The following is a 256,398-nucleotide window of genomic DNA, read 5'->3' on the forward strand; positions in this document are numbered from 1 at the left end:
ATCTCGAATGTTAAAATTCGGCCTTCTTAACATTAGATCGCTTACCAATAAAGAACCTATTGTCAATGAAATAATTACAGACCAAAACTTAGATGTACTCTGTTTAACAGAAACCTGGCTTAAAGCAGACGACTACATTAGTTTAAATGAATCCACCCCACAAGACTATTATTATAAACACGAACCTCGATTAAAGGGGAGAGGGGGTGGTGTAGCTACAATATACAACACAATTTTTAAAGTAAACCAAAAATCTGAGCTAAAATTTAAATCATTTGAACTAATGTTGTTAAATATGGAAATAACTGATCGTAACCACAAACAGCTTTCTTTTGCCTTAGCGACAATCTATAGACCACCGGGCCACCATGCAGATTTCCTTAAAGAAATAGCAGATTTCCTATCTGAGCTTGTAGTCACTGTAGATAAAGCTCTTATTGTTGGTGATTTTAATGTCCATGTGGATAACCCAAAAGACGCATTAGGACGTGCGTTTATGGATGTTCTAAATTCTCTCAATATTAGACAAAACATGACAGGGCCAACGCATACTCGTAAGCACACATTAGACTTAATTCTGTCAATCGGACTCAATATTAATGACGTCGAAATATCACCTCAGAGTGATGCAGTTTCTGACCATTACCTTGTGTCATACACTGTACTTCTAGATAGGATCACTCAATCCACAACATGCTACCGACTAGCCAGAACAATAATTTCCACCACTAAAGATAGCTTTATTAGCACTCTTCCAGACCTGTCCCAAATGAAACATGTAGCAGATAACTGTGACGATCTAGATATTGTAATAGAAAACCTAAACAATGTCTGTTCTAACACATTGGATGCCGTTGCTCCCATTCGAAAAAAGAGATTCAAAGAAAAAACGCCAGCTCCATGGTATGACCATCACGCCGCAGCCCTTAAAAAGGCAGCTAGAAAAATGGAAAGAAATTATAGAAGCACAAAGTTAGAAGTATGGCGTGCAGCATGGAAACAGAGTGTTAAACACTACAGACAGGCTATTAAAACCGCCAGATCTACATATCTTAGCAAGCTTATAAATGAGAATCATAATAACCCTCGTTTCCTCTTTAGCACAGTTGCGAAACTGACTAGAAACAAAGAACAAACAGAAACCAATAGTAAACTTCAACACAATAGTAACGACTTCATGAACTTCTTTTCTAACAAAATTTCGGCTGTTCGGGAAAACATCGTAGCTACCCAGGCAGCCACCACTCTACCCATTAGTTCAATTAACACTAGACTACCATACGAACATCTTGATTTATTTAAACCTACTACAATAGATGAGCTCTCTAAACTAGTCACATCATCCAAATCATCGTCATGTATATTAGACCCCGTTCCCACAAAACTACTTAAAGAGGTATTCCCTGTAGTGTCAACCCCGGTTCTAAATATCTTTAACTCATCGCTAGAAATAGGATACGTTCCAACAGCTTTCAAACTAGCAGTTATTAAACCACTGATTAAAAAACCACAGCTTGACCAAGGAGAACTTAATAACTTTAGACCAATCTCAAATCTCCCTTTTCTTTTGAAAATATTAGAAAAGGTAGTGGCAAGCCAGTTACGCACATTCTTGACAAATAATAGTACATATGAAAAGTTCCAATCAGGATTCAGGCCCCACCATAGCACAGAGACAGCATTGCTTAGAGTTACAAATGACCTCCTATTAACATCCGATCGTGGTGAAATCTCAATTCTTATATTACTAGACCTTAGTGCAGCCTTTGACACAATAGATCACACAATCTTACTCAATAGACTAGAAAACTATGTTGGTATCAGTGGTCAGGCACTAGCCTGGTTTAGGTCATATCTAACCAATCGCTATCACTTTGTTTATGTAAATGAGGAAGAGTCATATCACTCCCTGGTTAAATACGGTGTACCGCAGGGATCAGTTTTAGGTCCTATCCTGTTCTCGTTATACATGTTACCCCTAGGAGACATTATCAGGAAACATAACATAAGTTTTCACTGCTATGCGGATGATACCCAGCTTTACATCTCCTCGCATCCCAGCGAAACACACATGTTTTCTAAGCTAAAAGACTGCATTAGCGATTTTAGTGACTGGATGGCACATAACTTTCTTAAGCTCAACTCCAATAAGACAGAGATACTTATTATTGAACGAAATCGCTACAAACATAATATGTCAGATTACAAATTGCACATAGATGGCTGTACTGTGGTGCCATCTTCCACGGTTAGGAACTTAGGTGTGATGTTCGACAGCAACTTATCCTTTGATAGTCACATCGCCAACGTCTGCCGCACAGCATTCTTCCATCTTAGAAATATCTCAAAAATACGCCATATGCTGTCTTCATCTGACGCAGAGAAGCTTATTCATGCTTTTATGACCTCTAGAATAGACTATTGTAACTCGCTACTCGGGGGATGCCATTCAAATCAGGTCAACAAGCTTCAGCTAGTTCAAAAAGCTTCTGCAAGGGTACTTACTCGATCTAAGAAGTATGACCACATAAGCCCAATTCTGGCATCTTTACACTGGCTACCAGTTAAATATCGCATCCAATTTAAAATATCACTAATCACCTACAAAGCTTTAAATGGCTTAGCACCCTCATATCTTAAAGAATTACTATCAGAATACATTCCATCACGCACACTACGGTCGCAAAATGCTGGTCTATTGATTATCCCTAGACTATCAAAAGTGTCTAAAAGTGGAAGATCCTTTTCCTACTTAGCCCCTAAGCTCTGGAATGATTTACCAACTGATGTCCGAGAATCAGACACAGTCGATCATTTTAAATCTAGACTTAAAACTTTTCTCTTCAACAAAGCATTCGCATAATTTGTCTAGAAAAAGTTCTTAAATCGCAATAGTTATTTTCACGGAACAATGCACTCACGGTCATAACACAGACCAACCAAATAAATAAATAAAAACCTCTTCTGCATGAACACTTAAAATGAATTGCATTAAATAGTTTGCCATCGTTTGCCACTGAACCTGCATTAACGACGACAGTGGGGCTTCCGGCCTTAGTCAAACGGTTTGGCACGTATGGTTGGGTTGCGATTTTGGTGCGTTCGTGTGTCTTGTGAATAGTATGCCATACCGACCCGTTTGCCACTGAACCTGCATTAACGACGACAGTGGGGCCTCCAGCCTTAGTCAAACGGGTTGGCACGTATGGTCGGGTTGCGATTTTGGCGCTATAGTAAGTCTTGTGAATAGATACAGACCCGTTTGCCACTGAACCTGCATTAACGACGACAGTGGGGCCTCCAGCCTTAGTCAAACGGGTTGGTATGTATGGTCGGGTTGCGTTTTTCGCGCTTTTGTGTGTCTTCTGAATAGTATGCCATACAGACCCGTTTGCCACTGAATCTGCATTAACGACGACAGTGGGGCCTCCAGCCTTAGTCAAACGGGTTGGCACGTATGTTCGCGTTGCGATTTTGGCGCTATCGTAAGTCTTATGAATAGTATGCCATACAGACCCGTTTGCCACTGAACCTGCATTAACGACGACAGTGGGGCCTCCAGCCTTAGTCAAATGGGTTGGTATGTATGGTCGGGTTGCGTTTTTCGCGCTTTCATGTGTCTTGTGAATAGTATGCCATACATACCCGTTTGCCACTGAACCTGCATTAACGACGACAGTGGGGCTTCCGGCCTTAGTCAAACGGGTTAGCACGTATGGTCGGGGTGCGATGTTTTGGCGTTTTCGCCTGGTCCTGTAAATTGCATACAATATAGACCCGTTTGCCACTGAACCTGCATTAACGACGACAGTGGGGCTTTAGGCCTTAGTCAAACGGGTCGTCTGGTTTCATTTTCTCTTAAAGATCCTATATATACCCTCGCATTGGGCCCCCAATTTGCTAAATCCTAAAACTGTAGATAATATAATTATGCCGCAATAGTTAGTCTGTCTGGAACGAAGCTGAGTTAAACCACATCACTGTGTGACACTTCAATACATATGAACGGCCGCTACGCTAATACGATTTTGTTTTTCTCTCCCTGTCTCGTCCTCGACCCGAGGACAACGATACAAACAGACCCAGTCCCGGTAGATGTGAAAGTTGGCACACCTCTGATCTACTGGCCGTCCTTCAACGTGATGCCCAGCTGATGCCTGACCAACGATCACCGGCAGAACCCGCTTAATCTCTGCTAAATCTCCTTATCCGTTCTCCCAAGGGTTTTTCCCTCCTAGGACTTATTTTCCCTCTGATAAAAGCACAGGGTTTTTTTCTCCTAGGGGTTTTTCACCCCGGGGAGGCAGCCTTTTTGGGCTTTACTTAGCTTCCTCTTCTAGACGTTGCTTTAGTAATACGTGCACTTATAATATTGAGTCATAGCCGCAGCAAATTTATTTTGTATTTTGTTGTGCTATCTGTCGTTTTTCTGTGCTTTCTTTATGTAAAGCTGCTTTGAAACAATTGACTTTTGTGAAAAGCGCTATATAAATAAAATTGAATTGAATTGAATTTTACATATTACGTCAAAGTTATAAAAAATATGAAACTGCGATTGAGGTGCAATGAGGATTCATGATATAATTACCCCACCCCACCAGGTGGCAGTAATGAAACAATAAAGGTAGTTGCCAACCGCCATAAAACTGAAAGAAGAAGAAGCGAAGAGGCATGTGAATGTGGCGCGAATCTTCCACCCATCATCACAGAGAGAAGCCCAACCAACCGCCAGATTACAGGAAGCTCTGGACTGCTCATAGCAGGGATTTTTAAAGCTGTCCTGGAGGACCACTAGTACTGCACATTTTGCATGTTCCCCTTTTGTGACACACCTCATTCAGTTACCTTACCCACCCAGTTCAAGTCTTGCAGTCTCTACTAATGAGCTGACAATTTAAACCAGGTGTGTCTAATGAGGGAGACATGCAAATTGTGCAGTACTAGTAGTCCTCCAGGACACCTTTGAAAACCTCTGGTTCATTGCATTGGACTGACCTATGTTTACTGTGCTCTGAAATCTGTGTTGGTATATGTTTATTGCACTCTGTGTTGGTTACTGGACCGACCTGTTTATTGCAGACTGTGAAACTGTTGGTTACTTGACTGTTTGCACTATTTAAAATGTGCTGTTTTATTAAAGTTATTATAACCCTTTAAAGCTTTGTTTCATTTTATAAAATGTTATTTGGTATGTTAAAGTGGTCTTGTTTTCAACATTGAAAAGATGGACGAATATGGACCAAAATTAGACGTTGAAGGTCGACCTGATTTGAACGTTGAAAAGATGGACGAATATGACGTCTTTTCAATTTTCATTTTCAACCTTCAATGGACCAAAATTAGACGTTGAAGATCGACCTGATTTGAACGTTGAAAAGATGGACGAATATGACGTCTTTTCAATTTTCATTTTCAACTTTCAATGGTGTTATACTGTTACTTAACTTTACAAAACAATAAAGAATACGATGGCACAAGGATTCATGGATGCTCACTCTTTAATCCACATAACATTAACACATGTGTCTCTCACTGGTCTCTCTTCTAGATCCCTTAATCTCTCTATTACCCTCTAGTGTTCAGTTCTTGTAATAACAGTCTATTAGACACAACATCCCCCCAATACATAAGATATTTTTCTCCCCACTTAATCTATCAGTAATTAAACAAAAATGTTTTATACCAACATTAACAATGAACCCAAGTATGTACCATTATTTGAACAGTATTTTTTCTTTTCAGAATATTGCTTGAGCGCAAAACAAGCCTATATTAATTATACCAGAACTGAACGTAGGCTATAGGCTATGCAATGTATAACTGTACATTTACGTCTCAAAATCTTTGAGCCATGAGGGCGGTTTGCGAATTCTTGACGCATGCTCCTCCGCCCGCGGAAAGTTATCAGCATTATTAAAGGAGGTTTCCTCCGCAAGATCAGGTGCAGGATCAGGTATCTGAACAGCTCGTGCCAATTGTGAAGAATGTCATTTCCTTCCATCCTCTAGTAAGTAGGTATTCGGACCCACTTGTTTTTCAATTTCAACAGGATCAGAAAATTTGCAATGTCCTTTCGGCACATGAAAGGGCTTGCGCACTCGCACCCTGTCCCCCTGTTTTAGGATAGCCAGTTGTGCGCCACGTTTTGCATCAGTGTAGCGCTTCATCTGAGATTGCTTAAGAACAACCCGCTTGCGAACAGCCGCTGGTCGGAAAGTGCTGGCAGGGGAATGAAGGGAAACATTCAGTTTTGTTCTCATCTTTCGCCTGTGGAGCAATTCAAAGGGCGAAACTCCCGTGGTGGCATGTAGAGTAGAGCGGTACACTTGAAGAAAATCTGTAACAGTACGCTTCCACGGCTTAGACTGTACAATAGCCGACTGTACACAGTCCTTAAGAACTCTGTTAAAACGTTCTATGGCACCATTCGCCGCTGGATGATACACAGGTGTGCGAACTGCCGCAATGCCTCTTTCATGCAGAAAGGTTGTGAACGCATCCGACGTTAATTGTGGCCCATTGTCCGTAACCAACTCTACAGGGTAACCATGGCGACTAAAAACGCCATTGAGAAAGTCAATCACAACCCCTGTCGTCACAGACAATGTAAAGGCAACTTCTGGCCATTTAGAGTAGTAATCAGTTAAGGTGATTGCGTACTTACAGTCCCAAACAGCAGTATCAAACGGGCCAACAATGTCCATGCCCAGTTTACTCCACGGTGCATCTGGAAAAGGGACAGGTTGGAGAGGGGCGGTAACCGTGCGAGCAGATTTATCCAGCCTTTGACACAACTCGCACAAGGAGACTTGAGTCTGGATCATCTTATCCATTCCAGGGAACCAGTACAGTTCGCGTAAGCGCTGCTTTGTCCGCACGATTCCCTGGTGACTTTCGTGCGCGAGAGCTATTACTGTATGTCGCAATGTCAGTGGAACTACGAGACGGGTGTCTCAGAATACCACATTGTCCTTGACACTCAGTTCATTCCTCACATTATAGTATGTTTGAAGGTCGGTATGCACAGCTTTTATAGAAACAGGCCAACCTTTTTCGATTTGAGTGCACACAGCGGTCAGTTCAGGACACGAGGCTGCAGCTGATTTGAACTCGGATGATGAAATCGCAGTCAGGGCAGTAGACAGTAAAGCGACAAGCTCTGGCTCATCTTCAGAGGTAGAAGCAGAAGTGAGAGGAAGAGGTAACCGCGACAGGCAGTCAGCAACATGGTTTGATGAGCCAGCCCGATACACAACGTCATAAGAAAAGCACAGAAGACGAGCTGACAACCGCGCAATGCGCATCCCGGCACGTCCAGCTCCCCGCGTAGACGGCAGTGTTGTCAGCGCCTGATGATCAGTGCGCAGCGTAAAACGTCTGCCCCAGAGGTATGTGCGCCACTTCTCGACGGCCCAAACACACGCTAAAGCCTCTTTCTCGACAGTTGAATAACGCCTTTCGGCCGAGGATAAGGTTCGTGATGCAAAAGCCACTGTGCGTTCACTATGATCCGGGTGCACCTGCGATAATATCGCTCCCAGACCATAATCCGATGCATCAGTGGACACAATGACTGGCAGTTCTGGGTTAAATAGAGCAAGTGCTGAACTGTCCAATAAACATTTCTTAACCTCCAGGAAACTCTGTTGGGCACCATCAGTCCATTCAAATTCAGAATCCTGGCGCAGGCATGCACGCAACGGCTCAACGAGAGTGGCATAATTAGGTATAAACTTATTATACCAGGACAACATACCCAGAAATGAGCGCAAACTGGTGACATCAGTAGGGGCTGGGGCCTCCATAATTGCTTGCAGATGTTCTCCATCAGGCTGGATACCATCCCCATTCACCATGTGTCCGAGAAAGCGCAAACAGGACTGGCGTAAATTACACTTTTTCTCATTCATTCGTAGACCAGCCTCCCTTAGACGTTTGAGCACACCATCCAAAGCAACATCATGTTCTTGCTGTGTATGTCCGAAACAGATGACGTCATCTAAATAATTCTGTACATTGGGAACACCCTTGAGTATTATTGACATCATTTTCTGGAATGCGGCCGGAGCCGATGCGAGGCCATACGGAACACGGCAAAAACGAAACAGGCCGTCATGCGTTATAAACGCTGTGAGATCACGGCTATCTGGATGAAGCGGGACCTGATGGTAAGCATTTTCCAGGTCAATGGTGGAAAAAACAGTTGCACCTGACAAGGCAGCTAAAGTCTCATCCATGTGTGGCAGAGGGTAAGCATCCACTATAATAGCCTTATTAGGCTCCCGCAAATCAACACACATTCTAATTCCTCCCGTTTTTTTCTGTACTACCACAATCGGTGATATCCACGGTGAAGCATCAATTTTCTCTATTACACCTGCGCTGAGAAGGCGGTTCAGTTCATCAGACACAGCAGCACGTACTGAGAAAGGAAGACGTCGGAGTTTTTGTCGCACCGGTACAGCGGAGGGTAAAACTTTCACTTTATGCATGAACCCTTGCACACAACCTGTCACAGGTGCAGAAGAGGAAAGCTGCATCACCGGTGACGTAAGAAGTGAAGCAGGTAAGTCGGAGGCTCGTGCAGAAGTAATTGTATTCCCTTCTATGCAGAGGTGTAGAGCAGATATCAAGTCCATCCCCATTAGAGCAGTTCCTGATTCCACAATAAAGAAGGTGGCAGAGCATTCAACATTGTCTTTAATTACAGTAGCTGGCATACAGCCCAAAACATGAATAGGCGAGCGCGAATATGTAACCAGTCGCGCGGTCGATGGCTGCAAATGTGTACCTTTGAAGTTTTTTCATACACAGATAGAGGCAGAACTGATACTGACGCGCCCGTATCCACGATCAGTTCCACATTTGCAAAGGACTTAGGCGTCTGAATGCCCACAGTACACTGGATTTTATTCTGCATGCTGGATCCTTGAATTAACAGTAACGTGTACTCGGGCGACTCAACTTCTCTAACCGTGTGTGTAGGAGCCGAGCGGCACACGCGTGCAAAGTGTCCCTCTTTTTTACAATTTTTACATATTGCTCTTGTAGCCGGGCACTCCCTTGCATTAGCCAAGTGTTCACTAGAACCACAACGAAAACATGAGCGTGCATGTGCAACAGTTGTATGGGGTTTTGAAAAAGTATTTGCGCTGAACGTGGTTCTTTGCTGTTTGCGCTGAATGGCATTTTGTTGAACCTGGACAGCTTGCACAGGAAAACTCCGTTCTCCGATAGCCTTTGCTTGTTCTGATGCAGATTCAACTTGGGTCGCAGTTGCAATAGCCTCTGCCAATGTAAGGTCAGATTTTAGGAGCAGTCTCTCACGGATTCGGGGATCAGACACATGCTCAATGAGTTGATCTCGAATCATGTCATTTGTATTAGGAAAATCACAAGTTGCAGCTAACTGTCTCAGTGCAGCAATATAATTCACTATGGACTCGTGAGCACCTTGCACTCGTTTCCGGAAATTATGACGTTCTACCACGACATTTATGGCAGGGGTGAAATGTGTGCTCAGTGCAGTGATAGCAGGGTCCAGTGTGTCTCCAGTGTCTGGTAAAGTATAAAAAATCCTTTGCCCCTCGGTTCCTAGGCAATGAAGCAGCAAGGCTCGTTTCCTTTCTTCTGGCCAAGCATCACCTGTAGCTCCCACAACGAGGAGATAGTTGCGGAACATTCTGGTCCACGTTGTGAATGGAACGCTGGGCTCACCCGGGCAAGGCAGAAATAAATCTGGAAATGGAGCGTTGAGTGCAGCCATCGTCTCGCAATATAGATGCAGACCACCTCGTCGCCAATTTGTTATACTGTTACTTAACTTTACAAAACAATAAAGAATACGATGGCACAAGGATTCATGGATGCTCACTCTTTAATCCACATAACATTAACACATGTGTCTCTCACTGGTCTCTCTTCTAGATCCCTTAATCTCTCTATTACCCTCTAGTGTTCAGTTCTTGTAATAACAGTCTATTAGACACAACAAATGGACCAAAATTAGACGTTGAAGATCGACCTGATTTGAACGTTGAAAAGATGGACGAATATGACGTCTTTTCAATTTTCATTTTCAACCTTCACTGGACCAAAATTTGACGTTGAAGGTTTACGTCTACTCAACGTCCAATAGACGACTTTTTGCTAGCTGGGTTGCCTCTATTTTCTAATAAGTGATTTTACGGGGTTTGTTTAATAAAATCCACAGACCCAGTTTTGCACGAATTCTTCCAGTTTTGCATTCGAAATATGAAAGTAATACCACAAGAATATTATATAACAGAATCCTGTGGTAATTACCGCAGAACTACTGCAGGGGTGTATTCCAGAAAGCAGGGTTAACTTACCATCAGATAAACCCTGAACTCCGGGTTGATCAACCCCAAACTTGCTTAGTCTGGGTATGTCGGTTCCAAAAAACAGTTTAAGAGGTAGTTCAATCAACCCGGTGAAAGTAACCCAGAGTTAACGCGCCCTCACGGTAACAACATAAAGGCATTGTCAATGGATCACAGATTTCACGAGTCACCATGGAAACGTCAGAGAACTTAGAAGTTTTTAAATGAGAAATAACATTATAAACCAATACTTTCTGGCAAAATCAACGTTTTATAACGTTATATAAGTGGGTGATTACAAAACAGGTAAAATTAATTAATTAATACGGACCTATTTTACCCCATTTAAGTCCAATATTATATGTGTCTCAACGAAAATACACATTATTTAAATATTATTTAAATATATTAATTATATTGAATTAGATTTTTCTCTTTTCAAAAATGAACAATGGTTTTACTACAGTTAAAAAAAAACATGGTTACAGTAAAACCATGGTAACCACAAAATAACCATGGTTTTGACAACCAATGAAACCATGGTTAATTTTCATAAGGATTTTTTTAGATATGATTGTGTTGTGTATGATTATATTCACTATATTGTACTTATTTCACATTTACTGATAGCTGATAGATTAATGCACCCTCTTTTAATATTTTCAATAATTTTGTGTAATGCTTTTCAGTACACTACACTAAAAATTAACATTCATTTGCATTGGACGATTAGGATCTGCTGTGACAGAAGTGAAGAATAGAAATGTTACATTAGTGCTCATAGTAACATGTCCTGTATTATCTAATATAACCAAATATCTCAATTTCCCTTTGGCTCAAAAATGATAGCTCAGGAAAGCACAAAAGGCCAATTTTAAAGAAAAAAAGGTGATTTAGAAAAAGACCAACTATAGATCAAATGTAGAGAGAGGGCTAAGGATCTGAAGTGCATGTTTAAGAAATAAATATTATACTATGAAAAATATATTTATAATTTCATTTCATTGTGTACATGATTCTAACTGATAATAGAAAATATCTGACCACTATGCCATGTCTGTGATTCAATGGTGTTTCACCTGATGAAGTCTGTGCTTCACCTGTGCCACTCTGTGGGTCAGTGTTAAATCGTGCCTGTGCTTCATGGGTGTCATTCTGTGGGTCATGCACATGCCTATCAGAGACTGCAGGCAGGGGTAACTTCTGTCCCTCAGTAATTATTATTATGATAGGCATCATGTGTTTCTATTTGTTATACCCATTTACTGTAACATTGGCACATTGTCACTTAAGTAACATAGGTTAAGATTTCTGGCTCAATAATGACAATGTATTTGCACACACATTTATTAGAACTTTAGATTAATCTCAAATTATCTAGAAAGTGAAAGATGAGGTTATTTATGAATTGACAAAATTGATATGGAAATGTACTTTATTCTTAACATTTATTAACTGATGAAATTGTGTTTCATACATCCACTGATATTTGGAGATATATTAATAATGAACTTAATTAAATGTGTAGTATTTAGTCCGAACACAAATATGAATCAATTTTTATTAATAATGGACATAATTAAATGTATAGTAATTACTAATCACAAATATCAATCCATGTTATTAAAAAAATGTTTCTTTAAAGAAATATCATACATTTTTGAAGACAGCAATAAATATTCGCGATTGTAAATGTAATAAAATAAATGCTTTAACATTGTAATATTATGCAAAATATATGCTTCCACGCCTGCTGCAAGCTCATCATAAGTGCACGCATGCGCAGACATCCTCCGGAGCCTCGTTTTATTAACTAAAATGAACTTACCCTGCAACATAACCTGCTCCGGAGCAGGTTATCTTCAGAGAGTCAGTTGCTATGGTTACTTACATAACCCAAAAGTTACCTTCGTTTTTGGAACCGAAAGCAGAGGTTATCCGCTTGCTTACTCCTAAACTTACCCGGGTAAGTCACATAACCTGCTTTCTGGAATACACCCCAGGAATATTACATTACAAGAAAATCCTGTGGTAAATAAATACTATAGAAATATGAAAGTAACACCATAAGAATATTACAGACGTTACAACCAAATCCTGTGGTAAAGTGTCCCAAAAAAACAACACAATACCTGTGGTAAATACTACAGAAATATGAAAGTAATAACACAAGAATATTATATAACAGAATTCTGTGGTAATTACCGCAGAAATATGAAAGTAATACCACACAATCCCACAAGAATACTGCAGGAATATTACATTACAACAAAATCCTGTGTAAAATACTATAAAAATATGAAAGTAATACCATAAGAATATTACAGGAATATTACAGACGTTACAACAAAAACCTGTGGTAAAGTGTCCCAAAAAACAACACAATACATGTGGTTAATACTACAGAAATATGAAAATAATAACACAAGAATATTACAGGAATACTGCAAGGATATTATGAATCATGTTGTAATTTACGCAGAAATATGAAAGTAATACCACACAATCCCACAAGAATATTACATACTTTACAACAAAATTCTGTGGTAAGTAGTACATAAATATGAAAGTAATACCACAAGATTACTGCAGGAATATTACAGATGTTACAACAAAATCCTGTGGTAAAGTGTCCCAAAAAACAACACAATACCTGTGGTAATTACTACAGAAATATGAAAGTAAAAACACAAAAATATTACATTCAAATAAACACCTGGTTGTATGGTCATTGGTCATGATGTTCTTTAAAAGTATTATTTCTAGGTTTACCAGCTTAACATTTTTTGCATTTTGGTCTGTATTTGTATTAGTAGTGAACAGATGTAATTTACGTTTTTAACTAAAGAAAACCTGCCAATAGGTATTGTCCAACGTTTATAAAACGTACTTGTTGTTATTTAGGGTGTGGTTTTTAAAACGTTTTTAAAATGTTGTACCACAACATTACCTAATTACAATGAAAATACAACATTGTTTGTATTGTTAATCTGATCGCAATCTCTTTGTCGTACAATATACTATCTTTACAACTTTAAAAGCTTGATGTTTTGTCTTTATTCTTCAACAATTATTTCCCACCCCTTCTTTTCATTTAGTCATTACTTTATACAATAGTTTGTGATGATTTTTGGCCATAATTGAGACGCATACTCGTTTTGCTAAATCCACTGTAAACCAGTGAGCGCCTTCTCTCTCCAGTACAGCAGGAGGCGCTGCAACTCTTTAGTCCGCAGATAAACTCACTAAAGAAAGAAAGAAAGAGCGCCCGTGTGATGTGTTTGTGTATCCTTAGGGGCCAGTAACACCAAAAGCGTTTATGGCAGTTGCAGGCGCCTTTTTTGAATGATATTTATGGGCAGGGCGCGTTTAACGCGCACGCATTTTTGAAGGAGCGCTGAGAGCGGAGAAGCGCCCGACATCATTCGCGTCTTTCCATTGTCCACATTTCCATGTTAACACATTGAAGAAGCGCTGTACAAAGAATAAAAGTACACGCATTGATAAAAAATAGGTATTAATTCATCTAAGTTGAGGTAAGAACAGAGTAAAATATTGAAAACGGTGGGGTTTTCTTTTAAGCCAGTGGTCACCAATCCTGCCTGTGTCTTTGCAGAGCTAGGGTTTGTCCACACGAAGCCGGTGCATTCTCTACCCAATCATTTTTTTTCCTTGTTCTAAAAAAATAATCCGTAAACACGAAACCACTGAAACCGACTGAAAGTGGTGTAGTATATATGCCGGACCAGTATGGGGCGCTGTAATTCTGCCACAGATATACACTATACACCAGGGCCGGTCACCTTTGGCCGTTCTTTTTCAATCGGAAGGCTGCAGCCTTCGGAGGTCGCATATGCAAACTGCATATGTCATCAAGTTTAAGTTAACTGAGCATTACATTCACAAATCATAAGCATATTAGAATAATTTACGATTAACTAAGAATAATAGTCAACTTTATAATTGTTAAAATTCTGAAATAAGACTTAATGCCGTATGCAGCCTGGAAATGCGACCTCCGGAGGCTGCAGCCGGATTGAGAAATGACTGATTTAAATTCAGCGTGGTTACTTTTACCTTTCTACTGTACATGACATGACAGCCGAAAACACAGAAAGTGAGTCAGAAAGGGGCTGCCAACCATCTGTGGGTGCTTTATTATCTGATCCAATTCGAGCTTTGGATGCGTTAAAGAAAATTAACTTCACCGCATGTGACGCAGCGACCGGAAGTGATGTATTTCAGTGTATTCCAATCAAAACTGTGTGCAAAGTAAAAATTATTAATCTTTTTGTTTCACTTTATCAGTAACACTTGAATACTTTAAAAATGATTGATTACTGGTAAGTAAATTATTAATTATTTCATTACGACTGCCACTAGGGGGCGAACTCCCGACAGTTATATCTGTATGTAATGTACAACGGAAAAGCTGTTTAGCCTATATATCTATAAAATATAAAAAAAGAAAACATGTAGTAAAATTGTAGGCATTAGGAGTGTGGCTATATGTTGTGAATACTTGACATATAACAATTAATGAAAGTTAAACAGTTATAAACAAAATATGTTTAAGAGTGTTAATCTTTTACACTTACTATTAACATTTGACTCTTACATGTTGCAATTGTTTCTAAATATTAATAAAGAAAATATGAGTTTTCAGTAATTAAAAGGCAACACACTGGATACAAGAAGTGTGCATTTGTTTTGAAAATGCATGCTTTTTAATATGTTTTTTTATATACTATAACAAAAGTAACAAAAACAACAACACACACACACACACACACACACACACACACACACACCACACACACATATATATATAAAAGTTTGGCTGGCCCTCATCATATTTACAATTTTAAAATCTTGCCCCCGAAGAAGAGTAGTTGAAGACCCCTGGTCTAGTGGCTTGGTAACCGTTGTATCAGGATGCGTGCTGTCAGGAACATGCATACTCATTAACAACACGGTCTCAGTTCAGTGTAATGTTGAAGTAACTGGGAGCTGTAATGAAAGGTCTGTATGGTAAATAGATTATGAAGTGGAATATTGTCTTATTTTGAGTCAGAGTGACTGTTAAGCACACAAATCGACCCTGTCAACACAACCATAGCTCATGCTGTTTGGAGACGCCATTTTAAAAATGATTCAGTCCAATTTGGAGTAATGGTTCGACATGTTCGCTTTAAAGAAATCGTTCTCTTGAACTTATTCTTTTAAGCAGGCATCATTAATGGTCACGAAAGGTGTTTTGTCTTTCAGCGTCACTGGGTTTAAACTCTGCTCGAGACTGGGCAATAAATACAAATGCGTTTCGAAGCTTCAAATCAGTTACAGTAAATTAATTGTTTTGACAAAAAGATTCACCATTTCGACAAACTCGAAACACCTGAATATGGCGCCACCTGCTGGTGAAAACGTTGTAAAAGCGACGAGATTTTAGTCCAAACCTTTTCACGTCATACAAAATCATTGCAAATATTTTCTAAAAATATGTTTAAGAAACTGTGTATTTAACTTAAACGAAAAACGCAAATAACTTTACTTGGTGGCTTATTTAGGGCAAAAATATCATTAAAACGAACTCCCCTTTAATTATGCACATGTTGGTCATTAAATCGGTCTATAAAGCTGTCATGTGAAGCCGGAATCGCGCACCGGGCTACCGCCACTTGAGTTTGCGCGAACACAAGTATCTCGGAACCGGGCGGGCAACCCGTCCGGGAAGCAAAGCAAGCTGCGCATGCGCCTTATTCGATGACATTGATCATACGTTGCATGATCACCTTCGCACAACATCGTTTTCAGATACGATCGCAGTCAGGATCGGACCGCAGCAAGCGAGCCTATGCCCAAAGACATTCGGACCTGTGCAGGTAGCGGAGGCAGCCTCACGCTTGTGGGGATAGGGTGGAAGAAGGGAAGTGAGGAAGAAAATAAGGCGTCCGGGCCTGTGACGGTAGCGGAGGCAGACTTGCGATACAGTCGGGCCACGGACAGAGGAGAGAATAGATAGAGAAGCCTGTGCTGGCTGAGTCTGTGCCACTGATGGAGGCATGCTCACTAGTGATGGGTCGTTCGCGAACGCCGGCTCTAAAGCCGCCTTTCCACTGCACACGACATACGGAAACGACAGTCGGAGTTCTCCCCCTAGTGGCAGTCTATAAAGTTTCGGTTTAATCGTATATGGGAGAGAAGCTCATTCCAGTGCAAGAGGCTTCATTCTAATATGTTTACCATGGTGGAATAAATAAATGAACGCAAATGAATGAAACAATAAACAGCTATGCATATATGACAAAGATTGACAATATTTTTTGGAGAGAACATATAAAGACAAGATTAAAATAATAACGTACACAAATTAAATTAATATTGTATTACTTATCAATAATCAAAAGTGTTTTTTTAAGAATTCAAATGTTACTAATAAAGGTAAACCAAAAGGATTAATCATTTTCACCTCACACACAGTTTGTGATTGGAATACAATGAAAAACATAACTTCCGGTCAGCATATCGCATGCGGTTTAGTCGCACAATTTCAAATTTTTTAACGGATCCAACGCTCAAAACGGATCCGATATTTACGCATCCGCAGATGGTCGGGACCTCACGCAACCCCTTTGCGAATCTCCATAGGAAATGAATAGGTGTGTTCGAGATCAACCGGCGCTGCGCAGACCGATCGGCGAGGTTTGCCGCTTGCAGTCGAGGGAGGAACTGAAGACGGAGCCGTCAAGCCGGACACCTGCTGCTTGCCGTAGTGACGTGTGCGCCGTGTTTCCTTGTTTTTAATTGCAAATGAAGTGAATTAGATGCTGAATTTGATAAAACAAACCTTTTAATAAAAAGTTGCAACCAGAAACATTTTATATCGAATATTTTAATTGCTGCTTATACTGTATACCCGAAAATAACGGGAAACAAGACTATATTATTAAAATACCAATAGAGTTTGTTATTGTCATTTTTATTTTATTACACAACACAATATAACATATTTTAGCATATTAAAGTGTTAATATATGTATATATATATTAATGTTTATTACTCCCGCCTGCTGCATTGACTGCTGAGGCAAATCCTCAGAGTTGCGAAATATTCATCGTTTGTTTTGCTAAACGAAATATTACTGTTTAAGTAAGTTCATTAAACTGAGCATAGTTCATTTCTTATGTCCGAATTCTCCTTGTCAGATAAATTATAAAAATCGATTTTTCTACTCAAATTTATCTAGAAATACTTCAGTATTTTAATAATAAATTCAAATGATAATTTACATATTTGTTGAAGTGGGATTGTGGTCATTTAAAAAATTACGTATATATATCAGTCACACCAGTTTGTCCTTCTTTTAAATTAAGTTTACATATAATATGTGCAGAGTATAAATATTTCATGCATTAAAATTATGTTTAATAACTTCCAAAAAGTCTTACCTCAGAGAAATTGCACTTCATGCAGCAACAACCGTTAAAGGAGCATTTCACCCGTGGAAACATTAATCTTTATTAAAAGTGGATTATATTTGTAGTCGAAATGTAACATTTGGTGCCTATTTGACTGAGAAAAGGGGTGTTTGTAGTCTCACTCCCTCAACAAAGATACTGGACTTCCTTCTTTCAATGATGCAAAATGATGATTTTTACATCATTGAAAGAAGGAAGTGCAACACTGAAATCCATATTTCTCCTGTCTCGGGGAAACAGAGGGAATGATGCACAACCATTCAAAAACATGAATGGGTTTCTAACTATACACAGCTTAATGCAAATGTGTGAAGTGTCCCTTTAAAGCCCGGTAAGTGTCGTCACTAGATGTTGCAGCTAGTGCACATGTCTTGAAACAGCAGCAGTTCTTTTTCCAAAATAAAAGTAAGTCAAATTCTGGAAAAGGGCTGAAAAATTGTAGTTGTAATAAAGTAAAATTTACAAGCTTTACAGCTTATTAATTTTTTTTTATAAAATCTCAATTTAGTATTTGACCATTAATTAATAAATTCTGTGTTTGTTGAAATATAACATACATAGAAAATATTTCATTATAAACTTAATAGCCCAGATACTTACATTTAATAGGCTAATGGCACTTTACACCTCTACAAACCTATTCTTAAAATTAAAATATGCTTCTCCCCTTCCCTTATTTTATTAGGGTAACATTTCTGAGCTTAACTTTTCATCACACTACTTAAAATCAGTTTACATCCCTGCTGAAAAAACCAGCATCAAACCAGGATGGACCAGCATGGTAATTATGCTGGTCTATGATGGTTTAGCTGGTGGTCCCAGCATACCAGCACCAAAACACAACATATGCTGGTATACTAATGCTAGTTTAGCTGGTGCTAATGCTGGTTTGGTGCTGGTTTAGCTGGTGTTCACTAGCAAACTGGTATGCTGTTTTTTTCAGCAGGGACAGGCTACCATTAATCAGGAAAACTAAAAACAATTATCAAAACATTAAATAGAAACAATTATATGCATATCAATTGTTAAATTAATATATTTTTATTAAAACCAATGTGAAATGTGAAAGCCAAAATGTGGAAAATATGCCATTTGTCAGCCAAAATCGGACCAAATCCGCATATCCACAGCCTAGCCGAATCTGGCAACTTTTACTGGGCCAGTGCTGGCTTAATGCTGGTAAGCCGCAGCCAGAACACAGCCGCGTGCGCCGACACTCAACCGGATCTGGCCCGAGTGCACTGGCTACCTGGGTTCCGTCGCTGCCAGGCCTTCCGGCCATGCTAAGAACTGTCGAAGGACGTGGGAGAGTTAGCTGCATGTTTATATAGGCTTCCACTCATGCCGATCAGGTGGACACCTGATTGGTGACAGCTGGTCGTAATTACGATTTAGTTTGGGAGATTATTTAAATGTGCTCCTCTCGAACTTTGTTAATAAAACATCATTTGGAATAAGATGTTTAAAGAACGCCATGAACATACCAAAATACAACAACCAGTTTATTGGTTTAAATGTATCTCAGCTTTATTAGTGTTTTGTATTATAATGGTAGGCAGGATTGGATTGGTAATCGGGCATACAGGGCATTTTCTTGGTTGGCCGACATACATTCAGTAACACATTATAAACACCTGGTTGTATGGTCATCATGATGTTCTTTAAAAGACTTATTTCAAGGTTTAACAGCTAAACAAAACGTCTCACAAATGTTGCATTTTGTTCTGGTTTTGTTTTCGTAGTGTACAGAGTTGATTTATGTTTTTTACTACCTGAACAAAAAATGTGCTAATTAGGTATTTTCCAACATTCATAAAATATCTTTTTTGTTGTTATTTAGGGTGTGGTTTTTAAAATGTTATGCTGCAATATTACCTAATTACGATGAAAATACAACGTTGTGAAACGTTTGTGATTGTATTTCTAATCTGATCATAATCTCTTTGTCCTACGCTGTCCTATCTTTATGACTTTAAAAGGTTGATGTTCTGTCTTTATTCTTCAGTTATTATTTTCCCACCCCTTCTTTTTATTTGGTCATTACTTTATACAATAGTTTGTGATGATTTCTGGCCATAATTGAGACGCATACTCGTTTTGCTAAATCCATTGTAAAGCAGTGAGCGTCTTCTCTCTCCAGTACAGCAGGAGGCGCTGCAGCTCTTTAGTCCGCAGATAAACTCACTAAAGAAAGAAAGAAAGAAAGAAAGAAAGAAAGAAAGAGCGCGCGTGCGCGTGTGATGTGTTTGTGTATCCTCAGTGTTTTTCTCTTTTGCATGTTTCATTGAGTGTAAACAGAGTCTTGTCTCTGTGTATTAGACATTGATGGTGAGATGTGCTGTGCTGTAAATCAGTAGGAACTGATCCGTCCATGCTGGATATATTGATGATTTCATCACAGAAATCTCTCAGCTGAAGAAAGAGGAGATTTAGCAATGGATCGAGAGGTTTGTACAGCTTAAACATCATATACCTGAATCAGACAACATCAAATCATTTCTAATCTTACTGTCTGAGTGTGTTGTGTTGTCAGGATGTGGATTGTTGTGAATCTTCAGTGTATGTGACTGATGATGGGAGTCTGGATTCAGTGTGGATGAGCAGAGATCAGAGCCGCACACCACAGCCACTGCTGGACTCTAAACTCTCTGAAGAGAAATCCAGACACACACAGGACTCCGATCTCAGTCTGACTTTACTCTGTTATACTGAGTCAAAGCCCACAGACACTCAGGACACTACAGTGTGTGACAGTAAACCGAGCTTACAGGAGGATCAAACCTCCACAGAGTCTCTGGATTCTGTCTGTAACGCTGGAGAACAGCAGCAGATCCTGCAGACCAAACTGAAGATGTGTTCAGTTAAACTCATCGACTGCACGAACCTCATGATGAAGATTAAATCTGAACCCACAGAAATCAAAACTGAACCCACAGAAATCAAAACTGAACCCACAGAAATCAAAACTGAACCCACAGAAATCAAAACTGAACCCACAGAAATCAAAACTGATCACACAGAAGAGGAAGATCGTACTGAGGAAGATGATGATTTTATTCCATCAGGTATGTATCCTTAATTTTTGGTTGTGTTTTTAACTGTCATGTGTGCACCTGTTTTGGGTTTTCAGTCACAAATTCACTAATTAAAAGACCAAAAAGTGTAAGTACTAAAATGTTAAAGGAGTTTAGGATATCTTTAATACTTTTTAAGGAATAGGCATGTAGGCTTAAAGCTTTAGTTCACCCCAAAATCACTTACTCCTGTGTCGTCCTTAACCCCCAAGTGCTCTGATTGTTTTCAGAACACATTTTTAGATATTTTGGATTAAATTCGGGAGGCTTCTGTCTGTCTCTTTGAATTTGTTTGTTTCACAATCCTCTTCTCATAATGAAGGACATCGCCAAAAAGGTCCATCAGTCATTCAATAATAATATTGTGAAGTGACGAGAACACTTTTGTAGAGAAACCAAAACAAACGATTTTTTATAATTTGTTCTTCTCCCTGGTTGTTCATGAGCAGACTACTATACGTCAGTGGCCATCTTTTTTTGTTTTTATCCACTTCTTTATTGAAGCCATTATGCAAATATTGTCAACCCTAATTGTCAAACAAACCTGAAGCACTTTAATTAGCTGCTTCATGTGTGTTTGATTAGGGTTGGAGCTAAACTCTGCAGGGACACTGGCCCTCCAGGTGCAGGATTGGTGACCCCTGCTTTAAGCATTTTCCCATTATCGGATATCGGTTTTGTAATGTCGGCTTGACCGATAAATGCCACCATCTTGTGGCCGTTTTGAGATTTGTGCACTGGACGCCATTTCACCACTGAGGAGAGGAGACAACAACAACAGCGTGCGCAGCAAATATGACGGCAGAGTGACGCAACTTCATTAAAAGGACTTTGAGTATCTATGCAGTTTGACTAAGAAATTAAGACAAACACGCAGAGTCACGTAAATTGATTCATCAAATCCTGTCTCAGTAACAATGTAGCTTTTCATGAATTAAACAGCCATGAATGAATGCTTGTGGGAAATAAAAATTAATAATACTAAATAAATTTTTTTTAATGCTTATTAGTAGCCTTTTAAACTCACGTTCATCTTGCTGTTCACTTACCGGGTTGAAGGCTGACCACAGCCACCACATTCAGCTAACTTTTAAGAAGATGTACCCCAAGTTATATTAACATTAACCAGATAAACATTATTTTGCTAAAAAACATCTAAATAAATGTCTGTGGACATTAATTAATTATTTATTACCAGAGGCGGACATAACTTGAGTATTTTAAGTAAATTTTCCAAGCATCTGTGCTTTATCAGAGTGTTTGTCTTGGGAAAAAATTTACTTTACTAAAAAATTTTCACTACATTCTAAAGCATAGAATCATACTACTGTGTATTCCTTTTATATTGCATATTAAAAATTATTTAATACCTAATTACATAAAATTTGTGTACTTTTACTGTTCTTGAGTAAAAGTACTTTTTAATTACGTAAAATTAAAAAAAACAAGATATTTAATGTACTTAAATATTAAATATAAACCAAAAACTTGAAATTATGAAATGTAGTGGAGTACAAATTATGATAATATGCTTTGGAATGTATGTTTTCCAAAGAAAAACACTGATAAAATATGAATACTTAAGTATTTTTACTTTCTACATAAAAGTAAATTTTTAAGTAGTTTCCGCCTCTGTTTATTACCTCCGTGAGCTATAACAAGTTTGATAAAGTTGATGTATGATTAAATGCATAGATAAACAGCATTTTGTCAACAGCCATTTCATAAACTATAACAACAAAATGTGAATTATTCTGACATGAAATACCAGTTTGGAAATTCAATGATACGCTCTTTGGTTGGTTACTTTCCTAACAATGTATCATTTCTGTGATATCATTCATTAAATTAATATTATTCTTCACTCTTTAACTCCTCTATTTATTACTAGACCCCGACCGATATGCATTTTTTTTGGGCCAATGCAGATATAAGGGAGTAAAAAAGACCGATAACAATAGATCGGCCGGTATTCATTATGTGTATTATAGTACAGTACACACATACTACAGTATATTATACTACAGTACTGTACATAGAATACACTATTGTTAGAATCTAATTCTATGCAGGTCTAGAGGTATGAGATTTTTGTTGAATCTGTAGTAAAGAGACGAGGTCTGAGGTGAGCAGCAGAGAGTTCTGATATATATCAGGGGCTATGAAAGACACTGACACCAAATGCCGTTCAAACATAGACCAAAGTTTATAAGACAGGCTTCAGATTATATGGTGTACAGAAAGGAAGCCCTAGTCACCTGATAAACATTTGATAATGTCTAGAAGAATCATGTGAGCAGCTATTGAGCAAACATGTCTGGAGAACAATCACATGATTGGTCCCTTCGCAAGAACGTCTGGATATGGATACATAAATAATAATGCTTAGACAGTTGTATTGTGTAAACGAGGAAGGAGAGATTAGAACAGGGAAGTCTGGTCGTACTTCATGAGTGGACTGATCAGCCCATGTCTAGCATAGTCAAGGGAAATGTCACAACTCAATCTCAACTTAGTAAATGCAAAATAAATGAACCGTATCATTGCTTCATTATCATCCTAGTATAACATTAAAGAAATATACAAGGTTCTATGAAAATATATCAAATATATAAATGTGGGGTGTGGGGGAACAACATTTAAATTCTGACAACTATATACATTATATATACTATATAAATTAATTTGTTTGCAATGATCACTAACAAATGTGGTGATCAAACACTTAAAATGGCGTGACAAAGACGTGTAATACAGGCAGGTGTGTTTAACAATAAACTTTATTATCTAAAATGAGTCTGATATCAGTGCACAAAACCGTAAACTTGACTTATTATGAATAACTTAAAAACACAAACAGAACAACATACAACTTGAATCATTGGCAGGTTGGACGAGAATAACGTTATATAGACCTTTTGCGTGTTTGCAAACAGAGATGACGTTTTTTGTGGGCGGAGCCCAACTGGTGGCAGAAAGTGAATGCTTCTCAATAGCTGTGTGAAGTGTTTTAGCATTAAACTGTGATTTTTAAGGATCCGGTGTTCTGTAGAAGTCTGTTTCCCCTATATTTCTCTAAAGTGTAATGTTTCTTATAACGTTTTTACCAAGTTACGTTTATTTTTTAAATAAATTAAAAGTTTTAATGGCTTGGCCACTGATATGCTTGCATGTATGTAATGTGTATATATATTGTTCTTTATTGGTAAATCAATTATTTTTACAGTATGAATCGCTGAAGTACTTATAAGAGCAATACTATCATGTATTCTGTATAATATCATTTATTAAACATTTAATCATTTCCTGTTTTCAATTTCTTCCTTATATTTTTATCCTACGTGTTTGATCTAAAACTATTATGTTTACATACAAATTAATTTGTATAGGCCTGTTTATATATTATTAACACTTTACATCGTGTGTGTGTGCTATGTTTATATATTTATTAGTAAACATCATAATTTAGAACAAACAGGAAGAAGGCATAGGCTAAGATATATGGTAAAAAGAAGTAATAGAAAATGAAAAAAAATACGAAAACTTTAATAAATGGTAATATTATTGATATTATGAACTAATTAAAATCTTTAATCTTTCTAAATAAATTGTAAACGTAACGTGATGAAAACGCTATAAGAAACACATAGAGGGATCAGACTTCGACAGAACACCGGATATCTTCTCTAATTATTTTCTATTCAAATAATTAAAAGATTTTCAGATGATTTCATCACTCCAGTCTGTCCGGTTGAGGGCTTTTATTGCAACCATAAACACCTACGTTTTTCTTCAAATGGTGTCTTCGACGACGATATACTATAAAAATGAAGGTCATCTATTTTGACATTCCTATTCTGACACTCAACAGCACAACAAAACATTTTCTAGTGAGTTATATTGTTCGTTTCACTCGTGTCTCATTCATTTCCACTGTTTTTCTGCCACCACATGCGCGCGTGACGTAACTGTGACGTCGACTCGCAAAAGGTCTATAGGACTTGTATTGAAAAGGATTGTGAAGTTTATAGCTTTACAGTAAGTTATGTACTTCACAAATTAATAAGCAAGTTACCTTTAAGAAGACAATAGTCCCTTTCACACATACAGTCTTTACTGGTAATTTACTGGTAAATTGCAGTTAACATGTCATGTGTGAACAGAACCTTTCCGGTAAATCAGTGCTCCCAATTTACCAGTAAGACAGGAGCCCTTTTCACACAGATATTCCGTAAGATACACGGCACAGGCATCCTGGAATTTTACGGGACCGCTTGATATTTTATTCATTCACACTGCCAAGTTTACACGGCATCTGATGGTCCCGGAAAGACACGTGACATGTTGAAAGTCCCGCCCTCTCTTCTACGCAGCGTCTGAAGTTTGCATATTATTTATTATTTCTCTCTCCAGAAACAACTCGCGTGCATTTTTGTTTATGATAAGACTACAAAGGAGCGCGTGAATGCACAGTTCTATTCTGGTGAATGATCTCAGCTTCAGAGTGGATATTTGACAAGCTCCCTGATTTCTGCTTTGATACAGTTTTCAGACATTTCTCATCGTGATTGTTTATATGCATTTAAAACCCGCATTTTGAGGAGCTGAACAATATATCTCGTTGGGATGACATGCGGGTAGTTTCGTTTATTATAGCTCAAATGAGCACGTGACGCGATATTCTTTTATGCTGCTGAATGATCTCCGTTTCAACGCAGTAAGTAACGAGCTAACTTACCTGATATCTGCTTCAGTCCAGTTTGCTGACATTTCTCGTAGTGAATGTTGTAAATCCCTGATTTTAAAGAGTTGAACCAACTTCATGTTGCCATGACACGCGCGTCCTCACTATGGCACGTGCGTCATTGTTTATGCGTCTCATATATCATTTCCTGATAACTGCTTCAATCTAGTTTGCAACATTTCTCGTGGTGAATGTTTATATACATGTTAGTTTGCAACATTTCTCGTGGTGAATGTTTATATGCACGTTATCTCTCGTTGTAAGGAGCTGAACCATAACTTGTGTTGTGATGATGACGCGCGCGTCCTCACTTCGACACGCCCTTTATGGCATTCTTGTTCACACAGAGGGTTACCCGCGTATCTTACTAGGTCCTCTTTCCGGCAACGATCCCAGAAGATTAACGGAACGAGTTTTTGTTCACACAGACGCTTGTCTGGCAATTTTACGGGTATTTTCTGGGACCAGAGGTCTGTGTGAATGAGGTTAGGTTGTAAGATTAACGGTAATTTGCCGGTAAGCGCTGTGTGTGAACGAAAAATATAGGATTACCGGCATTTAGATGACGTCAGACCACGCTGACAGATCGGGCGGGCCAATCAGAAAGTTTTTTATACAGGTGACGCGGTTTCCCCCAGACTGTTTACAGACGTTTCCACACACATGTTGCTTAAAAGTCGAGCACACCTGAAGTTAACATCCACATTTCTTCACCAAAGTTGTTTAAAACCGCTTACCATCTAATTGCCAAATTGCCGACGTCCTTAGCACACCATCTGTGAAGCCTAATGTGCAAACGCGCAGGTTCCGTTTGACGCCGCCTAACGCAATGTTGTTTGGTCACGAGCAACTTCGCGACCGCTTGCCACAGATGTGAAAACAACAAAATACGGACCGTGGATATTAAGTCATAATCCGCCGTTTACAAATACGACACGGACGGTGCTCGCCGGCCGCGCGCCACAGGTAACTTCCGCTTTCTCTCCGAGTTTACCGGTATTTTGATACTGATGTGTGAATGATGTCTTACTGGTAAAAAGACGGAACGTCACTGCATGTGTGAACAGCACATTTTTGTATTTACTGGTAAATTCATTCTGGTAAATTCATGGTAATTTACCAGAATTACTGTGTGAAAGAGGCTAATGTCTTCGACAATGCTACAACATATTGATGTAGGCTAAAGTTTAATGTAGTGCACAACGTTTTTATAACATGAACCCACAGCGTTCAGCCAGACTTTAGACTTCTCTCCGCCTCTTTTATTTAGCAAGGGTGTAAAGTTGCGCATACTTATTTAATCAATTGCTCTGAAATTAGCATGTTCGTAACAACACAAGCAGCTTTCTTTCCAACAACTCGCAAGTGGACAAAAGAGGTGGATTAAAAACACGAAGTGTAAACGGGAATGTGTCTCTCTCGTCCACTTTTAATCCAATCGACCAAAGGTGCCTTAATAACCAGGTTTAAAAATGTTGTGAAAGCACCGAGTGACTGCCGCTGCCTTAACTGAGAGGCCACTGACTGAAGCAAATGGCAAGGGGGGTTGGCTGGTGTCACTACACAGTGACCTGGCCCTTATGAAAATTAACCATGGTTTTTTTTGTGGTAAAAGTGTAGTAACTAGTGGTTTTTTGGTGTATTGATTACTATCAGCAAAACCATGGTTTTACTACAGTAACTATGGTTTTTGGTTTTAACTGTAGTAAAACCATGGTTAATTTTCATTAGGGGGGTCACCAGTAGGGCTGCACGATTAATTGAAAAAGAATCACGATCTCGATTCATACATGTATGCGATCTTCATTTTAAATGACGGCGATTCACTTGCATATACAGTATTTCCCTGTATTCAGATTCTGCGTTTACGTGTTCACGTATTTAGATTACAATCCAAGAATATCAGTCAAACTTGCTAACACACACTCATACAGGGTAAAACCAAACCCTATTCATTAACCAATCAGACCCGATCGTTTCTTTCCTCGCTCTCATCTCATTTGCGGCGTTCCGCTGTCACTCGCGTGACGTATAACAAGGCGGCAGACCTAAACACAGTCGTTTACTTGGTGGATTTGGAGCGGCAATTTTCACCAAAAAGAGAGGATTAACGAGCGTCATTGTGGAAAATCCTGGTGGCGACGGAGATGCAACAACAATGGTTCCGAAAGAAGGCAAGGAAATTATTTACCTCAGGACCTACCTAAATCGGAAGGCAGGAACCTCCGGAGGTCGCATATGCAGACTGCATACGTCATCAAGCCTGGTTCATTTGAGTTAACGGAGCATTACATTCGCAAGTCAAAAACATACTTCAACAATTTATTATTAACTAAAAATATTAGTCATCTTTATAACGTTAATTGTTAATATTATGATGTGCAGTTTAGAAATGCGACCTCCATAGAGGCTGCAGCCTTCAGATTGAGAAACGGCCTCTGTGTCACCGCCACAAGTTCTCCATTAGAAAGGGTTTTTAGCATGAGGGGAACATTGTTACATGTCTGCGTTTCTCTCTGATGCCTCAAAATGTTGATCGTTTAGTCTTTTAAAGGTTTAACGTTAGTGTTTTAAAAGTTTTAAGGTTGGCCAGTTTGATAGGACAAAAAGCACAGGTGCAATTTAACAGCTAACGTTAACAAATTTTAAATTACTCTAAATTTTAAGGGGTCTAAAATAAGCGAGACTTTTAAGACACGTTATTATAACTGAAAGTCCTGTAGCATGTTTTTTTTAGTTAAGTGCATAATAAATGTTTTTGTAAAAAAAAAGAGAATCGGGATCTCAATTCCCATGGAAAAAAATCGTGATTCACATTTTAGCTTGAATCGTGCAGCCCTAGCTCACCAGTACCAAAACAGTGGAGGGCGCTCTGATGGACAAACAAGTACTTACATCATTCAAAAACATACATTTTTTTCTGTGAAAAACATTCATATCGGCTGCATATCTGTGTCGTATACGCCAATACAGATATATCTGCAACATGCTCATATCGGCGATAAAATCGGAAAACCGATAAATCGGTCGGGCTCTGTTTATTACATTGTATGCAAAGAGGGAGTGATTGTTGTTATTATTATAAGGATTTGTTCAGTTGAATAGTGTTGTTGTAATTGTGTCAAAACAGTAGTATAACAGTAAATAAAAATTGGTTCAGCATATCGGTTATTGGGCACATAAGCATCCAAATAGTTGGTATCGGTAAAAAAAAACATTAACGGTCGATCTCTACTGAAGACAATCTGAGCACTTGGGAGTTTAGAGCGACACAGGGAAAAGTGATAATTTTGAGGTGAACTGCCCCTTTAAAAATACATCTTTATATCTCATTCTAGAAGTGTCATCATATAATTCAATTCAATTTTATTTATATAGCAACAAGGATTGTGAAAGTCGTTGTCTGTACAAATAAAAAAATATTGCTCCGTTTGACGACTTCCAAAATGTGGATTACTCACAAATAATCATACATAACATTAATGGGCAGTTTCCCAGACAGGGATTAGACTAGTCCTAGACTAAAATAAATGTAGGAGCTGTTCAAACTGAAAACAACTTGCACTTATGTATTTTAAGATATGTCAGTGCAAGTTGTTTTTAGTTTGAACAATCTTTGTTTGGCTTTAAAATGCACACCAGTAATGTTTTTAGTAAGGCATGTTTGTTAAAACTAGTTATATTTTTTAATTAAACTAAGGCCTAGTCCTGATTTAAGCTAATCCCTGTCTGGGAAAACAGCCCTATATGTTTTTTCATTGATCACTAGTTATTGTTATTATTTTAATAAAATATACACTGTAATATCAGATAAGTTCTACTAACTCCCAAAAAATTTTGGCAACTGATAGCCGATGTTTTCTTAAGTAAGCAAACTTAAAAGTTTAGAGTACAGACAATTTCAATTCAAATAAAAAAAATTATTTATCTAAACTTAGTTTAAGTCTGATACAAATTAAATTATATACTTTATTGATCTTAAATTGTAGAAGTAATGTTACTTAAATATTTTGTGGCAACTAATTGCCTTGTTTTTTATAAGTTTCCTGTACTCAAATACTTAAATTTTACAACTTAACAGTAACACTGTAAAACCCGACAAGCTCAGAGTACTCAAAATATTAGAGTAAACCAACTATCATTTAATTTTTGTTCCGAATCACAGAAACAAATCATGTGACTCGTGTAAATGTGTGTTGAGATTGAGCTCAGTGCTGACTTTCACATAGTTATTGTTTATATAATAAAGCAACACATTGTTGATTTACAGCCAAGCACAGGCACCACACTTCTGAACAATGGTAAGCCCAAAAATAAAAAATTGCAAACTCTTCTAAATCTCCAACATAAATAAATGTTTAACACTACTGAGTCTTTTTCTTTACTAAAAACCACATAAAATATCACTTAATTAAAAATGCTGTCGTATTGTGTGCTAATGCAAAGCATGCTGGGAACTGGAATCTCCACAACTAATCGTGTTAATTTAACTTTAAAATGAAGTAAATTCACACATTTTGAGTACCAGGTACTTTCCATTACAAGTTGGTTTTACTGTTTGGGTTTACGGTTTTAAAAATTACACTTTTTTGCTGCATATTAGAGCCAGACTGATAAAGGATTTAGAAGGCCGATACCGATACAAATGTTTGTTGGTTTTAAAATCTGATAATCCGATATATCGGCCAATAATTTTTTTTTCAGAAACGCACAACAAAACTAACAGATTTTCCTAACAGATTGCTGCTACAGCCACAACTATTACTTCTACCAGTATTATTATTACAGTGCATTGAAAATGCGCTGTACTGTTCTTACTGGGCTTTTTATTATTATGTTGGCTTGAAAAAGCCAACATACTGTTCTTAATCTTATTAGTGGTGCTTGCATTTATGCAAGGCATCACTATTATTATTGCTCAGGGATATTATTATGTTGGCTTGAAAAAGCCAACATATTGTTATTGCTCTTAAACTTATTATTATTATGTTGGCTTTGAAAAAGCCAACATATTGTTATTGCTTTTAAACTTATATCTTATTATGTTTGCTTGAAAAAGCCAACATATTGTTATTGCTATTAAACTTATTCACCTTATTTTCCACGACAACAAGGGCGGTGCCATTGGGCTCATTTTGTCAACGTACTTCCGGCTGCATATGATGAGCAGCTGAGGCAGTGGCTGAAGGCGACGCGTTAAATTTAAAAAGCTCACTCAAGCGCCTTTATGTTTGTTTCTTACCAATTTTAACGGACGGGAAGCCGACCGAGGAACACCCTAATCCCAAGTAATGGTTTGACTACGATGTTCCGGTAACTTGAAGCCATGCCGGGTGTTGAAAAGGTGGTCAGTTTCAGGTAAGCTATTTTAGCTAAGTGTGCTCTTTCGCCTAACGTTAGATTTGTGATGTCCGTTCTACGAATACACTTAAGATCAGTAACGTTAGTTTATAAAATGCAATTATTTTGAATGATTTTGATTGCCCACCTATATTTTTATATTTAAGGTAAGATTATAGAATATAGAATATATTAGTACATTACATTCTTACAGTAGCTCACGTGATTCATACAAGTAACCGAGATTTCAGATGCTAGCTTGAAGGTCAGTTCATTCTTCATTCAGATATTGATGATAATGACCTATTAAACGACATATTATTTAACACTGAAGTTAGAGATTGTGTGTATAACGTTACTGTCTCTTTTTAATGCATCTCTCTCTCACACACTGTTCTGTTTAAGTATGGATGTCATTTTTATATTAATTCTCATGATGCAAGTTTCTTTTAAATACTAACATAAAAATGTTTTTGGTTATTATTTTCACAGATGCATTGATGTTTAGTGATGCAATGGACAACTGTGAGGATGATATACAATCAATGTGTTCCTAAACTGTGATGCGGAAACACAATGGGAGGATCCATCCGTCTCTGACCACAACTACACTTTAAAATCTCAACTCAACCTGAAGCAACCTACATCTGATATGGCAGTGGTTCTTAACATTATTCCTCGAGGCCCACTGCCCTGCACAGTTTGTATGTCTCCCTTATTTAACACACCTGATTCAAATCATCAGCTCATTAGAAGAGATCTCAATGAACTGAACTGAGTCTGTAAGATAAAAGAGACATACAAAATGTGCAAAGCAGTGGGCCTCGAGGAATAACGTTAAGAACCACTGTGATATGGGAAAACAACCTTGCGGTTTCCCGGACAGGGCTTATGCTGGTCCCAGGCTAAAATGCTTATTTGAGCTACGATTATTTAAAAACGCCTTGTACTGACATACCTCAACATATATGAGTGCCATTGTTTTGTCACAAGATGTGGTTTGTTAGTAAAAACTAAAATGTCCTGATATAATTAAGGTCCTAGTCCTGTAAACCCTGTCCGAGAAACTGCTTCAATGCTTCTGTTTCATGTGTTGAACTGGCACAAATGTACATATCTCTGCTGAGAAACAACCATCTTTTTCAGCTTTACACAGGGTTGATATTGCATGCATTACACAGTCGCTAAGCACATCACCAGTACATACACCAACAGCTTCCAGATAAACACTTGGGATCAGCTCCTGATGACTCTGATAAAGCTGTGTCTTAATTCATTGCAGGGTGGTCTTGCTGAAAAGTTTCTTAGTCCATAGTTATTTTTATAAACCTTTACAATGTGACCTGATTTTACCTGTTGTAAAGTTATATTAAACCTTTACAATGTGATCAGATATTGTGCATTTATATTAAATCTTTACAATGTGATCAGATATTACCTGTCATGCAGTTATATTAAACATTTACTATGTGATCAGATATTGTGCATTTATATTAAATCTTTACTATGTGATCAGTTGTTACCTGTCATGCAGTTATATTAAACATTTACTATGTGATTAGATGTTACCTGTCATGCAGTTATATAAACCTTTACAATGTGATCAGATATTGTGCATTTATATTAAATCTTTACTATGTGATCAGTTGTTACCTGTCATGCAGTTATATTAAACATTTACAATGTGATCAGATATTGTGCAGTTCTATTAAATCTTTACAATGTGATCAGATGTTACCTGTCATGCAGTTATATAAACCTTTACAATGTGATCAGATATTATCTGTAAGGAATTTCTTAAAACATATGTGAGCTTTGTAGATTCCACTTAAAAGGATTTAAGTCTCCTGATTTGAAGGAATAAGTGTTGGCAAGTTTGCAAATTAATTCTATCATGGTACATTACCACATAAAACTAAATAGTTATTGGACTGGCTAAGGTGCACATTTGCTTTAAAAAAGACGAAATCACTGTGTAAATATTGGTAGGCATAAGTACTTTAATAATTTTCATTGCTGCTCCTTCTGACAGGACGAGGTAATTAAATATGTCCAATAGGTTACTTTCCGCGGCTGCTTCATATAGTCTAACCACGAGAGGATTGATGGGACATTATAAGACTATCCGAGCGTTGTATGAAGTTTTCTCCGTGCTCCTAATTTAAAACATTTACAGCAGGTGCGATATTTGTCATTTTGCTAAAGTTATAGTGAACTACAAACAATCTTCTAACCACCAAACTAGCTACCGAATGCACTGTGCCATATTAGCAGCGGAAGTCGGTTGACAAAATGCGGAAGAGCGAAGAATTGAAAAGGGGCGTGGCGGAATAAGGTGAATATCTTATTATTATTCTTTTTCTCCCCCCAAAATTTCTGACACTAACTCGTCCTAGGGCTTTCAAGCTACATGCACCAAATTTTCCAGACTGGTCTGACTTAGTGTGCTATATCTTTTCTAACTGATGGGACCTTCCGAATTCCTAAACGGGGGGCTTGAACACCCCAAAATTTCCATTGACTTAACATTGAGACAAACTTTGACGGGCCATAGCTGCGAGTGAGAAACTTGTAGAAACTTGTGGCTTATCACATTTAAGGAGGCTGACAGGCTCTGTAAAAACATACATCACAATGGGGTGTAAGCTGTACCCCTGGGGTGTAAGAGGTCTCCAAATTTTCCCATTGACTTATAATGGGGCAGGAAACATGCCCATATAAGAGAATAAAAGCGTCCCAGATGGAATATCTTCACTTTAGAGTGTCGTAGAGACATGGGGGTGGGCTCATTATACTCAGGCATCCAATCAGTCTCCTAGGATTGCCCCAGAGCTATTAAGCCACGCCCCTAGCAACAATTTTGGGTACCCTAACAACATCTCCCATAGACTACCATTATAAAAAGCTCAGATGGATATCTTTGCAGCAGAGTGTCATAAAGACATAAGGGTGGGCTCATTTTACTCAGGCATCCAATCAGTCTCTTAGGATTCTTATTTAAGTATTAAACCACGCCCCTAGCAACCAAATATGAGCACCCTAGAAACATATTAAACAAAGCCTTATATCTGGATCCGAATGTCATAGAGACATGGGGGTTGGGTCTTTGGGTCATGTTAGCTTCATGTTAGCTTCATGCTAAGTCATACTAGCTTAATGCTAGCTTTATGCTAATTTCATAATAAATCTTGTTAACTTCATGTTAAATCATGCTAGCTTCATGTTAATTCATGTTAACATGTTAGCTTCATGCTAATTTATGTTAGCATCATGCTAGCTAAATTCTAATTCATGTTAGCATCATGCTACCTTTATGCTAATTTATGTTAGAATCATGCTAGCTTCATGCTAATTCATGTTAGCATCATGCTACCTTCATGCTAATTCATGTTAGCATCATGCTACCTTCATGCTAATTCATATTAGCATCATGCTAGCTTCATGTTAATTCAAATTAGCATCATGCTAGCTTCATGCTAATTCGTGTTAACATCATGCTAGCTTCATGCTACTTCGTATTAGCATCATGCTAGCTTCATGCTACTTCATGTTAGCATCATGCTAGCTTCATGCTACTTCGTATTAGCATCATGCTAGCTTCATACTAATTCATGTTAACATCATGCTACCTTTGTGCTAATTCATGTTAGCATCATGTTAGCTTCATGATAATTTGTATTAGCATCATGCTACCTTCATGTTAATTCATGTTAGCATCATGCTAACTTCATGCTAATTTATGTTCGCATCATGCTAGCTTCATGCTAATTCATGTTAGCATCATGTTAGCTTATGCTAATTCATGTTAGCTTCATGCTAATTCATGTTAATTCATGTTAGCGTCATGCTAGCTTCATGCTAATTCATGTTAGCATAATGCTAGCTTCATGCTAATTCATGTTAGCTTCATGCTAATTCATGTTACCATCATGCTAACTTCATGCTAATTCATGTTAACATCATGTTAACTTCATGCTAGCTTCATGCTAATTCATGTTAGCATCATGCTAACTTCATGCTAACTCATGTTAGCATCATGGTAGCTACATGTTAATTCATGTTAGCATCATGCTAACTTCATGGTAACTCATGTTAGCATCATGGTAGCTTCATGCTAATTCATGTTAGCATCATGGTAGCTTCACGCTAATTAGCTTCATGCTAATTCATGTAAGCATCATGCTAGCTTCATGTTAAATCATGTTAGCTTCATGCTAAATCATGCTTACTTCATGTTAGTTTCATGTTAAATCATGTTTACTTCATGTTAGCTTCACGTTACATCATGTTAGCTTCATGTTAAATTATCATGTTAGCTTCATGTTATATTATGCTAACTTCATGTTAAATCATGCTAGCTTATGTTTGATTCATGCTCAATCATGCTAGCTGTTTTAAACTTTCAGGCCAGGCTTTCTCAAGCCAACTTAAAGTTTGTCTTCAAACTTTACTATCTAGTTATTATTCTTTTTATGTTCCAAAATTTCTGACACTAACTCGTCCTAGAGCTTTCAAGCTACATGCACCAAATTTTCCACAGACCTTCAGACTGGTCTGACTTAGCGTGCTATATCTTTTCTAACTGATGGGACCTTCCGAATTCCTAAACGGGGGGCTCAAACACCCCAAAATTTCCATTGACTTAACATTGAGACAAACTTTGACGGGTCATAGCTGCAAGTGAGAAACTTGTAGAAACTTGTGGCTTACCACATTTAAGGAGGCTGACAGGCTGTGTAAGAACATACATAACAATGGGGTGTAAGCTGTACCCCTGGGGTGTAAGAGTCCCCCAAAATTTCCCACTGACTTATAATGGGGCAGGAAACATGCCCATAAAAGTGTCCCAGATGGAATATCTTCACTTTAGAGTGTCGTAGAGACATGGGGGTGGGCTCATTATACTCAGGCATCCAATCAGTCTCTTAGGATCACCCCAAAGCTATTAAGCCACGCCCCTAGCATCAATTTTGGGTACCCTAGCAACATCTCCCATAGACTACCATTATAAAAGCCCAGATGGATATCTTTGCACCAGAGTGTCAGAGACATAGGGGTGGGCTCATTTTACTCAGGAATCCAATCAGTCTCTTAGAATTCTTATTGAGGTATTAAGCCAGGCCCCAGCAACCAAATATGATTACCCTAGCAACATAATAAACAAAGCCTTATATCTCTGGATCTGAACATCATAGAGACATGGGGGTTGGGTCTTTGGGTCATGTTAGCTTCATGCTAGCTTCATGCTAAGTCATACTAGCTTCGTGTGTGTTTCATGCTAGCTTTATGCTAATTTCATAATAAATCTTTCTAACTTCATGTTAAATCATGCTAGCTTCATGCTAATCATGCTAGCATCATGCTAGCTTCATGCTAATCATGCTAGCTTCATGTTAATCATGCTAGCTTCATGCTAATCATGCTAACATCATGCTAGCTTCATGCTAATCATGTTAGCATCATGCTAATCATGCTAGCATCATGCTAATCATGCTAGCATCACGTTAGCTTCATGCTAATCATGCTAGCTTCATGCTAATCATGCTAGCATCATGTTAGCTTCATGCATATCATGCTAACTTCATGCTAATCATGCCAGCTTCATGTTAATCATGCTAGCATCATCTTAGCTTCATGTTAATCATGCTAACATCATGCTAACTTCATGCTAATCATGCCAGCTTCATGATAAATCATGCTAGCTTCAAGTTAATCATGCTAACATCATGTTAGCTTCATGCAAATCATGCTAACATCATGCAAGCGTCATGTTAATCATGCTAGCTTCATGCTAATCATGCTAGCATCATGTTAGCTTCATGCTAATCATGCTAGCTTCATGATAAATCATGCTAGCTTCATGCTAATCATGTTAGCATCATGTTAGCGTCATGCTAATCATGCTAACATAATGTTAGCTTCATGCTAATCATGCTAGCATCATGCTATCTTCATGTTAACATCATGCTAGCTTCATGCTAAATCTTACTAGCTTCATGCTAAATCATGCTAGCTTTGTTAAATCATGCTAGTGTCATGCTAGCTTCATGTTAAATCATGTTAACTTCATGATAAATCATGTTAGTTTCATGATAAATTATGTTAGCTTCATGTTAAATCATGCCAACATCATGCTAGCTTCGTGCTAAATCATGCTAGCTTCATGTTAAATCATGTTAGCATCATGTTAGCTTCATGCTAAATCATGTTCGCTTCATGCTAAATCATGTTCGCTTCATGCTAAATCATGCTAACGTCATGGTAAATCATGCTAGCTTTAGACTAAATCATGCTAGCTTCATGCTAAGTCATGCTAGCTTTATGTTAAATCATGTTAACTCATACTAGCTTCATATTTAACACCGCCTCACATTATTCTAAAAGTTGTAAGTATGGGATAAAGGAAAAAAAAAATCATGTATAATTATTACAAAAACCTTTTCATATATTCCCAAAGGAGGAGACCAGAGCAGCCAAAATTGGTCAGATTTTTGCTGTTTATCATAAGTGAGCTTTTCAAAAGGTAATAGTGTGGCAATTTGTGATATCCACATTTTAAGGGATGGAGCCTCAGAAGCGGACCAAAGTAACAAAATGCATTTCTTTGCTAAATATACCAAGATGATAAATAACTGTGTTGTTTTTTTATTAAACAGAGTATTCACCTTAAGATTAAGTAGATATACTGCTGGGGACATATCAAAGTTCACTCCAAAGAGATCTTTCAATACAAGATGCACTTTTTTCCAATAAGGCAATATTTTGTCACAGTACCAAAAACAATGAATGACAGTGCCCTTATGTTTGTTACACTTAAAGCACAGGCCTGAGGTATTGGCAAACATCTTTTTTTATAGGCATTGGTGTAAAATATACCCTATTAAAAAATTTAAAGTTGAGCTCATGTACCCCAAGAGAAGTGCATTTAGGGTATACATTATTGCATACGACATCCCAGTCATTTTCCTCAATAGGCTGGCCTGTGTCTTTTTCCCATACTGCCTTAAGTGCTGGAAGGCTTGAGATACAGTTATTAACTAGAATGTCATATATCCTTGATATCGATCCCTTTAACTCAATTGGGTTTTGTAAAAGGTCCTCAATAGCAGTTATTTGCATGTTCAGCTCCCCTTTATCTACAGTTGTTTTCAAAAAATGACGTAACTGGAGATCTGACTTTGGAACTTTGTATTGATCCACAATTTGCTGGACAGATTTTAAAATACCCTCTGTAAATAAGCAAGATAGTTGGGATATTCCCAGCCTTAGCCATGTTGAGAGGCCAATATTTTGCAATGTTAGAGGAAAATCAGGGTTAAAACAAATTGGAGAGGATAGGGAAAGGAAGGCAGGGATTTTTAAGTATGTCTTAACATCTCTCCAGACTCGGAGAGTGTTTGCTGTGGTAAAATGTTCAGAATTTTTTTTAATCTTAGTATACTTTTTGATAAAAGGTAAAGATTTAATTGGAAATGGGGTGCAAATTGATGCTTCCATATTATACCAAATGGAGTTTGTTCTCTCTGTATTCCATGTGATCATATTTTTTATCTGGGCTGCCCAATAGTACAATTGCAGATTTGGCAGAGCTAACCCACCCCTATGTTTCGGCTTAAGCAATTTTGAGAGTTTTATACGGGGCATTTTATTATTCCAGATAAACTTTGAGAGGTGTTTGTTAAGATCCTTAAAAAAAGAACTTGGTAAATAACTAGGTATAGATTGAAATAAGTATAACAATTTGGGAAGAACATTCATTTTTATTACATTTATTCTGCCCAGAAATGAAATTGGAAGTAGACACCATGTTTTCAAGTTGGTCTTGATTATTTCTGTAAGTGGGGTGTAATTGTTATTTATAAGATCACTAAGTGAGGCTGTCATAAAGATTCCTAGATATCTAAAGCCTTCCTCTGATATTTGAAAAGGAGATATTAATTTTAGATGTTCTAGTGAAGGTGTCAGGGATGGTGGAGGATGAACCCAAGTGCAGACAGCTCTCAACTCAAAAGACTTTTATTAATAAACTAAAACTCCCTCGAGGGGGTAAACAAGACAAGAATTAAATAAAAGACATGGCAAAAACACGACAAAACCTCTAACAGTGTCACATAAATACATACAATGATACCACAAAGACAAGAGACACAAAGGCATTTAAATAGGGAAACTAATTAGGGGACAATAACAAACAGGTGAAGGGAATAAACTAATCATGAATAATTAACAAGGAAACGAGGGGGCAGGGTCAAGACTTAAGACAGGAGAGCATGCGGTACACAAAACATAACAGACCACATGACTCTCCACACAAACACGTATACGGGGGTGTCAGGATCCCGGCACCAGAAACAAGACAAAATACACTTAATAACATTCGGGATCCTGACAGAAGGGAGATTTAAGGGTAATGCAATGGATTTGGAGAGATTTATTTTATAGCCAGAAAGACTACTGTACAAAGAAATGCAGTCCAGAAGTGTTGGAAAGGACTGTTCTGGTTTAAGCATAAATATTAGAACATCGTCAGCATATAGTGAAACTCTATGATTAGTTTCACCCAATGTAATGCCGTGAAAATTTTTACTCTGTCTAATAAGCTCTGCAAGGGGCTCGATTACCAAAGCGAAAAGCAGGGGCGAGAGAGGGCATCCCTGTCTTGTACCCCTCCCTATACTGAACAGAGTTGAAGTGGTACCATTCACGACCATTGTGGCCTTCAAGTTAGAGTAACGCAACTGGATCCATTTAATAAAGTTATGGCCCATGTTAAATTTCCCTAGAGTGGCCAACAATAAGTCCCACTCAACTCTGTCAAAAGCTTTTTCGGCGTCGAGGGAGAGAGCAAGTGCAGGGTGCCCTTTAGTTTGAACAAAATTAATAATATTTAAGAGTCGGCGTATGTTGTCAGTGCCATAACGTGTTTTCACGAATCCAGTCTGATCTGGTTTGATTAACTTGGGTAGTATGTTTTCCAGTCTGTTTGCTAAAAGCTTTTCCAATATCTTATTGTCTGTGTTGAGTAAGCTTATTGGTCTATATGATGCACAGTCTTGAGGGTTTTTATCTTTCTTAAGAATTACACATATATTCGCCATTTTCCATGAATCAGGTATATTATCCTGTTCTAAAATAGCTTGTAAAGCAGGCAACAAAATATTAGAAAGCTCGGGCCAAAATAATTTATAAAATTCTGGGGGAAAACCGGCGGGTCCAGGTGACTTGTTAGACGGCATTGATTGGATTGTTGCTTGCACCTCTTCTGGGGTTATGGATGAGTTGAGGTAATCTTGGTCTTCCTCAGAGATGAGCGGGAGAGAAATATTATTAAAAAAGGTTTGAAAGTCAGGCTGTGTCGCACTATTTTGTGAACAATAAAGTGATTCATAGTAGGATCGAAAAGTATCAGTAATAGATGTAGGATCATGTATGGTGGAACCATCGGACATCTTAAGGGACTTCACTGTCCTCTCCGATTGTTGTCTTTTTATTTGATATGCTATCAATCTACCGGATTTATTCGAATGCTCATAATAGTTTTGTTTAGAGAGAAATAATAGTTTTTTTATGTGATTGGTATAATCAAGGTTAAGTTTAGCCCTAGCATGGGATAGAGCAGTCCAATTGGTTAGAGTGGGATTTGTGCTATGTAAAAGCTCGAGTCTCTTAACCTACCTTTCCAAATCTTGTCGTAACGACATCAGGGCTTTTCTACGTGCGGCAGAATGAGATATAATATGTCCCCTAATTGTTGCCTTAGCGGCATCTCACAATATAGCAGGTGAGACCGGTGAGTCTTTATGATCCTGCCAATAGTTTCGTATTGAGTCTCTTATCATATTACAGAATTCCAGATCTGATAATGTGGATGAGTTCAGTTTCCAAAACGTACTTCTTGTAGACGGTGTCCCTATTTTAATGTCTATGTGAACCGGAGCATGATCTGAAATGACGATGGAGCCGATTTGGTTGGAAGATACAAGATTGAAAGAGTTGTATGGAACAAATATATAATCAATTCTTGAATTTTAACCATAGGGTTAGAGTAAAATGTGTAATTTCTAGTATGTGGGTTCATTTCTCTCCAAGTGTCTATTAGACCAGTCTCCCTGCAGAGCCCATTAAGAGCTAAGGAAGATCTAGGATTAACAACAGTGGCTGAAGAAGATTTATCCAAATTCTCATCCATCACACAGTTGAAATCCCCAGCACAAATTCCCAGACCCTTGCAATGTTCATTAAATAGTAAAATAATTTTTGATATTAATTTGGGGGAGTCTTCATTGGGTGCATAGACATTTAATATGGTAATATGTTGACCGAATATCGAGCCTGTGACCAAAATAAATCTACCTTCCGGATCTTTAATTTGGTTTTCAAAAATAAATGGCAAGTGTTTGCTTATAAGAATAGCCGTACCTCTTTTCCTAGGATTGGAGGAACATGTGGAATAATATACTTGACCCACCCAGTCTCTGAGCAGTTTAATGTGTTCACTATCCGATAAACGGGTTTCTTGAAGCATAGCAATTGTAATTTTACTTTTTTTTAAGAAAGTTAGTACTTTTTTCCTTTTGACAACATTCCCTAAACCATTCACATTCCATGTCATAAATCTAGTAGAGCTCTGCATAGTGATAATATATGGCTAAATGAAAAACTGTATCAATTTTAAAGGAGACATATCATGCTAAATCCACTTTCTTGGCTCTTAAATGCATTTTGTTGTATATTTGTAGTGTTTATAAGTACATAAAAGTTGAAATTAGTCTCTTCAGGTGCTTTGTTGATATCTTTATATTCTGTTTTGGTCATATTTTCCAACCGGTTCTGATTTTTCTATTATCTATTACGTTTTTTGAACAATTACGTCACAGTATTTGCAGCGGAACTGCTAAATAAGGACATCGACTTCCAGCCCAACACTACGAGCAATCCGCCATTTTATATTTCTCGCTGCGATATTGTAGTCCAAGCTCAAGAATGCAGAAGTTACGAGAGCGTAAGAAATGTACTCACATCTGTGGGTAAAGTCATTTTTGTGTGCCCGAGGCACTTTAAGGATAACTACTTCACCAATCTCCGCCAGTATAAAGAAGGATTTGCCGATAGACTTCGTCTGATTGAGGGGTCAATTACTTCTTTCTTTGGAGACGACGAGCAGAGCACTTCGGTAAGCAGTTTATAACTTAAAGTAAAAAAGTAAAATACACGGTGGTCATGGTTTAGCAGTGCTGTTTCTCACTCCGAAGGCTGCAGCCTGCGGAGATCGCTTTTGGGCATCAAGCCTGGTTTAAGTTAACTGAGCATCACATTTGCAAGTCATGAGCATATTACAACAACTTACGATTAACTAAGAATAATAGTAAACTTTATAATTGTTAATATTCTGAAATAAGACCGTCTTGATGACGTATGCAGCCTAGATATGCGACCTCCGGAGGCTGCAGCCTCACACCATTGCGATACCTCCATATGAAGACGTTGTTCTGCAGGTTCGTCGTCTTCATTTTCCTCTCAGTCCGTTTCCGACTCTGGCGCGAACATATAAGGCTGGATGGACAAGTCTTCCGTTGTTGACATTTTGTGAATAACGAGTAAATAAAAAGTTTCTGTGCAGCTAGATAATCGTATCTCTGCTATAAAACTACAAAAATGGCCGAACTGGGTGGAGTTTAACCGAGTGTCACCTCTGCAACCTGGAGAGGGGGCAGGGTATGACGTGCATTTAAAAAGACAGTACCAAAACGAGTTGCTCTCAGATGCACATCAGAAAAGGGGTAGAAAGGGGGCCTGTGGGGCTATAATAATGAGGAATTCAGACCCAAGCATTGCAGTTTCGCTTTACATAGACCACAAATAGATGATTTATATGTAAAAAGGACAGATTTAAAAGCATGATATGTCTGCTTTAAACATAACGTTAGAAAAATGAAAATTTCTAATGGGCAATTTTTTGAACTTATAGAACAAGTAAATAAAAGCAACAAAGAAACCCTCCCTCCCACCTAATCCCGGCTCTATCCCCAACTTACAAAGCCAACTAAGTACCCCTAAACCTAGGTCTCTGTATCCCAAGGAACACAGACATAACATAGTTATATCTGCCACCAACAAAAGGATCAGAATTATACCCATGCAGGGCGAGCGATAAACCTGTCCGCTCCAGTGAAATAAATATCGTTACCCCATAGGGCTCATGTAAAAGAGAGTCACGCGAACCAAATAGTGTCCATTATATTACGTAATAGTATTTTTGGTGGTTCAGAGCAATAAAAATAAAAATAATAATAATAATAATAATAACATATGAGAACCAAGGGAACATTAAAGTCATCACCTCTCCGAGTGTATAAGAATGAAGCAAGAAGATTAGGAATCTCTGCATCTCTTAACTTATAAAGTGTCTATGAACTCCTGCACCTCGACCGAAGTGCTGAACGTGCGAAGCTCCGAATTGTGGAGACAGCGCAGCCTGGCCGGATATGCAAAGCCACGGAACATCTTGCCATTGACTAAAGTCTTCCTCACAGTGTCGAACTCCTTGCGTCTCCTCATCACCTCGACTGAGAGATCCTGAAAGAAGCGTATTTGCTTGCCCTCGTGAGTAATTTGCCGTTTCTTTTGCGCTGCCTGTAGAATGTGATCTCTATTCACGTAGCGTAGAAATCTCACTAATACGCTTCTCGTGGGTTGTTGCCTTCTGGGGCAGGTGCTAGGGAACAATGTGCTCTCTCGATTTCGAGCCAGGGTTCAAAGGAGAGGTCGAGCCATTTCGGTATAATTTCTTTAAGGAACTGATGGAGCGAAGTAGAGCCCTCGGCTTTTTCGGGTAGACCAACGATGCGCAGATTCTTACGCCATCCACGGTTTTCTAAATCATCTACTTTGGCTTGCAGCTGATTCACCGTTTTTGTCAAAGCCGAAAGTTCACCTTCGCGGGCCCGTAGAGCATCCTCTGAGGAAGATATCCTGTTTTCGGCTTCCGTTAGGCGGGATTCGTTCGAGGACACTCTTTATGTTAAGTCAGATAAAGTTTCATGAACTGCTGAAATCGAAGATGATATAACATTAAGACGGTTTTCGATAGTGTCTAAGCGACCATCGATGTTCCCCAGTCGAGTGTTAAGCGCACGTATTTCGGGCAAAACTGTGTCGGTTTCTTCTGACGAAGACGGAGCTGTTTCTGCTGACGCGGGTTGTTTCTTCTTTTTCTGCGATCTCGACGTTGCAAAGAGTGGAAATTCCCTTGTATCTTGAACCTCAGACATGACGTCGTGTGCAGGATTATTTTTATATAGAAATGTTTTAAATTAAGTCGGAGAAGGTAACAATTAAAACAATCAGGAGCGGAGCTACAATTTAGGCGGCCATCATCTCCGGTGTCCACGCCACGCCTCCATGATAACTTTTTTAAATCATGCTAGCTTCACAATAAAACGTGTCAACAGCCAGGTAAACTACTAGACTAAATTTCTTTTACATTTCTGTCAATCAACTTTTTTGCATTTTCATGCACTGGTAATTCCTTGGGAATTGCATTTCTAGTTATTATTATTATTGACAGTAATAATTACAAAAAATAATGATGACATTATTACTATCATCATCATTTATATTATCATTAAACAAGATAAAGGTCACTCCTAAATGTTTGTGTGCGTGTGTAATAATTAGTCCCTATATTGCCTTTTAAATTCGTTCCATCAAGCTTCATTAAACCATTTCCAAACATCAGTTGCTGCCTGCCTTCTAAAACCTACTATTTAGCGATCTAAATCCATTATGTGACTCGTTAATGCTGCGGCTGAATGACAGTCTGCAACGCACACTTGGCGTCAGTGGATTTCACACACGTGTAAAAGAAAAGTTTATGCACAAGCTACTTTTGATACGTTTTCTCTATGTCTAAATGTTCACTCCCAGCAAGTCTAACTTTCATTTTACAATGCAGGGACTGTAACAAGAGATATGCTAGTTATAAATACAGTAATCATTACCTTATTTAGGCAGAATAAGTTTGTTGTGGTTTCCAAGCTTGTTAACGTTAGCGGTCTTCCACTGATACTGCCATAAGCTAGTCTATGATGAGCCATAATTTAGCAAAGGATAACGTCACACTGCAAATTGTAAAACATACATTTTCAATATAACTGGCTAAGGAGAGATGATACGACTCATTGCTTTAACTGCCACGCTATTAAAGAAATACTTCAGTCACATTGTCAAGTTAAAGCAACACTATGTGATAGAACAACTTTTAACTGGACAAATTGTACTGTTGCTGCAACCTGAGCAGCCTTCTAGCTGCTACAAACACACTCTGAAAGTGGCGGTGTGGCGGGTAGGAAACACAGCCCTGCCCCTCCCCCTGCCTGCAGAAGAGTGTCTGATACCAGGCACTGTTGCGCTTTTCAACCACATGGGGCAGCTGTAAGTCATTTTTAAATGGAAACTACATAGTGTTGCTTTAAAAGGACAGTCAGTCAACTACACTGTAACAACGTAACATTACTAGATAATTCCGCTTCACTCTCGACTTATTTAACAGCAAACTGGACATGATAGTCACAAATTTTGTCATGCTTATTTGAGTTAAGAGAACTGAATGGGATGTTCTTTTAATTGTTATTCAAGCAATGTATGTCTCGTGGCCAACTCACCATCAACGCAACCGCTGTTCTCTCTGTCGACTCTGGCTGGATCAGCAGGTCACAGGTTGTGTGACGTGTTATACACGAGTGTTGCCTATAGGGTGGTAGTAAAGTGCCCTCTGGTGGACAAACTATACAACAGCAACAATCATGACATGGTTGAAGGCAATTGGAAAATGCCTTATATCGGCCTGCCGATATATCGGTCGGGCTCTACTGCATATGTTTACAAATTTTGGTTTATTTGATGTGCAATGACCCAGCTGTATTAACAGGACTGATACCTGTCTCCTGTCTATATGTGTGAATCTAGAAAAAAACAGGATCTCACTTCTTCATTCACAATTTAATTGTTTCATGTTTCTTTCAGATGTGAAGACTGATTCATGTTTGGATATAGAAATAACGTCCTCAACATCAAAAGAGCGACTGACAGCACAAACTCTTTCCTGCATCACCTGTGGAAAGACATTCAGCTCACAGAGACATTTAGAGAGACATGAGAGAAAACACACAGAACAGAAACTCTTCACCAGATCTGAGATCAGCTTTACTACCTTACAAGAGAAGAAACTTCATTCAGAAGACCACAGAGAGAAGAAGAAGAAGAAGAAGCAGTTTCACTGTGAACAGTGTGGGAGGATTTGTGTCTCTTCCTTTAAACTAAATGTTCACATGAGGACACACAGTGGTGAAAAGCCTTTCAACTGCACTGAATGTGGAAATTACTTCCAAACCAAACACAATCTTAAAGTTCATCAGAGACTTCATACTGGAGAAAAACCTTTCAAATGCTCTCAGTGTGACAAGACTTTTTCTCAGTCAAGTCACTTCAAATCCCATCAGAGACTTCATACAGGAGAGAAACCTTATTACTGTAGTCTCTGTGGGAAGAGTTTTAGATTAAAGGATACCTTACTAGTGCACCAGAGAATTCATACAGGTGAAAAACCTTACAAATGCTCTCAGTGTGACAAGACGTTTACTTCTTCATATTCCTTAAAAGTCCATCAGAGAGTTCATACTGGAGAGAAACCTTATCACTGTAGTGTCTGTGGGAAGAGTTTCTCTGATTCATCTCAATTCAAAGTTCATCAAAGAGTTCATACTGGAGAGAAACCTTATCACTGTAGTCTCTGTGGGAAGAGTTTCTCTAAGTTATCTCAATTCAGAGTTCATCAAAGAGTTCATACTGAGAAACTTTATCACTGTGAGCAGTGTGGGAAGATTTGTGTCTCTTCCTCTAAACTAAATTTTCACATGATGACACACAGTGGTGAAAAGCCTTTCAACTGCACTGAATGTGGAAAATACTTCAGAACCAAACACAATCTTAAAGTTCATCAGAGAATTCATACAGGTGAAAAACCTTACAAATGCTCTCAGTGTGGCAAGACTTTTTCTCACTCAAGTCACTTCAAAGTCCATCAGAGACTTCATACGGGAGAGAAACCTTATCACTGTAGTCTCTGTGGGAAGAGTTTCTCTAATTTATCTCAATTCAGAGTTCATCAAAAAGTTCATACTGGAGAGAAACTTTATCACTGTGAGCAGTGTGGAAGGATTTGTGTCTCTTCCTCTAAACTAAATTTTCACATGATGATACACAGTGGTGAAAAGCCTTTCAACTGCACTGAATGTGGAAATTTCTTCAGAACCAAACACAATCTTAAAGTTCATCAGAGAATTCATACAGGTGAAAAACCTTACAAATGCTCTCAGTGTGACAAGACTTTTTCTCAGTCAAGTCACTTCAAAGCCCATCAGAGAGTTCATACGGGAGAGAAACCTTATCACTGTAGTTTCTGTGGGAAGAGTTTTAGATTGAAGGATACCTTACTAAGGCACCAGAGTCTTCATACGGGAGAGAAACCTCATCACTGTAGTCTCTGTGGGAAGAGTTTTAGATTAAAGTCTACCTTACTAAGGCACCAGAGAATTCATACAGGTGAAAAACCTTTCAAATGCTCTCAGTGTGACAAGACGTTTACTTATTTGTCTAACTTAAAAGTTCATCAGAGAGTTCATACTGGAGAGAAACTTTAACTCTTTACCCGCCAGCGTTAAAAAAAAGTTTCTAGTGCCAGCATTTTTCATGATTTTCACAATTTTAAAGCAACACTATGTAGTTTCCATGTAAAATTGACTTACAGTTCCCCCATGTGTTTGAAAAGCGCAACAGTGTCTGATACAGACACTCTTCTGCAGGCAGGGGGAGGGGCGGGGCTGTGTTTCCTACCCTCCACCGCCACTTTCAGAGTGTGCTTGTAGCAGCTAGGAAGCTGCTCAGGTTGCAGCAACAGTACAAATTGTCCAGTTAAAAGTTGTTCTATCACTGAAAAATTTTTAGAGACATTATTTAAAGGTAAAAAAAACTACATAGTGTTGCTTTAATGTCTTCCAGAAAACGTACAATATATCAAATGAAAAATAGACCGTCTGCTTTCAAACAAAAAAAGACGTTTCATCCTACCGTCATTAGTTATCTTGTAATCACCTCTAAAATATGGGTAGGTTTCTTGAAAAACACAAAATTTTGAGCAAAAAGCTAAGATAATTGCATTTTTATAAAGGACTTTTGATAGAGATCCAATAATTCCAATTCAGAGCGATCCATAAAAACATACACAGACATACAACTGTTTGTCCTAGGGCAATACTTCTGAGTTGTATAAGTTGCAGAAGATCACCACCTGGTGGATAATAGCGGTATTGTGGAAAGCCGGAATTTCTCATCATTGGCAGGGAAGCGTTTTTTCACTACAGCAATGGCGAACAGACCATGGAAAACCGGTGTCATGAGCAATTCAGTCCCCCCGAGCAATTCGGTCTCCCCTAGGACCCCGCGTGATTCCATTGGCTGGAAAAACTCCTCATGGGTAGTTTTCTTAGCGCCTTATTACAATTCCTACAAAATCGCGTTATGATTTATGTAGTTAGAACGTTGTTAAAATTACAATTGATGTCTTTTAAATGATGTTTCATATAGTAGTATATAAATGAGGCTATAGGTGGGAGATCTACACATTGCTTGTGTCATATTATTTAGATATTATATTCTGTACCATTTCCACTTTTTACTGTCTACTTATACAATTACTTACTCATTAATCCCTTATACAAAACATTACTACATAGTTGAATCACACATTTAAATTATAATTTATAAGCCATGATAACTACACTTTTACTATTAAAAAAAAAATATTCCGTATGGTATGTACATTTTTAATTAGTAAAAATAAAAGTATGTTTTTTGTAAAGCAGATGATGACACAAAAGTACTGACATGTCTGCAACTTGAATATTAGTTTATTATATTATTTTTTTGGTTAACTTTTATTTTAAAAACATTTTATGTTTCTATTTTGTACAACGTAATTATCTTGCTAGACCGCTTACCTTACGCAGACGAGGGCTGCGTCCGAAAACTCTAAATTGCTGCCTTCTGAGGCAGCTTTCCAAGGCAGGAAGGCATCAAGGCATGTCTGAATTCAATGTTAGGTTTACTTCCCGTCTCTTGAGATACCTATGCGTGGGCGTACAATAAGAATGTGATTGTTCGAGCCTGGTTGAGTTCGAAGAAATAAAATGGCGGCCAAGGTAGCGACTGGAGCACAAATTTAGTGTAAATAAAGGTAGATTTTCAAGCGAGAAATTAATATTGTAGTTTTCAAATATGTGATTAGATATCACAAAGGCGCTCTCTGTTTATAATTCCAATCCGCTGCCTTTGAAGTGTGTCCGAAAGTCTTTCTCTGAGCTGCCTTCATGCCTCCGAAGTCATTTCCTCATGAGGCAGCGAGGCAACGCCTTGAGTTTTCGGACGCAGCCGAGATATCGCAATCACACATTTTTGAGCAGGCATTAGTGCTAGTTACCAATGGGGGTCCTAGGGGAGACCGAATTGCCCGGGGGGACCGAATTGCTCATGACACCGGAACGTGAATAATAGACTAAAGAGAAGAGCATCTAAATCGCTAACAGAGGGGTGTGTGTTGTGCTGCTTTTGGGCTTTCAGGGCCACTTTTAGGCTGTAACTAAACTTATATGAATGCAGGTGAAGGCGGCAATGTGATAAACAAACTGGTTGGGTTTAGGGAAAGGGTGGGTGTTGTGTTTTTTGTGGTGTTCTGTCATTTGTAAAGTTTGTTATTTCATATGTACATGTTTAATCAAACATTTATTATAAATTAGAGCAATAAATGCCGCAAGTAACATTTATGTAGAAACATTAGCAGCCCAATAATGCAGTGTCTCTTTAAGAGAGGAGTGTGCATGTGACCGGTGTTTAATACATTAAAAAGGAAGCGCGAGATGCATTTAGTTTGTATTGACGTTCAACCCGGTGTGCACCCACTTGGTAAGCTCTTCATTTCAAATGTTTTCATGTCTGCCTTTATGTTATATGCTTCATGTTATCTTCTGTCACCATGCTATGTTGTTGTACTGTGTTTACATTCATTGCACGTAAAGATAGCGTTAACTGATAAAGATAACGCTATAAAGTTATAAGTTAACTAGGTAGCGACTTGTATACAACATTTAGACTTATAAAATTTATGTGCCATACCTTTCATTCGTGTTTCCTTTCTTTGGCTTTATAAATGTTTAATTTTGTATGAATCGAGGACCGGCATTTAACGTAACGCAGTACTTCCTGGTTTGCCGCAGGGCATTCTGGGAGCTGTAGTTTCCTGCTTCTAAAAAGACTATCGTTGCGTCCCAAACCGCCTACTTCCATCCTATATAGTAGGCAAAGAGTACGAGAAGAAGTGCTTTTCGCCCACTATATAGTATGGAAGTATGTGGTTTGGGACTCAGCCTATAAGCTTTTTACATAGACTTTGATAGGGCTTGAACATGGTGTATAATGTTTAAAGGAACAGTATGTAAGAAATGTATATTAATTAATCATAAAATGGGCCTGATATGTCACTAGACATTAAGAAATCATTTTCATTTCGAATACTTATATCACTGACAACAGTGGTCCGGCCAGGATATTGTCCTTTAAAAAGTGGAGTTGCAGCCCTCAACTTTATGTTGTCATTTTGTGTATAGGCCACCAGTTGTGAGATTGCAGTACCAGTTTTAGCCACAAGTTTTGTGATTGCAGTACCAGTTTTAACCACAATCCTACATACTGTTCCTTTATATATGAAGCTTATACATGAAATTTATGATGATGATGTTATTAGTATTATTATTATGTATTTGTATGCTACTAATATTATTATTAGTATATTTGTATTTGATTCGTATTTATATAGTTATATACTAATAATGTTATTGTATATTTGTATTTATTTACAAATGTAGAAAATAAAATGCATCTAATTGACGTATAAGGCCAAGAACCTTAAAACGTAACCACAGGTCGTATAAGCTTTGGCCGCTAGAGGGCACTAGGTCCCTATCTGTCGTATTATAGTGCATGCATAAACGAATTAGGTTATAATTTTTGGAGGACAATCTGCAGCAAACATACTGTAACTATATACAGTAGGGTTGTTTTTCATTTTTTATTGACACATTTATCATTTTTATATAATCTCTTTTATAAACTCTTTTGTTATGTGTCAAACTCGTTTATTTTATGTTGTGTGCTATGTGATTTTAAGAATTGGTTTCAAAGTCTTAATGTCATGGGACCATAATGTTGTTAATTGTCCATTAACTTGGCTTGGATAGGAACACACTGAGAAAGAAAGTGTTCAGATTATTCAGTAAATGCTTTGTTCATTTTTACAATGATTATGTCTCCTGCCTTCTGCTATAGGCCTATATGCAAGCATGTCACACTTTCATTGCACAGACACCATATATTGTATAACAGATTTCTTTCTACTTTAATATTAGTATTTTAATGACAATCAGAGTTGAATGTAATGTTGTAAAAAAGCAAGAAAGTCATTGTACAGCTATACAGATGAAAAAAGGCTTTAAACTTCAACTGCACTTTTCATTTTCACATTCAAGAAAGAATAATTTAAAATAATTTCTTCATATTCTTTTATTTTAGAGGAAAAAGGAAACCGTAGAATTCATAATCTTAAAATTAAGTAATATGATAAAAAAAATTAACCAGGACGACAGAAAAGAAACTGTTTTGCTACAGTATTTGTATATGTATTTGTAGTAAACAAACAGGTAATCGATCAGTTGTTTGTTTATTTTTCATAAGGGAGAATAAGTAAACCTGACTAAATGTAGGTCCAATAAATAAAGCTCCTGACTATAAAACGCAAGTTTTACAATTAAAGGCAGGGTATATGCTTTTGAAAAACTTTAGCTGACTAGCACGGAAATCATGATCCCACTCTCCATTGAAATCACCATCCAAAGTCACACTTCCATCTATGGAACTAGAATTCTGCCAAAACGTTTTGAATTTGAAATGCATAAAATTGAATTACAGACAACTGTAATTTAATAAAACCAGGCCTTGAATCGGTTCACGGAACGGAAACCAGAAACTTTTGATGTTTTGCAAGGAACGGAAATGAAACAAGAAACTTTTAATAAATGTTCCGGAACAGAAATGTTAACTTAAAATGATGGTAACCGGTTAATAACGTTATTTTTTGTTCTTTGACAAGATTTCTGTGCAATACTCAATGAAGTTCACTTCCAGTCGTCGTTGACTCATCTGAGAAATGAGAAGCTTGCCACCAGCAAGTAGCCTACTCAAGCCCAAGTCTCTAATGCTCAATCATAAGAGGGAAATATTGTAGGCTACCAAGTATCTTAAGATGTTTATTTTTTACTAATTAGTGGTGTAACGGATCACAGTTGATCCGTAGATCACGACCCACGGTTCGGCTCGCATGCAATTCGCGGATTATTGCACAAATTAAAGGGTGAAAGTTGATCATTTGCACGTGCTTCAAAAGCTTGCAAATGTTAACACTTAAGTGATTTTAAACAATTTAACTGCTAAAAAACGCTAAAGTGAGCAATTATCTGTACGCACATGCGGTTGAATGTGTCCGGTCCAACTCCGCCCTTAAAAGATCAGAACTCTTGGGGGCGGTTTCCCGGACAGGGATTAGACTAGTCCTAGACTAAAACATTTTTAAGAGCTGTCCAAACTGAAAACAACTTGAACTGACATATCTTAAAATACATCAGTGCCATTTGTTTTGCCTCAAAATGCACACAGGTAATGTTTTAAGTAAGGCATGTTTGTTAAAATTAGTTATATTTCCTAATTAAACTAAGGCCTATTCCTGGATTAAGCTATTCCTGGTCTGGGAAACCGCCACTTAATGTATAAACTTGAGAGAGAGTTGCGCTACTGTGTCTCATACTGTAGTCTATTAAAATACATCTGTCGAATAAAGCACTGAAAAACAACGTAATTTTCACTTTATGTGGAGCGACTGTTTATGCTGCATCTTCTTCCCGAAGCGCCGTTTGGAATTCGTCCTCCGTCTATGTGTGTGCGCTTGTTTAAGTGAACTCAACAAATGTAGGCATTTCAGAATTACAGTTATGCCACTTGCATAATGTAGCCTTTTTCATTTTTGATGACAAGACTTAAGGAAAATATTGTAGACTAATAATTTAAGTTTAATGTCCTAATGATCAGCGTACTTATTTTTATGTCCCACAGCTGACATGGAACGTTATTAACCGGTTTGGGAATTTTTTTTTTGTTCTAACCGGTGAATAAGGAACGTGAATTTTAGGGTTCAACAGAAAACCGGAAATGTTAAAATACTGTTTCTGTTCAGAACGAAATCAATTGGGAAAAAATTATGGTTCAATGCCCTGAATAAAACTGAATATTGCCGTATTTGTAAAGATATTTACAATTCAGTTTTTCAAGATAAATAAAAAATTTAGACGACCAAATTCAGTATTCTAAAATGCAAAACGCAGAAAGTCAGATAATTCAGAAATAGGTCAGAGGTTACACTTCCGGTTTCCACAGGGAAAAGTAGAGGATCTCGGGCTGTTTCTCAATTCCAAGAACATAAAGAACAGACTTGCATTCTCATGGAGATCGGTCTTGCCAGGCGACCTTGGAAGAACGAACTCACAAGGTCACAAGAACACTGGAGGCACCTGTGATAATTGAGATGTTTGTGATCTTCCTGTTGGTCTTTGAAAAGAAAGTCTGTCTAGCTTTGCCTAGTTCCACACTGAAAGCCTTCGTGCTTTCAGTGTGGAACTAGGCAAAGCTAGACAGACTTTCTTTTCAAATATTATAAACAACAACATAAATAACACAGGCACTCTTTTTGCTACTATAAAGAGACTAACAATCCCCCCAAGTTACATTCCAATTGAAATGCTCTCAGGCAGCAAATGTAGTGAGTTTGCTAACTTCTTCTCTGAGAAAATCAATAATATCAGAAAGGTGATCAGGACATCCTTGAGCTGCGCCGGGGTCAGACAAGTTAGACAATGTAAGTATAGGTGGCCATAAATCTGAGTGGATATCCATGACATGTGGAGTCCCGCAAGGCTCATCTGAGCGCCACTCCTGTTCAACCTGTATATGCTTCCACTAAGCCAAATAATGAGAGAGAACCAAATTGCCTATCACAGTTATGCAGACGACACTCAGATCTACTTAGCTCTATCCCCTAACGACTACAGCCCCATTGACTCCCTGTGCAAATGCATTGATGAAGTTAACAGTTGGATTTGCCAAAACTTTTTTCAGTTAAACAAAGAGAAAACTGAAGTCATTGCGTTTGGAAACAAAGATGAAGTTCTCAAGGTGAATGCATACCTTGACGCTAGGGGTCAAACAACTAAAAATCTAGTCAGGAATCTTGGTGTGATTCTGGAATCTGACCTTAGTTTCAGTAGTCATGTCAAAGCAATAACTAAATCAGCATATTATCATCTCAAAAATATTGCAAGGATTAGATGCTTTGTTTCAAGACAAGACTTTCATCACCAGCAGGGTGGATTATTGTAATGGCCTCCTCACTGGCCTTCCCAAAAAGACAATTAGACAGCTCCAGCTCATTCAGAAAGCTGTTGCTAGGATTCTGAGCAGAACCAGAAAATATGAACATATCACACCAGTCCTCAGGTCTCTACACTGGCTACCAGTTACATTAAGGATTGATTTGAAAGTATTATTAATGGTATATAAATCATTCAGTGGACTAGGACCTCAATACATTGCTGATATGCTCATTGAATATAAACCCAACAGATCACTCAGATCGTTAGGATCACATCAGCTAGAAATACCAAGGGTTCACTCAAAGATGACTCCTAAGACACCATGCAGAATACTCAATGAAGTAAAGAAGAACCCACGAGTAACAGCATCATTGGAACGGGCACACAGCTCTGTTCCTAAGTCTACCATACGCAAGTCTTTGGACAGGCACGGTGTCTATGACAGTACACCACGGAGGAAGCCGCTGCTCTCCCGAAAAACATTGCTGTGAGCCTGAAGTTTGCAAAAGAGCACCTTGGCAAACCCCAGTGCTACTGGGAAAATATTTTTTGGATTGATGAAACAAAAGTTGATTTTTTTGGGAAAAAGTTGTGGCGCAAAATGGGCACAGCTTACCAACATCAAAACATCATCCCAACAGTGAAGTATGGTGGAGGGAACATCATGATTTGGGCTTGCTTTGCTGCCTCATGGCCTGGACCACTTTCCATCATCGAGGGTAAAATGAATTATTAAGTCAAAAAAAATCCTACAGGATAATGTCAGGGTGGCTGTCCACCAGTTGGAGCTCAGTAGAAGTTAGTTGATGCAACAGGACAATGACCTTAAGCATTGTAGTAAATCCACTACAGACTGGCTTAAGAAAAACAAAATGCGCCATTTGGACCAAGAGCATCTGGCTGCAGCACTTGTCTGTGCAAGTGACGTCACTACTTGCACTCATAGACTCCCGCGCTTCCTGTGCAAGTGTCGTCACTTGCACTCGACAGGCTTTTGCCATTTTATGCGGACGAGTGGAATACGCACATGTCGGAAAAATTACAACCTCAATCTTACCGTAAATGTAATACTTTTTTATGTTTTAACAGTTTATGATGGTATCTTATATTTAGAGTTAAATCTCAAGTATACAAAATTATCTTTGTTTCCGTAAGTTGTGCATGCCTTTCGTTTAAGGATTTGGGCTAGCCGAACTAACTTAGCCAACCGTCACACTTTCACTCTTTATGAATCGATACAATGAACTAACTAATTATGTGGCATATAGGTTGAAACCACTAAAAAGTGTATAGACCATTTCAAATGATGTAAACAACACTGGTCCAGAAACACTTCCTGTTACAGTTTGTGACAGTATTTTTTTTTATTTCACATATATACCTTTAAGATGTTTGTTTAACTTCAGTTAATTCAGGTTTATATGTTCCGTTGGTTTATTTTATCCCAATGTTTATCTAGTGTTAAAAAACTGAAACAGGAAGTGCTTCTGGACCAGTGTTGTTTACATCTTTTGAAATGGTCTATAGTCCCTGATGCTTTTTGATAGTGTTGAAAGCTATAACTTAATCGGAATGAAACAAGGTTAATTAAGTTAGTTAACAACTAATAAGGAACTGTCCTTCTTCAGCATGTTAACCCTTGTCAATTTTAACATTTACTTAAACATTATTAAACTCTAAACGTACTGTTTGTGTGTGTGTGTAATTTTTATTTTTTATTACTTTAAACGTTTCAGGTTCTACTTGCAAATGCTATAATAGTCTTTAAAAAATAAATACTTTTGGATCATGTTGTTGTTGTTTTTTTAATTTGAAGGTACATTTTTGTAGCTGTTCAGACTCTTTAATACCCTTGATAATCATTATTCTAGCTGTTATACAGTAAGTTAACTGTAACAACTGGCATAGCATATTGAAAGGCTAAACATATCGACATTATAGAGAGATTGTCGTGCAATGAACACAACCTACCACACGGAAAAAATTGGAAACACATTTTGTTTATTTTTATAGAATAAGGATAATTAAAATCCTGTAATTCAGACAACCTGCAAAATAATACCGTGTTCCAGCAGTAGGGTTTAGGATATTTCCCACCTCAAACCCGTAAAAAACGTCTAAATTTAGCTAAAACAAAGAGAGTATTTAGTAACATCAACACGTTTGCAGTATTAAATACCGTTAAATGACCGGCGTAATTTCCGGGTTGAGGTGGGTAATATCCTTATTACGGGTTATCTGGAACGCTGCATTATTTTGCAGGTTTGTGTTTTAATAATTTAGAATCAATAGTATCCCTCTGTACTAACGTTTCCGGTTTATTTAAGTCGATTGCAATTGACGTTACATGCAGCGAAGAGTGCAGGTGATGTCACTTGCACATGAAGCGCAGAAGTCTGAGAGTGCAAGTCTGAGAGTGCAAGTGCTGCAGCCAGACCCTTCTCATTTGGACTGGCCTAGTCAAAGCCCAGACATCAACAAGCTGTTAAATCCAAGGGTTCACTTACATTTTCCTCCAGCACTATGAATGTTTACTGGGGGTTCTCAAAAAAGACACAAGACACTAGAATTATTTGTGTGTTGTCACCTTATGCGCATTGTGTTTGTCTATTGTTGTGACCTAGATGAGGATCAGATCACATTTTATGGCAAATCACAGTAGAAAGCCAGTTTATTTCTAGAGGTTCAAATACTTTTTCTTGCCACTGTATATCCCATGATAATAATCGAAATACATAAGTAAAATTAACCATGTAACATAAACTTACATTTAGATGCACGCACACAATTAAACTATAACTATCTCCAACATAGGATTGACGCAGAACTCTTGTGCATCCCTGCTTACTGATTACTATCTCCCTTGTGCAGAATATGCCCAAAACTCCCTGCCACAATCCACCACTGGGCTCACCCCTTTCCAATGCTATCTAGATTACCAACCTCCTCTTTTCCCCTGGTCAGGTGAGCCCTTGGCGGTTCCAGCTGTGGACTATTGGTTCCATCAGAGTGAGGGGGTTTGGGACTTTAGCTTACGTGAGTCTCCAGCAGGCTGTGCGTAGACATCAAGATCAAGCCAACCGACATCGCTCTGACCCCCCTGAGTACCAACGCGGCCAAAAGGTTTGGGTCTCCACCCAGGATATTCGCCTAGTCACGTACACCTGTTTCTCATGTTTTCACACCTTTATATATCTGTCTGCTCCCTTCACTCCTTATTTTGTCTCATCACTTATGGACTCCAAGACTCACCCATACTACTCACCTTGGACTTACCTTCTCCTCCTTGTTTACCCTCCGGGAATCCTCCGATCACCTCCTGCAATAGAGACATTGCACTTAGCTGTAAAATAACACTCCGGAAACTTTACATATCCTATTTACTCACCTATTATTTCTCACTTTCCTTCAGTCTACTTCCTGGCTCTGAGTGTGACAGTAGGACTGTAAGTCAGACTTGGTGACTGCAGTGCCTGGACTCTATGCTCTGATTTGAAGATCGCTTTCTGCAATAAAGACTACAGCTCGAGGAAATCGAAGTCTTCTGGTCTTCGCTAAAAAGGCTTCCAAAACGTTTTCATAATGTTGGAATAAGAAGTTTAAAGAATGTCCTGAACATACCAAAATACAACACATTTGTTTAAATGTATCTCAGCTTTATTAAAAGTGTTTTGTTTTATAATGGTAGGCAGGGCTGGATTGGTAATCGGGCATACAGGGAATTTTCTTGGTGGGCTGACATACAAAGTAACACGTCATAAACCTTGGTTGTATGGTCATGATGTTCTTTAAAAGTCTTTTTTCAAGGTTTAACAGCTAAAGAAAACATATCACAAATGTTGCATTTTGGTCTGGTTTTGTTTTCGCAGTGAACATATTTTTATGATTTATGTTTTTTTTACTACCTAAAGAACATTTACTAATTAGGTATTTTATAACATTTATAAAACGTCCTTTTTTTTGTTATTTAGGGTGTGTTTTTTAAACGTTTTTAAAATGTTGCACTGCAACATTACCTAATTACAATGAAAAAACATCGTTGTGAAAAGTTTGTAAAAAAAATTATTTTTAATCTGACCATATCTCTTTGTCCCCTGCTAAAAAAAACAATAAAACCATTACAGAAAATTTATTGGGAAGTTTATTGGTTTTAATGGTATATGGCCCAAAACACACTACAGTGTATTGGTTTTTGTTGGTTTCTAATGGTATGTTCTATTGGTTCTATGTATTGGTTCTAATGGAATATGGCCCAAAACAAACTACAGTGTAGTGGTTTTAATGGTAAAAGCTAATTTTTCCTATTGGTATTTTAAAGGTAGGGTAACAGATTTGATCCTGAAACATTTTTAGTTATGCTGGTTAAAAGTCTCCTCACATTCTGATAGCATTCACTGTGTTAAGTTGTTTAAATGTATTTGTAAAAATTTATGTCATCTGTGAAAGGCGTAGGACCAAAAAATGTTCAACAAATCATAGATTTCGGTCCGAACGGACATTTCCTTTTATGTCCCTCATACGTAAGCGTAATTTGAATTCCCACCGCGCAGCGAGTCCACGCAGATACCATACGTCATCGGCGCGTTCACGTGCGCTCTGTCTGTAAACAGCGAGAACAGCAAACTTTTCTGCTGAATTGACAACCTACACAGGAGCAACAAAACTAAATGCATCTTTTATAACAACAACAGCAAAAACTGCCTGGATCAGCAAGAGCAAAAACTCAAATTAGCATCGGTAACTTTACTGCTTTACCGCGAGATGCAAACAGCTACAGGAGGCAAAGGGTCTGAAAGGGTCGTTGCACTGTTTATTTTGGTAAGGTAGGTACGCGATATGTTTGTATTGAGATGGATTCAGATATTCTACTTTGATGAAACGTTGTGTTGCTTATGAAATTTGTGTTCGTTTTCCGGATTAGCATAACGATATAGTTACTACGTCTACACAATCGAACGTGTGCTTAAACTAATTCTGATGTAAACCAGTTGTTTATGTTGGTTATTTTGGAAATGTTATTCACTTTGTACTGCAAAGTTTTTTCACTGGTGAATGAGACATGAGACGTGACCGTCTGATCTGTGCGTGTTCATGTGTTTGGAAAGAGGCGTGACTTTGGATGGCGATTTGACTTGAGGGTGGGATCGGGATTTCATTGCTAGGCGGCTACCGTTAGCATTTTTCAAAATGTGTTACCCTACCTTTAATGGAAACCATTAGAATTTTCTGTAATGGTTTTATGTTTTTTTTTTTCAGCAGGGTCCTACTACGATGTTCTATAGACCCTTTTACAGCTCACGTGATCAAATAGCCTGCGCGCGCATTTGGGCAACGGAAGAAGTGTTATTCCCCATTGGTTCTAACGTGGTAGCAACTCAGAACGTTTATTAAAACGGTTTCCCAGCATCAAATTGTCTGGTTGTTGCGTTTGGTTGCTCAAATATAATATACTAATATACGTATATATGTATCTGGCAACTTTATTTGGCCATCTGCTAACGTCTTCTATCCACTCCACTATAGTACACGGATCTGGTAGCTGTGTTGAAAATGTTGATAAAGTCAACTTTTTTAAAATAACTTACTGTTTGTGTTGCTTCACTGCTGATTCTTACGATACTTCCGTTGCCTAAATGCGCGCGCATACGCTGCCACGTCATCATTGTGTACAAACAGTAAAAGGGTCTATGTTTATAACTTTAATAGCTTGATGTTCTGTCTTTATTCTTTAGCAATTTTTTTTATTTTAATTATTACCACCCCTTCTTTTCATTTCGTAATCACTTTATGCAATAGTTTGTGATGATTTCTGGCCATAATTGAGACGCATACTTGTTTTGCTAAATTTTGTCTTCTCTCTCCAGTACAGCAGGAGGCGCTGCAGCTCTTTAGTCCGCAGATAAACTCACTAAAGGAAGAAAGAAAGAGCGCGCGTGTGATGTGTTTGTGTATCCTCAGTGTTTTTCTCTTGCGTGTTTCATTGAGTGTAAACAGAGTCTTGTCTCTGTGTATTTTAGTGTTGAGACATTGAGTAGGAACTGATCTGTTCATGCTGGATATATTGATGATTTCATCACAGAAATCTCTCAGCTGAAGAAAGAGGTGGCGTTACTGGAGACAAAGCAGGGGTTAAGAGGAGATTTAGCAATGAAACGAGAGGTTTGTACAGCTTAAACATCATTTACCTGAATCAGACAACATCAAATCATTTTTAATCTTACTGTTTATGTGTGTTGTGTTGTCAGGATGTGGATTGTTGTGAATCTTCAGTGTATGTGACTGATGATGGGAGTCTGGATTCAGTGTGGATGAGCAGAGATCAGAGCCGCACACCACAGCCACTGCTGGACTCTAAACTCTCTGAAGAGAAATCCAGACACACACAGGACTCCGATCTCAGTCTGACTTTACTCTGTTATACTGAGTCAAAGCCCACAGACACTCAGGACACTACAGTGTGTGACAGTAAACAGAGCTTACAGGAGGATCAAACCTCCACAGAGTCTCTGAATTCTGTCTGTAAGGCTGGAGAACAGCAGCAGATCCTGCAGACCAAACTGAAGATGTGTTCAGTTAAACTCATCGACTGCAGGAACCTCATGATGAAGATCAAAACTGAACCCACAGAAATCAAAACTGAACCCACAGAAATCAAAACTGAACCCACAGAAATCAAAACTGAACCCACAGAAATCAAAACTGAACCCACAGAAGAGGAAGATCGTACTGAGGAAGATGATGATTTTATCCCATCAGGTATGTCTCCTTTATTATTGTTGTGTTTTTAACTGTCATGTGAGCACCTGTTTTGGGTTTTCAGTCACAAATTAACTAATTAAAAGACCAAAAAAAGTAAGTACTTATAAAATGTGAAAGGAGTTTAGGATATCTTTAATACTTACTTAAGGAATAGGCATGTAGGCTTAAAGGGTTAGTTCACCCCAAAATCACTTACTCCTGTGTTGTCCTAAACTCCAAGTGCTCCGATTGTTTTCAGAACACATTTTTTTATATTTTTGATAAAATTCGTGAGGCTTCTGTCTGTCCCATTGAATTTGTTTGTTTCACAATCCAACTTCATTAAAAGGACTTTAAGTAATAGTAATACTTACTTGGCTTAAATAAATCAATTTATGTAACATAACAGACAATAATGCACAGATAAGATGTGTTATTAAAGGCTCTCTAAGCGAATCTGCGAGACGTTAGTTATTGTTGACGTTTGAAACTGTTTTCAAACAGACGGAGCGTAGCTAACTCCTCCCCCTCCCCCTCCCTTCCGTGCTTTCATGAACGCGCCCAACCCCCACCCCCAAATCCTTTTTGTCGTTTATTGGCTGGAAAACTTTGTTTTGTTTTGTGATGCTAGGTTTGGCCAGTATGTTGATATTGCCGTTTGTGAAGCCTGGGCTGTCTACAGAGATCGCGTTTTTTTTTTACAGTTTGATCAGCGGACAGGCAGCAAGCAGATAGTGAGGAGATGTTTCCGGTATGTAACAAAAAATGTTTTATGGTCTAAAACGCTTCAATTCGCTTAGAGCTGCACCTTTAATGGCTGAAAAGCAATCTATGCAGCTTGGCTAAGAAATTGAGAAACTCACAGAGTCACGTAAATTGATTCATCAAATACTGTCTCAGTAACAACATAGCTTTTCATGAACTTAACAGCCATGAATGAATGCTTGTGTGAAATAAAAATGCTAAATAAATTTTTTTGTATGCTTATTAGTAACCTTTTAAACTCGCATTCATCTTGCTGTTCACTTACCGGGTTGAAGGCTGAAGCACAGCCACCACATTCAGTTAACTTTTAAGATGATGTACCCCAAGTTATATTAACATTAACCAGATAAACATTATTTTGCTAAAAACATCTAAATAAATGTCTGTCGACATTAATTATTTATTACCAGAGGCGCACACTACTTGAGTATTTTAAGTACATTTTTCAAGCATCTGTGCTTTATCAGAGTGTTTGTCTTGGGGAAAAAATGTACTTTACTAAAAAATGTTCACTACATTCTAAAGCATATAATCATACTGTGTATTCCTTTTATATTGCATATTAAAATTGATTTAATACCTAATTACATAAAAATTTTGTACTTTTACTTTTCTTGACTAAAAGTACAAAAGTACTTTTTACTTAAGTAAAAGTAAAAAAAAACTAGATGATATAAGATAATAAGATAATAGATAATATGTTTTGGATTGTATGTTTTTTGGGCCGATACAGATATAAGGGAGTAAAAAAGACAGATAACAATATTTCGGCCGGTATTCATTATGTGTATTATAGTACAGTACACACATACTACAGTATTTTATACTACGGTACTGTAGATAGAATACACTATATACATTATATATATTATATAAAATAATTTTTTTGCAACAATCACTCACAAATGTGGTGATCAAACACTTAAAATGGCGTGGCAAAGACGTGTAATACAGGCAGGTGTGTTTATTATCTAAAATGAGTCTGATATCAGTGCACAAAACCATAAACTTGTCTTATTATGAATAACTTAAAAACACAAACAGAACAACATACAACTTAAATCATTGGCAGGTTTGACGAGAATAACGTTATATAGGACTTGTATTGAAAAGGGAAACTTATGAAGTTTATTAGCTTTACAGTAAGTTATGTACTTAACAAATTAATAAGCAACTTACCTTTAAGAAGACAATGCTTGATTGACAACATATGTAGTAATATATGATGTAGGCTCATGTTTAAAGTGCCCATATTATGACTGCTTTTCCACAAGTTAAATAGGTGTATGAGTTCCATAAAGCATGTTTCAAAAGTTGTTTGTTCGAAATAGCTTGTAGGAAAAGATTGTTACCCATCTCTAGGGGCCTCTGTTTCAGTGCAGTTCAGATTGTGCCGTTTTGAGCTAGTCTTACATATTTATGAGCTGCTGCTCCTTTGATCACGCCCCACTACTAACGTCATGTGCCCGTGCACGTGCTCGGTGGTATCGTGAGCAGTACAGACCATACTGTGTTATTATTTTATATATTATTATTATTATTAACGGTTTATGTTGCCAACAGACAAATCATGCAGAAAAGTATCACTAATAAGTACACTACAGGAGAAGAAACTCATGACACACAATGATTCCAGAGTAAATTGTGATGTTACGTTAGCAGTCACAACAATTAACTCGTTTTCCCTGGACAATGCTAACATATTCCCATTATAAAACATTTTCAAACGCATTATTTTCGCAAATTACAGAAATTAAGACCCGGCGGGGGATGTATACTGCTTGTGGACCGCGTGCTAATTGCTATAAGCTAGCGGGAGGTCCGGACCGTAAAGTTATAAGAGGCTCGGGGGTTAGCATCGTCAGAAAAGCCGGAGCTGTAAGGCCCGGTCTCGGTGTGTCAAACTGATCATGACACACAAAGATTCCAGCGTAAATTGTGATGTAGCAGTCTCAACAATACACTCGTTTTCCCTGGACAATACTAACAAATTCCCGTTATAAAACATTTTCAAACACATTATTTTCGCAAATTAAAGAAATTAAGACCCGGCGGGGGATGTATACTGCTTGTGGACCGCGTGCTAATTGCTAGAAGCTAGCGGGAGGTCCGGACCGTAAAGTTATGAGGCTCGGGGGTTAGCCTCGTCAGAAAAGCCGGATCGGTAAGGCTCTTTCTCGGTTTGTTTGGCAAAACACTTTTAGTTTGGCAAAGCATTATTACTTAGTTTATGTAGAATTGTAAAATAAAGCCGTTAAATATTTTTTTAACTTTTCGAAACCACCTTGTAAACTATCTAGCCTGCAAAAATATCTATGTAGCCTAACTTACTGTCTACAAACAATCACTATACATTTAAAAGGTATAATTTACGGGATTAGCATCAATGTATGATCTCTGTTTTGAGATATAGATGCTCTAGCATCATAAATGTAGTATTTTGTGACAGATGACAACATGCAAAATATAACGTGACTTCTTACCTTTTGTGTTGATACAACGATCGCGAATCGAATCCAGTCTGTTTCAGATGTGTGAATGATCCATGAAAGTCCAAAAAAATACATCCAATGACCATTTTTGTCCACAAATGCATATAATCCGTGAAATATAGATACATAGTCTGTTGTTTACATCAGATTTTGCATGCACGTCTTATCGCCTACAATCCGATGACTATTTGCGTCGTAACACACTGTATATAAGATTACTCCGGGTTCCAATAAACACGCGTTAAAACTTTGTTTTTAAAAGTAGGCGGGAGTATAATCCATAATTTCCAAATAGCGCTGTTATTTCCGTGAGACATGATAACAGTACAGAGGATGTCAGTGAAGTGACTACTGACTGAAATTCAAACTGAATGTGACGAAACGGCTAGTTACATCACTTCGGAGCTGAGTTTGAAACAGTGTAATCTGAGACTCAAGGCAGAGGACATTCAGAAACCTGTATTTTTTTCCAAGTTTGTATGCGTGTGGGAGCATCAGAGACACAAAATAACACCCCAAAACCCAGAAGAAGTGAGTTTTTCATAATATGGGCACTTTAATGTTAAATGTAACAAACCCACAGTGTTCAGAGATGACTTTACACTCTAAGAAAGGATGTGTTCATTTTTTACACATCTTTGTGCGTTAAGCTTTTAACACATTTATGTGTAATTTTAACACATTATGTGTCACTTTGTGTTGATTTTGTGTTAAAATATGACACAAGTTGTGTTAAAGTGCCCGTATTATGAAAAACTCACTTTTTCTGGGTTTTGGGGTGTTCATTTGTGTCTCTGATGCTCCCACACGCATACAAACTCGGAAAAAAATCCATCCATGCTGTTTTGAGTGAGATACAGGTTTCTGAATGTCCTCTGCCTTGAGTCTCAGATTGCGGGAGTTCAAACTCAGCTCCGTTGTGACGTAACAAAAAGTTTCGTCACATTCAGTTTGAATTTTCCCGCCCACCACCCCACTCGCAGGTCTCCACCCACCAGGTAGCTAGAGAGCATAGAGCAGTCACTTGAATGAGACCCTCTGTGCTGTTATCATCTCTCACGGAAATAACAGCGCTGTTTGGATATTATGGATTATACTCCCACCTACTTTTAAAAACAAAGTTTTAACGTGTGATTATTGGAACCCGGAGTATCTTATATACAGTGTGTTACGACGCAAACAGTCCTCAGATTGTAGGCGATAAGACCTTCATGCGAAATCTGATGTAAACAACAGACTATGTATCTATATTTCACGGATTATAAGCATTTGTGGGCAAAAATGGTAATTGGATGTATTTTATTGGACTTTCATGGATCATTCACACATCTGAAACAGACTGGATTCGATTCGCGATCGCGTTGTTTCATCACAAAGGTAAGAAGTCACGTTATATTTTGCATGTTGTCATCTTCTGTCACAAAATACTACATTTATGATGGTAGAGCTAAAAACTTTTTGCCAAACTAACCGAGACCGTACGCCCCGGCTTTTCTGACGAGGCGAGCCTCTAATAACTTTACGGTCCGCATAGATATATACACGGTCCGGACCTCCCGCTAGCTTTTAGCAATTAGCACGCGGTCCACGAATAGTATACATCCCCCGCCGGGTCTTAATTTCTGTAATTTGCGAAAATAATACGTTTGAAAATGTTTATAACGGGAATATGTTAGTATGGTCCAGGGAAAACGAGTTAATTGTTGTGACTGCTAACGTAACATCACAATTTACTCTGGAATCATTGTGTGTCATGAGTTTCTTCTCCTGTAGTGTACTTATTAGTGATACTTTTCTGCATGATTTGTCTGTTGGCAACATAAACCGTTAATAATAATAATAATATATAAAATAATAACACAGTATGGTCTGTACTGCTCACGATACCACTGAGCACGTGCACGAGTAGTGGGGCGTGATCAAAGGAGCAGCAGCTCATAAATATGTAAGACTAGCTCAAAACGGCACAATCTGAACTGCCCTGAAACATACTAGAGATGGGTAACAATCTTTTCCTACAAGCTATTTCGAGCAAACAACTTTTGAAACATGCTTTATGGAACTCATACACCTATATAACTTGTGCAAAAGCAGTCATAAGATGGGCACTTTAAACATAACACAAAATGTGTTGTTTCAATAATAACACAGTGATGTGTGAATTCTGGGACAACTCATTTAGTGTGTCGTCCCACAATCAACACTGTGTTGTTTTTAACACATTCGTTCTAATAGTGTAGACTTGTATAAAACGAAAGCATCTGCTCTCTTTTATATAGCGAGGGTGTAAAGTTGCGTGGACTTATTTAATCAATTGGTCTGAAATTAGCATGTTCAGTAACAACACAAGCAGCTTTCTTTTCAACAACTCGCAAGTGGACAAAAGAGGCGAATTAAAAACACAAAGTGTAAACGGGAATGTGTCTCCCTCGTCCACTTCTAATCCAATCGACCAAAGGTGTCTTAATAACCAGGTGGAAAAATGTTGTGAAGACACCGAGTGACTGCCGCTGCCTTAACTGAGAGACCACTGACTGAAGTACAGTCTTGTTCAAAATAATAGCAGCACAATGTGACTTACCAGAATAATCAAGGTTTTTAGTATATTTTTTATTGCTACGTGGCAAACAAGTTACCAGTAGGTTCAGTAGATTCTCAGAAAACAAACAAGACCCAGCATTCATGATTTGCATGCTCTTAAGGCTGTGCAATTGGGCAATTAGTTGAAAGGGGTGTGTTCAAAAAAATAGCAGTGTCTACCTTTGACTGTACAAACTCAAAACTATTTTGTACAAACATTTTTTTTCTGGGATTTAGCAATCCTGTGAATCACTAAACTAATATTTAGTTGTATGACCACAGTTTTTTAAAACTGCTTGACATCTGTGTGGCATGGAGTCAACCAACTTGTGGCACCTCTCAGCTGTTATTCCACTCCATGATTCTTTAACAATTCATTCACATTTCTTGGTTTTGCTTCAGAAACAGCATTTTTGATATCACCCCACAAGTTCTCAATTGGATTAAGGTCTGGAGATTGGGCTGGCCACTCCATAACATTAATTTTGTTGGTTTGGAACCAAGACTTTGCCCGTTTACTAGTGTGTTTTGGGTCATTGTCTTGTTGAAACAACCATTTCAAGGGCATGTCCTCTTCAGCATAGGGCAACATAACCTCTTCAAATATTTTAACATATGCAAACTGATCCATGATCCCTGGTATGCGATAAATAGGCCCAACACCATAGTAGGAGAAACATGCCCATATCATCATGCTTGCACCTCCATGCTTCACTGTGTACTGTGGCTTAAATTCAGAGCTTGGGGGTCGTCTCACAAACTGCCTGTGGCCCTTGGACCCAAAAAGAACAATTTTACTCTCATCAGTCCACAAAATGTTCCTCCATTTCTCTTTAGGCCAGTTGATGTGTTCTTTGGCAAATTGTACCTCTTCTGCACATGCCTTTTTTTTAACAGAGGGACTTTGCGGGGGTTTCTTGAAAATAGATTAGCTTCACACAGACGTCTTCTAACTGTCACAGTACTTACAGGTAACTCCAGACTGTCTTTGATCATCCTGGAGGTGATCATTGGCTGAGCCTTTGCCATTCTGGTTATTCTTCTATCCATTTTGATGGTTGTCTTCCGTTTTCTTCCACGTCTCTCTGGTTTTGCTCTCCATTTTAAGGCATTGGAGATCATTTTAGCTGAACAGCCAATAATTTTTTGCACCTCTTTATAGGTTTTCCCCTCTCCAATCAACTTTTTAATCAAAGTACACTGTTCTTCTGAACAATGTCTTGAACGACCCATTTTCCTCAGCTTTCAAATGCATGTTCAACAAGTGTTGGCTTCAGAGGTGTCAAGTAATGAAGTACAAATACTTCGTTACCTTACTTAAGTAGATATTTTGGGTATCTATACTTTACTTAAGTAATTATTTTTCAGACGACTTTTTACTTCTACTCCTTACATTTTCACGCAATTATCTGTACTTTCTACTCCTTACATTTTAAAAATCGCTCGTTACTTCTATTAATTTCGGCTTGTTTTCTTTTTTTTACATTCCAGTTTGTCATAGTTAAAAAAACCTATCTTGATAAATTGCATCATCCGGTTGGATGAGAAGTATAAACATACACAATTCCGACACCCTATTGGTTTGTACGCAATCCCCGCCCCCCCAGCTGACTGCAGCTGATCAAAAGTTTGTTCGATAGCACTGCAAAGATAAACATAAAAGAACCGCGAGAGCGATTAGAAAGCATGCGGAGCAGTTTGCTCTCGCAATGCTTTGATATCATCCGCCATCCGTTTGTACAGTAACAGAACGCGGCATTCTGTCTTCAAATGGAAAAGTACGAAATAAAACTCGCGCATCACTTTCAGGTCAGTTCACATTCACAAGCCTGTGTAAATGTATAGCTGGCTGCTGACACCAACTCATCTGTGTGATTTAAATAGTGTAACAATACCAATTTATATCATGTAACTTCAGTTGTGCAACTTAAATGACATTCTGCTGCTTTGCGTTTTGAAGCATGGCAAATATATCTATGCCAAAGACATCTGTTGTTTTGTATATGCTAATAACTGTCCTAAAATTTATTTGCATTAACAAAACCTACTTAGCTGAATGCTTGAGTGTTAAATCAATCAAAACACATAACCATACATACCAACTTTTGCTTTTGTTAATATACATCAACTGTTTCCTTAAACCTGACTTTTAATTTACTTACAAGAAATATGTAAGTATACTGACATGTAAGATCAGCTCACATTAGATTAAGCTAAAGTCAATTAGCTAACACAAGTACAGATGCAGAAATATAGGCTATAATATATAATTGCATATTTGTAGTTTGTGTTGCTGTCAAAATAAAATTATAAATGATAACAATAGCATATTTCTATTCTCACACATACTATAGTTGTGTGTGATTTTGTTGTTTTTTAACTAAAGAGGGCACCACTGCTCTGAAGTTTGACTTTTTGCACCATTACAATATTTATAGGCAACTAGTGATCATATCTTCTTCTCTATGGAACACATGTTAATGCTCAGTAGTACACATATATGGTTCTTTAATGCAGTGGTTATCAAACCTTTTTTTTGTGGCCTCCCTTGTGTACAGTGGATTCCTTTGCGGCCCCCAAAAGAAAATGTATGACATAAACATTCTAAAACTTACAATTTGAATTAAACAAAACATATTAAATTATACAATGTATTGCTTTTGTTTAGTAGCCTTATTTTTCTGAGGTTTAATTACACAGAATTTGTAATAAAGTAATGTATTTCATAAAATATTATAAAACTGGGGCCCCTGGCACCATCTCGATGTCCCCAGTTTGAGAACCACTGCTTTAATGTATTTGTTTGCATTGTACTAAAATGCGTTAATTTTTAATGGGCATATACCGTATGTGGTTGAAACAGATAGCCTAGTGCAGGTGTAGGCAACATGGAGTGCCGATGTCCTGCAGTGTTTAGCTCCAGGTCTAATCAAGCAGACCTGAACAAACTAATCAAGGTCTAAAAAGTCACCTGAAACTACAGGTAGCCAAGGTTTTATAAGGGTTGGAGCTAAAATCTTCAGGACATCGGCACTCCAGGATGGACGTTGCCTACCCCTGGCCCTAGTGCATCCCAAATTTTTTAACATTAACTTTTTAATATAACACTATAGTTATTATGGCCTTTAGAAACGTTTTTAGAGGAGATAGTGTAGTGCACAATAGGCCCCTGTGGTGCGGCCTAGGCTTTTTTCCGTATTGACATTTTTTTTCCTTACATTACTTTTACTTTTATACTTTAAGTAGTTTTGAAACCAGTACTTTTTCACTTTTACGTGAGTAAAAAGCTTGAGTTGATACTTCAACTTCTACAAAAGTCTTTTTAAACCCTAGTATCTATACTTCTACTTGAGTAATGAATATGAATACTTTTGACACAACTGGTTGGCTTCATCCTTAAATAGGGGCCACCTGATTCACACCTGTTTCTTCACAAAATTGATGACCTCAGTGATTGAATGCCACACTGCTATTTTTTTGAACACACCCCTTTCAACTAATTCAACTAATTGCCCAATTGCACAGCCTTAAGAGCGTGCATATCATGAATGCTGGGTCTCATTTGTTTTCTGAGAATCTACTGAACCTACTGGTAACTTGTTTGCCACGTAGCAATAAAAAATATACTAAAAACCTTGATTATTCTGGTAAGTCACATTGTACTGCTATTATTTTGAACAAGACTGTAAATGGCAAGGGGGGTTGGCTGGTGTCACTACACAGTGACCTGGCCCTTACGAAAATTAACCATGTTTTTTTGTGGTAAAAGTGTAGTAACCATGTTTTTTTGGTGTATTGATTACTATCAGCAAAACCATGGTTTTCCTACAGTAACCTTGGTGTAACTATGGTTTTTGAAAACCATGGTTGTCAAAACCATTGTTATTTTGTGGATAAATCGGTCGGGCTCTGTTTATTACATTGTATGAAAAGAGGGAGTGATTGTTGTTGTTATTATAAGGGTTTGTTCAGTTGACTAGTGTTGTTGTAATTGTGTCAAAAACAGTAGTATAAGAGTAAATATGGCCAGCAGCCATGTCACCCTGTAGCCCAAGACAGCTTGCCCACTGAAGATAAGCAAGGCTGAGCCTGGTCAGTACTTGGATTGGAGACCACCTGGGAAAGCCAGGTTGCTGCTGGTAGTGGTCTTAGTGAGACCAGCAGGGGGTGCTCACCCTGTGGTCTGTGTGGAACACCCAAGTATAGTGATGGGGATACTATACTGTCAAAAAAGGACAGTCCTTCGGATGAGACGTTAAACCCCTGTGAACTATCCCTTTAAAAAATTCATCTTTATATCTCATCCTAGCAGTGTCATCATTTAATGCAACAAGGATTGTGAAAGTCGTTGTCTGTACAAATAAATAATATTGCTCCGTTTGACGACTCCTACAAAAATGTGGATTACTCACAAATAATCATGCATAGCATTAATGGGCGGTTTCCCAGACACGGATTAGACTAGTCCTAGAATAAAATAAATGTACGAGCTGTTCAAACTGAAAACAACTTGCACTGATGTATTTTAAGATATGTCAGTGCAAGTTGTTTTCAGTTTGAACAACCTTTGTTTGGACTTAATTCACACCAGTAATGTTTTTAGTAAGGCATGTTTGTTAAAACTAGTTATATTTCTTAATTAAACTAATGTCTAGTCCCTGTCTGGGAAAACAGCCCTATATGTTTTTTATTGATCACTAGTTATATTGTTATTATTTTAATAAAATATTAACAAAAATAATTACAATGTTTTATTGCTGTGTACAAATGTTGGTTTATGTGATGTGCAATGACCAAGCTGTAATAACAGGACTGACACCTGTCTTCTGTCTATATGTGTGAATCTAGAAAAAGATACAGAATCTCAATTTAATTGTTTCATGTTTCTTTCAGATGTGAAGAGTGATTCATGTTTGGATATAGAAATAACGTCCTCAACATCAAAAGAGCGACTGACAGCACAAACTCTTTCCTGCATCACCTGTGGAAAGACATTCAGCTCCCAGAGACATTTAGAGCGACATGAGAGAAAACACACAGAACAGAAACTCTTCACCAGATCTGAGATCAGCTTTACTACCTTACAAGAGAAGAAACTTCATTCAGAAGACCACAGAGAGAAGAAGAAGAAGAAGCAGTTTCACTGTGAGCAGTGTGGGAGGATTTGTGTCTCTTCCTCTAAACTAAATGTTCACATGAGGACACACAGTGATGAAAAGCCTTTCAACTGCACTGAATGTGGAAAATACTTCAAAACCAAAGACAATCTTAAAATTCATCAAAGACTTCATACTGGAGAGAAACCTTATCACTGTAGTGTCTGTGGGAAGAGTTTTAGTCTAAAGTCTTCATTACTAAATCACAAGAGAATTCATACAGGTGAAAAATCTTACAAATGCTCTCAGTGTGACAAGATGTTTACTTATTTGTCTAACTTAAAATCCCATCAGAGAGTTCACACTGGAGAGAAACCTTACGTCTGCACTCAATGTGAAAAGCGCTTCTCTAATTCATCTCAATTCAGAGTTCATGAAAGAGTTCATACTGGAAAGAAACCTCATCACTGTAGTCTCTGTGGGAAGAGTTTCTTTAATTTACCTCAATTCAGAGTTCATCAAAGAGTTCATACTGGAGAGAAACCTTATCACTGTAGTGTCTGTGAGAAGAGTTTCTTTAATTTACCTCAATTCAGAGTCCATCAGAGAGTTCATACTGGAGAGAAACCTTATCACTGTAGTGTCTGTGAGAAGAGTTTTAGTCAAGGGTCTTCGTTACTAAGTCACATGAGAATTCATACTGGTGAAAAACCTTTCAAATGCTCTCAGTGTGACAAGACGTTTGCTCACTCATGTCATTTAAAAGTTCATCAAAGTGTTCATACTGGAGAGAAACCTTATTACTGTAGTCTCTGTGGGAAGAGTTTTAGTGTAAAGGATACCTTACTAAAACACCAGAGAGTTCATACAGGTGAAAAACCTTACAAATGCTCTCATTGTGACAAGATGTTTACTACTTCGTCTAACTTAAAATCCCATCAGAGAGTTCATACAGGTGAAAAACCTTACAAATGCTCTCAGTGTGACAAGACGTTTGCTCACTCATGTCATTTAAAAGTTCATCAGAGAGTTCATACTGGAGAGAAACCTTATCACTGTAGTCTCTGTGGGAAGAGTTTTAATCGACATGACATTTTAGTGACACACCTGAGAATTCATACAGGTGATAAACCTTTCAAATGCTCTCAGTGTGACAAGATGTTTGCTCAGTCAGCTTCCTTAAAATCCCATCAGAGAGTTCATACTGGACAGAACCTTTAACTCTTTCCCCGCCAGCGTTTTAAAAAAAGTTTCTATCGCCAGCATTTTTCATGATTTTCACAAAATTTTTATGTCTTCCAGAAAACGTACAATATATCAAATGAAAAAAATAGACCCTCTGCTTTCAAACAAAAGAAGACGTTTCGTCCTACCTTCAATACCTTTCTTGTAATCACCTCTCAAATATGGGTAGGTTTCTTGAAAAACACAAAATTTTGAGCAAAAAGCTGAGATAATTGCAGTTTTGTAAAGGACTTTTGATAGAGATCCATACATGGACATACAGCTGTTTGTCCTAGGGCAATATTTCTGAGTTGTATAAGTTGCAGACTGGTGGATAATAGCGGTATTGCGGAAAGCCAGAATTACTCGTCATTGGCAGGGAAGCATTTTTTTCATTACAGCAATGGCGAACAGACCGTGGAAAACCGGAACGTGAATAATAGACTGAGGAGAAGAGCATCTAAATCCCTATCAGAAGGGTGTGTGGTGTGCTGCTTTTATGTGTCAAACTCATTTATTTTATGTTGTGTGCTATGTGATTTTAAGAATTGGTTTCGAAGTCTTGATGTCATGGGCCATAATGTCATTAATTGTCCATTAACTTGGCTTGGATAGGAACACACCGTGTTCAGATAATTCAGTAAATGCTTTGTTCATTTTTACAATTATTACTTCTCCTGCCTTCTGCTATAGGTCTATATGCAAGCATGTCACACTTTCACTGCACAGACACCATATATTGTATAACAGGTTTCTTTCTACTTTATTATTAGTATTTTAATGTCAATCACAGTTGAATGTAATGTTGTAAAAATAACAAAGTCATTGTACTACTGTATACAGATGAAAATAAAGGCTTTAAACTTCAACCACTTTCATTTGCACATTCAAGAAAGACTAATTTAAAATAATTTCTTCATATTCTTTTATTTTAGGGGGAAAAGGAAACAATAGAATTCATTATCTTAAAACGTAAGAAATATGATAAAAATTAGAAAATAACAACCTACCAGGATGAAAGAAAAGAAACCGTTTTGCTACGGTATTTGTATGTAGCCATGTATTTGTAGGCAATCAATCAGCTTTAATGGATATTTGTTTTTAATAAGGGAGAATTAGTAAACCTGACTATAAATGTAGGTCCTATAAATAAAGCTTCTGACTATAAAATGCAAGCTTTACATTTAAAGGCACGGTATATGCTTTTGGATAAACTTTAGCCTACTAGCACTTTATCTTTACAGAATAAAACTATACAATAACAGCCTCATGCAAAGCATTCTGGGAACCAGAAATTATCATCAACCTTTTTCTGTTTTTTTGCTTCAGATTTTGTTTCCCAGAATATTTTGCTTGGTGCTGTTTTTTTGTTTGTTTTATTCTGTAAAGACAAAGACTTGTAAATGTTTAATGTTCATTTAACTTTGAATAAACTCTCTACACTTTTTTACAGTGTAGAGAGAACGTTCCCAGAAGGTTCCCTGTAGGTTTATTAATATAACGAATACACTTTAATGATAGATGGTAAAGCCCCGCATGAATGCCCGCTGCTCAGTGTGTGTTCACTACTGCTGCTATCCATCGGATTTTTTTGAGACCTCTTTAAAATCCATGCAGGGGCGTCGGACTGGGGGTAAAACCAGTACTGATTACCAGAGCCCCAAGGAGAGAGAGAGCCCTTGAAAAGTCTGGAATATAATTTATTTTACCTGGATATTTTCATTTCCTAATTAAATTTCATAATGAATGTCAGATGAAATGTAAAGTTAGTGTATTGGCTGAATAACTGTTTGACTGATTACATATAAGAAAAAACTATCTAAAGTCTCACGGTCCCACCCCTTGCTAATGTGCCAAATAATTTAGTTTATCTGCACGTGCATTTTGTTAACGTTTTTGAGCATCTGGTGGAGCGCAAATTTCTGCAGTGCGGTTGAATTGTTTTTCTCAAAGATAGCTAAATTAGGCCACAAAAAAGAAAGGAAAGACAGAAAATTCCTTCATTCCACTGCTGCAGCACGCACATCTCTGCTACGCTCCTTCAGAACGCGCTTGCGGACTCACGTCACTCACGGTCGTTACTTTTACCTCAGAGACAAACATTATTTTACAGATTTCTTTACTTTCTTTCGTAATTTAGTAACTTAAATATCAAAGAACAAATATTTATTTTAGTAGGTATGTTGCTAACTCCGCTGTTGCGTCTGACTTTTTGGTTCCGCTCAACGAAACTCAAGATTTCCTCAGGCGGCGCGCGGTGTTGTGGAAAATAATGCTTCTGTTGGTTTGTTGATGGCGAAATTTCTGAGTTTTTATTGTTAACATCACCGGAAGAAGCAGGTACCTTTTCGTTTTCAGTCACCGCCTTTCATGATTAACTACTGCCCGTTCGAGCTCGCTAAAGTCTGTTTGTAAAATCTTCTTTGTTTTTGCTGAAGTTGAGTAAAGACATTCTTGAAATTGTAAAGACGTTTAGTTTAATTGCTAAACTACAAGTGAACGCAATTTTAATAAATTTGAATTTGAATGTTGACCACGGGAGTTTTACCTCCATTAAAATCTGCTCAAAGAATGTGAAGCAGCCGTATGCAATAATGTCTGCATATGAAGAGTTTCGTTGCAAAACGAGATAACCACCGTTTTTTTAATTGTTCAGAAATCTCGTTTTTTGGTTGTGCATTCCAATTAATTTCAATGCAACTGCAGTTGGTTTGTTTTGATTTAAACCTTCATAAGTTAAAAAATACAGCTAGCACCATAAAACAAAATAATAACATGATAACATAATAATAAACATGTTTTGACAAAAATGTTAAAAAATTGATTTATCTCGTTTTGCAAACTCTTCATCTATAGACTGAATAAAGAGTGTTATTTGGTGTAATTAGTAGTTTGTTTTTTATATATATGAATTTTCAGAATTAGAATATGTAGGATATGGCAAACAGTTATCCTGAATGATTCAGGTCAATATCTCAAAAATTTAAAAAGTTTAATAATTTTCATGATTCGGTCACACTTTCTTGAATTTTAATGGAAAACATGGGACAAAATAAAGTGATGATTTTCGATTTTCAAATGGCCAGTATTGTGTTATTCTTGAGCCCATGACTTTGGTCTCATTTAAAAGCTTTTTTCAAGCATTTCTATCTGAACAACTAGTTTTAACATTTAACCACTTTGAAAATTTTAGCAACATATTTTAGTGGTTATCGATCGATTTTAAAGTCTATATGAAGACAGGGTGTTAGAAGCGTTTGATTGATGTAAAAACAAGAGAAAACGTTAGCTAGGCGGCTACTGCTCTGGTAAGATTCGTTAAAGTGAATGTTTTATTTGTCATTTCTTTTTACCTCAAAGACTTATTTAGCAAATCACTTGATCTCTTTTTTCATTTTGTAACGTAAACTTAAATGTGTGAACAAAATAGTTTGTGATGATTTGTTTTGCTAAATCTATTGTATGCAGTGAGCGTCTTTTCTCTCCAGTACAGCAGGAGGCGCTGCAGCTCTTTAGTCCGCAGATAAACTCACTAAAGAAAGAAAGCGCGCGTGTGATTTGTTTGTGGATCCTCGGTGTTTTTCTCTCTTGCGTGTTTCGTTGAGTGCAGACAGAGTCTTGTCTCTGTGTATTTAAGTGTTGATACGTTGATGATGAGATGTGCTTTGCTGTAAATGAGTATGAACTGATCTGTCCATGCTGGATATATTGATGATTTCATCACAGAAATCTCTCAGCTGAAGAAAGAGGTGGCGTTACTGGAGACAAAGCAGGGGTTAAGAGGAGATTTAGCAATGAATCGAGAGGTTTGTACAGCTTAAACATCATTTACCTGAATCAGACAACATCAAATCATTTTTAATCTTACTGTTTATGTGTGTTGTGTTGTGTTGTCAGGATGTGGATTGTTGTGAATCTTCAGTGTATGTGACTGATGATGGGAGTCTGGATTTAGTGTGGATGAGCAGAGATCAGAGCCGCACACCACAGCCACTGCTGGACTCTAAACTCTCTGAAAAGAAATCCAGACACACACAGGACTCCGAGCTCAGTCTGACTTTACTCTGTTATACTGAGTCAAAGCCCACAGACACTCAGGACACTACAGTGTGTGACAGTAAACAGAGCTTACAGGAGGATCAAACCTCCACAGAGTCTGTCTGTAACGCTGAAGAACAGCAGCAGATCCTGCAGACCAAACTGAAGATGTGTTCAGTTAAACTCATCGACTGCACGAACCTCATGATGAAGATTAAAACTGAACCCACAGAAATCAAAACTGAACTCAGAGAAATCAAAACTGAACCCACAGAAATCAAAACTGAACCCACAGAAATCAAAACTGAACCCACAGAAATCAAAACTGAACCCACAGAAATCAAAACTGAACCCACAGAAATCAAAACTGAACCTACAGAAGAGGAAGATCGTACTGAGGAAGATGATGATTTTATTCCATCAGGTATGTCTCCTAATTGTTGTGTTTTTAACTGTCATGTGAGCACCTCTTTTGGGTTTTCAGTTACAAATTCACTAATTAAAGCTGTAGTCTACGATGTTGAAAATCGGTTGAGAAAGCCTGAGACGGTTAGGAAGTTTTAAAAAACTCATCCCGCCCCTCTGTGCTACCTGATCCCTCCCACCGGGAAACGAACTGAACAACGTCACTCATTCAAGCTTTGATCACCGGTAGTAAACATCAGAACAGAGATTTACCGAGCAGTAAACACATAAAGCCTTGAAGGAATGAACAATTACAATTATGATTGCAATTGACGTTATTTACATTCACAACAACGTTTGGCATACGTTTCCCCTCCTGAGCTTCAAGAAATGACTTTGTAAATAGGGATGGGCATTCGATTAAATTTTTTTAGTCGATCGTCGGGAGAATTAACGATCGACTATCGATTAATCATTAATATTTTTATCATAAAAATAATTATTTAACTTTTATAATTCAAAAATGTTGAATACAAAAATACAGCGCGTTTTCCTCCATGAGACCTTTATTACAAGATCAACTTGTGGCAAACAGTTAAACTACATTTAGTTAGACAAATGGAACATATATGCGCTTGAATATGCGGTGCTCTAAAGCAGCGGAACCTGCAGCTGCGAGCCGCATTCTTAAACAGAGACTTCATTTGTTCCAAAAAATCATGACCTCTTCATGATTATTTTTTTAAAATCAAAACAGAAGGTCACAGATAACGGAGTATGGTGTCAAATATAGCACCCTGGTGGTAAAATGTTGAATTGCTGCCACACAGTGAAATTCATTTAATTGCTTCAAGACACACACGCTACGCTAGGCAACGCAAACTGCATTAGATAAAAAAAGTATTCGATTAATCAATAACAAATTAAAGTCATCGACTAAATTCTTAACGATCAATTATCAATCGTCGATTAATCATGCCCATCCCTATTTGTAAATATAATTACTTTGACCGGTGATACACGATGCTAAACGGCTAACATTCCAATGCCGACCGGCAGCATGAACATGTTGTTGCCAGACTGATAAAAAGATTTATGTAACACCACACACAATCTTTGTAAATATAATTACTTTGACGCGTGATACGCGATGCTAAACGGATAACATTCCAATGCCGACCGGCAGCATGAGCATGTTGTTACCTGTTAAGAAGGGCTTTATACAACAATATATTTAGTATACTTTTACAGTCATTTCATTTATTGCATAAAGACGAGCTCTTAGCGCCCCCTTGTGGAATGTATATGACACACGAGGAAGTTCTGGAAAGTGCTAATAAGTTCAGTCGGTGGCAGTAATCGGTAGGCAGTGATGCACGAGAAGTTCGCGTCAATGATGGAGATAGTTATAGTGTAATTGTGTGCGTGCATCTAAATGTAAGTTATATGTTATAGGGTTAATTTCACTTATGTATGTTTATAGTTATTATTATGGGATTTATATGGATATATATATACACATGTGGAATTAGGTCACAGAGTTGACGACGCCCATATCCTAACTTTTGCTGTTTATATATTAATATTATATTTACTAAGATTGCATGGCTATTGATTCATTTAGTAGTTTTTAGAAGTAACTGATTTTCCTATGCATGGTTTATATCTAGTTTAATAACAGTAGATTGCCGAACTGAAAATGCTTAGCCATTGTATGACGTCATTTATATTACCGACGCTATTTGAGCCCATATAGCCTATTATTCTATATTCATTTGAAAAGAGTGGATAATATGACTAAATCATATATTTGACTGTGTTTTCAGTTTAATTGTGCAAATGTTTATATGTATGCTATTGTTTATTGTTACTACCTTAATACTGATTTTCCTTTATACTGTTTGTTTATAGAACCACACACTGATACATTAATGGAAATAAATCCATAAGAAGTAATGGGAATCTTCATTGTGTCCTAATCAGACCTGCCATAGTGATTAATTCATACCGAACCATATTGGTTATTACATTACCAGACTGATAAAAAGATTTATGTAACACCACACACAATCTTTGTAAATATAATTACTTTGACCCGTGATACGCGATGCTAAACGGCTAACATTCCAATGCCGACCGGCAGCATGTTGTCAGACTCATAAAAATATATTTATGTAACCTCACACAATAAAAGTATAAATAGATGCGTACCTGTTCAACAAAAAGTCCGCCGTGTCGGCGTCGGTTTTCAGCCCCAAATCTCCCTGAAGCTTCTTCCAACGGTCAATTGCGGACCCTTTATTGATTCTACTTAGAGTCCGGCGTTTTTCACACTTTTTTTACCTCTGCTCTTTCCTCTACAGACTTCCCTTTTCTTCTAACCTTTACTGTAGGGACAAGAAGCTTGCTGCTGTCGGTTAGTTTTTTTCCATTAGTGAGATGTTGCTGCTTCGCTAGCTAACATACACTGACACAAATTTCATGTTGCAGGCACGAGAGGGGCGGGGTGGTGTGCGATGGGGTGGAGACGTGATCGCGAGGTGGATTTTCAAGTGTACGGGGATTTGATGAGAGCAGTTAACCAATGTAAGCTGTCCGGCCGGACAGTTTACATTGGTCAATTTATCTGCCGCCGTACACCCAATAGACTGAATGGATTTTTTTAGGGGTGTCCTCGACTAAGGATTTACATATTCGAATCAGAATTGTCGAATCTTTCCATAGTCAACCGATAGTCGAATCATCTATGTTTGTGTACATGGGTTGGGAGGGGGTCAGACCAGCTACAAATTGGTAACTTTTATTTTCTTTCACAAGCAGCACACATAAACAACTTTCTGATAAAGTGACCAAAACTGTCTTTCAAGTAATAAACGAAGACAAAACTGATGATGCATTTATATATATTTTTTTAAGGTAAAATGAAAGGCAACATTTGTTTAATTATTATTTCCTCATAACATTTTAAAGTGCCCATCTTATGACTGCTTTTCCACAAGTTATATAGGTGTATGAGTTCCATAAAGCATGTTTCAAAAGTTGTTTGCTCGAAATAGCTTGTAGGAAAAGATTGTTACCCATCTCTAGTATGTTTCAGGGCAGTTCAGATTGTGCCGTTTTGAGCTAGTCTTACATATTTATGAGCTGCTGCTCCTTTGATCACGCCCCACTACTCGTGCACGTGCTCAGTGGTATCGTGAGCAGTACAGACCATACTGTGTTATTATTTTATATATTATTATTATTATTAACGGTTTATGTTGCCAACAGACAAATCATGCAGAAAAGTATCACTAATAAGTACACTACAGGAGAAGAAACTCATGACACACAATGATTCCAGAGTAAATTGTGATGTTACGTTAGCAGTCACAACAATAAACTCGTTTTCCCTGGACAATGCTAACATATTCCCATTATAAAACATTTTCAAACGCATTATTTTAGCAAATTACAGAAATTAAGACCCGGCGGGGGATGTATACTGCTTGTGGACCGCGTGCTAATTGCTAGAAGCTAGCGGGAGGTCTGGACCGTAAAGTTATAAGAGGCTCGGGGGTTAGCCTCGTCAGAAAAGCCGGGGCGGTAAGGCCCGGTCTCGGTGTGTCAAACACATCATGACACACAAAGATTCCAGCGTAAATTGTGATGTAGCAGTCTGAACAATACACTCGTTTTCCCTGGACAATACTAACATATTCCCGTTATAAACATTTTCAAACGCATTATTTTCGCAAATTATAGAAATTAAGACCCGGCGGGGGATGTATACTGCTTGTGGACCGCGTGCTAATTGCTAGAAGCTAGCGGGGGTCCGGACCGTGTATATATCTATGCGGATCGTAAAGTTATTAGAGGCTTGCCTCGTCAGAAAAGCCGGGGCGTACGGTCTCGGTTAGTTTGGCAAAAAGCTTTTAGCTCTAGCATCATAAATATAGTATTTTGTGACAGAAGATGACAACATGCAAAATACAACGTGACTTCTTACCTTTTGTGATGAAACAACACGATCGCGAATCGAATCCAGTCTGTTTCAGATGTGTGAATGATCCATGAAAGTCCAATAAAATACATCCAATTACCATTTTGTCCACAAATGCTTATAATCCGTGAAATATAGATACATAGTCTGTTGTTTACATCAGATTTTGCATGAAGGTCTTATCGCCTACAATCTGAGGACTGTTTGCGTCGTAACACACTGTATATAAGATTACTCCGGGTTCCAATAACCACGCGTTAAAACTTTGTATTTAAAAGTAGGTGGGAGTATAATCCATAATATCCAAATAGTGCTGTTATTTCCGTGAGACATGATAACAGCACAGAGGGTCTCATTCAAGTGACTGCTCTATGCTCTCTAGCTACCTGGTGGGTGGAGACCTGCGAGTGGGATGTTGGGCGGGAAAATTCAAACTGAATGTGACGAAACGGTTTGTTACGTCACAACGGAGCTGAGTTTTAACTGGCGCAATCTGAGACTCAAGGCAGAGGACATTCAGAAACCTGTATCTCACTCAAAACAGCATGGATGGATTTTTGTCTAAGTTTGTATGCGTGTGGGAGCATCAGAGACACAAAATAACACCCCAAAACCCAGAAAAAGTGAGTTTTTCATAATACGGTCACTTTAAAGCCACGATCTACAGAACATCACACAAAAACACATTTTGACAAACTAAACCTAAAAAAATAACAAAGGTGTTCCTGCCTTGGAAACTCCGGCTACAATTAAAGGACAAGTTCGGTATTTTAGACTTAAAGCCCTGTTTTCAGATTGTTTATGGTCAAATAGAATGGTTTTGACTGAAATTGCGACATTTTCGGCTGCCCTGAGAATTTTCGCGTGTTTGTGTTTCAGCTCAGACCTCTACAATGGGTTTATAGGTGCACTGGAACAATCCTTCCTAAAATGCATTAAACTTTCGTTTACAAAGACGTGAAACTCACCGAGTGGTCAGGGGTGTTCACTGATATGCTCACACAAAAATCGCTCCAAAAGACGCATTCCAACAGGTTTTATCGTAGTTTTTACCAACTCCATTGACTGTATTAGACATCCTGTGAGGTACGGTATTACTCCGCGCCGGGAACTTTGTTTCTATTCTTGCAATTGGCAAAGGCGGATTAGCGCCACCACCTGGGCTGGAGTGTCTATTATTCAAGCTCTAAGCGGAAGAATGTACGGGTGTGAGGCGTTTGGGGAAATAGGTCCACAAGTTAACAACGAATGCTAAAACAGCTGTTGGAAAGCATCTTTTGCAGCGATTTTTGTGTGAGCATATCAGTGAACACCCCTGACCACTCGGTGAGTTTCACGTCTTTGTAAACGAAAGTTTAATGCATTTTAGGAAGGATTGTTCCAGTGCACCTATAAACCCATTGTAGAGGTCTGAGCTGAAACACAAACACGCGAAAATTCTCAGGGCAGCCGAAAATGTCGAAATTTCAGTCAAAACCATTCTATTTGACCATAAACAATCTGAAAACAGGGCTTTAAGTCTAAAATACCGAACTTGTCCTTTAAGTGTTTTTATTTAATTTGGAGATAGCGCGTCAAAGCAGTCATGACCAAAGAAACCCGACAAATGAGAAATGACAAATAATTTGTGATTGTGACTGTAAATTATAAAAACTAATCTTTATATACAATTCATTAAACGTTAATTTATAACAAGAAAAACACTGAAATTAATGATTTTATAGACACTGCGCGTTATTATTTAGCACAGAAATACCTGCTTGCTTGCTTTGACTTTGATCATCTCTGTATTAACTTTAGATACAGAAAGACCGGATGATATTATTTATTTCAGGAATCTCTTTGCTATCATTTGAAAGTGAACACCGACCGACTATAATATTAAATCACAAGAAAGACATTCGTGTCAGGCAGAAATAGGTTCGGTGCAGATACTAGTTTCCGTTTCATCACCGGAAAAAAAAACGGCTTACCTGTTTTGTAACTTTTGACAAGATAACCAGTCTGTTTTAAATACATTTTAAAAACTAGGGATGCACCGATACCACTTTTTTGGAATACGAGTACTTGCATTTCAGTACTTGCCGATACCGATACTGAGTACTTAATAAAAAACATGATTTAAATTTACAGGTAACAGCTTCAGTCATATAATTTAACAAAATAACAAGGGACTACTTTTCCAGTTTGTTGTAAACTCTGCCTCTTGACAACACAAGAGGCATTAACCCCTTACACGCCGCTCAAACATAGACATTTCTCAGACCGTGGTATCGATCCCTGGTATCGGGGGACTTTTAACGAGTACAAGTACTTTAGAAAATGTGGTATCGAGGCCGATACCCGATACCAGTATTGGTATCGGTGCATCCCTATTAAAAACTTATACTCGTCGAAAAACATCCGATTTTTAATGTTTAGTTGGATGAACTCCTAAATATGAGACGCAGAGCACCTAGCCCGTTCGGCTAAATTACATGCGCAAGCATGGCCAGCACGCAATAGCGCAACATCCATACAACAAAAAGCTATCCAAAATTTACATACTTAAATTAGATCAGAATTTACGTTTATAATAAATACAATTTTTTAAATAAAATAAGGTCAGAAGTAACAAAGTGCAGAACAAATATGCAAAATGCCTCAAGTGCACGGAAACAAAACACAAGCCAAATAGTTAAATCAGATAACCCAAAGTGATTTATAAATAAAATAAAATATAGAAATTATTAAAAGAACGAATGGCATAATATAATTTGCCAGCTTTGTCTTTTAAATGTAGAAACAAAGAGGCAATGGTTTATTAACATAGAAACCTCTTATGGACGTGTAGCTCGGTCACAGGGGTTGTTGGATTTATTAACGCATTTTAAAAATATTTATTGAAAGCTGTTACTTCACATATTATTTGCAGCATTATCATAATATGCAGTATATTAATATATTGTGAGAAAGCTGTTATATGTGAAATCAGATAATGTGTGCACCCATATACGGCCAAAATTGAATGATCCTCATTTCATAACACATCTGCGACGATTCGACTGTGAGATTGGTAGTCGAATCAGGCTTCTCCTATCGATGCATCGAATCTTCGACTATTCGGGGTCACCCCTAATTTTTTTAATTTTTTTTTTCTCTTCATATTGTTAGGATTTTACTGTAGAACCATAACCAGCATCTAAACGAGTTTATTAATAATGAACAATCTTTGAAATCGTAGACCATAGCTTTAAAAGACCGTTAAAGGAGTTTAGGATATCTTATTAAGGAATAGGCATGTAGGCTTAAGGGTTAGTTCACCCCAAAATCACTTACTCCTGTGTCGTCCTTAACCCCAAAGTGCTCCGATTGTTTTCAGAACACATTTTTAGATATTTTTTATTAAATTCGGGAGGCTTCTGTCTGTCTCATTGAATTTGTTTGTTTCACAATCCTTTCCTCATAAGTGAAGAGAACACTTTTGTAGAGAAACTAAAACAAATTATTTTTTATAATTTGTTCTCCTCTCTGGTTGTTCATGAGCAGGCCATCTTTTTTTGTTTTTATCCACTTTTTTATTGAAGTCACTATGCAAATATTGTCAACCTTAATCGTCAAACAAACCTGAAGCACTTTAATTAGCTGCTTCATGTGTGTTTGATTAGGGTTGGAGCTAAACTCTGCAGGGACACTGGCCCTCCAGGAGCAGGATTGGTGACCCCTGCTTTAAGCATTTTCCCATTATCGGATATCGGTTTTGTAATATCGGCTTGACCGATAAATGCCGCCATCTTGTGGCCGTTTTGAGATTTGTGCGCTGGACGCCATTTCACCACTGAGGAGAGGAGACAACAACAGCATGCGCAGCAAATATGACGGCGAAGTGACGCAACTTCATTATCAGGACTTTGAGTATACTTACTTTGTTTTAATAAATCAATTTATGTAACATAACAGACATTAATGCACAGATGAGATGTGTTATAAATGCCTGAAAAGCAATCTATGCAGCTTGACTAAGAAATTGAGAAACTCACAGAGTCACGTAAATTGATTAATCAAATCCTGTCTCAGTAACAACGTAGCTTTTCATGAATTAAACAGCCATGAATAAATGATTGTGGGAAATAAAAATGCTAAATTAATTTTTTTGAATGCTTATTAGTAGCCTTTTAAACTCACGTTCATCTTGCTGTTCACTTACCGGGTTGAAGGCTGAAGCACAGACACCACATTCACCTAACTTTTAAGAAGATGTACCCCAAGTTATATTAACATGAACCAGATAAACATTATTTTGCTAAAAAACATCTAAATAAATGTCTGTGGACATTAATTAATTATATATTACCAGAGGCGGACACTACTTGAGTATTTTAAGTAAATTTTCCAAGCATCTGTGCTTTATCAGAGTGTTTGTCTTGGGAAAAAATTTACTTTACTAAAAATGTTCACTACATTCTAAAGCATATAATCGTGTATTTCTTTTATATTGCATATTAAAGTTTATTTAATAACTAATTACATAAAATTGTGTCGTTTTAATTTTCTTGAGTAAAAGCACTTTTTACTTAAGTAAAAGTACAAAAAACTAGATGTTTAATGTACTTAAATATTAAATATAAACAAAAAACTAAAAATTATGAAATGTAGTGGAGTAAAAATTATGATAATATGCTTTGGAATGTATGTTTTCGTATACGTGTGTCGTATACGCCGATACAGATGTATCTGCGACATGCTCGTATCGGCGATAAAATCGGAAAACCAATAAATCGGTCGGCCTCTGTTTATTACAAAGTATGTATGCAAAGAGGGAAGTATTGTTGTTATTATTATAAGGGTTTGTTCAGTTCAGTAGTGTTGTTGTAATTGTGTAAAAACAGTAGTATAACAGTAGATAAAAAATTGGTTCAGCATATCGGTTATCGGGCACATGAGCATCCAAATGGTGGGTATCGGTAAAAAAAAAACATTAACGGTCGATCTCTATAACAATATAACTAAACTTAGTTTAAGTCTGACACAAATTAAATTATATACTTTATGGAACTTAAATTGTAGAAGTAATGTTACTTAAATATTTTGTGGCAACTAATTGCCTTGTTTTTTATAAGTTTCCTGTACTCAAATACTTAAATTTTACAACTAAATAGTACACTGTAAAACCCGACAAGTTCAGAGTACTCAAAATATTAAAGTAAACCAACTAACATTTAATTTTTGTTCGCAAATCACAGAAACAAATCATGTGACTCGTGTAAATGTAATACCAGAGAAAGTGTGTTGAGATTGAGCTCAGTGCTGACTTTCACATAGTTATTGTTTATATGATAAAGCAACACATTGTTGACTTACAGCCAAGTACAGGCACCACACTCCTGAACAATGGTAAGCCCAAAAATAAAAAATCTCCAACATAAATAAATGTATAACACTACTGAGTCTCTTATACTAAAAACCACATAAAATATCACTTAATTAAAAAAAATGTTGTCATATTGTGTGCTCATGCAAAGCATGCTGGGAACTCCTCAACTAATCGTGTTAATTTAACTTTAAACTTCACACATTTTGAGTATCAGGTATAAGGGGTGTGCAAAAAAGACTCACATTTGAATTGCGATTCAAGCTTTGCCGATTCAGAATCGATTCATAGAATTCCAAAAATCGATTCATATATTTTTTTTTTTGTAATGCCATGTTACTTTTGTCTTGAAATGAGTTTATCTCAGTATTCCCTTAGATGGCGCTGTGCTATTGTCACAGTGTTTCCCCACACCTTGACTTTACTTGGGCATGCTGCCCAGGTATATTAACAAGTGCCCAAGTATATCTGCCATCAAATTTTGTCTTTTTTGTTTTTCCGTGATGATGCCACTCTTTAATAATGACATTTTGTGTGCGACATGATGAGTTCGGTGTGCGTTCACGTGCTCTCTGTTTTTCAATGAATTGGGATACGATGCGATCAAGCTCGTGTCACATTGTATCCTTCATGTTTCTGAACTTGAACATTGTTTTACCATTAGAGGACTTTACGGAGCACTCACGTTATCCTAATGGGCAACATGGGCTGCAGGCCAGGGCCCCGAAAATAGGGAGCCCCCGAGACAATTCTATTTTGAGTTTTTAAAAACAATATGATTTACGTAATTATGCGTAAGTGCTACCTAGAGCAGAGGTCCCCAACCACTGGGTCCCAATGTTCTGAAAAAATGTGTATAATACGTAATAGCTTAATGGGATATTTTGTCCTTTAAGAGACGACTTCAAATAACATCGATCATTTCCACTCTTGTACAAGGCCGCAGTCTCTTGTTTTCTCTCTCTCTCTCTCTCTCTCTCTCTCTCTCTCTCTCTCTCTCTCTCTCTCTCTCTCTCTCTCTCTCTCTCTCTCTCTCTCTCTCTCTCTCTCTCTCTCTCTCTCTCTCTCTCTCTCTCTCTCTCTCTCTCTCAGTGCATCGGCAATCACATTGCTTTCTTTAGAGTTTGAGTATACAGTACTTATAAAACATAGAGGTATTATTTTTATTATTTATGAATCATTTGCAAATGTACCTCGCAAATCATGTATACGTAAAGACGTTCAACCTTGTAACATCGGAAATGATTGAAAAGTAATTTCAGAATTATCCAGCGATCGTGACACCATGATCAAAATAAAATTTATTTTTAAACTCTTTTACCGCAGTAATAATATTTTAACGGCTACACTTTTAACATAGGTTTGAAAGGAACCTAAACTGTCCTGTGTCAATCATCATTAAAATCATATCGTAAACGGGAGTCTCTGTGCCCCAATTCTTCTGGCAATTCTTCTCCTCCTTCGCTTACACTTGGGGCTCGAACCCGACCTAAGGTCGAGCTGCCTTCAAAAACAGCAAGCCAAGTTCGTTTAACGTTAATTATTATGACTAAATAGGCAGGCAATCTCGTGAACTAGTGAGTGCGTTTACATGCACAGTCTTACGCCGATTATGCTTAATAAACTGATAACACGTGAGGTCATGTAAACGCGTAAAACTGTTTTCTTTAATTGGGGAAAGCTCATAAACGGCGTAAGCAAAAACCGATCGGCACAGGTAGTTTTTTGCTCATTACGCCGATTTCGCGTGGCATGTAAACACCTTAACCGGCTTTCTCACGGTTTTGTCCATGTGTGCATGTCTCCGCGTATGAAAGATAAACGTCATACGCGGAAGTAAGCGCAAGGTAACGCATAAAAGTCTCCGCTCGACTAAAGCAGTTGGCAGAGAAACTGTGAAAATAGAAGCTCATGTTACATTTACAGGTTCTGCACACACAAGAAGAGATACAACAGTACAGCTTTAGACAGATATGCCGTTGACTTTTTGAACGACTATTGTGTACTATAGGTGGTGACGTCACTGCCTGCGAGAAAACTGATAAGTCTTCAAGTCCCATGTAAACGCATTTATCTGCATAGCCGGCTTATTGATTTGCATGTAAACGCATGAAAACAGTTTTCTGTAATAAGCAGATTTTTGATAGTTATCCGCTTATTCTGTGCATGTATATTCAGTGAAAGTAAAACAATCTGCCAAAATATGGTTTTACACACCTATAGAAAATATACAATAAATAAAGCAATTATTAATTTTCCTAATGCATGACTGTTTTATCTTTACTTCTGTTTAAAACATTATACATTTCGCAAAATACATTTTTGCTGCTCCCTGACCAATAACCTATCGCCTAGAAATTTAATCTTAAAAAGCAGCTCCAGTGTGTACACCATTTTGCATCAACTTGATTGATTAATGATTTAATTAAGGAATTCTCTTTGAAAAAGAGCAGGAAGAAGCTCTTTTAGTGGTGAGTTTTATTTAATTAATGTTATTTTCTGATTGGTAAGATTATAACTCGATAATATTGTTTAATTTAATCACATAAATTAATTACATACATTAATGTCAAGTGAGTACGACATTTTGCGTCAACTTGACTTTGATGATTTAATCGAGGAATTCTCTTTAAAGAAGAGCAGAAAGAAGCACTTTTAGTTGCATAATAAATGTTATTTTCTGTGCTGTTCTGATTGTAAAATTATTACTTAATAATATTGTTTAATGGTGTTTAAATAATTTTAGCCTATTTTGCGTCAACTTGATTTTAATGATTTAATTGAGGAATTCTCTTTAAAGAAGAACAGACAGAAGCACTTTTAGTTGTGAGTTGCATTTAATAAATGTTATTTTCTGGGCTGTTTCTGATTATACAAATTACTTGATAATATTGTTTAATTTATTTAAATTATTTCAGCCTACTTTTGGGTCAACTTGATTTTAATGATTTAATTGAGGAATTCTCTTTAAAGAAGAGCAGAAAGAAGCACTTTTAGTTGCTTAATGTTATTTTCTGTGCTGTTCTGATTGTAAAATTATTACTTGATAATATTGTTTAATTTGTTTAAATAATTTTTAGCCTACTTACTTTTTTGTTGTAAGTTTTATTAAATAAATGTTATTTTCTGGGCTACTTCTTAGTGTAAAATTATTTGATAATATTGTTTAATTTATTTAAATAATTTTATCCATTTAATTTTGCACATATGCTGTAAAACACTGGATTTACTAAAAAATATAGACAGTGCATCGTTTTTGCATCCCTTTTTATTAGAACGTTTTACAAAAAAATTTAAACAACGGGGCACTATATTTTTTAGTAAATCCAGCCGTTATTTTTTTCAGTGTATATTGGGGGGGCCCAAACCAGTGTTAGCCAAGGGCCTCGCAAAGGCTTAGCCGGCACTGCCCGCAGCCCGTATGGTTCCGGGTTTATATTTGAAACGGTCAGTCGGGTCCGGGTAAGTCATAGTTAAATTACGTCGGGTTCCAAGTCTGATTAATATTGTGTGTAAAACACGAGTCGATTGGAGAATGGCCGTGAACGCTACCGCGCTAAAGCTCACGTGCAGTTTCAGTGTCCCGACGGGTTGTATGGCAATAACAACTGGCTCTTGTTTTGGAGTCACGACCTCGCACTGGATTTTCTTTCTCCCATCTTTTTTATATTATTATTATTAATAAATCATATATTTTCTAAAATCTAAAACGTTTGCACGGAGATGGTAGCAAGACAAGCTAAGCCCATTGCACTGAACGAGCAAAGCTCAAGCTGACTCGAGATTTACAAAACGCAAAACCGTAATGTAAAGTCCCCTATCACTGGGACAGCAAGTAGACTTTTAAATCTAAAATGAGTAGTTTTAGTTTTTTTAATCGGCAAGAGAGAAATAGAAAGAGCAGAAGCAGGAAAAGTGACTCTCTAATAGAAATAATAACCATTATAACACCAGTCACATTTGTAATCTATAGACCTGCACTGTCTATCATTAATATACTATATTATTGTATTTAATAGAGTGTGATAGAAGATGTCATCTAATTGCTTAATATCAGTTTTTATTTTTGCATAAACATAAGGTAATATCAAACTATATTTAATTTGTTTCTTTTCTTTAAAATTGTATATCTACTTGGGTTTTAGTGTTTGGGTTTACAGTGTAAAAATAATAATTACACTTTTTTGCTGCATATGTTTACACATTTTAGTTTATTTGGTGTACAATGACCCAGCTGTAATAACAGGACTGACACCTGTCTTCTGTCTATATGTGTGAATCTACAGAAAAAAACAGGATCTCACTTCTTAATTCACAATTGAATTGTTTCATGTTTCTTTCAGATGTGAAGAGTGATTCATGTTTGGATACAGAAATAACGTCCTCAACATCAAAAGAGCGACTGACAGCACAAACTCTTTCCTGCATCACCTGTGGAAAGACATTCAGCTCACAGAGACTTTTAGAGAGACATGAGAGAAAACACACAGAACAGAAACTCTTCACCAGATCTGAGATCAGCTTTACAACCTTACAAGAGAAGAAACTTCATTCAGAAGACAACAGAGAGAAGAAGAAGAAGCAGTTTCACTGTGAGCAGTGTGGAAAGATTTGTGTCTCTTCCTCTGATCTTAATGTTCACATGAGGACACACAGTGATGAAAAGCCTTTCTACTGCACTGAATGTGGAAATTACTTCAAAACCAAACACACTCTTAAAGTTCATCAGAGAGTTCACACAGGAGAAAAACCGTACGAGTGTCCTCACTGTGAGAAGAGATTTAGCTGTAAACGTGGACTGAAGACACATGTGCTTTTACACACCAATGAGAGACCATATCAGTGCAGTGAATGTGACAAAACCTTTAGGGATTCAGGTTCATTAAAAAAACACCAGAATATTCACTTTAAAGAGAAACTCTATCAGTGTTCACACTGTGATAAACGGTTCTGTCATAAATATCAGCTGATAATCCATCAGAGAGTTCACACTGGAGAAACTTATCACTGTAGTGTCTGTGAGAAGAGTTTTAATCGACATGAAAGTTTAGTGACACACCTGACAATTCATACAGGTGACAAACCTTACCAATGCTCTCAGTGTGACAAGACGTTTACTTCTTCATCTTACTTAAAAGTCCATGAGAGAGTTCATACTGGAGAGAAACCTTATCACTGCAGTATCTGTGGGAAGAGTTTTAGTCTAAAGTCTACCTTACTAAGTCACAAGAGAATTCATACAGATGAAAAACCTTTCAAATGCTCTCAGTGTGACAAGATGTTTGCTCATTCAGGTAATTTAAAAGCCCATCAGAGAGTTCACACTGGAGAGAAACCTTATCACTGTAGTGTCTGTGGGAAAAGCTTCTCTAGTTCATCCCGATTAAGAGTTCATCAGAGAGTTCATACTGGAGAAAAACAACATCACTGTAGTGTCTGTGGGAAGAGTTTTAGTCGACATGACAGTTTAGTGACACACCTGAGAACTCATACAGGTGAAAAACCTTACCAATGCGTTCAGTGTGACAAGACGTTTTCTTCTTCATATTCCTTAAAAGTCCATCAGAGAGTTCACACTGGAGAGAAACCTTATCACTGTAGTGTCTGTGGGAAGAACTTCTCTGATTCATCTCAATCAAGAGTTCATCAGAGAGTTCATACTGGAGAAAAACCTCATCACTGTAGTGTCTGTTGGAAGAGTTTTAATCGACATGACAGTTTAGTGACACACCTGAGAATTCATTCAGGTGAAAAACCTTTCAAATGCTCTCAGTGTGACAAGACTTTTGCTCATTCAGGTAATTTAAAAGCCCATCAGAGAGTTCATACTGGATAGAAACCTTAACACTGTAATGTGCTTGTCTTTCCTGCTCCGGGTTGATAGCTTTAATATCTGAATGAAGATGCATGTTGATAGGCACGTCATAGGAGCTGCATAGATGGACTGACAACTGGAATTTAAGTACCGTGAGATCAGACGGCTTGTTATAATTTTGAAAACCTCCCGCGGCACAGTGATGTCACCCGCCAGCTGGTCTGTGCAGCGCTGCATGAAGTTAAGAACATGGGGGCCCCCTAGTGGTGCGGGCCCCTACACAGCTCGCGTAGCCTGTGTATAGAGAGGATCGGCTCTGATCATCAATTTAAACTAATCTTGTAATTAAATAAATTGACGTATGTGTATAACTCCGCCTCACATGGGCACTCAGGTAACTTAACAGTCGCATGAAAGTCCATGACATGTGAGGTTTTATTATTATTTTTCTAGTTGTTCACCTCGCTTTCCAAGACATTGACACACAGTTTGTTGTAATTATATCCAAGAAGCACACAAAGAGCACCTTTCCCGTCATCACCTCACCTTAGACCTGCAGCATACTTTCAGCAAAGATGCTTATATTATAGAGATGCCAACCTTTCATTAGAAAACATGCAACAGTCAACTTGGCTAGCATGTAGCGCCCCAGCCAGTCAATGATCAGTGATATATGTTGCGGGCGTTCAGAGTGTAATGACAGCCAGTTACCGTTTACAGTTTCTTGCCAGAATATAAGATTACATTTTAATCTGTTAAAAATGGCTTCTGGTCTCCTTCCCTGTGTATAGCAGCGTTGCTATGCTAATCTTGTAGGCTTCCTTAAAGAGGGTCTTTGCTTTCATTATCCTAACTGTATTTGCATTTTCTGTATCAAACCCTCTCAGATCCACTGTGGATGCCATTTCGTGCGTTGGCAGCCAGCCTCGTTTCTCATGGCGTTAAAAAGCCCAGGTGTGTGTTTGGCATCGAGCATCATTGTGATCATGGCTAGTTTAACTTTTTTTCTCCAGCTGTATTTGTTTTGCACAGGTGCCGCACACACGTGCATGATCCTGCTTATTCTACAATCATTTTACTTCATCGATTTAATTCTTACCGACAATTAATCGAATATCAATTAATTGTTAACATCCCTAGAAATAGTGTGCATGGATTAAAGTTTTCCGTCGCTAGACGGATTTCCGTCAATTGCAAAATTATTAAATTCATTTTTCATAAAGACGACGTGTATTCACCTTTTTTTAAGTTGGATGTGATCAAAGCCTGGAGTGGAGCCAAATCACGTTCCTCTCTCCACTCTAAGCGGTCTGTAATCATACGCACAGGATCCACTCCGGGTTTTCTGACTGTATCACTTTAAGCTGAGGTAAAACTTTTTTCAGCTATGGACAAACTTGTAATGCAGAAAGGCTCCGATGTTTTGGCGGTTGATAAAGGTGTAAAAGACCAATGGAGATTGACTTGGCTTAGCGAAATGATGAAGATTGGCAAGCCTTTCATTTCGTGGGATAAGAAAATCAAACCGCCAGGTAATTTACGTGTCTTTGCGAATAGGGTTCCTGTATTTTGGGGGTAAATGATTTCTCACGTACGTGATTACCCGCGTCCCGTTTTTGACTGCTATGCTCATCAGGCCAGTTGCTGATACAACGGGTTTATTAAACTCGTGGGTAAACTTTATGTGGCGCCACAAGAACCAGGAGGCAGATGACATCCATATCCCGTGAGAGCGATTTCAGGAATCATAAGAGGAGACTGCTTCTGATGTTCTCGCGTCACTTTGATGTCATCCACCTGTCGGTTCTTGCAGTTTCATTTGCGTGTGGTCTCAAAAAACGTAAAATTTGCACACATATTTAAGCGCCGCAGTTTATAAACAAGTGATATATTAAGCCATTCAAACACAAACAACAGTGCTAACGTTAAATGCATCCGCTGTTTGTGTGTCAGAGCTGAACACATAAGCCGCGCATTCGCTTCATTGAGCTTGTGAGTATTTTTGCCACTTTATTGGCCTTAAATACAAATAGCGTCAAAAATCCCGTCTTTGCAAGTATCCTCATATAAACACGACCATTTAGGTCTTAGGAGAAAGTAAACTGCAGAACCATTGCGCATAAAATAGCACATCAGCGCTGCCTCTACTGTAACATAATATTTTGTTGATAAAGGTACAGTGATCCTGTGCGCGAATTGTACACGAGTTTAACTCGAGTTACTCGTTCAGGGTTTATATTTATAACGTTACTGTATAGCTGTGACTGTAAACTGTTGTGTGAACAGAACAGACCCTGGATTATTCGTTTATGTGTACTGAATAATATGATATTAAAAAGTTGTATTTCTTCACATTAGTAAATGCATTATGAACAAATAATTTGAAATATAGAGTATATAAGCATTAATGAATTCTTGTTTATGTCATTACATTAATTGGTGGTTGTTCATGGTGCATTCACTAATGTTAACAGTTTCAACTCTGATTTAAAACATTATTAGTAAATGCTAAAATAAATACATTTACAATTAATAAATAATTAATAAAAGATTCATTAAAGGTGTTGATATTCATGTTATCTTTTTATATAGTCAGTTATTTAGCTGTTTTGCCTTCATCTCTTAAATGCCATGCAAACTACAGCAACCTATATATGCCACAGGAGACTTTAATATGGAATTAATGGCAAAAAAATCTCCCCTTAAAATGCTATTGGTCTCGCCTACATAGAGTGTTAGTTAAAGGAATATGACTTGGCCTGAAAAAAATTTCAGTCAGAAGAATTTTTTTCACTTTAATCCATGAGTGTGGCCATACGTGCCATTTTCGCTGAACGCGTCCTGGACAGAATTTCGGTTGGGTACCCCGGAAGTCGCATTGGTCAACCGTATACGTCATCAAGGTTTACTATTTCAGGTTTTATTTTAAAAAAGCAACCTTTACATTTCAAGGTAAGAATGAAACTAAAGTGATTGTGTGTCTAAAGAGAAATAAATTGTAATTTTTTAATGTATTTACCTGAAATGTGAGAACCTCGATTGACGTATGCGATCGACTTTCGGAGGACACCCCGAAATCCTGTCCAGGACGCGTCCAGCGAAACTTGCACGTATGGCCACCCTACCTAGAACAAACATACAAATGAAATGAAGCCATGTATTTGTAGTAAACAAATGGGCAATCAATGAGCTTTACTGCATGTTTTTTTTTCAAAAGGGAGAATAAGTAAACTTGACTATAAAATTAGGTCCTAATAATAAAGCTCCTGACTATAAAATGTAGGTGGGGCAAATTTTGAGTCATATCGTAGGCTGTACGACTCACCTATGATTAACTGCTAGTGGTGTAAGTTTTACATTTAAATGACTGAACACATGCAGAACACCGAGCAGAGGTCTAGTGCCCTTCTCTAATTCAGCCTGATGGGGCCTAATGCTGATTATTTTGCCACAACCCTTTAAATGCTCTATTAAACAACCTATTGGTCGTTTGATTGTTGCACATCTTATATCTGGCTTGTCAGGGCAAAGATATTTGATGTCCATCTTCTCATTGGTTGACTTGTACTCCATCTCTGCAATTCTCACAACCTAAAGAATCAGTCATCCTAAACGCTGTCACACAGATGGCATTTTGCTTACGAGCTTGGTCTGGATAGAAGTTCTAAACAGAAACTAAAAGACGTATCAACATTGTAAGTTGTTATAGTAACTGGCTGCGTCCGAAACTACCCAATTCTATAATAGGCAAAAAGTAGTATAGTATATTATGTCCGAATCTGAGGCTATTTTGGGGATTTCCGCCTGAATTTGTCCTACCCAATTTCAAAAGCTTCCCATATCCACATGCAGAGGTGTACGTACAAAAGTTTGGTATCATTTTACAGGAAACCCTTTGACATAAAACACTGTTGAAAGTGCTAAGCATGGTTTTATGTGTTGTTAGTCCTCTAATAAACACAAAAATAAATAGGCGCTTTTTGATGTTTTTTTTTTGTCTAAAGTCTCTATTTAAAAGTGTATAACTCTGGCCCTGAGTGGTAACAAAACCTGCAGACAGTTTTGTTTGATTCCAGCAATTGTCAGCTTACAGAGGATAAATTAAATTTTTTCTCTATCATAATCTATGCAAAAGTTATTCTATTCCAACGTAAGGGAGGAATAATATACTCTTTTGTATTCAATTTCTGCCTAAAATATTTGAAGTGTCCCCATGACCACATACAGAGGAATTAATGCAATATATTTTAAGCATTGCTGTTAGCTCACAATATATATTAAATTATAGTTTGCTTGTTTTAATCATTTTTGTAAAGATGTGTAATATAATTGAGTATTGGTCAGCATTTTTCATTATTATTGTGCACAACAGTCTTCTCCAAAGTTTCCCACATTTGGTTATTTTTTAGGGGGAACCAAATAAGAACCTCTTAAGTTATTTTTTAATAGCATAAAAAAGAGAACCTTCCAAGAATGTTCCCTGTAGGATTTTTTTTTTGGGTAACCTAATGGGAACCTTCACAGAACGTTCCTTGCAGGTTATTTTTAGGTTTTATTTTATACGCTAACGGGAACCTTCCCAAAACGTTCCCTGTAGGTTTTATTTTTTTTTTGGCGATGGCGAAAACGAATTTTCTTGACCGACCACCGAGCCTCATAAGCCGGTTGAAACCGGTTAAACGATAGGCCTATTAGTTAAAAATATGCTACGCTATTTGAAATAACAGCCATTTTGAGCTTCGCCTGCAATTTCGCAATTGCCGATCTGCCTCACACACACACACACAGAGCCCCGGCGCTGCCCTTCCACTCATCACTTTTTTTTAAATCCCCTACAGCGCGGAACATGAGTCCTGCAAACGCGGCGCCGAATCCGAGGACAAGTGGCTCCTTAGTTTCGAAATGGTTTAAGTAAAAGGTGATCGCGAAAAAGACCCACCGGCCAAGGCGGGTCTAACTCACTGTGTGCGAGAAAGCCATTGTCTGTTCTAGAAAAAATGCATCAAAGATATTTAATGCTATACCGTATGAGGCATATAGGCCTACGCTGAGTTAATTCATTTATGATGAGGTGCGTTCTAGTTAACAATGCACAAGTGAACCCTTTGGGTTAAGACCTATGTGGGCAAAATAACCCTTTGGGTTAAGACCTACCCAGCAAACACAGAACGTCCCCCTAACGTTAGTTTTTGGTTATATTTTGGTTATTCTTTGGGAACCAAATAATAATATTCTGGGAACGTTCTTTTTAGGTTTTATTTTTTGCAACCATAAAATAACGTTCCCATAACGTTGCAGGGTGGTTATTTTTAAATAACCTAAAAATAACATACAGAACGTTATTTTTTGGGAACCATAAAATAACGTTCCCATAACGTTGCAGGGTGGTTATTTTTAAAATAACCTAAAAATAACTTATACAGAACGTTATTTTTTGGGTATTTTTTTGGAACCATAAATTAACATTCCCATAATGTTGCAGGGTGGTTATTTTTAAATAACCTAAAAATAACTTATACAGAACGTTATTTTTTTGGTTATTTTTTAGTTATTATTTTGGAACCATAAAATAACGTTCCAATAACGTTGCTGGGTGGTTATTTTTAAAATAACCTAAAAATAACTTATACCTAACGTTCTCTAATGGTTATTTTTGGGTTATGTTTTTTTTTAGGAAATTAAGTGAAAGCATAAATAAACCCGTTATTCCTTAAGTGAGCACGTCTGTTATGCGCGTGCTCCTTTTGCACGCGCTTACCTCGCGCTCTTCACGAGCACCCGCTTTCTCTTGTACGCGAATCCGCATAATTTAACCTCTTAAGCGTCGTCCTATCCTTTAGAGTGGGGGGGTGAAAAATTGAAGTGCTTGTTCAAATGAATATAACTCTGGCATTTTTTGGTCTAGAAGCCTAATCTTTATCTTGTTTTAAAGAAGACAATTCAAGGTTTTTGGCTGAAGTGTAAGCAGGTGAAAATATTTAACAGAAAAATTGTTATAGCAGTTTAAATGTATTTTAATAAATACAAATAATATTAATTTTATTCAAAAAATTATAAAAAGGTAAATTTTTCAAAAAAGTAATAATGTAAACATGAAGCCATATGTCTCAAGCAGTTGTCATACAAATTTCAAGTTAAAATCACAAAAAATGAGGTTTGTATCACAGTTTTAGTGGTTTTACCAACAACGGCCAGTAGGTGTCAACGGTTTGCTGCATACTCTTGTCATAAATGAATCAATTGCTGTCACTGCATTATTATTACTGCTAAAACATTTTGAAATATGAAAACTACATTCTAAGAGCTTTCCAATGATATATAGTTTGTCAACATTTTTGTATATTTATACTAGTATATAGTGTTATGAATATAGAAAATTAATATGCATTCCTATGGGGGGGGTGGCATGTAACAAAAAACTGTCACTAAATTATTTCTATCATCAGATGACTTTGACATATGAAAACTACATTCTGAGAGCTTTCCAGTGATATATAGTTTATCAAGATTTTTGGGGTTTAGGGTGGGGGTTTAGTGTTAGAAAAATGTAAAAACATATTGGGCCTACATGTGGGCCCGTGACCTTTTTGAAACTGACTCTCACTACATCATTTTTTTCTCAAAATGGTGAAGATATATGATAACTACACTCTTAGAGCTTTCCAATGATATATAGTTTGTAAAAATTGTTTAGGTTTGGAATAGGGTATTATTGCTATACATATGTAAAAACAAACTGGGTTCACCTGTGGCCCAATAACATTTTCGAAACTGACTCTCACTCTCTCACAATTTCTCCAAAATGGTGATAAAATATGAAAACTACACTCTCAGAGCTTTCCAATGATATATAGTTTGTCAAGAAATTTTAGGTTTAGATAGGGTATTCGTGTTACCAATATATAATAACAACATGGGCCCACCTTTGGACCTGTGGCATTTTAGAAAATAGCTCTCACTATGTCATTTCTTTCCCAAAATTCTGATGATAAATCGAAACTACACCCTTAGAGCTTTCAAATGATATATAGTTTGTCAGGATTGGATAAGAATTCACATGGAAAACACTGAAGTAAACGTAGGCGCCCCACTGGCGAAACAGTGACATTTAGCAGGACAAAATTGTTTTTAGGCGCACTCTCTTCATAAATGAATCAATTACTCTCCCTACATAATTTATTTTATAAAACACTGTTAAAATGTCTATTCTAGAGGCTTAGACCTTTCCAACAATATATAGTTTGTAGTGATAGATGAACATTTACCTGAACAATATTGACATAAAGTTAGGTGTCCCGTATACGGGACGGTGACGCTTAACAGTTAACGGTTTTCTTTCCTCAGAGACATACGTTATATTAGCGTTTCTCTTTCTTTCTTGATTAAGTAACTTAAATATGTGCGAAAAAATGTATATATGAGTGAATTCCGATAGATTTGAGGAGAATATGATGTTAGAAACTTTTTATTGTCGAATAAACGAATAGCCGCCTAAGTGGTAAGATCTTTTTACCTAAAGTGAATGAAATGTTTATTTGGCATTTGGTTTTTACTTCAGAGTCTAACATTATTTTTAGGGATGCACCGGTTAACCGGCCAGAGATCGGAACCGGACGGTTTTTGCGCGATCGGCAACCGGCCGTTTTTGTATTTTTTCGGACGATTTTTGCGGAAGTGCACCCGCGTGCACAGACTACATTTTTATCATTCGCAAACATGTGTTTTGTGTAAAAGGATTTCGAAATCTGTGCGCAGGACATTAAGGTTGCAAGCTGCAATTTCTGTAAAGGACAAGTTAATTGCGGAGATTAACAACAGTACATTCGCAGGGCTCTCAAGTCTCATGCATTCACTGTGAGATACACGCATTTCAGTCAGTTTACACACGTACACCTTGTATTTCTAAGAGACTGATAACTTTTCCTACTATATACAATTAATGGAAGAGGCGCAGGAAAGTTATCTGTCGAGTTTAGCTGTCTCGAGTTTTTCTCGCGCTCCTCTGATGTCAATCACGTGGATGCACGGCGCGTGCACGCACAGAGTGAAAGTTAGAAGAGCAATATCTGATAAATGCGGTAAATAACGCAGGTTTCTTGAATATAGCCAAATACGTGTTAAATCATGCTTTGATTTATTAAAAAACTCTCCAACTGCTTTGCAATCAGAAGCTTTAGCTTACCTGAAACTAACCTGAAATGAATGAAAGGACCAGAGACGTATTTCATTATTATTGCCATGTAGTACTAAACATGTAACCTTCTCTCTCTCTTAAACACAGCTTAAAATACACGCTGATGGCAAGTGCTGCAATCCTACTGTATATAATACAGATTTCATTTTAATTTAGATACATTTGTATTTTTTAATATGTAGAGCAATTTATTTAATTTGGATAAATTTGTCTGTCTTTTATCAGACTTACCAATTGTTATAATTTATATTTGTGCTGGTCAGTTATGAATAATAGGTAACAATGAACTGCTAGCAAAAACTTGAGAATTTGCTGGGGCAGAGGGGTCTCTCCCCTAACAGATGTTATCTCACTCCAAAGTTTTTAATAAAACCTGAGAGCCCTGCATTCACCACAACAAACTTGGTCAGACATTTAATTTACACAATAGGTATCAAAAGTCTGTTAATAATGCAAAACAGGCAAGACCATCAACCCTCACTCAACCATCCATGTTATGGTCTCATTTAACCACTTATGTTTGTATTAAACGTAGCCTACTGCACAGTTACTGCTGTTAATTTTAGATGGTTACAGTTATTGGTTTCAATAGCCAAACCAAGTTTAGCCTGTTAAATACCAAATAAACATATTGTGTATGTATACTTTCATTCTTTCTTTTTTGCTGCTTGATAAGAAAAAAAATCGGATCGGAATCGGCCAATTTGCTTGTTAAGAAAACCGGTATAAAAACCGGCCATGAAAAAAACAAGATCGTGCATCCCTAATTATTTTAGCGATTTATTTTCTTTCTGCATTAGTAACTTTAATATGTGAAAACAAAAATATATTTTAATGTTTTCCATGAAGGAGAATGTGACGTTAGAAGCTTTTGATTGTTGTAAAAACAGAGCTATTCGGCTAACGTTTAACTGAAGTGAATGAAATGTTTATGTATTTGTCAATAGGTTTTACCTCAGTCTAACATTTATTCTAGCGGTTTATTTTCTTTCTTCATTTAGTAACTTATATTTGAGAACTAATATATATTTTAGTGATTCCCGTCTATATGAAGAGATGATTTTTTTTTTGATTTTTTTAATAGAGGCTGCTAACTGCTGTGGTAAGATTTTTTTAATCCAAAGTAAATTAAATGTTTATTCATTTTCAATAAATACCGGTTATAAGTCTTCTTTATTGTGTTGAAGTCACTAGTTATATATTTGATAAAATACAATGCCATCTAAATTCAATGTGTGGTGGGTTGAGGTATTTTTATTTAAAATAACCTGTGTTATAATACATTCATCTAATGTTTCAATAGACATTTTTTCAGTAATAAAATTATTTAATTGTTATAAATGTTGCTATTAATATATTGGTTTATTCCTTTTTATATGGAAATGTGTTTAACTTATTTTGGATAGATATGATAGATAAAAACACAACATTGATTGTACCAATAGACGTGCCGTACTTCACTGCAGCTACTCACTGTGATTTGAACTCTTTCCCCGCCAGCATTTAAAAAAAAAAAGTTGCCAGCCAGTGCCAGCATTTTTTTTATTTTTCACAAAATTGTAAACATACAATACATCAAATGAAATAACAGATCCTTTTAAACAACAAAAAAACGTTCATGTTGTCTTTATTTATACTTTTTTATCACCTCTTATATGGGTAGGATTCGTCCAAAAACACCACATTTTGAATAAAAAAATAAATTATTATAGATCAGATTTAGAAAGATGATCCAAACATAGAGTATTTACTGCTTTTGGATTCATAATAGGGATGTGCATGTATGTCACGTATGGCTCTCTCTCTTGAATTTGATGTTTAAATATGAGATGACATTGAACGTGTGACGACTGTATTTTCGTTTTATCAAAAATGAATCCGAAAATGACGGCATCCATTTTAACCATAGTGCCTCAACTCGAGATGTGCGCGGATCGTCCGGTTGCCGCGCTGCGGGCTTCACAGCGTTGCGCGGATCGCCCGGTTGCCGCGCCGCGGTAATTAAATTACTGATGTCATATGATACACCGGTCTACACAGCTCAACGCGACGTCAAACACGTACCCAGTCTTTACCACAGGCGCTTGTAACCAGACATCCAAATGCGCCATAACCACAGAAAATAAACCTACGAGCGAGCTACCTGTAGGAATTTGTGTGGAATACAGCTGCTTTCCCAAGGTTATTATGGAAGATTTAATGAGGTACATTTAAATAAAACTCAAACATATTTACAACACTGACAGATGTCACTTACTTGAATATATATATATATATATATATATATATATATATATATATATATATATATATATATATATATATATATATATATATATATGTATATATGTATATATATGTATATACAGGGCATGAAAAAATTAACACCCGACCACGCGCCAAATGCGGGTGGATTTGCAATTGGCGGGTAACGAGAATCTACCAGCCAAATTGGCGGGTAGCCAATGCGAATCAGTGATGCGCCGGGTCATTGTATAAACAACCCACTCCCGACCGACATTTTCAACTAACCCGCCCGTAATTGTTCAAAATAGTTTTTAAACTCGACCGACTGACCGCGGCCTGAATATCATTAAAATATTTTTGGATGACTCGTAACCGGCTCATTTCTTATCAACCTGCGCATATCACTGATGCAAATTGAGTGATTCATTGAGAGGATGCGACTGCTGTTTCGCAACGTTCATGCGACTGGAAAGAAGATGAGGCACTTCTCTGACTACGTTTGTATGTGCGACTAAGTATTAAATTGTTGGTGAGATGGGATGAGAATGCAATGCTGACATAGGCTACAGTACAATCGCAGTTGCACAGATGTGTAGTGCTGCTGTGACGGATCAGAACTCTTGAAGTGTAAACTTTAGAGAGAGTTGCGCTACTATGCCTTATACTGTAGTACATTAACATACATTTTGCGAATATAGTAATGAAAAACAACGTATGTGCGGCGTTTATGTGCGCAGTTTGTGCCCCCTCTGTCTCTGTGTGCGTGCGCGGGTTTAAGGGGACTCAATAGGGCACATCGGAGAGAGGCGTTCCTAAAAGCATGTGTACATCAAATCTTTCTGCTCGTGACAGGGTACGCGTACCCCCATTTGAGAACCACTGCTGTAGATCATTAAACTCAGGGCCGGCCCTGGCCAATTTGCTGCCCTAGGCAAGATTTCACCTGGTGCCCTTTAGAATCACAGAATCACAATTGTGTTCCAATCATTTTGCTCATAAACTTATACAGAAACACAAACTGCACAGCTTTGTCTTTTTTCTTTATTTTGAAAATATTTTGGAAACAAACACAAACAAACACGCACGCACGCACGCATACTGTGGCTATACTGCACTGAAGCGGCAGTTTAAAATACAAACCTTATGCACAGATATTGCATAATCTATTGGAAAGCGGACGAGTCATTAGTTGGGTTAGTAAAATAACGAAACTATAGATTTGAAATAGAAGAAAAAAATGTTTTTGGTAAAGAGATATTTTTTTTTAAAGTTTAAAAATGCACAACTCTTTTCAAGTGGAAGAAAGCTATACTTTTCCCCTTACGTGCAACCTATCGGAAAGCGCAGATGAGTTCGTTGGGTTAGTAACGAAATTATAGATTTAAGTACAAAATAGAATTTATATAAAGAGAAATGTTGAAATAAAAAGTGCAGAACTCTTCTTAAGTGAAAGTAATAAAGTTAAATAACGAATAATAATTATATAATAACGAATAATAGTTTCCAATGGCTTGCACGTAAATATCTGTGCATGTGCCACCAGTACTCCGTCCGAGCGCGTCTTCAGCACCGCGGCCAGCACTTATTAATACCAAACAAAGTGAACAAGTTGGTATTTCTGTCCAGAAACATTGAAATTTAAACATGGTCTGTGTAACATTATGTAAATTCTGCATCTCGGTCTGATTGTTGTTTCCGTTTTCTTTGTCTTGACGTTCGCTGAATTCTGGGTTTATATTTTAAACTGCCGCTTCAGTGCAGTATAGAGCTATTTAACAAGCACGATCTTCCGAGATACTATGCTACTAATAATTCATTAATAACTGCTGTTTTCTTGTGCAGAATTAAATATTTATAGTAAAATGTTTATATACATATATAAAAAAAATAATAATAATTTGGGCGCACGGACGCCCCAAGGGGTCGGCGGCGCCCTTAGCATTTGCCTATTCCGCCTATGCCCAGGGCCGGCCCTGATTAAACTGGTTGTGTTCCATGTCAACTGTGCATACTCCCAGCAAAAATGTTTGGTTCCCAAAACGTTCTCCTGACGTTAGAATAAGATTCCCATAACGACGTATTTTTTTTAAGGTTTGTTTTTGGTTAGCCAGGAAAGTTTTCTTTACGGAAATAGAACATTATTTTTTAGGTTAGTTTAACGTTATTATATTATAATATATAATATATATAATAAATATTATAATAACGTTAGGAGAACGTTAGTTTTAGGTTAGTTTAACGTTTTTCTAACGCTTTCCTAATATTATTCTAACCTAAAACTAATGTTCTCCTAACATTATTATAACGTTATCATAACGTTAGAATAACGTTAAACTAACCTAAAAATAACGTTCTATTTCCGTAAAGAAAACTTTCCTGGCTAACCAAAAACAAACCTAAAAAATAACGTTATGGGAACCAAAAAATAACGTTAGGGGAACGTTTTTAGAACCAAAAACTAACCTTTGGAAAACGTTTTGGGAACCAAAAATTGTTAGCTGGGTATGTGGGCAAAATAATTTAATACTTGAAATATATCTTTATTGAAATAATTACTTTTGGTTGAATGTCACTTTAATACACAGAACAAATAATATCACACACTGAAAAAAACTAACTTTTGGTGTAGTAATATTTATTAGATTAACTGTCATAATTTCTACATAGTAATATTAACATTTATTGAGAACTAGATTTTCCTAAGTAAAATGATTATAAATACACAATTAATTCATGTAAAAAATGAACTGTGTGGGAATAGTAAGTCGTATTAAATATTTTCTTGTATTATTTAACGGTTTTATAGTCACTGCATGTAGTCCTAAAATAATTAAGTAAATTTAACTTAAACATTAAACTAAAAAATGTACTTAAATTTATTTGCACATGTTGTAAGGAATACCCACAATCGTTTGCGCCTGAATATTTTTATTTTTTAAGCTTTATCACAGAATAAGAACTAATAAGAACTTTAACTACTTAAATATTTGTTAGTAAAATGTCATAAAGGTTTAAGTCCGGTATTTTTAATCTGACCATAATCTCTTTGTCCTACGATGTCCTATCTTTATAACTTTAAAAGCTTGATGTTATGTCTTTATAATTTAGCAATTATTTTCCCACCAATTCTTTTCATTTAGTCTTTTCTTTAATAGTTTGTGATGATTTCTGGCCATAATTGAGACGAATACTTGTTTTACTAAATCCATGTAAAGCAGTGAGCGTCTTCTGTCTCCAGTACAGCAGGAGGCGCTGCAGCTCTTTAGTCCGCAGATAAACTCACTAAAGAAAGAAAGAAAGAAAGAGCGCGTGTGTGTGAGAGATGTGTTTGTGTATCCTCCGTGTTTTTCTCTCTTGCGTGTTTCATTGAGTGTAAACAGAGTCTTGTCTCTGTGTATTTTATTGTTGAGATGATGAGATGTGCTGTGCTGTAAACCAGTAGGAACTGATCTGTTCATGCTGGATATATTGATGATTTCATCACAGAAAACTCTCAGCTGAAGAAAGAGGTGGCGTTACTGAAGACAAAGCTGAGGCCAAGAGGAGATTTAGCAATGAATCGAAAGGTTTGTACACCTTAAACATCATTTACCTGAATCAGACAACATCAAATAATTTCTAATCTTAGTGTCTGTCTGTGTGTGTTGTCAGGATGCGGATTGTTGTGAATCTTCAGTGTATGTGACTGATGATGGGAGTCTGGATTCAGTGTGGATGAGCAGAGATCAGAGCCGCACACCACAGCCACTGCTGGACTCTAAACTCTCTGAAGAGAAATCCAGACACACACAGGACTCCGATCTCAGTTTGACTTTACTCTGTTATACTGAGTCAAAGCCCACAGACACTCAGGACACTACAGTGTGTGACAGTAAACAGAGCTTACAGGAGGATCAAACCTCCACAGAGTCTGTCTGTAACGCTGAAGAACAGCAGCAGATCCTGCAGACCAAACTGAAGATGTGTTCAGTTAAACTCATCGACTGCACGAACCTCATGATGAAGATTAAAACTGAACCCACAGAAATGAAAACTGAACCCACAGAAATGAAAACTGAACCCACAGAAATGAAAACTGAACCCACAGAAATGAAAACTGAACCCACAGAAATCAAAACTGAACCCACAGAAATCAAAACTGAACCTACAGAAATAAAAACTGAACACACAGCAGAGGAAGATTGCACTGAGGGAGAAGATGATTTTATCCCATCAGGTATGTCTCCTTAATTATTGTTGTATTTTTAACATTTTTAATGTTAGCACCTGTTTTGGGTTTTCAGTCACAAACTCACTAATCAAAAGACCAAAAAATATAAGTAGCCTAGGGGAGAGCGGGCACAACCTAACGCTTTTTGGTTTTGGTTCAATCTTTCAAAAAATATTTTGTTTTTTGTTTTGAGTTTGATTAATTATATTTTTACACAAGCGACACACACATCTCTGCTACAAATAAACATTTAAAGTTTGTTTCTAGTACTTACCATTCTTGGACAATTGCACCAAACGTGACAATCAATTTTTTCAAGATAAGTGGTTGCAATCAATTTATTTAAGCTACATTTAAACAAAAGTTTTATATTTTATTTTACGTTACTAATTTTTTTTGTTTAAATCTAGCTTAAACAAATTGATTGCAACCACTTACCTTAAAAAATTGATTAAATTCAATTAATCATTTTTTTTTCAATGTAAATTGCATTGGTAACAAACACTTGGTGCAATAATAATGTGTTTTAAAAAACACCATCATCAAGCACACACACTACAATATGAAAACACAAACTACCCAACTAAAGGAAACACTGATCATCATGATGGTGCCAAAACACGTTCAATAAAACATCAGAATTTTGTAAATTATCAAAAATAAGTAGTAGAAATGACAAAAAATAAAGTGAATTTGGTTTGTTTAGTCAGTATGGTCCTAATTCAAAACAATGCTTTGTTAAAACAACTTTTTGTAATGGTGATGACATTGCTTTAGAGAATGTACATGTTACAATTATCCAGCGAGAGCAAGCGTGGGAGGAAGAGTGAAGTTCACGGACTTGAAAGTTAAAGACTTGGGACTTTAATTGACTTGAGACACGATAACTTGAATGTCTTGAGTGTTAATCACATCATGTTTTCAGTTTGAATATAAAATATACAAACTATTTTAAAAAATAAAGTTGACCCAGCTGGAGCGCAGGCTGAGAATGGCGTTGCCATGACTGAATCATGACACTATCATCAGTAATGCCCTCTCATACCTTACGCACACCACGCCCACTTAGATCAGATATTAACATGTCAGCCAGAGGGGTATCGAGGGTCATCGCTTTCGGCTTCATCAAGATGGCAAAAGACGAACAGTGCGTTGCAAGACATGCAACATTAAATTCACGGACGGCAACCTCCAAATTCGTCTGTCATTTGAAGAGCCATTCTGCCCAATTAGTGCTTGTCAATTTGTTAATATCTGGTTAGTTGGTAGTGAGCTAATGTAATAATAGCTAAAGTAGCCTTTAACTTAAAATTTGCGGGCCCTGACACACAAAGAAAAATGACTGGATTCTACAATGTTAGGGCTGGTTCACATATTGGCTGTGTCCCAATTCAAAGGCTGCGACCTTCTAAGGACGTATTTTAAGACTGATTGCGTCACAGCAGCGCGACTTGAGGCTAGGAAGGCCGTCCCAATTCAAAGGATGCTTAGAATGAAGCCTCAAAATGCGTCCTTATTTCTCCGCGCTTTTAAGGATAGAACGAATGGATCCTTAACAGCAGAGGATATCCCAAGAGTCATTGCGCGGCTGCATATAATGGGTGGATATTCTAAAATAAACAATTAAAAACTTTATTAAATAAAAATGTATTAATCAGAAAACATTTTTTCTTGTCACTGTTTTAGTATTATAAGTTATGTTTTGTGTTAATATTATTCTTTTAATGTTACGTATATTTCTAAGGTTGATTAATTTGATATACTGTTGAATAGTTTAATCTACATCAATGTGTCATATTTTCTAAAATAAATTAATATTTTTCTGGATTCATATTTATTTTAATAAGTCAGAAACGTCTCAGCTGTGTCCTGCTGACGGGCGCGTGCAATTATGGGTCCTCCGAGGTTAGACCGTCTCATTTCAGTTCTCTTCGCGAACTTCTGAGGCTTCCACCTTGAAAGCCCGAGTGCTCACCTTTTAAGGTCTCATGCTTATAAGGTTGCAGCCCTTGAATTGGGACACAGCTATTGTGTCTTTTGCACGCTCAAGTTTGTTATTTCAAATGTAGGTGTGCAAATGGAAGAGATTACAATTTTGTTTGATTCCATGCTGTATTTTACTGAACATGAGTATTTCTTTACATCTTTATATTCTATCTTTATTAAGATCAGATTCTGCAGGTAAAATTACAATTATAAGGTGACTTGACTTGACTTGACCTACTACAGGACTTGACTTGACTAAGAAAAAAAATACTTGGGACTTACTTGAGACTTGAAGGTTAAGACTTGAGACTTACTTGAGACTTGCACATGTGTGACTTGGTCCCATCTCTGCTATCAAGTGATATCCCTAAATTAGCTAGCCTGGCTCCGCCCTCCTACGTGCTTCCGCTTAATTTTCATTTCGCTTCAGTACTACGTCTGGGACTCCTCTGTAGAGTTTCGTTTTCTCCTGCAAAAATCTGCAGGTCCAATCAGCAAACAGAGGGGGGTGGCTAAGAACGTTGACGTTGAGGTTGTGCGCCAGTTTGAGTTGTAGTTCAGTAATGGCAGCGGAGAAAGACGTGAGTAAAGCTATTCGCTCCGTTGTTGGAAAACTGCTGAATATACAGAAGTTAAAGGATAATTCTGGTATTTAACACTTTGAGTCTCATTTCTGGTTTGTTTTGGATGAACTACAGTGATGGACACAGAAATTTTGACAATGGGTCGTGTCTTGAGTTTTTGACTCGTTTAGAAGCGTCTCTTGACTGCTTCAGAATGGAAGTCAATGGCCATGCACAAACATGTCATTAAAACAACACTTAACGTTCATTTTCAAAACTGTGCTACTCACCGAGTGGTCGTGGGGTTCGTTGATGATTAAAAACAAGTTGTATAGCGAAATACAGTTTCTGTCGTGTTTTATTTGGCATTTTTTAAAATTCCATTGACTTCTTTTGGAAGACTCATTGCTCGCTGATATCACTCCGCCGCCGGGAAACAGAAAAGGGTCTATATATATATAAAAAATAGGGCTGTCAAATGATTAAAATTTTTAATCAAATTAATCAGAATTTTCAGTGGATTAATCAGGATTAATCACGATTTGCCATTACACCTGAATAATAACCATTTTTTTCTGAAATGCATACCAAAAGATAAATAACAGGACACACATACAAAATTCTCATACTATGTCTGTTTATTAACACAGCCAAATAATGGTGGTTTAAATCAAGCTGAAACATACTACACACCATTATATTTGTCTTTGTAATGTCCCATCGCTTCCTCTTTGGCATTCCTCTTAACCAGGATGTACAATTTACAGTATTAAATTGAACAGAAAGCAACAAATGTAGCCTACTACATTAACACATAACCACATAACAGTGGCCTACCACATTTTTGCACAATTTGAGTCATCTGTTGCGTTTTTATGTGGAACAAAACATGTTCAATAAAACTTTTAAATCAAACCAAAGAACAATCTTTTACCTTTTCCTCCATTCTTTAATCCAGTTGCTCAAAAATCCAGTTGCTAACTACTATAACATGTTACACTGAAACTGGTCTTTTTGTTTGAACATCACCTTTCAAATCTACTGAGCTTTATCATCTTTCAGCCAGTTGCTGAGGCAAACTAACTTTTTCACATTTTCTGAAAGTAAAGCTGACCTTTTCTTGTTCACAATGTGACCTGCAACTGAGAAAAGTCGTTCACAGGGAACGGTGGTTGCAGGAGTGGGTAGATATTTGTGAGCTAGTGAGGCCAGCTTCTCATGGGCTCCTGAATGAGATGCCCACCACTTCAAGGGGCAGTCCTCCAATGTAATGGTGGGCTCTGCTCTGTACCTCTGTATGGCAGGTTGGACCTCTTCATCTTCTGATTCTGAATCTGAGCCCATTTGCAGAAGGCTGATTTTCTTCCTGGGTGGCCCATCTTCATGTGTCTGTGAAGACTTTCTGGGTGATTCTTGTTGCAGCATCCCTTCAAGTGTGGTCCACACCGCTTCCCTGTCTGTCTTGGGCAGGCATTTCAAGTCTTTGAAACGAGGATCCAAAACTGTAGCAATCTGGAGCCATGCATTGTTGAGATGTTCTTGGCGGGATGCTAGGTCCTCCTTGAACTTGGTCTTGAATCTCACCACATATGCAGGGTCCTCATCACAGGCTTCCATCTTGAGACGCAAGTGGCAGAGAGAAGGTAGTACCACAGAACAGGAGACATAGGCCTCTCCACCCAGGAGCTCAGTTACATACCTACGCACACAAACACACATGCACACAGAGACAGTGTATTATTAGAACAGTGGTTATCAACATATTATCATTATCATTATTATCATTATACCTACATATAGTGTTAATTTCACCACCTATTTTTAATTTAGTCTTAGTCTTGTGCCAAATGTCCTTGTTAGTTTTAGTCATATTTAGTCATTTAAATTACATATCTTTTTTTGTTGATAACAGACCGATGCTAACTATAACACACCGTCGCCATGAACAACAGAGCGTTGCCATGAACACACAGGATTCTAACCGTAGAGACGGAGCGCAGTATTTTCTTAAGCGGAAGAAATACAATCATTTTTAAATCAATAAACTCCTTTTTAAATAATAATTTTGTGTCAAATTATTGATTTATTTGGTAGGTAGCAATGTAATAAGCAGGATCCGAACTCGTTCTGAATATTTTAAAGGTGCAACAGCTGATGAAAAAGCAGAGACGATTGTAGACGAAAATTAAGAGAGATTTTATCTTAAGTTTTTATTTTATGCAAAACATTTTCGTCTTGTCTTTTTCGTCAAATTCATGTTAATTTAGACTTAGTGAGCGTTTTTGGACAGTGGTGCAAGTCTTGCCATCGTCTCGTTTTAGTCATGAAAAAAAGGTCGTTGACGAACATATTTCGTCTTGTCTGACGAAATTAACACTACATGCATACATGTTATTGATATTTGACTTGGTTTAATTCATTCCAGAAAATAATCACAGCAATGATATTTGATAAGTGACTGATTTACCTGCATGGCTCTAGAAGTGCCTCCAGCCTCTGCAGTTTATCCCACTCTGCTGCGGTCGGCAAAACGAGTTTGTGCTCCTGATTGTCCAGGGCTGCGATGACAGCCTCTTTATTTCTGCTCAAGCGCTTGACCATTTCCAGCGTCGAATTCCAACGTGTTGGAACGTCCTGGATCAATGGCTCTTGCTTCTTTCCCAGGCTGACTTGTTGTGCTTGAAGCTCCATAGCATTTGCTGGGCTGTGCTTAAAATGACCGACAACTTTGCGAGCCTTGGCCAAAGCATTTACAAAGCCGCTGTCAGCAAGACTCACTGTGACACTTCTCTGCACCATGTGAGCGACACAGCTCATGTGTTCATAGCGTGTAAGTCGAATTGCGGCAACCATGTTACGTGCACTGTCAGTCCCAATGGTTGTCGTCTTGCCCTCGATGTCCCACTTACGTGCAACAGACAGGAACTGTTCTTTACAAGCCTCCGCAAAATGACGCTCCTCAGTTTTTAATATCGTCAGCGCAAAAGACTTCAGTTCCCACGTGTCACTGATGAAATGTGCAGTTACTCCGAGGTAATTGTTGTTACTTACTGATGTCCAATGGTCTCCTGTCAGGGCGATATGATTTACTTGAGCCAAGACCGCTTTCCTTTTTTCTTTTTCATTATCATAGAGCTCGTGGATTTTCGTCATAACTGTGGCTCTTGACGGTGGCTTATAGTATGAGTCTTGAGACACCACTTGCAAAACATCAAGAAAACCTGCGTCTTCTACGATGCTAATGGGTCTACAATCCTTTGCAATCCATTTTGCTATTGTGTTGGTCAAATTAACTGAGGTTGATTTTGTTAATGGCCTGCGAACATTCAGCGTGGTCTGGCGCAAACCACTTGCTGAACCTGACGGCCCAGCAAATGCATGTTTGGCGTTGACATGGTACTTCAAGCTTGAACAGCTCCGGTGAAATTGAAACTCCTTGTTACAAATCTTGCAAATAACCTTGTACTTGTTAACTGTACCATCATCATTCTTTTTATATTTGAATCCGTCAATAGGCCCACTTTGCTCACCTTGCTCCATCTCGCCTCTAGCTCCCAACTACTTCCGTGACTTTCCTGACCTGAATAATTTGTCACACTGCGCATGCGTGAAATGCGTTAAAAAAATTGACGTAATTAACAACAAACAACTAATTAACGTCGTTAACGCGCTATTTTTGACAGCCCTAATAAAAAACTGATTTATTTGCTTCACAAGACGTCAATATGTCACACAGAGTTATGGGGGATTACTGTTGTATTGGATATATATGCTTTAGCTCTTAAAGTGTGCGGATCTGTTAACTTGCATGACGGAGCACTGGGGTTTCTGCAAAATATCTTCTTTATTGTTCTGATGATGAAAAAAACATATTGGATGGTGTAAGTGTTATAAATAAACTTAATTTTGAAAGTATGCTACCGTTTTATTATAGTTTGTTGGACTACGTTCATTCATGCTTCAGACTCAAATACAGAGCGGAAGTTTTTACGCGGTTGTGAGGTATCTGAAAAAATTGTTCCACTGTAGCAAATAACACGGATTGAAATCATACATTGCGCCAATATATTTGTTTTTAATCATCAACGAACACCACAAACCACTCGGTGAGTAGTACAGTTTTGAAAATGAACGTTAAGTGTTGTTTTAATGACATGTTTGTGCATGGTCATTGACTTCCATTCTGAAGCAGTCAAGAGAGACACTTCTAAATGAGTCGAAAAGTCAAGACACGACCCATTGTCAAAATTTCTGTGTCCATCACTGTAGTTCATCCAAAACAAACCAGAAATGAGACTCAAAGTGTTAAATACCGGAATTAACTTTTAAAGCCGGAGCAAGAACCAGGTTTACTAAGTTTTGTTTGTCTGATTATTCTTACTTGTTGTTTACGGCCGGTTTCGGTGCATGATTTACGTCACGACCAAACGTTAGCGATTGGTTATGGCAGATTCAGAGTGACTCTGGGCAGATCCAATCGTTTTAAACTTCAACAGAGGACCCTCCTTAACGGAAGTAACGCTTTGCAATGGAGCGTGGCCAGACTCTCTGTACAAATGAAATGAATGTACGAGAGTCTGGTTGGACCAGTCTATAAATTAGCATACTTAATTTGTAAAGCTAGATCATTCACAAATACAGCAAAAAGTGTTGGGGAGCGTACATCCCCTTGTTTTACTCCAAAAGGTGTATAAAACCAATCAGTGAGTAAATCATTGATCTCAACACTAGCAACTAGGGGTGTGACGAGACGAGACATGAGATTGGGTTCATGAGAACGAGACGAGACGATATTTTTACACTTTTTAAGAAATCTTCAATGATAAAATAAATGAATAAGAAACTGAAATCAAGTCATTTTTAAAAGTTTTAACTAATCAAGGACTGTCCCTAACAATTATTTTGCTAACTGATTATTAAGTAATTTGTTATTTTGGGGTAATAAAAATAGACCCAAGTGAGCAGTAGCCTTTAAAATTACATAATAACGAAGATGCAATAATAAATGGTTCAAATAAAGTATTAAAACCAAGTTACTTTAAACAACATAACATTAACAAACACATTACATTTTGGTCCTATAAATAAAAAGCATTATGTATGTATTATAACAAATGCCTGCAGGGGGCGATAGTGGACTCGTCTCACGGACTCTCTCTTCACTTTCACTTTCACTTTAGAGAGAGAGAGAGAGACGCTTATTTTAGCCAAACAATGTTTAAACCCATTTTAAATATTTAATATATGTCCATTTCTTTACAATAGAAATGATACAGCCACTGTCACTTAGCAAGAACATGCAGACATTAAATCATGTAAACTTTGTGTGAGGGTTTAATCCGTGTCAGATGTGAAGTCTCAGCAGATCAACAGACAAACACAACGCGTCTCAGACTTCACACGAGTTCACAAACGAACATTTTTGGAAACCCAAACAAAAAAGCAAACGCAGTAAAAGACAGAATATAATGTATGCACTGTAAAAGGTTCAAACAGAAAGCTGCATCCTCCGGAGGTCGCATATGCAGGCTGCATACGTCATCAAGGTTTATTTCAGTTAATTATCTGAGCATTACATTCACAAGTCGTGAGCATATTACAACAAGTTGCGATTAACTAAATAATTAGTAAACTTTATAATTGTTAATATTCTCTAATAAGAGAGTCTTTATGAAGTAAATGCAGTTTAACAATGCGACCTCCGAAGGATGCAGTCTTTTATTTGAGAAAAGGCCAGCATTTCACCTTCACAAGAAATCTCACACATTTAAGCCATATCTCGTCTCATCCCTACTAGCAACTGTATCAATATACAGTACTTGTATTGCTTTATAGAATTTTCCATCCACTCCTGCTTCAATTAATTTATAGGCAAGCAGTTCTCTATTAACCCTATCAAATGCTTTTTGAAAAACAATAAAACATGCAAAAGTGGATTTATTTTCAGCAATTTTAACCCCAATAATAGTTGATACAGAATATGGTCAATGCATGCCCATTTTCTTCTAAATCCATTCTGCTCATCAGCAAGATACTGACTCATTTCCAAATGGCGAGTAAGCCTATACAATTCAGTATATTTGAATACAATTTATATGCTATACTAAGAAGACTAATGCCCCTATAAGTGGTTTTCTGGAATCATTTCTTGATGACTTTGGGATGGGTTTGATTAGAGATTTATGGCTTATTTTTATCAACTTTCTGACATGTGTCATTCTCCCATTTACGATTAGAATATTTAGGAAGATGTGTATTAATTTCTCTGTCTATTATATCACAGAATAGTTTATACCAGGGTTCACCAAATGGTGGACCCCGGTCCGAATCCGGACCGCAAGATCCGTCGTTCCGGACCGCAAATCCTTTTGACGCAATGAAATAAATAAAAAGCAAATACTTTTTAACGTTATTATAAAATCCTTATTATATCAGGCACTTAAAGGCAGCTCAGTAGCGCTATTTGGGTCCTACACCGACCCAGGTTTGAGTGCTGCGCGCCGACACGAACAATCACAGACAGATTTGCAGCGAAGAGAGCAGAGAGTGAAAAACAATGGCATTCTCATAATTAGGAAAGTTGGTGCTGAAAACTTCTTTTTTGAGGTGGGTGGAAAAATACGCATTTATTCTTTCTCATTTGCTCGGAGTCTGTTGCGGTTGTCAAAAGTGGTAACATTAAACGCTATTACGAAACTAAACATAGACACTTTGAAGAAACTTACCCTCAGCAGTACGAGTGAAGTGTGCGAAAAATAAATGAACTAAAAGTCCAGTATGAGCGACCCACACGGGTCCTCACTCACTTCCACCCAAAAACGAGCCTATGAGTGTGAAAATACAGTGGGTTTTAGGAAAGCATAACAAGCCCGTTACAGATGGGTAAATAGTGCATGGATGCTGCGTGAAACATTTTTAGATGGAAAAGAAAGCCATGAAGTGAGGAAAATAATATTTAAAATGTTAGCTGGAAAGGACAAAGCAATTTCTCCCACTAAAGTTCTCAGTCAGATTAATGTATGCAAGTTAACATAAATGTAATGTGATTTTTTTTTAAACTAGGAAGATTATGCTTCCATCTTTAAGTTAAACTCGGTTTAACCTGATTTATTTCATTTGAGCTTATTTACATTTTTATAGACTTAAAGGAACAGTACAAATTAAGAGAGAAAATCCATATGAATTAAGAGAGATTATTCAGAATACATGATAACTTACATTTTGTTCATTAAAAGCAAAGATTTACACTAATTTCTTTAGTCTGGTGAAAGCAGTCAATTTTTGTTTTTACATGCAGTACGTAATTGTCCGGACCTTGGCTTGGAGGAGGGTTCATTTCTGGACCTCAAGCTATTTTAATTGAAGACCCCTAGTTTATACCAATTATCAATACTACTTTGTATGTTCTTGCCTTCATCTAACTTGCTAAGATCCACAAGTTCATGACGACTTATGGTAGAGGAAAAAAAATTCTAAAGAAATTCTGGGTCGTCGTCTAGTTAAAGAAATCTCAGTATCCCTTTCAGAAAAATTCATTTCCATAGAGGCATTGATTTTAAATGTAAACATTAACAAAGAATGATCTGGTAACCTACATTCTCCCCTATAAAATCGAAACAAATAGGGGTATTGTCCAAAAGCTCAGATGCAGCAATCACTTCAAAATCAACACAAGTATGCAGACAATCATGAGGAGTTATTATATAATCCACAACAGCTTTTCCTTTTGGTGATATAGATGTAAAATCTTTTCCAGGATTTATTCTCCCATTTAAGACACAGTATTTCAATCCTTAAGAAATTCAAGGAAGGATTCCCCATGGCTGTTTGCATTTACATCTATAGTCACTCGGGAAGGGACGTGATCAATATCTTGTATATAGTCATCCTTATTCGAAATACGACTATTAAAGTCTCCAGATATATAAATAGCGTCAACATCCACAGAGTAAAACTGCGCTAACAAGTGACTGAAAAAAGTAATAGAATCCCGTCTTCTTGTTGATCCCATGGCGGTAAGTAACAGGAAAAGATTACTATACTATATTGCAACTCTAAATGTTCCAAACGTATGCCTATTATATCATCCATAGATTTATTAATCACATTAATTCCATCAAATTATTTGTAACCAAAATACCAACACCTCCTGAAGGCTTTTTAGCTCTTACATGTTACTTTCTATTATTACCAAACCAAGAGTAATCTGGATAATCAATATAACCATCACAGTGTAAATGTGTTTCATTTAATGAAATAATATCAGGATTTAGAGTCTGCAGTAGTGAAATTCTAAGATTACAGTTCAGAGTAGTCCAGCCATTAATATTCCAATGTGCCAAAGACAAACAAAAAGGATCAAGTATGCTTACAGGATGAGCGGCTCCTCCTCAGCTTCTCCCACCTGCCACCATTGAACCAGCTCGGGTAGCGACGGGAGTATTTACTTTGGGATTAACCCGTTTAATCAGATGACCGTTCCCTGCAACATAAAAATCCTTTCCCGTCGGTATCTCCCGAAGAATCGCCTTAAAGTTGAGCTCAAGCATACGATCCGTATGGGACTTGGCGGATTTCAGATAAACCTTTTTAAACCGACTGTTGTTTTTTAACTTTTGTTTACACCTAAGCACCGCCACCTTTTCCACTACCATACTGAAGGCGGCCTTTACCACGCAAGGACCAGGTCCTCTTGCTCGCATTCTCAGCACTCCAACAATGTCGGGTAAAGGGTCACATTCCAGACTAATCTCCAGTTGCTCTCTTACTTTTCCATTCAAATCTTCTCTGGTATCGTAAGGCAAACCCATCATAACAATTGACACATCAGGATTAAATTTATTAGGAAGTTTAGAGCTCGTGGGCCGTATTTTGTCTTCGAGAGAATCCAGCCAGGCTTTTAAAATCCCGATTTCTATGTCAAAACTTTTCCTTCTTTAACTGATTTCTTCAGCTCAGCTTTCATAACTTTTTGCCAGGGAACCATGCATGCTGTCCACTTTGCTATTAAACTGCTTTTCAATATTATCCATCTTCGTGTGTAACAACTTCATCTCCTTTAGCAACGCACTTGTTTCTTTGTCTTCTTCTTTATCCTGTGCTCGATGGCGGGTGTAAATACTCTTTTCCGCCATAGCTATACGTCAAACAAACTACCTCGGTTAATCACGTGAAAAATCACTTTAACCTGTGTAATCACGCGAAAAATTACTTTTTCTGTCAGACCTTGTAACTTTTACTTCTGCTCATAAGGAGAAAACATTGTGCTTATATAAAATCATTAAAAAGCATGACGAACAGAAACTTAAATACTTTTTTATTCGTTTTGTCAATCTGCCCTGCTGAAAAAAACAATAAAATCATTACAGAAAATTCTAATGGTTTCCATTAAAATACCAATAGGACCCCTTAGCTTTTACCATTAAAACACTGTGGTGTGTTTTGGGCAATATTCAAACCAATACATATTCCATTAGAACCAATACATAGAACCAATAGAACAAATAAATAGCATTAGAGATCAACAAAAAACACTACACTGTAGTGTGTTGTAGGCCATATTCCATTAGAAACAATAAAATTCCCAATAAAACCATTAATGATCCGCAATGGTTAATGGTCTAATGGTTTTATTGTTTTTTTTCCAGCAGGGTGCTAATTATTTAAGTGTAACATTTCGTGTAGGCTTATTTGTTTTATAATTTTTTCTCCAAACAGAGTCGTAATCATCATCTGTTGATTTGAAGGAACAGTATGTTAGGAATATATATCAATTAATCATAAAATGGCTCTGACATGTCACTAGACATTAAGAAATCATTTTCATTTCAGATACTTATATCACTGATAACAGTGGTCTGGCCAGGATATTGTCATTTAAAAAGTGGAGTTGCAGCCCTCAACTGATGTTTATGTTGTCATGTTGTGTATGTGTTGTGTTGTGTGATTGCAGTACCAGTTTTAGCCACAAGTGTTGTGATTGCAATATCAGTTTTGGCCACAATCCTACATACTGTTCCTTTAAATCAGAGCCGGCCCTAGACCTTTGGGGTCCTAAGCAAAATTTTCTCTAAGGCCAATTTGACCGTTTTGAGTAAAGCCTAAAGAAAAGCAATGACTACCTTATAACAATACTGTACATATTATATCTACTATGTTATTTTTACATTTTTTGTCTATTAAATTATGTTTTAATTTTTTTATATGTATACTATATGTTAATTATCTTTTTTACGCTGCTGGTCCTGAGTCTGTATTTCGTTCTTATGTGGCAACATGTACAGAATGACAATAACAGACCTTAGGGTGGTCCCGGACAACATTATCTTAAGCCAGGACTCGGCCTTAGTTTAATTAGAAAACATAACTACCGGTAGTTTTAACAAACATGCCTTACTAAAAACATTACTTGTGTGCATTTTGAGGCAAAACAAAGGGCACTGGTGTCTTTTAAGACCGTGGTTCTCAAACTGGGGTCCGTGGTCCCCTGGGGGGGCCCTGAGATGGTGCCAGAGGGGCCCCGGTTTTATGACATTTTATGAAATAAATAAATGTATCATAAATTCTGTGTAATTAAATCTAAAAATAAATAAGGTTACTAACCAACAGCACTACATTGTTAAATGTAATATGCTTCGTTACATTCAAATATTAAGTTTTGAAATGTTTTGTCATACATTTTCTTTGGGGGGGCCACATTGGAATGCACTGTATACAAGGGGGGCCGCACGCCGAAAAAGTTTGAGAACCACTGTTTTAAGATATGTCAATGCAAGCTTTTTTTAGTTTGGACAGCTCTTACTTTTATTTTAGTCTAGGATTAGTCTTATTCCTGTCAGGGAAACCGCCCCCTTGAGTTCTTGAGTTAAGTTTCATGTTTAATGTCTAACAGGAAAAATATGATACCCCTGAACTGAATGGCAGTGCAGTGCAACGAACACACACTGATGAACTTGCTGAATAAAAAGACTGATAAAGTGTTTTTCACTGACCATCAAAGATACATTTTTTAAATGACACCAAAGTTTAAGAGGCACAAACAACAGCCTATATATAATTTAAATGAAATAGAGTAAATAGAATAACATTTGAATAAAATATTATATAAAATAATAAATAGAACATTTAAATGTTTGAATTTTTCAAATAAACAAAATTATCAATAATATCTAAAACAACAAAAACAAGATTAATAGTAACATTCGCTATAACAGCCGCCTCACTATATATTATCCCTTACGTAAATGGCATAACAAAAGTTAATACAAGCACGATTTAGGCTTATAAGACTTTTAGACTGCAGATTAGGCCTACAGGTTTACGTACCTTTATCTTCTTGATTCTTTTCTTCTTCCAGCCTCTTCTTTTGTGGTTTTTCGTGTCTTGTCAGACATCGTCAACGTCGGAGTCACTATGCTTCCTCGACTTCATACGGCGCCGCTACAACTGACAGGTGGATGATGTCAAAGTGCCGCGAGAGCGAAACGAAATTACACTTCGTATGAAGTGGTACTTCTCGCGGTACTTTGACGTCATCCGGCTGTCGGTTTTTGCAGCGCCGCATGAAGTCCAACAAGCCTACGGACTGAAAGTCTGACAGACACTGATCAGGTGACAAGTGACATCATAGGGTCAGTCAGGGTCAAGATTAGCGCGGAACTCACCATTATAATGAACTTAATAAATAACAACTGTGCTTATCATGATGCCTGATAAAGAGCGCTGTAGGTCCATTTCTTTTTATTTATTTTATGTTACTTTTGATGTATGATTTTTTTCAACCACTAGCTAGCAGTGATTCTAGTGGGCCCTTAGCGATTGCAAGTCTCGCTTAAACCCATGGGGAAAATTATGATATTTTAGGAGATTTATTTATAAATGAGTGAACAACGAGAATCCAGAAAGGAATGTATTTCTTTAAGACAGCCAGTCTGGCAGGGCTGACATTTCGGTAGCTTGATTTTGCAAGCTGTAGCTATGGGTTTGGTCTAGAAGGGATACAGCAAATGCGAAAAGTTTATGATTAGATTTGGAGGTAGGATTAGGATGAAAACAGTGGCCCTAGCTAAATGAGATACAAATACATCCTAAATCCTGTGAAATCGTGTGTTTAGAGTTAAGTTTGGGTGAAGAATTAGCATAAAACAGTGCTGTATTTCATTTGCTGTATTCCTTCTATCCACAACCGCAGGCGTGGCGTGAACATTTTAGGCGTGGTGGGCCGCCACGATCGAATGCATATAGCTAAGACACTAATAAAGCCCCATTTTTACAGATCAGATCTTTATTAGTGCTGTTCATTGATTTGAGTAACTTTTTTTACATTTGGGTGCAAAGTGTTTCAATGCTACAATATATGGTGTAAAAACGTCTGAGTGCTGCCCTAGTCAGGTTGAACGATGGCTACTGCAGGTGAATTTTCCGATTGGATGGTGCGGTTAGGGATGCATAACGATTAGTGATCGACAGATATATCGTCCGGTTTAGAAGGTTTTAGGTAGGGATGCACCGAATCCAGATTTTTTGGGTTCGGCCGAATACCGAATCCACTGTTTAAGATTCGACCAATACCTTTTTCCATTAACACAGTAAAACCCATTAATGAAGTAAACAACGTCCACAGCAGTGTATTTTTCATTTTATTTAATTTTGACTGTAAAAAAAAGGATAGGCAACATTAAGTTGTCAAGTGGGAAAAACTATTTTGACAATTACCATAAGCCTATGCATAATGAAAGCGATGCAGTGCAACACGCTCGTTTTTCCAGGTGTGTTCGTGAAATGTGAACTGCCCTAAGCCTCACCGAAAGATAATGCTTATCTCCACATCAGCACCTGATGTGTTTAATCAACGGCCGCGTGACGTCGACCAGCATAGCGCAAGCCTAGGGTTCGGTGGAAAGAAAATCTAGGATTCGGCCGAACCCCGTGAAAAAGCCCAGTATTCGGCCGAATCCGGGATTCGGTGCATCCCTAGTTTTAGGTGTATCGGCATCGGCCGATACGCGGGTTGCGTTCGCATAAAATGATAGTTTTGCCCCGGCATTAATACAGACAGGTGTTCACAGACAGCTCTGTGTTGCTTGAGACGCTGCCTGTGCATTGCCCCTCCCCCCACTAGCAGAGCCGAGCGCTGCAAGCCTGCTCTGATAAGTTTTAAACTTCAAAGCACCTTTTAACTGTTTGACTGAAATATTGGCATATACTTTGAAAGTGTAAACGCGTTGCTCTATTTGTGCGTGCAACCATAGCTAAGAAAGTTTGGTGGTCCAAATGAAAAACGTGAATGCCTATAAAACAGCTTGCCATTGTATTTAGAGAGCTTCAAATAGCTTTTAGGCTAGGCTAACCTTATGCATACGGCAGCTGTAACGAACACTGGTCATAGGATTAAATAATGCTGACGTTGTTCCGTGATTCCGTGCTATTTGTAGGAGTTTTATGCTGCCTTCATGTGCTATGGTAATTATGGTAAATACCAAAAGCCGACGTGGAAAATGCACATGAACACCCCCTCATGTGATATTTTCTATTGGGCAACTCGTAGAATATTTTGATGCACGAGTTGCCGAGATGAGATAACGTTTGACCTTTGAAAATGGTGGAGAGCAACAGAAGAGCAGTGAATGATACACAAAGTACACTACTAAATTGTTTTTGCTACTGTTAGCACATAGTTTTTGTAGCCTATACAATGTTGTGTCATTGACGATTGTAATACAATGCGTTAACACTCAGTGTCAGTTTTAAAAATACTGTTTTGGTTTTGTGTTACCTACCAGCTAGCAGATGCTAGCTAACAGTCAATAGGAGCGTCCTAGTAATGAGCGATCAGGCAATTTACTCACGTGAATGTATTTTCCCTAAAGTACGACAACGAGCACTTGAACACAACACACTGGTAAATACCAGTTTACAACTGGAAAATTCTTTTTTCCCATAGCACGTGAAGGCAGCATTATTCAGCGACCAGCAGTCTGACGTTTGGACGCGTACTCATAATGCCGCAAGCGAACGCAGGTCATGTGATCAGCCGAACAGCTAATCATAGCTGGACAGGGTGGGTTTTAATTCTCATCTCCATAAATATATGTAGTAGTAAAAGGCTAAAAATCAATATCCATTGCTGATAGTTACTCATTGTGGAGAGCGCAGTTCATGGTTGCATACGTTCATGGTTGTTAACGCGGAAATTTCGTCAGTGAAAAAAATAAGGGAAATTCGACGCTAAGCACTAAGTTCCCACATGACTTTTATGTGACTGGAGAACTGTTATTTTGTAAGTTTTGTCAACATTTCCGTTCACTGGGAGCGCAAAGATACATGCACTCTCTCATCCATGTCTCTCTCACTGCACCTCTCTCACGTGCACGCGCTCTACTATCTGACCGAAGTCCGAACACAAATCCTCATGTATTTGTTCAGTTTCATGCGTTTCCAGCGAGCTGAGGCAAACTTTCCCTCGCATTTATTATAGGGCCCTAGGGTGTGTGAGGTACAGAAGTGGGGAAATGCGCATGTTATTCACAATTCTTTTTAAGTTGTTTTGATCAGTATTGCTTTTTACATTTTCCTTTACATTTGCTCTACAAAAGATTAAGTTAAGTGCACTAAAACTTAGACCTAAGCATTAAATAGGTTGTAAATAGTTGGTTACTTTCAAGGAAAAAGTACAGTGTTCCCCTTGTTATGCTGCTTGGTTGCTGCTACTGTGTGCCATAGTGTACTTATTTTATTTATGCTTAGTATTTTCAGCAGCACTGAATTTTCTTCTACCTCACCTGTTTTTTCTATTTGTCAAAAATAGTTCAATAAATGTTCCTTTTTTAAATTAAGAGTTGTAACATTTGTTTTTGTCATTGTTTCATTTTTATGATCTAAACTGAATGAGCAAAAGCAGTATCGGCTCCAAATATCGGCTTAAGAAAATCGGCAGCCTGTATCGGTCATCGGCTGAGGCTAATGGAAAAAAGTCGGCATTGGCATTAGCGATTGACCGATATATCTGTTTTCCGATATTTTCCCCGATATTTGCGCATTTCCCGATGATCGGATATCGGTTTTGTAATATCGGATTGACCGATAAACGAGAGAATTGAGAATTGCGCGCCGGACGCATCCTGAGGAGAGGAGCTCACAGCAGCAGAAGCAGCGTGCACAGCACATATGAAGGCGGAGTGACGCGACTTCATTAAAAGGTCTTTGAGTATACTTACTTTGCATATGAGGCATTTATAACACATCTTATTTGTGCATTAATGTGTGTTATGTTAAATAAGTTGATATATTAAAAGCAATGTATGCAGCTTGTCCAAGAATAGAGACGAACTCACAGAGTCACGCTGGCTGATCCATAAAATCCGGTCCCAATAACGACGTAGCTTTGCATGAATAAAACAGCCATGAATTAATTCTTTGTGGAATTAAAAACGCTAAATTAAATGTGTTTTTCTGTTATTTATGCTTATCATTAGCATCGTAAAATCACGTTCATACTGCTGTTAACTTACCGGGGTTGAAGGCTAAAGCACAGCCACATTTTTTAACAAGATTTACCCTAAGTTATATTAACATTTCCCAGATAGACATTATTTTGCTAAAATATCTAAATAAATGTCTGTGGATATTAATTAATCATTTATTACCTCCGCAAGCGGTCACAGTTTGATACAGTTAATGCGCGAGTAAATGCATAGATAAACAGCGCTGTCAACAGCCATTTCATAAGCTATAACAAAAAAATATTAATTATTCTGACATCAAATAACGTCACCAGTTAAGAAATTCATATATAAGCCGTTTTGATTGTTACTTTCCTGAATGTAGTATTGCAGTCAGTGATATTATTTGTAAAATCTCTTTGCTAACTACTTGTTGGACTGCTGAAGGCTACAGGTTGCTGGTCAAAACAACGATATTATATCCCAAAAAAGAGACTTAATCCACCTGTTTTACTCTATAAACTATGTATAACAAGCAGCCAACTGTGCTATACTTTTCTCTCTCTCCCGCTCCGTAACCTGGCAACCGGAGCGCGAACTTTGGATCAGTCCATTTCTGACAAAATGATAGGGGTGTTTGGAATGGTCCATGTATTGGGAATATAGTTTCTACATGATTCATTAAATTAATATTATTCTTCACTCTTTCAGAATTCTCTATTTATAACTTTGTATGCAAAGAGGAAGTGATTGTGATGATTATTATTATTATTATTATTATAAGGGTTTGTTCAGTTCAGTAGTTTTGTAGTAATTATGTCAAAAACAGAAGTATAACAGTAAATAAAAATCGGTTCAGCATATCGGTTATCGGGCACATAAGCATCCAAATATTTGTTATCGGCATCGGTTTAAAAAAATGAGTATCGGTCGATCTCTAATCGGCATCGGCACAAATAAAATCCATATCGGTCGATCCTTAATAACGATTAAATGTTTTTGTCATTGGTTACATGATTTCTACATTAACAACACAAGCCCTGAATCAAGGCTTCATCTGGCACCCCCATTTATTCTCGACGCGCGCTCTGAACCCTCGCTTCAAATATCCCATCACTAGCAATGACCCAGCTGTAATAACAGGACTGACACCTGTCTTCTGTCTATATGTGTGAATCTAGAAAAAGATACAGAATCTCAATTCTTCATCCTTCTCTGTGTAAATAAGAGTAAAAAGGCAATTTAATTGTTTCATGTTTCTTTCAGATGTGAAGAGTGATTCATGTTTGGATATAGAAATAACGTCCTCAACATCAAAAGAGCGACTGACAGCACAAACTCTTTCCTGCATCACCTGTGGAAAGACATTCAGCTCACAGAGACATTTAGAGAGACATGAGAGAAAACACACAGAACAGAAACTCTTCACCAGATCTGAGACCAGCTTTACTACCTTACAAGAGAAGAAACTTCATTCAGAAGACCACAGAGAGAAGAATAAGAAGAAGAAGAAGAAGAAGAAGAAGAAGAAGCAGCAGTTTCACTGTGAGCAGTGTGGGATGATTTGTGTCTCTTCCTCTAAACTAAATATTCACATGAGGACACACAGTGGTGAAAAGCCTTTCAACTGCACTGAATGTGGAAATTACTTCAGAACCAAAGCCAATCTTAAAATTCATCAGAGAGTTCACACAGGAGAAAAACCTTACGAGTGTCCTCACTGTGAGAAGAGATTTAGCTGTAAACATAATCTGAAGACACATGTGGTTTTACACACCAATGAGAGACCGTATCAGTGCAGTGAATGTGACAAAACCTTTAAGGATTCAAGTTCATTAAAAAAACATCAGAATACTCACTTAAAAAAGAAACTCTATCAGTGTTCACACTGTGATAAATGTTTCTGCCATAAATATCAGCTGATAATCCATGAGAGAGTTCACACTGGAGAAAAAACTCATCACTGTAGTGTCTGTGAGAAGAGTTTTAATCGACATGAAAGTTTAGTGACACACCTGACAATTCATACAGGTGACAAACCTTACCAATGCTCTCAGTGTGACAAGACGTTTACTTCTTCATCTTACTTAAAAGTCCATCAGAGAGTTCATACTGTAGAGAAACCTTATCACTGCAGTATCTGTGGGAAGAGTTTTATTCTAAAGTCTACCTTACTAAGTCACAAGAGAATTCATACAGATGAAAAACCTTTCAAATGCTCTCAGTGTGACAAGATGTTTGCTCATTCAGGTAATTTAAAAGTCCATCAGAGAGTTCACACTGGAGAGAAACCTTATCACTGTAGATTCTGTGGGAAGAGTTTAAAGCGACATGAAAATTTAGTGATACACCTGACAATTCATACAGGTGAAAAACCTTACAAATGCTCTCAGTGTGACAAGAAATTTACCACTTCAAGTAATTTAAAAGTCCATCAGAGTGTTCACACTGGAGAGAAACCTTATCACTGTAGTGTCTGTGAGAAGAGTTTTAATCGACATGACAGTTTAGTGACACACCAGAGAATTCATACAGGTGAAAAACCTTACAAATGCTCTCAGTGTGACAAGACGTTTGCTTCTTTATCTTACTTAAAAGTCCATCAGAGACTTCATACTGGGGAGAAATCTTACTTCTGCGCTCACTGTGGAAAGAGCTTCTTTAGGTCAAGTAATTTAGAAGTCCATCAGAGAGTTCACACTGGAGAGAAACCTTAACACTGTAATGTGCTTGTCTGTCCTGCTCCGGGTGGATAGCTTTAATATCCGAATGAAGATGCATGTTGATAGGAACTTCAAACGCAGAGCGGAGCTGCATAGATGGACTGACAACTGGAATTTAAGTATCATGAGATCAGACTGCTTGTTATAATTTTGAATAGCTCCCGCGGCACGATGTCTCCCGCCAGCTGGTCTGTGCAGCACTGGATGAAGTTAAGAACATGGGGGCCCCCTAGTGGTGCGGCCCTACGCAGCTCGCGTAGCCTGCGTATAGGGAGGATCAGCTCTGATCATCAATTTGACTTATGAGTATAACTCTGCCTAACATAGGCACTCTGGTAAATTAACAGTTGCATGAAAGTAAATGACATGTGAGAATGAAGGTTTTATTATCATCAAGTCAAGTGTTATTTTTCTAGTTGTTCACCTCGCTTTCAGAGTCGTTGATGCACCGTTTGTTGTAATTATATCCAAGAAGCACACAAAGAACACTTTTCCCGTCATCACCTCACCATAGACCTGCAGCATACTTTCAGCAAAGATGCTTATATTATAGAGATGGCAACCTTTCATTTGACAACATGTAACAGTCAACTTGGCTAGCATGTAGCGCCGTTCAGAGTGTAACGACAGCCAGTTACCGTTTACAGTTTCTTGCCAGAATATAAGATTACATTTTAATCTGTTCATTAAAAATGGCTTCTGGTCTCCTTCCCTGTGTATAGCAGCATTGCTATGCTAATCTTGTAGGCTTCCTTGAAGAGGGTCTTTGCTTTCATTATCCTAACTGTATTTGCATTTTCTGTATCAAACCCTCTCAGATCCACTGTGGATGCCATTTCGTGCGTTGGCAGCCAGCCTCGTTTCTCATGGCGTTAAAAAGCCCAGGTGTGTGTTTGGCATCGAGCATCATTGTGATCATGGCTAGTTTAACTTTTTTCTCCAGCTGTATTTGTTTTGCACAGGTGCCGCACACACGTGCATGATCCTGCTTATTCTACAATCGTTAAACTTCATCGATTTAATTCTTACCGACAATTAATCGAATATCAATTAATTGTTAACATCACTAGAAATAGTGTGGCCATACGTGCCATTTTCGCTGAACGCGTCCTGGACAGAATTTCGGTTGGGTACCCCGGAAGTCGCATTGGTCAACCGTATACGTCATCAAGGTTTACTATTTCAGGTTTTATTTCAAAAAAGCAACCTTTACATTTCAAGGTAAGAATGAAACTAAAGTGATTGTGTGTCTAAAGAGAAATAAATTGTAATTTTTTAATGTATTTACCTGAAATGTGAGAACCTCGATGACGTATGCGATCGACTTTCGGAGGACACCCCGAAATCCTGTCCATTTTGCTTACGAGCTTGGTCTGGATAGAAGTTCTAAACAGAAACTAAAAGACGTATCAACATTGTAAGTTGTTATAGTAACTGGCTGCGTCCGAAACTGCCCAATTCTATAATAGGCAAAAAGTAGTATAGTATAGTATGTCCGAATCTGAGGCTATTTTGGGGATTTCCGCCTGAATTTGTCCTACCCATTTTCAAAAGCTTCCCATACCCACATGCAGAGGTGTACATACAAAAGTTTGGTATAATTTTACAGGAAACCCTTTGACATTACATAAAACACTGTAGAAAGTGCTAAACATGGTTGTATGTGTTGTCAGTCCTCTAATAAACACAAAAATAAATAGGAGCTTTTGATGTTTTTTTTTCTAAAGTCAGTATTTAAAAGTGCATAACTCTGGCCCTGAGTGGTAACGAAACCTGCAGGCAGTTTTGTTTAATTCCAGCAATTGTCAGCTTACAGAGGAAGAATGATTTTTTTCCCTATCATAATCTTTGCAAAAGTTATTTTATTCCAACTTAACTCTTTCACTGCCAGCGTTTTTAAAAAAAGTTGCCAGCCAGCGCCAGCGTTTTTCATGATTTTCACCAAAGTTTAATGCCTTCCAGAAAATGTTCTTCTTTAAATATATAAACATACAATATACCAAATGAATATATCTGCTTTCAAACAAAAAAAACATTTCATCCTACCTTCAGTGTTTCTTTTGTAATCAGCTTTTGAATATCGGTAGGTTTCTGCAAAAACATCACATTTTGAGCAAAAAGCAGAGATAATTCAATTTTTGTGACGGACTTTTCATAGAGATCCCATTCAGAGCGATCTTTAAAACAGACACGGACATGCAGCCGCTTGCCATAGGGCAATACTTCCGGATTTAAAAAGTTGCGGAAGGGCGCCACCTGGTGGATAATAGCGATATTGCGGAAAGACGGAAAATCTCGTCATTGGCGGGGAAGCGTTTTCTCTTAATTGACGAGATCTCGTCAATGGCGGTGAAAGAGTTAAGGGAGGAATAATATAGTCTTTGTATTCAATTTATGCCTAAAAATATTTGAAGTGTCCCCATAACCACATACAGAGGAATAAATGCAATTTTTTCCACTTCCACTCATCACTTTTTTTTAAATCCCCTACAGCGCGGAACATGAGTCCTGCAAACGCGGCGCCGAATCCGAGGACAAGTGGCTCCTTAGTTTCGACATGGTTTAAGTAAAAGGTGATCGCTTAAAAGACCCACCGGCCAAGGCGGGTCTAACTCACTGTGTGCGAGAAAGCCACTGTCTGTTCTAGAAAAAATGCAGCAAAGATATTTAATGCTATACCGTATGATGCATATAGGCCTATGCTGAGTTTATTCATTTATGATGAAGTGCATTCTAGTAAACAATGCACAAGTGAACCCTTTGGGTTAAGACCTATGTGGGCAAAATAATTTAATACTTGAAATATATCTTTATTGAAATAATTTCTTTTGGTTGAATGTCACTTTTATACACAGAACACATAATATCACACACTGAAAAAAACGAACTTTTTGTGTAGTAATATTTATTAGATTAACTCTCATAATTTCTACATAATATTAACATTTATTGAGAACTAGATTTTCCTAAGTAAAATGATTATAAATACACAATTAATTCATGTAAAAATGAACTGTGTGGGAATAGTAAGTCGTATTAATTTTTTTTTTAAACTAATATACCTTACCTAACGATTAAAATAGATCTAACTTCTAAAAAAATAATGATGTAACATTTACTTAATTATTTAACATATGTTTTATCATGCATTATTAAGTAGATTTGATTTGATTTTAGTAGGTAAGTTTTACTTAAAAGCAGTACATTTTACTTAAACAAATTTTACAAGTTGTTTTTTCAGTGCAGATAGGATGGTCAGTGTAACGCTTAAATAAAATAAATAAGAAATAAGATAAATGAATTTAATTTTAATAATGATAATGTTAATTATAATGTTCACCATATTAAAGGCTCTCTAAGCGAATCTGCGAGACGTTAGTTATTGTTGACGTTTGAAACTGTTTTCAAACAGACCGAGCGTAGCTAACTCCTCCCCCTCCCTTCCGTGCTTTCATGAACGCGCCCAACCCCCACCCCAAATCCTTATTGTCGTTTATTGGCTGGGATACTTTGTTTTGTTTTGTGATGCTAGGTTTGGCCACTTGTTGATATTGCCGTTTGTGAAGCCTGGGCTGTCTACAGAGATCGCGTTTTTTTACAGTTTGATCAGCGGACAGGCAGCAAGCAGATAGTGAGGAGATGTTTCCGGAATGTAACAAAAAATGTTTTATGGTCTAAAACGCTTCAATTCGCTTAGAGCACCTTTAATTTAAAAATATTCTTCACATAATATAATATCATATTTCATATAGCCTAACATTTGCTGAAAGTAGGCGAATTATGAACATTTAAACTACAATATTTTTCTGCCCAGGGTCAAGGATAGTTTCTACTCCGCAGGAGTTCTTCACAACCTGCAAACATTTGTAAACACTAACATATTCCCAGTTTGGTTTTTAGAAAATGTAATACTTATTGGCAAGGTTGTAGCAGCGATTAATCAAAGCAAACGTGCAAGGACAATTAATGAGTTTGGCTGTGGATGCTTTGGAAGTTCTTCATTAAACAGTTGATCAAAAATACATGCATGTGTGCATATTTATATATACAAAGTTGTTATACACAGTTCACACACATTTATGATGTAAACAAAAACTTTTATTCTGCAATAGATTAATCATGATTAATCGTTGTGCAGCCCTAATCTGTTCACTACAAAACCAAAATACAACATTTGTGAGACCTTTTGTTTAGGTGTTAAAATAACATAATCATAATGTTGAAATAAAACGTTTAAAGTACGTCATGACCACACCAAAATACGACCAGTGTATAGATTGGTTTAAATGCATGTCAGCTTTATTAATGGCAGGCAGGGCTGGATTGGTAGATGGGCATATCAGGCATTTTCCAGGTGGGTTGATATACATTTAAACCAAAGTAACATAAACACCTATTGTATGGTCAAGATGTTCTTTAAAAGTCTTATTCCAAGGTTTAACAGCTAAACAAAATGTCTTACAAATGTTGCATTTTGGTCTGGTTTTGTTTTTGCAGTGAACAGTGATTTATGTTTTTTACTACCTAAAGAAAACGTGCCAATTAGGTATTTTACAATGTTTATAAAATGTCCTTTTTGTTTTTATTTAGGGTGTTTAAAGTTTTTTAAATGTTGTACTGTAACATTACCTGATTACAATGAAAAAACAACGTTGTGAAAGTTTGTGATGTATTTTTAATCTGACCATAATCTCTTTGTCCTACGATGTCCTATCTTTTTTTAATTTAATTTTTAATTAAGAGAACTTTATTGGCATGATTGTGTCACTTACAATATTGTCAAAGCATTATACATAAAACAAGAAACATACAATAACACAATAGTAACAAACATTGAGGTGCAATAAAGCTAAGGTGCTGGGTGATGGATGAAGTACTACTGCAAATAAAATAAAATGGAATCAGAGGATATTTACAGTACAGTCTTCGAAATATAAACATTTGAAGTATACAAATGTACATGTACGGAGGCACGTGAGAGGTAAAATAAAAGTACAAGATCAGGGCTGTAGATTATCTTTATGACTACAAAAGCTTGATGTTCTGTCTTTATTCTTTAGCAATTATTTTCCCACCAATTCTTTTCATTTAGTCATTACTTTAATAGTTTGTGATGATTTCTGACCATGATTGAGACGCATACTTGTTTTGTTAAATCCATTGTAAAGCAGTGAGCGTCTTCTCTCTCCAGTACAGCAGGCGGCGCTGCAGCTCTTTAGTCCGCAGATAAACTCACTAAAGAAAGAAAGAAAGAGCGCGCGTGTGATGTGTTTGTGTATCCTCAGTGTTTTCTCTCTTGCGTGTTTCATTGAGTTTAAGCAGAGTCTTGTCTCTGTGTATTTAAGTGTTGAGAAGTTGATGATGAGATGTGCTGAGCTGTAAATGAGTAGGAACTGATCTGTCCATGCTGGATATATTGATGATTTCATCACAGAAATCTCTTAGCTGAAGAAAGAGGTGGCGTTACTGGAGACAAAGCGGAGGTCAAGAGGAGATTTAGCAATGAATCGAGAGGTTTGTACAGGTTAAACATCATTTACCTGAATCAGACAACATCAAATCATTTCTGATCTTTTTGTCTGTGTTTGTTGTGTTGTCAGGATGGGGAATGTTGTGAATCTTCAGTGTATGCGACTGATGATGGGAGTCTGGATTCAGTGTGGATGAGCAGAGATCAGAGCCGCACACCACAGCCACTGCTGGACTCTAAACTCTCTGAAGAGAAATCCAGACACACACAGGACTCCGAGCTCAGTCTGACTTTACTCTGTTATACTGAGTCAAAGCCCACAGACACTCAGGACACTACAATGTGTGACAGTAAACAGAGCTTACAGGAGGATCAAACCTCCACAGAGTCTCTGGATTCTGTCTGTAATGCTGGAGAACAGCAGCAGATCCTGCAGACCAAACTGAAGATGTGTTCAGTTAAACTCATCAACTGCACGAACCTCATGATGAAGATTAAAACTGAACCCACAGAAATCAAAACTGAACCCACAGAAATCAAAACTGAACCCTCAGAAGAAGAAGATCGCTCTGAAGAAGATGATGATTTTATTCCATTAGGTATGTCTGCTTAATTATTGTTGTATTTTTGGGTTTTCAGTCACAAACTCACTGAAAGACCAAAAAAATATAAGTAGGGGAGAGCGGAACACATCATAACGCTTTTTGGTTTTGGCTCAATCATTAAAAAAAATATTTGAGATTGATTAATTATATTTTTACACATCTCTGCTACAAATAAACATTTAAAGTTTGTTTCTATTACTTCCTAGTCTTGGACAATTACATCAAACGTGACAGAAGTGCAAACATTACAACTTACTCCATAGGTGGGGTTAATTTTATTGTAACAGGTAGGGGGTAAGTTGTAACACTTGCTAAAAATTAAGTTTGCAGGCAAATATTTCAATACTATTTTTTCTATATACGGTACTTGAAGTGGATATTGTTTATATATCTGTCTATAATAGACAGGTATCCACACTGTATTCATTCATCCAGCTCTTTTCTAACAATAGTTCAATTATTAATGGATACAAATGTCTAAATATCTGAGAAAAAGCAGCACAATTATGACAAAACATTTTTTTTTATATGTGACCCAGGCTGAATCCGAAATCGCATACTTACTGTGTAGGTACTGAATTTCACTGGGTACCTAACGTGCGCTAAGACAGTATGTACGTTCGTGTTAAGTATGGACAGCATTTGCCATGTTGACGTTATCATGCGACATATGACGTAGTACACGTTCGAGCTCATACGGAACCGTAAGAACCCACAGGAGGATGACATCACAATACCGCGAGAGCAACTCGAAATCAGACTTCTCCGTGTGATTTCTGGAATCGCTCTCACGGTTCTTGATGTCATCCACCTGTTGGTTCTTACAGCGGTGCATAAACTCGAACAAACCTAATAACAGACATGAAAACGTATGCGTGTGTATAAGGGACAGGTGCACTAACACCTGATTGCATCAGTAACTTGACAACTCCACTACGGTCTCTGTCAGTGTTACAGATATATTACACATAATTTTGTAGTGGATTAAAATAAGTAAAACAAGCAGATTGTAATTTAATATCTATTGTGAGGTGACTGTGCTTGAATACAAACTACACAATGCAGGCAATGTGATTATATACATTTTAGTGAAGCATTCTCTTCTATTTACTTAAAACAACAGGTAACACAAATAAAAAATTAATGAATAAAACCATCACAATAAATGAAAACGTATAGAAGTGAATCCCATATCAAACAAAACTTTATTCAAATGTAATTTTTCTAACAAAACATCACATATTTACTGTCATCTCAACACAGCTGTGACATTTCTGCAGCTTTATTTTCATGAATCAGCTGAGCACTTTGTGGTATATCCTGGCCGGTCTGTGCGTGAAGCCCATAGAGGAACAGCCCTGTGTAACGTATCGAATCACCCGATTGGCTGGTCTCCGGTCAATGGCTTTGCTTTCCCGTGGCATCATGGGAAAGCTGGGATAGAAGTGTCCATCTGATGCACGCTTCAGAATGTGGGCGGACTCAGTAGGGCATCCGGGGATTTCTCGCCTACTGATTTTATGGATACTGAGGATTCTGACGTACTACTCTGTTCACGTGCTGTTTCCCCTACTACATTTTCAGTACGTAGGCGGTTTCGGACGATACTTAAGTACACATGCCTCTGAATCTAGCGAGAAATAGTCCAAAATCCCGCTAATTCTCGCCTACCCTTTTACGTATACTGAGGTTTCGGACATACTATTCGTTCGCCTACTGCTTTTTGCCTAGTATATAGTACGGTAGTAGGGATGCCACAATTCTCAATACATTATTGAACCGTTCGGTTCCACCCCCACGGTCCAATACGCGCAGGTGAATTGCGGTTTTTCGGTTTATCCATCCAAATCTGTCAGTTTTATATTCCCTGCACTTTTGTTAATGTGCGCATGCGCGTGATCTGCACGCTTATAAACGCCACAGCGAGTTGATATCCAGTCACTGTGCGCTAGCTGCTTGAACTCTGCTTGCAATGCTGGTGTCAGATTTCATTCGCGTGCACACACACCCAACAGAAGTACAACAACAAAAAGAAGCAGCACGACTGTCTTTTAAATCTGAGGTGTGGATTAATTATTTGCGCGTGTAGATTACATACAACATCAATGTAAAGATGCAAATTCGCGTCGGGCAATGCGAATGACGCAAATTGGGCTTGTTATTGATGCAAACGCGCGTTATTTGCCTCAAACACGTCTTCTGCGCAAGTTGAAAAAGTTTAACTCAAGAAGAGAATGCGCCTGATGCTAAAATAAATCCCACCAGTAATGTTGATTGAGGAACGCATTTTTGGTTTCTACACAGACAGCATGATGTTGGATTTAACAGTAGTGCAGTAAGGTATAGCCTTCATTTACAATGTAAAGTTTAATTTACTAAGTACAGGTATATAAAATGGCCAATTTATGTAATGTAATGAATTCACATGTTCCCCAGTTTGAATAGGATATTATTTTTATATGTCTTTATTTAATTATATCTTATATTATTGTATCAGTACACTAGAAATATGTAAGATGATTTTTGCATTTACATAAAATAAAGAGAACTGCAATTAAAACCAGTATTTTTTTCTTCTTAACATCTCAATGTTCCTGTTACCTAAGCATAGAATAATTAAAAACACTTTAATAGGCCAAGGCATCAGAACCGAGACCGAACCGTAAACCGTGAACAAGAACCGAAATATGTATTGAACCGTGAACTAAGTGTATTGTTGCATCACTATATGGTAGTATGCGGTTTCGGATTCAGCCCCAGTCTGTTATAATCATACTACAGTTTTAGGGCTGGGACAACGCATTGACGCAAAAATACGTCGATGCAAAATATGCGCGTCGATTCATCAGACCCAAAAAGGTGGCGCCGTAGAGTAGTAGCAACGCGAGTGGCTTCAGTCCACGCCGGTTTCACACAGCAAGTGTGAGCAGAGTATGGAACGCCAAATAGATCAATTGACGGCACTTACCAAATGCGCATCATCTTTAAAACAACGGTTTTTACGGCGTTCAAGTCTAAAAGACGCTGCAAAGTACGGCATTTTTAGCTAACAACCGCCGCAAATTACGGCGGTATCACAGCAAACCGCCGTTATTTATGCCGTTTTATAATCCTATCAATGACGTCGTTTTATACACCGTAAGCCTTTCATAGTACGCCGTAATGTACGGCGCTTTCTTCTGACAAAGACGGCGTAAAAATTGTTATTCATATCAGACAAACACAGTGGAAGCAACTATAAAGTTTATTAGAAATCAGAAAAAATCCAAAGTGCTCAAAAATAGCTGAAAAAATTTTAGTTTGGGAAAAATTTGTTAGGTGCTCTTTGGTGTAGGGTATACAAAACGTGAAAAAAAGGAAATCCAAGGCACTCTTCATATATCAAAAAGGTAAATGGTAAAACCCATGCGTAGCGGCACAGATAGCCTTCTTCAGGGTATACTGATCAAACAAACAATCTTCACTTAAAAAGTCAGCTAATCACAAACACCTGAATGACATCACAAAGGTAATGCATTCCCATATGTAAAACATTGCAAGAAAAGACCACTAGATGGCAATTACACTAGAGTAAAGACACCAATGAATAGAACTCTTAAAAAAAAAAAATCAAGGGAACAATTACAAAAAGGGCCTAAAGTCAATTTCATCATTGAGTCCTGGGTATGTCATAGCCTGCAAATTATATATATAAAAAGTTTGAGCTTAAATTTTGTTTGTTTGTTTTGTTTTTTTTAAGAGTTCTATTCATTGGTGTCTTTACTCTAGTGTAATTGCCATCTAGTGGTCTTTTCTTGCAATGTTTTACATATGGGAATGCATTACCTTTGTGATGTCATTCAGGTGTTTGTGATTAGCTGACTTTTTAAGTGAAGATTGTTTGTTTGATCAGTATACCCTGAAGAAGGCTATCTGTGCCGCTACGCATGGGTTACTGCCCTGTTATATGTTTTTAGTGTTATAGCCATATTTAAATAAAGGCTTTTTACCTTTTTGATATATGAAGAGTGCCTTGGATTTCCCTTTTTTCTTTTTTTTTCTTTTTTTTTCAACTATAAAGTTTACTCTATTGTTATAATGGTTATAATGATACCTGTTTGAAAGACGAGGATGCGCCCCTTTTAAGCAGCTATTACATAACAGAGCGAGGCCAGAGACGAACGTGCTCTGAAACAGGAATTAATATTTGGAATAATTTGTGCATCTTTGAATAACTGTAAGAATACATTTCCTTTAAATATAATTTTTTTGTCATAAAGTTTTAAGAGATAATAATGTTTTTTTTATTATTGCTTAGACTTGTTTATGCGATTAACAGCGTGTTTGGCACATTTAGCCTATACCTCAGAGTTTATTTCAGTATATTGTTGTTTTTCCGGTAATAATAATACAATTTACATGTCAATCCTGCTTCCTTGTCTGTTTATTAATTTCATTATGCTGTTTTGCTAAGTTATAGCCTATGTGGATATTTATTGCCATATGAGACGTCCTTTGCCGTTATATAAATTCTCTCGTGTCTCGTCTAATATTCAAATCATGCGTAGAGGAGCCTGGGGAAGACGCCGCAACCCTCGGCCTCTGCTGCGTAGAGAAGCCCGGACTGGCTAGAGCTTGGACGGACAAGTAGTGTCTGTACTCTAGCTGTGTGCTTTGACTGCTTTCTGTATAACATTTCCGCATCAGATCAGGATATGGACGTTCGTTCGGTGGATGTTCCCAGACACTGGGAGTGTTTATTTCAAAGACGTGTTTCGGCTTACAAGCACTAGCTCCAAGGGCCTAAGCCGTCTGTGGAGATATTGTGCGGTGGACACGTGAATGGTTTGTTTATTTCAAAGACATGTTTCGGCTTACAAGCACTGAGCCAGCGCGTCTGATGAGATATTGTGCGGTGGACGCGTGAATGGTTTGTTTATTTCGGAGACGGGTTTCGGCTTACAAGATTAAGACACTAAGTCTGTGGAGTTATTGTGTGGTGGAGGCGTTTGTGTGCAGGATGCAGGGATAAACGGACGTCTGACTATAAAGTGAGTTTTTCTATTTTCTTTGTAATACTAACGTGGCATTTATGTACACAATAGCATATCTGAGCGGTGTTTTATATGTCTATATTGTGAAAGCAATGAGGTCGATATAACACAGATGTAATTACAGTAAACAAGAGACAAAAAGAAAATTGGTAAAACTAAATAAACATTTAATATGCATATCCTTTTTTAAGTACTTGAAAAGAAAAAAAAAGGGTGTATTCACAACCGCCTTGTTTGGTTCGATTGAATTGAACTCAAGTTCGTTTCCCCCCTTGGTGCTAGGGCTGTTCCGAATACCATTTTTTGAGCTTCGAAGCTCTAGTAGAAATAAAATTGAATATTCGAAGCTTCGGAAGGAGGGGCTGAACATATTATTTCTCTTTAATAAAGGCAGGAATCTGTGTGTGTGTGTGTATGTGTGTGTCTGTCTATCCACAGTTTTATTATGTGGTGGATGTGTTGCTGCGAACTCAAGGGAGTGTAGTGCATTTTTTTCGTGCAATATGGACATGTGACACTTCTAGAATTAATAAAGTTTAAAAATACTACAGAACAGCGCAAGCCGGAAGCGGCGTGCCTGTCATGCATCATGCGAGAACAGCATTAGTGAAACAAAACACAAGACCAATACTTTTAATAAGGTAGCCTATTTTCTAACAACATTTGTCTAACAAACAAACATTCCTGTATCAGAAATTAGCAGCACAGTAATTACTGACAACGTAGGGTAGGCTATTTAAATAAAACAACGAAAATAAATGAACGAAGTTAAACAAACTGTAATAAAACGGTAGCATACTTTCAAAATCAAGTTTATTTATTATAACACTTACACCATCCAATATGTTTTTTTCATCAGAACAATAGTGAAGATATTTTGCAGAAACCCCAGTGCTCCGTCATGCAAGTCAACCGATCCGCACACTTTAAGAGCTAAAGCATATATATCCAATACAAAAGTAATCCCCCATATCTCCGTGTGACATATTGACGTCTTGTGAAGCAAATCAATCAGTTTTTGCAAGAAACTGAACGTTATTTACAACACTATTAGCGTGAATGCCAAAGCAGGAAGCGCGCTTTCCGTTCGAGGCGATCTCTTCTTCTACTGGTGGAGTTTGATGGCTGTTGGCTATGGATGTAGGTCTCTCTGCGCCACCTAGAGAGCGGGAGTGTGAAGCGCACTTCTTGCTTGGCAAAAGCTCTGCATTAACGCTGAAAAATATTTATATATATATATTCGAATCTCAAAACTGAAAATCGAATGTCAACCCACCGAACGAATATTCGAATATTCGAATTTTCTGGTCCAGCCCTACTTGGTGCGGACCTTTTGGGCAGGTGTGAATACAGCAATCGAACTCTGGTGCGGAACAAACAACCGCACCGAGACCCAGCTGAAGAGGTGGTCTCGGTCCGGTTCCAAACGAACTCTGGTACGGTTTGTTTAAGGTGTAAACATGTACCAACCTCGATTTGCACCAAATGTATTATATTATTGTTATTCTGCTAGTGGGAGACGCGCTATCAAGCAGCTTATGTCATGTGTGTATATATATTCCGCTATCGCGGAAAAAACGCAAAATCAAAAGAAATGTCTTGCCAACCTGCATTATTTGTTATTTCATGGCAAAATAATAACAGAAATTTAAAATGTCTTTATTATATTTTTTTATTAACCTGATAAGGAACACTGTGCCGTACACGGCACACCCCCTCTCTTGCACGTGAGGCTCCATTACGTCATTGTAACTTTGAAGCATTAAATCTTCAAAATATACGGTCATGCGGCACATCGTTGTAAAGCTTAGACTTTCGGGATTCCATTAAGCGCACACAGAAAGCATAATATGATTTTTAGCAGTCATAAAACTGTAATCTAGTTGTTAGTTACCTGAACCGGGCGGCGCCGATTTAGGATATTTACTTACCTTCAAAATCTTTCCTTTATCCTCTTCGGTGAAATTGTCCAAAACAAATTGTTCATAAATCCCCAAAAGTCCAAGGAAATGGAATATCCAAGCCTTTTAATCCAAAACGATTTGTTCATCTCACAATCTTGACGTTTCTGACCGAATTACGATATAAATAGTGTATACAATAAGTTCACTAACAGACATTCGTTCGAATCTCACTTTTCATTCATCATTTATAATGAATATATTCGGATGTCATGTTTATTGTGCAACGTCTGAGGAACAAATGCGCCCCCTTGTGGAATTTCAGCCGTTCCATAAGAGGTTAAATTATCTAATATTCTTTGATACGGAGTAGTGCTGCAACGATGCGTCGACGTCATCGATTACGTCGACTATGAAAATACGTCGACATGCGTAAAATGCGTCGACGCGTCGCTGTTTACATTCATTTCGCGTAATGGCGGCTTCTGCTCCTGGCAGTGTTATCCATACATTGATTTGTTTGTGTGTGCCACAAAATCAACAATGGCAGCAACATTTAACGTTACATTTTTATTTTCATTTAAAACGGCTTAATTTATTGTTGTGCGCGCTCGGTGGTGCCTCTCTTGTGCACGCGTGCTCTCTCTCTTTCTCTGCGTGAAGCCCCTAGACAGCTCCTCTCATACATGACACTGAATGAAAGAATTAAAAGTTGGCTGTGATTTGTACTTGCATTTTCACGTAAACGTCAGATGTTACTGGCAGAGAAGACGACATATTCGAGTTTACCATGAAAGATTAGCAGTGTTTTCCCCCACAAACAGGTTCTCTATGTGCTTGTGCGCGAGCTCTCTCTCTCCTATGCCCGCGCATGCCTTCTGTAGTAACTCTGTGTAATGGCAATTTTTTAATTTGCGCCGAATTGTGAGTTGTCATGCCACCGGGTTGAAGGTTGCTGCTGCCAGCACTTATTCAGGCCCACTCGCGTAATTTGCCCGCTTTAAAAATGTTAGCGCAAGACGCACGGGTTGCTTTTCAAAGCGCTCGCCTGTGAACACGAGTTTAGATTCAGATGCGTCTGTATTTGAGGGCGTTTGCCGCGCGTCTAGATGCGCGACCTGATACAAACCCACTTAAATGAAAATGAGACAAATCGTAATTTTTAAAAATCTAAGTCATAGATGCAATAATGAATGATCTATGAATAGTCATTATTATTCATCGTCTTTTGATAACAAAAACTTATTTGATGCAAAACTCATCAGTTTATTTAAAACGTTTCATATGAATATAATGTTTTCTTAAGTAAAACAAGTCCATTCAATATTTGTTCTTTTATGACACAAGATATTTGGCAATGTACATGATCCAAGTACTAAAAATTAAGATAAGGATTTTTTATTTTTCCTCCTGTTCCTCTGCATACTTGATAAATCTTGCTTGTGTATTGTATATCAGGAGTTTCTAAACTTTTTCAACCCAACAGGTAATCTCAAGACCCACCATTTTTAAAAAATAGAAATATAGGGGAAAACACAAACACATTTGTTCCCTTTTAGTAGCTTTTGAATATGTTTAATTGAATAATATAAAAATACCTTATCATAGGGCTGCAAGATTAGAGCAAAAATCATAATTGTTTACTGTATTTGCATTGATTTGGAAATTATCTATTTAAAAAAATACAATGAATTGCAAGGATGCAGAAAACAGTTCACTATTGCACACTTATGTATAGGCTACTGAGGATTTAACTGTATTATTTTAATATAGTCAGTCATGAACTAAAGTGGGCCGGTCTAAGTCATGAAACTCCAGGGCTGAAGATGATTCCCACTCCGGCCCTGGGTGGTTTCCTGGCCGGTTGCATAAACATAGCCGTGACATTAAGACTGCGTCTTAAGAACTAGCAATTAGTTAGGGCTAATCAGTCTTATTATTTGGATTTAAATTAGACCAATCTACCTTTCTATGTAACATACTTAAAACAGTTATGATCAGTCTTGAAGAAAAAAAATTCATGACTAACTTTAAAGACTAGTCTTAAAGTTTTATGCAACCGGCCACAGGACAGAGATTAGCTTAAGCCAGGACTAGACCTTAGTTTAATTAGGAAATATAATTAGTTTAAACAAACATGCCTTACTAAAAACATTACTTGTGTGCATTTTGAGGCCAAACTAAGGGCACTGGTGTATTTTAAGATATGTCAGTGCAAGATGTTTTCCGTTTGGACAGCTCTTATATTTATTTTAGTCTAGGACTAGTCTAATCCCTGTCTGGGAAACTGCCCCTATATCTGACAACAGAACAGATAATATGTGAAAATAGCATTCAGTTGTGTTAAAATACAATAAAACAAACAATAACTGTCAGATCAGACAGAGAGTAGAAAACAGATTATCCAACAGATTAAATAGCTAATCAAAAAAAGAACACTGTATTAATAATAAAAAATAGTCGTTAGAGTAGTCGACTAATCGGAAAAATAATCGCTAGATTAGTCGACAGAAGAAATAGTCGTTAGTTGCAGCTCTAATACGGAGTAGACAACTTTGTAAAACTTTCTGGCTTTATTTGACTTCAATCTCTCTCCAGCATGCTGCACCTCATTACCAGCAACACCGCACCCCACAAATAACAGTCAATCAAAATCTCCTGTGCACATATCACTACGCTATCTTTATTCATTTTAAAGTTTTAAAATTGTTAACTAGTATAATGCATTATTCTCATGAGGATACAGACGTGAAAGGTCTGTCTGAGCTGTGTGCGGCACCTGCTGTCTCACACAGCCTAAATGCCAAAAACTGGTTGAAGCAATAATGCATTTCAATTTACAGTTTTTTAGTCCTTATATTAAGTTGTTGTGAACTTGAGACACAAAAGAAAGGCATCTGTCCACTATCATCTAATCTCAGCATTAGCAAACATGTGCATGCTGTCAGTGCGTGAGGACCCATCTTTTCCTTTCAGGCTTGGCTCTTGAGCGGTCCGGTCACATACACGCAAAATAATAACACACAAAGTAAATACATATTATAGGGAAAATGTAGCTTTGGAGTTGTGGGTATTGTGCTTACCTGTACAGTGCCTTGCGAAAGTATTCGGCCCCCTTGAACTTTTCAACCTTTTGCCACATTTCAAACTTCAAACATAAAGATATAAACTGTAATTTTTTGTGAAGAATCAACAACAAGTGGGACACAATCATAAAGTGGAACGAAATGTATTGGATATTTCAAACTTTTTTAACGAATAAAAAACTGAAAAATTGGGCGTGCAAAATTATTCAGCCCCCTTAAGTTAATACTTTGTAGCGCCATCTTTTGCTGCGATTACAGCTGTAAATCGCTTGGGGTATGTCTATATCAGTTTGGCACATCGAGAGACCCATTCCTCCTTGCAAAACAGCTCGAGCTCAGTGAGTTTGGATGGAGAGCGTTTGTGAACAGCAGTTTTCCGTTCTTTCCACAGATTCTCGATTGGATTCAGGTCTGGACTTTGACATGGCCATTCTAACACCTGGATATGTTTATTTGTGAACCATTCCATTGTAGATTTTGCTTTATGTTTTGGATCATTGTCTTGTTGGAAGAAAAATCTCCATCCCAGTCTCAGGTCTTTTGCAGACTCCATCAGGTTTTCTTCCAGAATGGTCCTGTATTTGGCTCCATCCATTTTTCCATCAATTTTAACCATCTCCCCTATCCCTGCTGAAGAAAAGCAGGCCCAAACCATGATGCTGCCACCACCATGTTTGACAGTGGGGATGGTGTGTTCAGGGCGATGAGCTGTGTTGCTTGTACCCCAAACATAACGTTTTGCATTGTTGCCTCTGACCAGAGCACCTTCTTTCACATGTTGGGGTGTCTCCCAGGTGACACTTTTATGGATATCTTTAAGAAATGGCTTTCTTCTTGCCACTCTTCCATAAAGGCCAGATTTGTGCAGTATACAACTGATTGTTGTTCTATGGACAGACTCTCCCACCTCAGCTGTAGATCTCTGCAGTTCATCCAGAGTGATCATGGGCCTCTTGGCTGCATCTCTGATCAGTCTTCTCCTTGTTTGAGCTGAAAGTTTAGACAGACCGCCGGGTCTTTGTAGATTTGCAGTGATCTGATACTCCTTCCATTTCAATATTATCGCTTGCACAGTGCTCCTTGGGATGTTTAAAGCTTGGGAAATCTTTTTTGTATCCAAATCCGGCTTTAAACTTCTCCAAAACAGTATCTCGGACCTGCCTGGTGTGTTCCTTGTTCTTCATGATGCTCACTGCGCTTTAACCTCTTCAACCCTGAGGACCCTGTCCCGGGTCCAAAATTTCGTATTTTGACTTAATATAAAAGATTATTTTAATCTTTAATGCTCCGTCATGGACCCCAGTACCACATATGAGATACTGTTTGAAAGCTTAGAGTCTCTACTTTCTGCAGATATGCATCACTTTGACATATCTTTTACTGTAAGAAAGTTATTTACACTTAATTTACACTATCACCCCCCAATATTTTTTGATATCATATAATATTCACATATTTCATATTTTTCAAAAATGACAAACATGGGCAAGTCTTATATCAAATGAAAGCTCTCACTCTCAGGAATAAGGCTACAGCATTATTTTTGTTCTAATATCAACACATATCCAACAATCATCGAATGAATAATAAGGTAAAAAATGGTCTTTTGTAAACATATGTGAAACTTGAGTGTGAACTGCCTCAGATTTCACATATTGCCACAAATGATACATCATCTTTTATTTTAGGTCCTACTCTAAACAATGAGTCCATTCACAGCATTTTCTTTGGTTGTGTGCATAATTAATCCCTAGCTTTTTATTATATGTGCAAAACAAAAAATTAATATTTTTATGAAAAATGTATTTCCGCACCCTTCAGTAAAATAAGAATATCTTTTGAATGCGACATGATAAAGAGTTCATTCTTTTTTTGGGTGTTTACTGTCTGCTGCTGCTAACAACCAGAACTATCTGCAGTCTGCTAGAGCATCCAGAACCAGAGTTATACACTATTAAAGACAGTGTTTACAACATAAAAAATAAAATTTGGTGTTTCATCATATGAAAAACAACATAAATAACAATATTTGTCACAAACAGCAGCTTTTTATGTAACTTCAAAGGGTTTTCTTTAAAATGATATAAAGAAATTGCATTTATTCCACTGTATGTGGTTATGGTAGCACTTCAAATGTTTTTTGGCAGAAATTGTACACCATAAGCGTATTATTCCTCCCATCAGTTGGAGTAAAATAACTTTTGCATATATTATGATAGAGAAAAAATTCCCTGCTGGAATCAAACAAAACTGTCTGCAGGGACCTGAGATACCCAGGGCCAGAGTTATATACTTTCAAATAAAAACTTTAGAAAAAAAACATAAAAAGCGCCTATTTATTTTTGTGTTTATTAGAGGCCTGACATCACATACAACCATGTTTAGCACTTTCAACAGTGTTTTATGTAATTTCAAAGGGTTTCCTGTAAAATGATACCAAACTTTTGTATGTAAACCTCTGCATGTGGGTATGGGAAGCTTTTGAAATTGGGTAGGCCAAATCCAGGCGAAAATCCCCAAAATAGCTTCAGGGTGGAAGAAGTTAAACTGACCTCTGAGACTATCACAGAGCAGGTGCATTTATATCGAGACTTGATTACACACAAGTGAATTTTATTTGTCATCATTAGTCATTTAGGTCAACATTGGATCATTCAGAGATCCTCACAGAACATCTGGAGAGAGTTTGCTGCACTGAAAGTAAAGGGGCTGAATAATTTTGCATGCCCAATTTTTCAGTTTTTTATTTGTTAAAAAAGTTTGAAATATCCAATAAACTTTGTTCCACTTCATGATTGTGTCCCACTTGTTGTTGATTCTTCACAAAAAATTACAGTTTTATATCTTTATGTTTGAAGCCTGAAATGTGGCAAAAGGTCAAAAAGTTCAAGGGGGCCAAATACTTTCGCAAGGCACTGTAGGTAAGTCATTTTCAAACTTTTTAAAAAGCGACCGTAAAAAAAACAAGATTACGCAATGCAACTCTCTTAGTGTTGGCGATAAGGATTGCTTCATATGTTCTCATTAATATCAAACATTTATCAAATATTTATGCGGCTGAAGTGGTTAATTATTTTAATAACATTTTCCTTAAATCATCCTGTCAACCCAATTTTTAAGGGCGTTTTCACATTAGCACTTTTGGTGCGCACCCGGGTTCGATTGACATCAGAGTTCGGTACATTTGGATGATGTGAACGCTGTCTTCCGAACTCTGGTGCGCACCCGCGAAACGTACTCGAGTCCGCTTGAAAAGGGTGGTCTGGGGTCCGGTTCATGTGAACTCCAGATCGGTTCGCTGCTAATGTGAGCGCAATCGCACCAAATCGCGGAAGTGAACCACTGTTAATTACGTATTATATGGAATGTTCCACCAAAACAGACGTGTGTGTTTGTGTGCGTGCACTTACCTTGACAACAAAATGCATAGAATGCTTGCTTGACTTTTGTTCTTATTTTTTTAAACCTTTGGTTTTGTTTTCAAAGAAATAATACAGAAACGCACTTGCGTCTATCTGGCCCAAACATACTAAAGTCGTTTCGATGACAACGGTCTGTCCGCCGACGTCAATTTTTGCGGAGGCATTCAGAAATCATCTCTCTGCTTGGAGTTCGTCAATCACAAAAGTCCGGACCAAAGCAAGTGAACTAGCGGACTTTCCTGGTATGAATACATCCTTAGACTTTGCTACACACCAGACCAGAGTGTGTCATGATTGGTGTCTGTCAGACACAGTGGCGGCTATTTTCTTTGTTTTACTAATGGCATTTTTGTACACAATAGCATAACTGAGCGGTGTTCCGATTAATGGGAGTGGCTTGCAGAGCTGTGCACTGTGGTGCATTGTGGAAGTTGTAGTTTTTCATACAAATCTGCTCACATACAAGTCACATTCTGTCTCTCGGTCAAATAGGCACAAAATTCTAAATTTATGTTACATTTCGACTACAAATACATATGACCCACTTTCAATGTGGATTAATTGGGGTTTTCAGTTACATTTCAGTTTAGGCGGCCCCGCTAAGCTCGGAAACCCTACTGTCTTAACTAGATAGTCCAAAAAAAAAAAAAAACGTGAGGTGCATCTCAGAGAATAGTGCGTAGCGTACGTGCTTTACACTGCGAGCGGGGACGTGCGCCACATGGCCAAAATGTGAAAGACTTGGTCCGGAACGTCACTGTCTGGAGGATAACTAGCCAGTTGATAAAACATCTTGGAGAATAGCGTGGACGCGCTTTACACCGTGAGCGTGCACGCGCGCCACACGGCCAAAATGAGAGAAAGACGTGGTCCGTCATGTCTGCAAGTATAGCCAGTTGATAAAACGCGTGTCCGTGAGAACTGTAAGTGGACTTAGGTTTTGGGTTTATTTAAGCCTGTTATTGTATTCGTTTATAGTTCTTGCAAATTTAAAGTAACTTAGCTGGTGATTTTGTTATTTGAGCAACCTGTTCGCTGTTGATTAGATATAATTATTGAGCGATCTTGCTCACTTTATTTATGTTCATTATTTACATGCTACAGTAGTTACACTCCTTTAAGATAATGTAATTAATAGTGGGAAATAATAAATTTTTACAATCTTCACGCTATCTATCATTGTTCAGATGTTCTACAACATCTGCTTCAGTTTGTGTTTATTAACCCTTTAGTTTCACTTCATCACGCAGCTATTCCCATTAGAGGTATCTGTTAAAAACATTTAATTCATTAATAATCTAGTATGTGTTCATTTTCTGTCATAGTTTCTTCAAAATTAAGTTTTATTTGAGTGTTTTAAATAAAAATATTTAAATTTTCATCAGTCCCTTTGATTGCCACACCCTCTGTCCCGCCCACTCGCCCAACCCTACCACCTTAACTAACACATTTTCTGTGGGAAACCCTGTGAATGTTTCTATCGGTGAAATGGCCCTTTAAGACAGCCAGTCTAGCATGGCTGACATTTCGGTAGCTTGATTTTGCGAGCTGCCACCGTGGGTTTTGTCTAGAAGGGATACAGCAAATGCCGAAAAGTTTATGAGTAGAGTTGGAGGTTGGATTAGGATAACCAGTGGCCCTAGCTAAATGAGATACAAATACATCCTAAATCCTGTGAAATGTTGTGTTTAGAGTTAAGTTTGGGTGAAGAATTAGCATAAAACAGTGCTCATCCGGCTCATTTTGTTTGCTGTATTCCTTCTATCCACAACCGCAGGCGTGGCGGGAACGTTTTACGTCACATTCAGACAGACAGCGATGATATTGCTGTGTCTCGCCCGTTTCTTTCAATAAGGCGTTTCTAAATCTGCTTGTCATAAACAAATGTGTACCATCCACGGCAGTAACTGGCGAGAGAAGGATGACGTGAACTCCACTGCTTCGTTCTCATTGGTAGTCGCTCCCCGAAATTCGCTCGACATTTGCATAAAGTTAAAATTTTCTTAACTTTTTTCTCATTGCTGGACACGCCCATACGGTCGCCAACGGTCACTTTCGCTCGTGCCGCTGGAAGTTGCCCGGTTTCCATTGAAATGAATGAGATCGTGTCGCTCTGCTACTGCTGGTCGCTGGCTGTCTGAATGGGGCGTTAGGCGTGCCACCACAGTAGAATGCATATAGCGGAAACACTAATAAAGCCCCATTCTTACAGATCACTTACAGGTTAGGGATGCATAAGGATTAATTGCGATTAATCGTTTGCCGATTAAAAGTTTTTTTTTTTCCATTGATTACATGATTTCTATATTACAAACACAAGCCCTGAATCAAGGCTTCACATGCACCCTTACGAAAAGATACAGAATCTCAATTCTTCATCCTTAAATAAGAGAGAAAAGGCAATTTATTTGTTTCATGTTTCTTTCAGATGTGAAGAGTGATTCATGTTTGGATATAGAAATAACGTCCTCAACATCAAAAGAGCGACTGACAGCACAAACTCTTTCGTGCATCATCTGTGGAAAGACATTCAGCTCACAGAGACTTTTAGAGAGACATGAGAGAAAACACACAGAACAGAAACTCTTCACCAGATCTGAGATCAGCTTTACTACCTTACAAGAGAAGAAACTTCATTCAGAAGACCACAGAGAGAAGAAGAAGAAGAAGAAGCAGTTTCACTGTGAGCAGTGTGGGAGGATTTGTGTCTCTTCCTATAATCTAAAGGTTCACATGAGGACACACAGTGGGGAAAAGCCTTTCAACTGCACTGAATGTGGAAAATACTTCAGAACCAAAGACCATCTTCAAGTTCATCAGAGAGTTCACACAGGAGAAAAACCTTACGAGTGTCCTCAGTGTGAGAAGAGATTTAGGCATAAATGTGTTTTAAAGACACATGTGCTTTCACACATCGATGAGAGACCTTATCAGGGCAGTGAATGTGACAAAACCTTTAGGGATTCAAGTTCATTAAAAAAACACCAGAATATTCACTTCAAAGAGAAACTCTATCAGTGTTCACACTGTGATAAACGTTTCTGTCATAAATATCAGCTGATAATCCATGAGACATTGCACACTGGAGAAAAAACTCATTACTGTAGTGTCTGTGGAAAGAGTTTTAGTCGACATGAAAGTTTAGTGACACACCTGACAATTCATACAGGTGACAAACCTTACAAATGCTCTCAGTGTGACAAGATGTTTACTTCTTCATCTTCCTTAAAAGTCCATCAGAGAGTTCACACTGAAGAGAAACCTTATCACTGTTGTGTCTGTGGGAACAGTTTTAGTCTAAAGGCTACCTTAATAAAGCACCAGACACTTCATACAGATGAAAAACCTTTCAAATGCTCTCAGTGTGACAAGACGTTTACTTCTTCAAGTAACTTAAAAGTCCATCAGAGAGTTCACACTGGAGAAAAACAACATCACTGTAGTGTCTGTGGGAAGAGTTTTAATCGACATGACAAGTTAGTGATACACCTGAGAATTCATACAGGTGAAAAACCTTACAAATGCTCTCAGTGTGAAAAGACGTTTACTTCTTCATATTCCTTAAAAGTCCATCAGAGAGTTCACACTGGGGAGAAACCTTATCACTGTAGTCTCTGTGGGAACAGTTTTTATGGACATGACAGTTTAGTGACACACATGAGAATTCATACAGGTGAAAAACCTTTCAAATGCTCTCAGTGTGACAAGACGTTTACTTCTTCATATTCCTTAAAAGTCCATCAGAGAGTTCACACTGGGGAGAAACCTTATCACTGTAGTGTCTGTGGGAAGAGCTTCTCTAGTTCATCTCAATTAATAGTTCATCAGAGAGTTCATACTGGAGAGAAACCTTACATCTGCGCTCACTGTGGAAAGAGCTTCTCTAGGTCATATAATTTAGAAGTCCATCAGAGAGTTCATACTGGAGTAAAACAGCATCACTGTAGTCTTTGTGGGAAGAGTTTTAGTCATCAGTCAAACTTACTAAGGCACCAGAGAGTTCATACTGGAGAGAAACCTTACGTCTGTCCTCACTGTGGAAAGAACTTCACTAGGTCATATAATTTAGAAGCCCATCAGAGAGTTCATACTGGAGAGAAACCTTAAAGGAACAGTATGTAAGAAATTGATATCAATTAATCATAAAATGGCCCTAATATGTCACTAGACATTAAGAAATAATTTTCATTTCAAATACTTATATCACTCACAACAGTGGTCCGGCCAGCATATTGTTATTTAAAAATTGGAGTTCCAGCCCTCAACTGAAGTTAAGAACATGGGGGCCCCTTAGTGGTGCGGGCCCTACGCAGCTCGCGTAGCCTGCTTATATGGAGGATTGGCTTTGATCATCTGTTTGACTTATGTGTAAAACTCCACCAAACATGGGCACTCTGGTAACTTAACAGTCACATGAAAGTCCATGACATGTGATAATGAAGGTGTTATTATCATCAAGTCAAGTGTTATTTTTCTAGTTGTTCACCTCGCTTTCAGAGTCATTGATACACTGTTTGTTGTTTTTATATCCAAGAAGCACACAAAGAACACTTTTCCTGTCATCACCTCACCTTAGACCTGCAGCATAGTTTCAGCAAAGATGCTTATATTATAGAGATGGCAACCTTTCATTAGACAACATGTAACAGTCAACTTGGCTAGCATGTAGCGCCCCAGCCAGTCAATGATCAGTGATATATGTTGTGGGCGTTCAGACTATAACGACAGCCAGTTACCGTTTACAGTTTCTTGCCAGAATATAACATTACATTTTAATCTGTTCTTTTTAAAATGGCTTCTGGTCTCCTTCCCCGTGTACAGCAGCGTTGCTATCCTAATCTTGTAGGCTTCCTTGAAGAGGGTCTTTGCTTTCAGTATTCTAACTGTATTTGCATTTTCTGTATCAGACCATCTCAGATCCACTGCGGATGCCATTTCGTGCGTTGGCCCAGGTGTGTGTTTGGCATCGAGCATCGTTGTGATTGTAAAAAAGGACATCCCTCAAAAGTGGACTCTTCCAAACTCCCCTGCCTCTATTCGCGAGTTGGACTGATCCAAAAGTTGCGGTGAAGTTACGAAATTGTTATCAGTAGCCGTTTCTCAATATGCGTTCTTGTCTATACTTGCGTTCTTGTGGACTTGTGAAACGTCATCAGTCACGGCCCAAGTACTGTTCCAATTCAAAGTTCGCATCAAGCCCAAGTTCACATAAAATCCCTGAATGTGTTCTTGATCCGCCCATTTTATCGAGGATGCATCAGAGGAGACTTGCGTGGACTTATGACAGCAAAGTTTCCCAGAATGCATTTCGCGTCAGGAGTTCGTTCTTCCGAGTCTGAACTTGCAAGATCGAACTACGAAGGACACAAGTCCAAGTTTGGCGTACTTGGTATTGAGAAACGGCTAGTGAGTGAGGCTGCAAAGATGCGCTGTAGACCGTTAATAACAGTTAAATTAGTTAGAAATGTCATGATTAACTGACTTTTGGATTGTGTGTGCGTGCAACTGATTGTAAGTAGGCTATTTTCTGGATATTAGTGATTAATATATGGTTAAGGGATGTATAAGAGTGCTATCGCGACATTACGTTTGAATGCATAATAATAATTCGGTTTGCATATTACTGCATAATGTCACTTAAAGTGCCCATCTTATGACTGCTTTTCCACAAGTTATATAGGTGTATGAGTTCCATAAAGCATGTTTCAAAAGTTGTTTGCTCGAAATAGCTTGTAGGAAAAGATTGTTACCCATCTTTAGTAGCCTCTGTTTCAGGGCATTTCAGATTGTGCCGTTTTGAGCTAGTCATTACATATTTATGAGCTGCTGCTCCTTTGATCACGCCCCACTACTAACGTCATGTGCCCGTGCGCATGCTCAGTGGTCTCGTGAGCAGTACAGACCATACTGTGTTATTATTTTATATATTATTATTATTATTATTAACGGTTTATGTTGCCAACAGACAAATCATACAGAAAAGTATCACTAATAAGTACACTACAGGAGAAGAAACTCATGACACACAATGATTCCTGAGTAAATTGTGATGTTACGTTAGCAGTCACAACAACAAACTCGTTTTCCCTGGACAATGCTAACATATTCCCATTATAAAACATTTTCAAACACATTATTTTCGCAAATTACATAAATTAAGACCCGGCGGGGGATGTATACAATGCTTGTGGACCGCGTGCTAATTGCTAGAAGCTAGCGGGAGGTCCGGACCGTAAAGTTTTAAGAGGCTCGGGGGTTAGCATCGTCAGAAAAGCCGGGGCTGTAAGGCCCGGTCTCGGTGTGTCAAACTCATCATGACACAAAGATTCCAGCGTAAATTGTGATGTAGCAGTCTCAACAATACACTCGTTTTCCCTGGACAATACTAACATATTCCCGTTATAAACATTTTCAAACGCATTATTTTCGCAAATTACAGAAATTAAGACCTGGAGGGGAATGTATACTGCTTGTGGACCGCATGCTAATTGCTAGAAGCTAGCGGGAGGTCCGGACCGTGTATATATCTATGCGGACCGTAAAGTTATTAGAGGCTCACCTCGTCAGAAAAGCCGGGGCGTACGGTCTCGGTTAGTTTGGCAAAAAGCTTTTAGCGCTAGCATCATAAATGTAGTATTTTGTGACAGAAGATGACAACATGCAAAATATAACGTGACTTCTTACCTTTTTTTGTTGATATACAAAGATCGCGAATCGAATCCAGTCTGTTTCAGATGTGTGAATGATCCATGAAAGTCCAATAAAATACATCCAATTACCATTTTTGTCCACAAATGCTTATAATCCGTGAAATATAGATACATAGTCTGTTGTTTACATCAGATTTCGCATGAAGGTCTTATCGCCTACAATCTGAGGACTGTTTGCGTCGTAACACAGTGTATATAAGATACTCCGGGTTCCAATAATCACGCGTTAAAACTTTGTTTTTAAAAGTAGGTGGGAGTATAATCCATAATATCCAAATAGCGCTGTTATTTCCGTGAGACATGATAACAGCACAGAGGGTCTCATTCAAGTGACTGCTCTATGCTCTCTAGCTACCTGGTGGGTGGAGACCTGCGAGTGGGGTGGTGGGCGGGAAAATTCAAACTGAATGTGACAAAACTTTTTGTTACGTCACAACGGAGCTGAGTTTTAACTCCCGCAATCTGAGACTCAAGGCAGAGGACATTCAGAAACCTGTATCTCACTCAAAACAGCATGGATGGATTTTTTTCCAAGTTTGTATGCGTGTGGGAGCATCAGAGACACAAAATAACACCCCAAAACCCAGAAAAAGTGAGTTTTTCATAATACGGGCACTTTAAATATCTTGTTTTAACGCTATATCATGATACTGTGTTGTTTATAAGTAAAGTAATTAAGGCTGCTCTTATGTTATATTATTATATGATACCATTACAAATGTGTCTTGGAACATGCCGGTCAGTCTGCGCTGTTAACATGCAATATATCGCGGGCAGTACTATTAAATAGCCAATGAATAATGTTGTATTAATGTACCTGAGTTTATATTTGTTTCTTTCATGTGACATTTAATATGCTGCTTATAACTAAGATTTAAGTATTGTTTATAGATCTGTGAATGTACACTTTTGCTAAATATTTGTATCTTGTTTATGTTTACAAAACCACACATACATGCCATTAAGAATAAATAATCAATAAGTACAGACTGGTGTGAGACCTAATGTTCTAACCGGACATCCTGCAGCTGTTCAATAAATCCGAATCAGTCAAGAAATAGTGAATAGCAATTTTACAGTGATCATTGCTAGTTTAACTTTTTTCTCCAGCTGTATTTGTTTTGCACTGGTGCCGCCGCACACGCGTGTATGATCCTGCTTATTCTACACTCGTTAAACTTCATCAATTTAAAGGCGCTCTAAGTGAATCTGTGTTTTTTGTTGATGTTTGACCTGTTTTCAAACAAACTGAGTGTAGCTAACTCCTTCCCCTCCCTTCCGTGCTTTCATGAACGCGCCCAACCCCCACCCCCAAATCCTTCTTGTCGTTTATTGGCTGGAACACTTTGTTATGGTTTCTGTTTGTAGGTTTGGCCACTTTGTTGTTATTGTAGTTTGTGGATCCTAGGCTGTCTACAGAGATCGTGTTTTTTACAGTTTGATCAGTGGACAGGCAGCAAACAGATAGTGAGGAGATGTTTGCTTTATGTAACAAAAAAGTTTTATGGTCTAAAACGCGTTAATTCGCTTAAAGGGGGGGGGGGGGGGTTCAATGGTATTTCAAGCATTCTGACTTATTAACACAGTTATAGAGTTGTTTCATCATGCTAAACGTAGGCAAAGTGTCAAAACAGCAGTTGGATGTGTTACAGAGTATTTCTGTGCCGAATGCACTTCGCCAGGGTTCGTACAAGTTTCGGAAAGTTATTTCGATTACAGGTCCAACTGATGTTTCAGGGGTTTTCGATAGTATCACTTCTTTATATGGGCACTCCCCCCGGAAAACCCCGCCCACCCGTCAATCAGCGGGAGACGCTAGAGTTTGCTAACAGCTTATCACGCCACTCAGCTTTGTTTAATTTCAAAAGTCAACAATGGCACGAAAGAAGTGTGTTTTTGGATGTAAGGAGAAGAAATCCAGCCTTATGAAAACAATGGATATAGTTTATTATCCAGGGGTAGCAGCAGAGTTTTGTGTGTGTGTGTTTGATGCGGTGGATTTTCCCAACCGGGTCATGACAAGTTGCACGCGGTAAGTAAGACTTCGGTCTTATGTTGGAAATAGTCGAGTGCATAAATGACACGAACATGTAGTGAATCGTAAGTTAAAACAGTGTTGTATAGTGTTGCATGACTCGTACTCGCTCCTCCCACGGTAGTAACTCCTCCTTAATTTTTTCGTACGTTATCGGAAAGATTTGGTAAAGCTAATCTTTCTTTTATAAATCTGATTAAACTAAAGACTCTTCAGATATATAAAGGATGTCATACTACTCTATAGGTACTCCAGATTAACATCAGAAATGCAGAAACAGCGTGTGTTACGTGAGCTTTAAGCCAAGAATACACTGTAGGATTTTTGCCCTCTTGTAAGATCATTAACTTATCACACTGTACGACATGGATCATTTAAACTCGAGTAGGACAGGCATGTAGACTGTACGATGATGACACGATATAATATATAGGTACATAATTTCGTGATACTGGTTTGGACAAACACACAGAGCCCCGGCTCTACCCTTCCACTAATCACTTTTTTTAAATCCCCTACAGCGCAGAACATGAGTCCTGTTAACGCGGCGCCGAATCCAAAGACAAATGGCTACTTAGTTTCGAAATGGTTTAAGTAGGTGATCGCGTTGAAAATAAAGGCATTTGTCTAGCGTTATAAGCTCATTTGGAAATTGCGCAGCTCATTTAAGCAAATGGCAGCTTCGAAGACAACGCTTAGGTTTGGGGTACTGCATATTCATTTTAAACCACAAACTACGGAGTATGTTTTGGACATTATTTAACCTTGTCAAAGACGAACAAACATTTTAGAATAAATACATGTCTTGTTTCAAGTTTTAGGGGTCCTGAAGCACCCCTAAAAAGGGGCTAGCCTGGCCCATGCTGCTAACAACTAACTCGCTGTGTGCCATTAAGCCCTTGTCTGTTCTAGAAAATTGCAGCAAAGATATTTAATGTTATAATGTATGAGGCATATAGGCCTACGCTGAGTTTATTCATTTATGAGGTGCGTTTAACAATGCACAAGTGAACGCGCAGTGCTGCCGCCTTTATGCACGGACCGGTTATTATATTCTCTGCTATATTTGTTTTTTAATTTATTAAATACATGCAATTGGTTGATGAACCATTTATTAATATTAAGATACAATTTATAAAAAACGAAATTTCTACAAAGCAAAACTTAATTCAGTGGTAAAAATCATTTGTGAGGATTTACAAAACAAAACTTAAAGCAACACTATGTAGTTTTTTTACCTTTAAAAAATGTCTCTAAAATTATTTCAGTGATAGAACAACTTTTAACTGGACAAATTGTACTGTTGCTGCAACCTGAGCAGCCTCCTAGCTGCTACAAGCACACTCTGAAAGTGGCGGTGGAGGGTAGAGCACACAGCCCCGCCCCTCCCCCTGACTGCAGAAGAGTGGCTGGATCCGAAACCGCATACTGCCATACTATGTAGTAGGCAAAAAGCAGTAGGCGAACGAATAGTATGTCCGAAACCTTAGTATACGTAAAAGGGTAGGCGAGAATTAGCGGGATTTTGGACTATTTCTCGCGAGATTCAGAGGCACGTGTACTAAAGTATTGTCCGAAACCGCCTACTTACTGAAAATGTAGTAGGGGAAACAGCACGTGAACAGAGTAGTACGTCCGAATCAGAGCATGTGAGCGGTGTGGAGCGGTGTGACGCTCCGCTAAATATTCCGCTCTACTGTTCAAGCGCTCCACTCAGTCGCTCACGGCCCAAGCAAGCGCTCCGTTAACTTTCCGCTCACGCTCGCAAATAAACCAATTCCCGCTCAGATCCCGCTCCGACATAAAAAAATATTTAGTAAGCCTAATTGTTTTCTGTACTGACGTTCTTGGATAATTGCATTTAATTAAAGTATTAGCTTAAATAGCAGTTATGTACAGTTGTGTGTTGGCTATTAGACCTAGTTTAACTGATACGGATATAATTCAAATTAACAATTTGTTTCCACGACATCCACATGTTTTACTAATTCACAATTTTAAGTTATAATAAATGTAATAAGTAATTACGAAATATTATAACAATTCGTTCCCCTTACGAGAAAAAGATTAACAAACTATAATATTATATAAATATATTATTTGAAAAAAACTAAAATAAATTGAAGAACAATTTCTTAACAAGAAGGTTTTTAAGTGCGAATTTACATTGCATCGGTAAAAACAGAACACAGTGGCCCTCATTTATCAAAAGTGCGTACACCAAATTTCCAGCGTACACCTTGCGTACACCCAAAACCACGGTGACTTTGAGATTTATCAATATAGACGTTGGCGTACGGCACGCTCAAATCCTACGCCAGCTCAGGAGGTGGTGTACGCACATTTTGAGTTAGTGCAGAAATGCGCAAAAACTTCCTAACACCACAAAACGTACTGACAAACTAAAATATATGATATATTATGACCCACTGTAAAAAACATAGTAATTATAAACTTCAGTGTTTATTTTTATGCAACAATGTTCAATGTTTAATTTTTGAGACTTTACCAAAGCATTTGATTTGTATGCATATGTATTCCTTCAGTTGAGAGCCTGTGCGCTTTACCTGGGCTGCGTTCAGCCCCGACAAAACGTTGCACAACGTTTATTAAACTGAAACGGTGATGCATTGAACACCCTGTTGTGATGACGCAAGAGTTGCAACTACGGTAGCTGAGAGGCCATTCTTTGTGTTCTTTTTTAAATGTTTTTAAAGCCTGATGAAATCGTTATAAATGTGTGTTTAATACTGTAAAATACCCTCGATGTTACAATCACTGACCGTGCTGTCCAAAATGAAAGACAACATTCCAACTTGAACCCATTGAGAGAGCTGTCTCTTTACTATCGCGTGGTTTTATACATCTTGCCGCTGATTGGGCTGACATTTCTGACACACCCACCAAACAAGAGAAAACGCTTCTAAAACCTGTTGCATTCCGTTGCACACCGTTTCCAGGAAACATGTCGTTCAACCCGGAAACCGTAGCAAAACGTTGCGCACCGGTGTGAGATTGAACATGCCCCTGATGTTTCAGAGCGAGCATGTGAACGGAGCTTAGTGGGAGCGGAGCTTTGAGCGGTGCGGTAATATTACCATCAAAGCGTCTTTCCGAAAATTCCGCTCCCTCAGCACCGCTCGTTGAACCCAGAACGCCCTTTGATAATTTGCTAGTTCGATAATCTGTAAAAACGTCTAGCAATAAGTTATGGAATTCAAGCCTTATACATAAATGTAAAGTAAAAATCAAAGTTAAGATTGAGCAGGAAGAAAAAATTGAAAGGGACTGCGGAGAGACTGTAACCCTGCTGAAAAAAACAGCTAAAACCAGCTTAAGCTTGTCAAGCTGGTTTTAGCTGGTCTCCCAGCCTGGTCATAGCTGGTGTATCATGCTGGTTTAAGAGGGGTTTTGGCGACTTTTTTTAGCTGGTCAGGCTGGTTTTAGCTGGTCAGGCTGGTCTTGGCTGGTCAGGATGGCTGGTCTTAGCTGGTCAGGCTGGCTTTAGCTGGTCAGGCTGGTTTTAGCTGGTTTAAGCTGGCCAGGCTGGTTTAAGATGGTCTTAGCTGGTTTAAGCTGGTTTTAGCTGGTCGGGTGGCTGGTCTTAGCTGGTCAGGCTGGTTTTAGCTGGTCAGGCTGGTTTAAGCTGGCCAGGCTGGTTAAAGCTGGCCAGGCTGGTTTTAGCTGGTCTTAGTTGGCCAGGTTGATTTTAGCTGGTTTAAGCTGGTCTTAGCTGGCCAGGCTGGTTTTAGCTGGTTTAGGCTGGTCTTAGCTTCTCAGCCGGCATTTCAACGTTGAATCAACGTCAGGTACCAACGTTGAATCAACGTTGAATTACCTTTTGGTTTTGCAAAGTGAATCAAAGTTGACTTCACAACGTTGTTTCAATGTTGATTTCACAACATTTCAATGTTGTTTCAACGTCACACTTTCAATAAAGGTGAATCAAGGTTGATATCGCGACGCAGTTTTAACACACTTTTTAACACTAAATATAGATTTTTACTTAACATTTCAGTACTCACCAAATGATTTGCTGTACATATCATGTTTTTAGTGTAATTATTACAAGAATGAAATTTGCTGCTCATTACCTACAGTACAACCCCATCCATAAAACTAAACACCTTAAGTAGTTTGAATTTGAATGATGGCATGTGCCTACCCTTTCTAAATAAACATAAAAGCAGCTGTTAAAATTGATCTTTCTTTCCAACAGTTAGGTTTCCAGTTAGTAGTGCAGAAGTGGAATATTCCAAATACAGAATAAAAACATAAAATATGAAAACAAAATAATATTTAAAAGTAATTTTATTCATCTGAATAGAAACAAATATTCCAGGAAAACTGCAAATATGAATTTTGTTGTAGGTTTAGCTCACTGTCTTATGGCCACCAACACCCTTCCATTCTGGCTCATACTGTACTTAAAACCTGATGACAGCATCTAAAGAGAAAACAAAGTTATTTCATTTTCCAAAAATGATGTATTTTTAGCCCATGTATAAAAAAATCTTATTGCACATCAGGATGTGTGTGTGTTCTTTAATAGTCTGTCTAGAAACATAGCATAGCCATCTGATGAAGGAAGAAAGCTGTTGTGTTTACAAAGGTGACAATAAGCTTCAATCAAGATCACCTACAGTGCATTCAGAAAGTATTCAGGGTAGACCCCTTTCACATTTAAATTTTAAGGTGGTTGCATGATACTGTAATTGTTTAGATATTTTCCTCAAAAATCTTCAATACATACCCCATGACAAAGTAAAAACTGAATTTTAGAAACTTCTGCAAATGTATGAAAAAAGAAAACTGCAATATTATATTTACATTATACATATTCAGATCATTTGCATCAATATCTGCAATTTAGCTCAGCTACCTCCAATTTCTCTTGATGGTTGCTGATGGGTTCGCATAAACATATGAAGATATTTTGAGGAATGTTTGTAACCAAACTGACCGGAAGCACCATTGACTTCCATAGTAGGCTAAAAGAATACTATAGAAGTGAATGGTGCTTCTGATCGCTTTGGTTACAAATCAATCCAGGAGTTGCAAAGATTGCTGTGTCATACCCAAAAAGACCTGAGGCTGTAACTGCTACTTCAAAAGGTGCTTCAACTAATGGTGCGTTCCAGGCAGGTTTTTAAACCCGTGAGTTACGACTTCAAAACCACGACTCACGACCCTATGCGTTCCAGGCAGCCTGTAACTCGTGTTTTTACAACCTTCTACCGGTGAAAGTGCACTGGAACGGCAGTCAAACCCGTGACTTCCCACCCGTGAACTCGTACTAGATCGATGTACTCCCAGTTCAGAGTCGTGAGTCGTGGTTTTGAAGTCGTGAGTTACGGGTTACCGGTTGCCTGGAACGCAGCATAAGTACTGAGTAAAGTAAAATAATTTAACCCCCCCCCCCCCAAGAGATGCTGAAGAGAGCAAACATTGACTGGTTGCTTTACGTGTGGGTCAAACAGCCTTTTGTGCAGTCACTTACCAATAAAAGCTAAGATGGACTCCAGACCTTCTGGACTGTCTATGAGAGACTTCAAACTCGCCCAGACCAACAAGGCATCTTGTTAGAAAACATCTCGACCTGATCAAAAAAAATTTGATTAGGAGATGTTCTGGTCCTATTTTTAATATATGTTTTACAAACTTACCACAGGTGATCTGGCAAAGCAAAGACTTCCCAAATCTCCTCTTCAGGCTCATCTTAGCTATCATTGCATTTGATAAAGTTCAGAAAAAGAAAAACATATTTCATTAGTATACAATCATAAATGTATGTTTTGGTTAGAAATACAAAAAACTGTGGCCCAAGTACAACTTTGAAAGAAATAAAGAATGTTTAAATTTTTTCTCATGGTACACTGTCACTTCATTACTTTTTGAGCGGTACAGATTTGGGCATCTGGAAAGACACATGACTTCACCTCTGTGTATTTTATCACACTTCTTCAAATTGCATGGTGTAAGGGTCCAACTCTGGCCCCATCCATCCGTTTGGCCCAATGACGGAATCCAAACGAGGATTATAACGCGTTCTGTCTTTTCCGGGGCTTGCAGTTGACGTTTTGGCATTTATGTAATTTTGTATTATTATCTGACTCCAAGATAATGTTAATATAAATCGGATTGATAATTACTTTTAACAGTTACAGAATTTGGGTGGATGTTTGGTTATTCTTGTTTAGCCCTACTTGTTATTGCATCCGTTCATTCGGCTACTCATGTCGCTTTGGACTCACGCACCGGCCGTTTATTAATATTTAATAATCATGCGGGCCCACGATCACAACCGAATCAGGCTTGGTCGCTGCTAGAGGTTTGACCATATGTTCAGAAGGCCGCCTTTTACGCGTGCTCATCTCTGAACATACTTTATTTAGTCCCCATAGAGGTGCAACTTAATTATTACAATATTTATTTCTAACCAGAGGCTCACGACCACTATCATAAAACAAACTGACCGTCTTCTCCAATGATAGCTTTGTATAATCGTGTCATAATTTAATATGCAACTTAGATAGATTAATATTGAAATAACCAGAGGCTGAGGCTCATCTGATTTAGAGTGGTCAGACAACATTTACTTGTTACTCTAAACAGGAAATTAGCCTCCACGCATCTAATTTAACTTAAACTAACGCCAAGTGCTAGTCGGATCTCCAAAATCCTCCGCTGATGTACTACTATGCCATCTAGTCTGGGATTTTGGTCCGTAATACTAGCCTGATTTTCAGACATTGCGGTAACAAGGATACATCGTAATTTACTAATCATGTCAATAACTTTCGTAGCAACACAGAATAATCCAAACACAATTTATTAACCAGGTAGGTAGCACATAATTCAGAAGCCAATTTACATTCCAATTCAAATACGAAACAAACGAAAAACCATTGCATACCTGGTAAGGAGATGAAGATCTGGTTACAGATTCCTCAAAGTAAAATAAAAATACATGATGCTGTGCCAGGACAGCATCATGGGGGTGCATTTCTCGATATTGAAAGTCCCGCCTAAATCTTCTACACATCTCCTTAAATAACCAGAGAACAAAGCATATAGGAATTTGGTACTGATTGGTTGTTGGTAAAACTAAGGGCTGTCCTTAATCTGTATACAGTGGGTGATTGGTTTATGCTTAGAAAGGGAGGTGTCTATCAACATTGAATGAAGTTTCACATATACTTTAACATTGAATTCTGTTGTTATATGAGTGAGACCTGTAACCACTTGCAATGAGACATTCCAATAGAAAACAAATAAGATACAGATTTTAGATTCTTTGTGCATGTAGCATTTCATATACAGTTTGCTTTTAGAGAAAATAATACAAATGTATGACACCCTAAAGGTGTGTCTTTGAAACCCAAATGTGTCTCAGTGGGAAGTCCACTGTGAATCGTGGAGAGAGGCTTTTCTCGCGCACTCACTTTGCCCCCATACAGTGTCCTTTGGGGAGGTGCTATCTTATTTAGGAAATTATCTTACAATGGTAATCTGCCTACAATAAAAAACAAGTCATGGCCCCTTTTCAAAAGAAAATATAAATTGTGAAATACAAAACACTGCATCTTAGTTATTATGATTAGTAGAATTTGATCTGAATACAAAACAAATACTAAATGCATTGTAATGTTGTAGGGGAGATGCTTTAAAAATAAATTGTAAATTATTGATTTCTATTACAAAATGCTAGCTTGGTGGTGCGTTACAATGGTGGGTGGTAGCTCATGGACATAGCCATCATTAAAAAAATTATGATTAAAACCATAATACATAAAGATACTAAAAATGCTGTTATGTACACCACCACAAAGACCAATTTTATATGTCAATTTGAAGCCTCTCTTAAACTTGTGTCAACATCCACTCTGAACTATGAATTAACTTTTGTCTCTGTCTATTGAAAACAAAGGGTTTGAAATATGTAAGCCTACATACTGTAGAAGGAATAGTGACATACAAAAGAAATGAATTGCTGTGCTGAACAATAACCATTGTATCCTAAATGATTTTCTTATATTTTCCTAATGACAATAATAAACCAGATATGCACTTTTTGAGCACTTTTTTTTGCAGTTTTGGATGCAAATATAAACACAAAGTAATACTTACTCTTCAGCCAATGGAAAACATCAAAACACAACAAGAAAATGGCCTGTAAAGAAAAGTGAACATAAATATACAATAGTTATTAATCCAGAATTGATGGCTTCTGTTTAAATTCTTAACCGTTTTAACAGGCTACTGTAAACTGTGTGCCCGTACTGTAAGTTAAATAACCTTACATTTACGCGTCAAACCCTACATTGAAATAACTTGCGTTATAATTAACTAAACAATGTCAAATAAATTTGAAGAACGAGGATAACAGATTTTTATAGAAGGTAAAGGCAAATAAAAGATCTGCACTACACTAACGTTAGCTCAGATGCGTCACGAGCTCAGTCAAACCACTGCATCAACAGTCAACATTAAAGTTCAGAATATTTTAGTCATATCGAATTAACTGTTACTAAAAACAAAACAAACATAACTGTGAACTTATTTTAATAACTTAACCAGGAATTAATAAAAACTTACCTTAGAATATGCCATAGAAATGAAAACTGTCGTCTGAGGTAAACGGTTAAAATCCACTTTGAACTCACGAGGACGGAGGCGCGCGCCCGCAAATACGTGTGTTCGACTTCTTGCTGCGCTGACAGGTTGATAACGTCAATGTACCGCGAGAGTGTAATTTCTTGACTCGCTCTCGCGATACATTGACGTCATCAACGTATGATGTCGGTTCTCGCAGTTCTGCATGAAGTCGAACATGACTAATAACCATAGCTATTAACACATAACAAAAGACAACATGTAAAAAAAAAAAAACAATAAAGATGGTAAAAAGATGTCCCACGTCCAGACAGAACTGAAAATTAGAACAATAAATATTTCTTGTATTAAAATAAACAGAAATATTGTGCTTTTAAAACATAGCTTTTTAGATCTTCACCCGGGGGTGGGTTCAATTATTTCATAAGCATGCATGCACATTTTGTTCTAAATGGACAGAGCTTAAAAAAAAATAAAAATATGGTTTTATTATAATAAAAGTGTAGTAACTGGTTTTTAAATTTAACAACAAACATCAAAAGAAAATTATCTGCTAAGATAATAACAACCAATGATAATTTGGGGGCCCATTTGGGATGTGGTGTGAGTTTGCCCTGCCCACACTGTCCCACAGTATACCCCACAGTGGGCCCGCATGGGCATGTTTTGCTTACAAAAGGCAGAGGGACCAGTCTGTGGCACCGTAAAGAAAGCCGATAAAAGGTTGGATGTTATTATATTATTATTGGTATTCTTAAAATGTATATTTTAAACGTTGTATTTTAGACATTGTGATGAAAATATAATACAAATAAAACAACCATAATAATGCTTAGAAAAAAATTATCCAGCCTAATCCATCTCCTGAATTCATATGGAAATAACATGCCCCACCAGTGTTAAAATCAATCAAATAGTATAAATAAAATATTTTTAGCTTCTTAAACATTATATAATATGAGCAACCTAGAAAAATATTTACCAAAAAGTCACTTGTTTTGAAAGGGAAAAATAAAGATACAAAGATGATTTATTTGCATGTGTCTAATATATTTTTAACTTGATCAATTACTTTTGTTAAATTTTAAAAATATAAGTATTTTCATTAAATGAGTTTTTAAATTTTTATCTAAAGGATTCACAAATAAAAATGTCATAAAACAACCGTTTACCATTCACCGTACTGGCATTATTTCAACCAAATTTCAACGTTGATTTTTAAGCATTGTATTAACCTTTTGCAATCGTTTACCATTCACCGTTGTTTCAACATTGTATCAATGTTGAAAAAACAACTGAGGTTATTTCAACCAAATTTCAATGTTGAAGGTTGGTCATGCCTGCTTGGTGGTCAGGCTGGCTTGTCTTAGCTGGTTTAAGCTGGCCAGGCTAGGAGACCAGCTTGACCAGCCAGACTGGGAGACCAGCTTGACCAGCCATAATACCAGCCTGGCCAGGCTGGGAGACCAGCTTGACCAGGCTGGGAGACCAGCTTGAACAGCCATAATACCAGCCTGGCCAGGCTGGGAGACCAGCTTGACCAGCCTGGGGGACCACCTTGACCAGGCTGGGAGACCAGCTTGACCAGCCGTAATACCAGCCTGGCCAGGCTGGGAGACCAGTTTGACCAGCCTGGCCAGCCTGGGAGACCAGTTTGACCAGCCTGGGAGACCAGTTTGACCAGCCTGGCCAGCCTGGGAGACCTGCTTGACCAGCCTGGGAGACCAGCTTGACCATCCTGGCCAGCCTGGGAGACCACCTTGACCAGGCTGGGAGACCAGCTAAAACCAGCTATTTCCATCTTAAACCAGCTAAAACCAGCCAACCAGCTTAGGCTGGTTTAAGCTGGTTTTTTCAGCAGGGAAAGAGTTAGCAAATATTCTTCCTGGAATCTGAAGCGGCACATTGCAAGAAAGCACAAGGATGTGCTACGAAAACATGGTAATGCAATAAAAGGTAAGCTAGTTACGTACCATTCGATGATAAATAAATACAGATGAGGTAAGGTAAAATGCTTGTGTTGAATGGAGCCGTAAATCCGATCATGATGACATGCGGACAAAATTATGGCCACGAATAATTTTTTATGCTATGGACACTTCTTTTTCTTATTTAGTCTAAAGTATGGCCATAAATTTAGAATTTGTTCCCAATATTCAACAGTTTGTTCCTTGGAATTAATTATTATAATATTTAGAATATTTCGTAATTACTATTACAATTATTATTACTTCAAATTATGAATTAGCTTAGCTAAAACATGTGGATGTCTTGGAAACAAATTGTTAATTTGAATTATATCCGGAGCTCCGTATCAAACTGGATCTAAGATACAGCTAACAAACAACTGTATGTAAATACAGAACAACACACTACAAAAGTTACTACATCATTTTAAAATATTATATAAAAAAAATTAACTGAACCATTAAGCAGACATAGAATTTAGATGTAGGCAACAGTAAATAATAATAAGAATAAATAATTATTCTTCTAAATATCAATTAATAAAAATAATAATAAGAATATTACAAATTGTCATCCAATTATTAATGTGTCTTTAATCCCACTCTTTAAACTGCCAAATAAAACAATTTTGTTTCTTTTCACTTCCCCGGATTCTCTTCTTTGCCGTCTTTCGTGTGTCAATGGCGTAAAATGAGGGCGTGGGGGAGGCGGAGACTTGAATTTATATGGGCTTGTTATTCTAATGACGCTCGTTTTCGGCCGCGGCATTTATGAAGGGCAGATATTGCGTACACCTGAATATCAACGGTACGCACAGTTTCATAAATCAGGCGGTGAGAGGAGTGTAAGCATAATCTTACGCCAACATATACGCCCGTTTCTACGCAAGAATGATAAATGAGGGCCAGTGTCTTAAAGAAATTAAAATTAGACTGTATTTATGAACCTGTAAATGTACAAAACGAATGCAATACAGAATATTTATTTATGGCATTTTCAATAGTATATTAGTAGATAAATTAACATGTATCTATGAAAACGAATAAATCATTATTTTGGCTAAATTAATCTGGATAGATCATATAATACGAAATATTATAACAGTTCCCCTTATGAGAAAAAGATTAACAAACTATAATATTATATAAATATATTATTTGAAAAAAACAAAAATAAATTGAAGAACAATTTCTTAACAAGAAGGTTTTTAAGTGCTAATTTACATTGTATCGGTAAAAACAGAACACAGTGTCTTAAAGAAATTAAAATTAGACAGTATTTATGAACCTGTAAATGTACAAAACGAATGCAATACAGAATATTTATTTATGGAATTTTCAATAGTATATTAGTAGATAAATTAACATGTATCTATGAAAACGAATAAATCATTATTTTGGCTAAATTAATCTGGATAGATCATATAATACGAAATATTATAACAGTTCCCCTTACGAGAAAAAGATTAACAAACTATAATATTATATAAATATATTATTTGAAAAAAACAAAAATAAATTGAAGAACAATTTCTTAACAAGAAGGTTTTTAAGTGCTAATTTACATTGCATCGGTAAAAACAGAACACAGTGTCTTAAAGAAATTAAAATTAGACAGTATTTATGAACCTGTAAATGTACAAAACGAATGCAATACAGAATATTTATTTATGGAATTTTTCATAGTATATTAGTAGATAAATTAACATGTATCTATGAAAACGAATAAATCATTATTTTGGCTAAATTAATCTGGATAGATCATTTTAGTCAGACTAAACATTTCATCATTTCAGTACAAGAACAAGCTTAAATGCTATCTAACAACTTACATTTTATCCCAAATGTTACATGGTCGAAAATATGTAGAAATATAGCCTATACGAGAACAAATTACAGAACAAAAATGTTTAGGTCACGCGGACCGAACGAAAAGCCGTTAATTAAGCGGACTCTCTGTAAAATAGAGGACGTGCTGAATCAGTCGAGTCGGCAGATTATCATCAATGTTTATAATGTTCCACGCAGATACTGTTGATGAAAAAATTTAATATCTAAATGTCCAGGTAAGTCAAGTGTTCAGTCAGTTAATAAATGCACCGGCGTTTTTGGCTACAGCTTCCTCATCCACGGAGTTGCCGCTGTACATACACAAAGAACTATAAATGTTTTTATTTTAAGTGGTTTTAAGCAATCAGTTATAAATATATTTGTATTTGTGTTGATCAGTTAGATTAAAGTTATTTTAATCTTTAAAACTGCATCTAGATGCAGACGACACTACAGTTATTCTGTCATCTTAGTTTCATTTCTTTCATTTATATATAAGGCTGACAACTTCATTAAAACAATATTTGAACTCCATAACTTATTGCTAGCCATTTTTACAGATTCTCGAACTAGCAAATTACCAAAGGGCATTCTGGGATGAGCGAGCGGTGCTGAGCGTATTGAGCGAGCGGAGCGGAATTTTCGGAAATGCGCTCTGATGGAAATATTACCGCAACGCTCCGCTCCCGCTCCGCACCGCTCACATGCTCTGGTCCGAATCCTCAGTATCCATAAAATCAGTAGGCGAGAAATCCCCGGATGCCCTACTGAGTCCGCCCCGATTCTGAAGCGTGCATCGGATGGACACTTCTATCACAGCTTTCCCATGATGCCACGGGAAAGCAAAGCAATCGACCGGAGACCAACCAATCGGGTGATTTTGATACGTTACACAGGACTGTTCCTCAGCACCCTGACTTCACGCACAGACCCTGGATATACCACAAAGTGCTCAGCTGATTCATGAAAATAAAGCTGTAGAATTGTCACAGCTGTGTTGAGCTGACAGTAAATATGTGATGGTTTGTTAGAAAAATACATTTGAATAAAGTTTTGTTTCATATGGGATTCACTTCAATACGTTTTCATTTATTGTGATGGTTTTATTCATTCATTTTTTATTCATTTTTCTTGTCGTTTTAAGTAAATACAAGAGATTGCTTCACTAAAATGTATATAATCACATTGCCTGCATTGTTTATTCAAGCACAGCTGTCATCTGACAATAGATATTAAATTACAATCTGCTTGTTTTACTTATTTTGTCCCCTACAAAATAATGTGTAATATATCTGTAACACTGGTACAGAATAAGTTACTGATGCAATCAGGTGTTAGTGTTAGTGCACCTGTCCCTCATACACACGCATACGTTTTCATGTCTGTTATTAGGTTTGTTCGAGTTTATGCACCGCTGTAAGAACCAACAGCTGGATGACATCAAAGTACCGTGAGCGCGATTCCAGAAATCATACGGAGAAGTCTGATTTCGAGTTGCTCTCGCGGTATTGTGATGTCAATCTCCTGTCGGTTCTTGTGGTTCCGCATGAACTCGAACAAGTCTACTACGTCATATGTCACATGATAACGTCAACATGGCGAATACTGTACATACTTAACGCGAACGTACATACTGCCTTAGCGCACGTTAAGTAGGTACCCAATGAAATTCAGTACCTACACAGTAAGTATGGGATTTCGGATTCAGCCAGTGTCTGATACCAGGCACTGTTGCGCTTTTTAACCACATGGGGGAGCTGTAAATCATTTTTACATGGAAACTACATAGTGTTGCTTTAATCTGCACTTTACTGTTAGCCTAAAAGACGTATATGTGAATAATTTGGATCACACTCAGGAGAGACTTTAATTTTAATTATTTAATGTATTTTATTTACTATTCGAATTAAGGAATTTACAAAAATAGCCTGTAGCATTTTCGCAAACCTTGTGAGCATGCGAACCCAAACACCTAACACCAAATGTTTTTATTGGTTTATTAAGTACAAACAGGCGAGTTATGTTAAAAACTAGAGTTAAAACTGAGTGTGAGGGATTTGTTCCCTTCACACAAAAAGATCTTGGAAAGAGGTGACTAACTGTAGTAGGGGTTAGTCCACTGTCTATAATAGCCTAATTTAGTGATCACTTTTTTTAACCGACAATCAACAACTTTGACCGGTTAACATTGATATGGTCAACCATCGGTCAAACGGTCATCGGTTAACATCCCTAATTAATATCTAATGGGAACCTTCCCAGAACGTTCCCTTTGGGTTAAGACCTATGTGGGCAAAATAATTTCATCCTTGAAATATATCTTTATTGAAATGATTACTTTTGGTTGAATGTCACTTTTATACAAAAAAACAGATATGATATCACAGATAGGATAATCAGTGTAATGCTTAAATAATATAAATAAGAAAAATGAATTTAATTTTAATAATGATGATGTTAATTATGATGTTCACCATATGAATTTTTAAATATTCTTCACATAATATAATATAATATTTCATATAACATTTGCTGAAAGTAGGTAAATTATGAACATTTAAACTACAAGATTTTTCTGCCCAGGAGCAAAGATATAGTTTCTACTCAGCAGGATTCCGTCACAACCTGCAAACATTTTTAAACACTAATATATTCCCAGTTTGTTTTTTAGAAAATGTAATACTAATTGGCAAGTTTGCAGCAGCGATTAATCAAAGCAAACGTGCAAGGACAATTAATGAGTTTGGCAATGGATGCTTTGGAAGTTCTTCATTAAACAGTTGATCAAAAATACATGCATGTGTGCATATTTATTTATACAAAGTTGTTATACACAGTTCAAACACATTTATGATTGTAAGAATCCAAAAGATGTACCTTTCCCACACCCACTAGTCAACTTGTAAGCAAACCCAATATATACCTATATATTCTGTTTAGTTTCACATTTATGTTTGCACGTCTATGATAATCCTTTTCAGGGTGCCATCTTCTCTAATCATATATTTTGATGACAAGCTCATCCTGTCTTTAAGGTTTTAAATATATACAATGCATATTATAGAAATGTTCTGTGTCTGGTTTGACTTTTGTATAACACACTGTTAATTTTCTGGCCTGATTCAGATAAAGTTTTTCCCTAGTGATTGATGATTTTGCATTTGCTATGTTTAGGAGATATTATGAAATATCTTTTGGGTAACTGCAGGTTGGTTGTGGTCAGGTCAAGGAGGGTATATTGGGGACATGGTCCAGACCCCACTTCCCTGTTTTTAGTATCACTTCCCCTTATGTTGTTTGGTCAATTAATCATACGATTATCGTCTCGACGGATTCGTCAATGTTTTGATCACGAGAAGTGTGCCAGACTGTATTCAGGTGACTAATATTTCCTTTTTGCATCCTATATAATGTGAAGGATGTCTAATAAAATTTGGTCTATGATTGAACGGCATTTGGTGTCAGTCTCTTTCATGATCCTCTGATATCAGATTTCTCTGCTGCTCACCTCAGATCCTCACCTAACAACCTAAGTACCGAACTTAAAAGAAAATCTCATACCCCTAGACCTGCTTAGAATTAGATTCTAACAATGATGTAAACAAAAACTTTTATTCTGCAATAGATTAATCATGATTAATCATTGTGCAGCTATTCACTACAAAACCAGACTAAAATACAACATTTGTGAGATCCTTTGTTTAGGTGTTAAAATAATGTAATCATTCATAATGTTGAAATAAAATGTTTGAAGGACGCCATGACCACACCAAAATACGACCATAATGGTAGGCAGGGCTGGATTAGTAAATGGGCATACCGGGAATTTTCCCGGTGGGTCGACATCATAAATTTAAACCAAAGTAACACAAACACCCGTTGTATTTAGTCATTACTTTATACAATAGTTTGTGATGATTTCTGGCAGTGAGCGTCTTCTCTCTCCAGTACAGCAGGAGGCGCTGCAGCTCTTTAGTCCGCAGATAAACTCACTAAAGAAAGAAAGAGCGCGCGTGTGATGTGTTTGTGTATTATCAGTGTTTTTCTCTCTTGTGTGTTTCATTGAGTGTAAACAGAGTCTTGTCTCTGTGTATTTAAGTGTTGAGACGTTGATGATGAGATGTGCTGTGCTGTAAATCAGTAGGAACTGATCTGTCCATGCTGGATATATTGATGATTTCATCACAGAAATCTCTCAGCTGAACAAAGAGGTGGCGTTACTGGAGACAAAGCCGAGGTCAAGAGGAGATTTAGCAATGAATCGAGAGGTTTGTACAGCAGCAGCTTAAACACCATTTACCTGAATCAGACAACATCAAATCATTTCTAATCTTACTGTCTGTGTGTGTTGTGTTGTCAGGATGTGGATTGTTGTGAATCTTCAGTGTATGTGACTGATGATGGGAGTCTGGATTCAGTGTGGATGAGCAGAGATCAGAGCCGCACACCACAGCCACTACAGGACTCCGATCTCAGTCTGACTTTACTCTGTTATATTGAGTCAAAGCCCACAGACACTCAGGACACTACAGTGTGTGACAGTAAACAGAGCTTACAGGAGGATCAAACCTCCACAGAGTCTCTGGATTCTGTCTGTAACGCTGGAGAACAGCAGCAGATCCTGCAGACCAAACTGAAGATGTGTTCAGTTAAACTCATCGACTGCACGAACCTCATGATGAAGATTAAAACTGAACCCACAGAAATCAAAACTGAACCCACAGAAATCAAAACTGAACCCAGAGAAGAGGAAGATCGTACTGATGAAGATGATGATTTTATTACATCAGGTATGTCTCGTTAATTATTGTTGTGTTTTTAACTGTCATGTGAGCACCTGTTTTGGGTTTTCAGTCACAAATTAACTAATTAAAAGACCAAAAAGTGTAAGTACTAAAATGTGAAAGGAGTTTAGGATATATTTAAAACTTATTAAGGAATAGGCATGTAGGCTAAAAGGGTTAGTTCACCCCAAAATCACTTACTCCTGTGTAGTCCTTAACCCCCAAGAGCTCCGATTGTTTTCAGAACACATTTTTAGATATTTTTGATTAAATTCGGGAGGCTTCTGTCTGTCCCATTGAATTTGTTTGTTTCACAATCCTTTCCTCATAATAAAGGACATCGCCAAAAAGGTCCATCAGTCGTTCAATAATAATATTATTATTTACTTTTTAGAGAAACCAAAACAAACGATTTTTTATAATTTGATCTCCTCCCCGGTTGTTCATGAGCAGACTACTACAAGGCACCTGCTGACGTAGTTGGCAATCTTTTTTTGTTTTTATCCACTTTTTTATTGAAGCCATTATGCAAATATTGTCAACCCTAATCATACAAACCTGAAGCACTTTAATTAGCTGCTTCATGTGTGTTTGATTAGGGTTGGAGCTAAACTCTGCAGGGACACTGGCCCTCCAGGAGCATTTTCCCATTATCGGAAATTGGTTTTGTAATATTGGTTTGAACGATAAATGCCGCCATCTTGTGGCCGTTTTGAGACTTGTGCGCTGGACGCCATTTCACCACTGAGGAGAGGAGACAACAACAACAGCGTGCGCAGCAAATATGACGGCGAAGTGACGCAACTTTATTAAAAGTACTTTGAGTATACTTACTTTGCTTTAATAAATCAATTTATGTAACATAACAGACAGTAATGCACAGATAAGATGTGTTATAAATGCCTGAAAAGCAATCTATGCAGCTTGACCAAGAAATTGAGACAAACTCACAGAGTCACGTAAATTGATTCATCAAATCCTGTCTCAGTAACAACGTAGCTTTTCATGAATTAAACAGCCATGAATGAATGCTTGTGTGGGAAATAAAAATGCTGAATTCATTTTTTTGTATGCTTATTAATAGTGCTGCACAATTAATCGCATCGCGACAAACTCACAGAGTCACGTAAATTGATTCATCAAATCCTGTCTCAGTAACAACGTAGCTTTTCATGAATTAAACAGCCATGAATGAATGCTTGTGTGGGAAATAAAAATGCTGAATTCATTTTTTTGTATGCTTATTAATAGTGCTGCACAATTAATCGCATCGCAATCGCGATGTCAGCCTGTGCGATTATATGACAGCAAAATGTTGCAATTATATTAAATAAATAAATGTGTGGCCTTGTTAACACAAACCTTCTGATAACAGTTTGATGATTTTTCTTGCTGTTTAAAAAAGAAAGAAAAACTAACAAAAAAGGCAGTGCACGTGTGGCATGCGTGTGTGGCGTGCGTTGTCACTTGTGTGTGCGCAGGGTGGAAATACCAAAGCGAAGATGGATGCAGAGGAGATTGACAGTGATCTGGTAGCTGAAAAAAAAACTCTACGTCTGTTGTATGGCTGTATTTTGGATTTAGGATTACTGACACTGAGCAGTTGCTACATCACGTGGCAATACTAAAACATTTCTAGTTTTACAAATACACAATTTTAGCATTATCCCTAAACTGTGTGTGGATTTTCCTTAAAACCCATCAAGTTGACTCATGATACCATTTATTATAATCGCAATCGCACATCGCAATGTTAGCATCAATAACCGCAATGGGAAAAATTACCCAAATCGTGCAGCCCTTATTAATAGCCTTTTAAACTCGTGTTCATCTTGCTGTTCACTTACCGGGTTGAAGGCTGAAGCACAGCCACCACATTCAGCTTTTAAGAAGATGTACCCCAAGTTACATTAACATTAACCAGATAAACATTATTTTGCTCTGTGGACATAACACAAAAAAAAAAACATACAACTTGAATCATTGGCAGGTTTGAAGAGAATAACGTTATATAGAACTTGTAATGAAAAGGGAAACTTATTAAGTTTATTAGCTTTACAGTAAGTTATGTACTTCACAAATTAATAAGCAACTTACCTTTAAGAAAATGGACTTTAGACTTTTACAAAACTAAAGCATCTGCTCTCCGCCTCTTTTATATAGCGATGGTTTAAAGTTGCGTGGACTTATTTAATCAATTGCTCTGAAATGAGAATGTTCAGTAACAACACAAGCAGCTTTCTTTTCAACAACTCGCAAGTGGACAAAAGAGGCGAATTAAAAACACAAAGTGTAAACGGGAATGTCTATGAAGGTAATTTAGCGCCTAAAAGATTTGCATGCGCAGGATAAAATTTGTAAGAATGTAATTAACATTGCAAGCGTAAAATAAATTTGCATGTGCAAAAACAGTTTTGTAAAGGTGTAAAACAAGTTGCATGCGTAAGAAAACAAGTTTTGCAACATACTACTGTTAATCGTAAGTGTAATTCATGTCTTGTAAAACTGAAACTTCATATTTACGCAAATAAGTATGAACTGTATGCATCTGACCTCAGTTTTTCCACGCTTACACTTTTGGCACGGTTTTTGCGCTGAAATACTGCCAAAAGCATTGCAAGTCTGCAAACAGTGGTGTGCAATGAAAAACATACGTTCATGAACGGCAAATATGAATTAATCGCGCAGAATCTGTCTCTGTGTGTAAAATAAGCCAGTTGTATATGACTTGTTGCATACGAAGGGAAAACTATTTCCTGAAATAACCCGACATCTACTGGTCCGTCTGCGCTTGCAGTTTTGTCACGATTCTCTCACTGATTTGAGTTTGTAAGCGCAGGTGGGAAGGCGGGGCTATGAAATGAGGCTCCTGATGACTCATTGTTTTCTCTTTTCTGATTGGTTCAATATAACGCCAGGACTTTTCTCAACCACTTGACCGTAGCCTGCCTGTAGTCTTGCTTACTAGAAGACTGCTGCTAGTTTTTACTTAAAACTTTTGTTTATACGGTACAGTAAAACTGCTCTCATTAATATGGCTTCATTCATAAACATAATTTTGTTACTTCTGTGATAGTAGGCCTATCTTACAGTAACTTGTTTAGTAAATACGTTAAATAGACCTTTTGCGTGTTTGCAAACAGAGATTACGTTTTTTGTGGGCGGAGCCCAACTGGTGGCAGAAAGTGAATGCTTCTCAGCTGTGTGAAGTGTTTTAGCACTAAACTGTGATTTTTAAGGATCCTATGTTCTGTAGAAGTCTGTTTCCCCTATATTTCTCTTAAGTGTAATGTTTCTTATAACGTTTTCACCAAGTTACGTTTATTTTTTAAATAAATGAAAAGTTTAAATGGCTTGGCTACTAATTGTGTGCATGTATGTAATGTATATGTATTGTTTTTTGGTAAATCAATTATTTTTACAGTATGAATCGCTGAAGTACTTATAAGAGCAATACTATTATGTATTCTGTATAATATAATTTATTAAATATTTTATCATTTCCTGTTTTCAATTTCTTCCTTATATTTTTAGCCTACGTGTTTGATCTAAAACTATTATGTTTACATACAAATTAATTTGTATAGGCCTGTTTAAATATTATTAACACTTTACATCGTGTGTGTGTGTGTGTGTGTGTGTGTGTGTGTGTGTGTGTGCTATGTTTATATATTTTTAGTAAACATCAAAATTTAGAACAAACAGGAAGAAGACATAGGCTAAGATATAAGGTAAAAAGATGTAATAGAAAACGAAAAAAAAAATACTTAAACTTTAATACATGGTAATATTATTGATATCATGAACTAATTAAAATCTTTAATCTTTCTAAATAAATTATAAACATAAAAACGCTATAAGAAACACATAGAGGGAACAGACTTCGACAGAACACCGGATATCTTCTCTAATTATTTTCTATTCAAATTATTAAAAGATTTTCAGATGATTTCATCACTCCAGTCTGTCCGGTCGAGGGCTTTTATTGCAACCACACACTCTAAAAAATGCTGGGTTGTTTTTAACCCAGGGCTGGGTCACTATTGGACAGAACACACTGCCGGGTTAAAATGACCCAACTGCTGGGTTATTTTAACCCAACTGCTGGGTTGTTTCAACATGGATGATTCACATTACCCCAGCAATTGGGTTAAAACAACCCAGCAGTTGGGTCATTTTAACCCGGCAGTGTGTTCTGTCCAATAGTGACCCAGCCCTGGGTTAAAAACAACCCAGCATTTTTTAGAGTGCAAACACCTACGTTTATCTTCAAATGGTGTCTTCGACGATGGTATTCTATAAAAATGAAGGTCATCTATTTTGGCATTCCTAGTCTGACACTCAACAGCACAACAAAACATTTTCTAGTGAGTTATTCGTTTCACTCGTGTCTCATTCATTTCCACTGTTTTTCTGCCACCACATGCGCGCGTGACGTAACTGTGACGTCGACTCGCAAAAGGTCTATAGAATATAGTTTTGAATTGGAATTATAAGCTACACTGTTCTACAAACAATTATGAATACATCCATGTACTCCATCATAGACCATAATAATATGGCAAGGAATGGAGTAACCTACTATTTATAAAATTTCCTCATTATAAAATCACTCAATGTAGCACCAAATACTCCATCCTAGTCTATATAATTAAAAACTGCCATGCTTTGATGTTCTTTCTCTGTTTTCTTTGTTTCTATTTTATTTGAAGCTGCTTTGGTATGATGAAAAATTGTTAAAAACGCTACATAACTAAAATTGACTTTTTATATATTATATATATATTCTTATTTATATGTATTACATTATTATATATTAAATATTACAAAACTCCATCTTTAAATTCAGAATCAACACATGTCAGCCAGCTCAAAGGTTTATGTCAGGGGTCGGCAAGTAACTTTGGCAGCGGGCCAATATTTTTTTTAGCCAGTAGATGGCGGGCCAGCTGAATTTTTGTTAATTTTTTATTTTATTTTGTTTTTATTTCATATTTAAAAGACGAAAGACGGCATTTAAAATTGCTTAAAACATGGTTGTTCTGCTGTTTCTTTGTCTTTTTGCACCCGCAATAGGCCTATAATCATGGAATATGATGGGTCCGTGTATCATTCGTTCAAACGTTTTTTCAAATTAAAAAAAAAAAAACAAAAAAAACCAACAACTTGTTTTTCCATTATTTATTCCTGAACTTAACACCTTTATAGGCATATATCAATGAAATCATTTTAAGCAGATCAAGTAATAGTGGTAACATTTTACAGGCATTTATGCTCCCATAAAAGTCTCTTACAGTCCTGCTTTTGAACTTTATTCCATTTTTAATTATCATTTATTCGGCACACACACATACACACCTAAGGTTTAAGGAGGTCTGCGCGGGACTGTTTTTTTTGTCCAGCTCCCACAAGTTTCTATTCAGCAACGCTTAAAATACACTCTGTGTTCACACGCTTTATTTCCCGACCTGACGGGTCCGCAAAACCTAAATCTCGTTTCCAGAATCTCAAATTCAAATGTCTCTAACTGAAAGAGAGAGATTAAGTAGCCTATAACCATTATAAATGCTATACAAAAATTGTGTTCGTGTCAATATAAATATTATTTTAACATTGTACTGTCAGCAGAGAAAAAATGTCACAGAAAAAATAATGAAATATAAATAATATAAATTAAATAGGACAAAGCCTATCACTCAAATATCTAACCAACATAAACGGAAACCATATTGCCCTACTTACAAATGAAGTAAGCTATTTTCTGCCAAACTATTTCAAACATAATTGCACAAAAATAATGTTGTTGGCTGACAATGGTTTCAGTACCAAACAGCTCTGTACAGGTGGTCAGAATGAAGTGTGGATACGCTGTCACAGGAGGGCTATTGTCAGTCAGACCACCCGCTCCGTCCAAAGTATAGGTACCCCAGAGTTCCGCTACCGTCTTTATACTTTAAAATTTCATCATGCGCCGCATGAATCCTTTTGGGCGTTTCAGAATAAAAGTAATAGAATAAAACTGGCGCATGGTTGCTATTCATTAAAACGGCTGTAATCTGTTACCACAATACCTGATCTGTTTAAAATTATTTAATTGGTATATGTCTGCTAAGGTGTTAAATAAAAATTAGTCTTAACCCGTTTCATTAATTTTTTCTATTTTTGATCTGAGCGCACAATCAGAAAATCGGAAAACGAGTTGTTAGGCCTATTTGTTTTTTTTCATTTTAGTTCAGAAAATAAATAATACAAAAACAAGTCGTTTTTCTTTATTTTCTTTTTGGTTTAAATAAAAAAAAAACGAATGAAGGAATTATAGGAGCCATATTTGTAAACTGTTATTGTAAAATAAAAATAGTCTGATAAAAAAACGGACTTCCAAAATAATCCTGCGGGCCTGACCCCTGGTTTATGTATTAAGTCATTATAGTAGTATTCCTGCAGCCTCTTGGACAATACTAAAAGAACCCCTGGGATTGAACCAATCAGAATAGAGAAAACAATGAGTCATCAGGAGCCTCATTTCATAGCCCCGCCTTCCCACCTGCGCTTACAAACTCAAATCAGTGAGAGAATCGTGACAAAACTGCAAGCGCAGAGGGACCAGTAGATGTCGGGTTATTTCAGGAAATAGTTTTCCCTTTGTATGCAACAAGTCATTTACAACTGGCTTATTTTACACACAGAGACAGATTCTGCGCGATAAATTCATATTTGCCGTTCATGAATGTATGTTTTTCATTGCACACCACTGTTTGCAGACTTGCAATGCTTTTGGCAGTATTTCAGCGCAAAAACCGTGCCAAAAGTGTAAGCGCGGAAAAACTGAGGTCAGATGCATACAGTTCATACTTATTTGCGTAAATATGAAGTTTCAGTTTTACAAGACATGAATTACACTTACGATTAACAGTAGTATGTTGCAACTTGCAAAACTTGTTTTCTTACGCTTGCAACTTGATTTACACCTTTACAAAACTGTTTTTGCACATGCAAATGTATTTTACGCTTGCAATGTTAATTACATTCTTACAAATTTTATCCTGCGCATGCAAATCTTTTAGGCGCTAAATTACCTTCATAAATGTCTCTCTCTCTCTCGTCCACTTTTAATCCAATTGACCAAAGGTGTCTTAATAACCAGGTGTAAAAATGTTGTGAAGAGACCGCGTGACTGCCGCTGCCTTAATTGAGTCATGAGTCATTAGGTGTGTTCGACTTCATGCGGCGCTGCGCAGACCGATCGGCGGCTGACTTGAAGCAGTGCATTCTGGTTAGTATTTCTGTCCGACTTAAGCTGGCGCTGCAGGCACGTGACTGTGTCATATGGTTTTTAAGTACCGCGAGAGCGGTTCGAGATCAGCCGCCTGAGTTAGCCAGCGCAGTTCCCGAAGAGGAGCTGCACGGGCTGTAATGACGACACAGCTGTTTCAAGATTGGTCGGATTCACCACATGACAACAATCACGTGTGTTTCGTGTGTATTTTCACGCCCTCAGTTCCACAAATGCTCACAAATCTGTATTTTTATAACAGTTAAAGCTCTTTTCATGTAGTCGCGATGTTATATTGTGTCATCTTCATCAAAATAAAATGGATACAAAAACGTAGACCCCACTACATTGGTATTTAAATAATTTATGCTTCTGTTAAACTTTATTCTTGTAAAAACAGATGCTGTAAGCCTCTTCAGTTCCACTCATGCTCATACACGGACATTCAAAACAGTATAATTCACTTTTTATGTAGTTTACATCTTACAAATCATGTTTAATGCGATTAAGCAAGCAAACGGCACGTGATCAGCCATGCCTGATGTAAATGCAGCAAACTACGGGAACCACAGCGCGTCCGACTTCACGTCTCCGTTTTCAGCTCCTCCCCGCCTGCACGCGGCTAATCTCGCCGATCGGTTACATCCAGCCACAGCCGATGTCGAACACACCTATTTTGTACCCACCAGTTTTAACTTCCGTCCATAATAGTTTGACTTTTGGTTAAATTTTTTGGACCGTTTTCAGTGGATATGAGGAGCAATATGAGAGAGAAATTTGGTTATCATTGTACGACCTAAAAAAAATGTATTATAATATTAATCTATATTATATTTCTAATTAAAATATTTCTAATATTCAGAAATGCGCTCTCCGCTCACCAGCTCTGATCGGAACAAACCCGAACCTCACTGACTGCTGAAATTGCGCAGAAACATCAAAATATTACCAGCTTTTTAAAATGGTTTTAAAACTAAACGTTTAGACTTTTTTAGCAAAAATTATGAGCTTATTGACGATTTTTTTTTAATAATTCTTGACAAAATTAGAATATAGTAAAAGTTTGGGGTTTTTTTGGAAAAAAGTTTTAGGTGGGCCTGTTGAGAAGTGGGGCCGTGCCTGAGCTACAGGACATCGTCTTTCAAAACATAACCTCCGCGAAAGAGAAAAAATGAATGCGTCTCTGTCCACAGCACATTTTCAAAACATTTTAATTCATAAAAATAAATCATGAGAACATGAACTTCATCACTGCATTTGCAGGAATTGTAAAAAATGTTTTCTTATTAACTCATGAAGCAGCCTAACGCAATATTTTACTCTAATAGCTTGTCTTTCCCCACACATATGAACTGTGATCATGCACTACGAAAAAACATGCACAAATTAGATCTTGAATTGCAAAACTATATGGCACAACGTGTCAACTTAAACATTAATATGAACAATGGATTGATTGCAAAGTTAAACCATTACAGTAGAAACAGTTTTACTGCTGCTTTTAAAGTAATAACGTTAACTTTACACCACGATGCTGAGCTACAGTGAAATGATAGAAAAGACAGATGCATTAACTGGACGCGCCCGCGCCTCGCTAAACGCCTCATTGGCGTTTATATATGTGTAACTTCGGTCATTCTCAGTGGTGTGACTGGGAAACTATCTCTGCTTGTCATCATAAACAGATAATCAGATTTTGATGTTTATCACCGCTTTATTAAAGTGCCCATCTTATGACTGCTTTTCCACAAGTTATATAGGTGTTATGAGTTCCATGAAGCATGTTTCAAAAGTTGTTTGCTCGAAATAGCTTGTAGGAAAAGATTGTTACCCATCTCTAGTAGCCTCTGTTTCAGGGCATTTCAGATTGTGCCGTTTTGAGCTAGTCTTACATATTTATGAGCTACTGCTCCTTTGATCACGCCCCACTACTAACGTCATGTGCCCGTGCGCATGCTCAGTGGTCTCGTGAGCAGTAGAGACCATACTGTGTTATTATTTTATATATTATTATTATTATTATTAACGGTTTATGTTGCCAACAGACAAATCATACAGAAAAGTATCACTAATAAGTACACTACAGGAGAAGAAACTCATGACACACAATGATTCCTGAGTAAATTGTGATGTTACGTTAGCAGTCACAACAATAAACTCGTTTTCCCTGCATGGACAATGCTAACATATTCCCATTATAAAACATTTTCAAACGCATTATTTTCGCAAATTACAGAAATTAAGATCCGGCGGGGGATGTATATTGCTTGTGGACCGCGTGCTAATTGCTAGAAGCTAGCAGGAGGTCCGGACCGTAAAGTTGTAAGAGGCTCGGGGGTTAGCATCGTCAGAAAAGCCGGGGCTGTAAGGCCCGGTCTCGGTGTGTCAAACTCATCATGACACACAAAGATTCCAGCGTAAATTGTGATGTAGCAGTCTGAACAATACACTCGTTTTCCCTGAACAATACTAACATATTCCCGTTATAAACATTTTCAAACGCATTATTTTCGCAAATTACAGAAATTAAGACCTGGCGGGGGATGTATACTGCTTGTGGACCGCATGCTAATTGCTAGAAGCTAGCGGGAGGTCCGGACCGTGTATATATCTATGCGGACCGTAAAGTTATTAGAGGCTCACCTCGTCAGAAAAGCCGGGGCGTACGGTCTCGGTTAATTTGGCAAAAAGCTTTTAGCTCTAGCATCATAAATGTAGTATTTTGTGACAGAAGATGACAACATGCAAAATATAACGTGACTTCTTACCTTTTTTTGTTGATATACAAAGATCGCGAATCGAATCCAGTCTGTTTCAGATGTGTGAATGATCCATGAAAGTCCAATAAAATACATCCAATTACCCTTTTGTCCACAAATGCTTATAATCCGTGAAATATAGATACATAGTCTGTTGTTTACATCAGATTTCGCATGAAGGTCTTATCGCCTACAATCTGAGGACTGTTTGCGTCGTAACACACTGTATATAAGATTACTCCGGGTTCCAATAACCACGCGTTAAAACTTTGTTTTTAAAAGTAGGTGGGAGTATAATCCATAATATCCAAATAGCGCTGTTATTTCCGTGAGACATGATAACAGCACAGAGGGTCTCATTCAAGTGACTGCTCTATGCTCTCTAGCTACCTGGTGGGTGGAGACCTGCGAGTGGGGTGGTGGGCGGGAAAATTCAAACTGAATGTGACGAAACTTTTTGTTACGTCACAACGGAGCTGAGTTTGAACTCCCGCAATCTGAGACTCAAGGCAGAGGACATTCAGAAACCTGTATCTCACTCAAAACAGCATGGATGGATTTTTTCCAAGTTTGTATGCGTGTGGGAGCATCAGAGACACAAAATAACACCCCAAAACCCAGAAAAAGTGAGTTTTTCATAATACGGGCACTTTAATATGCTGAATAATATTCTGCTGAATATGCTGCCTTCCTTCGTTTGACACACAGCTCAACAACCATCTGGCAAGTGTTGATAGGCTATTACTCGTGAGGTGTAACCGGGTGTGTAACCAATCAGATAGCGCCATGGGTGGGACATTGAGCAAGTCTGCAGAGTGGTGAACACAGAGAGGCTGAAGTAGGCCTTTTTAAAGTAAATTGACTTTAATCAAACCACTGATCCGTGATAAGTTTTGTGATCCGTCTCGCCACTAGTGTAGTAGCACTGATCACTTTGAGGGGGGGGATAAATGTATCCCCACCAGGGATAAAAATAAGCAGAGGCAGGGATACATTGACCAGAAAGGGGGAAATCCCACGCATCCCCCGGCAAATCGCACCCTGGTTTTAACTGTAGTAAAACCATGGTTAATTTTCGTTAGGGGGGTCACCAGTACCAAAACAGTGGAGGGCGCTCTGATGGACAAACAAGTACTTACATCATTCAAAAACATTTCTGTGTCGTATACGCCGATACAGATATATCTGCGACATGCTCATATCAGCGATAAAATCGGAAAACTGATAAATCGGTCGGTCTCTGTTTATTACATTGTGATTGTTGTTATTATAAGGGTTTGTACAGTTGACTAGTGTTGTTGTTATTGTGTCAAAACAGTAGTATAAGAGTAAATAAAATTGGCTCAGCATATCTGTTATCGGACACATAAGCATCCAAATAGTCGGTATCAGTAAAAAAAATCATTAACGATCGATCTCTACTGAAGACAATCTGAGCACTTGGGAGTTTAGAACGACACAGGGAAAAGTGATAATTTTGGGGTGAACTATCCCTTTAAAAAATACTTCATCTTATTCTTAGAAGTGTCATCATATAATGCAACAAGGATTATGAAAGTAATTTTGTCGTTATTGCTCCGTTTGACGACTTTTACAAAAATGTGGATTACTCACAAATAATCATGCTTTACATTAATGGGCGGTTTCCCAGCGGGGATTAGACTAGTCCTAGACTAAAATAAATATAAGAGCTGTACATCTGAAAACAACTTGCACTTATGTATTTTAAGATATGTCAGTGCAAGTTGTTTTCAGTTTGAACAACCTTTGTTTGGCCTTAAAATGCACACCAGTAATGTTTTTAGTAAGGCATGTTTGTTAAAAATAGTTATATTTCTTAATTAAACTAAGGCCTAGTCCTGATTTAAGCTAATCCCTGTCTGGGAAAACAGCTCTATATATTTTTTCATTGATCACTAGTTATATTGTTATTATTTTAATAAAATATACACTGTAAACTCGGATAAGTTCTTCTAACTCAAAAAATTATAGGCAACTGATTGCCGCTATTTTCTTAAGTTGGCAAACTTAAAAGTTTTGAGTTCAGACAATTTCAATTCAAATAAAAAAATGTATTTATCGTAACTTAGTTTAAGTCTGATACAAATTAGTGCTGTAGTACTTAAATATTTTGTGGCAACTAATTGCCTTGTTTTTTATACGTTTCCTGTACTCAAATACTTAAATTTTACAACTTAACAGTACACTGTAAAACCCGACAAGTTCAGAGTACTCAAAATATTAAAGTAAACCAACTACCATTTAGTTTTTGTTCGCAAATCACAGAAACAAATCATGTGACTCGTCTATATGTAATACCAGTGAAAGTGTGTTGAGATTGAGCTCAGGGCTAACTTTCACATAGTTATTCTTTACATGATAAAGCAACACATTGTTGACTTACAGCCAAGCACAGGCACCACACTTCTGAACAATGTTAAGCCCAAAAATAAATGTTTAACACTACTAAGTCTTTTTCTTTACTAAAAAACACATAAAATATAATTTAATTTAAAAAAAATGCTGTCGTATTGTGTGCTCATGCAAAGCATGCTGGGAACTGGAACATCCACAACTAATCGTGTTAATTTAACTTTAAAATGAAGTAAATTCACACATTTTGAGTACCAGGTACTTTCCATTACAAGTTAGTTTTACTGTTTGGAATTACACTTTTTTTTTTTGATGTGCAATGACCCAGCTGTAATAACAGGACTGACACCTGTCTTCTGTCTATATGTATGAATCTAGAAAAAAACAGGATCTCACTTCTTCATTCACAATTTAATTGTTTCTTGTTTCTTTCAGATGTGAAGAGTGATTCATGTTTGGATAAAGAAATAACGTCCTCAACATCAAAAGAACGACTGACAGCACAAACTCTTTCCTATGGAAAGACATTCAGCTCACAGAGACTTTTAGAGAGACATGAGAAAAAACACACAGAACAGAAACTCTTCACCAGATCTGAGATCAGCTTAACTACCTTACAAGAGAAGAAACTTCATTCAGAAGACCACAGAGAGAAGAAGAAGAAGAAGAAGAAGCAGTTTCACTGTGAGCAGTGTGGAAGGATTTGTGTCTCTTCCTCTGATCTAAATGTTCACATGAGGATCCACAGTGATGAAAAGCCTTTCTACTGCACTGAATGTGGAAAATACTTCAAAACCAAACCAAATCTTAAATCTCATCAAAGACTTCATACAGGAGAAAAACCTTTCAAATGCACTCAGTGTGACATGGCGTTTGCTTGTTCAAGTAATTTAAAAGTTCATAAGAGAGTTCACACTGGAGAGAAACCTTATCAATGTAGTGTCTGTGGGAAGAGTTTTAGTCTAAAGTCTACCTTACTAAAGCACCAGAGAGTTCATACAGGTGAAAAACCTTACAAATGCTCTCAGTGTGACAAGACGTTTGCTCAGTCAGGTTCTTTAAATGCCCATCAGAAAGTTCACACTGGAGAGAAACCTTACGTCTGCACTCAATGTTGGAAGCGCTTTTCTAATTCATCTCATTTCAGAGTTCATCAAAGAATTCATACTGGAGAGAAACCTTATCACTGTAGTGTCTGTGGGAAGAGTTTCTTTAATTTATCTCAATTCAGAGTTCATCAAAGAGTTCATACTGGAGAGAAACCTTATCACTGTAGTGTCTGTGGGAAGAGTTTCTTTAATTTACCTCAATTCAGAGTTCATCAAAGAGTTCATACTGGAGAGAAACCTCATCAGTGTAGTGTCTGTGAGAAGAGTTTTAGTCAACGGGCTTCATTACTAATTCACATGAGAGTTCATACAGGTGAAAAACCTTTCAAATGCTCTCAGTGTGACAAGAGGTTTGCTTATTCAGGTCGCTTCAAAGCTCATCAGAGAGTTCACACTGGAGAGAAACCTTATCACTGTAGTCTCTGTGGGAAGAGTTTTAGTCTAAAGTCTACCTTACTAAAGCACCAGAGAGTTCATACAGGTGAAAAACCTTACAAATGCTCTCAGTGTGACAAGAGGTTTGCTCAGTCAGCTCATGTAAAAGTCCATCAAAGAGTTCATACTGGAGAGAAACCTTATCACTGTAGTGTCTCTGAGAAGAGTTTTAGTCAAGGGTCTTCATTACTAAGTCACATGAGAATTCATACAGGTGATAAACCTTACAAATGCTCTCAGTGTGACAAGACGTTTGCTCGTTCAGGTCACTTCAAAGCTCATCAGAGAGTTCACACTGGAGAGAAACCTTATCACTGTAGTCTCTGTGGGAAGAGTTTTAGTCTAAAGTCTACCTTACTAAAGCACCAGAGAGTTCATACAGGTGAAAAACCTTACAAATGCTCTCAGTGTGACAAGAGGTTTGCTCAGTCAGCTCATGTAAAAGTCCATCAAAGACTTCATACTGGAGAGAAACCTTATCACTGTAGTGTCTGTGGGAAGAGTTTTAGTCTAAAGTCTTCATTACTAAGTCACATGAGAATTCATACAGGTGATAAACCTTACAAATGCTCTCAGTGTGACAAGATGTTTGCTTCTTCGTCTAACTTAAAATCCCATCAGAGAGTTCATACTGGACAGATCCTTTAACTTTCCCTCCCAGAAAAAAACAGAAAAATGCTGTTTCTAGTGCCAGCATTTTTTAATGATTTTCACAAAAGTTTAATATCTTCCAGAAAACGTACAATATATCAAATGAAAAATAGACCCTCTGCTTTAAAACAAAAAAGACGTTTCATCCTACCTTCATTACTTTTCTTGTAATCACTTCTCAAATAGGGGTAGGTTTCTTGAAAAACACAAAATGTTGAGCAAAAAGCTGAGATAATTGCATTTTTGTAAAGGACTTTTGATAGAGATCCAATTCAGAGCGGTCCATAAAAAAATACATGGACATACAGCTGTTTGTCCTAGGGCAATACTTCTGAGTTGTATAAGTTGCAGAAGAGCACCACCTGGTGGATAATAGCGGTATTGCGGAAAGCCAGAATTACTCGTCATTGGCAGGGAAGCATTTTTTTCACTACAGCAATGGTGAACAGACCATGGAAATCCGGAATGTGTATAATAGACTGAGGAGAAGAGCATCTAACAGAGGTAGGGGTGTGTGGTGGTGTGCTGCTTTTGGGCTTCCAGGGCCACTTTTAGGCTGTAACTAAACTTATATGAATTAAGGTGAAGGCAACAATGTGATAAACAAACTGGTTGGGTTTAGGTAAAGGGTGGGTTTAGATGCTCCAACATATATTTAAAACCATAATTGTTTATGAAACCATTTCTACATTTACAAATGTAGAAAATAAAATGCATTTAATCTGATGTATAAGGCAAAGAACCTTAAAACGTAACCACAGGTCGTAAAAGCTTTGTCCGCTAGAGGGCACTACGTCCCTATCTGTTGTATTATGGTGCATGCATAAACAAACTATTAGGTCGTAATTTTTGGAGGACAGCAAACATACTGTAACTATTAGGGATGCCACAATTCTCAATACATTATTGAATCATTCGGTTCGACCCCACGGTGCAATACGGGCATGTGAATTGCGTTTTTTTTTGTTTGTCCATCCAAATCTGTCAGTTCTATATTCCATGCACTTTTGTTAATGTGCGGTTATATAGACGGTTTCAGCAATAACAAGATAAACAAGCGGCTGTCGCGGTCCGCACGTAACTACCGGTAAACTCCGCTAATAATAAATAACTACAAAGTACTTTAAACGTAGTTTATTTATATAACAAGCAAAAAAAACACATTGATTACCTAGGAAACCAAAACATTTGTTATTTTAGACGAGGCATCTGTTCAAGAGATCAGTTTTGCAACTAGTCAGACCATTAAAAAAAAAAAAAAACGGAAGTAAAGTTCGGATCCAGACGTGAATCACGTGCGTGCGATGAAACCGTCTATACGACACAGCGAGTTGATATGCAGTCACTGTGTGCTACCTGCGTTTACTCTGCTTGAACTCTGCTTGCAATGCTGGTGTCAGATTTCATTCGCGTGCGCACAAACCCAACAGAAATACGTCAACAAAAAGCAGCAGAACGACTGTCTTTTAAATCTGAGGTGTGGATACATTACTTGCGCGTGTAGATTACATACAACATCAATGTAAAGATGCAAATTCGCGTGGGGCAATGTGAATGACGCAAATTGGGCTTGTTATTGATGCAAACGCGCATTATTTGCCTCAAACACGTCTTCCGTCCTCAAAAAGTTCAACTCAAGAAGAGAATGCGCCTGATGCTAAAATAAATCCCACCAGTAATCTTGATTGAGGAACGCATTTTTGGTTTCTACACAGACAGCATGATGTTGGATTTAACAGTAGTGCAGTAAGGTATAGCCTTCATTTACAATGTAAAGTTTAATTTACTAAGTATAGGTATATAAAATGGCCAATTTATGTAATGTAATGAATTCACATGTTCCCCAGTTTGAATAGGATATCATTTTTATATGTCTTTATTTAATTATATCTTATATAATTGTATCAATACACTAGAAATGTTTAAGATGATTTTGCATTTACATAAAATAAAGAGAACTGCAATTAAAACCAGTATTTTTGCTTCTTAACATCTCACTGTTCCTGTTTCCTAAGCATAGAATAATTAAAAAAACACTTTAATAGGCCAAGGCATCAGAACCGAAACCGAACAGAAAACCGTGGACAAGAACCGAAAATTGTATTGAACTGTGAACTAAGTGTATTGTTGCATCACTAGTTACTATATACAGTAGTGTTGTTTTTAATTTTTTATTGACACATTTATAATTTTTATATAATCTCTTTTATAAACTCTTTTGTTATGTGTCAAACTCGTTTATTTTATGTTGTGTGCTATGTGATTTTAAGAATTGGTTTCAAAGTCTTAATGTCATGGGACCATAATGTCATTTATTGTCCATTAACTTGCCTTGGATAGGAACACACTGAGAAAGAAAGTGTTCAGATTATTCAGTAAATGCTTTGTTCATTTTTCTAACAATTACGTCTTCTGACTTCTGCTATAGGCCTATATGCAAGCATGTCACACTTTCACTGCACAGACACCATATATTGTATAACTTTCTACTTTATTATTAGTATTTTAATGATAATCACAGTTGAATGTAATGTTGTAAAAAAACAAAGTCATTGTACAGCTACAGTATACAGATGAAAATAAAGCCTTAAAACTTCAACTGCACTTTTCATTTGCACATTCAAGAAAGAATAATTTTAAATAATTTCTTCATATTCTTTTATTTTAGGGGAAAAAGTAAACTGTAGAATTCATAATCTTAAAACGTAAGTAATATGTTAAAAAATAGAAAATAACAACCTACCAGGATGATAGAAAAGAAACCGTTTTGCTACAGTATTTGTATATAGCCATGTATTTGTAGGCAATCAATCAGCTTTACTGGATGTTTATTTTTCATAAGGGAGAATAAGTAAACCTGACTAAAAGTGTAGGTTCTATAAATAAAGCTCCAGACTATAAAATGCAAGTTTCACACTTAAAGGCAGGGTATCTGATTTTAAAAAACTTTAGCCTACTAGCACCGAAATCATGATCTCACTCTCCATTGAAATCACCATCCAAAGTCACACTTCCATCTATGGAGCTAGAATTCTGCCAAAACGTTTTGAATTTGAAATGCATAAACTTGAATAACAGACAACTGTTATTTAACTTCTTTAACTCTGTGGACCCTGTACCGGGTCCAGAATTATCTTATTTTGACTTAATATAAAATATTCCTTTAATTTTTAATGGTCTGTCATGGACCCAGTACCACATATGAGATACTGTTTGAAAGCTTAGAGTCTCTACTTTCTGCAGATATGCATCACTTTGAGATATGTTTTACTGTAAGAAAGTTATTTACACTTAATTTACACTATCACCCCCCCGACAATTTATTATATGATTTAATATTCACATATTTCATATTTTTCAAGTATGACAAACATGGGCAAGTCTTATATCAAATGAAAGCTCTCACTCTCAGGAATAAGGCTACAGCGTTATTTTTGCTCTATTATTAACACATATCCAACAATCCTCGAATGAATAATAAGGTTAAAAATTGTGTTTTATAAACATATGTGAAACTTGAGTGTGAACTGCCTCAGATAGCACATATAGCCACAAATGATACACCATCTTTTATCTTAGGTCCTACTCTAAACAATGAGTCCATTCACAGCATTTTCTTTGGTTGTGTGCATATATAATCCCTTGCTATTTATTATATGTGCAAAACAAAAAATTAATATTTATATGAAAAATGTATTTTCGCACCCTTCAGTAAAATAAGAATATCTTTTGAATGCGACATGATAAAGAGTTCATTCTTTTTTTGGGTGTTTACTGTCTGCTGCTGGTAACAACCAGAACTGTCTGCAGTCTGCTAGAGCACACAGAACCAGAGTTATACACTATCAAAGACAGTATTTACAACATAAAAAGGAAAATTTGGTGTTTTATCATATGAAAAACAACATAAATAACAATATTTGTCACAAACAGCAGCTTTTTATGTAACTTCAAAGGGTTTTCTGCAAAATGATATAAAGAAATTGCATTTATTCCACTGTATGTGGTTATGGTAGCACTTCAAATATTTTTTGGCAGAAATTGTACACCATAAGCGTATTATTCCTCCCATCAGTTGGAGTAAAATAACTTTTGCATTTATTATGATAGAGAAAAAATTCCTTTTTCCTCTGTAAGCTGGCAATTGCTGGAATCAAACAAAACTGTCTGCAGGCTTCGTTACCACTCAGGGCCAGAGTTACACACTTTTAAATACAGACTTTAGAAAAAAAACATCAAAAAGCGCCTATTTATTTTTGTGTTTATTAGAGGACTGACAACACATACAACCATGTTGAGCACTTTTAACAGTGTTTTATGTAATTTCAAAGGGTTTCCTGTAAAATGATACCAAACTTTTGTATGTGCACCTCTGCTTGTGGGTATGATAAGCTTTTGAAATTGGGTAGGCCAAATCCAGGCGGAAATCCCCAAAATAGCCTCAGAGTGTAAGAAGTTAATAAAACTGAATATTGCCGTATTTGTAAAGATATTTACAATTCAGTTTTGCAAGATAAATAATAAAATGTAGACGACCAAATTCAGTATTCTAAAATGCAAAACGCAGAAAGTCAGATAATTCAGAAATAGGTCAGAGGTCACACTTCCGGTTTCCACAGGGAATAGTAGAGGATCTAGGGCTGTTTCTCAATTCCAAGAACGCAAAGAACAGACTTGCGTTCTCGTGGAGATCGGTCTTGCCAGGCGACCTTGGAAGAACAAACTCACAAGGTCGCGAGAACACAGAACGCATTTGTGAGAATTGAGATCTTTGCGATCTTCCTGTTGGTAACCTGACCTCCCCAGATTCAACATCGCAACATTCATAAAGTGACAAACATACCATTATCTGCATTATTACATACATTATTTTTATTTTTTTAATGGCAAATACGTAAATATTTCAGGTACCAGGTAAAAAAATAATATAATCTAAAATAAGAAACTCAATTAAGATTAGTTGTTCTATGCCAATAAAACATACATTTCAATATCAAATTAGCATTTTTTTATGTATTTAATACTTTAAATGTTTAAAAACAAACGTTTACTTTAACCAGCTTCTCACTCTCGTGCGCTCGACGGCGTTAAAAACAGGTGTGCGTAGCACTTCCTTCCTTCGCTTCGTTTTGCTGCAATGACTTCTGGGGCATAAACCGATTTCATAGCGCAAGTCTGCACTCGATGTATCCTCAATATAAAGGACACATCCAGGTAATTTTATGCATCATCTGTACTTGCGTTCTTGAGAATTGGAATTGAACTTTGACGGTTAATAATGACGTGGAGCGAGAGCACAAGTATGCAAGATCGCTGAAGAGCGTATATTGAGAAACAAGGTGTTTTACAATTTCATGGATACCTTCTTGAGAGTGCGAAGGCTACACATATGCATCCTTTTCTGTATAGACTATTTCATTGGACACACCGTGCGGTGACGTGATACGCCACTGGTCCGAACTTTACTTCCGGTTTTAGTTTTTTAAATTGTCTGACTAAGCTGAACTCTTAAACAAATACCTCGTCGAAAATAACAAATGTTTTGGTTTCCTAGATAAACTATGTGTTGTTTATTTTGCTTGATACATAAATGAACTACGTTTAAAGTACTTTGTTGTTATTTATTCTTAGCAGAAAATCATTAAACTAACCTAAAAATAACGTTCTCCTATTGTTATTCTAATGTTATCATAATGTTAGGGGAATGTAAACTAACCTAAAAATAACATTATATTTCTGTAAAGAAAACTCTCCTGGCTAACCAAAAACAAACCTTAAAAATAACATTATGGAAACCAAAAACTAACGTTAGGGGAACATTTTTAGAACAAAAAACTAATGTTAGGAAAACGTTTTGGGAACCAAAAATTGTTAACTGGTACATCCTAGGGAGGAAATGTCATTACCATTATAGTACCAAATTACCACGTCGCCAGTACGGTTTCCTAACGTTGCGAGATAACAAAGCACGTTCCAGTTATGTAATAAATTTGTACTATTTTGGTAATTTCATAACTTACTGGCAAAGTAACTGTTGTGTCCAAGGGAGGTAATTTTGTTGTTACATAACAGTTACGTGTTTTTGTTAGCTGGGCTACTTCTATATCTCTTAACAATATATTATTCACTAATATCCAGAAAATACTTACAATCAGTTGCATGCACACACAATCCACAAAGTCTGTTAAAGGACAAGTTCGGTATTTTACACTTAAAGCCCTGTTTTCAGATTGTTTATGATGAAATAGAACGGTTTTGACTGAAATTTGGACATATGATGCTGGAACGAGAATTTTTGGGTGTTTGTTGTATCACCCCCCATCCCACTTCTACAATGGCTGCATAGGTGCACTGGACCAATCCTTCCTAAAATGCATTAAACTTTCATTTACAAAGACGTGAAACTCACTGAGTGGTCAGGGGTGTTCACTGGTATGCTCACGCAAAAATCACTGCAAAAGATGCTTTCCAACAGGTTTTATCGTAGTTTTTGTCCAACTCCATTAAATTGTATTAGATGTGCTGTGAGGTACAGTATTACTCCGCGCCGGGAACGTTGTTTGTATTCTTGCAATTGGCAAAGGTGGTTTATCGCCACCAACTGGGCTGGAGTATCTATTATTCAAGCTCTTAACGGAAGAATATACGGGTGTGAGGTGTTTGGAAAAATAGGTCCACAAGTTTACAACGAATGGTATAACACCTGTTGGAAAGCATCTTTTGCAGTGACTTTTGTGTGAGCATATCAGTGAACACCCCTGACCACTCGGTGAGTTTCACATCTTTGTAAAGGAAAGTTTAATGCATTTTAGAAAGGATTGTTCCAGTGCACCCATACAGCCATTATAGAGGTGGGGTGATGCAACAGAAACCGAAAATTCTCGGGCCAGCATTATATGTCCTAATTTCAGTCAAATCCGTTCCATTTCATCATAAACAATCTGAATCTGAATAGATGTAAGAAATAATAAAGTTAATTTTATCCCACTAAGCCTTGGCATTATCGTGTAATGAGACTATTTTATTACCGTCCCCAGAAATTGGGGATGTCAGGGGGAGACCGTGCATCAGGGTTTTTCCTAAGTCATTTATTTTACTTCCTAAAATCCTGAATTTTGGTAAAATACTACAACTAACACTGAAAGTATAATCCACCACAATGCAATGGAAACATTCACTAACGTTCGTAACTCCTTCTGTCCCAACAGTTACAAACATTAAACTATGAATCTAAAGAAAACTGAGATTTCAGTAGCAAAACGATAAAAACATCTTGTGTAGATTAAATTCAGATATGCGTTGTTAAATGATAAATTGTTAACAAATCGGTATAAAACAGGGGCAGAGAGTTTCTTTCAAATAATCATAACGTTCGAACATTTTATTCTGATGCTAAATTTCCATCTCCTAATGTCTCAGCGGTTCTCAAGTCACATATAAGATTGTCTAGGTCACGCATGCTCTGCGTGGGAGGAAGAGTTCACAGGATTTCACGGATTTTGACAAATGTGGGTAAGTTTGTGGTTTCTGTCCAAAAGCTTACGAATGTTAAAAAAAGTAAACATTAAATATGATCATTGTGGTGAGAAAGGATAAAAGAGTGTGCTAGTCAGATCATTGCTAGTGGTTTTGGACCGAAAGCTCTGTTTGATGGCAGCTAGAGGAGGTCGCGAACCACAGAGTCGTGACCCAGTAGCTACACCTGCTTTAAGAAACTATCTTCTAAATAATGGCAGTAGGTCAGAGAGTTGTTTTTTATTTCCATTTTCAACCCAAAAAGGTCCAACTAGCTCATCTTTAATAATACCTGTCTGTGCCTGCCTGTAGTGTAAGAAGATACTTTCTTCAAGCAGTGGTATAAAGTCTACATCTTTCAAGAAGACTTCACTTCACGCTGGCCAGTAAAGGCCTTAAAGATGAAAAACTTGGCCCCCTTCTGCACCTGACTTAAAACCTATTGAGAACTTCTGGGCTCTTCTTAAGCAGGACATTACAGTGAAGGTAAACAGTATACCTCTCTGAACAGTGTCTGGGAAGCTGTGGTTGTGGCTGCACAAAATGTTGATTCTGACCAGATTAAGAAACTGACTGAATGGAAGGCATGTGACTGTTATCGAAAAAAAATGGTGGCTATATTGGTCATTGAATTTTTTTTTAGAAATTTTCATTTTTAAATGTATAGGTTGTTTATTATTCTCACTTTAACAGGTGAAAATAAACAAGTGAGATGGGAAAATCTTTGTTTTTCATTTAGTTGCATAATAATTCTGCACACTAATAGTTGCCTAATAATGGTGTACATATAATATGCTCTTAAGAAAGCCAAAACATAATCAAAATAATCAAAATACATAAGTAAAATTAACCATGTAACATATAAACTTACATTTAGATGCACGCACACAATTAAACTATAACTATCTGCAACATAGGATTGACGCAAACTTCTTGTGCATCACTGCCTACTGATTACTGCCACCAACTGAACTTATTAGCACTTTCCAGCACTTCCTCGTGTGTCATATACATTCCGCTAGAGGGGCACTAAGAGCTTGTCTCTATGAAACAAATGATGATTGTAAACAGCATTATACAGATATATTGTTGTATAAAGTCCTTCTTAAGTTGGTGGCCATTTGTTTATGCTTGGGCCAAGAGTCTGAGTCAAAGGTGAATGGTAAGCTTAAAGCCCAATTTATAGTCGCGCGTAAGCTCTACATCGTGGTTAACAGCGCGTCAGTTCTACACGGACTGCAAGCGCCGTAATTGGGCCACCAGAACCCCTCCCGTCAGGTAAAAAAACTGCGTCATAGGTATTTCCTTTTGCGATGGTAAAAACAAAGTTGAGGAGTGATTTAACTCAAACTGCAACAAAACTCGCTGTTTATTTACTTCCATCATTGCTGGCCTTCTCAAATCATACACAAGAAGTTGCTGTTTCTTCTTTGTGGGTTAACTTGCCAAGCTTCTTCTTCATTGACGGTCGTGCTGCTACTGTGGTTACACGCGTGGATACTGCCAGCGGTTTGCGCATTTGTTTGCACGTCGACGCGGACAACAACGCAAAAGTATAAATGAAAACCGACACAGAACTTACGCCATCGCGGCTACGCCATTGGACCTACGCACAACTATAACGAGCCCTTAAGGTGTGAACCCATTTCTATGATAATTAAATGGTCTGAGTGAGACAGTGGGTGAGATGGTAATGTTGATGGGATTAAGGGTTGGTGAAACTGAAGGATTGGGAGTGGCATGGTTACTTCCTTTCAATATTTTGATGTTCAATTTTTTAAAAGTTAAGTGCTTTGTTTTCCATTTAGGCCCCCGAAAATACGTATAAATGCAATGTAGGTGTCAGGATCCCATCAACATCATCAGTCCCAAAACTGTACCTGTCTTAGTAGTGGTTGACAGATTTTCCAAGGGGTGCAAACTCATAATCTTGCCCAAACTCCCTACAAACTTTGAAACCACCGAAGCCTTCTTTAACCATGTATTTCGCAACTTCAGCATCCCAGAGAATATTGTCTCAGATAGAGGAACCCAATTTATCTCTAAAGTCTGACAACTCTTCTTTAAACTCCTGGGGGTCACTATCAGTTTGTCATCTGGATATCATCCCCAGACTAACAGTCAGACTGAGCTCGGTCGCTTCCTCCGTACTTGCTGTCACCAGTACCAAGACAGCTGGAGAATATGCCCAAAACTCCCTGCCACAATCCACCACTGGGCTCACACCTTTCCAATGCTATCTCGATTATCAACCTCCTCTTTTCCCCTGGTCAGGTGAGCCCTCACGGTTCCAGCTGTGGACTATTGGTTTCATCAGAGCGAGGGGGTTTGAGACTCAGCTTTCGTGCATCTCCAGCAGGCTGTGCGGAGACATCAAGATCAAGCCAACCGACATCGCTCCGACCCCATGAGTTCCAACCTGGCCCGAAGGTTTGGCTCTCCACCAAGGATATCTGCCTCGGCCAGCCTTGCCATAAGTTGAGTCCTCGCTTAATTGGCCCCTTCACTGTACAGAGGCAGCTGAATAAAGTCACCTACAGACTCAACTTACCACCCGAATACAGGATCTCACCTTCCTTTCATGTCTCCCTACTAAAATCCTTCACTGACCCTGTTTCTCCTTCATCCACAGATCCTGACACAACAGCTGTGCCTCCACTTCCCGTTCCTGCGGTAGAGGAGCCCATCTACCGAGTCCGCAACATCATGGACTCCCGGCGGCGAGGTCCTCGAGTGGAATCCTTAGTGGACTGGGAGGACTACGGCCCAAAGGGAATGCTCGTGGGTGCCCATTGAGCACATCTTGGATCCCACTCTCTTCATTCAGTTTCACTCCGATCACCATGATCATCCGGCTCCCATGCCCCGAGGTAGACCTTGCGGCCGTATTCCCCGCTCTCAACAGCCGTCAAAAGCCGCCTCGGGAGGAGGGAGTACTGTCAGGATCCCATCAACATCATCAGTCACTCCTCCAACTCATTCCCTCTCCCCTAAATTTTTACCTGTTTCCCATCACCATACCCCTTTAAATATCTTCACTCCTTATCTGGTCTCATCACTTATAGACACCAAGACTCACCCATACTACTCACCTTGGACTTACCTTCTCCTCCTTGTTTACCCTCCGGGAATCCTCCGATCACCTCCTGCAATAGAGACATTGTTATTTTACAGCTATGTGCATTCCGGAAACTTTACATATCCCATTTACTCACCTATTGTTTCTCTACTTTAGTGTGTGTTCCAATAAAGTATTATATCACTTACCTTCAGTCTACTTTCTGTCTCTGAGTGTGACAGTAGGGCTGTAAGTCAGACTTGGTGACTGCAGCACCTGGACTCTATGCTCTGATTTGAAGATCGCTTTCTGCAATAAAGGCTACAGCTTGAAAAAATCCAAGTCTTTTGGTCTTCACTAAAAAGGTTTCCAAAACGTTTTCATAATGTTGGAATAAGAAGTTTAAAGAATGTCATGAACATACCAAAATACAACACATTTGTTTAAATATATCTCAGCTTTATTTGTGTTTTGTTTTATAATGGTAGGCAGGGCTGGATTGGTAATCAGGCATACAGGGCATTTTCTTGGTGGGCTGACATACAAAGTAACACGTCAAAAAAGTCTTATTTCAAGGTTTAACAGCTAAAGAAAACATATCACAAATGTTGCATTTTGGTCTGGTTTTGTTTTCACAGTGAACAGATTTTTATGATTTATGTTCTTTTACTACCTAAAGAAAATTTACTAATTAGGTATTTTACAACATTTATAAAACGTCCTTTTTTTCGTTATGTAGAGTGTGGTTTTTAAAATGTTGTACTGCAACATTAATTACAATGAAAATACAACGTTGTGAAAAGTTTGTACAATTTTTTATTTTTAATCTGAGCATATCTCTTTATCCCCTGCTGAAAAAAACAATAAAACATTACAGGAAATGTATTGGGATTTTTATTGGCTCTTATGAAATATGGCCCAAAACACACTACAGTGTAGTGGTTTTAATGGTAAAAGCTAATGGTTCCTATTGGTATTTTAATGGAAACCATTAGAATTTTCTGTAATGGTTTTATTGTGTTTTTTTTCAGCAGGGTCCTATGATGTCCTATATTTATAAGTTTTAACGCATGATGTTCTGTCCTTATTCTTTAGCAATTATTTTCCCACCCCTTCTTTTCATTTAGTCATTACTTTATACAATAGTTTGTGATGATTTTTGGCCATAATTGAGACGTATATACTTGTTTTACTAAATCCATTGTAAAGCAGTGAGAGTCTTCTCTCTCCAGTACAGCAGGAGGCGCTGCAGCTCTTTAGTCCGCAGATAAACTCACTAAAGAAAGAAAGAAAGAGCGTAAGCAAGCAGTAGATGATGAGAGGATAGAAATTGAGTTACCACATAGTATAAAAGAAATAAAATCAGTAATAAAAGAGAAAGTGATTGAAAAGTGGCAACAATATTGGGATAATGAGAGTAGAGGAAGACATTTATATGCAATACAAGAGAAAGTGGGAAAAGGTAGGAAAAGAGGAAGAAATAGAAGAGAGGAAAGTATATTTACGAGATTGAGAGTGGTGCATACAGGTTTGAATAAAACATTGCATTTAATAGCTAAGCACCCAACAGGTTTGTGTGAGAAATGTGGACAGAGTGAAACAGTAGAACATGTGATTATGAGTTGTAAGGGATATGATGAAGAAAGGAAAGTGTTAAGAGAAGGAGTGTGGAACAATGAAGGGAAAGAATTAACAGTAAAGAATATATTAGATCTAGGTATAGGAAGTAGTACGGTTGATGTGTTGTTTCAGTTTTTGAATAGTACTGGTTTAATGAAAAGAGTGTAGGATTAAATATGGATAGGATTATAGAATTAAGTAGTGGATGAAGTATAGAGAGAATCAGGGAAAGTAAAGTGTTGTTGTAGTTGTTTTTTTTTTTTTTTTTTTTAATTTACTTGGGAGGGGGTTAGAAAGGTTAAGAGAAAGAAAGGTTTCTGGTCCAAGCTCCATGCTACCTGAAGATGGCAGTAATGCACTGTTAAGTGCGGTTGCCAATAAACTGGAAAAGAAGAAGAAGAAGAAGAAAGAAAGAGCGTGCGTGTGTGTGATGTGTTTGTGTATCCTCAGTGTTTTTCTCTCTTGCGTGTTTCGTTGAGTTTTAACAGAGTCTTGTCTCTGTGTATTTAAGTGTTGAGACGTTGATGATGTGTTGTGCTGTAAATCAGTATGAACTGATCTGTCCATGCTGGATATATTGATGATTTCATCACAGAAATCTCTCAGCTGAAGAAAGAGGTGGCGTTACTGGAGACAAAGCTGAGGTCAAGAGAATATTTAGCAATGAATCGAGAGGTTTGTACAGCTTAAACATCATTTACCTGAATCATACAACATCAAATCATTTTTAATCTTACTGTCTGTGTGTTTTGTGTTGTCAGGATGTGGATTGTTGTGAATCTTCAGTGTATGTGACTGATGATGGGAGTCTGGATTCAGTGTGGATGAGCAGAGATCAGAGCCGCACACCACAGCCACTGCTGGACTCTAAACTCTCTGAAGAGAAATCCAGACACACACAGGACTCCGATCTCAGTTTGACTTTACTCTGTTATACTGAGTCAAAGCCCACAGACACTCAGGACACTACAGTGTGTGACAGTAAACAGAGCTTACAGGAGGATCAAACCTCCACAGAGTCTGTCTGTAACGCTGAAGAACAGCAGCAGATCCTGCAGACCAAACTGAAGATGTGTTCAGTTAAACTCATCGACTGCACGAACCTCATGATGAAGATTAAAACTGAACCCACAGAAATCAAAACTGAACCCACAGAAATCAAACCTGAACCCACAGAAATCAAAACTGAACCCACAGAAATCAAAACTGAACCGACAGAAATCAAAACTGAACCCACAGAAATCAAAACTGAACCCTCAGAAGAGGAAGATCGTACTGAGGAAGTTGATGATTTTATCCCATCAGGTATGTCTCCTTAATTATTGTTGTGTTTTTAACTGTCATGTGAGCACCTGTTTTGGGTTTTCAGTCACAAATTAACTAATTAAAAGACCAAAAAGTGTAAGTACTAATAAAATGTGAAAGGTGTTTAGAATATCTTTAATACTTATTAAGGAATAGGCATGTAGGCTTAAAGGGTTAGTTCACCCCAAAATCACTTACTTCTGTGTTGTCCTAAACTCCAAGTGCTCCGATTGTTTTCAGAACACATTTTTTGATATTTTTGATAAAATTTGTGAGGCTTCTGTCTGTCCCATTGAATTTGTTTGTTTCAGATTTCAGATCACCGCAATGATTGCACATCTCTCTAAAAAAAACACAAGGGGGAGCTGCAGCACCTGTATAAACGAGACTGTGTCAGATTACTTTTAAATATGTGTTGTGTATTAATATTTACTGCCAGGTAGGGGTGGGCGATATGACCAAAATCTTCTATCACGATAGGATTAATTTTATATCATGATAACGATATGTATCACGGTAGAGTTTTTTATGTTTTAATAAGGTTTAAATCTTTAATACCATAGAAATGTTCATAATTCTCACAAAAAACATATACAAGCATAGAAAGAAGATAAAAACAAACAAAACTCAAGCTCTCTGAAGATACACAGTCAATAAGAATGATAATAAATAATTATGCATGTATGTATAGGCCTATATATATTTTTATTTAAGGTAGAAAAGTGATTTAATCAGGAGCAGTGAGAGATTTTTTTTTCTCAATCCTGTTTGATTAACACGAGTGACAGACAGGAGCAAAATTAGGTAACTTCCCCTTTAAGACCAAAGTCCGGATCCAATACACTGTTACACATGCGCTTTCTCTTTTAGCTGTTTACTTTCTCTTAAGACCTTACTGGTCGTGTTTATGATGATGCTTGCAAAGACGGGAATTTTGACGCATATGTGTATTTAAGGCCAATAAAGCGGGAAAAATGCTCACGAGCTTAATAAGCAGAGGTCGCGCGACTTGCGCGCTCCTCACAGACAGAAAGAGCAGCGGTTGCGCGACTTGTCCGCTCCTGACACACAGAAAGAACGCACGCATACAGATCTGTTGTCTGTGTTTCAATGGCTTAAATAACTTGTTTTTAAACTGCAGTGCTTAAATACGTGTACAAACGTTACGTTTTCGCGACCACACGCACAGGAGCGTGACGTGGGCACGTAACCTCGATAGAAACGATAGTCCAAAATCTCTACCGGTTGACAAATTTCTACCGGTTAATTTTGTCTACCGGTTTATCGCCCACCCCTACTGCCAGGTAAACCTAGCAAAAGATTTAATTTAAATAATCACAAAAATGTGTGAAAATTATTTCATGAACAAAAAAAATTATGGGAATTAAATGTCAAAGAAACAAAACAGACAATTAATCGTCATAACCATCAAATCCCTAAAACAGGCAATTAATCGTAATAACCGTCACAAGTTATTAGTCAATTAACCGTCAGCCAAATTGCATAACCGTGACAGCCCTATTTGTCGTTTATTGGCTGGAATACTTTGTTTTGTTTTGTGATGCTAGGTTTGGCCAGTATGTTGATATTGCCGTTTGTGAAGCCTGGGCTGTCTACAGAGATCGCGTTTTTTTTACAGTTTGATCAGCGGACAGGCAGCAAGCAGATAGTGAGGAGATGTTTCCGGTATGTAACAAAAAATGTTTTATGGTCTAAAACGCTTCAATTCGCTTAGAGCACCTTTAATGCCTGAAAAGCAATCTATGCAGCTTGGCTAAGAAATTGAGAAACTCACAGAGTCACGTAAATTGATTCATCAAATACTGTCTCAGTAACAACATAGCTTTTCATGAACTTAACAGCCATGAATGAATGCTTGTGTGAAATAAAAATGCTAAATAAATTTTTTTTGTATGCTTATTAGTAGCCTTTTAAACTCGCATTCATCTTGCTGTTCACTTACCGGGTTGAAGGCTGAAGCACAGCCACCACATTCAGTTAACTTTTAAGATGATGTACCCCAAGTTATATTAACATATAACTTATAAACATATAAAGAAAAAATGTAGTTTACTAAAAAAATTTCACTACATTCTAAAGCATATAATCATACTGTGTATTCCTTTTATATTGCATATTAAAATTGATTTAATACCTAATTACATAAAAATTTTGTACTTTTACTTTTCTTGACTAAAAGTACAAAAGTACTTTTTACTTAAAGTCGCCATGAAACGGAAGTAGCGATTGCCTTATTTTCCCCGTGGTGACGTATATCCGAATGAAACGGCTTTTGAGATGAAATAAGGCAGGGCTGGATTTGAATTTGTCCATCGAGATCTGATTGGATCGTTTGAAGTTGGGTCGTGTTGCTAATTGCTAATAGCTGCGATCTTCTCCCTGACCCCGCCCACCTGCCATACTTTTGACCGGAAGTGAGAAGAGATCGTTTTGAGGAGGGGAGGAGATTTGCATTTTTGATTAAAGATTATGAGGACACACAAATTTTTTAAAAATAATGAAGCTTACAAATAAGTCATTTGTTAATAATACCACAATATTTAAAATATATATATAGTTTTTCATTTCAATTTCATTGCGACTTTAAGTAAAAGTAAAAAAAAACTAGATGATATAAGATAATAAGATAATAGATAATATGCTTTGGAATGTATGTTTTTTGGGCCGATACAGATATAAGGGAGTAAAAAAGACAGATAACAATATTTCGGCCGGTATTCATTATGTGTATTATAGTACAGTACACACATACTACAGTATATTATACCATGGTACTGTAGATAGAATACACTATATACATTATATATATTATATAAAATAATTTTTTTGCAACGATCACTCACAAATGTGGTGATCAAACACTTAAAATGGCGTGGTGTAATACAGGCAGGTGTGTTTATTATCTAAAATGAGTCTGATATCAGTGCACAAAACCATAAACTTGTCTTATTATGAATAACTTAAAAACACAAACAGAACAACATACAACTTAAATCATTGGCAGGTTTGACGAGAATAACGTTATATAGGACTTGTATTGAAAAGGGAAACTTATGAAGTTTATTAGCTTTACAGTAAGTTATGTACTTAACAAATTAATAAGCAACTTACCTTTAAGAAGACAATGCTTGATTGACAACATATGTAGTAATATATGATGTAGTGTTGTCACGGTACCAAAAATATTGTTTCGGTGCCGATACCAAGACAAGAATCGCGGTTCCGATACTTTTCATGAAAAGGGAGAAACACTCTCAAATGTCATTGCTGTGCTTTATTTTAAAACCAGGACAACATTCTAATACTAATAAATGAACATATGAACAGCAGATATATTAAACATTTGAACAAAATATGAAAAACGTCTCTATATGCAGTGGTTATAGTGATAACTGCTAACCATAACATTACCATAATTAATAGGAAATAATGAGCCTAAATAATAACCATATGTTTTTTAAGCTGTGATATATGGATTAATATAGGCTAATGTTTCCTGTACTTCAATGTCTGATTTATTTGTGGTTAACTTTATATTTGAGTCCATCATTTCTTACAATGCTTTTCACAAATGAAATACACATCCTTTGTGTAGGTCTGTGCTCTTTAAATGCTTTAATATAATAACCTAATATAAATAAATCACTGACAAACATGCACATGCTCTGATTATAATCATATAGATCATTTTAGCTGATGTTTTGTATGCTTTATTTTAGCAGCTTGCAAATTATTAATGTTATTTATGAAAGTTTCGTTTTTAGAGATATTGAATTAGCCGTTTACTAATTACTCCATTCGTTTTGAGGAGTTTAAAAAAAAATTATTGAGTGCATGTCGAGTATTCATTAAAATAGCGGAGATACGGTTTAGTGAAACAAACTGAAAGAAAATGACAACAGTATATCAGAAGAATATACGAGCTCCGCTGCCTATCGCTCGCGCACCGTGCACATGGATCATCTCTTTGACGCACGCGTGATCACCGGAAGCTCGCGCTGCGGACCAAAGCGCGAAAATAAACAACGCTTGAAGGCAAGGCCTGTTGAATTTCAGAAGTCAGACTGAAATGTAGGGTTCGGAATGTAGTGAATAGTTATAGGTGCGGAAAGCAGCAGGCAGTCGGTCAGAACTGAATGAGATGCTTAGTTGTGAAAAGAAGCACTACAGGACATAGTAAAGGTTTTCTTGCTTTACTGAAGACTTTGTTGAATTACAAACTTGTGTGTGGTTTTTCTGTAACAAATTGAATATAAAGGAAATAAATATATATTAATATGTACACAAAATGTCTTATTAACAACTTAAATAATTAGCAGTATTTAGTCTGAATAAGATCTAAGTAGGTCACATAACCATAGTTAAATAACACTGGGTGACGATTCCCTGATATACCAACAGAGGGCGCCACCAACACGTGAATGCTGCATCTCTGTGCTTGAACACGCAAAATTACGTGATATATAATTATCTGACTGCTACAGATCAATCATCAACTAAAATAACACGAACATCAAATAATAAACCAGATTGTGTTTCATAAACATCCCTTAATGTATTATAACACAAGAATACGTTGATTTACTGAATGATGTTAATGATATAAGCCTCATAACTGTCAATCATTATGAGCTCTCGTGTAACGTCTGAATTACAGCAAAAACAGAATATCTTGTTAATATAAACTTACTTTGCATGTACGCACACAGCAACTCAATACACACTTGAAGTTAGATTTAAATGAAGCTTAGATTAGTTAGTTTGCACGCGATAAGTTTCTCACGTGCAGCACCTGCTTTTTCTCTTAGAACAGTTTCTTCCTCTTTCTGTGACGCTCTGATGACGTTGCGCTTCCTGATTGGTGTAAGGCATCTGAGATATTTAGGACCTTTGAGCCTTTTGAACAGCCGCCCCCGAATTCAAGAGTTGAATTCGCTCATCTTAAAAGCTCTATATCCTGACATCAACTATCCTCAGGTAAGGCTGGAAGCTGAATGAGTCGAGCTACCGGTCGCATGTATGTCCTATCCTTAACTGCCACATTAGCTGCTCGTACTCTGCCATCTGAACTTGGGAACACCTGAGTGATTTGTCCTACTGGCCACAGGGCACGAGGTAGTTGGGAATCAACGATCATAACCACATCACCAATCTCCAACATTTTCTTGTCTGACTTCCACTTCTGGCGTACTTGGAGACTGGGCAGGTAATACTTAAGGAAGTGCTTCCAGAAATGATCTGCAAGTAGCTGGCTGTGACGCCAACGTCGACGACTCAACATCTCTGACTCTTGGTAGACCACCTGAGGTAAAGAGGTATCTCGTCGTCCAATGAGGAAACAGTTCGGTGTAATTGGGTCAATGTCGGCTATATCAGAGGAGGTATATCCAAGGGGTTTGGAATTAAGGATACCTTCCACCTCCATCAGGACTGTTCTCAGCACCTCTTCTGTGACAGTCTGCGCCCCGATGGTCACTCTGAGAGCCGATTTAATCGAGCGGATCTCCCTCTCCCAGCAACCGCCGAAGTGAGGTGCACCTGGTGGGTTGTAAAGGAACTTGATCTGTTGACTGGCAAGGTGACTCTTTAGTTGACTCTGTAGGGCATCAAAGGATTCGCTTAATTCACGTTCCCCTCCTTTGAAATTAGTTCCCTGGTCACACAGCAACTCATGTGGCTTTCCTCGCTGAGAGATGAACCTTCGTAGGGCCATCAGGAAGGAGTCAGAGTCCATACTTGTGAGAATGTCAATGTGCACTGCTCTTATTGTCATACACTTAAAGACTATGCCCCATCTCTTCTCATTACGACGGCCAATTTTGATGAGGAAAGGCCCAAAGCAATCCATGCCTGTTGAATAGAAGGCTGGTCTGAAGTACCTTTGTCTGGTGAGAGGTAGATCGGCCATAAGAGGCACTTCTGGGCGGCTTCTCCATTTCCTACACTCGACACATTGACGTTGATGTTTGCGGACTGCTTCACGACCCCTTAATATCCAATATGTCCTCCTTATGTCTGCAAACAACCGCTCCGAGCCAGGATGAAGCAGTTTGTTATCGTAATCTCTGATAACTAATTGAGTGACAGGATGTTGAGGGTCAAGGACAATTGGATGTACTATATCTGCCTCTAAAACGTCACAATGGCGCAAGCGGCCACCTACTCTAATAAAACCTGAATCTGTGTCTAGTTCAGGGGAGAGTGAGGCTAATCGGCTGGTGGTCAACACTGGCTTTCCTGACCTCAGGAGGCTTAACTCAGTAGGAAAAGACTCAGCTTGACATTGACAGAGGACTGCTCGTTGGACATCTCTCTGGGTGTCAGCACATGAAGTATAGGCCGCCCCATGAAGCTCCTGACCATAGGCATTTAGGTATTCTGAGAGGGTGTTGTACTGCTCTGGCTTTGGCAAGGGCGTAGTTACATTTACTGATGCACAGAAAACAGACTGTTTCAACTCACTGCTTTGTGTTTCGGAAGGCAAGGGGGGTTGTTCAGGCCAACTATCTGGGGGCAGCTTAAGGAAAGGCGGTCCTTGGCACCATCGGCTCCTGGCTGAGAGGTCTCGAAGGGGTTTGCCTCGAGTTATGTCGTCTGCTGGGTTGTCACTGGATCGAACATAACGCCAGGTAGCTGATGCAGTCAACTCTTGGATCTCTGCTACTCTGGTTCCCACAAACACCTTATAACGACATGAACTGGACAACAACCATGTGAGCACTGTAGTGGAGTCTGACCAGAGTGTGACAGAGTGGATGGGGATTGTAAGCTCAGTGACTAAAACCTGAGAAAGTTGTGCACCACTAAGAGCTGCACACAACTCCAAACGAGGTATGGACTGCTGCTTGCGAGGGGAAACACGAGACCTGGCAGCTACAAAGGTAACTTCTACGTCACCCTTAGTGTTTTTTGTCTGTAGGTAGGCTACTGATCCATATGCCTGTTCCGATGCATCACAAAACACGTGAATCTCATGTCTACAGGATGGTTGATCCATCTGTGAACTGAAGTAACATCTGGGCAGGGTTATCTCCTCTAATGCACTTAACTCTTTCTCCCATGCTGACCACATGTCAAGTAAGTCGTCAGGTAACTGTGGGTCATCCCAGTCCCTCCTCTTATCCCACAGACGCTGCACTATTATTTTGGCTCTTGTCGTAAAGGGAATGATGTAACCGAGGGGGTCATACTGACTTGCCAGAACACGGTAAATGTTGCGCATAGTCACAGTAGAATAGGATGTACCTCTGTGCTTGTAATGCAGTGTGTCAGATTGGCAGTGCCAGTGCAGTCCAAGTGTCGACTCATGGACGTCTTGTTGGCCTTGACGAAGCCAAAGATCACAGGTGTTGGATCTAGATTCAGGGGGAAGGTGAGTGATTACAGACGGACAATTGCTGGCCCACTGTCGAAGTTCAAAGCCTCCAGATGACAGAAGTGAACAGAGCTGATCAACTAAATCTTTAGCTTCTTCCTTGGAGGTAAGACTATGTAAACAATTGTCGACATAGAAGGACTTCTCAATAACATCCCTGACCTTCTCCCCAGGCTGACTGTGATCCATGACATGCCTTTGCAGGGCGTATGTAGCGCAACAGGGGCTGCATGTCGTGCCAAAGGGCAGCACCTGCCACTGATACACATCAGGATATTGCTCTGGTTTTACATCCCTCCACAGGAATCGAAGTAGAGACTTGTCATCAGGAAGCAGCCTCACCTGGTGAAACATACCTTTAATATCACTGCTGATAGCTATGGAGTGCTCACGGAAACGCAGTAATACTGCCAACAATGATGGGCCTAGTGTTGGTCCTGGAAGGAGGAATTGATTTAGGCTTTGACCTTCATAATGAAAGGAGCAGTTATAGACAACTCTGAACTTTCCGTTATGTTGCACTATATGGTGGGGTATGTACCACGACTCATTGGAGCTGTTCACCTCGCTTTCCTCCAGCTTTACTGCATAGCCAGCGTCTACTAACTTAGTGATCTCAGTTTGGTAGGTTAAAGCCTGGTCGTGGTTCCTAAGCAGCTTCCTTTCTACACTTCTGAGCAGAGGGAGAACAGCATCTTTGGGCATGGTTAAACTTGGCATGTTCTGTACCCGAAGCAGTGGTGTGGCATAACGCATTATTCCATCTACTTCCACTCTTACAGTTTTCTCCTGCAGTAGTCTAACAGCATCCTGATCCAGTTTAGATCGTGTCACAACCTTGTCATTGTGGTAGGGAACTACATCCATTTTCCATAGTCTCTCAACGTGATCCAACAGGTCTGAGTTGGGGAGGACAGATGTGAAAAAACATTGATGAGAATTGACTCCATGCTGAATCTCATGCGTGGGCCCTTGTAAGGTCCATCCCAGGCGGGTCTTAACGGCTGCTGGTCCACCAGGTGGGCCTAACAGAACAGGTTCAATGGGAGTGATTAGATGTGGGCAGTCTGAACCAATTAACAGCATAGGTTGCACTTTATCGATCTGTTGTAGGGGAAGGCCAGCTAGATGTCGATATCTCTTTTGTAAGGATACCACTGGGTATGTATGCTCGGCTAAACCTAGTCTGTCAGCTGTAAATGCACCTTTGATATGGAATTTCTTGTTAGGGTTAGACACAGGAGACACTGTGAAGGAGACGGCCGCCCCATGCAGGACCTGCTGATCTTGTTTCACTGTTCTCAATATAAGGTCTTCTGACTGCCCCTTGAGATTTAACTGCTGAGCTGCGGCATGGAGGAGGATAGTCCTTTCTGATCCATCATCCAGCACTGCATACGTCTCCATTGATTTATCCCCATTTGTGATGATTACCTTGCTCAGTTTAAGAAGGACTCTGCGGCTGGTGACAGAACGGTCCACATATAAGATATCCTTTGTGGTGCTCACAAGACAGGTGGTTTCATTAGGTTCAGGCTCAGAGCTGTTATCCACAGCTCACTCATTAAGCTCATGTAATACGAGGAGATGTTTCCTGTTGCAAGTATTACACAGTGCTTTCAGAGTGCATCTGGATGCCTGATGATTACGACCGCATCTCCAACAGCGGTTATTCTTTCAAATCCATGACTCTTTCTGATCTTTAGTCAACTCTCTGAAATTAAGACATCCATTGAGAAAATGACTGGAATTGTCACAATAAGGACAGTAAGCATGTAATTTTCCTCCATACTTGTTAGAGCTAGATCTAGACTCCGAAGCAGGCACTCTGAGTTCACGGTCTGTTGCAGGCTTCTCTGTGCCCAGCAGGATGCTCATCGATTTCCCTTGTGACTTTGATTCATGACGAGTATCTCTTCTCTTGGTGGATGAATCTGGAGCATGGATAGCTGTTTTGCCTGTATCATCCTGAACTTGAAGTTCATATTCTAACCAGTCTGCAAAATCCAATAGGGTAGGAACAGTAATTCTTAATGGGTGGACATGCCTCTTGAAACTAGTCCTGAGCTCATGAGGGAGTTTACCTTGTAGTCTAGACACGTGCGAGCCACATTCCAGTTCAGCTGCTCCTTCAGGTCCCAACTGCTCCAACATACTCACTAGAGAGCGCACACGGAGCGCAAATAACTTGAATGCTTTAACATCTCCTGGCTTAATGTTTGGACCTTCCAGTACCTCTGTTATGTTTCGCAGAACGAGCTTGTGAGGTTCACCATACATCTTCACAAGGGCTCGCATTGTGTCTGTGTAAGGTCTAACTGAATTGCAGTAGGAGTCTGCCACCAGCAGGGCTTCCTCTACCATCAAATGATCAGTCAGGATCTGATATTTGAAGCACTCACTTGCATCTTCTGGCAGGAGGTTCTCTAGTGCCATCCGCAGTCTCGAGAACTGTCTTGGGTCAGCTGCTGTTAAGCGAGGTATTGTAGGAGTTGGCCCCCTATAAGCTTTCTCCTGTTCATGGAACTTTATAGCTCGAGGTGTTATCCCAGTTTGGGGTAGTCCATGCATCTCCTGCTCCCCTGAATAATGTCCATGTATGACTCGTGGAGTTTCATCTTCATAAAGGACAGCTTCAGCAGGCTGTGATGCGTAAGCATAAGATCTTTGTGGGGGGGTATGATGGCTCATGTGCTCTGATCTGGGTAAAAATGTCAAGTCCCTCATCTCTCTGGTCAGCTGCTCAGTCTGAACTGATCTACGTGGAACGTCATGGGAATATAGTGTATGTTCACTCTGGGTGGCAGATAGCTGCTGCCTCTGTCTGGATGACACACTAGTACGCGGGGCTGCTACTGGGGTTACTTGTGGTCTAGGTGCCTCGGCACGTGTTGCTAATTGCTGTATCTCCTGCCTTATGTTGGAGTTCTCTGTCTTGAGCCCTTGTAATGCAGACAGGATCCCAGGTAGGATGTGACTATGCAGCTCATCATTGCCTCTCTTCATCTCAGCCCACATAGACTTAATTTCAGATAACTGTTGTGATTGCAGATGCTCATCATCCTCTTGCCATTCATCTTGGACATCTAGATCATCTAAATATGATAACTGGCTCTTTGGGGAGGATGATCTTGATACAGTATCTGTCCTCAGTGGGGCTTCATCCCTTACAGCTTCATTTAACCGACTAGTTGGTAATGCTCTTTTCACATTCTCTGTTCCAGTAACATCATAATCCGCTAAACGTGCAGGCGGCCTTATTTGTCGTCGAGGTCTGACAACACGGGGATCTTGTTCAGAATGGGATGTCATCTCTCTGCTGTGATCCGCATCCGGCTCGAAGGACCAATTGAAATGTAGGGTTCGGAATGTAGTGAATAGTTATAGGTGCGGAAAGCAGCAGGCAGTCGGTCAGAACTGAATGAGATGCTTAGTTGTGAAAAGAAGCACTACAGGACATAGTAAAGGTTTTCTTGCTTTACTGAAGACTTTGTTGAATTACAAACTTGTGTGTGGTTTTTCTGTAACAAATTGAATATAAAGGAAATAAATATATATTAATATGTACACAAAATGTCTTATTAACAACTTAAATAATTAGCAGTATTTAGTCTGAATAAGATCTAAGTAGGTCACATAACCATAGTTAAATAACACTGGGTGACGATTCCCTGATATACCAACAGAGGGCGCCACCAACACGTGAATGCTGCATCTCTGTGCTTGAACACGCAAAATTACGTGATATATAATTATCTGACTGCTACAGATCAATCATCAACTAAAATAACACGAACATCAAATAATAAACCAGATTGTGTTTCATAAACATCCCTTAATGTATTATAACACAAGAATACGTTGATTTACTGAATGATGTTAATGATATAAGCCTCATAACTGTCAATCATTATGAGCTCTCGTGTAACGTCTGAATTACAGCAAAAACAGAATATCTTGTTAATATAAACTTACTTTGCATGTACGCACACAGCAACTCAATACACACTTGAAGTTAGATTTAAATGAAGCTTAGATTAGTTAGTTTGCACGCGATAAGTTTCTCACGTGCAGCACCTGCTTTTTCTCTTAGAACAGTTTCTTCCTCTTTCTGTGACGCTCTGATGACGTTGCGCTTCCTGATTGGTGTAAGGCATCTGAGATATTTAGGACCTTTGAGCCTTTTGAACACAGACTGAGCTGCAGCGGGCAGTATCTCTAGTGCTCGCACATGCAGCCATCTCGCTGTTGTGTTTGTCACATGACAGCTGCAGTTTTGGCTGCGTGTGTGAGGAGAAAAAACACAGACGTCCACAGGGAGGCAATGGAAACGTGTGTTGCACGCACAAACATGAAATGTGTCACTTACAAATCTGGGACGCGTTCATTCTTAAAAGTATCGATACTAATACATTTAGGAACCTTGACGTTATTTATTTTCGAGAATCGCGGTACTTTTGAAGTATCGATGCATCGTGCAACACTAATATGATGTAGGCTCATGTTTAAAGTGCCCATATTATGACTGCTTTTCCACAAGTTAAATAGGTGTATGAGTTCCATAAAGCATGTTTCAAAAGTTGTTTGTTCGAAATAGCTTGTAGGAAAAGATTGTTACCCATCTCTAGGAGCCTCTGTTTCAGTGCAGTTCAGATTGTGCTGTTTTGAGCTAGTCATTACATATTTATGAGCTGCTGCTCTTTTGATCACGCCCCACTACTAATGTCATGTGCCCGTGCACGTGCTCGGTGGTATCGTGAGCAGTACAGATCATACTGTGTTATTATTAGGGGTCAAGCCCCGAAGGGGCGAAGACCCCTATTGTATTTGTTAGTTTTCTTATTATTAGTTAGGGGTCAAGCCACGAAGTGGCGTAGACACCTATTGTTATTGTTAGTTTTCTTATTATTATTCATCCTAGTTCTTCCGCCATTGAAGTCAATGGCAGCCCATAGAACCGTACGTAGGAAAGTTATGTAATTTGGCACACATGTAGAGGACAGTCTTAGAAGTTACTATAGCAACATTGGTGTGTCTAACTCAAACCCTCTAGCGCCACCAACAGTCCAAAAATCCACTTATGTTCATGCTCATAACTTCTGACCCGTGAGTCCTAGACAATAAATTCTTGTTTCCTCTGAATCCTTGGCTCATGATGATTCAATTGCACACATTGATGTCATTTGTGTCATGCACATCTTTCCGCCATTTTGAATTTTCCGTAAAACCTACTTTTTCGAACTCCTCCTAGAGCGTTTGTCCGATTTGCATGTCATTTGGTATGTAGCATCTAGAGACACCCCAGACAAAAAGTTATCAAAAGCTTTTTGATAGACCAATGCGTTCTCGTATACAGTGACAACATATAAGGCGGCGAGCACGCCAAAACGGACGTGAGGCCGTATCTTCGCAAAACTTTTGTGTATCGACACGAAACTTGGTATATGTCATTACAGTCATGACCTGAGGGTGCCTGCAACGTTTCGTCTCAGCGCCACCTAGTGGTCACGAGATTCGAAAAATGCTTATTTTTGCTTATAACTACTTCAAACTTGAGTCTAAAATCATGAAGGTGGTTTTGTTAGATTCCTTGAGGCATGCCGAGTCAAACGATAACAAACGGTTTTCGGTCGGCCATTTTGGGTGTCGGCCATTTTGAATTTTCTCATTAAGTTCAGTATTTCACAAACAAAATGGCGTATCGCTACGAAATTTGGCATGGTTCATCAGTGACATGTTCTGAGCGCACCTATAAATCTTTAGGAAAGCGCCACCTAGTGGTCAGGATATGTAAAGAAATTGTTTAAAATCTTTATAGCATTTGATTCATTTGCCACACTGACATGAGACTTCACTCTATTGATTCCTTGGCTCGTGCTAAGTCCGACGGTACCAAATATGTCTGAGTCAAACCTACTTCCTGTCGGCCATTTTGAATTATATTGAACACCTACTTTTTCGAACTCCTCCTAGAGCGCTTGTTTGATTGGCTTGATTTTTGGTACGCATCATCTAGAGACACTCTAGACAAAAAGTTATCAAAAGCTTTTCGGTAGACCTATCCGTTATCGTATAACACATCAAAGAATGCGAGGGCGAGCACGCCAAAATGTGTTTGAGCCTGTATCTTCGCAAAACTTTTGCGTATTGATATGAGACCTGGTATATGTCATAACAGTGATGACGTAAGGGTGCATGCACCGTTTCGTCACAGCGCCCCCTAGTGGTCTCGAGATATAAAAATTTCTATTTTTGCTTATAACTACTGCAAACTTAAATGTAAAATTATGAGAGTAGTCTTGTTAGATTTCGTGAGGCATGCCGAGTCAAACGATACCAAATGGTTTTTGGTCGGCCATTTTGTGTGTCGGCCATTTTGAGTTTTTTTTAAGTTCAAGCATTTCAGAAACGCAATTGCGTATTGTTATGAAACTTGGTATGGTTCATCAGCAACATGTTCTGAGAGGGCTTGTAAACTTTTTGGCGCCCCCTAGTGGTCAAGAGATTTGAAGCTATATCTCTGCATCTCTTTATCGTATTTACACCAAATTTGGTGGGTGTCATCACAATCATGACCTGAGTCACCATCTATTGTTTTGGTCAGTGCCCCCTAGTGGTCAAGTCATTTAAGGCTATATCTCCGTATCGCTTTATCGTATTTACACTAAATTTGGTATGTGTCATCACAGTCATGGCCTGAGGCACCATCTATTGTTTCGGCACAGTGCCACCTAGTGGTCTCAAGATACAAAAAATTGCAATTTTTTCCCTAAAACTAATGCAAACTTAGATCTTAAAATCATGACCGTCATCACGTATGAATCATTTTTGTCATGTTTGGCTTGACCCCGGTATCGCTGCTTGCAGCTATATTTAGGGGTCAAGCCACGAAGTGGCGTAGACACCTATTGTTATTGTTAGTTTTCTTATTATTATTCATCCTAGTTCTTCCGCCATTGAAGTCAATGGCAGCCCATAGAACCGTACGTAGGAAAGTTATGTAATTTGGCACACATGTAGAGGACAGTCTTAGAAGTTACTATAGCAACATTGGTGTGTCTAACTCAAACCCTCTAGCGCCACCAACAGTCCAAAAATCCACTTATGTTCATGCTCATAACTTCTGACCCGTGAGTCCTAGACAATAAATTCTTGTTTCCTCTGAATCCTTGGCTCATGATGATTCAATTGCACACATTGATGTCATTTGTGTCATGCACATCTTTCCGCCATTTTGAATTTTCCGTAAAACCTACTTTTTCGAACTCCTCCTAGAGCGTTTGTCCGATTTGCATGTCATTTGGTATGTAGCATCTAGAGACACCCCAGACAAAAAGTTATCAAAAGCTTTTTGATAGACCAATGCGTTCTCGTATACAGTGACAACATATAAGGCGGCGAGCACGCCAAAACGGACGTGAGGCCGTATCTTCGCAAAACTTTTGTGTATCGACACGAATCTTGGTATATGTCATTACAGTCATGACCTGAGGGTGCCTGCAACGTTTCGTCTCAGCGCCACCTAGTGGTCACGAGATTCGAAAAATGCTTATTTTTGCTTATAACTACTTCAAACTTGAGTCTAAAATCATGAAGGTGGTTTTGTTAGATTCCTTGAGGCATGCCGAGTCAAACGATAACAAACGGTTTTCGGTCGGCCATTTTGGGTGTCGGCCATTTTGAATTTTCTCATTAAGTTCAGTATTTCACAAACAAAATGGCGTATCGCTACGAAATTTGGCATGGTTCATCAGTGACATGTTCTGAGCGCACCTATAAATCTTTAGGACAGCGCCACCTAGTGGTCAGGATATGTAAAGAAATTGTTTAAAATCTTTATAGCATTTGATTCATTTGCCACACTGACATGAGACTTCACTCTATTGATTCCTTGGCTCGTGCTAAGTCCGACGGTACCAAATATGTCTGAGTCAAACCTACTTCCTGTCGGCCATTTTGAATTATATTGAACACCTACTTTTTCGAACTCCTCCTAGAGCGCTTGTTTGATTGGCTTGATTTTTGGTACGCATCATCTAGAGACACTCTAGACAAAAAGTTATCAAAAGCTTTTCGGTAGACCTATCCGTTGTCGTATAACACATCAAAGAATGCGAGGGCGAGCACGCCAAAATGTGTTTGAGCCTGTATCTTCGCAAAACTTTTGCGTATTGATATGAGACCTGGTATATGTCATAACAGTGATGACGTAAGGGTGCATGCACCGTTTCGTCACAGCGCCCCCTAGTGGTCACGAGATATAAAAATTTCTATTTTTGCTTATAACTACTGCAAACTTAAATGTAAAATTATGAGAGTAGTCTTGTTAGATTTCGTGAGGCATGCCGAGTCAAACGATACCAAATGGTTTTTGGTCGGCCATTTTGTGTGTCGGCCATTTTGAGTTTTTTTTTAGTTCAAGCATTTCAGAAACGCAATTGCGTATTGTTATGAAACTTGGTATGGTTCATCAGCAACATGTTCTGAGAGGGCTTGTAAACTTTTTGGCGCCCCCTAGTGGTCAAGAGATTTGAAGCTATATCTCTGCATCTCTTTATCGTATTTACACCAAATTTGGTGGGTGTCATCACAATCATGACCTGAGTCACCATCTATTGTTTTGGTCAGTGCCCCCTAGTGGTCAAGTCATTTAAGGCTATATCTCCGTATCGCTTTATCGTATTTACACTAAATTTGGTATGTGTCATCACAGTCATGGCCTGAGGCACCATCTATTGTTTCGGCACAGTGCCACCTAGTGGTCTCAAGATACAAAAAATTGCAATTTTTTCCCTAAAACTAATGCAAACTTAGATCTTGAATCATGACCGTCATCACGTATTAATCATTTTTGCCATGTTTGGCTTGACCCCGGTATCGCTGCTTGCAGCTATATTTATTATTAGGGGTCAAGCCACGAAGTGGCGTAGACACCTATTGTTATTGTTAGTTTTCTTATTATTATTCATCCTAGTTCTTCCGCCATTGAAGTCAATGGCAGCCCATAGAACCGTACGTAGGAAAGTTATGTAATTTGGCACACATGTAGAGGACAGTCTTAGAAGTTACTATAGCAACATTGGTGTGTCTAACTCAAACCCTCTAGCGCCACCAACAGTCCAAAAATCCACTTATGTTCATGCTCATAACTTCTGACCCGTGAGTCCTAGACAATAAATTCTTGTTTCCTCTGAATCCTTGGCTCATGATGATTCAATTGCACACATTGATGTCATTTGTGTCATGCACATCTTTCCGCCATTTTGAATTTTCCGTAAAACCTACTTTTTCGAACTCCTCCTAGAGCGTTTGTCCGATTTGCATGTCATTTGGTATGTAGCATCTAGAGACACCCCAGACAAAAAGTTATCAAAAGCTTTTTGATAGACCAATGCGTTCTCGTATACAGTGACAACATATAAGGCGGCGAGCACGCCAAAACGGACGTGAGGCCGTATCTTCGCAAAACTTTTGTGTATCGACACGAAACTTGGTATATGTCATTACAGTCATGACCTGAGGGTGCCTGCAACGTTTCGTCTCAGCGCCACCTAGTGGTCACGAGATTCGAAAAATGCTTATTTTTGCTTATAACTACTTCAAACTTGAGTCTAAAATCATGAAGGTGGTTTTGTTAGATTCCTTGAGTCATGCCGAGTCAAACGATAACAAACGGTTTTCGGTCGGCCATTTTGGGTGTCAGCCATTTTGAATTTTCTCATTAAGTTCAGTATTTCACAAACAAAATGGCGTATCGCTACGAAATTTGGCATGGTTCATCAGTGACATGTTCTGAGCGCACCTATAAATCTTTAGGACAGCGCCACCTAGTGGTCAGGATATGTAAAGAAATTGTTTAAAATCTTTATAGCATTTGATTCATTTGCCACACTGACATGAGACTTCACTCTATTGATTCCTTGGCTCGTGCTAAGTCCGACGGTACCAAATATGTCTGAGTCAAACCTACTTCCTGTCGGCCATTTTGAATTATATTGAACACCTACTTTTTCGAACTCCTCCTAGAGCGCTTGTTTGATTGGCTTGATTTTTGGTACGCATCATCTAGAGACACTCTAGACAAAAAGTTATCAAAAGCTTTTCGGTAGACCTATCCGTTGTTGTATAACACATCAAAGAATGCGAGGGCGAGCACGCCAAAATGTGTTTGAGCCTGTATCTTCGCAAAACTTTTGCGTATTGATATGAGACCTGGTATATGTCATAACAGTGATGACGTAAGGGTGCATGCACCGTTTCGTCACAGCGCCCCCTAGTGGTCACGAGATATAAAAATTTCTATTTTTGCTTATAACTACTGCAAACTTAAATGTAAAATTATGAGAGTAGTCTTGTTAGATTTCGTGAGGCATGCCGAGTCAAACGATACCAAATGGTTTTTGGTCGGCCATTTTGTGTGTCGGCCATTTTGAGTTTTTTTTTAGTTCAAGCATTTCAGAAACGCAATTGCGTATTGTTATGAAACTTGGTATGGTTCATCAGCAACATGTTCTGAGAGGGCTTGTAAACTTTTTGGCGCCCCCTAGTGGTCAAGAGATTTGAAGCTATATCTCTGCATCTCTTTATCGTATTTACACCAAATTTGGTGGGTGTCATCACAATCATGACCTGAGTCACCATCTCTTGTTTTGGTCAGTGCCCCCTAGTGGTCAAGTCATTTAAGGCTATATCTCCGTATCGCTTTATCGTATTTACACTAAATTTGGTATGTGTCATCACAGTCATGGCCTGAGGCACCATCTATTGTTTCGGCACAGTGCCACCTAGTGGTCTCAAGATACAAAAAATTGCAATTTTTTCCCTAAAACTAATGCAAACTTAGATCTTGAATCATGACCGTCATCACGTATGAATCATTTTTGCCATGTTTGGCTTGACCCCGGTATCGCTGCTTGCAGCTATATTTAGGGGTCAAGCCCCGAAGGGGCGTAGAACCCTATTGTTATTGTTAGTTTTCTTATTATTATTATTATTATTATTTTTCTTCCTCGTTCTTCCGCCGAAAGTCAATGGCAGCCCATAGAACCGTACATAGGAAAGTTATGAATTTTGGCACACATGTAGAGGACAGTCTCAGAAGTTACTATAGCAACATTGGTGTGTCTGACTCAAACCCTCTAGCGCCACCAACAGTCCAAAAATCTACTTATGTTTATGCTCATAACTTCTGACCCATGAGTCCTAGAAACTAAATTCTTGTTTCCTCTGAATCCTTGGCTCATGATGATTCAAATGCACACATTGATGTCATTTGTGTCATGCACATCTTTCCGCCATTTTGAATTTTTTGTAAAACCTACTTTTTCGAACTCCTCCTAGACCGTTTGTCCGATTTGCATGTCCTTTGGTATGTAGCATCTAGAGACACCCAAGACAAAAAGTTATCAAAAGCTTTTTGATAGACCAATGCGTTCTCATATAAATTGACAACATATATGGCGGCGAGCACGCCAAAACGGACGTGAGGCCTTATCTTCGCAAAACTTCATTGTATCGACACGAAACTTGGTATATGTCATAACAGTCATGACCTGAGGGTGCCTGCAACGTTTCGTCACAGCGCCACCTAGTGGTTACGAGATTCGAAAAATGCTTATTTTCGCTTATAACTACTTCAAACTTGAGTCTAAAATCATGAAGGTGGTCTTGTTAGATTCCTTGAGGCATGCCGAGTCAAACGATACCAAACGGTTTTCGGTCGGCCATTTTGGGTGTCGGCCATTTTGAATTTTCTCATTAAGTTCAGTATTTCACAAACAGAATGGCGTATCGCTACGAAATTTGGCATGGTTCATCAGTGACATGTTCTGAGCGCACCTATAAATCTTTAGGACGGCGCAACCTAGTGGTCAGGATATGAAAAACAATTTTTTAAAATCTTTATATCATTTGATTAAATTGCCACTATGACATAAGACTTCACTCTATTGATTCCTTGGCTCATGCTGAGTCCGACTGTACCAAATATGTCTGAGTCAAACCTACTTCCTGTCGGCCATTTTGAATTATATTGAACAGCTACTTTTTCGAACTCCTTCTAGAGCGCTCGTGTGATTGGCTTGATTTTTGGTATGCATCGTCTATAGACACTCTATACAAAAAGTTATCAAAAGATTTTCGGTAGACCTATCCGTTGTCGTATAACGCATCAAAGAATGCGAGGGCGAGCACGCCAAAATGTGTTTGAGCCTGTATCTTCGCAAAACTTATGCGTATTAATATGAGACTTGGTAAATGTCATAACAGTGATGACCTGAGGGTGCATGCACCATTTCGCCACACTGCCCCCTACTGGTCACGAGATATAAAAAATGTCTATTTTTGCTTATAACTACTGCAAATTTGAATGTAAAATTATGAGACTGGTCTTGTTAGATTTCATGAGGCATGCCGAGTCAAACGATACCAAATGGTTTTTGGTCGGCCATTTTGTGTGTCGGCCATTTTGAATTTTTTCTTTAAGTTTAAGTATTTCAGAAACGCAATTGCGTATTGTTATGAAACTTGGTATGGTTCATCAGCAACATGTTCTGGGAGGACTTGTAAACTTTTCGGTGCCCCCTAGTGGTCAAGAGATTTGAAGCTATATCTCTGCATCTCTTTATCGTATTTACACCAAATTTGGTGGGTGTCATCACAATCAAGACCTGAGTCACAATTTATTTTTTGGTCAGTGCCCCCTAGTGGTCAAGTCATTTAAGGCTATATCTCTGCATCTCTTTATTGTATTCACACCAAATTTGGTGGGTGTCATCACAATCAAGACCTGAGTCACAATTTATTTTTTGGTCAGTGCCCCCTAGTGGTCAAGTCATTTAAGGCTATATCTCCGTATCGCTTTATTGTATTTACACTAAATTTGGTTTGTGTCATCACAGTCATGACCTGAGGCACCATTTATTCTTTCGGCACAGTGCCACCTAGTGGTCTCAAGATACGAATAAATTGCTTTTTTTCAAAAAACTAATGCAAACTTAGATGTTAAATCATGGCAGTCATCACGTATGAATCATTTTTTGCCATGTTTGGCTTGACCCCGGTATCGCTGCTTGCAGCTATATTTAGGGGTCAAGCCCCGAAGGGGCGTAGAACCCTATTGTTATTGTTAGTTTTCTTATTATTATTATTATTATTATTTTTCTTCCTCGTTCTTCCGCCGAAAGTCAATGGCAGCCCATAGAACCGTACATAGGAAAGTTATGAATTTTGGCACACATGTAGAGGACAGTCTCAGAAGTTACTATAGCAACATTGGTGTGTCTGACTCAAACCCTCTAGCGCCACCAACAGTCCAAAAATCCACTTATGTTCATGCTCATAACTTCTGACCCATGAGTCCTAGAAACTAAATTCTTGTTTCCTCTAAATCCCTGGCTCATGATGATTCAAATGCACACATTGATGTCATTTGTGTCATGCACATCTTTTCGCCATTTTGAATTTTTCGTAAAACCTACTTTTTCGAACTCCTCCTAGACCATTTGTCCGATTTGCATGTCCTTTGGTATGTAGCATCTAGAGACACCCAAGACAAAAAGTTATCAAAAGCTTTTTGATAGACCAATGCGTTCTCATATAAATTGACAACATATATGGCGGCGAGCACGCCAAAACGGACGTGAGGCCTTATCTTCGCAAAACTTTATTGTATCGACACGAAACTTGGTATATGTCATAACAGTCATGACCTGAGGGTGCCTGCAACGTTTCGTCACAGCGCCACCTAGTGGTCACGAGATTCGAAAAATGCCTATTTTCGCTTATAACTACTTCAAACTTGAGTCTAAAATGATGAAGTTGGTCTTGTTAGATTCCTTGAGGCATGCCGAGTCAAACGATACCAAACGGTTTTCGGTCGGCCATTTTGGGTGTCGGCCATTTTGAATTTTCTCATTAAGTTCAGTATTTCACAAACAGAATGGCGTATCGCTACGAAAATTGGCATGGTTCATCAGTGACATGTTCTGAGCGCACCTATAAATCTTTAGGACGGCGCCACCTAGTGGTCAGGATATGTAAAATATTTTTTTAAAATATTTATATCATTTGATTAAATTGCCACTATGACATAAGACTTCACTCTATTGATTCCTTGGCTCATGCTGAGTCCGACTGTACCAAATATGTCAGAGTCAAACCTACTTCCTGTCGGCCATTTTGATTTATATTGAACAGCTACTTTTTCGAACTCCTCCTAGAGCGCTCGTGTGATTGACTTGATTTTTGGTATGCATCATCTAGAGACACTCTAGACAAAAAGTTATCAAAAGATTTTCGGTAGACCTATCCGTTGTCGTATAACGCATCAAAGAATGCGAGGGCGAGCACGCCAAAATGTGTTTGAGCCTGTATTTTCGCAAAACTTTTGCGTATTAATATGAGACTTGGTATATGTCATAACAGTGATAACCTGAGGGTGCATGCACCATTTCGTCACACTACCCCCTACTGGTCACGAGATATAAAAAATGTCTATTTTTGCTTATAACTACTGCAAATTTGAATGTAAAATTATGAGACTGGTCTTGTTAGATTTCATGAGGCATGCCGAGTCAAACGATACCAAATGGTTTTTGGTCGGCCATTTTGTGTGTCGGCCATTTTGAATTTTCTTTAAGTTCAAGTATTTCAGAAACGCAATTGCGTATTGTTATGAAACTTGGTATGGTTCATCAGCAACATGTTCTGGGAGGACTTGTAAACTTTTCGGTGCCCCCTAGTGGTCAAGAGATTTGAAGCTATATCTCTGCATCTCTTTATCGTATTTACACCAAATTTGGTGGGTGTCATCACAATCAAGACCTGAGTCACAATTTATTTTTTTGGTCAGTGCCCCCTAGTGGTCAAGTCATTTAAGGCTATATCTCTGCATCTCTTTATTGTATTTACACCAAATTTGGTGGGTGTCATCACAATCAAGACCTGAGTCACAATTTATTTTTTGGTCAGTGCCCCCTAGTGGTCAAGTCATTTAAGGCTATATCTCCGTATCGCTTTATTGTATTTACACCAAATTTGGTGGGTGTCATCACAGTCATGACCTGAGGCACCATCTATTCCTTCGGCACAGTGCCACCTAGTGGTCTCAAGATACGAAAAAATTGCTTTTTTTCATAAAACTAATGCAAACTTAGATGTTAAATCATGGCAGTCATCACGTATGAATCATTTTTTGCCACGTTTGGCTTGACCCCGGTATCGCTGCTTGCAGCTATATTTATATATTATTCTTCTTCTTGTTCTTCCGCCATTGAAGTCAATGGCAGCCCATAGAACCGTACATAGGAAAGTTATGAAATTTGGCACACATGTAGAGGACGGTCTTAGAAGTTACTATAGCAACATTGGTGTGTCTGACTCAAACTCTCTAGCGCCACCAACAGTCCAAAAATCCACTTATGTTCATGCTCATAACTTCTGACCCGTGAGTCCTAGAAACTAAATTCTTGTTTCCTCTGAATCCTTGGCTCATGATGATTCAAATGCACACATTGATGTCATTTGTGTCATGCACATCTTTCCGCCATTTTGAATTTTTCGTAAAACCTACTTTTTCGAACTCCTCCTAGACCGTTTGTCCGATTTGCATGTCCTTTGGTATGTAGCATCTAGAGACACCCAAGACAAAAAGTTATCAAAAGCATTTTGATAGACCAATGCGTTCTCATATAAATTGACAACATATATGGCGGCGAGCACGCCAAAACGGACGTGAGGCCTTATCTTCGCAAAACTTTATTGTATCGACACGAAACTTGGTATATGTCATTACAGTCATGATCTGAGGGTGCCTGCAACGTTTCGTCACAGCGCCACCTAGTGGTCACGAGATTCGAAAAATGCCTATTTTCGCTTATAACTACTTCAAACTTGAGTCTAAAATCATGAAGGTGGTCTTGTTAGATTGCTTGAGGCATGCTGAGTCAAACGATACCAAACGGTTTTCGGTCGGCCATTTTGGGTGTCGGCCATTTTGAATTTTCTCATTAAGTTCAGTATTTCACAAACACAATGGCGTATCGCTACGAAATTTGGCATGGTTCATCAGTGACATGTTCTGAGCGCACCTATAAATCTTTAGGACGGCGCCACCTAGTGGTCAGGATATGTAAATTTTTTTTAAAAATCTTTATGTCATTTTATTAAATTGCCACTATGACATAAGACTTCACTCTATTGATTCCTTGGCTCATGCTGAGTCCGACTGTACCAAATATGTCTGAGTCAAACCTACTTCCTGTCGGCCATTTTGAATTATATTGAACACCTACTTTTTCGAACTCCTCCTAGAGCGCTTGTGTGATTGGCTTGATTTTTGGTATGCATCATCTAGAGACACTCTAGACAAAAAGTTATCAAAAGATTTTCGTTAGACCTATCCGTTCTCGTATAACGCATCAAAGAATGCGAGGGCGAGCACGCCAAAATGTGTTTGAGCCTGTATCTTCGCAAAACTTTTGCATATTAATATGAGACTTGGTATATGTCAAAACAGTGATGACCTGAGGGTGCATGCACCATTTCGTCACACTGCCCCCTACTGGTCACAAGATATAAAAAATGTCTATTTTTGCTTATAACTACTGCAAATTTGAATGTAAAATTATGAGACTGGTCTTGTTAGATTTCATGAGGCATGCCGAGTCAAACGATACCAAATGGTTTTTGGTCGGCCATTTTGTGTGTCGGCCATTTTGAATTTTTCTTTAAGTTCAAGTATTTCAGAAACGCAATTGCGTATTGTTATGAAACTTGGTATGGTTCATCAGCAACATGTTCTGGGAGGACTTGTAAACTTTCCGGCGCCCCCTAGTGGTCAAGAGATTTGAAGCTATATCTCTGCATCTCTTTATCGTATTAACACCAAATTTGGTGGGTGTCATCACAATCAAGACCTGAGTCACAATTAATTTTTTGGTCAGTGCCCCCTAGTGGTCAAGTCATTTAAGGCTATATCTCTGCATCTCTTTATTGTATTCACACCAAATTTGGTGGGTGTCATCACAATCAAGACCTGACTCACAATACATTTTTTGGTCAGTGCCCCCTAGTGGTAAAGTCATTTAAGGCTATATCTCCTTATCGCTTTATTGTATTTACACTAAATTTGGTATGTGTCATCACAGTCATGACCTGAGTCACCATCTATTCTTTCAGCACAGTGCCAACTAGTGGTCTCAAGATACAAAAAAATTGCTTTTTTTCATAAAACTAATGCAAACTTAGATGTTAAATCATGACAGTCATCACGTATGAATCATTTTTTGCCATGTTTGGCTTGACCCCGGTATCGCTGCTTGCAGCTATATTTAATCTTCTTCTTGTTCTTCTGCCATTGAAGTCAATGGCAGCCCATAGAACCGTACGTAGGAAAGTTATGAAATTTGGCACACATGTAGAGGACAGTCTAAGAAGTTACTATAGCAACATAGGTGTGTCTAACTCAAACCCTCTAGCGCCACCAACAGTCCAAAAATCCACTTCTGTTCATGCTCATAACTTCTGACCCGTGAGTCCTAGAAACTAAATTCTTATTTCCTCTGAATCCTTGGCTCATGATGATTAAATTGCACACATTGATGTCATTTGTGTCATGCACATCTTTCCGCCATTTTGAATTTTCCGTAAAACCTACTTTTTCGAATTCCTCCTAGAGCGTTTGTCCGATTTGCATGTCCTTTGGTATGTAGCATCTAGAGACACCCCAGACAAAAAGTCATCAAAAGCTTTTTGATAGACCAATGCGTTGTCGCATACAGTGACACCATATAAGGCGGCGAGCACGCCAAAATGGACGTGAGGCCGTATCTTCGCAAAACTTTTGTGTATCGACACGAAACTTGGTATATGTCATTGCAGTCATGACCTGAGGGTGCCTTCAATGTTTCGTCACAGCGCCACCTAGTGGTCACGAGATTCGAAAAATGCCTATTTTCGCTTATAACTACTTCAAACTTGAGTCTAAAATAATGAAGGTGGTCTTGTTAGATTCCTTGAGGCATGCCGAGTCAAACGATAACAAACGGTTTTCGGTCGGCCATTTTGGGTGTCGGCCATTTTGGGTGTCGGCCATTTTGAATTTTCTCATTAAGTTCAGTATTTCACAAACAGAGTGACGTATCGCTACGAAATTTGACATGGTTCATCAGTGACATGTTCTGAGCGCACCTATAAATCTTTAGGATGGCGCCACCTAGTGGTCAGGATATGTAAAGAAATTGTTTAAAATCTTTTTATCATTTGATTAAATTGCCACACTGACATAAGACTTCACTCTATTGATTCCTTGGCTCATGCTGAGTCTGACCGTACCAAATATGTCTGAATCAAACCTCCTTACTGTCAGCCATTTTGAATTATATTGAACACCTACTTTTTCGAACTCCTCCTAGAGTGCTCGTGCGATTGGCTTGATTTTTGGTACGCATCATCTAGAGACACTCTAGACAAAAAGTTATCAAAAGCTTTTCGGTAGACCTATCCGTTGTCGTATAACGCATCAAAGAATGCGAGAGCGAGCACGCCAAAATGTGTTTGCGCCTGTATTTTCGCAAAACTTTTGCGTATTAATATGAGACTTGGTATATGTCATAACAGTGATGACCTGAGGGTGCATGCACCATTTCGTCACACTGCCCCCTACTGGTCACGAGATATAAAAAATGTCTATTTTTGCTTATAACTACTGCAAACTTGAATGTAAAATTATGAGAGTGGTCTTGTTAGATTTCGTGAGGCATGCCGAGTCAAAAGATACCAAATGGTTTTTGGTCGGCCATTTTGTGTGTCGGCCATTTTGAATTTTTTCTTTAAGTTCAAGTATTTCAGAAACGCAATTGCTTATTGTTATGAAACTTGGTATGGTTCATCAGCAACATGTTCTGAGAGGACTTGTAAACTTTTTGGCGCCCCCTAGTGGTCAAGAGATTTGAAGCTATATCTCTGCATCTCTTTATTGTATTTACCCCAAATGTGGTGGGTGTCATCACAATCAAGACCTGAGTCACAATTTATTGTTTGGTCAGTGCCCCCTAGTGGTCAAGTCATTTAAGGCTATATCTCTGCATTTCTTTATCGTATTTACACCAAATTTGGTGGGTGTCATCACAGTCAAGACCTGAGTCACAATTTATTGTTTGGTCAGTGCCCCCTAGTGGTCAAGTCATTTAAGGCTATATCTTCGTATCGCTTTATCGTATTTACACTAAATTTGGTATGTGTCATCACAGTCATGACCTGAGGCACCATCTATTGTTTCGGCACAGCACCACCTAGTGGTCTCAAGATACGAAAAAATTGCTATTTTTTTCATAAAATTAATGCAAACTTAGATCTTAAATCATGATAGTCATCACGTATGAATCATTTTTTGCCATGTTTGGCTTGACCCCGGTATCGCTGCTTGCAGCTATATTTATTCTGGTTCTTCTTCCGCCATTGCGGTCTATGGCAGCCCATAGAACCGTACGTAGGAAAGTTATGAAATTTGGCACACTGATAAAGGACAGTCCAATGTGTCCCCACAGCAAATTTGGAGTCTCTATCTCTAACTCGCTAGCGCCACCAACAGTCCAAAGTTGCACTTATGTTTTTGCTTATAACTTCTGAACTTCTGAACAAAATTCTTGTTTCCTCTGATTCCTTGGCTCAAGACGATTCGAATGGACCCTATGACGTCATTTTCCGTCATGAAATTTTTTCCGCCATTTTGAATTATTTGTTAAACCTACTTTTGCGAACTCGTCCTAGAGTTTTTACCCGATTGCCGCGAAAATTGGTATGTAGCATCTAGAGACCCTCACGGCAAAAAGTTATCAAAAGAATTTCGATAAACCAATCCGTTGTCGTATAGCGCGTCAACAAATTTTACGTAGAGCGCAAAAAAACAGATTTTAGGCTGTATCTTCGTCAAACTTAGGCCTATTGACACGACACTTGGTACTTGTGATGCCAGTCAGGAACTGAGTGTGCATGCACAGTTTCGTCGCAGCGCCACTTAGTGGCCAGACAGATGTTTTTTACACCTATAACTTTGGCTGTGATCAACGTATTTTGACGGGACTTGATTTTTAGGAGTCCTGAATAGTCGCCGAGTCCAACGATACCAAACATGCCAGATTTCGCCTTACGGTTAGCCCTGCGCAGCAAAACAGCACTTAAAAAACATGCGCGAATATCTCCGCGAGCGTTCTTCCGATCGACTCGAAAACACCATAGGAAGAACATTGCATTAACTTCTGAACAAAAAGTTCTATTGGCGTTATATTAAAATTTTCATCAGAAATGGCCGAAAATTGCAAAAAACGAAAAATTACCTTTTACAATTTGTGTTTTTATACATAAATGGTTATAACTTCGCAACGAAAAGACATTTTTTCACCAGATTTGATACGCTGATGTATGAGCAGAGTCTGAGGCCACACAAAAAAATTGGTATGCCTGAACCACTAGGTGGCCCTATAATTGAACAAAATCTTACATGTCAAGCAAGCCCTATGGTCATACAACTATTTCTTCACTAAACTAAAGTGTATAGTTATAAAACTAGCTAGATGTAACACAGTTATGAACTGAGGTTGCATGCACAACGTTGTCATTGCTCCACCTAGTGGTATTGAGATAGAAATATGGTATTTTTGCCTAAAACTACTCCAACAGTACATCTAAAATCTTGGGTCATCATGTATTATTTCTTTCATGGCTTGGAGATCATTGGTGCATGCCAATTAATTCCTTAGCAACCAATTAGGATACCTTATCAATCCTTTTTACAAGAGCTGTATCTCTGCATCAGAACATCGTAGAGACATGGGGGTGGTCTCTTTTGACTCAATAACACCACTGTAACATTTTGTGAGCTGAGAATTGCCACGGCAAGCACCACTCACATTTTCTTCAGTGTTCTAGTTGTCAATGCTCCTCGAGAAGAGAGGGAGAGATGACACTGAATGAAAACACAGCTTTTTTGCTGATAACTGTTATATTATTTAGTCTGAAATCAAGAGATTTTCCCAGGTTGTTTAAACTGCTCATCCGAATTCAACTTTACTTTCTTATGTGCCCTTTTTGGCTTGACCCCGGCATTGCTGCTTGCAGCTATATTTTTATATATTATTATTATTAACGGTTTATGTTGCCAACAGACAAATCATGCAGAAAAGTATCACTAATAAGTACACTACAGGAGAAGAAACTCATGACACACAAAGATTCAAGCGTAAATTGTGATGTAGCAGCCTCAACAATAAACTCGTTTTCCCTGGACAATGCTAACATATTCCCATTATAAAACATTTTCAAACACATTATTTTCGCAAATTACAGAAATTAAGACCCGGCGGGGGATGTATACTGCTTGTGGACCGCGTGCTAATTGCTAGAAGCTAGCGGGAGGTCCGGACCGTAAAGTTATGAGGCTCGGGGGTTAGCCTCGTCAGAAAAGCCGGATCGGTAAGGCTCTTTCTCGGTTTGTTTGGCAAAACACTTTTAGTTTGGTAAAGCATTATTACTTAGTTTATGTAGAATTGTAAAATAAAGCCGTTAAATATTTTTTAAACTTTTCGAAACCACGCTGTAAACTATCTAGCCTGCAAAAATATCTATATAGCCTAACTTACTGTCTACAAACAATCACTATACATTTAAAAGGTATAATTTACGGGATTAGCATCAATGTATGATCTCTGTTTTGAGATATAGATGCTCTAGCATCATAAATGTAGTATTTTGTGACAGATGACAACATGCAAAATATAACGTGACTTCTTACCTTTTGTGCTGATACAACGATCGCGAATCGAATCCAGTCTGTTTCAGATGTGTGAATGATCCATGAAAGTCCAAAAAAATACATCCAATGACCATTTTTGTCCACAAATGCATATAATCCGTGAAATATAGATACATAGTCTGTTGTTTACATCAGATTTTGCATGAAGGTCTTATCGCCTACAATCTGATGACTATTTGCGTCGTAACACACTGTATATAAGATTACTCCGGGTTCCAATAAACACGCGTTAAAACTTTGTTTTTAAAAGTAGGCGGGAGTATAATCCATAATATCCAAATAGCGCTGTTATTTCCGTGAGACATGATAACAGTACAGAGGATGTCAGTGAAGTGACTGCTCTGTCCTCTCTAGCTCCCTGGTGGGTGGAGACCTGCGAGTGGGGTGGTGGGCGTGAAAATTCAAACTGAATGTGACGAAACGGCTAGTTACATCACTGAGTTTGAAACCGTGTAATCTGAGACTCAAGGCAGAGGACATTCAGAAACCTGTATTTTTTTCCAAGTTTGTATGCGTGTGGGAGCATCAGAGACACAAATGAACACCCCAAAACCCAGAAAAAGTGAGTTTTTCATAATATGGGCCCTTTAATGTTAAATGTAACAAACCCACAGTGTTCAGAGATGACTTTACACTCTAAGAAAGGATGTGTTCATTTTTTACACATCTTTGTGCGTTAAGCTTTTAACACATGTGCAATGACCAAGCTGTAATAACAGGACTGACACCTGTCTTCTGTCTATATGTGTGAATCTAGGAAAAGATACAGAATCTCAATTTAATTGTTTCATGTTTCTTTCAGATGTGAAGAGTGATTCATGTTTGGATATAGAAATAACGTCCTCAACATACAAAGAGCGACTGACTGCACAAACTCTTTCCTGCATCACCTGTGGAAAGACATTCAGCTCCCAGAGACATTTAGAGAGACATGAGAGAAAACACACAGAACAGAAACTCTTCACCAGATCTGAGATCAGCTTTAATACATTACAAGAGAAGAAACTTCATTCAGAAGACCACAGAGAGAAGAAGAAGAAGAAGAAGCAGTTTCACTGTGAACAGTGTGGGAGGATTTGTGTCTCTTCCTCTGATCTAAATGTTCACATGAGGACACACAGTGATGAAAAGCCTTTCAACTGCACTGAATGTGGAAAATACTTCAAAACCAAAGAGAATCATAATATTCATCAAAGACTTCATACTGGAGAGAAACCTTATCACTGTAGTGTCTGTGGGAAGAGTTTTAGTCTAAAGTCTTCATTACTAAATCACAAGAGAATTCATACAGGTGAAAAATCTTACAAATGCTCTCAGTGTGACAAGATGTTTACTTATTTGTCTAACTTAAAATCCCATCAGAGAGTTCACACTGGAGAGAAACCTTACGTCTGCACTCAATGTGGAAAGCGCTTCTCTAATTCATCTCAATTCAGATATCATGAAAGAGTTCATACTGGAAAGAAACCTTATCACTGTAGTGTCTGTTGGAAGAGTTTCTTTAATTTACCTCAATTCAGAGTCCATCAGAGAGTTCATACTGGAGAGAAACCTTATCACTGTAGTGTCTGTGAGAAGAGTTTTAGTCAAGGGTCTTCGTTACTAAGTCACATGAGAATTCATACTGGTGAAAAACCTTTCAAATGCTCTCAGTGTGACAAGACGTTTGCTCACTCATGTCATTTAAAAGTTCATCAAAGTGTTCATACTGGAGAGAAACCTTATCACTGTAGTCTCTGTGGGAAGAGTTTTAGTGTAAAAGATACCTTACTAAAACACCAGAGAGTTCATACAGGTGAAAAACCTTACAAATGCTCTCATTGTGACAAGATGTTTACTACTTCCTCTAACTTAAAATCCCATCAGAGAGTTCATACAGGTGAAAAACCTTACAAATGCTCTCAGTGTGACAAGACGTTTGCTCAGTCAGGTCATTTAAAAGTTCATCAGAGAGTTCATACTGGAGAGAAACCTTATCACTGTAGTGTCTGTGGGAAGAGTTTTAGTCTAAAGTCTTCATTACTAAGTCACATGAGAATTCATACAGGTGATAAACCTTTCAAATGCTCTCAGTGTGACAAGATGTTTGCTCAGTCAGCTTCCTTAAAATTCCATCAGAGAGTTCATACTGGACAGAACCTTTAACTCTTTCCCCGCCAGCGTTTAAAAAAAAAGTTTCTATCGCCAGCATTTTTCATGATTTTCACAAAATTTTAATGTCTTCCAGAAAACGTACAATATATCAAATGAAAAAATAGACCCTCTGCTTTCAAACAAAAAAAGACGTTTCGTCCTACCTTCAATACTTTTCTTGTAATCACCTCTCAAATATGGGTAGGTTTCTTGAAAAACACAAAATTTTGAGCAAAAAGCTGAGATAATTGCATTTTTGTAAAGGACTTTTGATAGAGATCCAATTCAAAGCGATCCATAAAAACATACATGGACATACAGCTGTTTGTCCTAGGGCAATATTTCTGAGTTGTATAAGTTGCAGAAGAGCACCACCTGGTGGATAATAGCGGTATTGCGGAAAGCCAGAATTACTCGTCATTGGCAGGGAAGCATTTTTTTCATTACAGCATTGGCGAACAGACCGTGGAAAACCAGAACGTGAATAATAGACTGAGGAGAAGAGCATCTAAATCGCTATAGAAGGGTGTGTGGTGTGCTGCTTTTATGTGTCAAACTCGTTTATTTTATGTTGTGTGCTATGTGATTTTAAGAATTGGTTTCGAAGTCTTGATGTCATGGGACCATAATGTCATTAATTGTCCATTAACTTGGCTAGGAACACACTGAGAAAGAAAGTGTTCAGATAATTCAGTAAATGCTTTGTTCTTTTTACAATTATTACGTCTCCTGCCTTCTGCTATAGGTCTATATGCAAGCATGTCACACTTTCACTGCACAGACACCATATATTGTATAACAGGTTTCTTTCTACTTTATTATTAGTATTTTAATGACAATCACAGTTGAATGTAATGTTGTAAAAATAACAAAGTCATTGTACAGCTACAGTATACAGATGAAAATAAAGGCTTTAAACTTCAGCCACTTTCATTTGCACATTTAAGAAAGACTAATTTAAAATAATTTCTTCATATTCTTTTATTTTAGGGGGAAAAGGAAACAATAGAATTCATTATCTTAAAACGTAAGAAATATGATAAAAATTAGAAAATAACAACCTACCAGGATGAAAGAAAAGAAACCGTTTTGCTACGGTATTTGTATATAGCCATGTATTTGTAGGCAATCAATCAGCTTTACTGGATATTTGTTTTTAATAAGGGAGAATAAGTAAACCTGACTATAAGGTCCTATAAATAAAGCTTCTGACTATAAAATGCAAGCTTTACATTTAAAGGCACGCACGGTATATGCTTTTGAAAAACTTTAGCCTACTAGCACTTTATCTTTTACAGAATAAAACTATACAATAACAGCCTCATGCAAAGCATTCTTGGAACCAGAAATTATCATCAACCTTTTTCTGTTTTTTGCTTCAGATTTTGTTTCCCAGAATATTTTGCTTGGTGCAGTTTTTTTGTTTGTTTTATTCTGTAAAGACAAAGACTTGTAAATGTTTAATGTTCATTTAACTTTGAACAAAATGTTGCCAGTAAAAAACATAAATTTAAACCTACGGTAAATTATCGGCAACACAGCTGCAATTTCTACGGAATTTTTTTACATTGTAGAGAGAACGTTCCCAGAAGGTTTCCTGTAGGTTTTTTAATATAACGAATACACTTTAATGATAGATGGTAAAGCCCCGCATGAATGCCCGCTGCTCAGTGTGTGTTCACTACTGCTGCTATCCATCCGATTTTTTGAGACCTCTTTAAATCCGTGCAGGGGCGTCGGACTGGGGGTAAAACCAGTACTGATTACCAGAGCCCCAAGGAGAGAGAGAGCCCTTGAAAAGTCTGGAATATAATTTATTTTACCTGGATATTTTCATTTCCTAATTAAATTTCATAATGAATGTCAGATGAAATGTAAAGTTAGTGTATTGGCTGAATAACTGTTTGACTGATTACATATAAGAAAAAACTATCTAAAGTCTCACGGTCCCACCCCTTGCTAATGTGCCAAATAATTTAGTTCATCTGCACGTGCATTTTTCTTAACGTTTTTGAGCATCTGGTGGAGCGCAAATTTCTGCAGTGCGGTTGAATTGTTTTTCTCAAAGATAGCTAAATAAGGCCACAAAAAAGAAAGGAAAGACAGAAGGAAACGATTTGTTGTGACTGACTTCTTTTCAAAGAAAGGTGAGCACAAACTAGAAGACGAAATCTATAGTGCTAAACTGTTTGAATATCCCCGCGATTATTAATGCTAAAAATGAACTGAGACAACCCATTGAAAAAGCAGAACACTTTCAGATGATAATTTGTTTATAGACTACATGCAAATTTGAGGTGAAAGGCTAAATAAATAAACTGTATACTAACAATGCTGTTTGCATACAAAACTCCGCTATAATAGCCTAAATCGAAACATGTTTATTTTTAGGGTATAATATCAAAAATTAGCAATAATAGGCTAATAAGTGTCAGGTAGCTTTGTAGTTCATATATTATAAACGCTGGTGGGCATTTACTGGGGCATAAACTTCAGTATAAACCAGGGGTGTCCACTCCTGCTCCTGGACGGCCGGTGTCTCTGCATAGTTTTATTCCAACCCTAATCAAACACACCTGATCCAGCTAATCAAGGTCTTACAAAGCAGACTAGATCAGGGAAGGGCAACTTCGGTCCTGGAGGGCCAGTGTCCTGCAGAGTTTATCTCCAACCATAATTAAACACACCTGAAGCAGCCAATTAAGTTCTTACTAGGCACACTAGAAACTTTTAGGCAGGTGTGCTGAGGCAAGTTGGAGCTAAACTCTGCAGGACACCGGCCCTCCAGGACCAAAGTTGCCCATCCCTGGACTAGATACTTTGAGGCAGGTGTGTTGAGGGAAGTTTTAGCTAAACTCTGCAGGACACAGGACCGACTTTGGACACCCCTGGTATAAACTATACATTTGATGAAGCTATAGCATGTAAGCAATAGCATTTTTTCTCCAAATAAAAATGACCAGTGACACAAGTTTTGTTTGTCTGTTATTATGAATGGAGCTTTTTGTTAACCCTTTATAGGGCACTCATTGAAATCTTTGGAAATTTTAATTTTTAACCTCAGAAAGCTAATGGGGGATGTTACAGGACATTCTTTAAAAAAATGTAACAATATTTTTCACCTTTGGCTGAGAGAAAACTACATGACTCTACTACTTCAAATGAAGGCAGGGGGAGAGCACTTTGAATGTGTGCGGAAGTGACTAAATATGGTTACTTGCCCCATAAAACTAAAATGGCATATTTAAAATGTGATTTATGCTTTAAAGTTAAAAAGCATATTAAAAATAAATGTTCTAAATAATGTAAAAATGTAATGTCTTGCTCATTCAGCAAAATAAAATATGACTGAATCAAGTCTTGTTTGGTTATCATAAAGTGTGTTCAGTAGTGATTAGAAAACTAAAATGGAAAAATGGGGGGCGCTCAGGACTCCATATGCATAGGGCCCGGGACCTTGTGCTACGCCCCTGAATCCATGTATTCCTTCACACTGCTGCAGCACGCACATCTCTGCTACGCTCCTTCAGAACGCGCTTGCGGACTCACGTCACTCACGGTCGTTACTTTTACCTCAGAGACAAACATTATTTTACAGATTTCTTTACTTTCTTTCGTAATTTAGCAACTTAAATATCAGAGAACAAATATTTATTTTAGTAGGTATGTTGCTAACTCCGCTGTCGCGGCTGACTTTTTGGTTCCGCTCAACGAAACTCAAGATTTCCTCAGGCGGCGCGCGGTGTTGTGGAAAATAATGTTTCTGTTGGTTTGTTGATGGCGAAATTTCTAAAAAAATTGGTTTGTTGATGGCGAGTTTTTATTGTTAACATCACCGGAACCCAGCAAACACAGAACGTTCCCCTAACGTTAGTTTTTGGTTATATTTTGTTTATTTTTTTGGGAACCAAAAAATAACGTTCTGGGAACGTTATTTTTAGGTTTTAATTTTTGCAACCATAAAATAACGTTCCCATAACGTTGTAGGGTGGTTATTTTTAAATAACCTAAAAATAACTTATACAGAACGTTATTTTTTGGTTATTTTTTGATTATTTTTTTGGAACCATAAAATAACGTTCCCATAACGTTGCAGTGTGGTTATTTTGAAAATAACCTAAAAATAACTTATACAGAACGTTATTTTTTGGTTATTTTCTGGAACCATAAAATAACCTAAAAATAACTTATACATAACGTTCTCTAATGGTTATTTTTTGGTTATGTTTTTTTTTTTTAGGAAATGAAGTGAATTCATAATTAAACCCATTATTCCTTTAGTGTGCACCTCTAATATGCGCATGCTTGTCTGCACGAGCTTACCGCCTTCTTCACGAGTACCCGCTTTATCTTGTGCTCAGGAAAAGTCGTTAATTTAAAAAATAACGGTCCTTTCGTTTTTACCTCAGAGACTAACATTATTTTAGCGGTTCTTTTGTCTCTTTCTTGATTTAATAACTTAAATATGTGAGAAGAAATATATACGAGTGATTTCCAATCGATTTGAGGAGAATTTGAGGAGAATATAATGTTAGAAACTTTTTATTGTTGTAAAAACGGATAGCCGACTAACTGTGGTAAGATCTTTTAACCTAAAGTGACTGATTTATTTGTAATTGCGTTTTAACTTCAGAGTATAACATTCTAGCGATTTCTTTTTTGTTTCTTCATTAGTAGCATAAATTTGTGAAAACGAAAATATATTTTAATTATTTCCATGAAGAGAATATGAAGTTAGAAGCTTTTGATTATTGTAAAAACTGAGAGAGAGATGCTGATTGTTGTTACTTAATAATGGAGAGGCGGCTGCTGTAAGGTCTGTTAAACTAAAGTGAATTAAATGTTTATATATTTTCAATAAATATCTGTTTTAAGTCTTCTTTATTGTGTTGAAGTCCCTGGTTATTTATATATTTGATAAAATAGAATGTTATCTAAATACATAATATGTGATGTGTTGAGGTATTTTTATATAAAATAACCTGTGTTATATAATGGTATAATATTTTAATAGACATTTTTTTCCAGTAATAGCATAATTTAATTATTATAGATTTTGTATTAAATAAATTATTTTATTCCTCCTTATATGGAAATGTGTTTTACTTATATGATAGATAAAAACACAGCATGGGATGTACTAATAGACGTGCCGTACTTTTGTAAGCCTTCACTTCTTCACTGAGGCTGGAGCAGGGTAGCCTGACTACGTCAGACTTTGTACTTCCGCTAAATTTCATTACGCTTCTGTACTCATGGTGCGTTCCAGGCAGGTTTTTAAACCCGTGAGTTACGACTTCAAAACCACGACTCACGACCCTATGCGTTCCAGGCAGCCTGTAACTCGTGTTTTTACAACCTTCTACCGGTGAAAGTGCACTGGAACGGCAGTCAAACCCGTGACTTCCCACCCGTGAACTCGTACTAGATCGATCTACTCCCAGTTCAAAGTCGTGAGTCGTGGTTTTGAAGTCGTGAGTTACGGGTTACAGGCAGTGTTCGAATTATGTCAAAGCTTATGGGGGGTCCCCTAGCTAAGCCCCACCCCCCGGCCAAGCTCCACCCCCCTCATTATAGGGTCGCTGTGATTTCACAACGTAAGATGTGATCGTCCTTGATCAACAATCATCTGATCCTGGTTTTAATCAAAGAAACCCCAAACTACCCTTAACTCAAACTCTAAAAAAAGTTTACCCCTCAAATTAGTGTGAAACACTGGCAAGGGCAGAACTTTTAAACAGAATAGGGGTGAAATAGGGTGGACTCATTCTTAAATTACATAATTTTACTATATAGTAGTGGTTAAATGGATGATTACATTGCGTTTTTTGAGTCATAGATTGAATAATTTTCGGATCAGCAAAACTGGAAATTATGAGCATATAAAAATAGAAAAGAACAAAGTTACAAATAAAGCAAGATCTAACAGTAGTATTTAGGTATAGAATCAAATGAATAATAACACTGTCTTCTTCACTGTATAAATTACATATAATTAATCTTTTTAAAGATACATAATTTTAAAGATAGTTATCATGCCACCAGGTTGAAGGTTGCTGTCCCCAGCACTCACAGCAGCCCCATTCGCGTAATTTGCGGGTGGTATACGACCCCACCGCTTTATGACCAAGTTGATTGTGCCCCAACTTCCGACCACGAAGTAATTCTTGCGTTCATAATCATAATTAGGGTCCATATTAATTTAAAACGCATGCCATGGACAACGCATGACGCGCCGCCGCCTTCTGCTTTTCAAAGCAGTCGCCTGTGAACACGAGTTTTGTTTTAGACGCGTCTATTTGAGTGCACTTGCTGCACATTTAGATTTAAAATAAACTTGAGCGCAACTTGATACCTTGATAAAAGGTAAATGTAAATGTAAAAAAAAGGTAAAAATCTACCGGTAAGTTATATATGTGACAATGATTAATCTATTAATAGTTATTCATCTATTTCATGCAAACTCTAGGGGAAAAATATAGGGGAAAACATTTGTTCCTTTTCAGCAGTTGATAACTTGATAAAAGGTAAATGTCGTATTTTTTATATCTACCGGTAAGTTATATATGTAACAATGATTAATCTATTAATAGTTATTCATCTATTTCATGCAAACGCTAGGGGAAAAATATAGGGGAAAACATTTGTTCCTTTTCAGCAGTTGATAACTTGATAAAAGGTAAATGTCGTATTTTTTATATCTACCGGTAAGTTATATATGTGACAATGATTAATCTATTAATAGTTATTCATCTATTTCATGCAAACGCTAGGGGAAAAATATAGGGGAAAACATTTGTTCCTTTTCAGCAGTTGATAACTTGATAAAAGGTAAATGTCGTATTTTTTATATCTACCGGTAAGTTATATATGTAACAATGATTAATCTATTAAAACCTGTTAGCCTGCGCGAGGACGTGGATGTACTGAAGAGCTATTTATTTACATAATTTAAATTACTGTTAGTTTAAATGTACTTACATTAAACAACTATACATCATTAAAAAGGTTTTTGATATAAGATTTAGTTTTTGACCTTTATTTTAATCTGAGAATCCTAGTAACAGTAATTTCTTCATTTTTGTCAGGCGTTATGAAAATGAAAAACGGTACATACCTTTAATTTGAAATATAACCCTCAGCCGCACTCATTGATAAAAATACTCCTCCGTGATCGTCATGAAAGCACTCGATAAAACAACATCCATCGGGGCTTTTAATTCAAAGTATGCATATTTGGAGAAATATTACTTCAATTTTATATGTTTATTTCAAATTTCTGCAGGGGGGGGTAATATTTCACCCATTTTTATTCCAAACATGGCGATATGAGCAAGCTGAAGTGTGCAGTCATTCACACTCAGTTTGTTTCATTCATACGTGAAGCCGGAGGGCGCTAAAGTCTGAAACTCTCAATATGAAAACTTTCATAGAATAAGACGTCAGAGCTCAGCTCAGCTATCAGACGTGAACTTGAACAGTGACGTGCAACGATCGATCGCTGTTTTTATAATAACATGCAAATAAAGATGTTTTGATGTTTTAAAACAATGGAGACAATAAACACGATTAAGATTATATATGGTTTGTCTGTATTTTTAACGCTATGTCTGTTATTTTCATAACAGTACTGTATATTATAATGCTATGCTAATCGAGCAAAGCTAACAGCATAAATAACATAAAATTGTTTATTTTCGGTCTTATTTTATGATTCAAAGCCACATCAGATCACGCATGATTGTTTAAGCACTCGACTTTTGATGTTATAATGTGAGTTTTATTATAAATGCTTTTATTTGTAGTGTTTTGATGGTATGCTAAGCTAACGTACTAGCTGTTCTGTAAACATCTGCTGTCTGGAGATATGAGATATGTGTTTCTAGGAATAATTTTGACTGGTAAAGCTTCTTTAAGGTAAGTTTCTTTTTGTAAGAAAGGACTTTAATAAAAAGAAAGTGAATTGAGACAAAAGGAGGAAATAAAACACTAAATAGAAATTATGAGCAATTATTAATAATAATAATAATAAAATAAACATTTAGACAGCCATATCCCGGATTAAAAGTTGTTAATGACTCATCTGGATGCTTATTTAATGAGTCTGTTTAAAACCCGAAGCAATAGGACAATAAACTGAAAGGATGTTGTGAGATATAAATAAACAAACATTAGCTTAGCATTTTTGCTGTTTTCTCTAAATAAATTTACATGACATGGGTCTAAAAAACATTTCATAAAATACAGAGTTTTAGAGGTATCATCTTCAGATTTAAAACAGAACATGGTCAGACCTGTGGCTTTATCTGCAGAGCATTTCTAGATTGCTCCAAGGCCAATTTCATTTAGATTTTCATAACAATATTTCATACATGTTTGGTGGAGTTAATAAAAAAGTATAATTTAAGCTCTCTATAACAACTTTTTTCATTTTAACAGTAACTAATGTTCACCTCTTAATAAACTTCCAAGTGTCTGCTTTCAAATGAGACCAAACTTATGCTTTTAGTGCAAAGACTTCATAAACTGTATCTATTTTAGTTTGGCTATGACAGTTTTTGTGGGGGGGTTCGGAAAATGGAAAGAGGGCTAACAGGTTAATAGTTATTCATCTATTTCATGCAAACGCTAGGGGAAAAATATAGGGGAAAACATTTGTTCCTTTTCAGCAGTTGATAACTTGATAAAAGGTAAATGTCGTATTTTTTATATCTACCGGTAAGTTATATATGTAACAATGATTAATCTATTAATAGTTATTCTTCATCTATTTCATGCAACACGCTAGGGGAAAAATATAGGGGAAAACATTTGTTCCTTTTCAGCAGTTTTTGAATAAGTTTAATTGAATAATATTAAAATACCTTATGGTAGGGCTGCATGATTATGGCAAAATCATAACTGTTTTTAAACTATTTGCATTGAATTGGAAACGATATTTTTGGAAAATATATTAATTGCAAGGCTGCAAAGAATAGTGCAGTGAGGATTTAATTATATTATTTTAATATAGTCAGTGGTGAACTAAAGTGGGCCGGTCTAAGACATGAAACTCCAGGGCTGAAAATGAGTCCCACTTCGGCCCTGCATGTTACATTTTTCCAAGGTTTAAAAAAACACATGCAAAAGATACTTTCTACAAATAATTATTTATTTCTGAAAGATGCGTAGTTGAGCGATAGGCTAAGTATTAAAGAGACTATCATTTATTATCATTTAAGCGTGATTTCTTCTGCTTTCCTAATAAAATATTTTGTGTGACTGGGTTGACCAGCCGTCAGTCTGAGTGGATAGCTTTGCCACTGTTATGAAATAATTGTTTGAGAAGATTTTAAAAAAAAACCTTAAACCTAAAGATTACTAAAGATTCTTACCGCAACTGAGGTAAAAAATACTCCACACGCAGATAGAGACATTAACTCGTCTGTCAATTCCTCCAGAAAACAGCATGAGGCGCACTTGCGAGTTTCTTTATTTCGGACAGAAGTCATTTGAATTATTTTATTGCGAAATTGGGACAAATAATGGACAGTATCGCTTTGTGACACGCAAAATGAGGATTTTAAATTTATGTAGTATTTTAATTTTAATAAAAACCAGGGGACCCCCCTAATTTATATTTTTGTGCTTTATGGGGGGTCCCTTAAGGCTTATAGGAGGTCCGGGACCCCCCCAGACCCCCTTCAATTCGAACACTGGTTACAGGTTGCCTGGAACGCAGCATTAGTCTGAGATACCTCCCATTCAAACCGTTTTCCTCAGGTCTCAAAACAACCGTAGAATCAACGAATAGAGGGCGGGCTGAGAGCCGTGACGTAGGCGCTAAGCGCCGAATGTACGGTTGTAGTTTGTAGTGGACATGGAGGCACAGAAAGCTATTTGCTCTGTTGTGGAGAACCGGCACTTGCCAACTTAATCCCGTACAAGAAAAGTGTGTTGCAATCTCTGCCTCCCTCTGTTGGCGTGTTGAATAAAGAAAACGCATTTGTGTGACGAAGTGCCCTTTTCGGCGCTCCGTAGGAGGGAAAATAAAAAAAATGATAATGCTGCAAGCTATGTCCCAGTTGCTAGCAAGCAAAGTGCCTATTCAGACTGTAAATGTGTACAACTGTGAGTAATAAAGCCCGAGTTCACTTCTGCAACCAACCGACGGATAAGTTTCACGTTGTTTTGTTTATTTAAATATTTTTGTTATACTCCGGCTCTGTTAGCCCGGATCTCTAGACGCAAGTTACCTGTCACGAGCCAAGTATTACGAGCCTGAAAGCAAAAAGGGTAACACTGGGGGCACGTCTTGGGATCTAACAAGCAAGGAGTAAAAATAGAAATAAAATAAATAAAAGTTCGGCGGACGGAATGATGGAGCTCGGGGCTAGAGCTAATGATGCTAGCGCTGGGACTACGAGACCTGTTGAGATGGAAACCTTAAACGTAAGCACCAATCCATTTCTAACGGATATGAGAGACATTAATATGGACCCAGTTAGTCACGGGGACGGCCGATATGCCGACAGCACCAACCCTTTCGCGGCTGGCACAGAACGAACGTTAGCCGCAGCCGGTGCAGCTGTTTACGACTGGATGCCGTCATTCAATCTAGCTCCACCCCCCACACCACCGTCCTCACGGTTGACTAATCCATTCCTAATGCCTGTGGAACCTCAGAATAAAACAACCGGTGAGTCCACATACTCTTATCAGCAAACATGTGACTGTTCAAAACGTATAACATCCAGCTCAGCTGCAGCTCTACCGTACAGTATATATAACAATAGCCACACTCCAATGTTTGCCCTTTGCAGTACTAACCAGCTAGCTAAACCGTTCACTTCCATGCACTGTACGGCACAAAACCCATTGCTCTCCCAGTTCACTTCGACACCTTTTTCACCCTGCATGCCCCGGCTCGTGGAACGTAGTGGAGTAATGAGCTATGATGACAACTATGCCACACACCGTGATCGATACCAATATGGTCAGTCAGCCGTGGGAAGGGCTAAGTCGACACCACGGTTATCGCACACAGAGCCAGATGTTGAAATAATGGACACTAGTGATGATGAATATTATGGGCATAAAGAAAGAATTCCAATATTAAAGCCAGGCCACTTTGATGGAACAGGCTCCTGGAAAGACTTTATTCACCGGTTTGAAAGCTGTGCAAGGGCAAACCATTGGTCAGAAACGACAATGGCGGTTCAACTGAGATTCAGCCTGACTGGCGCGGCTGGAGCTATTGTGCATAAAAATCCCAGATCTGACCGTTGGAGCTATCGGCGAATTGTTGCTGAAATAGAGACTGCCTACGGGCCACGCTCCGACCATGCGGCAGCCATTGGCATCGAACTAAGACAGAGGGTTAGGGGGCAAAACGAAGCCTTACACCTATTAAGAGATGATATATACGAGAAAGTGTCCATTGTGTATGCCGACCGTACAGAGCTGGAGCAGGACGCCATCAGTGTGGAGGTTTTCACCAATGCCCTGGCTGACCCTGAAGTGGTGCAAAAATTACTAGAGAAGCAGCCACGCACTTTATCCAGAGCATATGACATCGCACACAGTTACGAGACCACCAAGAGGGCCGCCAGAACGGTAACACAGTTCATGCAGCCTGGCCAACGCGGTCTCGTAAACCAGAGAGCCAGGGCTGCCACCGTACGTGAGAATAACAGCGGGCCAGCTTGTGTGGAGCCAGTGGGGGTAGCTGTTTGGTCCATCGACTCGTCGGAAAGGGCTGCAGGATTTAATCGGCAGTGGCGCCAGAAAAGAGGCACAAATGTAAAAATGCCTATGGAGGATGTTCAATGCCACAACTGCTCCGGTCTGGGACATATCCAGAAGAACTGCCCTTCCCCCCGTCGATCCAGACCACAAGGCTGGACAGTCAATAAAAACACAGCACCCGACACAGGTACAGTGGTGACCTGTACTATGAGTCAGGAAGACGATATGTGTGTTAAAATATTGGTACACGACGTAGAAGTGTGTGCGCTGCTTGACTCTGGCGCTCGGAGGAATGTGCTGCCCCTCCATGTCTTTAACTCTATTACCACAGAGACCAGAACCCCAATAGAGCCATCTGTCGCACAGGTCTTGCAGGGTATCGGCCCCAGTGGTTTGGCAGTGCTGGGGGAAGTCAACCTACCAGTACACGTTGGCAGCAGTGTTACTAATGTGAACTTTATTATTGCAGACACATCAGAGAACACTGAAGTTATCCTGGGGCACCCTTTCCTCTTTCAGACAAGTGCCCAACTGGACTATGGTCGCCGTGAGATAACCCTCTTCGGCGAAAAGGTGCCTCGTTTTAACCCAAACCATCAGTCCCGGGTGCACATTGTCAGAGTGGCCCGCACAACAGTGTTGGAGTCTGGGTGTGAGTATGTAGTGCCTGGCACCACCCACCTGCGCCGCACTACGGAGGGAGACCTGATGCTGAGCCCAACCAAGAGTTTCATTGAAAAGCACCATGTTCTTGTGGCTCACATCGTCGTACAGGCACAGCGATCGACCAATGTGCCCATCAGAGTCTTTAACCCTGGTGCTTTACCTGTCACTTTGAAGAGAGGCGCTGTGGCGGGGATTCTACAGCCAGCTATGGTGTTGGGGAAAGTGGAGGCCCAGCCACCCTTGGCCCCATTGGCCCTGGAACCTACTGACTCTGTCTGTGCCTCTTTACCTAGCCACCTGCAGGTCCTGTATAACGAGAGCTGTGGTGGCCTGTCCAAGGGCGACCAGGAGAGGTTGGCCTGCTTGCTACGGTCTTACAGTGATGTCTTTTCCACGGGGCCCACTGACCTTGGCCGGACAGGACTTGTACGACATGATATCCTCACCACCCTGGGTCCGCCTGTGAAACAGCAACCGCGCAGGATGGCTAAAGACAAACAAACTGCAGCAGACCAGCAGGTGGAACAGAGCCTGGATACTGGTGTGGCCCAACCCAGCAACAGCAGCTGGGCTGCACCGATCGTTATGGTCAGAAAGAAGGATGAGACTTTGCGGCTATGTGTCGACTACAGGCCCCTAAACGAGAGAACCATAAAGGATGCTTACCCATTACCCCGCATCCAGGACACTTTAGACACACTGTCCACTGCCAGGTACTTCAGTACACTGGATTTAACATCAGGGTACTGGCAGGTGGAGATGACGCCGAGAGCCCGGAAAGCTGCTGCTTTCTGCACCCGTAAGGGCCTGTTTGAATGGAACGTGATGCCTTTCGGGCTGTGCAACGCGCCGGCCACATTCCAGAGGCTCATGGACCGTGTTCTGGTGGGGCTGCAGTGGGAGACCTGTTTGGTCTACCTCGATGACATAATTGTCCTGGGGCGGGACGGAACTGAAATGTTGCAACGGCTGGGTCAAGTGTTCGACAGACTACGCGCAGCCAACCTAAAGCTTAAACCGTCAAAGTGTGTCCTGTTTCGAGAGCAAGTGGCTTACCTGGGGCACATTGTCTCCGCCAAAGGTGTCGCCACCGACCCCCAAAAGATCCAAAAAGTGGCTGGGTGGCCCACACCCCAAAACATATCTGAAGTGCGTCAGTTTATCGGCCTGGCATCCTATTACCGACGTTTCGTTAAAGATTTTGCCTCCATTGCCAAGCCCCTCCACGAATTGACTAAAAAGTATGCTCGCTTTAACTGGACGGACAAATGCCAGGAGGCATTTGAGCAACTGAAAAGCCGTCTGACGTCAGCACCCGTGTTGGGTTATCCTCTCGACAGTGGCCAGTTGCTCCTCGACACGGATGCCAGTGACTGGGGAATTGGAGCAGTCCTCTCCCAAGTGCAAGAAGGTGAGGAGAGAGTACTCGCTTATGGAAGCAGGAGATTGTCAGCCACTGAGCAAAACTATTGCACCACCAGACGAGAACTTCTGGCAGCTGTCGAATTCACCTCTCATTTCCGGCAGTACCTGCTAGGGAGATCATTTCTCATACGGACGGACCACAGCAGCCTGCGCTGGTTGACTCGGATGAGGGAACCCGAGGGCCAACTCGCTCGCTGGTTGGAAAAACTGGCAGAGTATGACTTCCAAGTGATCCATCGTCCAGGAAAACACCACCAAAACGCAGATGCGCTATCCAGAAGACCCTGCGGAACGTCCTGCCCATGTACAGTGCCAGAACCTAGTCTTCATAGCCAGTTTCGACATAAAGGAATTCAGTGCAACATGGCACAGAGTCCAGCTGCAGAGGATGCTGGAGAAACTCCTGCAGAGCAACCTCCAGTGGGGGTAGTGGACATTGCCAGTGACAATCAAGCTGGTTCTTTGTTCCGTCCAGGTGTCTACAGAGTGAGTGAGCCAGTCCCAACCAACCGGTTTGGTGGTTGGACTCAAGAGGAGTTAATCAATGCCCAGGAAGCTGACCCAGATATAGCACCAGTAAAAAAATGGATGGACAAAGGGATGGGCAGGCCATCCTGGGCTGATATAGCACCCTACAGCCCTGCCACCAAAGCCTATTGGTCGCAGTGGAAAAGGCTCTACCAGAAAGACGGAGTTTTGTTAAGGAGGTTTTACTGCACGGATGGAAGGGTGTTCTATCCACAGATCCTGCTGCCTCAAGAGTATCGCATCCCGGTGACAGAACAATTGCATGATGGCCCAGTCGGTGGCCATTTTGGAGGAGAAAGGACTCTTGCACGTCTCAAGACCCGATACTATTGGTACAATATGAAGGATGATGTCACCCTGTGGTGTCGTACTTGCACCAGCTGCGCTGCAAAAGCCCGCCCCAAGAAAACACCTCAAGCCGCCATGGGCACAGTCCGAGTTGGTGCCCCCTTTGAGCGGATCGCAGTTGATTTAATGGGACCATTAAACGAAACTGAACGGCACAATCGCTACATAATAGTGGTACAGGATTATTTTAGCAAATGGGTGGAAGCCTACCCTGTTCCCAACGAACAAGCAATGACAGTGGCTGAAAAGATTGTCTCCGAGTGGGTGTGTAGGTACGGAGCTCCACAGTGCCTACACAGCGACCAGGGTACAAATTTTGAGTCGGCTGTGTTTCAGGGAATGTGTGAGCTGCTGGGAATCGACAAGACACGGACCACGCCGTTTCGCCCCCAGTCAGATGGCCAAGTGGAGCGTTTCAATGCCACCCTGCAGAAAATCATAGCCACCACTGCAGAACGATGTCATTGGGACTGGGACATTATGACACCATATGCAGTCATGGCTTACCGTGCTACCAAACACAGCTCCACGGGCCTGACACCTAATATGATGTTGTTCGGACGGGAAATTACAGAGCCAGTGGATCTTGTTGCTGGGCTGCCACCTGACCCAGACAACACTGCTACCCCCCCAGCTTACGTTGTACAGCTCAGGAAACGACTCGAGCTATCTCACCAGTTGGCCCGGGAGGAGCTGGGAAAATCTGTTGAGCGTGCTAAACGACAGTACAACAAAAATGTTTGCAGAGTCCAACACAAAGTCGGTGATGTAGTATGGCTCTTGATCAAAGGCACAAGGAGAGTACAGAATAAAGTGCGAAAGTTCCTGCCTTCCTATGAGGGCCCATACTTCGTAGTTGGTGTACTGGATGATTTGGTCTATCGGATTAAAAAGGGGCCGAGGACGAAGATGAAAGTCGTTCATCATGACAAACTTAAAGCTTACCATTCCAGGACAACCCTCGACAATAGCTGGGTTTTTCATGAGGCTGAAACGTGGGCACCAGTGGAGGCACCACCCCCGCTGTTAGACCCCAGCTCTTCAGAAATCAATGTTAGCCCCCTCGACATTTGGGGCGAATCACCAGAGAAGGAGGACCCTGTGGTGGGTTCCCTACCGGGTCTTTTCTCTGTACCACCATTATCGGCAGCTTCACTAAGCAATGGCCAGCTCCCTTGTCAACCCGCTGAGCTTTCACTGCATGCGGCCGGGACCCAGCATGAGGCCAGGGGACAAGCTGTTTGCCCAGGTTTAAACTCCACTCCTCAGCAACGACCCCGGCGGGTCCGCAGAGCTCCTGTCACGTTTGGTGATTGGATTGGTTATTAAGCAAATCTACCTGAGGTTGGGTGTAGGCGGATCACTGCCCTCCTCAGAGGAAAATAGTTCCAGTAAAAATAAACAAACTAAGAGTTCATGTGTTGTCAAAAGCAAAAGAGTTCCTGTAATGTCAAAAAAAAAAAAAAAAAAAAAAGTTTCAATATTGTATCATTACTAAAGTAACTTGTTTATGTTGAAGTTAAAAAAAAAAAAAAATTTGAAGATGTGTGGGCTTCGTATAATTGTTTACTACCAAGATTTGGTAATTTGGATTCTAATGGGCTACATAGTTTGGTTATAATAGTCTGGGTTTGTTACTGCTAAGAACTTAGTAACAGAATATTTTGCTTTTGTTTCGCACTTGAAATCACACTCCTGAGTAACTTTATGTTAACGTTGAGCATGTTTGGATAATGACTTTCTAATCAATATTTCCCTGTATACTGGTAATGATGCTGGAGATATGTTAAAGGGTTAATCATTCTCCAGAGTGGGGGTAGTGTTGCAATCTCTGCCTCCCTCTGTTGGCGTGTTGAATAAAGAAAACGCATTTGTGTGACGAAGTGCCCTTTTCGGCGCTCCGTAGGAGGGAAAATAAAAAAAATGATAATGCTGCAAGCTATGTCCCAGTTGCTAGCAAGCAAAGTGCCTATTCAGACTGTAAATGTGTACAACTGTGAGTAATAAAGCCCGAGTTCACTTCTGCAACCAACCGACGGATAAGTTTCACGTTGTTTTGTTTATTTAAATATTTTTGTTATACTCCGGCTCTGTTAGCCCGGATCTCTAGACGCAAGTTACCTGTCACGAGCCAAGTATTACGAGCCTGAAAGCAAAAAGGGTAACAAGTGTTTGTTAAACATTTTGAATGGAGATTATGTTGTTGCCCTACTCCCGACAGGTTTTGGGAAAAGTTTAATTTATCAACTATTACTGATCGTCAGCGAGAAACTGTGTGCAGTACAGCTTGACGTGCACAACAATCGAGATATCATGGAAGGAAATTTCATTGTTCACAGTTAATGGTGGAGGACGCGTGGGCAAACATTCTTTGGTGACGTTCCTGATTAACCAGAAAAAAGGTAGGAAGATTTAATTTACATATGGTTATGGCTGTCTGGTGGAAGAGTTTGAGAGGAGAGAGGGGCGTTCCTCCACTTAGACGTGAGTGGACAGACACCGTATAGTGTTCAACTAGCTCTGGCCCGATTTACTTTACATAATCTGCAGAAGTCGTTCATAGCCATGTTAACTCCGGTATTTCGCTCGATGGGTTTTTTTTCACATCATACGTGTGTTTTACAGCAGAAATTTGATGCGGCTGAGCTGGCGCATAACGCACATCATATCCAAACGTTATGTGATTGGCTTACGTTTAGACCAATGATTTTAAACTTCAGACAAGCCCCTCCTACGAGAAGGAAAACGATTGTCAATTATGCCCAGCCAGACTCTGTCTATGAAGCGAAGCAAAATAGCAGAGGATGGTTCTACCAGGCTAGGAGCAGGGGGGCAGGGTTTCATATTTTATTGAAGCTTCCCTGGACGCCGCCATTGCTTAGCGAACACCCATCTGCTGTTAATTAGCATCCCATTGACTCCCATTCATTTTGGCGTCACTTTGACAGCGAATAACTTTACATCTGAGGCGTTTAAAGACTCCATTTGTCCATTAATTATTTCTAAAGAAACACGAAAATGTATAAAAGGCTCCATTAGCATGTATCTTACGTTATGTCCCAGTAGAAGCAGTTTTTGTAAAAATAGGCTAACGATTGCGTCATAACCTGCGACTTTCTGTCGCACAGTAGAGAAGTTACCGTATGGACTGGGAGGGAAGCTCAGAGACAAACTTTTACTGACTATGAGGCAATCGGGTGGACGTGAAGGCATAAAGTCAAGGGAGATTATTAATCAGAATACTAACCAAAATGTGCTCCTGTTCACGCTCTGTGTCTCTGCAAGATTCAGTAGGTGATTCAGATTTTCCGTGGCACGGCTATTAGAAGACTTACAATTGTCAGGCAGGTTGCTCACGTGACATCCACGTCATTGAGCTCAGTTTGATTCTGCGCAGTACGCTCGACACCCAGGAAGTGAAGTCAATTAGAAGCACGCACTTCCTGGGTGTCGAGCGTACTGCGCAGAATCAAACTGAGCTCAATGACGTGGATGTCACGTGAGCAACCTGCCTGACAATTGTAAGTCTTCTAATAGCCGTGCCACGGAAAATCTGAATCACCTACTGAATCTTGCAGAGACACAGAGCGTGAACAGGAGCACATTTTGGTTAGTATTCTGATTAATAATCTTCTTTGACTTTATGCCTTCACGTCCACCCGATTGCCTCATAGTCAGTAAAAGATTGCATGTGAGCTTCTCTCCCAGTCCATACGGTAATTTCTCTACTGTGCGACAGAAAGTCGCAGGTTATGACGCAATCGTTAGCCTATTTTTACAAAAACTGCTTCTATTGGAACATAACGTAAGATACATGGTAATGGAGCCTTTTATACATTTTCGTGTTTCTTTAGAAATAATTAATGGACAAATGAAGTCTTTAAACGCCTCAGATGTAAAGTTATTCGCTGTCAAAGTGACGCCAAAATGAATGGGAGTCAATGGGATGCTAACAGCAGATGGGTGTTCGCTAAGCAATGGCGGCGTCCAGGGAAGCTTCAATAAAATATGAAACCCTGCCCCCCTGGTTGAATCCAATGGGGTCGCTGTGTCCATTTCTTTTACTGTCTATGGGCTGGAGTCTTGAGTGCGTGCATGGAGGCGCGGCAACGCGCACTCGCGCCCTGGTGAGATCATTTTTCACTCCATGTCAACTGTGCATTTTCCAAGGTTTGTTTTTGGTTAGCCAGGAAAGTTTTCTTTACAGAAATAGAACATTATTTTTAGGTTATTTTAACGTTTTCCTAACGTTAGTTTTTGGTTCCCATAACGTTATTTTCCAAGGTTTGTTTTTGGTTAGCCAGGAAAGTTTTCTTTACAGAAATAGAACGTTATTTTTAGGTTATTCTAACGTTTTCCTAACGTTAGGAAAACGTTAGAATAACGTTAGGAAAACGTTACAATAACGTTAGGAAAATGTTAAAATAACCTAAAAATAACGTTCTATTTCTGTAAAGAAAACTTTCCTGGCTAACCAAAAACAAACCTTGGAAAATAACGTTATGGGAACCAAAAACTAACGTTAGGGGAACGTTTTGGGAACCAAAAATTGTTAGCTGGGATGGTGCATGCATAAACAAACTATTAGGTCGTAATTTTTGGAGGACAGCAAACATACTGTAACTATATACAATAGTGTTGTAATTTTATTGACATATTTATAATGTTACGAGAATGTATATTGGTTGTGTGGTCTCTTGTTTTTTTTGCGCTCTTTTTCTCTCTCTCTCCCTTTCTTACACTCGCAGATTGGGACTGACAGGCGAGTTGCCGCCCCGTCATCAAGTTTAGCTCCACCCCGCGACTGTGATTGGTGGCTGCTAATATGTTTCTTTTAAAAAGAGACCGGCTACGGTGAAATGGCAGCTTTCCACGACTACGGGCCGGTCGTGGTGCTCAGAGCTCCATCAGCCGCCAGACCGAGTATTTGATAGACACTTGTAAAATATGTCATATGAAGGGTGACCTGCCCTGTATTTAATTTTCTTAAATATTTCTTTATATTTTGGGTAGCGTAGGAAGGTAAGATGTTTTGTAATTTCCTTTGTCCCATCTGTAAGGTTAGTTAGTTTTCCCGCTTTCTTTTTAGTATTGTTTTCTTTGTTATTTTGGGCGGATGGTTCACTCCTAAGCTGTTTTCATTGCTGCTAAACAATGACTGAAATTGCTTGACCTTTTAATATAATAAATTAACCTATACATCTTTAACTTGTGGTGTTTTCTCGTATTATGGTCTGACGGCTGGGGGAGCCTTAACTCCTATTTATTTGTTGCAACTTTTCCCCTAGAGGTTGTAACAGAATGGGGGCTCGTCCAACAGTTTTTGTTAGCACTTTCGTTTTTGTTAGTATACCTTACTGGTGAGTAGCCCATTTTTGGCAGTTTTATTTGATTTGTGGGGAGAGAGTGTACGTTTTGACTATGGAGTTTAGTATGGAGGTTTTTAAACAATCACCTACGTTGCAGACGCTGCAGAAATGCCGCAAATCTGATTTAGTTATGATTGCTGAATATTATGACATCGCTATTCCCAAACCGTCCACTAAACAAGTTCTTAGAGATCTGTTGCAGGATAATCTTTTGATTGCTGGGGTGTTAAAAGCCGAGGATCCATCTGAACCAGCCATATCACCCTGTAGCCCAAGACAGCTTGCCCACTGAAGCTAAGCAGGGCTGAGCCTGGTCAGTACTTGGATGGGAGACCACCTGGGAAAACCAGGTTGCTGCTGGTAGAGGTGTTAGTGAGACCAGCAGGGGATGCTCACCCTGTGGTCTGTGTGGGTCCTAATGCCCCAGTATAGTGACGGGGACACTATACTGTCAAAAAGCACCGTCCTTCGGATGAGACGTTAAACCGAGGTCCTGACTCTCTGTGGTCATTAAAAATCCCAGGATGTCCTTCGAAAAAGAGTAGGGGTGTGCCCCGGCATCCTGGCCAAACTTGCCCATTGGCCTACTAATCATCCCTCATACTAATTGGCTACTTCACTCTGTCTCCTCTCCACTAATAAGCTGGTGTGTGGTGGGCGTTCTGGCGCAATATGGCTGCCGTCGCATCATCCAGGTGGATGCTGCACATTGGTGGTGGTTGAGGAGATTCCCCCATTCATATGTAAAGCGCTTTGAGCACTGGAAAAGCGCTATATAAATGTAACTAATTATAATTATGAACCGCTGGGTGGGGATGCGGCCTCGTTTGGGGAGGACACACTGGCGGCAGCGGAGGCTTCCGACAGGGTGCCGCCCGCAGACGGAGGTTTGAATCCCCATCCGTTTATAGGTCTGAGTACAGAAGACCTGAGGCTGGCGATACGGCTTAAAGAGCTTGACCTGGAAGCCAAGCGGCAGGAGCACGATACCCAGTTGTTGCGGAATAGGCAGTTTGAGCTGCAGACACAATATTTTAAGGGCTTATGAATTAGTGCCCGAGGCTTATCGTCAGAAATTTCGTACACATGTGAAAACTGCCAATCAGACTTTTGTGGAGTTTGCCCGTGAAAAGGCGGCTCTTTTCGATAAATGGTGCTACTCCAGTAAGGTTAACGATTTTGCACAGCTTCGGGAGCTTTTGCTCATTGAGGATTTTAAAATTTCGTTACCTGACAGAATTGTAGTCTATCTAAACGAACAAAAAGTGACTTCGCTTGCTAAGGCCGCAGTTTGTGCGGACGAGATTATTTTGACGCATAAAAGCACTTTCGTTTCGACTGCTCGTCTTGAAAATGTTACATCTAATTCGGAAAGAAGTACGAGAAGTTCTAAAGTTGTTACAGAATCAAATGAAAAACGTGAGTGTTTTTACTGTCGTAAAACTGGTCACCTTATTGCTGCCTGTCCGGTGTTGGAAAAAAAGAACGTACCTTTTAAAGGGAAAAATACTAAAGGTGTTGCTTTTGCTCGTACTGCTAGCTCAGTGTCTAATTTACCTGATCAGGTAAATGATTCTGTGTATGATCCATTTGTTTCAAAGGGCTTAGTTTCTCTCCCGGGTGAGGAAGGGAAACTGGTTCCTATTCGAGTTCTTCGTGACACTGGGGCTGCCCAATCATTTATTGTTGATAGTGTGTTGCCGTTTTCAAATGATTCGTATTCTGGGTCAGATGTGTTGATTCAAGGTATTGAGCTGGGCAAATTTAAAGTTCCTTTGCATAATGTGTATGTTCAATCCGAATTAGTTGAGGGCTGTGTTAAAGTGGCTGTTCGCCCTCAGCTACCTGTTAAAGGGGTTGACTTCATCCTCGGAAATGATCTGGCTGGAGGCAAAGTGTTAGCTCTTCCCCAGGTAATCGATGATCCAATGACTTTTGAAATGCACCCAATTTCTGTCCCTCCTTCAATATTTCCTTTTTGTGCGATTACGCGGGCGCAGACTCGTAAATTTAGTGAAGTCCCTGATTTGTCCGATAGTTTCCTCTCCTCTCCAGTTAACACGGAAGATGTGAATGTCTGCCCTAAAGATCCGTGCGATTCTAGGTGCCCTCGTCCTGAGTCGCTGTCCACTCTTGGTGGTGCTGAACTAGACTTGTCAACTTTCGCTGATAGAGAGACGCTTATTAGTGAACAGCGGGATGACACTTCACTTGCTGCATGCAAAGTTTCCGCGGTAAGCAAAGAAAAGTCGTCCGAAAAATATGTAACGTTTTTCTGGGATGATGGGTTGCTTATGAGGAAGTGGTCTCCCACCACTTCTATACCTGAACTTTATTCAGTCTAAATATCGTTTACAAGTGTTAAATCTGGCTCACGATCATAGTTTGTCTGGGCATTTGGGTATCATGAAGACTTACCATCGCATACTCCGTCACTTTTTTTGGCCCGGATTAAAATCTGACGTAGTGGAGTATTGCCGAACTTGTCATATTTGCCAGCTCGCCGGAAAACCAAATCAGAAAATAATCCCTGCACCTCTTCGACCTATCCCTGCTATGGGAGAGCCTTTTGAGCGCATTATTTTAGACTGTGTTGGACCCTTGCCTCGAACTAAATCTGGACATCAATATATGTTAACTATGATGTGTGTAGCTACTCGCTTCCCAGAGGCGGTGCCATTACGTTCACTGAAAGCAAAGGTTGTTTTGCGCGCTCTAAGTTCTTTTCTACTTTTGGCCTTCCAAGGGTAGTGCAGACTGACCAGGGCACTAATTTTACGTCCAGGCTCTTTAAACAAGTGCTCTCTCAATTGAATATTGACCATCAGACCTCTAGTGCTTACCATCCTGAATCTCAAGGCGCTTTAGAGCGGTTTCACCAGACTCTTAAGTCAATGCTGCGCACGTACTGTGCTGGCTCAGAGAAAGAATGGGATGATGGTTTACCTTTACTGCTTTTTGCTGTGCGTGAAACCCCACAGGAATCTTTAGGTTTCAGCCCTGATGATTTAGTGTTTGGCCATAC

The 256,398-nt window shown here is 38.2% G+C and overlaps 10 protein-coding genes and 1 long non-coding RNA gene across 15 annotated transcripts; 7 read left to right on the plus strand and 4 right to left on the minus strand.

The window, feature by feature from the left end:
* The first annotated feature begins 20,344 nt into the window (after window positions 1–20,344).
* On the plus strand, window positions 20,345–51,391 carry LOC135771673 (uncharacterized). The gene is made up of 2 exons (XM_065282015.2): window positions 20,345–20,887; window positions 46,005–51,391. Exons 1-2 carry the CDS (start codon window positions 20,419–20,421, stop codon window positions 47,678–47,680), a joined length of 2,145 nt encoding a protein of 714 aa, XP_065138087.2. The 5' UTR covers window positions 20,345–20,418; the 3' UTR covers window positions 47,681–51,391.
* Window positions 51,392–60,829: 9,438 nt separating this feature from the next.
* LOC135771685 (uncharacterized) lies at window positions 60,830–235,919 on the plus strand. 3 transcript variants are annotated; one of them, XM_065282040.2, is made up of 2 exons: window positions 60,830–61,321; window positions 231,980–235,919. In XM_065282040.2, the coding sequence occupies exons 1-2, from the start codon at window positions 60,874–60,876 to the stop codon at window positions 233,320–233,322; spliced, it is 1,791 nt and encodes a 596-aa protein (XP_065138112.2). In that variant the 5' UTR covers window positions 60,830–60,873; the 3' UTR covers window positions 233,323–235,919. The 3 variants fall into 3 exon arrangements, with proteins under 3 accessions (XP_065138112.2, XP_065138113.2, XP_065138111.2); XM_065282041.2 differs by lacking the exon at window positions 231,980–235,919 and adding an exon at window positions 72,034–73,722; XM_065282039.2 differs by lacking the exon at window positions 60,830–61,321 and adding an exon at window positions 201,731–201,970.
* LOC141282467 (uncharacterized) lies at window positions 77,023–78,062 on the plus strand. The gene is made up of 3 exons (XM_073815457.1): window positions 77,023–77,266; window positions 77,358–77,922; window positions 77,983–78,062. The coding sequence occupies exons 1-3, from the start codon at window positions 77,255–77,257 to the stop codon at window positions 78,060–78,062; spliced, it is 657 nt and encodes a 218-aa protein (XP_073671558.1). The 5' UTR covers window positions 77,023–77,254.
* On the plus strand, window positions 80,420–94,194 carry LOC141282468 (uncharacterized). Its single transcript, XM_073815458.1, has 2 exons — window positions 80,420–80,489; window positions 91,579–94,194. Exons 1-2 carry the CDS (start codon window positions 80,420–80,422, stop codon window positions 93,069–93,071), a joined length of 1,563 nt encoding a protein of 520 aa, XP_073671559.1. The 3' UTR covers window positions 93,072–94,194.
* On the minus strand, window positions 110,893–113,923 carry LOC141282443 (E3 SUMO-protein ligase ZBED1-like). Its single transcript, XM_073815410.1, has 2 exons — window positions 112,718–113,923; window positions 110,893–111,949 (listed from the first exon to the last, which is right to left on the minus strand). The coding sequence occupies exons 1-2, from the start codon at window positions 113,788–113,790 to the stop codon at window positions 111,289–111,291; spliced, it is 1,734 nt and encodes a 577-aa protein (XP_073671511.1). The 5' UTR covers window positions 113,791–113,923; the 3' UTR covers window positions 110,893–111,288.
* Window positions 126,944–131,330, plus strand: LOC135771697 (uncharacterized). Its single transcript, XM_065282063.2, has one exon. The coding sequence runs from the start codon at window positions 126,944–126,946 to the stop codon at window positions 128,405–128,407; it is 1,464 nt and encodes a 487-aa protein (XP_065138135.2). The 3' UTR covers window positions 128,408–131,330.
* On the plus strand, window positions 134,032–155,625 carry LOC135771676 (uncharacterized). Its single transcript, XM_065282020.2, has 2 exons — window positions 134,032–134,482; window positions 150,359–155,625. Exons 1-2 carry the CDS (start codon window positions 134,077–134,079, stop codon window positions 152,035–152,037), a joined length of 2,085 nt encoding a protein of 694 aa, XP_065138092.2. The 5' UTR covers window positions 134,032–134,076; the 3' UTR covers window positions 152,038–155,625.
* LOC135771771 (uncharacterized) lies at window positions 161,060–165,406 on the minus strand. 2 transcript variants are annotated; one of them, XR_010543034.2, is made up of 5 exons: window positions 165,274–165,406; window positions 164,806–164,848; window positions 162,342–162,398; window positions 162,176–162,274; window positions 161,060–161,122 (listed from the first exon to the last, which is right to left on the minus strand). It is a non-coding gene; the product is annotated as an uncharacterized lncRNA (long non-coding RNA). The 2 variants fall into 2 exon arrangements; XR_010543033.2 differs by having other exon boundaries at window positions 161,073–162,274.
* Window positions 173,453–191,071, plus strand: LOC135771675 (uncharacterized). Its single transcript, XM_065282019.2, has 2 exons — window positions 173,453–173,878; window positions 186,713–191,071. Exons 1-2 carry the CDS (start codon window positions 173,512–173,514, stop codon window positions 188,467–188,469), a joined length of 2,124 nt encoding a protein of 707 aa, XP_065138091.2. The 5' UTR covers window positions 173,453–173,511; the 3' UTR covers window positions 188,470–191,071.
* On the minus strand, window positions 206,057–210,893 carry LOC135771661 (uncharacterized). Of its 2 annotated transcripts, none has more exons than XM_065281989.2 (2): window positions 206,784–210,893; window positions 206,057–206,227 (listed from the first exon to the last, which is right to left on the minus strand). In XM_065281989.2, the coding sequence occupies exon 1, from the start codon at window positions 210,771–210,773 to the stop codon at window positions 206,955–206,957; it is 3,819 nt and encodes a 1,272-aa protein (XP_065138061.1). In that variant the 5' UTR covers window positions 210,774–210,893; the 3' UTR covers window positions 206,057–206,227; window positions 206,784–206,954. The 2 variants fall into 2 exon arrangements, with proteins under 2 accessions (XP_065138061.1, XP_065138060.1); XM_065281988.2 differs by having other exon boundaries at window positions 206,682–210,893.
* Window positions 211,044–213,551, minus strand: LOC135771620 (uncharacterized). The gene is made up of 2 exons (XM_065281941.1): window positions 213,342–213,551; window positions 211,044–212,887 (listed from the first exon to the last, which is right to left on the minus strand). The coding sequence occupies exon 2, from the start codon at window positions 212,676–212,678 to the stop codon at window positions 211,044–211,046; it is 1,635 nt and encodes a 544-aa protein (XP_065138013.1). The 5' UTR covers window positions 212,679–212,887; window positions 213,342–213,551.
* Window positions 235,920–256,398: the final 20,479 nt, after the last annotated feature.

Source organism: Paramisgurnus dabryanus, chromosome 8 (genome assembly GCF_030506205.2).
Source record: "Paramisgurnus dabryanus chromosome 8, PD_genome_1.1, whole genome shotgun sequence".
Taxonomy (NCBI): Eukaryota; Metazoa; Chordata; class Actinopteri; order Cypriniformes; family Cobitidae; genus Paramisgurnus; species Paramisgurnus dabryanus.

Excerpts from the sequence above, each read along its gene's own strand:
- LOC135771673 (XM_065282015.2), top strand. The coding sequence starts at position 20,419 with ATGAGCAGAGATCAGAGCCGCACACCACAGCCACTGCTGGACTCTAAA. Across the intron at positions 20,888-46,004 it reads TGATGATTTTATTCCATCAG|ATGTGAAGACTGATTCATGT; the intron begins GTATGTATCCTT and ends TGTTTCTTTCAG.
- LOC135771685 (XM_065282041.2), top strand. The coding sequence starts at position 60,874 with ATGAGCAGAGATCAGAGCCGCACACCACAGCCACTGCTGGACTCTAAA. Across the intron at positions 61,322-72,033 it reads TGATGATTTTATCCCATCAG|ATGTGAAGAGTGATTCATGT; the intron begins GTATGTCTCCTT and ends TGTTTCTTTCAG.
- LOC141282467 (XM_073815457.1), top strand. Across the intron at positions 77,923-77,982 it reads TGATGATTTTATTCCATCAG|TTACAAATTCACTAATTAAA; the intron begins GTATGTCTCCTA and ends TTGGGTTTTCAG.
- LOC141282468 (XM_073815458.1), top strand. The coding sequence starts at position 80,420 with ATGGGGTGGAGACGTGATCGCGAGGTGGATTTTCAAGTGTACGGGGAT. Across the intron at positions 80,490-91,578 it reads GATGAGAGCAGTTAACCAAT|ATGTGAAGAGTGATTCATGT; the intron begins GTAAGCTGTCCG and ends TGTTTCTTTCAG.
- LOC141282443 (XM_073815410.1), bottom strand. The coding sequence starts at position 113,790 with ATGGAGCAAGGTGAGCAAAGTGGGCCTATTGACGGATTCAAATATAAA. Across the intron at positions 111,950-112,717 it reads GCACTTCTAGAGCCATGCAG|GTATGTAACTGAGCTCCTGG; the intron begins GTAAATCAGTCA and ends TTGTGTGCGTAG.
- LOC135771697 (XM_065282063.2), top strand. The coding sequence starts at position 126,944 with ATGTTTCTTTCAGATGTGAAGAGTGATTCATGTTTGGATATAGAAATA.
- LOC135771676 (XM_065282020.2), top strand. The coding sequence starts at position 134,077 with ATGAGCAGAGATCAGAGCCGCACACCACAGCCACTGCTGGACTCTAAA. Across the intron at positions 134,483-150,358 it reads TGATGATTTTATTCCATTAG|ATGTGAAGAGTGATTCATGT; the intron begins GTATGTCTGCTT and ends TGTTTCTTTCAG.
- LOC135771675 (XM_065282019.2), top strand. The coding sequence starts at position 173,512 with ATGAGCAGAGATCAGAGCCGCACACCACAGCCACTACAGGACTCCGAT. Across the intron at positions 173,879-186,712 it reads TGATGATTTTATTACATCAG|ATGTGAAGAGTGATTCATGT; the intron begins GTATGTCTCGTT and ends TGTTTCTTTCAG.
- LOC135771661 (XM_065281989.2), bottom strand. The coding sequence starts at position 210,773 with ATGGAGACGTATGCAGTGCTGGATGATGGATCAGAAAGGACTATCCTC.
- LOC135771620 (XM_065281941.1), bottom strand. The coding sequence starts at position 212,678 with ATGACATCCCATTCTGAACAAGATCCCCGTGTTGTCAGACCTCGACGA.